We start from the raw sequence: 282,847 nt of genomic DNA, 5'->3' as shown, positions 1-282,847 counted from the left end.
GTTAAGGTTGTCATAGTGGTCCTTGTAACCACATGTAAAAAATAATTATTGCAACCTAATTCACATGCCAAACAAGGAATATAGGAGACCCCCCAGCCCCCCATCCCTGTGCTTAGGGTCTTTAGCACTTAATCCTTGCATCCTTGACTGGTTTGTAACTGCTGTGAAAATCACAAAACCTATTTGCAATGTTGTCGATTAGTGGGACTCAAATTTTAAATCTGAATATGCACTAATAGTATTCCTTCACAAAATAACAGCATTCCCTTTAAAATGTAACTTGTTATTAAGCATTTTAATGAGAGAGTAATGCATAGGTCAAAAAGTGGTTTCTGTAAGTATTCATTTTTTTGTCTGGAAGTATTCAACTAGGCAATTCAAACATGCACACACAGTAATTAAGTGAGCATTTATTAGTGACATAAAAGTAATTTAGCTTTAAGAAATATATCCAGCCTCACAGGAGGTGCTTAACAATAAATGGATGCCCTTTAATGGTCCAAAGATCTGCCTCAAATCCAACCGGTATTCTACAGCAATAGAATCCTGGAAACCTCACTTTGCAAATAATGTGGTATGATTCTGCCTGTGTTGGTCAAGAAAAATCAGGTAAAAATTACACCAAGGCAGTAGAAATCCACAGAGAGATATTTTTTTACACATTGTTCATTACTTTTATTATCCATCCATCCATCCATCCATACATCTATCATCTTATTTAAATTCTACATGCAATAAGATTGCCTGCTGATGCACTTATCCTGATCAGGGCCAAAAACTGACATCCGACATCAACGTGAATACGCAGTGACATCTGATGTCAAACTGACGTTGTGAAATCAAATGAAATATCACACCAGTTCTTCTGTTAAACTACTGTGAAGTACTCCTAAAATAGTGATTCATTTTCCACATCAGCTGGTTTCAATCATCATACATTTACATCGATTTTTATCCGATTCATCTTTACATGCCTAGTTAGGGCTGGATAGGGGCTAAGGTTGTCATAGTTAGCATTAGCATTTTTCCCATAGAAATGAATGAGTGGTCCCCATAAAGATATGTTTACCCGACCTCTGTGTGTGTGTGTGTGTGTGTGTAAAAATCTCATATCTGAATTTGGTTATGGATGTGGCTGCAACCGAAGCGATTATATATTCTGAAAATTTTTTATGATGATTGCTGCACACATTGTGTACATACCATGACAGACTTGAATGCACAGAAGAGCTTTGTTGGGAAAATATCTGTTCAGGAAATACATTACTGGGGAAACTGCGGTTGCTTTGTATTCCTATTTAATACTACTAAGTACACACATTACAATGAAAATAAACTATTTATAATACTTTACAGCACTGTAAAAAAGACAATGATTAAATATGAACATAAAAATACTATAGTACAGAAAAATCAAGGAAGACTATTGGACTCGATCGCCATGGAAACGTCATGGAGAGCAACAATCCGGAGACCAGAAACTCTGACCCAGAGGTGCGAAAAATAACAATTTTTAATTTCTTTGTTGTGTTGCAAATGTAACAGACGCACTTGAAAAAGAACTTCCTTCCTCACGCATTTTAAAAAGGTTCTGGTCATAATCTTCCTGCTTACTAATAAAGAATACACACAATTTGAAGTTACATAGCTTGTTGTCGTAACGTGCGGTTCACGGACCAGGGAAACAGGCGAAGGAGACGCAGGATAGGTGAAAGAGGACTTTAATGAGGAGACGGAGAGGCATACACGGCGAAACAGGACTTCATTCACATAAAGACGTCAATGACAGGACTGGGGAAAGATATTTGAACACGGACTTAAATACGGAGACTCAATTACACAGGATTGAAAACAGCTGGCAACGCAGGGATTCCACATGAGGTTAACGAGGGGGCGTGGCACACAGGAGGGTCGGACGATGATGCGTGACAGTTGTGTGATTCGGTAGGAATGTGCTTGCATGTAACACACACTACACTTTCTACCTTTTGTGGTAAGATGGTGCATGTAAGCATTCTGCCCTCGTCTCATCTCTTCTGTAAAACCATATGCATGTAGTAATGACCTTCAAGCCTGCATTCAAGGCTGTACCTATTTATTATGAAGTCTGTTAGGGAAAGTTGAAAATCAATTTTCAATATATAAACATTTGCATTAATTCATTAATTTGACACTTTTGTGTGTGTATGTATATATATATATATATATATATATATATATATATATATATATATAAACTGCTTACAAAGAGGATGTATTCCTCCGAAACATAGATTTAGTCTTAAGAGATAAAAACATACAGACAATGCATAATATGGTACAGGTACAATATAAGTATGTACTAATCAATGCTCTTGTTAGTTATATCTAGTTAAATAAACACTGTTATAAGAACATCATTTCTACTTCATTGACCAGAGTTCTGTCAATTTCAAGAAAATTTAATTAGGTTAATATATTTACACAATCCAAATAATTCTTCAGGTAACATACCTTGGAATGAAATTCATTCTTTTACATGTATGTTGACATGTCTCTGGGCTTGTCGTAACATTGTTGGTTTGAACATCATCACTGGTCATAATGGAATGAAAATGTACGAAATAGGCAGCATATCTTGATAACCAAGGCACAGTTGGTGGTCAAAATCTCAAAATCAAATATAAAACACTGTAAAAATCATTGATTATGCATATATGGTCTTTTGAACAAGGGTGGTTAATTGGATACAATTCAGCAAAAGAGTCGGCAATTTATGTCAGGCTAACTTACTGTATATGTGTGTGTGAGTGATATAACAACACTATTCAATAGACCAGAGCAAGCTGCACATATAGTGAATTAAACTATTAACTGAAAGCATTATCAACCTAAGAATGAAGTGTTTCGTAAAAGCCAAACACCAGTTAACAAAAATCATGCCCATACTTAAAATAGTGAACAAAAACCATTCGTCTTCTAAACATTGTGAACAAAAAAGTTCCCATCCTTCTTGAAGATCTGTTAATTAAATATATTTAAAAAGTTAACACCAAACTGCACTTACCATTTCACTTTCCTTCTCCAATGACTTGCCTGGCATCACTGAAATTGTGATTTAAATAATGGATATGTGTGGCCAACATTGCAGTGGATTTCTGGTCCAACAGTGGGCTTCCGGTCTGTCAGTGGATCTGCATCACAGTTGATCTGCAGCCAGACTCTGTTGAGCCAATTCGTTGATCTATTAAAGTCCCTAACGCTTTTTATTAGTTTGACAGTGGGAATTCTGGGAATTGAAATGTCATAGTTCTGACTTATGAAGACAATATATGAACTTATGAAGACAATGATATGATATTACTGGAGAAATTATCCAAAAACCCACCTCCCAGATATCTGTTGTATGTTACATTGAATAAACCAGTTCTGGTCAGCTGTCAGAATAATGTCCTGTCCTTTAATAATATAATAATAACTCAAGCCTTGGAATAATTATTACAGATGATGTCCACACAAGGGATGATATTGAGGGACATATTGCAATGCAGAAGCATACATACTAAATACTCTTACAGAAAAACAGAAATTAGCTGCCTGCCTTCTTGAGAATGAGGCTTTGTCAGCTAGTTCTTGCATGGAAAGATTTCATGTCTAAAATTCCTACATTAGGAATTATAATGTAAATAAGGATTGAGTAAGCTCGGGTGCCTAGTTGGTGTGTAATTGGAAAAGGGTATTGTATAAAGCTAGTAAATATGGACATTACTTTTTATTCTTTAAAAAAGTGACATAAGCATTTATGGTGTAGGTTCCTACCAGGGTATTTATGATGAAATGGCCCAATATCAACAGATTCCTCCTTGAACGTTTCTTGTTTTGTCAGCACCTGCTGGCTAAGAGCTCGGGATGAGAGGAAGCCCACTGCAGAGACACCGGGGTGCTGTTTCTGCTGATAAACCATTCGCTTGATCACACAGACGTGTTCCAGTCTGGCCTGGCTGTCGTGCCGTCCATCTTCAGCTTCGGCGAGCCGGGCGGGATGATGGAGAGGGTGCTAACAGCGCAGAGGGACCACTGAGGCGTCCCTCCAGGATGTGACGAATGGCAGGGCACCTCATCTCCTTAACTGACGTCCCCCTTCCCAAAGACAGCCTCTGCTGAGCACACAACAGGCATGGCTATCGACCAGCCCAGCTCGCCAACAGCGGTTCAGAGTTGGGCGCGTCTTTAAGTTCTCTAAGCTCCTTGTAGTCAAACCAGCGTGCTTCTGCAATCAGCAGTATGGAAATGGTACAGAGCTGCAGTATGGAGGTGCTGTCGCTGTGCCTTACTGTCGCAGAGACAAAGGAACAGGCTTCTACTCTGCTGGCAGCCACTGTATTTTTTCTCTTCCCTTTTGGAGATGAGCGGCAGAGAGAGCACAGTACCGATGATCATTACTGAACCTGTACAGGCAGCCTGAACACCTGCATCTCTTTCAGGCTTCCACTGAAATCCATCTTTTGTAATTTTATTCCTAATTGTGATGTGTTTTTTAAAAAAAAATAAAATGAAATGCAGCTTCAGTCCAGTGCAATGTCACGCACGTGATTACCAGCTAACCGTGAAACCGCTAGGTAATGGCAAGGCCAGGAATTTGCATCGCTTTCAACTAAACGAGAACACATTCTCCTCTAGAAGAAAATATCAAAACAAGTGCTGAATCCTGGCGACGTTTGATGTTGTATTTCATCCACACTATAAGTGCAAGAATAGAAAAGGGAAAAAAAGGATGTTATCGAGCCCCTTAATCATTACCCTGAAAAATAATGAACAAATACATGCATCAGCATAAACTTGGGTCAAAATGTAAAAAAAAAAACATTGTAAGCAGCCAAGGCATTTGGTTACACAAACTTTTGAAATGAAAACTGCAATAATCCCAAAAAGTAGTACAAAGACAATGGATGACACTGCTGTATCACATCTACTAGCTACTGTCTGAAGTCCTACAAATTAGACCATTATATGCATTTTCAATGTACCCTCAATTGAAAATGAATACATATGTGCCTAAACAGTGACACTGGGGACCAGTGGATTAGGCAGACAGAGACAGCAGTGCAGACAGAAGTAGAGAAATTGGTGGAGAACATGCCTTTGGCTTCACTGATTGGCTGGGCAGGATGTAATGTCAATGGTGGCATCATGGATGAGTGGGTAGCATTGTTGCTTCAGAGCTCTAGGACTGGGGCTTTGAATCAGGCCTGTGCCCTGTGTCTCCAGTAGTCCAAAGACAGGCAGTTAAGTTAACTGCCCTTTCTAAATTGCCTGCAGTGATAGGCATCCTGTCCAGAGTTTTCCTCTGCCCTATGCCCTATGCTGTGTGAGATAGCCTCTCTGTTACTCTGTACTGGGCAAGTGGTTTTAAGATAGCTGAACTGAATTAAGTAGCTAAGAAGGACTAAAACGTTGGAGGCACACAAAAATACCATTCAAAAAGAAGAACTGCAATATGTACTGTAGGGTTACACAATTCATCATTTTTAAATCGTGATATTGATTAATTTATAATGAATTGCAATTTCAATTCGTACCCATGTGCAATTAGTGGGGAGATCCCTTGCATCAAACCAAGAGTGCCCTTTTTCTCCCTAATCTGCATTAACAAATGACAGGGCTGTGTTACACCACATGACAGGAAGGTGGAGCAGAAAAATAGGTGTTATAATAAAGATCAGACAAGGTTTGAAAAAGATTCATCAAACGGTTTTTGAGTTATTGTCAACGCAGGAAACACAGAGCAGTAAATATGTGTCAAGATGTCCATATGAAGCCAACACTATATGCAAGGGGCCTGGAGGCCTCCACTGCTGCCGCTGATATGCATTTTCATACCTGAATAATCAACAATATGATGTACACTGAATTATAAAGGCGTTCATGGAAGGTTACCCAGGAGAAAACCTTTACATTCCTGAAAGGGACATTGGTGCAGGTTTGCAGAAGACCATACAGGCGACACTTCAGCTTTTTTCAACAGATGTTTTCTGGATATTTTTTTGTGGCCTGGAAAATTGTGTTTAGAAAAGAAGCTAATTAAATCTTTTTGTTTACAATCTCATAGACATTTGAGTTGTAATATATCCTTATTTGATAGACAGTTTGATAGTTCCATTCAGTTTATTGTACCATGATATAAATTGCAGATTAGAAGCTGTTCATATGATAAAATATGTATATTGTTTTGATGCAAATAAGCTTGATAGGTCTTGGATGTGCTCTTTCATTTTGTGGTGATTTTTTTGGTTTTGGGAACAGCTTCATGACAAATTGGGCTCTGTGCTCTGGACAGTATGTTACGAAGCCTAAGAGAATGGAAGGCTTTTTGGCAAGTCTCAATTGGTTTTTGCTCATTAAATCCGATAATATCCGATAATGTAAATCATGGTGCATTTTTTTAGTTTGCCTGCAGTAGTTGTATTGTGAAGGAAGAGGTGTAAATAAATTTTATAGGGATATAGATATTTGTAAATGGATATGGATACCCTTCATAACTATTGTTCAGCTTTGATATTTTCAGATTCCAGAACTTGTCCCATTGGAGCTCCAGGAATGGTAATCTAATATAATAAAAGACCCATTTTGCAGCAGGCATTTGATTAGTGATAAACAACCACGGAGCTTGTTTGAAAAAACTCCTCCTGAAGATCTCGAGATTTATAATACTCTCAAGTCCTTAGTGGAAGTCCGTGTTATCATCCTCTCTCCTGGTGTAATGGCCATTACTTATCCTGTTCCCAGACTCTCGTTTTTAATGCATAAAAAGACTTCCTTGAAATAAAACCTTTTGAGAACTAAATACAAGCGAGTGTGAGCAATTTTTAATTTCTGATTATTATTTTTCACCACGGTGAAACACCAAGATGTTTTTGTTCTTCTGAAGTACAGGTTTTGAAATCTCTCTGTGCCAGATTCCCTGGGGAATATACATGGACTTGCAAAGGTAATATGCAAAGAAAAGCCCATTCAGGAAATCAGGCAAAAAGTAAACAAAATGGAATTAGAAACCAGTATCTTTGGGAGACCTTAAGCAGAATTACTTCATTTTTATGGAAATCCAAGATTTATAACTTTTTATAACAGGTGTGAACACGCGATAGGAAAGATCTTGATCTTCTGCTTTGCCAAGACCAATTACTTTAGTTTCAGGTGCAACATTGTTAATAATTTCAAAATATTTGAATTCTAATTTCTCAATATTCACCTTAGCAAAGTTACCTATGCTCTATGGTACTTGCTATGCATTTTCAGTTTCCCTTATGGACAGCTCTTACCAACATAATAAAAGGACATGTATCCCAAACGTCTAAAACCTAATAATATCAATCTTAAAACTTTCATTTGATTGACAGCATATTATTGGTGATAAATTGAATCAGTATATAGTGAATTTTGGTTTCTAGACATGACAGAACACTGCCACATGACAGAACACCACCAGTTTAATCGAGTTTATTATTATTCTAATGACAAAAAAATCACTGGAAAAATGATGCCTAAACTGAACAATGGGAGATCTTTTTGAGATACCAGATGGCCCCCTGCAATGCTCTTGTGGTTTAATGTCAAGCCAGAAAAGTCCTAGCTATAGCTGACTGAAAAGTGCATGAAACCCAGTTACGATAGAATTGTTAGACAGGTCATTTGTCACTTTGGGCCATAGGTTCTTTTCTCAGAATGACCAGAAGGGTTTTACCCCCCATTGTCTGCTATAGTACATAAATAACTGAAATGAAATACAAGAACCAGGAGGTCCTTGTAACCACATGTTAAAAATAATTATTGCAACCTAATTCACATGCCAAACAAGGAATATAGGAGACCCCCCCCCAGCCCCCCATCCCTGTGCTTCGGGTCTTTAGCACTTAATCCTTGCATCCTTGACTGGTTTGTAACTGCTGTGAAAATCACAAAACCTATTTGCAATGTTGTCGATTAGTGGGACTCAAATTTTAAATCTGAATATGCACTAATACTATTCCTTCACAAAATAACAGCATTCCCTTTAAAATGTAACTTGTTATTAAGCATTTTAATGAGAGAGTAATGCATAGGTCAAAAAGTGGTTTCTGTAAGTATTAATTTTTTTGTCTGGAAGTATTCAACTAGGCAATTCAAACATGCACACACAGTAATTAAGTGAGCATTTATTAGTGACATAAAAGTAATTTAGCTTTAAGAAATATATCCAGCCTCACAGGAGGTGCTTAACACTAAATGGATGCCCTTCAATGGTCCAAAGATCTGACTCAAATCCAACCGGTATTCTACAGCAATAGAATCCTGGAAACCTCACTTTGCAAATAATGTGGTATGATTCTGCTTGTGTTGGTCAAGAAAAATCAGGTAAAAATTACACCAAGGCAGTAGAAATCCACTGAGATATTTTTTTTACACATTGTTCATTACTTTTATTATCCATCCATCCATCCATCCATACATCTATCATCTTATTTAAATTCTACATGCAATAAGATTGCCTGCTGATGCACTTATCTTGATCAGGGCTGCTGGGAACCTCCGTCCAACGTCACAAGGCAGAGGCACATACACACATGGGAACTAGAGGAAGAATGCCTTGCAGCCCAGGGTGAACGCACAAACTCCCTGCATTTATATTTCAGGGAGTACAGTCGGTGACTGGCCATTTCATGTACATACTGGTCCAGATATAGATCACTCTTTACCTATTCATAGAACCGATAATGGCAAACTTTGAGTCTTTCAGGACTGGAAACGTATAGGAAGGATCCTGCCATTTAATTTAAATGTCACAGTATAAGATTGCTGTTGCTCAGAAAAGGTTAATTATATCGATAGACAGAAGACAATCTGGAAAATATGTGACAGCACCTCTCACTGACACTGAGATCAGAAAAGCAGCCATTAATAGCAGGGCACCTACATGGCTTTCTCCACGGACTTCCAGCACAAACTACAACATCACAGCAATGTAATTAGATGATTATATTCCATATCCAAAATGCTAATCAGTTCCACTCATTAAACTATTGTCTTAGTTAAGGTTTAAAACACATTCATTTATCATTTGTACAGTAACTGTCCCCTATAAGAAACTGTGGGGATGATGAATGTAGCAACCAAAACTCCATCTAGCTAAAGTCTCTTGTTAAGACTGCTGTGATTGTTGATACAGAGAAAGAAATACTGTCCGTAACAAATTCCCACTGTGGGTTCTCTAACACTGATGCATTAGCTCAACTGCAAGCAGCCCATGTTTGGACTCAAACCCTAGTCTTTTATGACAAATACTGTATAGGAAGCCTAACTGCATCACCAATAGGCCAAAACTTTGTTCTGAGCATTCCAGGATTGCTGCAATATGTCGCTGGGTCACATGGTATTTCCTCCCTTCTGCTCTACACAACCCGTACAACAGGAAAAAACACAACCTCATGGATTTCCATTTTATCCATCTGCTTATCCAGTATGGGGCCTATTTGATGAAGTGCAAAGCAAGGGGTTTCACTAAATAGAATGACAGTCCTTTACAGGGTTCACGCGCACCGTGCACTACGGGCAACAAAAAACCCATAGAGCCTGAAAACCCCACACAACGAGGCCTGGACTGGCGATCTGGCATACCCACAAAAGTTTGTGTGTGGGGGACCCCCGTCCAACTCAGCAAAATTCATCATGGGACACAATCAGCAAAATTTATCTGGAGTATGTATGGCAGACAAAAAGTCCAGGACCAATTTTTAATCCCAATCCAGCCTTGCACAGGAAGAACATGCAAAATCCCTGTCTGTATCAAGAGAAATGTAGGTGGACTTTCTTCATGGATGGACACTGTATGGTCACATAATGTCAAGTCTGATGTGAACCTCTGATCACCAGAAAACCACTGGAGCCTCGACATTCTAGGACTGGTAGCAATAAGTTACTCTCAAAATCTGATGCAATTGTTACGCATGTTCAAAGGAAGAGTATAGGCGTTACCTGTAGGCATTGCCCTGGGTGCACCTCTAGTAAATGTCTGAACAAAGTATCTTATTTCATAATCAATAGCATGTGTCTGGGAAAGGTTGACATTTTAATACTTCTACTGTTTTCAAATTAGGTTTTTTTTTAATTTTTATTCAGAGCATTTTAACCCGATCCCTTCTCATGTGGCAATATTAGTGGTTGTAGTACAAATTCTGGAAGTTTTCTTTATGACACAAAATGCATCATGTTTCTTTTATCGTCTTCATTATCATTACGTGGCATCAGGGAAAAAACACTAAGATATGCTTTACTTTGATGTAGAACAATCCTTATTTTTATAAGCTTTGATCATTATAGCTTTATGAATATGTACATTCCTTTTTCCTTTAAAATGTTTAACTGGATATTATTTACTGGGATAAAAGAAAAATCTCAAATCAAATCAAATCACTTTTATTGTCACATCACTATAATGGGTGAACTAGTGAGTGAAAGTCTTGGGTCATGAGTTCCTATTTGCAGTGCAGTACATTAAATAAAGCAAGCTGTATGTAAAACAACTGTACAACAATATACAACTCTACATATACACAATAGGTGTATGTAGGTGTAATGCAATACAGTGTAGTGAACGAGAATCATTCACTACTGTAGTGGGGAGTGGGGGTGGTGACCAGGGGATGGCTGACATCATTTGGAGTTCGGCATCCTGGTGACCTGGTGTAGAAGCTGTTCCAGAGCCTGCTTGTCTGGTTCTTGATGCTGGGGTACCGTCTGCCTGATGGTAGCCAGGTAAGCAGTGCGTGGCTGGGGTCCCCGATGATTTTTGCAGCTTTCTTCCAGCACAGGGTGGTGTAGTCGGCCTGCAGGGGGCAGTAGCTCCCCTCCGATTACCTGTTTGACTGAATGCACCACCCTCTGCAGGGCTTTGTGGTTGAGGGCAACACAGTTCCCATAACCAGGCACTGATACATCCGGTTACGAGGCTCTCAACAGTGCATCTGTAGAATGTCCTGAGCATGTGGGAGATCAGATCAAACCTTTCAGCCTCCTGAGGTAGAAGAGGCGCTGCTGTGCCTTCACTGCCTCTGTGGTGTGCACTGTCCATGTGAGGTCTTCTATGATGTAGAGTCCGAGGAACTTAAAGCTGCTGACCTTCTCCACGGTGGTCCCGTTGATGAAGATGGGGGGGTGTACTCCTCCATCCTCCTGAAGTCCACTATCAGCTCCTTGATAGTGAATCTAGAAATGCTGTTTGCTAACACATATCAGTAATGTGTGTGGGTCATGAAGTAGTCAAAGAAAGTGAAAGACAGGCCGCTCAACGTTGAGATCATGAGGAAGTTGTGTGTCTTTGGAGAGTAACTTAGTTTCACTTAGGCTCACACATCTGGGTCAAGTCAACAGTTTCTGTGCCAGACCATCAGGCATATAAGATGGCTGGGTTAGCTGTGAATTTACAGTGTTTATACAGAAGATAATCTTCTAGGCCAGTGGTCCTGAACCAAATGATGGCCATCTAGATGGTCTCTCATTCTTCCTTAGAGACTCAGGGTATCGAATGAACTTCTGCTTGTTTCGATCACAGGACTCATTGTTTTGTTTGTTTATTTTGTTCTCCAAGATAATGAAATGTTTGCCAGTCATCAAAAGCTCTGTCCTTCCCTCTGTCTCCTGGGGGCCACATACTGCCTCATCCTGCTAGTGTTACATAACTTTGGTGATGATCTTACAGTCGTTTTATGAAATTTCCCATTGACGAAAATGCTTTGAGACTTTGAACATAATAAAATATCTGTTCTCCTGACAATACTGGAAAAGAATGACTTATAAAGAGAACTGTTTAGCTGAAAATGCTTATTTAGTTACCAAGTACCAACCTGGGTATTGACACACTTGCAAACATGTCTGTGGAATATCACATCAAGTTACAATTCTACGCAGAAATGTCTATGCAATAAAGCAACAGGGTGGTTCAAAAATAGAGAGATTTTTGTGAACTATATGAGCCCTGAATGCCTTCAAAAACAATTCTAACAAGGCTACAATCGAAGTCACCCAAGTACCAACACCAAGCAGCCATCATTACCGCAGAGACACACTGGGGAAGAGTAGGGATCGGTAACCTACTTTTAAGTCTCAGTCCATCCATCTTACAAAATTGCTTATCCAGTAGAGGGTCGTGGTGAAGCCTAGAGCCTATTCCAGAGCACAGGGCATGTGTCAGGAAACACCTTGGATGGGACAGCAGACTATTGCAGGGCACCAAATCCCAAAAAAGAAAGAGATAAGATAAAAGAATAGGAAAAGAAAAATGGCCATTATAATGTGTGTATTTAGTTTAAACTGATGGGATGATGCTTTCAAACTTTTCTGCAAGATTATTGTGTAATTGATATTTACCGCATTTTACCAGGTGATTACAGAATTATTGCTCACTATTTGATTAAACCAGGCCATTCAGGATGGGCTTGATGCTACCGTTCTGAAGTTTGAACACCATAAACATCAGGAAATCAGGAAACAATAAGGCTTCCCATTAAAAGATTCATTTGGCTTTTTGTGGATAGAAGCAAAATATACTGCGCAATTCAATTAAAAAGAAAAACACTGTGTCCCACTTCAAATAACGTTGCATTTATAAAAATGATTTTAAATTACCAGAATCCATCAACGCTAACAATATTAAACTAATTACAGCCCTTTTCCTGAGCATTGCTATTAAGTAAACAACTTGATAATACATAAAAATGAAATAACAACTAAAATAAATTCGAAAGGAATAACTTTCCTATCACTAGTTTATTTCCTGTCACTAGCAGGTCAGTTTAAGATGTCTCCTGTCTCGCGTGTCCCTTGCAAATTAGCTGAATTACCTCACAGACATCACATATGCCCCATTGGCCTGTAACAGATATCATGGGTAGCTGAGATAAAAAGGAATGCAACAGTCCAAGTGGGAGCAGTGAACAAGTACAGCTTGCTTATGTAAGAGAGTCAGCCCACTTTGTACCTGCATGACGCCTTATAAAGTAATAAAAAAATAGTAAAAGATGTTATATATTGTGGGTGGCAGGGTGGCCACACGACTCCAGAGTTGAAGCTCTGTTTCACATCCCTAGATGCCTTTCAGGATGTCCCCTGCCTTGTGGCCTGCACTTCTTGTGATGTGTATTGCATCCCTGTACTCGATACACAGCATGTTATATAACGTTATGAATTTTACACCTCCTCTTCAACGCAATTAAGTTCCAGTTCCTCACACTTCGTGCACATCATCAAACTACATGTATACAATATATACCCCCATTTCCAGCTTGTTGGGGTTGTCAGCATGTATGATGTGTCCTAGAAACTTGTGTCCCAAAAGCATCGGCGTTACATTAAAGGCAAGTCATGCCATAAGATTTAGACAGGCATTTGTTAAAGTGATAAATTCCCGTGAAGTTTGTGTGGAGATTCTGCAGCCCAAAAAAATCCTTTTTTTCCAGATCTTACCAGTGATATGAATACCAGTAAAAAAGTTTTTGCAGGTTATTAAACCGTATACCCTACCTTTGCACATTAATAAACAAAAATGCCTAGGGAAAGAAAAGCAAGAACCCAGAAGATTTTTGTATCTTTCTTACACACACAATAACGTTAATTTAAATATTGTAAAATATATACATTGTACTGTAGTCACTTACTTCCAATTCTGAGTGGACTGGCAAAAAACAGCATCATGCTGTGTGCTGGAAGACCTCGAGAGGAGGGGCTGCAGCAGGCATATCCAGTGAAGAGAGCCTGTTGAGCTGCACTGCTATGGAGTTTCCTATACAAGTCGTCCGGACAATGCTATTGGTTCTTTACTACTTCTTGTTCCTTTGCATTTGATTGCAGGTGTTTGGGAAGGGAGGAAAAGCAAGATAACCATATGGCGGTATGGCATTATAACAAATGCACCAGAAGTAATGGCCAGAGGCATGTTATCTCAATAATGAGGGCCACCACACACTCTGCATAAACCCCCTATGTGATTGTATCCAGTCCACAGCAGGATATTTTATCAGCTTTTACATGTTCCCCAAAGTATGCAATTTAACAGTAATGCACTTACACCCACACTAAAATCACTCTGCATTCATCCATCTATTTCCATAACCGCTTATCTTGTGAAGGGTTGTGGTAAGTCTGGACCCCATCCTAAGAAGCACAGGGCATGAGGCAGAGGACATAATCACACACTACCCACACTACAGCCATCTATTCACCCCACCTGCATGTCTTCTGACCTGTGCATATATACAGCTAGTGTATTAGGTATACCTGTTGGCCAGTTCCCGCTCCTCCAAACAGCAAATCTTTTGGCAGAACTGAATACATGCAGCACACAGACAGGGTCAAGAAGTTCACCTACTGTTCAGCTAAGCATTTAAATGGCTAAGATTTCTGATCTAAGCTACTTTGAATGTGGTGTGATTGCTGGTGTCATACGCGGTGGATCCAACATCTCAGAAACAGTCACCCTCCTGGGATTTTCACGCGCAACAGTATCTAGATTTTACAGCGAATAGTGTGATGAACAAAAAAGAAACATCCAGTGGATGCCATTTTTGTGGGCGAAAATATCCTGTTAATGAGAGAGGTCAGATGAAAATGGCCAGACTCGTTAAAGCTAACAGGAAGAGCACAACTGCAGAAATAGAAAGCTGAATGCCTTATCTGAACATACCCTTGAAGCAGCTATAGAGGCAGACATGGGTCTTACCCAGGACTAGCTAGATGCCAGAAGTAATGAAGTGGCCACTGACTGCATATTGCACCGCAAGTTTACTTTAGTGCTTATGGGTTTGAGCAAGGTCTGCATGGCCTGGCCCTGAACTGGAAGTAAGGGTGTCAAGTCCTATTTAGAATGAGTGGTGAGCTCTGGTCCGAATTTGTGGCTTATTGAACGGAAAACACCATGCTTGGTTCTGTTTGCTGTTTCGACGTTCTATTAGCCAACATCTTGTTTGCGGCTTTAGTCTGCCAGCATTCCGTAAGTGTTGTGTCAGTTTTCAGGAGTCTTGTTATAAGGTGTACAGTATTCTGCTTTTGTTAATTTTTGTGTTTTAGATTTCCTAATCACAGTGTCCTGGTTCCCATTCCTAGTTCTTCAAGGTATCGGAGTTCTCCTCTTTGCTCTTCATGGACGCATATCTCTGTGGTGCCCTACCCAGCAAATCGCTAGGTGGATAATCTGGTATTATGGGTGTGATGGTCTAGGGTAGTCTTTACTTATACTAATATATACTGTACATATTCCATTTTATATGAGGTGCAGAGTATAGAGCAGATAGAGCTGTAATAGAGCTTTACAACTACTGCCATGGAGAGTGATTCACAGTCAGAATAGGTGCCAAACTCTGCATTAACAATGGCGAATATATAGCAATGGAGTTTCATTAAGAGGAGTGGTACATGAATCTGAAGCTTCTCAATGCTGAGGTATCGCTGAAAAAGGAGGAGGGAATCAGGAGATGCCAGCAATACAATTCTGCAGTAGAGAGTGGCTCTACTGTCCACCTAAACTATATAAATTGGAAAATAAAATTCATACATGAGGTCTGATTTTTTGTCATTTGCACACATGCAGCTACTATGGCAGCCTTGCAATTTCACTAGGAAATGATTCTGACAAGTATAAGCATCCCGTCTTTGTTAATGTCTGCATCAATTTTGGGAACATCTGGTTCATCCTAGCATCATTTGGAAGGGCAGAGCAGCTATGTTGTGTAAAATAATTACGAAACACTGCTGAGGGCTTCACAACTGAGCAACTTATTTTAATCATGTAGACTTCCGAAGCCACTGGAAATGACTCCATATGCCAACATCTGCCCTTTGAGTCCCTATTGCTACAAGATCATCATTGCTTATCTCTTCCAAAGTAGAAAATTTGGGTCAGAATCATAATACAATTCCTCTGTGATGTCATCTTTCAAACCGACAGGGTTACTTTAGAAATGTGTTCTGGTACAAGTACTAAAAACCTTTTAAAAATTGTAGCCAGTAACCTAATCCAAGAATCACGGTATTTAAGTAACATTACCTGACTACTTTCCATTACTTTTGGATTGCCTCAATTTCAAATATACACAAACAAACGCAAGAGGATTGAAACATAATTAGGATGACTTTTACTTATGTAGATATTCTTTAAGACGGCAGAACGATGTAAGATGACCTCAGGAAAGCAAAGGGAGGCGGACATAAGACATTTTAATGTCTCTATAGGAGACATGGCCTCAGAGCACCATTTAGTCTTTTCTTAAGAAAACAGAAAGTATACAAAACTTTCACAGCTCTTTCATTGCTTAGACCTGTATTTTATTTGCAGTGTTTATAATTACGGACCAGGCTTCTGATGCTATTTACGACCAAATCAATGCAAAAAGCATTACTGTAAAAAAATAGACATGAGATTGCTAAGTAATTTACCTGCGTGAAAGTTACTAGCTGTAACTGTAGCTGTAGCTGTGGAATGAATAAGAAAACATTGGCCTGCATAACATTAGGACACTTTGCTTTTTATATCACCTAGCAATCAGTTATTGAAACCACAGGGCATAACTGGCAGTTACAGTAAGTTATAATGGCCTTTGAGTAATTTAATTAGAAACCTGTTAAATTCAGAGATTTCGTGTGTTACCGTCAATTCCATTTCAATCTGGATTCCATGGTTTGGTCCGTGTTTTCCTCATTGCAGACATCATAGGGCTTTATATGTCCTTCTTATACCATTACAAGTGGTACAAGAAACATTGTAACAGAAACATTGCCTACACACACACATACACAAACACACACACACAGGTTTATATCTTTGTGGGGACTCTCCATTCATTTCTATGGGGAAAACTCTAATCCCAACCTGACGACCTTAGCCCTACCCAGCCCTAACCTTAACCATACTGTACTGTAAGTAACCAAACGAAATAGGAGACTTTTGGCATTTTTTCTTTATTTTTGATTGCATTCACAGATCTTTGTGGGAACCTGAAAAATGATCCCCACAATGTAAAAAAAAAAACAGGTTTTTAATCACAATGTGGGGTATATTTGGTCCCCGCAATGCAATATCCTCCTGAGACCCAAGGTAAAAAGTGTCCTTCAGTTTTAGGTTAATTGTGATTTTCTATGTCTTTGGAGGAAATAAGACATCTTTTTTCAAATTTATTTTTATTTTTAATTTCACAGCATGTCCTCTTTGGTGTACAACAGGAATAAATATGTTTTCTTACGTCAGTGAAAAGATAGATGCAAAAACAAAATGTCCACTGCAATGGACATAAATGAATGGGTGGGGTCTCAGGAGGATATAAATATAATCCACAAACACACACACACACACACACCTGTGACATGGCAAATAGTGCCAAAATTTCCACGCACCGAAAGCACTATTTACAGCAGCTGACACGGGGAAAGTTTCACTTTGGAAGAGACTGATGTCTTGAGAGAAGCGTTGAGTGCATGTTGTGTCTACAGAAAATTGTTAGTTTTAAAACTAACTGTAATAATAATAATTCCAGTTTTTTTGTAAATGTGTCGGTAATCTGATGATGTCTTTTTCCCCTCTAACACCATTCCAAGTCTGCAAAATGAACATGCCAACAGTGAGTTTAATTTCATTAATGGATCTTGTATTGATACTTATCACAGTTTAACAGTGTTTGGGAATACCAGATGTGGGGTACACAGTTCTGGAACATTCATCGAGTTTTTTTTAATCCCTTAATTTTTTTTGTCTCCTGACACTTGATCAGCATATGACATCATCTGTCCAGACTCTTATTTCCGGAATGCTCCCAGACTCACTTTTTACCTTTCATTGCCTTCTGGTTCTCACATAGCTTTGAAGTCTGAAGTCTTCTGCATACTGGTGATTAATTTCCCTATAAAAGGTTTCTTGTGCAAAAGCATAGATATATCCTCCTGAGACCCAAGGAAAAAAGTGTCCTTCAATTGTAGGTTATGTGTCTTTGGAGGAAATAAGACATTATTATTTTTAATTTCACAGCATGTCCTCTTTAGTGCACAACAGGAATAAATACGTTTCGTAACATTAGTGAAAAAATAAATGCAAAAATACAATGTCCACTACAATGGACATAAATGAATGGGTGGGGTCTCAGGAGGATATAGAGGCAACCTGGCTACAAATGAAAGTGCTTAGCACTTGCCTGGAGATGATCATCTCCGCATTCTTCTTTGTGCATATGGTGGGCTGACCTGCTTGGCCTCCCAGGTGGGTGTTGATATTCATTGACATATTCCAGATAATCTATTGACTTCATTGAAGCTGAACTGAATCCAGATTTAAATGGCCATTTAGTCAAATACTATGGCTAATCTGTGTACAGAAAACAACTCCTGAGAGATTTTAAATAATTTCAAAAATAATTCCATCCTCAAAAAAAGTAAAAGGAAGTTTTTATTTATATTTCAATTTATCATGCAGTTCCCAAGTAACAGGTTGTTAGCAATTATTTCTGCTTATTTGTCCCCTTTTTGTATTCTACACAATAAGGACTTAATGCTACAATTCAATGTGCTGTAAAACCATGTCCTGCTCATTATCAACGAAGACAACTGTCAGGTTCACATAACACAGTAAAAAATACATTAATAAGTAAGCTGACTGTCTGCAGCTTTAGAAAAACAAAGCCATAAGCATTGCTTATTATGACAAGATATTCAGATGAAAGTATTCAGTAAAAACACCGTACTAGCTTTATTCCATGAGATGAGTATAAAAACTCTGCATTATACCGACAGCTATAAAGCGATAAAACACAGAAATAGTTTCCTGGCTATACATTATTTAAATGCCGAACCGCACTGAGTAGGGGTTGACATGTCAAATATATGTGTATATAAACATAAGTAATAGGTATATTTGAAAAATACATATACGTTCGTAAGTAAAAAAAAACAAATCTATAATTCAAAGCCTCAATATAACAAAATAGAAAATGGATTTAATCATTAAGGAGGTAAATAGCCACCAGCAATCCATACAACTAAAAAACAATCACCTGGAAACAGCAGATTATTGAAAATTATTCTCTAAATCAAAATATTATTGTGAATGGGGAGATACAGCATTCCAGATGAATAACAAACCAGTTTTAAAATATGGATTCATGGAAAATAGAAAAATAATATTAGCAGAACATAAACACGTAGGACTTTTGTACCTTATTGAGCAAATTTTTACATTTATATTTCTGCAATATGGTGAAGAAAATGATATATATAAATAATGTAAAATATGAACTATCCAGGTTATTAGCTGATATCTTTGGCTTAAGACTCGAAAGGTTACCGTCAAGGAACTCCAGGAGAAATGAGAGAATACCCGGCACATCACACGTCATCAGATCGATAACACCTGGGGGAATAAAGTTTCTTTCACTCTCTCCTGTGCAGCAGAAAGCATTTTGTACATGGGGCCACATAGCTCTTCAGTCTCAAGTTGTGGGTTAGAGATTGATCTGTTTATTTGGATCTCCTAGTCTGCCTTGCAAATAGTGCCTTTTGTGTGTTAATGGAGAAAGATTTCTGGGTTTGAAAAGACACTGTGTTCTCTCATTACAAACCACGGGAGCACAGCAGAGTGATGCTGTATTCCAGCAGAGACATGGATTCCCAAAACCATTTACTCCCAGATTCCTGAGCTGATATCCACAGGGGCTAACAAATGGTCTTATGGGACGTAAAAAGAGGGCAATATCTGCCACAGAGCAGCATCTGCAGATGGCCTTCCTCACCTCTGGGTGGAAAGACTCAAACCCCAAGCAGACTTGATGTACGACCTGGCTGGTAGTATGACACTAAAGTCCTACCGTCCATCTGGACTAACACATGCCCCTACTGCATCATTGTGAGTCAACATCTCAGGGCAAAGTGAGTCTAGGTGATTTATGTGGTTGCTCTGACAAAAGGGGTCCCAATGACCCCAATCTACTTGGTACTGATCATCCATATATTTCATGCGTTTCAGTACCAGGGTTCGAGATGACTGATGGACAACACACAAAGCCAGAGGCACCTGGGTGACAAAAAGGTGCATTCATCCAGTTGGTATGTACACCTTCTTTTTGGGGGATTTTTTTTTTGACTAAGCAATCATTAGCCTTGTAGAATGTAATCTGTTTTAATGGTATATTCATATTAATATCCTAAATGTTACACTCAATATTGTAATATAATAACAATAATGGAACAGTAAAAGATAAGGCAAAAAGAATTTTTAAAAATGAATAGAGATAAGAGAACTTTGTCAGCCTTCCGAAGTAGCAGGCAGACAGCAAAGTAAACTTTCAATGGAGTTCCAGGATAATCACTATAGCTAGAAATGTACTTTGCTACAGATATGTAATTTCCTTTAAGTTCTGTCGGATATGCTTAAATTAAAGGTTTATGGTGGCATCCTCTTCGAAGATGATATGATATAAATGAGGAAAGGCAACTATGTGAAACAAAAGCGTTTGAGGAAATATTAAGATTCACACTTGCGTCAGAACCACTGCCAGGCGGGCAGAATAAAGGAGCTGATAGGGTCCCCATTTCCAGCTTCCCGTCTCCAAAGCTTTCATTTTCTTCAAATTGTAGATATGAAATGCATGAAGAATGGGCGCTCTACATGGAATTTAGCTGAATGCAGTGACTGTCATTCCCATAACCTTTCATTTGTTTTCAATAGACACTGCCCAGTCACTGTCACGGAAAGCTAATCCCAGTCAGACTGGGACTCGGTTCAGGGCGGCAGTCACAGGACACATACACACAGCAATATAAACACATCAGTTTGGCTGAGAAGCTTTTTCATGCAAGACGCCTGGAGGAAACCTGGAGGCCCAATCTGAACCTGCAACCTCGGAAAGGCTGAATCAGCCACAGTATTCGCTAAAGCAACACACCCCAATCCACAAACAATCCACAAAATTGTCCACAGTGGCTAGTGGGTTTTAGTGAGCATGCTTGTACGAATGTTCCAATCAATATTGCTTTATAGTAATGGTATCATAGCAACATTGGTTGATCCCATAGCTTATTGGGATGATTCAAGGTATTTGTTACGATACATGTATCAGGACTTTATTAGATTTTTCCATTAAATCTTTAGGTGTGATGTTGAACAATAGTAAAATGCTTGCAGAAAATTGTAGCGAAATACTTGTGGAAGATTTTTGAAAATTGAGCTTTTTGAACCATTTTGACAGAGTTGTGTGTAAGTTGCTGCCTAATGAAAGCACATATAATGTGAGTGAAGATGTTAGAAGAGGAGTTTGTCTTTGAGATTTGCTGGAGAACTTCATCTGTGGTGCTCCCCTGAGAAAAAGACAAAGGTGCAAAGTCTGTGAGGCCGAATGGAGTGTAAGCAGGGAAAAGGGATGAGTATAGTTATCAATTCATCAGAGCTTGTTGGGAGGGACCCGGGAAGCCTGAAAAAGCCTGTACTGAGATCCCCAGATGCGAGTAGCAGCAGGGCAGGGAGGAACCGCAAGACAAACTGCTGACAGGTTATCCTCAGGTGAGCCTGCAGACATCGCCTCAGTGTCACGCACAGAGCAGCGAGACAGCAGATATTTCAGAAAGATGCAGCTGTAGTGGCGCACTCACAATTTTACATTATCACTGACATGATTTAAAGCGGGAAAGTCGGTAACTGCGATCTGTTAAAGAAACAGAAGTTCTCAGGCTTTAAAACAACTAAGCTGGGAGGGGACCGCAGCCAGCTGTCAGTCTGACCTAACAGTGTCACAGCCTGCGCATTCACCTCACGTCCAGCATAGTACAGCAAGCAGCAGGCCTGCCTCTCGTTTCTTGAGATGGAAATATAAATAGAAAATCATGAGTTCCAGTAGAGCATGCTGCTAGATAAAGATGTCATGCAGTAGCTAAGGGGTGAAGCAGGTGAGGAATGAGGCCTGGTCTCTGATTGGCAGCTGGGCTCTGATGCCTGGAATAAGCTCTGCTCTCTGATTGGCAGCTGGGTTCTGATGCCTGGAATAAGGTCTGCTCTCTGATTGGTGACTGGGCACTCATGCCAGGAGTGTCAGACAGCAAGGTCCCGTGAGAAGAGTTGCCCAGGATCAGAACAGGACTGAAGTACAGGTTCACGAGATCCACAGCTCCCCCCCCCCGCCCCCCGACTCACACACACACACCCACAGAGCCAGGGGAGGGGCATAAGAACTATACAATGCGGGATGGATGGGGGGCAAGCAGCATGTGCTCAGACACACAAACAAGCAACAGAGACACATAAACACATAAAACACGTGCCAACATTTCAGCTCAGGATTCACTTTGAAAGGTGCATATGCAATATTGCAGTGACAATACTTCATTCCTACTTTTGAAAATATACATCAGAAATAGCTATGAAAGTATTACCTAAAAACTGGATACACACATGCAAATATTTTTCTGACGGGTCAGAATCAGCGCTAAGCCATCACTGACCTAGAACACTGCCTTATTAATGCTTCTGCCCTCAGATCACATACCTCTCATCCACTTTACAAATACGGTACAGTGGCTCAGCTGCATGCTCTGTGGTTTGCCCCACTTCCAAGGTCACTATAGTTACCAGTGATGGGGATATATACTATATACAGTACATGCATCACATATGTACTCTGGTTTCCATCTGCAGTCATGCAGACAAACTGGTGTCTCATGATGGACAGGCATGGTGTCTAGTGTGTCCTGTGTGTCCAGTGTGCACTGCAATAGGCTCCAAGCCCACTGTACTGGTTCTTTATAAGTCACTAAAGTCAGATGGATATTTTCCTCACAAGCATCTAACAAATGTAGAAATACGCATTTTGACCCCTGGCAAAACGTTTTGTACATTACTGTATTACTACCTTACTACAAACACTACACTACATCATACACTACATCATATGCTACTCTATGTTATTACACCATGGCGTACACTTCTCTAGGTTAAAGGGTCAGCTGGCTGGAGTGAAAATTTTCAGTCAGAGACAAGTCTGGGGCGGCATGATGGTGGAATGGTTAGCTGTATGAGCTGGATAAAGGTTAGCTGTATGAGCTGTAGGTTAAAAACTGTATGAGGACAACTGTGAGTGGACACTTTCATTTCTCTGCCTGTAAAGAACATATCCCTATGACCTACTGTGACTGGTGTTTGCTGCAGTAAGTTTTAATCACTAAAAGCAAAAATGATTGACAGACATGCACTTGACTTGGACTTGAGGGCAAATGACTCAAGACTTGACTAAGACCGCAGTGTTTTAACTTGAGAATTGACTCAGACTTGCCAAGGAATGATTTGTTCCCATCTCTGGTAAATAGTCTATAGGGTTTGCAAACTACCCTTATGCTTTTGATGTAACAAATTTTAGGTTTATAATGGAATAATATAGATTTGCTATAAGATTTTTTGCGTGAGCCTGAGAATCTGAAAGCATGAGAGATGGCAACCCTGAGGTTACTATACTGCATCAGACGTTTCTATACATTACGGCACATTGCATCATACAGTATGTTACTCTACATTACGGCACATTGCATCATACAGTATGTTACTCTACATTACCACATTGCATCATATGTTACTCTACATTTCTGCGCTACATCGTATGTTTTTCTGTCATATCACATCACATATCATATGCTTCTCTAAATTACTACACCATGGTTTACACCGCACTTTGCTACTACACCATGGTGTATGCTACATCATATGCTCCTGTGTAACTATGGCATATCGTACATTTCTCTACATTACTATGCTATGTTGTACGCTTTACTGTTAGTACATTACGTCGGATGCTTCTCTGTGTTACTACACCACGTCTTCACTCCTCTTCAATAATGCATTACATCATATGCTTCACTACATTACTACACTTTTTCCTGTGCGTCTCTACGTTACTACACTACATCATGCATTTCCTTACGTTACTATGCTATGGCGTGCATTTCTTTAAGTTACTAAGCTACTTGGTAAGGGTCTCTGCCTTACTATGCTATATCATATGCTTTTCCACATTTCCATGCTGCATTATATGCTTCTCTCCATTAATTCATTCTCCATGTTGCTACATTGCTTTATATGCTTCTCTATATTACCACGCTATGTTATGCACTTCCATACGTTTCTATGCCTGCATTACTTTATTACATTCTAAGCTTTTCTACATTACCGCAGTATGTCATGCACTCCTCTACATTACTATGCTACGTTGTACACTTCGCTACTGTGGTCGTGATAGGACTGCTTCAAAACTGTGATGTTTTATTTTTGCCAAGCATTTCATCAGTGGTCCTAAACTTGGACACATAAACCTTAAGAGCACTAAGAGACTCGTTCTCCAAAATATGTGCGATATATTTCAATATATCAGCCTTTTAGCAGAATATGACACATGTGTCTGTTAACAAGTAGATAGATGATGCTTCAATCTCTACCATTTTTCAATAGTATATCTGCTGTAGATTTTATAAGTGTCATTGTGTTATATTTTTAAAGCAGTTCATATAGGATCTGTCACATCTTAAATCTAAACTAGCAGTTTTAAAAACTTGCATGTAACAAAAATATCCATGTCACCCAGAGGCAAGGACTTGACAGCACTATGTGTTTGAGAAATTAGAAGCAAGATTTAAACTTAAATATAAACAGATCATTTGTGTGTGCTGTCATGCACAGATTATTTGATTATTTATAGAAAACAGTCAGATTATCACCTAAATTATTTTTTTCTGCCACCGTATTCAAGGAATGCAACTATAATTAATGAATAGTGTGTGAAAGACTACAGGTTGTCACAATTACAGGTTAAAGTATGGCAAATTGTGAACTGGGGTGCTGATATCTCAGAAACAAAAAGCATTAATATATTGCCGTTGCCTGTCTAATACCTTGAACACATTCTTGTTCAGTGTGGTTGCAAGGCTCATTATGGGAGAAAAAGTTTGTCATCGTAGTGGTATCATTATTTGGCATGTTTGGAAAGTGAGAGGTAAAAGACATCACCAGTCACTAATTATTAAACCAGTATGTGCTGGTTTATTTATGTCACCAGTCAAAAGTCCTTCCCTGGCATGTCTTGAAGGTGAGGATGGTCGGGCCTGATATCTTGTAGGCATCCTACAGCTTCTCTTTTTCAGATATCTTTTCAATCAAGTTAAGTCCTTGTGTTTTGTTCATCTTTGCAGTTCTCCCAAGCCCTCTGTCTGAAGGGCTCTCTTGCCTGAAGGTGACAATGGCCAGGCATAATGTCCTGTTCTGTTGGCCTGCTACAGCTTCTCCTTCCCAGAAAACCTTTCAATCAGTTGACCTCTTTGAATTTTGATCATCATCTCTTTGGTTCTTCTGAGCTCTCTGGCTGATGGGCTCTCTTTCTTAAAGGTGAGGATGACCAGGCACAACGTCCTGTTGGCCTAGTGCAGCTTCTAAGACAGCCTTTAAGTCTCTTGAACCTCTTACTTTTTGATCATCATCTCTTCAGCTCTCCCGAGTTTCTCTGTTTGCTCACTCATCTATCTTTCCTTTGACTGACTCTTGGCTTCTTCCCATTTTGGTCAGTCTCTTTCTTCCCCCTTCTTGGACATTCTGTCGCCCTTTGTCTCTCTTATATTTTTGCCTCTGGTCTCTCCTCTCAGCCAACTTTTCCATTCTCATTTTACGACCCTAAAGCTTGATCTGTAAATAGTTCCATTACTTCACATACTGTAGTCATCAGCTTTTCCTTAATTGAATGCTTTCCAAGATGGTCACTGAAGCTTTGTATAAATAATATTTACATCCAGTATTGTTTTTCTTTGATTTTACCTTTTCATAATTTGTCGACTTATTTGTAGAGGCATTTATTGTGACACATTGATGAATCCCAACTTGCATATTACATACAGTAATTCAGAAACTTTTGGATGGATTAAACTGTAAGAACATTTGCTATGCTCGCGCCTTGTTGCACATAATTATTTAAATCTATGGTTAATGAAGAGTTATTAAGGATCTCCCTGAACGCCATGTTCGCAGTACTGAGTGACACCCAGGGAATCTTCTTATGATTCATGCAGGATTCACTGGTAAGCTGTTCAGGTAAATTGATGTCTCACCAGAGGTGTAATCTGTAACTTGGCATTCATTAATTTGCCTGACACATATACTACAAATTAGAAAATTAAGCAAGCTTATGATGGGGGACAAAATGAACTCAAATTCCGCGATAGTGTGAAAATGTAATATTTTATTGCACTCCGCTATTGTGCTTGCAGGCTAATTTTATAGACTGGAATCTGTACCCAAGATGCACCTTTATCTCATTAATTAAAGTAAGTCCATGTCCAGATAGCAGTAATTTAGTTGCTACTGTACACTCAATTAAATGTACTCATTTCTGTTTTCTTTGAGACATCTTTATTCATGCAAATAATTGCCATTTGTGGTTATTTATTCGTGTATTTGCTGTGAATTGCATTATGCAGTGTTACCCACAGGGACGTTCCTTGCTTTTGAATGGACTTTCAGCACATATGCGATGGAGCCGGTTTAGGGGATTTTAAATTCTCACTTGCTGATCCTATCAGCACGTTTTGCAAATTGCATGGGTGAATCTTTTTCTTTTTCGGGAAGCTGCGGAGAGAAGTGACAGAGTCGTCACCCTGCCGGAGACCGTGTGCCTTCCTCCAGTGTGATGCAATGAGGCCCAAAAATTGCAACTGATTTATTATTTTCTTTTTGCATTTTGAACCTTGGAGATGATGACAGCAGGTGCCCTCACTCGCTCGAGACAAATCACCACAATTAACGCTCCGTGCCTCCCTGCACACCGTATATTTAAGGTAATCTCCATGTTATACCCTGAAAAGCCCAGTTCAGAGGGTCAGACCTTAATCTGCTGCTGTGCTGTTTGCCAGACACCAGATCTCATTTATTGATTAGGATCATGCACAATGGGTCACCTGTAAAATCAAACTCTGGGGGGGGGGGTCATTTTCATCTGACAGCCTCTAAAAACTATCTTGAAATGCGTGATCTAAATGATACAGAACATTCTCAAAATTAATATGACGCCATTCACAGCCCTCCCTGCGGAAAAGCTAATCATGTAAAATGCAGAAATACAATTATATGTATTAATACATAAATAAGATATACACCTAGGGTGCCTAAGAAGGAAAGGTTTAAAATGCGGTCATGCAGTGCATAACGAGGTTTTGGTCAAAGACGGATGGCATATGATGGTGGTACCATAGGTTTATAATGGAGCTGAAAGATTATTATCGCCTAGCTGTCATTCCCGTAGTAACATTGTAGCACAATTACTCATGTGTTTGTGGTGATGGTGTGAACAAACTTACTGCATTGCCAGTTGCATAAAAGTATAGCACATACAATTATGTACAGTACATATTACTTGATAATGATGATAACTAAGCTATGTTACTGATACTGTGCTTTTTATCGTTATGTAGGCTATACCGTATAGCCTAGGTGTGTATTAGGCTATACCATCTAGGTTTGTGTAAGTATACTCTATGATGTTTTCACAATGGCAAAATAGCCTAACGACGCATTTCTCACAATGTATCCTCGTCGTTAAGTGACACCTCGCTGTAGTGGCTTTCAGTTTTATTCAGTACAAAAAATGTCAACTACATCTGCTCATCGTACAGTACAGTCTTCTTTACCAAAGTGATGCTCTTTGTCAACCTGGATGTATGTTTATAAATGCAAAGAGTATAATTTTCTCTGTCAAATATCCGCACAATGTTGCCGAAGTGAGTGTCATCTGAGAACATCAGACACACAATGAGTATTAAATATTTTAATGATCCTTCTTTCATTGTTTGGGAAGGAGGGTGAGGGAGGCATCCTTTGTTACCACTGATTATTAAAAGGCCACTGGAAGCTCACTTGGGATATCAATGCAGTAACCATGTTCCTTACTTCTGACAACTCTACAAATGTCCCGTTAATAATTAATTTTTGGCTACATTTTCTGTTATAAGGAGAAATCAAAAGACTCCCAAAGCAAAAAAAAAGGTATTATCACAGCGTCATCACAGAAGAGCTGCGATATCCCTACAGGGAACTGAATTTAAACCTTTTTCTGCAAAATAGAGCTTTATTTCACCCCCCCAGACCGATAAGCATAACAGAAAATTCCCAGAGACGAAGTAGCAGTACTCGCTATGACGTTTTCCCCAAATTTATTTCAGATTCTACACAAAGTCATTTAAAGGCAGGAGGCAGATGGTGAAATAGGCATGTAAGCTAATGGTTGCTTGGTTTTTTAGTCCACTTGGTGTAGATGTTTTACTGTAACTGCTACACTAACTGATCTTGGTGTGGCGTGGTAAATAGCTTTGGTACGGATCTCGGCGGTGAGTAAAGGCGAAGACCTGCTGCCATCTTAGGAGGTAGGGTGTGTGCTTTAGTTCTGGGTCCTATTATGCAAAGCACAATGCCATAAATCATCCACTTTGTTATTAACACACAATGGGTGTCTATAAATTGCCCATAGTGAGAGAGTGTGTGCATGTTGTACTGGCCTGTCATCCCACCCAGGGTGTCCCCTGCCTTGTGTCACGTGCTTCTGGGCCCATGTTACACCAAAGGCCTGTACTGAATAAGTGCTCTGGTAGACGGATGGCTTAATATATGGATATCATAATCAAAAACTGGAGCAATGGAGCAATAGAAAATGAGAATTAATCTTAATTTTAAAGGCATTCAAAGCTTAGTTATGCTTAGTTAGAGCTGCTGCACTGTATATAAAATTAGTTATATTTTGGAAAGTTTTGTAATTCACAGTCCAGGAAATCCACCTACAGGTCCTTAAGTAGAAAACAAAATATGTCAGAAATTCTAGAGAAACCTGCTATGTGACTTATTGTTTCACGTGGTTTCAAACTAGCACTTATTCACTTCAAGTAAGTATCTCCAAACCTACAGCAGAGGACATGATAGCAAATATAAATCGATAGGTACAAATGTTTTTTATTGATGTGAGAGGCTCTATCTAATCGCTTCGGGGCCTGTGCATGGATTTGCTATTTGCCGAGAGATTCTCTTTCCTGCATTACAGTGGTTGGGAACAGGACCCCCTTGCAGTTGGCAGTTAAATAGGTGTTGATAAATGACGGGGACCCAGTACAGATACGTTAAACAGGCCGACCTCCCACTGGGTTTGTTTATCGCAAACTGGGGTGAATACGCAGTGTGATACAAAGACACGACTGCCTTGTTTAAACACTTAACACTCAACATAATCTCCGTGAAATAGATGGAAGGATGAAGTATCAACTTAATATGCTTTCTTCATATTTAAAGCTTTTAGAGTGAATTCCCTTTAGGTATTTCTTTCTGTAAGAAATGTAATAGCTCAGAGTTACTGTCACTTGTTTTTCTTGGGTTACACATGATGTAAATGACTTAATAATAATAGTAATAATAGCATTAATAATAATAACAATAATAATAGTAATAATAGCAGTAATAATAATAATAACTGGCGGCCTGCCCAGGGTGTATCCCACCTCTCGCCCTATGATGCTGGGATTGGCTCCAGCTTCCCCGCGACCCAGATGGATAAAGCGGTATAGATAATGGATGGATGGATAATAATAATAATAATAATAATAATAAATGTACTCTTTCTATACAGTATTAACATGAAAACATTGATGTCAGTGACATTACAATATTGTAGTCATCAGGGGCGTTGCTAGAGATTTTGGGCCCCATGAAGAAATATCATATTGGGCTCCCCAGTCCAGACCAATCCAGTTATTTTCCAAATTTTCTAGGCCCCCTGTCACTCGGGGGCTCTGGGAATCGTCCTAACTTCTCCGCGCCTCACAGCGCCCCTGAGGGCCATGGTCACTCACGGTTGCCCAGGGTCTCGATCAGGTCACACTCTTTTCATGGATGCCAGTGACTTTTCATCATTTCTTCTTGGTGTGCATTGACTCTTGGTGTGTTGTGCATCACATCTGCTTCTGCATCCTTCCCCTTGGTCTTTCTGCCCACACATACCAAACACCCGCTGCTGCCACAGTATGTAGTAATCGCTTGTCTCTTGCTCTCTTGTTTCACTTTCGGATGTTTTAATCATCCTCCCTGATTTTTCTCTATTTAAGTGGCTCCACCAGCATCTCTGAGACCTCTTTCTTTCTCCCTCTCTTTCTTTCAGAGATGCACTGTATTCTGTTTCTTATCGTGTTCATAATTGATTCCAAGAATAAAAAACGAGGGGAATGGCAGGCAAGTGCATTAGGTTTATTTGTTAGCAATGATGGGCACAGTGAAGGCTACTTATTTTTAAAAAGGTATAAATAACCTAGAACACACCAGCTTGACTGCTTCCAAAAGTCTCTTAAAGAGAGTCAGTGAAGGACAAAGTTTGTAAGTCAGGACTGTGGACTATAAATATTTATAGAAAGCAGTGGTCATACGAAGCCCTGGGCAGTTGGAAAAGTGAAATGGCACCTTAGCTTGTTGTACAGAATCGGGTCCTACTTATTAGCAATCTCCGAGCGCTGGCGGTTTATTTATTTATTTATTTGGGATGGCAAACCCTTGTCTATGCAGTGGTCCCTTTGACTTGTTAAGCATGGGAGGGATGGGTATTCACAGTTATGTTGCAGTTTTACCGAACGCCTTTGAAACATTCCAGGTGACCCGTCATTCCACGTTGCTACATAACCATCCTCCACCAAGCTTCAGTCCTGTCGGACGGACAAGTAAGCAGCTTAGCAGTCTGACCCTTTTTTGCTTCGATTGTTATAGATGCGTGAATTTGTTTGCGAGAAGCGGTGTTATGAAACCTAATATATGTATGTCACCAAGCAGTCAGAAATGGAAAAAGCAAAGCAAGCGGGGAGAAAAAAAGAGTCGACATGTTCTGTTCTATTCCAATATAGACTTCAGCCATTTTTTGGTAATGTAGCTGACAGAAATAAGCATTTCACAGAAAATTATCTGCAAACAAAGCATAACTGCTTGCAATCATGATTAAATGCAGTCAACTGATCCACAGGGGCGTCAGAACATATCTCACCCTCAACGGTCAAATGGTTCATTAGGCTGATTCATTCTTGATACCAAAGACTGGCAGCATAAACACTAGCAGATCTTGCCACAGATCATGTACTGTGAAGCTGAGAGCCCTGAGCCAACCCCATGCCAGTTAACAGCAGAACAAGACCTCCTTCAGATCTTATAGCATTCCACCCAGGTCTATAGCACCTTTATTGCTATGACACTTGCATTTGCATTAATTTATTTAGCAGACGCTTTTGTCCAAAGCGATGTATGAGTGAGGCAAATAGCACACTGCAAACATACAGCTGTCAAGGAGCCAACCGGGCAAAAGTGCAGCCAAGGCGAGCTTCCAGTGAATGCCCAGTAACAAGTGCATGATTATGTTTATGTGCCACACAGGGATTCAATGTGCTCCAATTGGGGCATAACTTGTAAAAATGCACTATTTCAGTCCTTGTGGAGTGTCCTGAAACATTGAGAAGGAAGTCACTTTGCCATGGAAGTTACTGTAGTCAAAGCTCCTCATAAAATGCACAGGGCTACCCTTGACAGCAAAACCCCTATTTAATGCATGTATGGTTTTAGTGTTGCCCCATGTGCCCATTTCAATTATTCACTAAATAAATGCAGTGATGCCAGAGCTTAGGTGCTACAATAGATGGTCTCCTAACCTTAAGTCCTGGTGCCAAGCTCCTCATTTGTGTTTTTTTGAATTGACTGGCCTCCCCCCCGCCCCAGAGCTTCAGAAGTCCATGAATTTAATTTCCCTGTGAAGTCCAAAGCCAGCAAACCCCTTTTCCCTCACGTTTGCCTCTCCAATGATACTTAGCAATTTCACAGTGTGTGCCCTGAGGCCCCTACCTAGGGCCCAGCAGAATGATTACCCAGCCATCCCTGCCCTGCGCTTGTCACTTCACTGGGCTCTTTGTTCAATTGAAAAAACCCCTTAAAGAACATTCACTTTTATTCTTTTTCTGTAATTTCAGCAATATAACTTTTTCTTTGTTTTCTTAGGCAATAATTTTATCCCTCAGAATTTTATACAAACCTCTATTTTACACATTTACACATCTGGGTGAGACAGTGGCCCGACTCACCTTGCGTACCTTTACCCACACTGTGGCTCAGCGGGTAACAAACACTCTTGCCTCACACCTTCATGGTTGGACATTCACACTCTATCTGTGTATGTGTGCAGTTTACATGTTCTTCTTCAATTTGTGAGGTTTTCCTCTGGAAACTCTGGTTTCCACCTGCACTCTAAAATCATGCAGGCAATTTGGTGCATATAAATTGCCCATAGTGTGGTTCTGCATTGTATTGGCATTCCATGCAACCTGTCCCTGGGCATCCTGACATAGACCAAAGTCTTACAACAACCCTGTGTTGGGTAAGTGATATGGACACTGGAAACCTTCCTCAAGCTTACAACAGCATTGGTCCTCTGGGAACTTGACCTAGCAACCTTCCGGTTAATCTCCAATCTCATCCACTATAGTATATGTGTATAACTGCCAAAATAAAGAAGCCATTGATTTTTTTAAACTGGTAATGCAAATTAAAGTAAACGGGATGTCCAGCTGGTCTGGTCAACTTCATCTGCAAGATGCGAGGCAAGTGTATGGGTATGTGCATGAGTAAGATGTTGTGATGTGTATGGGTATGTGCATGAGTAAGATGTTGTGATGTGTATAGGTATGTGCATGGGTAAGATGTTGTGATGTGTATGGATATGTGCATGAGTAAGATGTTGTGATGTGTATAGGTATGTGCATGAGTAAGATGTTGTGATGTGTATGGGTATGTGCATGGGTAAGATGTTGTGATGGGTATGTGCATGAGTAAGATGTTGTGATGTGTATGGGTATGTGCATGAGTAAGATGTGGTGATGTGTATGGGTGTGTGCATGGGTAAGATGTGGTGATGTGTATAGGTATGTGCATGGGTAAGATGTGGTGATGTGTATGGGTATGTGCATGGGTAAGATGTTGTGATGTGTAGAGGTATGTGCATGAGTAAGATGTTGTGATGTGTATGGGTATGTGCATGGGTAAGATGTTGTGATGTGTATAGGTATGTGCATGAGTAAGATGTTGTGATGTGTATGGGTATGTGCATGAGTAAGATGTGGTGATGTGTATGGGTAAGATGTGGTGATGTGTATGGGTATGTGCATGGTTAAGATGTGGTGATGTGTATGGGTATGTGCATGGGTAAGATGTGGTGATGTGTATGGGTATGTGCATGAGTAAGATGTTGTGATGTGTATGAGTATGTGCATGAGTAGGATGTTGTGATGTGTATGGGTATGTGCATGAGTAAGATGTTGTGATGTGTATGGGTATGTGCTTGAGTAAGATGTGGTGATGTGTATGGGTATGTGCATGAGTAAGATGTGGTGATGTGCACGGGTATGTGTATGAGTAAGATGTTGTGATGTGTATGGGTATGTGTATAAGTAAGATATTGTGATGTGTGGGTAATTGTATGAGTATGTTTTATTGGTGAACCTGTGATGCTATAATGAAATGTCTTATGATTATGCTGCAAATCAATTTCTCCATGGGGATAAATAAAGAATGTATGTATGTATGTACAGTAGTAATCAAAAGTCTGGACACACCTACTGAAAATCAATTGTTTTTGCTAAGGTAGTGACCCTAAGCATACCTCAAGGTTAGGTAGTAAGTACTATCTTGTGAACAAAATCTAAGATGCCATGACAGATAACCTGGCCCCCACATTCCCCCGACCTAAACCCTGTAGAGCTGGTCTGAGATGAGTTGGATCGAAGAGGGAGAGCATGGCAGCCAACTTGCGCCCAGAACCAGTAGAAACTCCTACAGGGCTGTTGGAGAAGCATTCCAGGTGGCTACATCTGGAAGCTGGTTGAAAGAACGGCAAGAGCCTGCAATGCTGTCATCGAAGCAAAAAGGAGCTGTTTGGAAGAGTCTAAAATTTGAGAAAATGTTGAGATATCGAAGACTTCCCTTGGTCGCTGCAATATTTGATATTGACTTTTGACTGGTATTGAATGTATGCATGTATACAGTATATATACGTATTCATGTACATTACCAGTCAAAAGTTTTTGCACACACTGAGATTTTCTACATTTGCATGTTACCCACTTAACATTTACTAAACATTACTATACACTCAATATTCGTTGCTAACAAATAAATTTACAGTATGTTCACCATCTAAGTATCTTTATAAGCAAGAAAATGTCATATTTTTCATTCTAATCACTGTAAGCAAATCATAATTTCATAACTAGACATGCCTCAACTTTCCAATCCAAGTCCCATTAAACAGCAAGTTGCCATCTTGCTCCTGCTTCACCTGAGTTTCCATGCAGCCCACGTGGGAATGGATTCCGTTTCCCTGAAGTTGGACTTGTGTGTCATTCAAGCTTCAGTCACTCACATCTCACAAATTATATACTCCGCAAGAATCAGGGCTATTGCACTAATTGTATTTCACTGCTAGTCCACTTTCTATCAATGAAAATGACTCATACTTCAGTTGTCAATTTGTACAACTGGATGTTTTCACTTCAAACTTTTATGGTACGTACTTCTCTAAGCTGTCGGAGCCAAAATGTTCAGCACATGGCATTGCTAGGTCATCCTACCTAGTGAGCTAATGCATTCATGACACACTGCGTTGTGAGGATTTATTACAGATCATTACTTTAGAAATGTTTATGATTTGCTAATATTCAGGTGTGTAGATCAGATGCTTCTAAAGGATTACAGCCGTCATTCATATTAAACCAACATATTTTTAGATCAGATGAGATAAATTGATACTTTACAACATTTTTTTATTGTTTACATATATTTATGCTTTTAATTTATGTTCTTTGCAGGCTCTACCTATAGTGATCTATAAAGCTTATAACTTAAAAGTGTGTACCCATTTATTAAGCCTGATATTGCCTATTATAATTAAAAGGTAGTTACATTTCATAAACATTCAACAGCAACTTCTTTCTGTAAATCTGAGCCTTCAAGTTTAGAAATATAAATATTAACCCACTTGCTCCTCTCAGCTCTGCTACACGGAAGCGGAGAAAGTTTGTTGTATGTAAATGAGGCTGTTTCGTAACTCTGGCTTCAGTGTAGCCATTGTCTGTCCTGTGTTGGTCTCTGCCTGGCTAGATGCATCAAAGTCAGGGCTTTCGTTTAGTTTTGTGTTCCCTGCCAGGATGATAGGTTTATAGGTTGCAATAACACAGGACTTGGGGTATGATACAGTGCAGCTAACTCTGACGGTCTGAGCAGCATATGTCTTGGTGGCCCCCGCCCCACCCCCACAAACCTACAGGAGGAGGATGAGTGTCTCCAGTTGAGATATTCAAGCTGAGTTACATCCCTGTGCCTGACACAATTATCGCAGTTACGTTTCACTTCTGTGTGACTGGTGATAGAGTTCTGAACTTTTCCTTCAGTAAAAGTCAGTTATATGCCTGCCTTTTAAACAGGGACAACTTCTGATCTAGGTCTTGCACAATTCTCTGCACAGTCAATTATAAATATAACTGAATTCCTAGTTTGGTGTGGGGAAGTCAAATACCTTTTAGTAGATGATAATACAGACATATGTAAGTGAGGCTCAGACAGCAGGATCAGCCGGTGTAAATGGACCTATTGGGGATAAGGGTGTTACTCAATAGCCCAATGGTGACAGTGTGCCAGCCCTGGGATTTGATCCAACAACCTACCAATTACAAGCAGAGAGCCACGCATAGCCCCAAGATATTTGCTGTATATACTGTATACAGTGGGAGGGGAGTGTAAATTTTATCCACAATGTGAGGCTTCCTAGGATACAAATAGTTGGTGAGAGTGTTGTGATTTTGAGCAAATTGCTTGTCTGCTACTATATTTAAATTCAACTAGATAATCATTACTACATTTCTGTGGAAGTAATGGCCATTGTGGGAGTATGGCCTCTTTCAGCTTGTGCCATACTGAGTCATCGGTCAGCTGACCTGGTGCTAGTTTTGGAAGCTGTGTGAGGAGTTATGGCTGCCTTCTGTAGAGGGGCAATAAGAAGTACCCTTTCTTTACATTTCATCATGCCAGATGTTAGCTTTAAGATGACATATACAATGGCAGAACTCATGAAACATATTGAATCACTTTGCATGTTCTAACTCTGTTTTCCCAACCCAGTCCTTAGGGACCCCCCCCCGACCATCCACATTACTGCTTCCTCCCAAAAATGTGGGCAGTCTGGCAGGGAGCAAAACTGTGGACTATCTGCGTGTCCTCAAGGACCAGATTGGGAAACACTGTTCTAACCAAAGATGAAGAACGTGAACACGTCAAATCTTGATGCTGCTTGGCTCCTTCTAAAATGTCCTTAATGCGCTCAATTTAAGAGAAGTACAGCTAAATTTGACTAAAGGTTAATCCCCACTGTTCAAGCGGGGTTGGGTCCTGGCTGTCCTGCTCACTGACCCCAGCCTCACATTGCATTGGATAAAAGCATATGCTAAATGAATGCTAACAAACCCGTGAAGACCTATGAAAATTTGTATGCAAATCTAGACTCTAAATTTGGATGCAAAAAAAAGTAAAAAAATAAAGTCATATTTAAAGATATTTTTGAGTTCATTTTTTGTTTAATTGTGAGATTTTTTGCCCATTTACATGGAACTCTGATTTGAGCATTAACAACCAGAAAACTAGGCCATTCTGCTTCTATCTGTAATACCTATGACCCTATTCTAAGCAGTAGTGTTCTGTGCAAAACCAGGAAGTTCATGCACATTTACCATTGATTACTGGGATTTGCGGGGCTTACTGTAACCACACAGGTTAATCTTTCATTCAGACAAATGCTCTTGCATTCTGCCTAATCCCTTGACGTTTTCAAAATGAAAAGTGCTTCCGATGCAATACAATGATAATCACAACAATATTTCTCAGAAGAGCTATCCCCCAAGCATTCGTGTGACTCATCTTTTTCATTTGTTTTGAGTTTTTTTTTTTTAAAGAATGATTCCTTCTCACTTTCCAGATGCCAGTAATAAAAGTAGTTACACCGATAGAGTAGGTGTTAATCTATCTCAGGGGCGATGGAGTTCGCTTTTGACATTTCCGTTCTCCATGGTAGCTGTTGACTGACTATCTGTACTCACAGATGCCCCACTGAGAGTTAAAATTCACCTCCTCTTGCTGTGTGCAGCTCATATTTCCAGTGGTAATTCTTACCAAATGCCAACAAACTTGCCATAGCACTGGAATTTCAGTTCACGGATATTAATTAACAATAATAACTGCAGATAGACGCACGCAGTGGTAGATTTGATTAAAGTTAGCGTGGAGGTGGGTGGGTCTGTGGAGCATGATAATGAGTCTAAAATATGGCTCGGATGCTCCAGGGACTTCATGATACACAATGCTGCAATTGTACATCAAATAAAACTTATTTAAATTTTTATAGGTAATAAAATTATTCTTAGTCTAGTTTGCTTCCTGTCGAGTCGATGACACCCACCCACTTCCTGTGACCGTTTTTTGCATCATCTGAGGCTCTTTGGATCTTTTCATAGCAGCGATGTTGCATGTGAAGCAGCATTTCCAGCCACACAGAGACTTTTTAATGCCATTCGAGCAGCTCGGATGCGCTCCCCTGTGTACTCCCATAAGTGTTCCTGTACAGATGTGGAAACGGGTTCTGCAGGGCCGCATATTGTGTGAGCAGATGGGAATAAAAAGGCTGAAATTTTGGCTCAGCAAACCCTGCATTTGCTGATGAATCTTTCTGCATAACATATGTAAGTGATCTAAAGATAGTTTTAAGATAGAATTTCCCCAAAGTTTTGGACAAATGCTGGCTGGGTGCATAATTGTTTTTAGCAAAATGTTTGTGCTTGAAAACCCTTAAACTCAAGGGAACAGGTGACATAGAAATGGAAGCCCATGGAGATGCAGAACCACCACATAGGAGTACTCTCTTACACATTCTACATTGTTTTCATATATCATTTTTGAGTAAGTCTATACTTCTAAACTAGCAAATTATACTAAAATTAGTAGTTGACTGTATGGCAATTTAACTTTTATATTGTACTTAAATTCTTATTGTCATTTTACTGTATTGTAGTACTCTTGACAGAGTTGGGCTTCCACTCTCAAATTATTTTGCTAATCCAAATATGCAACAGTATACTCCTCAGTAAAAAAAAATAGACATCTCTGTTGCTAAATCTCGAAGCACCTGGGAGAGTGACAGCAGTTAGAGAAGAAAGGCAAAGCAAAATAACAAGGACTGCGACAATTATAAGCTGACAGCTTGACACTTTTAAAACAAAGTAACAGCTGACATTAAATCTTAAAGTCAACAGTTCAGTTCAGACTCAGGTAATGCCACAGTATTACACTGGTTAGTGAACAGCACAAACATATAAGAACTACAACATAAACAAGGACTTCGTAAAAACAGAACTACACAGAAAGAACATATAGCAGAAATCTCTGAATACCACCCAAAGAAGCCATACTTTAATATGGGATACTCAAAATTTCTTTTCCCACAATAAGATGCACCAGGGTTCATGATCGAAGCATGAGTGTCTAATGTCCCATGTAGCCTGTTAGCTGAAAAACAGGCAACAGCATTACAGCAAGTAACACTCTAAAGGGATCATTTTCACAGGCATAAAAAAAGCCTTTGCAGTATATAATTATCAATTCTCCATGCTAATTGCATGGCTGATATAGAGATAAACACACTACAGTACATCTTCATTCATCTTGCTAAGTTTTCAGAAGAAAGTTATTTAAAACTTTCAAACCTAACTCTGATTCAGTCTCTAATCATGAAAATGAGGCGAGAGAGACTCTTATGTAAGAGTTTTAAATTTGAATAAACCGTGCCTGCTTCAGGCAGATAACCAGGCAATTTTCAGCTGTGGAACAATGGCCATATATAATTGTGTTGTGATAGGATGCCAGGAAAAGCCAATAGGAGAGTTGTTGTCCGCAGCTTGCTGAAACTCCTTGAGGTTCAAAGGATATAATTTATTTTGTTAGAAATTTATAGCAGCACATAGTTTTACTGATGTCCACATCCACTGATGATTTCAGATAACTGTATGGCTAGCTAAATAATATGCTATTAGCAGGCAGCTACATATTTGTTAGAGATGCCCAATACAGCCTTGACTTGCCTAACATACACATCTGGTACTCTACATGTCCCTAGCAACTTTCACTAAGAACTTTAGATAAAAGAAAGTCATGAAGCATAAACAAGCAAATGAAGATAATAATAATACAGTAATTAGTTAATTGGATTTAATTTGTCACTTGAGCCAAGAAAACAGAGACCCTTTAATTCTCTTTCCCTACGCACTCACTTCCACAGTGCACACAATTTCGAAAGTCGCTGCGTGGCATTTCCACTTTGAAGGGTGCCATACTTCACAGCACACGAAAGATGCTCTCTCTCTGTCACCACCATCATTTCATGATAAATGATGAGCATACCATTGTTAAAGCCACTCTCTAAACTCAACTTTGCACCCATGTCTTTATGATTAAGAGACATAGCTTCCCTTGGTTCTTTTGCTGTACCGTGTCCCCAGTGTGTCATCAGTTATCTTTTTCTTTGAAAATATTAGGAGAAACATGTATTTATACCATCTCATCTGTCATATATATATATCCACTTTAAAACAGCTCAACTTGGTCATCTACATCTGTGTCTGTAGAATATGTCAGTATGTTATTGAGTTCGTTTACCATCAAACATGATGTCATCTTGATGATGCAGTAGCTTAGCAACTTGCAGAGAAAATCACATTTGTGTCATTGTTAACATCTTAAGTTGCATTGCATGATAAAACGTGAGAACTGGAAAATCACATTTGAATGGTACTTCACCCAGATGGTGCCCTTTGAAAGAGGCCACAGCTCTCCTTTAATAACTAGGGTTCCCTATCTTTACATATCATATATCAACATATTACTGGAATACTGCAAAAGGTGTGGCTGCCCACAACTGTTGTATTGGGTCTGTGATTCAGCCTGAATAAGTGGAGAAGAGTGAAAGACTGAGAGGAATCACACCCGTACCAGGATAGCATGTCAAAAACAATATGTTGGTCAAATTATAACAGGATTTTATTTATAAATATTGACTCCTGCTCTAACTAATAAAAAAGTACTATGCAGTGGAATATAAGGCTTTTAGATTTTCCACAAAACAACCCCATTTTAACCTCCATTCTTCTCCTTCTTCTTCTGGAATCAATTAAGGATGTGAATTAATCGCACCCAACATTAAAACTTACAACCGTATTTTTTTTTTTACATTGAATCCCCAAATGAATGTAGAATTAACACAAATGGGAGGGTCTCACATTGTTTTTTTTTGTTACATTTTTCTAAAGTGATCTTGAGCTGTGGAAAGGTGCTATATAAATTAAACCGATTGCTATTATTACTATAGAATATACATTTTCTCTAATTTTGAAAATAAGTTTGAAGACTCAAATCATACAACTTGATTTTCTAAAATGTCGATTTTGCCTGTGGCACGGTTAATCAAGCTCATGTTCAGCTAAGCTGTGTCACCTGTCTTCTGTAAATTTCCTCCCCTTAAACTCTGTTTGCACTCAGCCTCGCACCTTATACTTGTACAGTGTTACCCATGTGTGTATATTTCAAATTCTATGTTTTGTATAGTGTAATTTATTGTTTGTACAGTGTCCCTAATATACATGTCTGTGTACTAGGGAGTCTCAAGCAGCCAGAGCCAAATTCTTTGTGTGCCCCAGCACACTTGGCCAATAAAGCTGATTCTGATTATGTTAGTGTTTATTTCTGTAATAAACAAAATAATTTCAACAAATCCAGGGCAAGGGTAACTGAGATGAGAAAAAATGACAGAACTAACAAAAAAACGAGTTAAAATACACATCTTATCATACAGTTTAATTGTTTATTTGTCAGGATCAATCCCTGCCTCATCCCATTCTGTCCGTTGTTTTCCCATTTGGCCAGCAGGTGTCAATGACCATTCCGATCCCTTTTCTGTGTTTAGCTCCTTTCATTACCCCTAGTGTTTTCTCCCGTTCCTGGGGCTGCCATGTGGCTGAATGGTGAAGTAGTCGTGAATCCCTAACCATTGTGGGCTCGAGGCTGACCAGCCTCAGCTATGTTGAATATTTTCTGTTTTGTTTCCTATTTATTACATTTCTTGTGTTTTTGTATTTCTGTGATGATTGTAATTTTGTGCCTGTGTGCTTTGTGCCTTTGTGCCCTGGCTGTATCTGTTTCTGCAGTTATGTCCTGTTACCCCTATACTGTATGTTCCTTGTATCGCATAATGTTGGTGTCCTTATTGCTTCATTGCTATTAATAGCCCACACCCATACCTCATTAGTCCTCGTGATTAGTGTGTGTGATTATGTCTGTGTATATATATTTTATATATATATACAGTATATATATACATATATATGGCAGCTCTTGCCCTCTTCCTTTTTCAGTCATTGTAAATGTACGTGTTGTAGGTTCTGGACATGCTTGTTGTTCATTGCTCCCCGCTGTTTGTCTAGCTTTAACTCCAAGTAATTCCTCTATCATTCTACTTCTAGTTTTCATTAGTTCTTGTTTTGCCGTCCTGCCTTTGTTAGACCTCCTGTGGTCTCTTTTGTTTCTCGTTCCTGTGAGTCCAGTATAAAATAAAGTTTCCTTGTTTCGTGAGCTAAAAGTGGATCACGATACTTATACCAACATGACACATCCAAAAAAAGTAGAAAGATTTAACTACATTTTAAGTATTTTGTTACTGATTTTTTTGGATACCTATTTGGGGAAATAGTTAAATCAAATCAAAACAGAGGAACAACTGATAAAAATTTTAATATACCTAAAAAGTGAAGATAATATCAATCACTCAATTTCAACATAACTTTTTTTTTTTTAATTCTCAAGTTGTTTGATTTACATTGTTTGTGTAATGGTTTAACTTCAAATTTGATGTACAGATTATTTATTCTTAAGCCTATTTGGCAAATTGCTTTAAAACAGAAGCGTGTCAACCACTGAGAGCACACTTTATAACATAAAAGATCTTAAGATTTTAAGGTATAAGTCTTCAATAGAAATAAAACTAATTCTTATTCTTTGTATGCCTCTGTCTAGCAATTTTTAAATGAAAATAAAAACCATGTAACATCACCTTCCCTGTGAGACGCTAACTGAATGTTTTGATTTTAACTTTGAATTCTGGGATTCTGTGCAACATCACAACCCAGACTCTCATGTTGTTTACAACCAGGAAGGAATACTGTTGGTCTCTAATTCAAAACCTTTTAAAGAGCCTTAATTTTAACACTTGATAAAATTATATTGATATAAATGGTATTCTGTCATTTTATATCTCGTTTTGAAAATATATCGATCATTGTCTCCCAGAAATCTTTTGTTGTGTTCTGAGCAGATTTGAAGAGTTTTTTTTTTATTTTGCATGTGTTTTCAGAATTTGTGTTTTCTGAATTTTCAGCGCTTTGGAACTTACAGGACTCTCTTGGTTAACAAAATACAATATGTGTTCATGTGATCAAAGAAATAATGCATTATACAATAATACATTGTGACTTTAAAATTTACGCAATGCATTAAGGCAATATTTTAATTGTTATTAATATTATTATTATCATTATTATTTGTAGTAGTAGTAGTGGGAGTAATATTATTGTTGTTCATGCTGTTGATGGATGTCATATAGTGGCCTCACACATTCTGGGTTGAGGATTTGACTTGCCTCTCTAAATCGCCTATAGAATGTGGTTACGTGTGTGTGTTGTGTGTACCCTGAAATGCATGTGTTCCCTGATGCATGCCCTGTTCTTCATCATTTCATCTGCAGTTGACATGATCTTTAACTGTAGATGCTGAGAGGACAATGGATAGGTAGATAGGTGTACCTTTAAGAATGTAATATAGGTGAGCCTTAATTACCCTATTCATCACTGCTCTGGTATGTAAAAGGTCACACTAATGTTAAAGTTGACTGACTGGTTTGTTTTCAATAAGATTTATCCTCAGTGTCATAGTCACACATTTTAATATATATCAAAAAGTTTGCAAACTAGCAATTAGATTTATTATACTTCTGGCTGTCTGAGGATAAGCACGGAAAATGGTAGGACCTTGTTATAAGTAATATGGAAGTGCTCTTTATCATAAACAATAATTTTCAAACTCTTGGAATGTTCTGTAATGAAAAAATTCTTGATATCGAGGCTTGTGGGTTAATAACAGTCATTACTGAGAGCCCTTCTATAACAAATAAGCCTTCCAAGAGCAACGTAAATCAAACCACCAAAGCTCTGTTGAAATACGCTTTCCACCAAATTATACATTATTCATTCACACACTTCTAGCATGTAGCCATTAATAGCTTATCCTCCAAATAACTGTCAGTCAGGGTTTTAGCCTCGCTCTCTGTGCCACCAACAATCTGATGTTTGATTCATCCCATCCTTGCATATTTTGTAGATCTGTGTTTCTAATTCACCTGCTATGTTGGAAAGTATTTCACATTTTATCGTCATAGTTGGATATTGATACATTTACAACCAAGAAATGAGTTTACATAAGACTGCTGCACAAGACATTATGCTGAAGGACTCTGAATTAAGCTTTATTATAGCATGAAAAACAACTTTAAAAATGTATTACTGTATATATTATTATTGCTTTTACGAAGTGTCTGGGTGCTTTTCTGACTCGTTATATAGCATCCATCCATCTGTAAGGGGTCATTGTAGCCTCTAACAAATCCATCCATCCATCCATCCATCCATCCATCCATCCCCAAAGTAACAGGTTCAAGGCAGGGAATAACCCAGGACAGGGCGTCAACATCTAACATACCCTTTGTGGCAGGCATTCCTGTTAATCATCCAATTGCCATCAATACTGTACCAATCGATTACATACATACACTGGCAGTTTATATTGGGTGACAGTTATGGTGACAATCAGACAATATAAGATACGTGTAGAGAAAGACAGATGACAAAGAGCTGCAGAAAAGGAATAAAATTGCTAAATGTGGAGTTATAGCTTTGGCCTCACTTTAAAAGCAATCTGTTTGTGACTGCCATGCAAACGGTAGGTCGAACGTTCTGGGGGGTATTCCAGAAAGCGGGTTCGCAATTTAACCTGAACGGCGACTTAAATGAGACATAAACAATCAGGTTCCAGAAATGCTGTTTATGATTTCAGGGATTGAGTTTACTGAAGACTGAATACGTTAATGTTAACTGAAGCTCGACCTCCCAGAACAACAAAAAGCCATCATCAGTGGATCGCTGAAAAAATAAGTTGCCATGGAAACCCACTGGAATGTAATGCAAGCCCATTATGAACATATTCCTCATGTCCTGTGCATAAGTGAAAGTATGGTATTTAGAGACTCAGGATTAACAATGTTAAATGTTTGCTTCCTAGTTGCCTTTTAAGGAACTATGCTTGGAGAAGCAAATAAAATGTTTTTTCATGATGTAGCACATTAATCTTTTAGAGAAAAACTACTTCGGAAATTGAACTGCTGTGATATCAGTTAAAAGTGAATTTTGTGATTTTCGAAAGTTGGATGATTTTTAATTGCTTTGAAATGGTCAGTAAGTTTGTCTGTGTCACTTTTATGTGTATGCAATAAAGAGCACATGAATGACACTACAGTGCATTTGCCTTTATTTCATTTATCTTGGTGGTCATAAGTGATTACTAAGAAAAATGGTTGATCTCTCCCATCTATGAGATCTGCAGGGAGGAGGGGTTGTTCCTCTTCTGGGTCAGTGTGTGGGACAGCTGGATGGGACCCTCAAGCTACAAGCTACAAGCTACAAATAGAAAAGCTACGTTCCCTGTACAAATTTGATGTACAATGTACATTCCCTATAAAGCCATGAAACACACACAGAGCCTTGCCATTTTGCCTGGAATACCATTTGTGTGATCTTGACAGTAGTCTCAGGGAGGCCCTAATAAGTCACAGTATTTTGGGAAATAAAGCCTTGAATAGCAATAATGTGTTCTGACGCAACAGTACCTGCACCTTGATCCTATGTATCAGTTGCCTGTTCACATAATCTCCTTCAAGAGGTTGTGAGTTCCACCAAGGCATTCATGGCATTAGTGAATCCTGCAACACTGAGACAATTATATTTATGCATTGTGATACATCATTAAATGCTGTCACTAATAAACATTTTTGTAATTAATGGTGAACCTGCAATTTGGTGGAACTATCCTTTATTATTATTATTTATTATTCTTGGAGGTTTTTGTCTGGGAAAAATGAGAAAAATATGCAGTAGCCTTTTGAGTACTTAGCATACTTTGTGGGCAACCCAACATGCCGTTGCTCTGCTAATGTGTTCGGCATGTCCTATATTATATTAAAGACTCCAGTAGGAGGGCAAAAAAGGGGGATAATACATAAAGTTTGTAAAGATGCACAGTGTGTGATGTTTCAAATGAAAGGCTGAAAACGGGTGTTCAGATAAGTATGATAAATTTTAATCAAATCAGATTAAACTTCACTGGTCCCAGGGGAACATTAAGCTATTGAAATGGTAGCGTTTGTGAAGGTATTCGCTAAGGAATGACAAAGTCCAACTGGAGAAGAAATGGGCACACCAAATCAAACTGCCGAACTCTGCTGACGTAACCGCAGCCCTGCCCTTTAAATCAGGGGTGGCCGATCCTTTCCGCAAAGGGTCGGTGTGTATGCAGGTTTTTGGGATAACCTTTTAGGTCACCTGTTCAAACCCAGGCGTGAGGACCCTTCAGGCAATCAGTTCTCTAATTAGTAATATAATTAGAGAGTTGCAGTGAAAACCCACATACACAGTGGCCCTTTCTGGATAAGATTGCCCACCACTGCTTTAAATCCTGAATTTCATTCAGCTAAACTGCTGTCGAGTCGGTTTAGTTCCAAGCTTTCGTTGCCATGGAGATTGCATGATGCTCAGTCTAATCTTGGTTTCTAGAATGGAAAGTGACCAGGTTCACACTGTTAACTCGGGATTAAACCCGCTTTGTGGAATAATCCCCTGGGGGAATCCTGAATCTGTGGTTGCAAGGAGTCAACATCAAATTGAAGGAACCTAGTGGTAGAAGTAGTAGTAGTAATAATAATAATAATAATAAAAAACTGACTTTCCTCACTAAACAGATAAGCCAGAAGATGCTTATTTGTTGTATCCAGGCAGCAGGCACTCAGATTGGTTAAGGACATGGACTTGAACCTGAATGTAGCTAATTCAAGTCCCCGGAGAGGCCCTTCTTTAGTGCCCTTGAACCAGGTGCCTAACCTAGATTGCGTCATTAAAAATATCCAGACATGTAAATGGGTAAAAGTGAAAAATCACTTTGGTCAAAAGTGTTGGCTAAGCAACTATATGTAATGTAATCTGTAGATTTGTGAGTAAAAACAGACATGTTGCCTTGCTGTTTATTTTGTTTCCTGCAGATACATACTCTTCCCCATGATTGTTGATGTTGAAATCGCTCTTCTGTTAGTGATATGCAAATAAAAAAAGATCACACATTTTGTCTGGCATCACTTTGAATGTGACCATCGAGAACCACCACTTTTCACACAAATGAATGTCTTTGGACTGTATGAGGAGCCCCGGAAGAGACCCATGTGACATGGTGAGAACATGTAAATTCCAGAAATATGAAGTAGGGGATGGATTGGAACTGCCAGGGCTGGGGGTGTGAGGCCTTCAAGCTGTCCTTGGACAGAAGAAGTCTGATATATTTGGGCTGCATAGGAATCTTGTTTTGACCTGATGACAACTCTGCTTTAATTGAATCCATCCTTAAATCCAAACTCTTATTTTCAGGCCTTTGGGCATCACTGCTGTAATTTGCAATCTGGACTCCACTGAACTCCAAAAACAAGATGCAATTTTTAGTCTTTTGAAGTCCTCGTCTTTTCCATTGCCCAAGTCTGTCAGTGATTTCTGTATATTACTGTTTACAGGCCTCTTTGCCTATCCACTGGTTTTTCAGATAACTTTTATGGTTTTGGTCTGATTGGCACCACAGATGATGGTATAATCATACTATATTTTAACACTAATATGAAAACTACAACGGATGATGAAAGGGCCACTTTTGCGAATGTTTGTTAATCTGTTGGTTCTGCTCAAATTGTAATAGGTCCAATTCATTATCACAGTCATTCTCTAGATATTGTACGGACCTGTAGATTGAATATTCAAAGAATTTTTATCCTTCTGCATAGGACTGTCCAAACAGACTGTTTTCTCATTACAATGGAACTGCAACTGAGTCACACAAAACTATTTTGGGTGCCTGATTACCTCTGCACATAGAGCTTACAGATTTGATTTCTAATGCTTTCTCCTTGAATCGTAAAGCCCTTAATTTGAATAATGCCTCATCAAGCACAACACCAGATGAGTCTGATGAAATAACTTATGAATTTCCTGCCACTGTAAGAGCTACAATGAATACGAAACTAAATACAAAAACGTATGCCTTCTGGTATAATGACCACACTCAGGCATTAAAGTCAGCCTTTCAAAGATTAGGTTGCAAATGGTGTTCTACTAAATTAGCGATATTTCATCCTGCCTAGAATATAGCCAAGTCATCTATTAAAAAAATCTGTATTGCAAGATAAGCATACTTCTTCCGTCAAACTGATGATAACAAGGACAAGGTTTGTCTGAATTTGCTGAACTAACAGAGCCATCCCATAGCAAATAATAACATATGTGTTATGGAAGTTGTTGACTTCAGGAATTTCTGTGACAACAAAATACCATTGACAGGATCTTGAGTTATGAATGTCTTATATTTCATCTATTGCTTGTTTATCCTTACACCAAGTCAAACAGCTTTTTTTGTTCTAAAATGTCCTCACAGACATAATGTAGGAGTTCCTGCCATATTCCGTATTCTCCCTCTAGTCAAGCCCTTACAAGGGAATCCTGATGTGTATCTCAGTGATCTGCATAGCTAAAGACCTACCTCAGAACATGCACTGTTTCCTAAGGCCTTAGAGAGATCTGTTCCCCAGCAGCTGTCAGTCTTCTTGTAATCCAGAAACGCCTATGATATGTTCCCATCTGGGCTAAGACAACAAGCACTCTGATATAGTTATTCACTTGTCAGAGTAATGAATGACTTACTTCTCTGTCCTCTGACTATGGTAATGTCTGTTGTTGTGCTTCTGGACTTAATTGGCACTTCTCAACACCATAGATCACTGTATCTCTCTGGGGCAGACCAGGAAATGCTACTGGTCTCAGTGGACAGGTGCTTTCTTAGTTGGCATGTCAGTCTTAGCTTCCCTGTCAGAGTGTTGCAGTTTGTTTGAGTTAAAGATGAATTGGTGAAGGACTCAGGTCCCACAGTGACTGGTGTTTGTCTACTCCTCTCCCTATACATGTTTCCCCTTGAAGATATTATTCACAAACATGCTGTTGATTACCTTCGCTATGCTAATGACATGTAGCTCAATATATCAGTTTGAGAGGGTGAAATATTTCTCAAAGCCTGAAAATTGTACAAGCATCTGTGTCAATGTGGATAACTCAATAAAAGACCTTGATAGTACTATTGACAAGGGTAGTTGGCTCTCATGTTTAAAATATATCTAAAGTGTCTTTTTTTCCATCTGCAAAATATAGCTAAGGTCAGAAAAATGTCCATGAATGATGCAGAAAAGTCTATGCATTTATTGGCCCTTATTAAAGAGATGCTTTTCTGACTGGCTGCACAATTGCTTCTCTAAATTATGTACAACTGCTACAGCATACAGCTTGCAACTCTTTTTACTGGTACTGTGAGTTAATAGTTAATTTTCTCCCCCTAACGATGCATGTGATTACCAGCGTTAGCTCTTCCATGCTGTGTCCTGGTGCTGACTCTCACAGATCACCCCCATGCTTATGTATATCATCCTTTTTAATCTTTTCATTGCACTGCCACTCTCTATAACCTATTTATCAACACGACTCGAAGCTGTTTTTGCAGCTCTCCTTCCTGCCTCCCACTCAGGCCATCTAGGCCTTTCGTCCATCAGCTGGATCGCCGAACCATGATTGCTTACCATGAGCTGCTGCCTTCCATCATCAAGATGTTTTATATACACTTTACAATTGCATTTGCTATTTTAGCCTTCTGTGAGCGCTGTTTACCAAGTGTAATACTTGAATGCCATTTTGTTCCACCCAGTTGGTATTTTTTTCTGTTTCAAGATTCCCTCTACTGGACATCTCTATAAAATACTTTGCAAACCCTTCCTTGTAAAATTGTACTGTGCTAGATAATATTGGACTGACTGGTAAAAAAGATTACAGTGCAGATACAACATATATTCAGGTCAATGCTCAATATCACCATTATCATTGGTAATATTATCTCTTCTCATAAGTTACCACTTATTGCTGGTCCAGTAAAAGGGTTACAGCTAATCCAGAGCCTGCCCAGGAAAGGTCAGGACACAGCCTGGATGAGATGACACTCCACTGCGGGTCATATCCACATGACATACCATATCTGTGAGAGTAAGAGGTGGCAGGGCGAGGCAGCATGAGCCGGCAAACTCCACCAGCACAAAGACCAGGCAGCAATCAAACCCGCAACCCTGAAGGTGTGAGGCCACAGAGCATCCCACAGAGGCACCACATGGCCTGTTTGCATTCATATTTTTGACAGGATTATTGCCGAACTGAGCTGAAAATAAGTCCTCTTGGGGCTTTCGTTCTCTTTGTTGTCTGAAGCATCACTAGGGTGTTGCGTTACTTTGGTAAGTCTGTCACGCTTTGATCTTTGTTTACCTAATTGGTGCCCCATGCGAGGAGTTTCTCCAGCATACGCTGCACCTACATTTATCATTTTCATAAAGCTTACCCAGTGTTTCATACTGATTCATACAGAGTTTTAACCGTATGCCTCATTTTCTCTGATCGCTCATATGTTACCATTTACAGGAACTGCAGACCATACCAGAGATGATGGGGCAGCTGTTTTAATTCCCATGTAGGCTGGATGAATGTGACAGGCATTAAAACATATTTGCTCTTTAGAAAGTAATGTCTTATATTGTGCATTACTCTGTGGAGCAGTTTTAAAAACATTATCAAAGAAAGAGACACCGTTACGCCAATCCAGACAAGGAAGATCGACCGGCAGCCCTGGCCAGCAATATGTCCAAGCACTTTAATAAATATGGACACAGGAAAGTAACCCAAACAAACAAAAGCAGACTAACAAGCGGCCTGCTCTGGGTTGCCACCTGCTGAGGAGGCCAGCCTTCCTGTCGGCAGCAGACGCCTCTAGCAGACAGCGGACAGGGGTGGTTAGTTTGGACGGGACTGGGACCGCTGACAGGCAGCTTTCTCAGCCCTAGACAAATTGTGCAGGACCCAGGTGTGCTGGGAAGAAGACGAAACAGGAACACGGCAAACAAAGGAACAGAGGGTCAATGTAACCGACTAGCCAATCAGACAAGCCAAGCGCTAGCTGAATAGGGACACAAGCAAAGTCGGAGCAGTGAGCTCCAGTGGCTGCCTTTTTATATATAGACACTGGATCTCATTAACGGCTGGCGTCTAAGGGCTACTGGATTGCGCTCCCTTCTGGAATGCCCGACCCAAAACACTGCACTATAATATATATATATATATTATACACAGGCACACACACACACAGACACAAATATTTATTCTTTTTTTCTGTATGTGGGTGTCTACATGTATGGCATAACTTAATCATTTACGGTAAATACAAATGATATATTTAAACTTGAATATCGAACATAAAATTACAAATGCTCAATTAGGCCATTGTGGTTCTGACACTCCTAGAGATTATACATACACACACACACACACACACAAAGTACATTGTATTATATACATACATTACTTATCAGGACAGCCAGCTTCATCACAGGACTGACACTGGTCCCACTGGAGGTGGAGAAGAGGATAGTGACAGGACTGAAGAAAATAAAGAGCAATTCTGCCTCCCTGCTCCAGGGGGCGCAGTCTTGGAGCGCCTTTAGTCATACGGGGGATTGTTCATAGCAGCCACCATCCGGTACTAACACGCCTCATCAGACATTATTTTTTTATTGATACTTACAGTATTTACTTAATCTTTTTCCAAATGTTATATTTGTGTACAGTGGACATTTTAAGCTTTATTTTGACACTATGTGTACCGTCATGAACTTTTTCTAATTTTGCACTATATCTTTGTTTGTCTGCACTTCACCTACCTCGCCGCTGTATGCAAAAGAATCTGTGAGTAATACATATATGTGTATATATATATATATATATATTTTTTTTTTTTCTCTCAAACTGTGGCCTGGTTCTTCTCTGCTCCTCATTCATGAAAACCTTCTTCCTTGCTTTATGCGACTTCATCCCTGCTTCTAGGAGCTTCTTGCAGTGCACTTCACACCACTTACTATTTCCCATTCCTTTTGAAGGTCACTTGATGTCATCCTTTGATTCATGAGAAACTGTCGGATAAGTTAACGGTCATCTCTGGCATTACAGAGTCGCTTCCGCCTTTTACCTGGCTGGTTTCTGGTCGTTCCCAGTATCTCCTGCTTCACCTTAATCTTGTGTACTGCAGTCTTAGAAAATTTGAACCTTTCTAAAAAAAATATAGAGTGGTCTCTTCATTTTTTCCATGGCCGTATACAGTATGTATGTATACCTTATGTATACAACCATCCTAGCTTTCAGAAAAATATCAATTCCACTCACTTCTAACCTTGCAGGTATAAATGTGAATAATAACGTGCTAGATAGATAATGAAATGAAAACTACAAGTTACTAAACCAAAGCAATGGATAGCTGAAATGGAGTGATACCATACAGCTCCATCTACTCTAACACAGCGAGTGAATTGACACAAACGAGCATATTATTCTTCAAAAAATAATCTACAGCAAATGCATGCTTGAAAACTAAACTGTGAAAACAATGGCAGACAAAGACTTATGCTGTTATTTGATGAGTAAATAAAGGCTGTTTAATTGGTATCTGTTGGGTGAATGCATCAACATCCTTTGCTACCATTCTCAGCTTCACACCTGATATGCTAAAAATTAGCCTAACTCTGAGAGCATCCCTCATTGTACTATCATCTCTTACAGAATGAGACAACGTAATGAAAAATGTCAGGCATGGGAAAATGTGACTTTACATAAAGGTTCAAAGCAAAAGCTTGTTTCTGGTTGAAATGGAAAGTAAAAAGCTTACATAATTAGGTGTAATATTTTGACTTTAACTCTCATAAAATGTAATCCGGACTTCTACATTTTCATATTCCTGTCTGATTTTAAATTTATAAACTCTTTTTTTTTTTTTGCTAGCTATTATAACATCAAGGACGTCCCCCTGCCTTCTGCCCCATCTTTCCTTTGAAGAGTCTTCATGCCCACTGTGTCTGTCTGGACAGGATCATGTGGTTATCAAGATGGATAATGGATACTGGATATACAGTTTCTTCTTTGTTTCTATTAACTTTGATGTTTAAGCATTGACACAAAACAAGGGCAAATTAATTTGGATGCTTCGGTTTTAGTATGTTAATCTATTTAAAATGGTGTAAGATTCCTTGTGGTAACATCATCAAGAAAACATGTCAGACAATAAGAAACTAATGGCAATAACCACAAACTTTAATATAAGGAGGATTCATATTTCAATTATTTATTTTCCCCTCACAAACTTCACCCTGGAAGCAACTCCTGTTACATTCAAACTATTGTTGCTTTAATGGGATTTACGTCATGTGACTCATTAAGCGTACAGCTGCAGTTTGGCATGCTTGGGCCAAAGGGATGTGTTTGAAATGCATAGGCCTACTTATGCCAGCCTCCTTCAATTGCTGAAAGCTAAGCAGAGTAGGGGGCTTGGCAGGACTTAGATGAGATGATTAATACTGCTGAGTAGCTGCGGCTGCTTGTCTTGTCTTGGAAAACAGCATTAAAATGCCCATAAGCAATAAGACAACATCAGAGCAGAAAGATGTAGAAATGGCTAACAGATGCCTTATTAGCTGTAAGAATTTCACATTATTTCTATAATATAAACTTCATTTAGAAAATATTATTTGAATCAGGAAAAAATTAGTTTGATTTGCTTCTAACAGTTTCCCAGTCATGCCTGGTCACTGTCAGCCACCTTGTTAATTGTCATCCACTCATAAAAACAGATACCTGTGAGATAAGGATTGAAACATTTGTTGTAATGCATACTAAACTCGGGGAAACCTCTGTTTCATCTCTCTAGTTTTGAGGTGTCAAGTAATGTCAGTATTCAAAGTAGCAAAACTATATTATAATTAAATGATTACATCTGCCATGTAATATTTTAAAACCTTCTATATTCACAAAACAAAGCAAGTTCTTAGCGTAAAGCCCCACCCCCTTATCTATGGGTTTATGCCCACCCCCTTATCTGTGGCTTTATGCCCACCCCCATATCTATGGGTTTATGCCCACCCCCATATCTGCGGCTTTATGTCCACCCCCATATCTGCGGGTTTATGCCCACCCCCATATCTGCGGGTTCATGCCCACCCCCATATCTGCGGGTTTATGCCCACCCCCATATCTGCGGCTTTATGCCCACCCCCATATCTGCGGGTTTATGCCCACCCCCATATCTGCGGCTTTATGCCCACCCCCTTATCTGCGGCTTTATGCCCACCCCCATATCTGCGGGTTTATGCCCACCCCCTTATCTGCGGGTTTATGCCCACCCCCTTATCTGCGGCTTTATGCTCACCCCCATATCTGCGGGTTTATGCCCACCCTCTTATCTGCAGGTTTATGCCCACCCCCATATCTGCGGCTTTATACCCACCCCCTTATCTGCGGGTTTATGCCCACCCCCTTATCTGCGGCTTTATGCCCACCCCCATATCTGCGGCTTTATGCCCACCCCCTTATCTGCGGCTTTATGCCCACCCCCATATCTGCGGCTTTATGCCCACCCCCATATCTGCGGGTTTATGCCCACCCCCTTATCTGCGGGTTTATGCCCACCCCCTTATCTGCGGCTTTATGCCCACCCCCTTATCTGCGGCTTTATGCCCACCCCCATATCTGCGGGTTTATGCCCACCCCCATATCTGCGGGTTTATGCCCACCCCTTTATCTGCGGCTTCATGCCCACCCCGATATCTGCGGCTTTATGCCCACCCCCTTATCTGCGGGTTTATGCCCACCCCCTTATCTGCGGCTTTATGCCCACCCCCTTATCTGCGGCTTTATGCCCACCCCCTTATCTGCGGGTTTATGCCCACCCCCATATCTGCGGCTTTTTGCCCACCCCCATATCTGCGGGTTCCACATCGGCAGATTCAGCCAACTATGGGCATAAAAAAAATCCAGAAACTTGTAGTTGTATTTTAATTATTCTGTGTGGAAAGAAAGAGAATGTTATTGCTGATGTGCACCACACATCTGTACTAAACATATCTTGTCATTATTCCCTAAACAATACAGTATAACAACTATTTACATAGCATTTACATTGAATTAGTTAATATATAATATATTATATATTATTTTGTTTTAAATTAAAGTTACAGTGTAAAGATATTCAGTTCCAGTGTGGCCACTCTGAACTCACCCGCCCTACTACCGTGATTATACAGAAAAAAAAGGGGGGGGGGGGAAGAGGACACAGAAGCAAGAATCATAACAATAACAGACATTAATCACCATGGAGAAAGAAAGAAAAAAAAACAAAAGAAAAAAGGTAAATAGAAATAATAAGAAGAATAATAAAGGTGGGATGGGGAAAACAAAGTGTAGTGCAGGGATCTTCAAATCTGGACCTCGATTCCAAATCCAGGCCTTGTTTTCAGTTCTCCCAGGTAGTTAGTTTAATAATTACTGATTCTGATTGGTCAGGTGCTTCACATCTGGCACACAGGTAAAGTGCTCGGACCTCGAGGACCGTGATTTGAATAACCCTGGTGTAGGGGAATGTATAGACAAACAACCAAAACACACATAACACTCATTAAAAGGACATCAAACAACAAAACAGTAATAGCAGGCTAATGATGACAACAATAAAAAATTATGACAAGAATAATATCAACAATAATAATAATGTTACACACATGTGATCATACACATATACACGTATATTTCAGTTCCTATATCTATCAGTTACTCTAAAAAGTAATAATAATGATATTAATGATAATGATAATAATAATGATAATGATAATGATCGTTCAACCTCATATGCGCACCTGTGTGAAGTTGTCCCCCATATTTTTCAGATTTCAACCAAACTGGGGCCTGTACTACAAAGTGGGGTTACTGGCTTATAGGGGTAACTTGTCGGATTTTAAGTAGTCTGGGCAAAATGTAAGTGAACGAATATTAACATTAAAATATTAATATTAATGTTTGTTATAATGTTAATGTTCCTTTGAAATCAGATGCAAATGGGAGGGGGGGTTAACCTTTCAAACATTAATATCTCAGAAACTAAAGCAGCACAAAGGACAGTTTTAATGGCACAAACCGGCACAAATGATTTGGTGGAAATCAGACGCAAATGGGGGGCCAACTTCATGCTGATCACCATGCTGATCACCATGTAAACAAACATTTATATCTTAGAAACTAAAACAGCACAAACAAAAATTTTAACGGCACAATCCTGCACAAACGCGGCACATACGGTTGAGCTTGGTTGAAATCTGAAACGTATGGGGGGCAACTTCACGCAGGTCTTAAGTGCCCGTTGTTATATGTGCAAGTGTGGGTGTGAATTGATTTGTCATTGGATGTGCTGGTAGTTGATGCCATTGGGGGACGTGACAGTAACCCCCCCCCCACCCCTGGGCGCAAGGCGAAGACAGGGGGAACCAGGCAACCAAGGCCACCCCTCCACCCCCACGGCATAAGGGCCCACGGCCAAATGTTCGAGTGAATTAGTTATTACAAATTATCTAGAGATGATTTAGAGTATATAGGAGGATGTGCGTTGGTTATATATACAAATTCTATGCCGTTTTATATGGGGGCGGGGGCTTCTATGGACTTTGGTATCTGCATGGGGTCCTGAAAACAATCCCCTGGGGAAATGGAGGACTGACTGTGTATGAAAATGCATATAAAACTATTTTTGTAATACTGCTTTCATTCACTTGTAAGTGTGACAAAATATAGGCCTCAACTAATGGAGAAATGTAGTGCTCACTTGACCTCGACCCTGTCTATTCCACTCCAAGATTTCACATGCTTCAGTTGAAGATTTAGATTTTCAATTCACATCCTGTGGTTGAAGTCTGAGAATCGCCTATCTGGTCTTGTAGGTGTTTGACTTGGGGCTGAAGGTGAGTCCAAGGGATTATGCTTTAGGATTGTGATGAACTAAGATGAAGGATTTCCCAGCTCCACATATATTCAAGTCCTCCTCTTTTCTCAGCCTGAGTGGGTGATCTACATGCAAATATTACAATACCAATGAGTTCTACTTTGTGTTTCACTGTGCCAGTATTGCACTAATTCAGAGAGAGCTTGCATCAACAATAAACTCCATTTCCTATTAGGATAAAGCTGGATATTACTGGTTCAGTTATTGGTGCTCTTTAAGCCATCAGAGAGATTCATTGTGCGCTGATGACCTGAACTCTTGGGTATTTTTCTTTGCAAGGTCACATTGAGGATGAGTGACTTTTTAGCAGTTCACAATGAAATGCCTAATAGTGTCTTATTCTCAGCTAGGAAGCTGCACTTCAGACTTTTCATGGATTCACATGCTGCTGATGTCCTTGATTTTCGTTCCATCAGCGTGAAAATACACATTTTATAAAATACAAGCATTTAGTCCAACAACGCTTTGTGGACATCACAGTGGACTGAGGGTTAGGTTGCTCTGATTGAAACTTTACTGAAAATATGAAGATTTAATGTGCATCTAGTGCATGAATGCCATTCACTGTAAGGCTTGATATCAATAACTCTTGAGTGGTGATATATATAACCCACAAAATCAGACTGTAAGGATATAAGGATATAAAAATATCTCAACTATGGTTCCTCATTTTTGGTAAATATTCATCCATCACTCTCCCTCCGCTGCTTATCTAATGCAGGTGTGCAAGGAGGCTGGAGCTAATCCCAGGAAGAGCAGGATACAAGGAGGAATAATCCCCGGATGGGACATCACTCTTTGCTCTAAGGAGAAAAGGGATGTGGTCATCAGAGGAATTTGAATCAGATGACCAGGGTATTTTGAGTTGATTGGTTCCACATCACCTTCCTTACCACAAAAGGTATAAATTGGCATGTTGTGTTCGTTTCACCCCACTAACCCCTAACTCAAAGGCAATACCTTTGTTTGTGCACGCTATTTTCGTTCCTGACTCTCCTCCCTGAGTTTGTGCTTTCTCTTTTTTTGTTATTTTGGTTTTGTTTACCAATATAGCTTCTTTATTTTTGTGTTTGCTTTTTTGTAGTTTTGAAGCTATCCCCACTGTGCCCAGTTATTCCTAAAACAGAAAACCCATTTACCCTAATAAATCATTATTCCCCATTCAATCCCAGTGCCACGTAGGACTGTTTGCCAAAAGGCTGCTCGGAATGTGAAAAGAGATTTGACACTTAGTCTCAATTGAACATTGGATTGATGCTCTTTTGCACAGAAGAATCATTCATCCATTTTCCAAACATTATCATCTACGCTAACAGTTAAAATGCTGCTGGTTAAATATGGCAAACTCCACATATCTGCCTTGCGGTTTAGCTTTTGTTTCAGTTAATGTAAAAGTAAACATGTTGGGAAGAACCACAGGACACGGAGATGGGGGGAACTGGGGGAGCGCTTATTAATAGGGGAGTTTGCCTTTGTCAGAGTGATGGGCGTGGAGGCGGGACAACAGAAGAGAAAATTTAAAAACAACATTAAAAGCAGAAAGAGGAAAAGTGTCAGGTCAATGAGGACGAGACTGAACAATTGTCTTTGGTATGGGCAATCAGGATTCAAATATTTCTCTTTTGGGCTTCCTGGAGGCAGAGACGGGTGGAAAAAAGAAAAAAAAAACATAGTCACCTGACTCCTTGGCTGGACAGACAGAGCCCCCCGCACCCAGCAACACAGACCACTGACGTTAGCCTTAAAAAAAGATCCCTTTACTTGTTACCTGCAGTCTTTTTTAAGTTCCAAATAATCTCCCAAATAGTCCATATTGGTACAATGTAGACATATATATCTAGTGTGGATACTAACTATTAAAGCACACATTCTAAGAGTTCTCCCTATATTATAAAAGTATTAACATAACCATTGATCTGTAATGCACTGTTGTACCTATGCAGTATGTACATACAGTACTATTATCCTATGATACAACGCTTTAACAAGTAATCCCCTTTTTATGAAAGGATTTCTGCAGCATATTGTTGTGTTTAAAACAAAGCTTGGGAAGAGCAGCATCTGCTTGTCACTTAAACATACTTTGATGGTACCAACTGTGCAATGCTTTGTGCAACAGCTGTGTTTATCAAGTAGATTTTTGCAGAAAGGTCATTGGCAAAATTTGTTTTTTTTTACCAGCAATAATTTGAATCATATTCAGCATGCTAACTAAGCACTAGTAATTAAACCAGACTATAAAAGTACATATCGACCCTATATATATGTGAATTTATATTAAATATATATTTCATATATAGTTCCATTTTATACTTATATACAGTTGTGTGTGTGTGTGTGTGTGTATATATATATATATATTTATTTTTTTTCTTTATGTGTGTGTGTGTGTGTGTGTGTGCGCGCATGTGATCCAGGTATACCTTACTTGTACTTGATGAATTCCCATTTTTTTACCTTATGGGGACCAGGAATTATTACAAACTCTATTTTATAAAAATCCGTGATTGAAATGAAAAAAACTAAAAATGCAAAAACTCTTGTATTTTGTTTGGGTACTTTTGGTTATGGTTAGGGCTGGGTAGGGGTTAAGGTTGTCATAGTTAGCATTTTTTTCCATAGAAATGAATGAGCGGTCCCCAAAAAGATATGATTACATGACTCTGTGTGTGTGTGTGTACGTGTGTGTGTCTCATGCGGTTGTAACTGAATATAAAAAGCACACACACAGACCAGGTCAAGAGGTTCACTTATTGTTTGGCTTAACTTTCGAACAGCTAAGTCATATGACGTTACTGGTCTTCAAGGTGGTCATATTTGGTGGTTCCAGCATCTCAGAGACAGCCATCCTCCTGGGATTTTCACTCACCACAATGTCTAAAGTTTACAGAGTGGTGCAATAAACAAACATCTAATCAGTGGCATTTCTGTGGGTGGAAATACCTTGTTAATGAGAGAGGTCAGGGGAGAATGGCCAGGCTCGTTAAAGCTAACAGGAAGAGTACAAGTGGGAAAATAACAGCTCAGTGTAACAGTTGTGTGCAGACAGGCTTTTCTGAACACGCAATCAGATTTATTAATATATATCATTAGAAGCCCTATGCCTTTATTATTTAGAAATGTGATTAATGATTTTTGACCACTAATTCTATGTTTAGATTGACTGACCGTCTCTAAACTGTTTTTGAAGCGTGCTCTTATCTTTAATTCTCCACTATTATACTACCTGTTTTTACTATATATTTTGCATTGACTGAGAGATCTGTATAAGAATTCCAGTGCCTTGTACCTGAGCAAATGGCAAATAAAGTTTTGAATCCTTGAATCCACTGGCGTCAGTGGACAATGCTTGTCAAATCTTTTCTTTGAGGTGGGTCCGGAAATTCATCGCTTCGTATCTCATTGAATTGCTTTGAATAAAATTATGTTGAATCGCACTGCATCACAAGGGGTTGAATCATATCATACCGTACCGCAGTAGTAGTTGCTTCATATGTATCTTATTTTAATTTATTGGATCGCTGGCGATGCATTGAGGTGTGTATCGCATCGGCCTCGCTGATGGAGACGCACATCCCCAACATCAGAACTGTCCACAGTCGACCAACGTATGAACAATTATTTACTATAAAAATAAGTGCTTGGTGTTTAACTGCAAGACCCTGGTCATGATCGTGAAGAGCAAGGATGATCAGGTAGAAAAAAATGGTCCAATATTTTCTTGGGAGAGTCACATTTTCATAGATTTCACAGTTACCTCATACCACAAAATGACATCCACGCATATCTGTGTGTCAGTTGGAAACATAGAAAACCCAATTTCTCCCTTTGTACTTAGTGATTTCCAAAAAAAGCATCTACTCATGGAGTACCCGCAACTCAGGAGTGACACAACCCTCTGGAAGATTTTCTGAAGAATTATGTGGGTTTTTGTTGGACGTCCCCCCGGGTACATGTCTGTTTGGGCTGGATGGAATGTATCATGGCCATTTGGAGAATCATGTTTGATTTTTCAAAAGTCTGTAGCCAGTGTGACACCACATGTGATCCTGAGTGCTGCTTATATGGGAAAATTGGCATGAATCTCATGCCAACTGTGTCACCTGCCTGAGTGAGAGGCAGTACTAATCCAGAGCCCTTGATTATAACAGTGCTTTAATGCTACATTCTGTTTTGGTAATGAGAGAAAACGTTCTCATTTTTGTGATTTTTTTTCTCCCAACATTTTCACTTGCATCCACAATCGTGGCAATTAAAATTCAGCGCGACTGTAGAGGTATTTGCATTCTTTGCTACTCGGGTTGCGTAATGGCTCTGTTGACAGTCTGTCTGCTGGCTTCTCTCAGAAATATTACAGGAGATTCATTATTTTTTTTTTGAGGGGGGGTGGGGGGGAGGGACATCTGCCTTTCAGTGCTGTTAACGTACAAAAGAGAAATCGGTTCCTTTGATTATGCGGCCGCCTATGTCACTTTACTGCCTTAAGTAAAGAAATAACTAAAACATTTAGCCAAAGCCTGGCAAAAATAAATTGCTTTCAGGTGGATCATTTGCAAATCTTACAATATATGTCTGCACAGCAGTAAAATCGCCCAGAACAGGAATGGATTGTGATTATTTACCGTAGATGTGAAATTTCCCAAAATGGGGCCAAAACAATGTGTCGGTAGATGCATCTTGCTGCTGCTATGTGCAGTGGGGTGGATCGACAGACAGCCAGCCCTTACTCCACCTCTGGCTTTCTGTACAGGGCTAAGTAAGCACTAATGCCCACTCACACACCAGGTCGTGATCAATAACTGCCACCCAGGTTTGGAAGACGAGGAAAGGTCTCAATTGCTGGAATCTCAGCTGGAAACTTTATGCCACGAAACATTATGTATTCTCACACCTGCAGCTTCCTAAGAGAATACATGGGTGTTAATGCTTAATTTAAAAATTGCAAACTAGTGCTGTGAACAGTAGTTATTAAAAAAAAAATCAATAAACACAAATTCAATAAATGTAACATATTTTTGAAAACACTTTCATCCAACTCAAGAGCTGAAACCACGATTTTCTTCTAAACGTCCATCCATCCATCATTCAGCTGCATATCCTGGGTCAGACACGGTCTCCTCCCAGGTACCACAGGGCACAAAGCAGCATGGCACCCGGGGCTGGATGCCAGTCCATGGCAGGGCGTATACACACACGAGGACGTTAGAGATGACAGTTACTCTACCTCCGTGTCATTTATCTGTGTGAAGTACCCAGGCCCCTGAGTAAAGCCCATGAGACACAGGCACCCCCCGATCCCGAAGGTGTGAGACAGGAGTGCTTCCCCTGAGCTGCCACCCACATTTTAGGTATTCAGTTCTTACAGATAATAATTGAGGCAGTCAAATTCATACACCTCTGCCAAATCGCCTGATCTGAATGTGTGCTTGTAAAAGGAAAAATGGCCCATCTATAATTACTTTTTTCCATTTTTTATCACATTGTAATGTTCGCTGCCAGCCTGTTAGCAGGCACACTTTTCCCGCCCACTCCAGCGCGGCACAAACAGGGACGTCAACGGACATGGAGAATCAGAGGAGGCTGTTCCCATGTCATCTCACACAAAAACAAAATGAAAAGCCGGTGGCTTTGGGTCATGCAGAAGCTTTACCAGGGTGTGGGTCAGCATGTTAGGGTCTGTGTACAGTTATTCATTATCATATAAGTGGGATTAAGGAGCAGGTTAACTCAGGCAGCATGTACTCATTCAGTCATCCGACTGCCTCTCTCCTGGGGCAGGGGGCAGAATATGGGGCAGAATAGGGGCAGCATCAGCAAAACTCAGAAAGTAAGCACAAAGGATAATGGAGCTAGTTAAGCAGAAGAACATATCATCTTGGGCATGTCAGGGACACCTTGTTACTACAGCTGTCAGTGACGTTAGGGGAGCCGGGATCCCAGCTATTGCAGCAAATCAAAGGGCAACACAATCATTTACACATTTTCCTGAGAATGAGGGACAAAGATGTCCCCAGTACATCATGAAACAGTCAGAAGCCCACCCCACCCCTAAAGACCCCCATTCCTCAGATACTGAATCTCCTTTAGCTACCTGTATTTTTATTTGGAGAGCACAGGGCCAATTTTATACATTTTATTTTTGCTTTTTCTTTTTTTAACTTGGCTAGACAGCATTCTTTATTGTATTATTTAATGGTGATTATGAGAAGCTTATAATTATTTTATAATATTGCAGTAAAAAACATAGTACTGATAAAATGACTTAAAATCACTTTCCTTCTGTATTTCCATAATCCATGAAAACATGTACAAAAATAAGCAGGGCACCCACTGCAGTGATCCAGCTCATTGCAGTGATGATCCTCACTGCAATGATCATCCTCACTGCACTGCAGCCCTCCTTTCACTGTGTGCGTACACTCGGACCCCCTGTGAGCCATGTGTTTGTCTTTGCCTTTTCTTGCCAAAGAAAGGTCTTGCCTACACATCTTCACGCTGCAAGGTCTGATTGCAACAGATGTCAGTTATTCTCAGGCTTTATATGCTTTTTTCCCCACATAAACTGTCAATTTTTATACTCAAGAGTAGGAAGCCCATGACCTTTGGTCCAATAATGCAGTTCTTATATTTAGTGTATATATAGAGATGTCAGCACAATTCTGATGAAAGAGGATGATGGGTTTAGATCAGCTATTGTTTAGAGGATATCAAGGGAAGATATATATTTCTGGGATTTATACACACGCACACAGAGCTATAAAGAGTAATACTGAGGTTTAAGTGCTGACATCTTCTGCATTATTTCTGACGGATGAGAAAACAGTTTTTGTGGGCCGGGGCTGTGGTTGCAGTGCACGTTCGAGGGTGACAGGACGCAGTCCAATTTGAAACGGATCACATCAGTATAGCCGTCAGAGCTAAGGACGCTTCCTAAGGAATACACGGAGTCATTTGTTGACATTTGTCCGACGCGAAACTATAGCTCAGCCGCTAACGATGAAAAAGCACTAGTGATATAACAAATATTTATTGGGATGTCATAACACAGGACACTTCATAGAGCAAATGGCCTTGTATATCATTCTTTTAACAATGATTTGTTTCTCACTTGTAACCCCTTCGGATCGTGATTCACAGCTTGTAATGCATGAGGCCGTTTTTGCTTTGCTGTAATTACGGAATTATTATTTATCAAGTTATGTATTCCATTTATATTTATATAGCACTTTTGCCAACAGTGGCTTCAGTGCAGTTTGTTTGTGATTTAGACATGGCATTGATGTCTGTAACAGGATTACAGGCATACGTAAAATTACAAATTGCAATCGATGTAAAACGGTATTAAAATCAAAAGGCAGAGAAGAAGCAAAACTGCCAGAGTAGGAATGAGAAAACACTGACCTGCCACGAGATTCACTCTGCATGCTGACTTCAAAGAAGTCACTAAAGAAATAGACGAACTAAATGCGAAATGGTCGCCAGCGTTTGAGTGCAGTGTGGGTCGGTCAGCAGTAGCATCACATCCGCCATCTGGACAAAATGACTTGGAAAGTCTGCAGATCCACGTAGGATGTGTACACATGGGCTTTATTAGCAGAAACAGAATGTTCAACGTAGGCGCGGAGGCGTCTGGGGAGGCGAGGGCAGCAATGAAAGACAGAGGATTCGTTTGCAGGTAGCAATCTGACAGCACTGCGCTCTAGCAGCCTGAGCGAACCTTTGCTGGACTGGATATTTGGGTCGTCAATGAAGATTTAAGCAATGAAAGTGAAGCAGCTTCCCTCACATTAGTGGGTGGACCTCCTCACCCTACTGTATATCCCAGGCTTTATCGCCTACAGCCCTTTGTTTTATTCTAGAAATTACAGGAGAGACTGAGTGCAGTGACTTGAGAAGATGGTCTGGCTTGTACATGCTATTAACCACAGCTAGATAACTGGGAGCTATATCTTTTTCTGTCCTCCAAATAAAAGACAAAAAAAAGAATTTTGGAAGCATATGTGAGATTGAGAAATAACACGGGCGTAATGCACTTTAAGTCCCTGTAAACACAGATGAAGAATATTTCCTACCCCAACACCCCCAGAAATACTGAGTTCAGAGACTAAACTGTTTTCTTGATTCAAGCAGTTTTCCAGGAAATATCTTATTTTGAGTTGTATTAATAATAAGGTTGTTTTTTTCATTTGTGGTGTATTGGAATAAGAAAAACATATGCTTGTTCATGCCACAGTTATGACCTCCGTGAATCCTACCATCTAAGAATGCTTATTATATTAGGAAAGCTGTGAAGTATACTTATCAGATTTTGGTTTGTACTACAAATGATTAACTAAACAACAGGGTAAGTGTCATGGAGATACCATCAAAGAAGAAATGAAAATAAAGGATATATGCAGATGAAATTGCATTTATTTATTTATGCATCCTGTTTCAAAAAACATAAAATATAGAGAATTCATCTGCCCAGCTTTATCTCATCTTCCTCTGACCAGCTGGTTTATCATAATACAGATATGAATGATATTGAAGGTCATTTGGACTGTTTTTAATTGGCAAAGCACATAATATTTATATTAAAGATTACCACTCTACAGTAGAAATATTGTTGTGCATGTACAGTCGACCCTTCTCCACTGCAACTTTTCCCATTGCAGTTTCGATATATCATAGGATCGGCACATGATTTTTTTGGGGAGTTTTTGGGAGTTTTGCAAAAGCTATAGATGACACACAAAAATTTAGTAACTCATACATACATATATATGTGCAGTGCTGATTTGGAGGATGCCAAGAATGTTCATGGCAGCCTCTCAGATGATATCTCACAACGATCTCGCAGTGATCTTGCAGTGATCTCGCAGTAATTTTCATATCTCGCGTTTTTCTTATCTTTTCATTTTGCTTTGCTTCGCTCGCCAAGGGGACCAAAACAGTTCACAACCATCCATCCATGCATCCATCTTCTCATGGTTCTGCATCAGAGTGATGCCTGGAGTCTACCCCAGGCAGCACAGGTACAGTTTGAATGGATCAACGTAATTTCACTTTAAAATTAAAAATCTGAACTTCAAAGAACACAGGAATCCTAGCACCTCTTTGTAACTTCCATTTAAATATCACTTTGCAGCTAAGAATTATGTCCATGTGGATACAGTTCTGCTTCTGAGACTTCAGTGAAATTGCCTTCTGAACTTTAGATATAAGAGGAATTACGGGTGATTTCCAAGATGAAACAATGTTACTGGGGATAGCTCCTATTTAATTGGTTATTCTTGGCCTTCCTGGAAAACTGGGTATTGTCTTAGACAGGCACGCCACCAGGTCATTAATTGACCAGTTCGTTCTGCGTATAATGATGTTCATGCTGGCCTCCTCTACGTATCAAACTGGCTTTAAGCCCAGGATCTGGTCCAAACAGCTGTGTCACATCTAAATCATAACGCCAGTTCTCAGAAGGCCCTGAATGATGCTGAAACTGCTCTTCATCTCAGCAGTGCAATACTTTATACCAACACGCCTTGCTACCCAAATCAATAAATGTAATAAAGCAGTCATTTTTTCGTTGCATTGCTGTAAATCCCATTGAAAAGACCGGATGTAGGTTTATAGCAAAAATGGAAATGCCACAACATGCAGACTCACCAGGCTCTAGAAATTTGGACCTGGCTCGTGCATTCAAGCAGAGACACATTGCTTTATTAAATGCTGAAAGGTAGCTCCATAATTATATGGGTTAGACTTCATAAATTATTATTTAATTTACTCATTCATTACAGAGTGTGGTCAATTCAACTGGCTTTTACACACTTCTGAGTGATTACACGCACTCCATGGTGTAGCAGTCGTGTTCTGCTGGGAAAAAATAGTCTTCCGCAATTATTTTTCTACAGGTCGAAATTCGCTAGCTGCTATTGATTAGTTTTATGATTTAGGACCTCTGTGCTTTGTTTTTTTTCCCCCCAAACTTTGCAGAATAGTCTTGAGAGGATCATATTAGAATGGTTTCCATGCCTTTGAAAGAAAATTGTATATCAATTTTTTTGGTTCACTAAGTGTCGCTCTTCTTCTTCTAAGGGATCCCCTGCTCAGTGCTGACTTCCTCACTGATCAACTATGGAAAAGTCTCTCAGCAAGTAACAATTATTTATGACTCATTGTCAGTCTTATCTTCAACCAGATTTCAGAACACTACTGCAAAAAATGTCAGAAATAAATTGGTGTCCCCAGTGGATACATAAAACACTGCTGTTAATAAAAATATGATTCATCTGCGTTATAAATGTGCAGTTAGAGTCAGACAGCTAGGCTGCATCTGAAAAATGCTTTGCTTTAAGCCATACCCAGCCAAAGTGGAAGCTATCAAAATGTTTTGTATTGGGGTTTCGTGTCTTTTATAGGGAACATAGGAATTACAGGTATCAGTGCCACTGTGATTTTACCATAAAATTTTTAAAAGACGACACAAAACTACTGATTAAACATTTTGAGACAGTGCAATTTTATCACTTCTGTTTGAAACTACATTTATCGATCCTTTCACTTTAATGGTAGCTAGCATTCCATTAACAATTCATGAAAAGTATCTGCGTCTTATCATTAAGTTGCATTGAAAATAGAATGTAATATTTCTCTTTATTAAGTTCATTAAGTTAAAGTTGTTTACAGCTGTAATCCGGTGCTATAAGCAATTTCTATCACGTACAAGGTGAATTGTTCTTGCTGAGAGCTGAATATAATAACAAATGTTTAATTTTCCTCCCTCCCAGATGAGTTGCAAATCAATCAGGTATAAAATATGGTAGGGTAAGGGGCATATCCATGCATAATTCTGATTATAAAACAACGAAGCGTATTTCACAATTGTATTCATGTTGTCCAGACTGTAAGCTAACCTTGAACTTGTTTGCCACAGGTTTGGTACAACGTGCAATATTTATGCCCATAACATGTACTTGTCTGTATTCCATGTACTATATTTCCCACAGGCTTGAAACTCTGGGAATTTAGCAGTTGATAAAAAGCAGAATTTCAGATGACAGTTACCGATTGCACCGACATCTGACCAGACATGTATGGGCAATTCAAACAGATGGGAAAAGATTATATCATTCTCAGCATTAGCAGCCAACTAGCATAACTCATTTCATGTCAGTGCTCACTAATTTCTGTTAATTGCTAATTAGAACTTAGCCATTGCTGCAGTATGAAATGCAGCTGACTCTATCCAACCCTAGTGCTCATATATGTAAATGGGATTTCAATGTCATTTATATTTCTGTGTTTTATATGAATATTTATATGCTTTTCAAGTGGCTCTGCAACAACTCTCAGTTCTTTTTGATTATTCTGCGCCATTTCTTCCCATTGTAAAAACATACAGATGATACTTAATGAAACAAAGACTGTGATTCTTTACTGTATTATACAATATTATTGCAAAATATATTTTATTTTTAAACCATGATATGTGTGGCTGCTGTATGGTTTTAGTTTTAACATTGGAGCTCTTCCAGCCTTAAGATACAGCTTAGAAATAGAAGCGCAGGCTAGATAGAAATGTCATCTGTCAGCGCTCCCCGCGTCTCTGCCTGAACAGAGCCTGCTGGCTAAAAGCTACATTTTATACACTTTACAGTTTCTCTGTTAAAATGCATTTATTTGTGATGCATTGTAATTAGGAATATAAAAATGCAGCCGTGTGGTTTTTCAAGCACTGATTTACCCAAGCGCGGTACCCACAGAGATGTGCTTCAGAAGCCATCGCCTTTTCCATTATGCTGCGTAATTTCCTTCACTGAAGCCAGCCTTCTTCCTTTTTAATACCTATTACCAGATTTAACCTCTAGCCGCCCCTCACATTCTCAAAAAAAACGCCCTTAAACTTCCCAGCTCCTCATCTTCCACCAAACCTTTCCTGAAACATGCTCATCGCCTGTCTCTAGAGCCCCCCCCCCCCCCCCCCCTCCATCCTACACGGTCTCGCTCACAAACCTTTAGTCCTTTATGTGTCACTGATTTCACTACCTTGCCTTGTCTTTGACTACCTCTCTATTCCCATGCCTTGGAAGCTCTGATACCCAATCTTGCTTTTCACTACATCTTAACCCCCAGTAGCATATCTGCCAATCTTCCTCCTCACCTCCGTGTTGCCGCGCTGATCCCCCGAAGCCGTCACCCCCCCACTCCCTCCCTTCACTCACATAACGCTCCTTCCATAACAAAGTCTATCGCCAGTTAAGTCCCGTCATGGTATGTCTGTATTCATTCCCAGTTCTGTTCTATAATTACTTGCCATTTTCCACCATCGTGGCTGCGAACCTCTGTTCTTTGAATATTTGTTTTTTTAATTTACTTTCAGTTTAATGGAAGATTATTTGTTTAATTGTCAAGCGTTTGGTGGCTCTCCTATACTTTCTGATGTCTGTCTGTGTCAAACGGCATTTTCCCCTCAGGTCGCCTCAGTCTCACAAGCTTAAACATTAATATTTACCTGCAGCTGAAAAGCACAGCTCAGTAGCTACGATAAGCTGCCTTGATTTTGATGATCTTCTTCAAATTAACTGCCCCTGATAAAGCGTGGAGTCTCATTAAAGACCTGGGACATCTTGGTATCTTCCTTCAATTATATTTAAAAGACTGCTGGTTCCCTACTTGTGTTCTGCTCCCCACCTATTATCTACCTGCGTAATTTTGCTTTATTTTATCCATTGTCACCAAATGGACCAAATCACAAACTTCTTGTATTTGCATTTATTTCTTAATTATTATTAATTTCCATTCCTGCCCGAAGCGCTTATTATTCCCAGGTTTAGTCTTACGCCTCTTTCCTTGTTACTCATAATCCCATATTATCCATGCATCCGTCTTCTATAACTTATCTAATATGGGGTCATTGATGTGACAGGCAGTCATCAACAGAAACAGAGCCAGTAACAGGAGGTACAGGGTAGGCAGGGGACACCGTGGGTGGGGCTCCATTCCATCATTCCCTCTCCTCAGACATCCAGGGCCTGTATGGTACTATTCACTTGAGTAGTTTTCCTGTGGTTGAATTCTCCTTTTTGATTTTCAATAAAATCAGTATTATCCATAGATGGGGTTTTTTTTTTGTCCATAGATTCTTATTTTTAATGTTTATTCATTTGATTTACTTTCACCCAAAACAACTGAAATTTCATGATAAACATAAAGTATGAAAATGTAAATTGTACTAATGTGCAACTTTCCAGTCTGTCTTTCAAAGAATGAAGTTCATTACGACTCAAGAGGGTAAAGGATATGGAAAGATGGGGCTGTTACTTCACAGAGGGAGGACAGTCAGATCTCTTGATCTCAACAAGCGTATGGGCATTAAGGGGGGTGAGGAATGACATAATGTTGGAGGTAACACAGAACAGCCCTGCATGTAGGCTTTTCTCAAAAGATGTTAAAGTCTTAGGTGACTCCAAAAACATGCATAAATTTTTCTATGTATAAAATACTTTTTTACCAGGGGGTCCGGAGTTTCTCTGAGTAGCACTGGAGCCCCATAACTGCGGACCTGTGGGTCAGTTGCAGTACTTGTGTGTTCGGAGTTTGCATGTGTTGCCTCCCGCAGTCCAAATCCATGTACAGTAGTCCCTAAATGACACAAAGGGTGTGAGTGTATGTGTGAGCGCACTCTGTGATGGGCCAGCACCCCATACAGCGTGTCCTCTGCTCTGTGATCCCTGGGATAGGTTCCAAGCTCACTGTAAAACTATGCTGGATAAAATGGACAAACAATATGAGGATATAAGAAAAGATAAAGGATACAAGAAATTGTGCTTATAGGGGCAGGGAATTTCACTTAATGTCCAGACAAACAAGTCAAAGTCAACTTTATTGTAATTGTATCGTCAACACAATGCACAACAGAATGAGGTAACTTCATAAATAAAATAAATCATATAAATCAGACAGATCAGAATTTTATAAGGCTACTTCATGGCCAGAAAGTTACAGATACATTTATTAACTCATTTGTTTGTTCTTCAGACCCAAGGTTATTGATTCCATTCCTCAATAAAAACAGTAAATTATATAAATATTTGGTGATATTTCTCTAGTGATCCATACTCAGTTTAATTTTACAATATATCCACAGACTTCTTAACAATGGGTGACGAAGTTAGATGAGAGGTGAATTGTACAGTCTGTGGAGAATGACCTCGACACATTAAATTGCGGATATTAAAATCCTACATGGGGTTTCTGCAGATGTGCCACTTCACACGACGTTCCTCCAGTCTCGCATCTTCAACCTTAAGTGCCTTTTTCCCTTTTTCCTATCCCAGTGCACCTAAGAGCGAAATATAATAGGCAAAGAAATGGTGACTCATTCCATTCCTCTGTGCTTCATGTAAAACTGCCAGGATCCCCAAAGGCAGTGTTTCCCAATTCAGTCTTCAGGGATCTCCAGACAGTCCATGTTTTTGCTCCCTGGGAGGAAGCCACAACATGGACTGTCTAGGCTAGTGGTTCTCAACCTTTTTTGCACCGCGACCCAGTGTTTAGCATGTGAATGAAACAAAGACATTGTGCCGGTAAAACTTAAACACAATGGCAAGCTCACTTTTCCCCTATGAATGTCACCCAAAAAGCAATATACATAGGCTCAAATACATTTCAGATCTAAACTACAACACAAGTTAATCTTTTAAACACAAAAGGCTTCATCTTCAACTTGCTTACGGTTTCCTCCTATATAATACACAATTTTTAAATCAGAAACCAAACTGCTGCATTGCTTCATTTTATTTTCATACCCCACCCTTGATAGCATGGTCGCCTCGAAATGTTCAATATGAAATACAGAAGCAAGATCAGCAGCAAAAATAGCATTAGACATATGCATAAAAATGCAATAATTAATGTCACAATATTTCAAAATATGGCAGACTAAAACCTGAGATGGTGACAGGGGAGAGATAATTCCTAGTAGGTAGGAACAGGACAAAATACAACCTTATCCAAGGACAAGGCATGTGTGCATGTTTTTGAGTGAAATTAGCATAAATAAGATTGAGTTTTAGGTCAGCTGATGAGATTCAGCCAATGGCAGCATTCCATCTCCAGTAGGTCAGGGTCTATGAGGCAGCGTAGCCAATGTTTTCACGGCTTCAGGAAATATGCATATTTTCTATATATATATATGTGTGTGTGTGTGTATACATATAAAACAGCAGCAGATATACAGCTTTTACTAGAGCACCCTAAACTAAAGTACTGAGTTTTCAGTCTAGATCGGTTGTGGCCAATCTTATGCTTCAAGGGCCAGTGTGTAGGTGATTATTGGGATAACCTTTGCGTGTAAGAACTCTTCAACCAATCAGTCCTCTAATTAGTAATTAACTAAGGAGTTGAAGTGAAAACCTGCACACAACGGTCCTTTTTGGATAAGATTGGCCACCCCTGGTCTAGATACTTTGACGTTATCACCTAAACTCTGTTTTTCACCTAGGAAACTACAATCAAAGCTGTGCCGTTTGAAAGTTCACAGGGTTTTTGCTCATTCACTTTTAATTGAACCTGTTTTTAACTCATTCACTCATTAGCTCAGTTGCTTATTTCATCTACTACTTACTGCTAATAATGGACGGCCAAGTGTGTCAAGCACTGGGGGGCTAAGAGCACTGTGTCTTAACAATGAATAGGTTTGTCAACTGTAGTCAGCAATAAGGAGAACCTCGTTATCTTTATTAACCCTTTGAAGGAACTTCAACACGATGACAGTACTTTCATTAACCGATATGTCGTTAGTTTCTAATTTTCAATTTTGAGGGAATGAGGAAGAAAACAAAGAATTGAAGGAAAGATCTTTCATGTTCCCTCTCTCAAGCTTCCGCTGCCTGCCCTTGTCCTTATTCATGACTTACTCCTTGAACAGCCATGTCACATTCAGATTATATCCAACGCAGATAATGCACAGCAATACCACCTGTAACAAAACAAGATGAAATACACAGGGAACCCATGCAAATTTCTGATATTTGTATTTTATCATGGATTTCATATGTATCCTGCAGATACCAATGAAACAACAACATTATGCTGAAAACATTGCTGGCTGAGAAGTAGAGAGAATGCCATAGATTACTTTTTAAATTTTACCCAGTAAAAAATTCTATTTCATATTTAAGGTTTATTACATTTGTTAGTATTATATAGTAATATAAGTGTTATATTTATTTTATGGTTTATTAAATTTGTTAGTATTATATAGTATTCTAAGTGTTATATACACTCACCTAAAGGATTATTAGGAACACCTGTTCAATTTCTCATTAATGCAATTATCTAATCAACCAATCACATGGCAGTTGCTTCAATGCATTTAGGGGTGTGGTCCTGGTCAAGACAATCTCCTGAACTCCAAACTGAATGTCAGAATGGGAAAGAAAGGTGATTTAAGCAATTTTGAGCGTGGCATGGTTGTTGGTGCCAGACGGGCCAGTCTGAGTATTTCACAATCTGCTCAGTGACTGGGATTTTCACGCACAACCATTTCTAGGGTTTACAAAGAATGGTGTGCAAAGGGATGCGGCAGTCCTGTGGGCGAAAATGCCTTGTTGATGCTAGAGGTCAGAGGAGAATGGGCCGACTGATTCAAGCTGATAGAAGAGCAACTTTGACTGAAATAACCACTCGTTACAACCAAGGTATGTAGCAAAGCATTTGTGAAGCCACAACACGCACAACCTTGAGGCGGATGGGCTACAACAGCAGAAGACCCCACCGGGTACCACTCATCTCCACTACAAATAGGAAAAAGAGGCTACAATTTGCACAAGCTCACCAAAATTGGACAGTTGAAGACTGGAAAAATGTTGCCTGGTCTGATGAGTCTCGATTTCTGTTGAGACATTCAAATGGTAGAGTCAGAATTTGGCGGAAACAGAATGAGAACATGGATCCATCATGCCTTGTTACCACTGTGCAGGCTGGTGGTGGTGGTGTAATGGTGTGGGGGATGTTTTCTTGGCACACTTTATGCCCCTTAGTGCCAATTGGGCATCATTTAAATGCCACGGCCTACCTGAGCATTGTTTCTGACCATGTCCATCCCTTTATGACCACCATGTACCCATCCTCTGATGGCTACTTCCAGCAGGATAATGCACCATGTCACAAAGCTCGAATCATTTCAAATTGGTTTCTTGAACATGACAATGAGTTCACTGTACTAAAATGCCCCCCACAGTCACCAGATCTCAACCCAATAGAGCATCTTTGGGATGTGGTGGAACGGGAGCTTCGTGCCCTGGATGTGCATCCCACAAATCTCCATTAACTGCAAGATGCTATCCTATCAATATGGGCCAACATTTCTAAAGAATGCTTTCAGCACCTTGCTGAATCAATGCCACGTAGAATTAAGGCAGTTCTGAAGACGAAAGGGGGTCAAACACCGTATTAGTATGGTGTTCCTAATAATCCTTTAGGTGAGTGTATATTATATAACAGAAATTATATCTAATCTCCTTTATATTATGAGAATGCTTTTTAAAGAATTTCTTTAACTTCTTAATTTCTTTAACAGTTTTTCCAAACATTTAAGGAGTTCTTCCCTGAGGACTGTATAAATGTCATTTATCTTTTGTTTTTAAAAATATATGGATACTGAAATGTCACTAAATAGCCAGAAAACAAGGGTAACATGAGCACAAACAGCGGCAGGCAACTCCTTGCACACACAGGGGTGAGAGAAACACATCCATAGATGCTTAAACTGTCCATCAAATGCAATCCAATGACCACTGAAACAATGATCCCCAAAATAGTTATGCAAACAGCCAACTTCAGGCTTTTAGGGCAATGGTCCTATTACAATGAAAGATTAAACCCTACAGATGACAAGCTAATGGACAAAAGACACTGTTTATGCTAATATGTTGTGAATATCTGAAAGCAAAAATGCTAAAACTTTTATAATGACAAATAAAATGCAGAGGACGTTGCACACATATAAGGTAACAAATAACCCTGAGCAAAATACAAAACTTTGCATCCAAATCATTTAATCAAAATACAAAACAATCAGCACCTTAAACTGCACGGTAAATGGACCCCATTGACTGCTGTCTCAGGTAACCTGTTCCCATTCTTTCATTCCCTCAGCTTCAAGAAAGTTATAGTGCCTGAATGAATTATGCATTTTGTTCATAATTCATGATTTATAAAAGAATCTGTCAAAAGCCGGGCTTGTTGCAGCAAGTGGAAGAATGCAGTTACAAAAGATAATTCAATGTGTTTAAGATAGAAAACCACCCACTGGATTCCATTAAACAAAATTTTGTCTTGACACGCATGTAGGCTTTACCTTTTATCCTTTTGAGACAGCGGGATGACACAGGCCACCTGGCTCCAGAGTTTTTGTAATAGTTTCCAGGCTGATGTTGAACAACTGCCAGGCTCCTGGTTCCTAAAGCACATCCATGTACTGCAGTATCCTCCCTAGTGCATACTACCTTTTGGCATGAAAGGAAATGATGCTTTTTTATTTGCCTTTTGGACAAGTATGAGTACAGGTACATTGAAACGCTTCTTTCCGTATACCCTTTCTTGCTTTCCTTTGAGACATCCACACACATCAAGGTGAGAGCGGACCTTGGGGTCCGAGCCCTGGGTCTGCCGGCATGCAGCATGCCTGGGGCAATCAGGGGTTAAGGGCCTTGCTCATGGCCCCAAAAGTGGCATCAGGCTGCAAAACCTGGAATATGAACTGGCAACCTCCAGTTCCCAATGCTCTGAGGCAGCGGCCAGTTTGGAAGCCGCCCTGCACCAGTAGAGGGCAATCAGCATCATGCAGGTTAGGGGTAACCGTGGTTTTCTCACCATCATCCTGGCCACTGATGATTGCCCCAACCCCAACATCGTCTCGTAACAGACCCCTTTTGAGTGACGTTCCCTTGGGAGGACACTAGTCTGTACCCATATCTCCTGAATCTCCTATGCCTGCCACAATATATTTTTGACTCCCGTGCAAGTAAAAGAAGGCAGGATTTTGGTTGTCTTTCATGCCACACACACATACATCAACAAAAGAGCAAAAAGAAATGGTTTTGTGATGGTTTGTGTCAATTAGCCATTACTAAAACTATTATAAACTTGGGAATTACACCAATGAACATGCCTCAGTATGTTTATACTCAGGACAATAGTAATATTAGTTTAGGTTCCCTGATTCTGCCACTGGGTTCATTTAGTTCTGTAAATATAAAATATTTTATTTAATATTTATATCAGTCAATGTTGACAATTATCTCAATGTGATTCATTATTTCTTTATCTCAATGCTTCACTTTTACTTTTACATAACTATTTGAATGGACTGCAAACTGAATTATCATGTTATTGAACAAATCATATAATTGTTTTTTCTTGTCGTAGGGAGTAACGCTAGAAAATGCCGACAGTATGGTTTGTTGCAAGTTTTTTTCTCGCTGCTCGTTCCAGGAAAGAGGCTTGACGTTGCTGGCAGAATTGCCATCCATCCTGTGTTGAAAAATAAAATACTGTATCCCATTTTTACCCAAAATGGTATGCAATTTGTCCCGTATTTTTTCAGATTGAAAGTGGCAACCCTACTTTTTAGTGTCTGTGACTGTAAGCACTTGCATTCTGTATGGTCTCTGGATGGCAGTGCTTCCTGTAGTGAAATAAGTTTGGAATATTTCCAGGTTGGCACAAGTTTTCAACCGAGTTTACAGTATTCAGAATCAATCTGTTGTGTGTCGAACTTTAAACTGCAAAAGGTACCACCACACCTCAAAAGTCTTTTTTACCTTGTTTATCCAAAATACCTTCTTTTTTAAACGACACTTTCACCAAAACTTTAAGCATCCTCTAATGGAATGCTCATCTCTTCCACAATATTACTAAAACAGTAGCATATAGCATGCTCTGCTAACTCAATCAATCTTGTTGTGTATTTCCTTGGCATAGGTTATTCATCCTTAACAGACTACCATATGATTGGTTAGAATCACTTTTGTTTCTGTGATATGATAGGCTGATGTGTGTTACCAAATGATATTCCTTATTGATGGTTTATTGAAGTCTCTCATTTTTTTATTGTTTACATTTTTTATGAGGATAAGTTGAGCCTGTGTACAGGTGTAGCTAATATTTGATGGACGTAAAATGGTCAAGAAACATTTTCATTATCAAAATATTACGACGTCTCTCCACTGAATTACACTGAATGTATTGATAGATTTAATCTGTTTCACTCCACACTGCAATTTGTCTTTCGACCAGGCACAAGATGACAGAATGATGCCTGCCATAAAATATGGGTCATGACGACCTTCCCTGGGATGCAGTTCAAAATCTCAGGGGCAAGAGAGCAGAGTTTGGGGAAGGAAGTTCATCAGTGATCTATTTCTAGAATTTAAAACAAATTATTTTTCATTACACATTTTATAAAATAGGGAACACAGTCATGGACTCTGAATACCTCCTATCACAAAGCAGTCAGACCATGGAAAAGGTCCCTGCAAGACTGACTCTCCGAATTCTCATAACTGATTCTTACTGCTAAAGAAGTCAAGTGTGCAAAAAGTGTAAGTGGCCCAGAAGTTTCTGCTGGCGTTTTGATTTTGCTGCAAGTCAGCTGTCTGGGTAAATGCTTCCTGCAAAAAACAAAGTCTGGAAATCATTCCCCAATTTCTGTCCCATTTCATACATTTGTGTGTCCCAGACACTAAAATATTACTTTTCATTGTATAAAGTTTTTTGAATACAGACCAGCCCTTTTTCAGAAGCTGTTTAAAGACAAACTGCTTTATAGGCTATATGGACATATGCTATGTGGCTGGATATCCTTTCCATTCAGATTAGGCCTGTATTAAGCTATGTGGCTGGATATCCTTTCCATTCAGATTAGGCCTGTATTAAGCTATGTGGCTGGATATCCTTTCCATTCAGATTAGGCCTGTATTAAGCTATGTGGCTGGATGTCTTTTCCATTCAGACTAGGCCTGTATTAAGCTATGTAGGTGGACATCCTTTCCATTCAGATTAGGCCTGTATTAAGCTATGTGGCTGGATGTCTTTTCCATTCAGATTAGGCCTGTATTAAGCTATGTAGGTGGATATCCTTTCCATTCAGACTAGGCCTGTATTAAGCTATGTGGCTGGATGTCTTTTCCATTCAGACTAGGCCTGTATTAAGCAATGTGGCTGGATATCCTTTCCATTCAGACCAGGCCTGTATTAAGCTATGTGGCTGGATATCGTTTCCATTCAGACTAGGCCTGTATTAAGCTATGTGGCTGGATGTCTTTTCCATTCAGACTAGGCCTGTATTAAGCTATGTGGCTGGATATCCTTTCCATTCAGACTAGGCCTGTATTAAGCTATGTGGCTGGATGTCTTTTCCATTCAGACTAGGCCTGTATTAAGCTATGTAGGTGGATATCCTTTCCATTCAGACTAGGCCTGTATTAAGCTATGTGGCTGGATATCCTTTCCATTCAGACTAGGCCTGTATTAAGCTATGTGGCTGGATGTCTTTTCCATTCAGACTAGGCCTGTATTAAGCTATGTGGCTGGATATCCTTTCCATTCAGACCAGGCCTGTATTAAGCTATGTGGCTGGATATCGTTTCCATTCAGACTAGGCCTGTATTAAGCTATGTGGCTGGATGTCTTTTCCATTCAGACTAGGCCTGTATTAAGCTATGTGGCTGGATGTCTTTTCCATTCAGACTAGGCCTGTATTAAGCTATCTGGCTGGATATCCTTTCCATTCAGACTAGGCCTGTATTAAGCTATGTAGGTGGATATCCTTTCCATTCAGACTAGGCCTGTATTGAGCTATGTAGGTGGATATCCTTTCCATTCAGACTAGGCCTGTATTAAGCTATGTGGCTGGATATCCTTTCCATTCAGACCAGGCCTGTATTAAGCTATCTGGCTGGATGTCTTTTCCATTCAGACTAGGCCTGTATTAAGCTATCTGGCTGGATATCGTTTCCATCCAGATTATGCCTGTATTAAACTATGTGGCTGGATATCCTTTCCATTCAGACTAGGCCTGTATTAAGCTATGTAGGTGGATATCCTTTCCATTCAGACTAGGCCTGTATTAAGCTATGTGGCTGGATATCCTTTCCATTCAGACTAGGCCTGTATTAACCTATGTGGCTGGATATCCTTTCCATTCAGACTAGGCTTGTATTAAGCTATGTGGCTGGATATCCTTTCCATTCAGACTAGGCTTGTATTAAGCTATGTGGCTGGATATCCTTTCCATTCAGACTAGGCTTGTATTAAGCTATGTGGCTGGATATCCTTTCCATTCAGACTAGGCTTGTATTAAGCTATGTGGCTGGATATCGTTTCCATCCAGATTATGCCTGTATTGAGCTATCTGGCTGGATATCCTTTCCATTCAGACTAGGCCTGTATTAAGCTATGTGGCTGGATATCGTTTCCATCCAGATTATGCCTGTATTAAGCTATGTGGCTGGATATCCTTTCCATTCAGACTAGGCTTGTATTAAGCTATCTGGCTGGATATCCTTTCCATTCAGACTAGGCCTGTATTAAGCTATGTGGCTGGATATCGTTTCCATTCAGACTAGGCCTGTATTAAGCTATGTGGCTGGATATCGTTTCCATTCAGACTAGGCTTGTATTAAGCTATGTGGCTGGATATCCTTTCCATTCAGGCTTGGCATATATTAAGTCATGGTGGCTGTGGTTAACCTTTAGATTTTTGGTGAATTGTGCACTGAACTGATTTTGTAATGATATTTTTTTTCTCCATATTTAAGGAGTCATGTTGTGGTAACAGAAGCACAAACAGAATTATGAATGATGGTTAGCACAAACTCCCCTTTTGCTATGTTTATACAGCAGCTATTTTGGGAACTTGCTTTTCACTTTCCTGGAAAAATTCTAAAATGTCAATCCACTATAACCTTTTTCCATGACTTTTTTTCCAATCTGGACCTCAGTGATTTATTTTAAGATAATAGTAGGATGACAACACCCACCCATTTCCCATTAGAACACTGTGTACAGGGCATGGGATCCTCTGAACAGCCTGCATTATCATCCACTGTAGGTCACACACGCGAGCAGAAGCTAAGGGCAATTCTGGCAAGACCATGGAGAGATTTTGTTTTAACTTTTAAATATTTATCTATATATTTCTTTGCATGTTTGTCTATTTATTTATTATGGGAAAGTTACTTTTGAAATATAATAGGTTACAGATTACCCTGTTAAAAATGTAATAATAAGGTAAGTATTTTTGATTTCGTCATCAAAATAATGTCATTTGTTTGATCACTTTTCGACTACTTTTCTAACAAATGTTTAAAACACGGCAGTAAAGCTGAAAATCCCAGTGGCTTTGCTGACCTGCTTTGTCTGGAAATATGCCAAAGGTAGCATTTCTGCATGGGGAAAAGATGCCAGCAACAGAATAAATGTTGTACTCTACATATAAGCTTTTTACCAAAAGGAATATATTCAGATGTAACTCCTTTGTAGGTCCTACCCTCACCTATTTTCATGAGCTGTGGGTAGTGACCGAAAGAATGAGATTGTGGATACAGGCGGCCGAAAAGAGGTTTCTCCGCAGGGTGTCTGGGCTCTCGCTTAGAGATAGGGTGAGAAGTTCGGATATCCGGGAGAGTCTCAGAGTAGAACCTCTGCTTCTCCACGTCGAAAGGAGCCAGTTGAGGTGGTTTGGACACCTGGCACGGATGCCTGCTGGGCGGCTACCCGGAGAGGTTTTCCATGCATGTCCTACAGGGAGGAGGCCCCGGGGCAGACCCAGGACTCGCTGGAGGGATTATATCTCTCGGCTGGCCTGGGAACGCCTCGGCATCCTCCCCGAGGAGCTGGTAGAGGTAGCTGGGGAGAGGGAGGTCTGAGTCTCTCTCCTGAAGGTCTCTCTCCTGAAGTCTGGGTATCTCTGGGTGTCTCTCCTGAAGCTGCTACCCCCGCGACTCAGATCCTGGACAAGCAGGTGGTGATGGATGGATGGAAACTCCTTTGTAATCATCAACATTTTGATTAGTAACTAATTTAATTACTTATTTTCCTCATAAACTGTAATGGATTACAATTCCCTTTGTTTTGTAATCTAATTACGTAACACAGTTACATGTAACTTGTTGCTCCCCAACTCTTATCATGGTGCATAGTTTGTTTTTCTTATTAGGAAGCCAGGACTGAATCCTTTATAGCATTTTGAAGTTTCTTATTTTCCACCATATATTTTCTGTAACTGTTTGTTCTGTTCAGGGTTGCTACAGGTCCAAGGCAAGGAAAAACCCAGGATGGGGCTCCCACCCATCACAGGACACGCTCACACACCATTCTCTCACACAAGGATATCGACGGGAAGTTTCCTAACTCCATTTAACCTCAGCATGTTTTTGGACTGCAGACGGAAACCAGAATACCCGGAGGAAACCCCACAACAATATGGGGAGAACATGCAAACTCCACACACTTGGAGCCATCATACCCTGGTCTCAACCCACTTCACCATTATGCCACCCCTTCTGTTATGCCCTAAAAACTAACTGCTAGTAGATATCATGGTTTCTAAGGGCATAGTAGTCTGAGGGTTGAAAAAGGTCTGGTTCTTCCCTCCAGACTGGTGCTTATATGTTTATATGCATTTTAGTTCAATTAAGAACCTTTGCAGCTACTGGTTCTATCAGCTGCCCTCTGTACACTTTAGGGAACAATTTGTTTGGCCAGTGAGCAATAAATTCCTGTAATCTGCTTTTGGGATTATAAATGCAAGGACCATATTTTCTGAATTATTCATAGGCAGTATTTTTCTCTTGATTGCTATATTCCATAGGTGAAAAGATATTTTAGATGTACTTCTAATATATTTGTTCACTGTTTTGTGTAACAGCAATATCTTTTATTGAGGTCATCCAGATTCGCCAGGAAGTCCAAGTGACTTACACAATTACACAATTTCCATCTTATCGAGGCAGCAGCAGAAGGAAATTCTGTGTCGTCCAGTTCAGCAACGTTAGCAGCAGATGTATCACAAACCTGCTACTTTCTGTAAGAACCCTGCAGAATATGTTGAATCTTATCTCTGATATTAAGAAATTTGCAGGAGGTGAATTAAGTAGGCATCAGTTTTATATAATGTATTTGTTGATTATTATCTGTGGGAATACCTGCTAGTTCAGCAAATTTATGAAAAAAATATTTAGGGTGGTTTCCATTACTATACATTTTTAATGCCTACATTTTTCCAGGAAAGATTAAACATTTACAGGAGTGCTATTTTTCTTCAACAAGCCTGATTTTTACCTGAATACATGAGTTTTACATTAAAAATAGATACATAAGAGTTGCAGCAAATTTATCAGTTAATTTTTCAGGCACAGCTTGTGCTGTGCTTGATGAGAGATTATACAAATTAAGGGCTTTATGCTTCATGGAGAACATATCAGCTAAGCAAATCTGCAAGGATTCTAATGGTAGCAGAGGTAATCATGCACCTAAGTACTATATATATATATATATATATATATATATATATATATATATATATATATATTCCCTTTTCACTTGTCTTGTATAAAGAAAGTGGTCTAACAGAACAGGGTTATGAAGACATATAGAAACACTGAGTGCATCAGTTATATTGGTTAAGATCTAAAGGTGTAATTATGGTAATGAGTAAAAGCCTACTACATTTTGAACAAAGCTGACACATTTTATAATTCTCAAATGAAAAACTAATCTGAAAAGATTTGATCCTTTCTAAACTACATTAAGTTTAAACAAAGCCTAATTTCCTGGTTTGCTATAACTAAAGGGCCACTGGGCTTGGATATAATTATTAAGCATTCTGCCATGATGAAAGGATTTATAGGTAAGGAGTTCCTATAAAAAATAACGATATTACTGAATAATTTAAATAAACGTAAAATTCTGCTATATGTGATAGATATATCTTATCAGCATCTGGTGATCAACAGAAAATACCTAGCTAACAGTCACAGTACTGACATATTACTTCTAAAAGCACCATGCACATTTCTCCCCCCTTTGGAAAAATGGAATGAATAAATGTAATCGAACAGTTTGACTGCATAATAGATTTACCTGCAAGTTGTGATTAAAATGAAATCCATCAAAAATAAATTCTAACATTTTTTTAAGGGAATTAGGGAACAAATTTAAAAACGTATTTACAATTAAAATCTAATTCAAGGTGTACATGGCTAAAAATGCAAGTAGGAATGAAATGCGGTTGCCACAACAATCAAGATGTGGGATTCTCGGCATCCATCTTTCTGGTGCTTTTATAACCTCACTTAAATATATTTTAATATCGGATAATTTCTTTTTTGTACATGTATGCGTGAAGCCCATCACAAATGAAGAATGAGGTTACTCAATTGGATACTCAGAAGGTTACTTAGAGTATAGTGTTGCAACCAGCTCAGTCCAGGATGGGTAGACGTTCAGATGTTCAGATCACCCTAGATATTTTATGTACTGCTGAGTTTCAACCATGCGGAGGCTGAGAGACGACTCAGTGTTTGACTGATCTCTTGCCAGTTACTGGAGCTATTTGATTTCCCAAACTGTGCTTGCTACTACAGTATGTAGTTTCAGGCCATTTTAAAGTCTTATTATTATTGATATGGGTTTATTTGTGTTTCTCCATTTGTAAATGACTGCAATAAAACATAATCAATTTCTTGTGTTGAAACACAGATAAATACAAAATAGCTTATAGTTTAGCTTGCAGTTTCTATTGTATGGAGGAAATATTGCATCCATGAGTCCATGGTTTTATGATATTTTATGGAAACAAATTCTGAGAAATCAGTTTCAGGTAGAGCCAGAAAGCTTTATCTACTCATTATAGTACTTCTAAGTACCCAAAATGTATCAGCACAACAGATTTTGATAGAACCCATCAGTTGTTAGTGGTTGTCGTGCAGACCAGTGTTTCCCAATCCGATCCTCAGGGACTCGCAGCAGTCCATGTTTTTGCTCCCTCCCAAAAAACGTGGACTATGCAGATCCCCGAGGACCAAGCAGAGAAACACTGATGTAAACATCCCTGATGGAATTCAGTGAAAAGACATTAATTACTGCATAATATCACAACAGTGTATGTTAATTATATTGTCTGGGCATACCACGATTTACAAAAAATTGTTCAGAGGGATGCATAAAGTGCAATTACTTGACACAAAATGACCATTATGTGCATGAAATTTGACTTCTGCTGGACTGTTATATGCATGAAAATCCAATTTCATGGCATTAAATAAATCACAACATGATCTTTGCGTGCACAAAATAATCAGATTGTATACTAAATAATTACTGCATGCAACAAAACCCAATTTTATGTCTTGGAAAGTAAATAAGTATGACACGGGTTTGTGCTGAAAAATTTCTGGACACAAAGTGATCACACTAGATATGTGAGTAGAGATTACTGGTTATTTGTACCTATGTGCAGGTAAAATACATAATGAATTTTACTGTGATCACAATAGCAAAGTAAAACAAAAAAGCTCTCCTGCTTCAAAAGAATGACCAGATGCTAAAATCAAAGCCCACAAAATCCTTCATTCGGCGTACAGTGATAATTAGTTACAATCCAAACTTAATCACTGCACTATTAGTAAAATATTTCTCTTGATAATCCCTTTGAGCAAGCATCATGGATAAAGGTTGCCAGTTTATGTTCTATGATAGACCGAAGCATATTTTGTGAATTGATTCAACTCCATTTCCACTTGTGTATCTGGATTTTAATAGTAAATGATTCTGTCTTTCATTCTGTTGCATATTACAGCATGCCTGCATGTTACTGAGTGTAACCAGCTTCAAGACAGCCATCTCAAGGTAGCACAAAGATATGGCTGCTATGCCACATGGCTTTTTCTTCTGGGGAAGACTCTAATGAGCCACATTCTGAATCCGGCTATCGGTTTTAGTGCTTTCTCAGCAGTTGCTGTCCTTTTTACTAGGGATCATGTCAACAGCATAAGTAATTGATCTGCAGTCTAACACAATCGAACTTCCTCTCTGCCTAGTAATTGCTGAAAAGCACATGAATGTCATTGTCACATTTGTCTACAAAACCATCTCTGAGCTAAATGTATGTCTCATATACTGTATATAAAACTGTAGTCATTAAATTACATTATAAATACAAATAGTGTATGCAAACCACACAGTGAATTATTTTTGTCTGTGCAGGTCATTGACAACGTTTTCCCCATAGTCGAATGAGAATATTCAGCAAAAAATGAATCTGCTAACAGAATTTTTCATGTCTGTATTCTGTTGTCTTCATTGTTTGTTTCCACTGCAAAGCTCTGAGTTAAATAATACTATAAATTGCACCATTGCAGTAAAAATCCTTTGTAATATTCATGTGAATATTAAGGTGACAGTGTGAGCTTACCAGTATGTTAGTTAGGTACTTTTACTGGTAAACCTGCTCTTAATAATAATTTAATTCCTGTTTTTTATTGTTCTATTGTAGACCCCATCTATGATGTCTATGGAGAGAATTAAAACAGCAGACAAATGAATTGGGAGTCCACAATATTTTTTTTTTACTTTGATAATATCTTTCTTTGATTTACATCAGTCTGTCAGGACACACTGCCATTGACATTAGAAGAATTATTTTGAAAATGACAGGTATCATTGAACTGTGCTGAACTGTAAAATATACTTTCCAGAACACCAGCCTGGAATAGACTCATTAGAAGAGCAGTATCATTTGTGGTATTTAGTGAAATTTGCTGGTACATTTTTTTCTTTCTTCCCTTCTTTCTTTGCAATGAACTAGAGCTTTGTTTGATACTTTGGCTGTTTTAAAATGTTGATGACTTCTTGTAATGTCTGTTCTTTGGAAACAATGTTTAAAAACTTCCTTTAAAGAAGTAAACAAACAGAATTTGCAAGTTCATCAAATTAAATCCTTGTATATGCACTGTGACACTGTCATACTGTTTTATTCTAATGTGCCTTGACATTTAAAGATAATAAATGGAGCTAAAAATTAGAATATGCAAAACAGACTCACTGCTTTAATTATCAACAGGGGGGCTCTCCTCTCTCGGTCGCAGCAAAGCCTTCTTTAAGAGCTTGTTTTGTCTTTTCAAATTTTGAGCACACCAAAATAATTTATGAATTTTTTGCCATGCAGATACTTTCATCCAAACCAGTTTTCACAGCTTACAAATTTCCCATTTGTTGAGCGACTTAATTTTAAGTCTCCAACAAAATCCTATTTAACCTTTTAATTCTCATTCATAATCATCGCTACCTGCTGCCTTGTATAATGCAAAAAAAAAAAAAAAAACATTTTTCAGTTATTCAAATAACCTAGGACAACTTCTGCTCTAAAAGGGTGTATTTATTTTCAATTGTTACCTAATACTTTCAGGTAATTGCATGTTCTATTCCAGGAAGAAACGCTAACAGAAGGCTGCATTCAATGCACCGGGAAGATTAGCACTGTACCAACCTGTAATTCTTTGCTCTTCAAACAGGAAATATGGCATTATGACTTATAGAATTGCTCCTCTATACAGACTTTCCCATCAGACTTCCCTAGCAGCCAATCACATTTAAGTGTTGGGTACAAAGACTGCACTGCTGCCGTTATATACTACTCACCACATACTACCAATTGTAATACACAGCTAAGGTACAGGACACTTAGATGGATTACCATGGCACTCTGCCAGTAACTAAATACCAAGAAGGCAGAACACAATCAAGTTATGTCAAAAGGATGTATGACCATGTATGTTATAAAATGGATCCCCTGCAATATGGACTTTTCAAACCGGGAGAAATAAAAATTGCTGAGGATGTGGTTTCTCTGTATGAAGGTGTGCTTAAAAATGTTCACTCTGTGTACACTGTTTCTTAAGTATTCTGCTTCTGCATATCTTTCACCAGGAAGAACCACTTATCACCATGCGAGAGGGTTTGAATTACTGCTCCACAGATGATCTACATGACTCTTCAACTGCGGTACAGTTCTCATTTATCCTACAAATGGTGATGTCGTCCTTCTATTATTTATGCTGGCCAGGATTGGGGTCAGAGGATTAATTTATTTACAGAGACAGGAAGTTATCTTAAAAGCAGCTTATCTTTGCATAGACAGTAACAGCACTGGGTACTGGAACAATAATGCTGTTGGTAGTTGATCCCTCCATCAATCCATCCATCTATCTTCCAGTCAAACAGGTGAATGTGTTGTTCATTCTTTTGTTACCGTCTTCATACTGCTCTGTGACAGAAAATGACTGTAAAATTAATGGGAAACATCAATACAAAAAAACTGCTGAGATATCGTGGGAGATCATATTTATATGCTAATCAGTTGTATTTTGTTGATAGTGACACAGCATTCGCATATGGCTAACACAGCATAACACTATACTAACCCCAACAAACCAAACATTAGTTTGGCTAAAGAAGTTTCATTTAGATGCTAAGCTTTCATGACTGATAAACATTGCTGTTGCACTGTGTGAAGGCATGGCAGAGAGTTGTAGCTGAAGTGCCATTAGGGGCTGACTCATGAATTCAAGCCTTGGAGTTATTAGTCAAATGAGGGCTGTGCAGGGTCAGGGAAGTTCATGGGATTAGCGAAAGACCAGAAAATTACATTTATTCGTATGACTTTAAGAGCGGCAGTAGAATAGGTACAGACTCTACAATTTTTCAAATTATGACCTGACATCATAAAAAGAAAGTATGTAGGTGACAAAAACAAGTGCAAGAGACCAGTCTAAACACTTCTGCTCAAATTAGGGTTTTAAAATGAATGGAGAGTCCCCACAAAGATAGAAATGTATGAACTGTGTGTGTGTGTGTGTGTGTGTGTGTGTGTGTGCACATGTCGGGTATACCTATCCTTATGGGGCCCGCTCATTCACTTCTATGGGAAAAATGCTAACGCTAACTATGACAACCTTAATCCCCACCCAGCCCTACCCATAACCATAAATAACCAAGCAAAACACAAGAGTTTTTGCATTTTTCGTTTTTTCATAGTAGTCACCAATTTTCATAAAATAGTTTTCCCTTATGGGGACCAGGAAACCGGTCCCCATAAGGGGAACAAAATGGATATTTATCACGTTATGGGGACATCGTGTCCCCATAAAGATAGGTATACCCACTCGCACACATATGTGTGTGCGTGTGTATCTGTGTTTCTGTGTGTGTGTATATCTGTGTAGTTCCGTGTGTGTGTGTGTATATCTGTGTAGTTCCGTGTGTGTGTGTGTATATCTGTGTAGTTCCATGTGTGTGTGTATATCTGTGTAGTTCCGTGTGTGTGTGTATATCTGTGTAGTTCCGTGTGTGTGTGTGTATATCTGTGTAGTTCCGTGTGTGTGTGCACCCTGCGATGGACTGTGATCCTGTCCTGGGTGCCCCCCTGCCTCGTTCCCCACGCTGCCTGGGATAGACTCCAAGCTTCTGTCCAGGATAAGTGGTCGGACGTTTGAGAGAAGCCTCCACGGAGATACTGCCACCACCCCGCTGCCCAGAATCCCCTTGGTTCTTCCAGAATCTCTACATGAGATTCATAGTATGTTTCATCTGCAGGATGCCTCCTGCAGCAGTGAGTGCCCTCCCTGCCTTCCATCACCATACTGCAGCAGTGAGGGCCCTCACTGCCTTCCATCACCATACTGCAGCAGTGAGGGCCCTCACTGCCTTCCATCACCATACTGCAGCAGTGAGGGCCCTCACTGCCTTCCATCACCATACTGCAGCAGTGAGGGCCCTCACTGCCTTCCATCACCATACTGCAGCAGTGAGGGCCCTCACTGCTTTCCATCACCATACTGCAGCACTCTTTACCACAGTGAAATGAAGGTGCTTAATTAAACTGAACCGGCTTTGCTTTTCCCAGCACCACTTACGAGTTTAGATTAATTACTTCAATACTGTATATAATGACACTTTTGCTAATTCACTTCATCAGTTTCTGTCTGTCCTTAATAGTAGCTATTTCTCATATATCATACTAAGGAAAAAATGGCAGCTGACACAGATGATGGAAAATGAATTAATGTATAATCAGTTTTAAATCTGCTAAATGAGATGTAGAGATATGAACTACTACTATTATGACAGTCAATGAGGGGAACATGGAAAGAGTTAGAGAAGAGATAGAATAAGACAGATCAAGGAAGACAAGTGCAACCATCCAGGCAGCAAGACTGCAGAGCAACAGGAGGAATTGAAAGGAGAGAAGAAGAGAGAAGCTAAATTCAAAAGTATAAGAGACTCAGAATAAACCATCCATCCATCCATCCATCCATTTTCTTTATCTGCTTCTGTGATGCAGAGTTGCAGGGATTCAAAACCCATCCCAGCAGAGTATAACCTATATATTGATTTTTTTTATGAACTGTCACATTAGCATGTTGTGTTCACATCTGGAAAAAAAAATGGTTAAACTTGAATTCTCTGATTGACCTTCCAGGGAGCTCCCCCCTCCCCACCACCACCCCACTGACCGTTTTATTGGTCTGTGACATAAACTGGTCTGTGCGCATCGAAAGGTTGGGTGCCCCCTGCATCAGACTACCGTAATTAACGTGTCCTTCCTGACCGCATCTCATGGTAACATAACACTGTCTTCCTCACCGGATCAGCAATCATCTTTGTTACTTCAATTGTATAGTTTGTTAATCAACCCATATGTGAGCTCAGGCCTCTTTTCACTTAGTGTCAGCCTATGATCCAGGAGTGCTATTTGAATTAATTAGGATTTGAACGTGATTTCTTTCCATTAAAAGAACACACTAAATACTTAATGAAACTTAGAAGCTGTAGCATTAACCTCAATTTAAGGACATCTTTATAATGCATTAGTGACAGTAAATAGCATTTGTCCATAGTACAGTGCATAATCATAAATGTGTAAATATTTATGTAGGTTTTATCACTACAAACTAGACACTGAAAGCAGGTTGTAGCTATGTGAAAATTAACCGGAAGGTCTAACATCTGGTCAGACATTCACTGGGCAGGCACTGATGAACGATGTATGCAAATATGCCGCAACGGCCTCAGGTTTGTCTTTGAAAATCCCCATGTATAGGAATAAATCAAGTCAATGACTAGAAAGATTCCATCCCATAGTATAAAAAATCCCTGCTGCAGCTCTGGCTGTTTAAACAAGCTGTGGAAGGTCATTCCCTACAGCTTTTATCCTCATTTGACCACAGCATCATTTTTCACATCCGTCGCCTCGTTTTTAGCGTAAACATCTTGTAGTAGAATCAGTAGCTGACTGCCATATTATAGGAGAAAAATCTGTTTTGGTTTTTAAACATTTTTTCTGCTATAGAAAAATATTATTCAGGTTATTTTTCTGGCTTTGGCACTTGAACAATTGATTTTAATGTTTGTTGTTGGTCTTTTTAATATTTTTATTTGAGTATGCATGGGTCTTTTACATAACCTTCAATACTGAAAGCAGGAGTAGTGAGGCAGAGTTACTCGTTCGAATCCCAGCAGCTCGTGTTGCTGCTGGTCACGTGAAGCACCTTCCTTTTAAAATAAATTGAGCATCCTGTGATTCTGTATCAAGCCAGATAGGAGAAATTGCTGCATCCGCCTCATATTAACACCCCGGTCGCCCTTCTTTCTTTTCCCCACTGTGAGTCAAATGGCACCATATGGTAAACCTAACGCCCAAATGGAGGATTGTGCATCCCTGATTGGAAGAACTGCAGTGACCATTTGAGGAAATTTACCATGCCGATTGTGTTCAGCGTCCACAGGATTCTTAGCGAACCGTGGGAAGCACACTGCACTTGGGAAGAGACCCTTTACTTGCTAAACCAACATGAATGGCTGCCTCGTAAAACTGTTAATAAGACATACAGCCAAGGAACATTTTGTTATCTATCTATCTATCTATCTATCTATCTATCTATCTATCTATATATATATATATATATATATATATATCAGCAGCTCCTGCGAGTGTTCGGTTTTGATGTCAATGGCCATGTTCAGCTTCTGCATGTGTGCATCCTGTGGTTTCCCTCTCTGATACCCAGGTCCACTTCTTAGTTACACAACCAAGGTCTTTTTGCAGACTAGAGCCTCTGGGGTTTTCGATCGTGTGTGTGAAGTGTGCGGTAGCAGCGGTGATACAGACATTTGCTACAGTACATCAATAGGCTGTCTGATCTCATGATCGATACATGCCTCATATGGTCATTTTTCATATTCATATAATTTTTCATAATTATACATGAGCAATGGCACAGAGCAAAAAATAATTCATTTTTAAAATATTGGATTATTAATGTTTCTGAGACAGAAACAGCTGAATGTCTTCGATGACCCAAATACAGCATCTCACTGGCCCTTACATATTTCTTACAGCAAAGATTCTACAGCGTTCGTTATAAGTCTCCATAAGACATTTAGTTTATAAGGTCAGCTCCTGTAGCTGATGTGGGTTGTACAACCTGAGAATAGTTACATTTAATCTACACTGTCATATGTGGTTTCTAAGCCTGTAATGCATGCTATGCTTAACATATTCAATTGTCAAGGATTTATAGCTTTACCAAGCTTACAAGTGAAAGTACTTTTTACCTGCATTTAAACTAACCAAATAAATAAACAAAGAATATATGCAGTTATTTTGTTCTGTTTTAGATTTACTAATGGTTTGCTTTCTGGCTTGCATTTAATTTGTACTGTGCCTCTCAAGAAAATGCCCATTTCCTGCTTTGCGTTCACAGGCTTTTAAAGGCATCCACCTTTAATCTTGCTTCCTCGGAAATGATTAAGGTTGCTGGTTTGAAAAGTTTGTTTGATCTGTTATTCTGGTAAGTTTAATGGCATAAATGGACAGCAATTAGTGCTGTTATAATAAGGTCTATGTGGAGGCGCAGATAAAAAATTATTTTATCATATTATTTTTTTTTATCATGTTTCTGTTTCTCAGTGAAACATACCAGCACTGTTCTTTTGGATACAAAGGAGCCTTTTTAGAGTCGAGACAGTGACTTAATAAACAATGCTTCAGTGTGTCCCTGACCTTTCCACTCTCTCAAGGTTGTGTTAAGCTGTGCCTGAACAGACAAGTGTAGTTAAAAACAGAAAGACATAGTTATTGCTACTGTGGAGGACCAAAAGCTTTCAGTTCTTTAAATTTTTCATTTAAATCGATTTAACAGTTTTGTCAAACATTACAAACCTCTTTCACCACTGAGTTCTGAGAGCAGAGAATGAGTTCTGGGGAGGGAATTCTGGGAATTAGAGCCCATTTCAGGCCTGCCAATTGTAACAAAGGGCAGTGCTGTAAGTCCTGATGATGTCACCCAGATAATTCAGTGCTAAGCCTTTTTGTACTGGATAGGCCCAACTTTGATCTTAGTCACGAATGGCAGGAAATGGGAGGTCATCAAGTGGATGGTCGAAAATCTGATTGACAGCTGTTTTTTTATCAGGGAAACGACATGGAGTAAGACCAAAGAGTTGAGAAAACTTGATTTAAGCACTTCATAGGACAGACACTGACACACAACATTCATAATATGGATTCCTGAACAAAACTCAGATTTACTGCAGCCTCCTGAAATACTGTTCCTCATTTATTTAGTAAGGTTTACATAAACATTTATTTCAATATATTCCAAACATTGCAGATATAATTCAATTCATTTCTATAAAGAAGGCAAAGAGATCCATGTGAGATGGGCAGTGGCCATAATGCAACCCCCTTATGTACACCAGTGTTTTCCAATCCAGTCCTTGGGGACCCTCAAACAGTCCAGGTTTTTGCTCCCTCCCAGCTCCCTGCCAGACAGTCCACATTACAGGGAGTTGGGAGAGAGCAAAAACCTGGCCTGTTTGAGGGTCCCCAAGGACTGGATTGGAAAACTTTAATGTACACTATTAAATGTATTAAATACTGTTTTTTTCAAAACTCTCTACGAAATATGTAGATACCATTCGCCAATTAACATTTAACTTTGTGCAGGTGCAAAACAGGCCTGGAGCCAGACGTCAGCCGTCCCGAGGACATTCGTAACCAAACAAATAAAAGGGAAACCATTGACTGAAGCTATTGGGTCCCTAAGCTGTATAATGAGCCCCCCCCCCCAAAAAAGACACAGTCATACACATTTTTATATAAAAAAATGAAATAGTGGAACTGAGATTGCCCACACCATCTGCACGGCAGCTTGGAACACATTCATGTCAGAGCATAAGTGTACTTTCGCATATATATTTAATTAATTACTAGGCCACAAATATCTTTTGCGTGACATAAAATTCACAATTTCTTCTAGCCTGTATATAAGCACATTAACACCATGTATGTGACAGCTTAAGATGAAGTGGCAGCAACCTAAAAAAAAAAAAAAAATCTATTTTTTTTTTTATTACTTCTGATGCTTCATAAGTAGTTTCTATTCATATTTCTGGACAGCAAAGAAACTTCGCCACATAATGATGGGTTATTCTTAAGTATATCAGTTGAAATGCGCTCAAATGGGGAACTCTAACAGTCAATTATGAACCATCATTTCCACAATATTACATTTTGTCTTTTCATTTGGAGTATTCTTACAAATTGCTTCTTAATCGGAATAAATTACTTCTTCTAATGACAAGACTAGCCTGATTTGCATTATCTCTATACTAGTTTGCCCAGTGCAATTCAGTATTATAGCATCCAATCAAGTTTCAAACTAATTTTGGTTATGAAAATTAAGGTACAGTATTCAAACTAATTGTCACCAGTTTGTTGCAATTAACCATTTGTCTTCTTGATAGTCTTGCACATTGGAAACTTTTTCTACTGTATTTTTTGTATATCTCTTCCTCAGGAATTCCAGAAACTCCAAACATTAAGAAAAACAGTAAATATCCAGAAAGTTTGCTAATGAAAAGTAAATCAAGTTTATTATAGAGTCCAGTAGAGTCCTTGGGAATTGGATTCGTCGTTGACATACTGCAGAAGGAGCCGTACTAAATATTTTTTTACTGATACAAAACCACTGTGGAAAAAAAAATATCATGAACCTTGACCCTTGAACTTGGGCACACAAAATACTACAATTTGATAACAGCCTGCTATAGTGATATGTCTAGATGGCATGTTATGGCAGTTTCTGTAATTACAGCTTACAGCCATATTTTGGTGGGTCCTTGCTAATGATGGTGCTCTGCTGTATACTGTTATTCCCTGTCGTTAATACTCTCAGTGGGACTCGCACCTGCATCTAGTCAAAAGTGTGCCATGTAATTTCACCTTTCACCACACCACTCGTTAAAACAGCCTTTTCTTTACAACATCGAGAGATGTTTATCTCCTAAAATACTGTGTCATCAAGAAGAATTTTAGAATTGCCATAACCAAACATGTTAACTAACATAGAAACATTGCATTTTTACTCTATATATTCTTCAACAAGTTTTTTTTTTCTGGCAGTACCTTGATGGTACCCCCCATCTCCACCATTGAGGGTGGAGTTTATATGCTTATCTGAGCTTCCACCAGGCATTCTGGCTTCCCCTGTAGCCCAAAGACAGAGAGTTAGGCTAAATACATTTCTAAATTGCCTGTAGTATATATGCCCAGTGATGTATTAGCACCCTGTCCAGGGTGAGGAAAGGTTCCAGGCCTCCTTAAGAACCTGTTCGGGAAAAGTGGTTTGAAGAGGAAAGGTTAATAAAAATAATTAGCATTATTACTGCATATTGCCTCACATCTCCTGCTACCACTCTGTTTGCATGAAGTTCCCATGTTCTCTCCATGTTCTCTCCATGTTCTCAGGCTTCCCTCTGAACACTCTAGTTCTTGATCCAACAACATGCAATTAGGCTGATTGGAATCTTTAAATTGCCCATAGTATGTACGTGTGTGTGTGTGTGTGTGTGTGTAGATTATGTTTATGTTACATTGTGGGGACCAAATGTTGTGGGGACCATTCTTTATTTTAGGGCAGGGTTGGAGTTATGGCCGTCATGTTAGGAATAGAGTTTTCCCCATACTGTATATATGAATGGAGAGTCCCCACAAAGATATAATTACAAACCTGTGTGTGTGACTGTGTGAGTCCTCCCATAAACTGGATAGACTCCAATCTCCAATACTCCTCCCAGAAGATGGATGGCCGCATGGGTACTGTTATGATAGTAATTTAGCATATGATCTTATTCAATGGAATTATATAACAGTACTGTATGACTACTGAAACAATTCAGGTTAGAGTACAGAGGAAGGGGAATAAAAGCAGGAACCTTTCCGGCTGCATATTTTACACAGCATGACATTTCCCACCCGCATTAAGCAGTTTAAGCAATTTTGTTTTAGGATGCAACCTAAAATTATCCTGCAAATTTAACTGACAACATATTGATCTCATTTTCAGATCCCTCAACCGCTATTCCACCCCATACCTGCTCTCACTAAACACCTCATTTGTACAGCTCTTAGCACCTCTTACCCGAAAACTAGGATTTTCAAAACATTGTATCTCTTTTACTACATTATTTTCACAGTCATTGCAGAATTTTCACCTATTGTTAGGAACAGACTTTTAAACAGATATAAATAACAAGATGTAATACACTAAAATAATATAAAACAGAGTGAATACAGATCTTCCATGAAATTATGAAATAAAGGATTTATTTTATATTGGTTAGAATTCAGGAATGGTAGATTGTAGGCAGTCAGCTGGAGAAAGCTGTGCCGAAGGCTGCGGTTTGGCTCTGTCTTCACATGTTCTTCACATGTTCTTCACATGTTCATCAGGTTTCCTGTATTTACTCCACTATTGAATTTTGGCGTTTTCTGCATTTACTTCACTGCATGTATGTGGAGGGGAGCCTGCATACTAAACTGGGAATCAGCCCCTTTGAGAGGATTTGCCGTGTGATGGTACCTCCACCCAGAGATGATAGATGCTTTGCCGCGGTGAAATAGGCAGAAATGTGAGTGTGATGTGGTTACTGGGAAAAGGGATATCCCAATCTTCCTTAATAGTGTAAAACTAAAATAAACTAAATTGAAAGTTGGCAAAGAAAAAAGTATCAAAATCTAGGTAACTGTATTTAGGATGGATGGTTATTTTTTGGAATGACTTTGCTACAATAATTCTTACAGTAATATTCATTCACATTTTGAGGACTATATAACAGCCTGTATTGTATCTATTGCAGGGTGTTGTGAATTTAAGCATGAAATTTTCATTGAATAGTGTCATTGTTATACCTGTAATTGAATCACCATGAATGCTGCGATTTTACCCATTCTGGGGGTGACGAATATGGTCCCTGTGACCTCAATCTGATCTGGAAATAAAACGTCTATGGGCTGTACAATGATGCTGGAAATCCTTGTTCAGGGCTCAGCCTTATTGGTGGTCTTCCAGACACGGTGCCAATGGATAACTTGCACAGATTTGTTGTGCACATATTTTATTACAGAGCTTTCACACTGGTCAGTAACCCTCCATCCCAATGGTTACCTGTCTCCCCCAGTGTGTTTCCCTCTGGACCACTGGGCAGAAAATCGGCCATGATTAAGAAGCCCAGTTCCATTTCGTCTCTGCTTCTCATCAGATATTAGATTTGATAAAACAAGTTGCATCATGTTCTCTCAGTCCAGTGTAGCAGTCATGGGCTACTTACATGAATCAAACAGCAAAATTTTGAAAATGAAACAGAGAAAATCAAATATTTATTTATTTATACGATTATTACATATACATCCTTAGGAAGAGCTGATACGAAACTTAAGTAATCAATTTACCAGTGTTTGCACATGGGTTGCTAGCTTATTATATGAAGGAATTATAAGATTATGTTTAAAACAATAAACAACACATAATGCCTTTGTATTTTTTTCTTTTTTGGAGCCACAAACACACACAGATGTACCAAGAGTCAAATGTGGGGTTAAGGTACTAATGACACAATATATGTATAAACCAGAATAAGGGAGAGAAGGAAAGAGGTTGAATGAAGTAAGTGTGTATGTAGGTTGTTAGCTTAAATGCTTGTGTGTGTGTCTGTGTGCATGTCTGTCTGCGTGTGTATATGGTTTTTATTACATTGTGGGGACCAAATTCCCCCCGCAATGTGATAAACCCAGCTATTTTGACATTGTGGGGACGGTTTTTCAGGTTCCTACAAAGATCTGTGAATGCAATCAAAAAACCAAAAATGCCAAAAGTCTCGTATTTTGTTTGGTTACTTATGGTTAAGGTTAGGGCTGGGTGGGGGTTAAGGTCATCATGCTGGGATTAGAGTTTTCCCCATAAAAATAATGGAGAGACCCCACAAACATATAATTACAAACCTGTATGTGTGTGTGTGTGTGTGTGTGTGTGTGTGTGTGTGTGTATGTGTGTGTGTATGTGGGTGGTCGGTCGGGGATAAATGAGCAGTGGTAACTAAATCTGTCTTACAGTGACATAGATATAAACCAGACAGAATCAGAGTGAAATGAAGACACTGAGAGGGATGCAAAACATGAGAGTAGCATAGATTATGTATATAAAAGCAGGGCCCAGGTGCGGTTATAGACCAGGGATTTGGTTTTATTTGAGGTGGGAAAACATTCCAAGCTGAGAAAATCAGTTAGAAGGTTTTTCCAATGTAGGATCTTTCCTTTTTTGCTTGTTTTCCTGTTCCAGGTTTTCTTAACAACAGCTAGAGCTAAGAGAGGAAGGTGGATTCTTTATTCAGAATGATTGCTGATGTATCCCCTAGCAGACAGAGTACCGATGACAGAGGGACAGGGCAGCCCAGGAAAGCTGATGATGAGTTTAAGATTTTTTTCCCAAAAAAGATGAATGGGTGTACAGAGCCAGAAGGCGTGTAGGAGTGTAAGTAAGTGTCCGAAGTGTTAAGAGAGCATTGTGAGCCTATACCAGACTGTCAGTCTCATTCTAAACAAATTATTACCGGTGAGGTGGACTCTATGAGTGAGCTTGTATGGTATAAGCTGAATGTTCGTATTGGTATTTATTCAAAAGGTATTTTTATGTTGGTCCAGAAGTCGAGGTTTGACATAAAAGAGAGATCTTGGTCCCACTTAAAAGTGAGGAGAGAGATTGATAAAGCGTGATGCAATAGATCTTATAGATTTTAGATTGCAGTTTAATTTTTGAAGTGATATTGAGAAAGCTTGAGATCCGTGTTCTAAATTGGTGTCACTAATATTAATTTAATATTGCTTGCTAGCTTAGCTTATTATCTGAAGGGATTGTAAGACTATAAATAACAAACACATAATGCCTTTGTAGACAAACACTCAGCATATGTACAAAGGATACAATAAGGATGAACTGAATGATTGCTGTATTTTCTAGCTAATGAAGGAATATGTATTCCTCACGATTTCCTGCATTAATACAGTAGGTGTTATGTGTTGGGATATGTCCAGCTGATCTGCATTAAAGGAAAAAAAGCTCTGTTGTAGGGGTCAGAAAATGACCTAGAAATATTTGGAATTTGAATTTTGCATGATATTCAAGTTTTACTCTGTCCTACCATATTGTTTTATGGCTATGCTTTGTGTATACAAACCATATAAGGATAATTCTTGGAAATCACAAATGGCACAACCACAAGTGCAATACAGCATTATGAGAGACAGCATTTTAGATTGAGCCTAATCCCTCCTTTGGCAGCATAGCGGGGTGTGTAGCTCACTGGCTATACTTCCGTAGTTCTGCGGTTCATTCCTACATGTTTTTCTGTGGTCAGGCTTGAGTTTCCTCGCAAAATCTGCTTACGAGTGTGTGGCCTGTGATGGACTGGGAGAGGTTCCAAGTGCACTGTGAGCGGTTACAGAAAGCAGATGAGCCAGTAAGACAGCCCAGTACCCAAGGTTCAGATCAGATACAGGAACACCAGCTAACCTAGCTTAGCTCCATCTGCTGGATCATCAACAGCGGTCTCCTGTGTGCTTGTTAAGATGCCTTTTAAATATTAGCATCTGGGATATATGAGGCAGTTGGTGTAGGATGCTGGAAACTTCACAGGAAGTCTAGACCCTTATGCCTTGCAGAGAGACAGCTGGCCTGGCAAACGGAGGCTCACCACTATCGTTCATTTTCATTAGCTTTTTCCCCCCATCAATAAAGTGTCTCTGCTCTACTTTTAATCTTATTTTTCGTTAATAAGATTTCAGCCAGTACTTTATTTGCTCCCCGTGTCTGTTTTTACGCCATCCTGCACTGGCCCGTTGCACTAATTTAATGCATTCGTCATCAGCGGTGCTAAATCCCCCATGTTCCATGAGAGAGATTAGTGTCTACTCTTCCCCTTATGATGTACAATCGATACTTTGCCTCGCTGTTCTGTCTGCGGCCTTCAGACAGGTTCTAGTGCACCATGCTTGCAAGTCCATTCTACTAAAATAGCCCTTTTCAGATGGCTAACTCGTTGCCCTGAGTGCTATAGCCTGTAACCATCCTTACACTGTGACGCTGTCCTGCAGATAGAGGAGCAATAATTATCTGCTACACTCCAGAATAAAGTACATTTTAAGGCCACAGAAAATGAAAGATGTGGTGTGAAATTACAGTACACGCTCTAGAGCTGTCAACAATTTTGATTTTCATAGAATAATTTTCCACCAAAACAAAATAAGTAGTTTAATGTAGGAGAATCTAAAATCCTTATATTTCACATATTTTTGTCCAACATAATATACATCTAAAAAACCAACTTATCTTGTATGAGCAAAATAAATATATCCTTTTTTATTATACTACAAAGGAACAAACTGGTGCTATATACCGCGTGCCCTTCCACATGTAGTAAATTACTACATTTCATTCATAACACAACAATACAATTGCAAATGCAAAAATGTACTACAGAAGTATTCCTTAAGAGAATTGCCCAGTTCTCTCCCAGTCCTATACATTCACTACTAATAATGTGTAAAATGTATTTTTTAAATGCATTTGCTAAATATTGAGCAGCTGCTTATCCAGATCAGGGTGGTGGTGTTTGGGAAGGGATCATGGAGCCTATCCCAGGCAGCATAGGGCACAAGGCTGAGGTACACACTGGAATGGATGCCAGTGCATCACGGGTTACACACACGTGCACTCACAATGCTTTATAGATGCCAGTTAGCCTATCTGTATGTCTCAAGAGGAAACTGGAGAACTGTGAGGAACTGCACATGTAATGGGGAGAACATACAAACTCCACACAGGTAGGGAAGCATGAAGCAGCAGAGCTGCTGGCCACAAATAGATTTTAAAATGCTTGTTACTGTTGCTCTGACTTTCACACATGCTTAATTTATCTTGTTTTATGCATATGGATATGAATTGCATCCATATACGTATAAATTTTTATTCATTATTTCTGAATGTAGAACAAGACAGTGCTTCACGAGTAATAAACATTTTATTTTAGGCAGGTCCTGTTATACAATGTGTGTACAATACGTGTGTGTGTGTGTGTATAACAGGACCTGTTTCAAATAAAATGTTTATTACTCGTGAAGCACTGTCTTGTTCTACATTCAGAAATAACGAATAAAAATCCCACAGCCACTAAATGTCTTTTTTATGGATAAAAAACAGTTTAGTGTAACTGTAAAAAAATTTGCCAAAATAACTTTGTTTTCTTTTAGACTTTTTGATTAGTCTGTTGACCCTGACAACATATTGGATTCAAAGAAATAAACGTGCAAACACTTGCCTTACATGAGTTTAATTGTAGTTTTTTTCTTCTGCATTCCATTCCTGGCTCCATTCCTATTTTTTAAAAGTTGTCCCCGTGCGCTACCCCCAGTCTCCACAAAATAGCGGATAAACACAGATTATGTCACTGACGCCGATTAAACAGGGGTAGTTTTTGGCATGTTTGCCCAATTTAACTTTTTGGATAAAGTACTATGACAGATATCAATCAGTCTTGTACGAACAGTGGGCCTCATTCAAAAATATTTTCTTAAGAATTCTCTTAAATTTGTTCCTATGAAACTTGTTAAGAACAACCTATGTCGGATTCATGACGTGTTCTTAAGCAGCAGAATTGTTCACACCTATGTTCTTAAGAATGATGAATCTCAAGTCTTCGTAACTGAAAGCACGTGCCAGTTTGTCCTAATTAGCATAGGGAAACGCCCTGCAATTTGAGACTGTAGGGCCGTGTGCAAGGAACGGCGAAGAGACGCGCAGGCTGTGAGCCGCTTGGCATTAAGAGGGAAAAAAAACTTCAGTAATGCTGAAGTAGAAGTATTAATACAGTAAAATCCTGTTATAGCGGACTCGCATATAACTGGATTGTACTGTACAGGAGGTAAATGCAAATAGACACATGTTATTTAGTAGCGTAACCAGTGGATATAAAGCTGATACATGGAGAGATATCACCTTCTCTGTGAACGCTGTGTGCCAAATAAATCTAAATGATCTTCAAACATGCGTTCCCTTAGAGCACGATTGGCAAGCTCTTCAAGAAGTAACAGAAATGCCATTTTGATAGCAAGGCCAATGCGCAGACAGACCTATTTATAATTCGCATGATCGCCGTTACTACCATGAAAATAATTTTTACACTTTAAAATTATTTGTTATATTTTACTTTTATAAATTATTCAAATACTTTCATTTTATGAACTGTAGAATGAAGAAAACTGCTATAACCGATTATTTTGAACAAACTGTCATTACACAAATGTGCATACGAATGGTCTTGAGTGTGCGTAGATTCTGTTCTTAGCTAAGAACGAATTCAGATAAGAAAACATTGGTGAATGTCAGAATCTTCATAAAAAAGTGTGTACGTGAGGTTTAAGAACAAATTTGTTCGTAAGAACGGTGGGTGAATGAGGCCCAATGAAGTCATGTAGATGTACGCAGTCTCTTTTCCCAGGTTTACCAACTTTGGCTAGCTGGCTGAAGTGAGATTTTCAATTCGAGGTTAATCTTCGCACGGCAAAATACCCAAACGCTTCCGATGTAGCTAATTTTAGGTTTATAATGGAATAATATAGATTTGACGTAAGATTTCTTGCGTGAGCGTCTGAAAGCCAGAGTATCACGCCAGATGCGGTAGAGGGGAACCCTGCTTTCCGTTACTGGCCATTCAGTATTACTCAGCATTAGGAGGCACTTGCATTCACAATAATTAATATATTTCCCCCTTACAGTCCACTGCCGCCAAACATTATGAAAGCAGCCAAAAACCCACAACCTCCTAATATTTACCCATAACTGCATTTTCAAAATAGCCCAATTGGGCACTAAACCCGCGCACCTGGCAAATTCGCTCACAGAGGTACGGACAATGGTGTCAGTGCGCTTTGTTAGTCATGGGAACAAACAGGAAGTTAACGTTTCGACTGGTGCCCATGTTGAAATATTATAAATATTTTTATTTTAATGGTATTATGATTGGAAAATAAGAATTTTATTTAGAAATTTTTTGAGTTTTATTATTTTCTAGGTTTTATAACTAACTTCCGAGACACATTGCATACAGGAAACAGAAAATAATACTTTGTAAAGTATGAAATTTAATTCTGTAAAATTTACAAGATTATTTGTGATATTTGTATGTATTTAAAAATAAGCATGAAAAATTATTTTGCATCAACTTATGATTTTTGGAAGGAGTAAAAATGACAGTAAATTGAGGTAAATGGACTGAATTGATATAATATAGATTACAGTTTCCATCCATCCATTTTCCAACCTGCTTATCCTACTGGGTTGCTGGGGGTCCAGAGCCTATCCTGGAAGCAATGGGCACGAGGCAGGGAACAACCTGAGACAGGAGGCCAGCCCATTGCAGAGCACACTCACACACCATTCACACCTATGGGCAAATCAGTAACTCCAATTAGCCTTGGCATGTCTTTGGACTGTGGGGGGAAACCAGAGTGCCCAGAGGAAACCCCACGACGACACAGAGAGGACTTGTAAACTACACACACATGTAACCCAGGCAGTGACTTGAACCCAGGTCTCAGAGGTGTGAGGCAATAGTGCTAAACACTGCACCACCATGTCACCCCCTAGATTGCAGTTTCATTACTTAAAATAGAATTATAACATATACGTAAACAAAGAACAAAATGTATAGAGCTGGCCTATGACACGTCAGCACAGTGTAGAGTTTGGGTCTTATTTCAGCTTGCAGTCTAATCACATGTCTGCTTCAGATTTCCAAGGCAGGTAGCCCCAGAACGACCCTGTTTCCTCCAACACTTCAGGTGCCTCGGTGACTTGACTCGCAATAGCCCCTAGGCTGAGCTTTTGTGTGTGTGTGTGTGTGTGTGTGTTTGTGTGTGTGTCTGTCTGTGTTTGCAAGAATGCCCTGTGATGGCCTAATCCTTCACCTCGCATCTGACTGACTTCCCAAACCTCCTACTATACGCTCTGGCCACCGCAAACCTAATTAGATGAATGGTTACTGCAAATGGATGGAAGTCATATATCACCATGAAATTAACAGCAACAGGCTTCCAACTATGGATATTTTTGGAGAAGCTTCTCAAGGCTGCCAATAATCATAAAAAAGTCCTATCAAATTACTTATAAATTATGCATCTGGGTATGGCTGATTCTGATAATGTGATGTGCAGTTTTGACAAGCTTTGTATAGAAATCTTTATTGCAGAAATGCCTATAATTACCGAAGGTCATGGTAGAAAGTAGAAGCTGCTTGACTTTAGAAGGCATCCTGTTGAGGGTGGTCCCAGACTGACATATAGGGTCCAGACCCCCCATAGACTGGTACTGGATAAATGAGTGGAAGAGGGATGAGCTTTTGGAATTTTGGTAACGCTTTACATTAACTGCACTATCATGATGCCTTTCATAAAACATTCAGTGCACCTTCATAATGCCTTTATAATGCATTCATTGAACATTCCTAAGCAGTATGTAAGTATACCTTAACACCGTAACATAGCTTTCACCCCCTGGCTTTTTTAGCTTTAGTATACATTAATAACAAACATTATTTGATTCTATTATCACATAATTATGTATATTTAAGCTGTTAAGGTATGTTAGGATGTGAAGGTATATTTCCATGCTGCTTATGAATGAGTGCATTATGAGGGTATACTGACCCTTCTACGAATGTATAATGAATGTACTAAGGTTCAATTAATGTAAAGCATTACTAGAACGTTTGTGTCTTAAGTATTTTTTCATAAAATTATAGGTTTAACCTGAAACTAAATGTAACCTGACAATAAAACGTCCTACATTTTCCTGTTTAATAGGATGAATTTGTTTGATCTGTAGTAAGACAGGAATTATGGGGTGACATCTATAGTACAGGGTCAGACCATAAAGAGGCTCAGTGAATACCATTTGTGGCACCACAGTGACAAATGTAACTCCAGCCTTGTCTGCACATTCTACACAAATTTTAGAATTGTAATGCATTCGTCAATTGTAATGTATTCATCAAATTGTAAAAAAGACATGGTGTTCCTATTTCCATGGTGTACATGGTGATGTAAATTGATCACTTTATATTTCAAGAAATGTGTGTTTGCATGAGAGATGTGCACAGGTGGATGAGAGAGAGACAGTCTTTAACACTTCCATCCACCTGGGCTCTGGAGCCTGTGGGTGCAATGTAGGGAGCACAGTTTTTAGACTATGGAGGGAAACCAGACAACTTGGAGGAAACTCCATAATGACACGAGGAGAACATGCAAACTCCACACACAGAGCCTGAGTAGAAACTCAAACCCAGGTCCCAGAGGTGTGAGGCAACAGGGCTAACCGCTGTGCCATCGTGCTGCCCCGTTCTCTCACACTTATCACACTGAATTATAGGGATTGTTCAAATCAGAATTTCCCTTGCACATCTCTGGGGTAGTGCTTGTTGTCACTGCATTATGACACTTCGTCTTGTGGATGCAGAACATTCTGTGAAACATATCAGATGCAGTATCTTCGCAAGGTCCCCTTCAGGAGGCACAGTGAATCTCATGGTTCAGTACCAGTGAAGCACAGTCACTGTGACAATGCATGAGGCTTCATAAATACCTACAGCCTTGCTTGTCTTTCTCCTCTTACATACAATCAAGGTGAAGGTGGCCATATAGTCCCTTACTGTACTAAACATGCCATTTCCTAGACGCTGTGTACGTCTCTCCAGGCATAACAGGCCATTGGCCGCAGGCCTCAGGTCGAATGGTGTTTAGAAAAACAGAGATGGGTTACCGGCGTAAGTCCTTAGACTGGGATTTCTGTTGTACCAATGACTGTACTGTAGCCTGCTTTGGATAAAAGTACCTGGTTTAGTTTTTCCTGCCTAATGCTGAACAGATTGTGTGTCTGTAAAAAGGGGAATATGGATGAGCTGTTTTAGCCTCTGTCTGCCCTTCCTCTTCTCTTTATCCGGCTTCATTTGCTGGAAATGCACAAGCGAACAGCTCAGATTGTTCCACTGAAGGTGAATTTCCCCTCCGCACTGTTTGTGTTTGACTCATTTCAAAGGTATTCTGAGAAAGGTCCAGGCACTTAGGCAGGCGTTTCTCAAATCGAATCAGAAAAAAAGTAACGTCTGCAGACAGTCCCCTTGTTCCTAAAACCTTTAACTTGCAAATTCCAGTGAAAATGAACATCAAGAACATAGCATAACACTCCAGTTCAGTGAGGAAATAGCTGGGACTCATCACATCTCGGGCGTATGAATGAGTGTGATTCCAGGTGTGTCCAAAAAAGTGAGTCCATCCGAGGAAAACTGTATATTTTTGCCAGTGTATATTGAGATGTATCAAAGTTCCGCGTCTCATCTTCTCAACAGTAAGCCTTTTGCTAAACATTCAAGAAAGCATTCTGTGAGTAGAAGCTTCCTGGATTGGAGTGCATCTGATGAGATGTTCCTTTAAGCATGTGTCGAGGCAATCAGGAACTGTCTGTTTCGTTACAACACATTGCAAATTGCTGCATACCTGAGAACTGTCCAATTTTATCGCTTTCAAAATGCAAATCCCCATGTGTAAGTCATTTTCCATGCAATGCTAATGAAGAGCACTTTGTGTCAGCTGAAGTCTAAATGCGTTCATGTGAGTTTATCATATATGTGGTATATTCCAGAATAAATACACCAAGATGCTATTCGGCAGCCATGATTTAGCCAAAAATGGTATTTTTCTAAAAAAATATATATTAAAGGGAAAGAAATCTTGTTTTGAAGCTTCAAGCAGAGGCAAAATGATGTAATAGTAGGCTTGGGCATAAATTATGGCATGGACGGGGGAGTTGTGGTCCATCCCTCCATAATCGAGACCAGCAAATACAACCCCCTGGACGCTCAATGCTCAACCAAAAGTTATGCCCTTTAGTAAGTGTTCATCTTTGACTCAAATCTGTACATGCGGTTGAAAGAAACAAGACAATTTAAGGCACAGGACACGATTAGCTTATATTGAGCGCATCTGTTGGACTGATGAGTTTGTTTTCGAGAAGATCTTTTCAAAGATGGACATACTTTTATTTCTAACCAGAAGAAGTGTCCTGTATAAATTAAGAATGGTGAGGCCCAATCTTTTAACATTTAACGCATCTCATTACCTATGTGAAGGCAGCAGTAAACATTGCCTGAGTAAACTGGTATTAATTCATAATAAGACACAGTATTCTGAACCCATATTAGACTATATTATTGTTCTTGCATTCTTTAAATCGGCTAACTTGCACTTGATTTAATATGTAATGGTTGTGAAGCAAATACAACACTGTGTGACCTTCAGTTGACCCAGTTTTGCAACTGCACCTCACATTCTGAAAATCACTGCTCAATATGCAGAGCTGTGTTATGCCTACTAACACCCTCTGTCATACCCGATTTCTGTTCTGCACTTTGGGGGCGACGATTGTCATGTAGCTACAAAGTATCTCACAGGTTTCACAGAAGGTGATGTAACGAGTCAGCACTGCAGTTAAAAAAATGAAATATATGCTGATAGAGTTGACAAAGAAGGCAATGGAAATGATTTCTACACCAATCACGTGTTTGGACAACTACCCTATTATAACTGATCACATCTGCTACAGGTCTGGGGTCATAACTGCTAAGAAGACAAAATATCCCGTGAGCATTTGTGTTTTCAATGCTGGAATAAATGTGAAAAAGTGGAATTTTCTTCTTACCACCCAGTTAAGGCCAAGTGGCTTCAATTTCATAGCACTGTAATTTAATATTCCCCCTAGTTTTCACATTTACAGGTTGTGAGAAAAACCACAGGGAGACAGTAGCGAAATGTCAGTCAGACGACCGCGAGGCTGGTGAGAGCTGCCAGGGCAGAATGGGGACAATTCTGGCCAAAGCCCCTTCCAGATCAATTTTTATGACATTGCATTTGTCATATTAATGTCATCTGACTTTCCCCTTTACCACCATAATAGTTATGCAGAGAAAATTCTATAATTCCTTAATTCCTGTCACTCATATTTAGACAATATCCTTGTGAAATACCTACCTAAACCTTTTTGACACTGAAGCAATATTAAATTTACTGGAAAATGCAATCTAAGGCAACAAAAAGGCAAATACTTCATAAAACATGTTTAGCTAAGCAGATACATTTATACATTTATTACCATTTTCACACTGTAAACCATTTTAACCAGTGAAACATTTACCAAAATGTCATCTTCATCAAAAGTAGAGTTCCTTCAAGATTCCTTCAAACCAGTTCTTCTACTGTACATCTCCTGCATCAGGATGCACTCAGCTGCTGATTTCTTAATTACTATGTGCATTTTTATAATTAATCTCATGAGAAGTCCTTTTTATGAAAGTAACTTAGGAATGCACATAATGATGCAATGTCGTTCATTTATTAATTGCATATTATTATATAATCATTGATTTAGTGCTGTTTTAAATAGACTCATATAGCCGATAATACACTTTTACCAGTGTGATCTGAGAGGAAATTCACTTCATGGTCAATGACAGCCTTACATTTTGTGCTGCACACTACTACACTTAAAAAGGAAAAGACCTTCGGACATTATTTCCAATGCAGTTCATAACTCATCCTCACAGAAAATAGCCTTCTGAATATAACATGTAAGTGGCTAAGCATTGTACAAAATCCACTTTTCATAATTAGGTCATATTCGCATTGCTTTAAATCAATGTGCTTCCTATTTCTTATATGCAATCAAATGATTATGATATAATCTTCATCAAAATATGGCCGGAAAACATATCTAAGAGAGCAAGACAATCATCCTTTGTTTAAAAGAATGGAGCCTAATGAATCACTGAAAGGCCCCAATGCAGAACGATAAGATAATACATAGTAGAAATCAAATTATGTGAAATTTTCTACCACAAATAGTAAGATGAGAAATTCCAACCTGTCAAAGACTAAAAACATAAGAGGTGGGGTCATTCTAGGAGCGACATGTCGTAGAACACGGCTCTGTGTAGCGACGTCAAGCAGAAGCTGAAAAACAGCAAACATTAAATAAGATCAAGGCAATATTAGGACGAATCAGTGACAAAGTCACTAAGCAAATGTGGGAAGCAGGTCTCAAGCTTCCTAATCTCTGCAGAATAATCCTGGCTGACCATGTTTATCCTTATATAGTTAATAAATCCGAACAGGACTTGAACTGAGTTTCATTAAGTCAAGCTAGCATTAGCACAAAGTTCTGGCTTTAAAAAGTAATTAAAAAGTGATTTAAAATGTAATATAGAAGCAGTTAGTTTTATTTTGTCGCGATATCACCGGTTAATGGTGTTACAAAATATTTCACTCCAGGGGCAGTTAAAAAGTGAAGTATCAAACTGTATAATTTCATATGTTACACAAATTGTATTCCGTATATTGTGGGCAGCACTGAGGCACAAGGTTATCTACAGAAATAAGACTTTATATTCTATCAATGATAATGTCTGGCATTGTTCTGCTGAAAGTGCCTGCAGATATCAGAGAAATGGTGTGGTGTCTGATGAAAGCAATACATATTCCAAGGGCTAATTGTGCTTCGGAAAAATCTCTGACACATAAAATTAGGGGAAACTATCCAAGTGCACTAAATGACTGTTCTAAATATAGAATATATTATACATTTCCACTTAACCGTAAGACTGCATATCAGCTTGACTAGGCAACATCTACAGCTATAAACACGGGGAGCTTTTAAAGAACTATGCAAAATGGTCATTGTTATTAACTTCCATTCTGTAAAAGATTATGCGTGTGGAATATAAAATCATGCATTATAAAAAAGTTATACTACAGTTCATTGTCTTTCAATTTGTTCATTATTTTTTTCAGCTACAATGTGTGAAATAAGCTGCCATTCCTTACATTTATATATTGTGCTGCCCAAAAAGGGAGTCAGAGTAATTATAACTCTTTCATGCATGGCTAGGCAATTTGAAGGTCTTCTAAATGCCCCTTCATTTCTTAAGACAAGTAAAGATCACATCTGCTAGTGAAAATGAATAATAATCACGAAGTCCTTTATTACTTCTAATACTAACCTTAATACTATAAAGGATTTCTTAAACGCTGCTGATTAACTAACTAACAATAATAATAATAATAATAACAATAATAATAATTATTATTATTAATTGGCACAACACTGTTGTCTGACACTGCAAGGTAGCGGGTTTAAATCCCGCCTCCGCCATATCCCTGTGTGTAGGTCTCGTGCGTCTCCTCCGAGTACTTCGCTTTACTCCCACAGTCCAAAGACATGCAGATATGCTAATTAGGATCTCTGTTTTTCCCGTGTTGTATATCCCCCCTACGATAGACGTCCTGTCCAAGGTATGTCCCTGCATTGTACCCTGTCTGCCATAATGTGCTATCATCTTTTTTAAATCGAATAGACAAAACCAAAACTAACCGATCCAACTCTTTTCATACTATTAATTGGATGACATAATTCTACTAGTGTTTTGGTCTGAGTTAAAGAATACATTTTAATTTTTAAAAAGATACAATATAAATACGATGCCCGCACGTATGTGACACGCCAGATAACACAAACAGGTCATTTGCATATATATCCCAGCATTCCACACGGCGATTACGTCGTTAGCTTTACTCTCCGTATTATCCTGTCGTCCAGCGCGTTCGTATTTAACAAATATTAATTTTGTCGGAGAGGCTTGTTGCAGCCATACAAACAGATACACGTTTAAGTAAAAAGAAATACAAAGTTTGAAAAAAAAATAAGTTGGATTTATAAAATTTAAAAAGTTTAAGTGCATTATATAATATATTGCATGGAACCAAACGTAGGCCTAATATTTGTTCGTTATACAAACGACTTAAGCAGAAACCAAGTCTATAACATATTTTCCAATGTTAAAGTTATGACTTAAGGAAGTTGATCTTAAGAACAGGCTAACGTTGTTCTAATAGGGTTATTGCTATTAAATCAAATAAGTCGCATTTTAAATAGCAGCCTACTTCACAAAGTAATATAGGACGCGCTAAACTATACTGGTTTTGAGTACAATATCTTCAGTAGACCTAAAGTGTCGGTAATTTATTATAACAGCAATGCACTCGAAAATTCAATTACGCCACATGCTCTGCAATCACAATATTTGCGATTGGTAGATTATGCTGCATATTTAAATTGATTGATGCAGAAACCATTTAACATTTTATCATTCTTGAGAGATAAACAAAAAAGCTCTTCCCATCTTGGCAGGTAGCTAGGGTCGGGACGGTCCTCCGTTGCTGTCGTTAGTTGGTCTTGTGCTGGTTCCTTGTATCAATAGCTACCAGTTTTAACAGCTCCATCACCAGCAACTGGGAGCCGGTTGCCTGGGAAACGGCCGCATGGCAACGGGATCAGAGCCCGGGGGTTGTGTCTGCCGCGCGGTCCGCTCTCATTTTACATCACATTTCCTCACTAGATGGTGTGCAAGTCACTGGAGAGTAGACTTCTTCGCGTAGTACACCTCCGACCAAACAAAGCTGGAAAACTCCCCCGGAACGCCATTTCTTTAGCTTTTCAAAGGGAGTAAGAGCTGGAATAAAACCTTTGCGTACGGGGTTTTTTTTTTGTTGTTGTTGTGGTTGTTGAGGACAAGAGACACATTGCAGCTGTGATGGACATGATGATGATGGCGCAGGATGCGTGTGCCTCCGGTCAGTGGCTTACCGCTATATTTCTCAGTCTCTGCTGCTTTCTGCCCTCGTGTTTACCTGCTGGGCAAACGGTGGACTATGCCTGGATGGGGGTGGAAAACGTTGTCAGCAGGCAAGGGGACACGGCTCTTCTTAGGTAGGAGAAATACACCCCGAACGACGTTGCATTGACTTACGGCAGACTGCACAATGTGCGGATGCGCTTTATGTATACATGCATGTAAAGAGTGGCGGCGTGCACGGTGTTGTTACGATCGCTACTCTTCACAAGTTGTTTCAAGCACTCCTAACGGGGTGATCCCTTGCAAGAAGCAAACCCGATGGTGCCTACACTCTGTTTGCCAGTTGAAATACTTCGTATATAGTCTGTGAATCTGTGATTCGTGTGCAGCCTACACATCTCATTGAGAATAACGGGGGCATGTGCAGGACGCGATAAAACTACTGAAGGTTTACAAGAGTAAACGCTGAAAAGCCCACAAAAGAAACGTATCACAACTGCTAATGATACTATTTTGCACACTTCGGTTACTTCGACGCGCAGAAGAAAGAAACTGTGCATGTTGGCTTGATTTTTAAGTTAGTTTATCTTTATTTGTTTTCAGTCCTACCATAAACTCAGCACTTGTATATAAAACATATTTTGAAAACATGTGCGCGTGTGATACAGAAGGTATCCTAAACTTGGCTCCTTTATACTGAAATTCATTCAGCAAAAACCACACCACCCTTTAGTCCTGGGGGGGGGGGGAATCGTCAACACTTCTAAAAAAGAATCACGATCAACGGATTCATCAAATCCTAGTTATGAAAATGTGCAGTTTTACTGATTACATAATAGTGCTGTACCGTTACTTTCAGCATATTTCTCTGTATTGGTGTTTAAATTTATTTGGGTATGTATCGATATCCTCGTTCGTGTTTGAATATTCATCACTTTTAAATAACACATGCAGTAAATGAGATTTAATGAAACAAGGCAGTTTAATAGTCCCCGGTAATCATTTGTGCGCCGTCCAGAAATTCGTGAAGTGTTGAGCTGTGAAAACAGCCGGCATACAGTGACACACTGACATGCTCGGTTCATAAGAGGGTCTATCAAGTTATTTCGTGATAAGGAAATTACAAGGGCTTGATCATTTGGAAATGAAGGCTCCACTCTGCTTAAGAATAATGGAGACGGTGCTGAAGGGTGTTGGCTCACCAAGGCTTAAGTAAATCTCTGCAAGAAATGTTTTTTTCTTCTTTCCCATTCACCTCACTGTGACAGTACTGATGAGGCTTGTGGGATAATTACTTTAAACGATTATTTGGCCTCCATACATATGGCGACAGAACAATTCCACTTTAATTAATCGTGGTTTTTTTTTCAGGGGTGAGGAGGTTGTCTTAGACTGAGCAAATGAGTAATAGTAACCTGTTCACAGGACAGGCATTTCTTTCTTTTTTGACAGACGCTTGATATACAAGAATATCTTGTGATCAGGACACCGGTCAGCAGCCCTGTCCATCCCAGCAGCACTTAATGCCAAGTCTGAATGGTCCGACTTGGCTGAAGAATCAGTGCTAACTGCAAGGCCACTGAAGCAGTGCAGGATCATTGTTCTGTAATTAGCACAGCAGTGCCTGTGCGCATTGAAGGTGGTGCTTGTTGCTAGTTTGCGCTTCATCCCACGCTAAGTGTGGCCTTTATGGTGGATGAACAGTAGTGAATCCAACGTTTTCAGAAAAAAAAGAAACAGGAATATTAGTTTTACCAATATGACAACGACATATGAATTTAAGCATGTCTGCCAAGCCTGATATTCCTCCCAATTATTTTCTTGGGCTCATTGCTTACATTTCAGTGGCTTTAGGGGCACGAAATTGTGTCCCACACATTTTTGCTGTTTTGTGACTATGTTCCCAGCTTCTGAAGGTAGTAATTAGTGGCTTTTTTATGTCATCTTCCCTGCTATTAAAAATGGAAGACGATTTGTGTGATGCATCATTTTATCTTTCAACTGCATCATTATTTTATCTGCTCACCATAATCCGTCTGATTTTAGCTCACAGCAGGGCAGAAGCGGTTAGAGAGAAAATAATTGTCGAGGTGCACATGATCATCCATATAAATGGTCAATTTGTGCATTGTATTCAATTTAGTCCATTTCAATTAGCATTAATACAGGTTATGCAAACACTTGAGGTGTTTAAAAAAAAACAAAAACAAAACTAACTGCCGTGACTTCAGTATGAGTTTTCCAACTGATTAATCATTGAGAATGCGGTGGCATATGTTTGTAATAGCGAGAGCTGAATGTCTCTCTGATTTTGCAGGGGTGGGGAGGGGGGCATGTTTGCATCATGAAAAGAATTAAATACTTTGATTACTGTGCCCGGAAATATCTATGATATAGCACCACAAGTATTATACTGAAACTGCTTATGACTAAATGGCTAAATGAGTGAATGAACTGGATACAGATCAAGAATAAAGCAAGTTGTGTTTTCAATATTATTCAGCTTCAGTATTCTCACTATGTATCCTGAGGAGATAAACATGGGATGTATCATCAAACGATGATGCAGGTACCACCCCAGCAAAAGCTGTGGTGTAAACGCAGTGAGTGATGGGGCCAGTGGGGGGGGGGGGGGGGGGGTGGTTGGCAAAGCAGATGCGGCAGCAGAAATCTGTCCGGCCGTCATGAAAATATGGAGGAGCAGGGAGCAGCTGAGAGGAAGTGATGAATAATCATTAATTCATTTCACAGACAACTTCATCCAGGGAAAGTTAAATTACTGGTTGATTGAAGTGTGGCACACAGTGCATAGCACGTGGTGAAATTTGAATTGAAACTGTAAATAAAATCACAGCGTGGAGAGTAGGTTTGGCAGCATTGTAATTCAGAGAGAGAGAGCACAAGCACTCTTGATAGACTTTTAAATCTGATGAGACTATGAGACCAGTGTTGTTCTTTCCAAGGGTTCACACTGATAGGCCATAAACATACTTGAGAAGGGTAAATGATAGTAACCTTGGACTAAGGATGGCGCATCAAGCGAAAATGTGCAGTTCCAGTGCATGCTGAAGATCCTCTGGATGCAGCATCAGACCCACGTGTTTGCCGTGCGTGAGAGTGGCTCCTGCTTTTCCTAATGAGAGCCACAGAGTGAGTTCATCCGTGCACTCAGAGTACGTTATGCAGAATGCCCAGTGGAAAGCAGACACACTTCCAGTTAGCAGCTGCAGAGTCTGGCAACTGCAAGGAGCTGACTGCAAAATAACATCTTAAATATCAGTATTTGGAATCACCTTTAAAGTGCATATGCTCTGAGGTTTTATCACACCTAAGCACCTCCCAGCTTGGCCTGCTGAAGGCATTAATAGCTTTTGCCAAAATGAAAGAGCATCTCATTATTTAAGTGGATCCAAAGAGACTTAATTCAATACTTTCTGCACTGTGTTTTATGTGCAAACAAAAGGTGGAATAAACATGAGTGCAATATAGCAGGACCAGAGAAAATTATCTAATGCAGTAGTTTGTCAACTCGGTATGTGGCCAGTATAAGCCAGAACACATTTTTATTCTGCTAAACAACTTAAAGCCAAAAGACTGGGTTATAAAACAGCCAGTTAGTCCTGATGATGTGTGTTTGGTCAGTAATTACAGATTTGTATACATAAAATATGTCACCAGGTACAGATGTCATATTTTAGAGATCAACAACAAGTAATTATTATACTCTTCTGCATGTAGAATAACCTCCAACCTCAGCAGTTTGCATGTAGAGAGCTGCGGTTTAATTTTAGCAATGCCATTTTGCAGACAAATATATTTGTTGCATGCGTTTTAACAAGCGTAACTCATGCATAAAAGAAGAATTTCACACCACCTATAAATATAATGACATCGGTGGTGTTTGGCTGAACTTGCGGTGTTATTTGTTATCACGTTGCATGTTTTCTCGGCCCTCTCTGTATCTAGAGAAAATAATAATAAGCCCCTACTAAGTGCCACAGCGATTCCTGACAGGCCTTAATGTCTTCACAGGCTTCTTCTATGGCCTCAGGAAATGTTGCCCTTTCTGAGATTCGCAGTTATACTCTTTCTAGCTTCAGGATTAAAAAAAAAAAAAAATCAATGGGGTTCAAATCGGGAGTGTGAGAGAGGGGGCGGAGGAACAGCATTACGAAGTGTGGACAGGCTTGAAGACCACTCACACTAACGCTGCATAGTAGAAATGGACGTTGTCCCACAAAGAAACGAAGCCAGTCAATCCTGGCAGGTGTAACTCACTCGCTCCCCAAGAAGAATGAGGTTCCCATTGAAAGGATCCAGGAAGGTTGAAAACAGCATTCCAGCCCATTTCTTAAAATAGCTGTACATATGATTATCTTCCATCTGCACTGACCGGGGACCTGCACCATGGCAACGCTGACTAATAATGTTTTTTTGCCCTTTTGCTTTTTTTTGTAAGATTACATCCAGTCGCATCTACATAAATACACTTCTGTCAAGCCATGTTATCTCCTAGGAGAACATATGGTACAGGTTTGGATTACAGTGGTAACATCATACTTCAAAAAAAATTATAGTACATTGTTTATATGGTATCATGTGTGCAGCTGTATAGATCCAAGTAAATGTCTTACCCAAAGGAACGTCTGTACTTTAGTGGTTGGTTTCAGATGACCTGCTTAATTTAGATGCCAGTATTTTTTCAGGACACGATCAATCACATCTAAACTGCTTTGATGAATGTTGCTGAAACCTTCCACACCCAGCTTGATTCTCTGTGGTAGGGCATGTCTTTCAAATAGATGGCATAACTAAATTTACTATAAGTGCTCGATGATGTTGTTGAAGAACCATCACAGAAATGGCCCCCAGATTATTTCATAAATAAAAGGTGTATAGACATCTCATAATCTTTGGGCAGTGTAATGTGCTGCAATGCAAAATATGCTCACCTTGTAAAGGCCAATGACCTATTTTTAATCTTGATTGTACAAATAATCAAAGCTACTTTTAATCCATTTAAATTTGGCTGCCCCCTCTGGCCAGCCGCTGCCAAGGTTACAGCATGATTGATGACATAATCAATTACAGCTGCTCTCAAACTTCCTTGAAATCCCTCTTCTGAATATATTCTCTGCTCTCTTTCTTCAGCTTGGTCATGCTCCATTGCTTAATAAAAAAAGTTCAGCTCACAGGTGACTCTTCTACACAAAGTACAGGGCTGCTGCTTGCATGCATTAATATCTGCTTTTACCGACGTGTTCTGTAGATCTATCTACCTGAAACAAAAATACTGTCCTATAAACTGTGTCACATGAAAGCTCAGCTTAATGCAGAATTTTGTATTATTTTTCAAGAAGTACAGGTTTTTACCTTTTTTATTAGTGCAAAGGCAATGGCAGTATATTAATACCTTGCAAAAGTCATACTTTCTTCTGCTAAATGTTCTGAGAAGATGGCATTTAGTTAAGAATTCATTAAATGTACTGAGAACTTGGAGCTTAAAGAATACTGAAATGTGTGCCAAATCAATTGAAAAGACTGTGGATGTGTAATCAGTTTCAGATTGAGTGAGCACAACTATACTTAATAAGTTTCTAGTGCTGGGGTCTGTTTAAGTCACCTTAATCCCTTGAATAGCCAGAGATTATAATAGGCCTGTGAAAATGTGCCGACAAGACAATTAACAAGTTCTCCTAATTGCCATTTGTCATGTATTACCTTTCACTACGTGTAAGATTTATATGGTTATTGAGTGAAAAATTATTGCTGTTGTAACTATTTTTGCCATCATGGTTGAAAAGTTCTTATGCAGGAAATTCTTTTCAGTGTGATTCTGCTTAGTAACAAGCAGTTCCTTTAATTGTTGATAGAAGCTGAGTGTTTGTCTTGGATAAAATATTATTAATGGATATTTACTGTGTTGAACATACAGTCCAATTGTGGATGTAAACTACTAACTATAAAACTTTGCTAGAACTCCTCAATGAAGCTTTATTTCTCAAGCTTTTTGGCTTTTTTTTAGTCTCTAGTCTCTTTATATGTCTAAGATTTGCCTGGTAATTGCTTTGTCTGATTTTTCTTTTGCTTTGTGACATCACTACAGAGAAATCTAATGGCGCTTGTGTCTTATCTTATATTTTATCGCAAACATGATTTGTACTGTGTCACGAACTTAGCTTTTAAGAAAACACAGGAGCTGAAGAAAACGAAGACGATATTCATCTTCCATAACTGCTTATACGGTAGAGGGCTATGAAGAGCCTGGAGCCTGTCCCAGGATGCACTGGGCAGCAGGCAGGGGATGCCCTCGACAAGATGGCAGTCCATCACAGGGCACACACACAGTGTGGGCAATTATAAACACCAGGTTCATCTAAACTCATGTGTTTGGGAAGGGGCAGGAACCTGGAAGTGAATCCAAAGCTCTGGGGGTTAGGGGCTAAGGTCCTGAGCACTTACCCGGAGCTTATGGATGGATGGAGGGATGGATGGATGGATGGAACGTCTTCATTCAGTTGATCAATTTAATTCAGCCCCATGCTCATTTTTTCCAGTCTCATTGGAATTGGAAGAAGATGCACACATGTTGGCACACATGTTGTCAGGAAGGATGCCAACAGTGTTGGCATGGATGAGCATGAGTCATACAGTGCATGCTGGGTATTTAAATGGAAGACAGCTGACCGTATTCATAGCTGTTGGAAATGCATGTAGTTCATCACTTAGCTACCACAAACTGCCTACAGAGCGTTTGGATTTACTGTTGGTTATGTTCAAATCGAACAAGCATACAGTGTGATTTAGGGCCACCCGTTTAGGGCCTGCTCACTCATTAGGGTCTTAAAGTAATGTCTTCTACCCTGCCATCTGTCATCGCCCATTTTGTCGCAATTGTCATCTTGAGAGCCAACCTTTTAAACAGTGGTTTGAGTACTGTATCTGTAGAATGTCTCTGAGAAATGTCATGGTTAAATAAATATTGGAATATTAATTAGCTAAAAGATACCGGTTCAGACTGGGTTAGTGCTGCAGTAGAATGAAGAGCTTGTAACGTATTATTTTATATATGCCTTTGATTGAAAAACCCTTATCTCACTGAAAGTATGAAGGATATAGTAAAACACAATAATGTGAAGGTAATGAAAGACAATATGCAGCAATGTTTAACTGATGGCAGTACTCAGGCAAAATATTAATTGTATACTTGAGCAATACATGTTTTGATAAAGATAAGCTGAATCCCTTTCGAATTTCTAGTTTTTAAATATTTCCATAAATATCCAAAGCCAGTTATCCAGGAAATGCTTCCATGCTAATATATATTTTTTTCAGACTTATTGCTTCTGTGTGTCCTTGTGTTAAAGACATCATTTCCCTTCAGTTTTGACAATGGGTGATATTCTGAGGGTAAGTGTGTTACCTGTTAAGTGTCCCTGTCAAACACTGGGCAGTGAATGCTGTGCAGGTCACTGAATCGGCCGGCCTGGGAATATACCAGGACACACCTCATTCTGTCAGTGCTGATTAATTGGTGCACTCTCCCAACATGCTGTTCCAACTGTAGGATTAATGGGATTAGTGTTTCTGTCAACATATTCCTGTAGCCATGTTTAATGGCCTTTAATCTTCATTTTGCTTCCCTTAATCATGCCGAGGTCAGTGGATGTGATCTCAGATATGCTGAGTGTAAAACTTCAGCGTGCTAGAAACTCAAGCTTTATCCGTACGCGCTTGGGAGGAGGGGGACATGTTGCATAATCACATGTGTCCTGGATTTGCAGAGTAAAATTTATATTTATATCATAAATACACATAAATTTCTTTGCTGGCTTTTGGTGTTTTTAGGGTCACTGAGATTTTTTATTTTCAGATTAGATTTATTTAAGTTAGTATGTATGTATAGCAGATAGTATGTAATGATTGCTGTATCATTGATAAAAAAAAATCATATTGATACTGATGCATGCTGGGTATTAAACATGGCAGAAGCATGTTTGGTGGTAGCAGAAGCAGATGTGTGCCTGCTGGTGGTAGCATCTCTGCATGACGACAAAGCTGCTGGTGCGGGATTTTACTTTCCAAGCTTAAATGCTGTAGATTTGTCCCATTATTTATTAGTGCAGCAATTATGCAACATACGTGTACATTGGGGTGAGCGATATGGCCAGAATGTCACATCAAAACGTTTTTGGTTAGAGTCACACTCCACGATTTTTGATATTTGTTTTCAAAACAAATTTTAATGTATGTAGTAATGCTAATTGACCACATAACCGCGTAACCGGCAATTCTCTCCACACAATTGCTTGTAGTGTTATACTAATGAAATGTATTAATTATCAATGTATGTAAAATTCTGTACATAATTTTTGCACACTAAAGTTTCATAAGTTTACAAATGAACATTTAATACTTTGGTGAATAGTTATTATTATTAATTCTTTAATGGAGGATTATTACCATACATGTATTAACATTTAGGGCATGATTTATTGAGGCTGCAGCTTCTTAACCTGCATTTTCCCTTCAGGTGCCAGTGTCCAAAATATCAGGGGCATTAACCGTCTTTCCTTTCCTGACAGTTCTCTCCGAAATGCAATGAATAAATTAATACCAGAGTATCACTAAATCCCTTGCATTCTATCATTTATGCTTTCTTATGTGGATATCTATACCAGTGCCTCCCAAACTCCATGACCATCACCAGCCATTCTATATTCTATATATCTATAGGTAGTCCTACATAGATGATGGCAGGGATGAGCTGGGGAGGTTATCAGAGGCCTGGACTCTGTATAAATATGTAGAAATCACTGTTTTTTGCATACATTTTTTTCAATTTACGCTCAATAATTGTCACATTACTATGCCTTACCTATAGTATATATACTGCAAACTAATGTTGGCTACAGCGGGGTGGAAGTCTAAATGATTCGATGTGGATACCATTGACCTTTTATTTATAAGCTTATTATTATTCCTGCAACTTGCAGACATTTTTCCCCTTTGTATTTGATCATTTAAGAAAGTGTTTTGGATGTCTTGTACTGGTTACATAAATAATTGAGCACAATACCAAATGAATACCATACAAATTATTTCAGTATCGGCATTCTGAGAGTACTATTGTTTTGTTGGGTGTTCATTGAGAGGTGAATTTCTGATATATTATTAATAGCACATTACAAGAAAATATCAGAATTTTAAAAGGACCTTAAAATTATCAACAACTGGATGTAGTAACATTATCATGTCAATGTCACTGATGAAAAGAAAAGCAAACAGACCCACAACACTTTAAACTTATTAAGAATAGTTGTGCTCAGTCAATCTGAGGCCAGTATTGTATGTACCGACAGTGCAATCCTAAACATAGTCAGACAGTAAGAGGATGTTATAGCCACCTCCTGCCCTACCTGTCTTCAGTGGAAGTGAAGTACGTCAGACATACGGGAAGCGCATCAAAAATTGAAACGCATTCATATTGCAGATGTGCAGCCCTGCAGTTGTAACAGCAGCTGCAGGTCGATGGTGAGGCAACAGCAGTTCAAATTTTTGGGGAACATAAATAACTAAATAAAACATAAATAACTAAAAATAATATTACTAATACCCAATGAAAAAATAAGCATAATATTTAAAAACACTGCTTGCATGAATTACTCATTTGGTAAGTTATTATTAAAGTCTTCATGTTTTGGGAAATGAAGTGGCATTTATATTGAAATGGCAGGCAGCTGAACAAGCCTATTTGATGCAAAAAGAGGAGAAAATGAAAAATGAGAGTTTCGTTTTAGCTTTACCCCGCCGTCCTCCTATTTTGGAGCCGCCAGCTCAGTTTACAGGGCCCCCCCTGTATGGGCGACGGCCGTGCCAGGCAGGCTGAAGGCTAGCACACACCCCCAGTGTCAGCCACCTGCTTCTCGCTGCTCAGTAGGCTGCAGGCTTCATTGCTTAATGTGATGCATCTGAAAGGAGATGCTCTTTGCTCCATCCAGCCCGCAGCCTCGCTGGAGCGCAGGCGACAGCAGACGTCGCTCTGCAGCGACGAGACGGGGAGGAAGCCAGCTGTCTGATATTACGCTCTCCATGCCTCTGTGCCACAACAGACAGCTACTGCAGCACAGTTTAGTATTTTAATGTTCGATGCAATAGAAGAGGAATATTCCTGGTAAGCGATTTGGTTTGTCGGTTTTGTACTAGCTGCTTGTGGACCTGACAAGGCTGCATGGCTTCTCAGGAAACTCTGTTGAAAAATCACACCAATCATAGCTATCAGGTAGAAATAGTTTTATCGAGAGGATGTTTTCTACAATTGTTGTTTCTCTAAAGTATTTTTTGAGCTTTTTTTTAAATAAGGGGTTATATGAAATGACTATACTAAACAGAATGGCTTTATGTTGCACATACTGGCACTTGAATAATCTTATTAGGTTCTTACTTTGTAATAATAGTTACAGTATAGTAATATAATATCACTCGTGCCAATGGCAAATGTCGGTTTCAATGATGCCAGCAGTGCAAATCTTGGGCTGTGGAAAATGTGAAACATGTATTGTTCTCTGAGTCCACCTTCACTGTCTTTCCCACATCAGGGAGAGTTGTGGTGTGGAGAAGCTGCAAAGAGGCTTTACCACCCAGACTGCTGCATACCCAGAATGCAGCATAGGGGTGGATCAGTGATGGTTTGGGCTGCAATATCATCTCATTCTCTAGGCCCACTACTTATTCTAGATGGACTACCAAATCATTCTGGAAGACCATGTTCACTCAGTGGTTCAAATATTGTACCCTGAAGGTGGTGTCATGAATCAGGATGATGATGATGCATCAATGCACAGAGCAAGACTGGTGACAGAGTGGTTTGATGAACATGAAAGTGTAGTTGAACATCTCCCATGGCCTGCACAGTCACCAGATCTGAATATTTCTGAGCCACTTTGGGGTGTTTTGGAGGAGCAAACCAGGAAACATTTTCCTCCACAGAGAATAGTGACCTGGCCACTGTTCTGCAAGAGGAATGACTCAGAATCCCTCTGGCCACTGTGCAGGACTTGTATCTGTCATCTCCAAGATGAATCGATGCTGTATTCGCCAAATAAGGATGCCCTAGACCATACTCATCAATTATGATGGTATAAAACCAGGTGTTACAGTTTCATTGTTCCACCCCTATATATGTTTCAAACATTGAACTTACAATTTCCATGTAATATTTTACCAAATTTTTTTTTATAATATAATGTATTCATCTTGCTGTTATTACTACATGAAGTGATCTGTGCCATAGTAGGTTATGCCTCTGTACTTATGATTCAAACGTCTGATCCAAGTCCCTGGGTTGGCAGAGCGATGTGACTGTTACACCCCTAATGCCCCTAACCCCGATTGGCCCAGAGACTAGCTGTCCCCTTCTCAGCATGTCACTTAGGAGAAAAGCATCTGCTAAATAATTCTAAATAATACAGTAAAAGGCAAACCATTGGGACTGGGGTTCGAGTCTCTGTGTGTGAGGCGTGTGCATGTTCTCCCCGTGTCATTCTGGGGATTCCTCCGGGTATCCCCCCCCCCACAAACATGCTGAGGTGAACTGGAGTTGCCAAATGGTGTTTGTATGCATGTATGTGTGTGCTGGTTATGTATATATCCCATTGTGAGAACCAAATGTCCCCAAAATGTGATGAAATCCTGTCATTTAGACGTTGTGGGGACCACCTTTCGGTCCCCATGTGTAGAAACTCGATTTTATAAAAAATGTAACTGCAATCGAAAAACTAAACATCCCAAAAGACTTGTAATTTGTTTGGTTACTTGTGGTTAAGGCAAAAGGCTGGGTTGGGGTTAAGGTTGTCATAGCTGGGATTAGGGTTTTACCCATAGAAATGAATGGCCGGTCCCCACAAAGATATGAATAGAAAATTGTGTGTGTGTGTGTGTTTGTGTGTGCGCGCGCACCCTGCGATGGCTTGGCACCCTGTCCTGGGTTATTCCCAGCCTTGCACCGTAGCTTCCTGTATTGGCTGCAGACCCCCACAACCCTGCACAGGACCAGTAACTACTGAAAATGGGTGGAATACAAATTCCATTTTATAATTGCTAATTTATACTGCAGATTAATATCTATAATACAGTGATGTAGTAAATAATACAATAAATTCATTAGAAACTACTTTTATGCACAAAAATACAATTATTTACCAGTCATATTTCTGTAAACAACCAATCATAAAATAGATAGCTCAGGTCCTTTTTAATTCATAAATTGAGCACTCCAGCATTCTCCTATTTATGAAATGTAATCTTATGGGTGACATCTAAAACATGTACTTATTAAAATATCGTTAATGAAACTTTGGCCTTAGTGTTGTTTTAAGAATATAGTGGCAATTTAATGGAAGCGATAATGTACTTGGGGCTGTAATATATCAAAAATATAATATAATGAGGCTGTTGGGCACAAGGCAGATATATTGCTTTAATAATTAATACAGTAAACTATGGTAAAATAATTTCCATTGCATCTACAAAAATGTAACTTAGCATGCCATTTAAATTACTGGTTAACTGTTTTATCACGATATAGATCTATTGCATAAAAATCCCATCATTTAAAAAAAATAACAGCCTTTTTTCTCATAGCAATTATTATTTTATGTTATATTTTATCATAGCAGCTTGGGTAGTAAGCTCTAAAAAGGTAAAAACAGAAAACCCAACCCAAAATCTTTTCTCTAACTAAATTTCACACAGAGGATTGATTAGGTAAGTGTCTTAATATACAATGTGAAATTTAAAAAAATTAAAGACATGTAACAGAATGAAGACTAACATAGTCTTGTCTATTGATTGGTCACATCTAATTGTGTCGCAGCAGCCTGCAGTCGGCACTCCAAACAGCCAAATCCAGCCAGATGGCACGGCATTTAACCTGCGTATTAGACACCCTGCTGATGAAATGAGGAGCTCCCTGAGTGACGTATTAGGCCTGTTTGCTGCTGACTCGCTGTGCTTCTCATTCACTTCTGTTGGTTTTTCAACTCCTCACCTGCTTTCTTTGACCTGCTCTGTTGAATATGGTTGAACCTGCTATTTGGACTCAGTATCTGCATTGCCCTGGATCTGTTTCCCGACTTGGCTTCTGTTCTCACCCTGATTCCGGTCTCTGGTCATTCCTTGTTGTGAATCATTAAATCTGCCTTATCTGCACTTGGATCAGAAGTCCTTCATTACAAATGTTGCAATATCAGAATATCACAGTCTCTTATTCAGCGATGAGCGACCTATATTTTAAATTGGCTTCATTTTAATTGTCTGGATAAAGTTTAAAGTAATCTTTTGGAAAGCCTGGGCAGCTTGGCAAGCGACAAGACACAGAGACTTTCCAATGGATAGCAGTTTTATTTCCTTATGTTGCTTTTCAGGGACAGATGGGAGGAGGGGAGATGGCCAGTTTAGTGGGGGAAAATACAAACAAGATACCTGACTCTGGAATGGACCTGTTTGAATGTGACTCTAGAATGGACCTGTCTGAATGTGACTCTAGAATGGACCTGTTTGAATGTGACTCTGGAATGGACCTCTCTGAATGTGACTCTAGAATGGACCTGTTTGAATGTGACTCTAGAATGGACCTGTCTGAATGTGACTCTAGAATGGACCTGTTTGAATGTGACTCTGGAATGGACCTCTCTGAATGTGACTCTAGAATGGACCTGTTTGAATGTGACTCTAGAATGGACCTGTCTGAATGTGACTCTAGAATGGACCTGTTTGAATGTGACTCTGGAATGGACCTCTCTGAATGTGACTCTAGAATGGACCTGTTTGAATGTGACTCTGGAATGGACCTCTCTGAATGTGACTCTGGAATGGACCTGTCTGAATGTGACTCTAGAACAGGGGTGCCCAACTCCAGTCCTGAAGAGCCTGTGTAGCTTAGTTCTTTCCCTGTTCCACCATAAATGATTCAGCTCAAGAGCTGTGTGGCAGTTAGCACAAGGAGTTCAATCAGGTGTGTTAAATGAGGGGAAACCCAAAAATGTGCAGGGCTCTGGCCCCCCTGGACTGGAGTTGGGCACCCCTGCTCTAGAATGTACCTGTCTGAATATGACTCTAGAACAGGGGTGGGGAATCTTATTCGCAAAGGGCCAGTGTGTATGTAGATTTTCGCTGCAACTCAATAATTAGATTACTAATTAGAGGACTGATTGGCTGAAGAGTCCTCACACCTGGGATTGAACAGCTGACCTAATGGTTACCCCAAAAATCTGCACACGCACCGGCTCTTTGCAGATAAGATTGCCCAACCCTGCTCTAGAATGTAGTGGTTTGAATGTGACTCTAGAATGTATCTGATTGAATGTGACTCTAGAGTGTATCTGATTGAATGTGACTCTAGAGTGTATCTGATTGAATGTGACTCTAGAGTGTATCTGTCTGAATGTGACTGGATAGTGTACCTGTGTGAATGTGATTGTGGTGTGTACTGATTTGAATGTGACTGTAGAATGGACCTGTCTGAATGTGACTGTAGAATGTACCTGTCTGAATGTGACTGTAGAATGGATCTGTCTGAATGTGACTGTAGAATTGACCTGTCTGAATGTGACTGTAGAATTGACCTGTCTGAATGTGACTGTAGAATGAATCTGTCTGAATGTGACTGTAGAATGGACCTGTCTGAATGTGACTGTAGAATTGACCTGTCTGAATGTGACTGTAGAGTGTATCTGTCTGAATGTGACTGTAGAGTGTATCTGTCTGAATGTGACTGTAGAGTGTATCTGTCTGAATATGACTGTAGAATGTATCTGTCTGAATGTGACTGTAGAGTGTATCTGTCTGAATGTGACTGTAGAATGTATCTGTCTGAATGTGACTGTAGAATGGATCTGTCTGAATGTGACTGTAGAATGGACCTGTCTGAATGTGACTGTAGAATGGACCTGTCTGAATGTGACTGTAGAATGTACCTGTCTGAATGTGACTGTAGAATGGATCTGTCTGAATGTGACTGTAGAATTGACCTGTCTGAATGTGACTGTAGAATTGACCTGTCTGAATGTGACTGTAGAATGGATCTGTCTGAATGTGACTGTAGAATGGATCTGTCTGAATGTGACTGTAGAATGGACCTGTCTGAATGTGACTGTAGAATTGACCTGTCTGAATGTGACTGTAGAATGGACCTGTCTGAATGTGACTGTAGAACTGACCTGTCTGAATGTGACTGTAGAATGGACCTGTCTGAATGTGACTGTAGAATGGACCTGTCTGAATGTGACTGTAGAACTGACCTGTCTGAATGTGACTGTAGAATGGACCTGTCTGAATGTGACTGTAGAATGGACCTGTCTGAATGTGACTGTAGAATTGACCTGTCTGAATGTGACTGTAGAGTGTATCTGTCTGAATGTGACTGTAGAGTGTATCTCTGAATGTGACTGTAGAATGGATCTGTCTGAATGTGACTGTAGAATGGACCTGTCTGAATGTGACTGTAGAACTGACCTGTCTGAATGTGACTGTAGAATTTACCTGTCTGAATGTGACTGTAGAATGGACCTGTCTGAATGTGACTGTAGAATGGATCTGTCTGAATGTGACTTGAGACTGTAGAATGGACCTGTCTGAATGTGACTGTAGAATGTACCTGTCTGAATGTGACTGTAGAATGGATCTGTCTGAATGTGACTGTAGAATTGACCTGTCTGAATGTGACTGTAGAATTGACCTGTCTGAATGTGACTGTAGAATGGATCTGTCTGAATGTGACTGTAGAATGGATCTGTCTGAATGTGACTGTAGAATGGACCTGTCTGAATGTGACTGTAGAATTGACCTGTCTGAATGTGACTGTAGAATGGACCTGTCTGAATGTGACTGTAGAACTGACCTGTCTGAATGTGACTGTAGAATGGACCTGTCTGAATGTGACTGTAGAATGGACCTGTCTGAATGTGACTGTAGAACTGACCTGTCTGAATGTGACTGTAGAATGGACCTGTCTGAATGTGACTGTAGAATGGACCTGTCTGAATGTGACTGTAGAGTGTATCTGTCTGAATGTGACTGTAGAGTGTATCTCTGAATGTGACTGTAGAATGGATCTGTCTGAATGTGACTGTAGAATGGACCTGTCTGAATGTGACTGTAGAACTGACCTGTCTGAATGTGACTGTAGAATTTACCTGTCTGAATGTGACTGTAGAATGGACCTGTCTGAATGTGACTGTAGAATGGATCTGTCTGAATGTGACTTGAGACTGCTGCTCTTGAGTCAGGGGGTGGGGGTGTATACAAGTAAGACATAAATTTGGGATACTGTAAGAAAAGAAATATTTTCAGACCTCCTGGGGTGAGGGCAGGTGGAATAAACCAGCCTGAACGACTGTGATCACCTTCCGAAACGGACAGTGGGCCGACACATCCTACTCCCCTTTTTTATGTGACCACGCTGAACTTTTATTATTAATTTATCTAATGTAATCATTTCCCAATATTCCATAAACAGCTTTAAAGTTCAAATGAGGTTTTTGTGTGTGGTGGCTGTTTCTTTCTGTATCAGATTAACCTCACAGAGTGCCATGCCTCCAGGAGCTCAGAAATATAAAGAATTTAAGCTTTGCCTGAGTGGCTGATAAATCCAAGCCTGCTTTTTGACCTGCTTTTTTCCTAGATAGTGATTTTGTATTATTTCCACATGGTCCTTAGATGGTCCTTGCAAGACTGAATAGCTCCAAAGCTTTCTGAGACTAAAGGTCCCACCAAGAAGAATTGTGTGAATTTTCTTTGAAGCTTTAAAGTTAATTAAGAAGTACATGAGAAATTAAGCAGCGCAGAGGAGAAAAGAGGCATATTTTGCAAAGAGCTATATAATATGGGGGGTGGCGAGTAGATGGTTATGCTGTAAGCTTCCAGACGGCTCATTGGTTGCTCTGGCCTTTGTAGGTTATCTTTAATAACCACATGCCCTTTTTCGTTTACAGAATCAAGCGGCCAAGTTTATTGTTCATGGTGACAAAACTATATCAAGTTTAAATTGCTGTAAAGTCCTGCTCGGGCTGCCCCCTGGGCCGTGCCCGGGATTTCCTGGGATGGGCTCCAGGCTCATTGTGACACTGTATGTGGTGTGGGAGCTGGATGGATGGATGGATGGACAGTTATAACATATGAAGGATTTTGGGTATTTACAATCATCATGGCTCTCTATAGTTTGCATAATTATACAAAAACAGGAAACCCTGTGTTTCAGAGTTGCTACACTATGCACTCCCCAGGTTAAAAATGTCAATTTATTATCCCACCAGGGAAATTTAGGTTGCAGCCAGGCATTTAAAAAGGAATACAACAAATAAATAAATCATGCAGGATTAAAACCGGATACCAACATAGAGACAATGACCAATACATAATACAAAACAGACCATCTACAAAACCATGTTATTAAAGATGTCTGGCTTGCAGTCAACTCATACTTATGAGCGGACTGCAATAGAGCCTATTTTAAAAATTTGAGTTATATACAGTGGTTTGTAATGTAATGTAATGAACATATGCAGGTACTACATTGTGACGCTCCTGAAAACATTATGTGGCTCGAGGTACAGTACAGTACAATATTTACTATACTTTTGTTATTGCTGTATAATAATTAGTATTATTATAAGGTACTGTATTATTAGTTTTCTGACTTACCTAGACAGACTTAGGCCACGGATCTTGATTGTAACCTGGGGACTGCCTGTATTTGTACTGACATATCATCAGTACCTGGACACGATGTTGAGTGCTGAAATCTGAAAAGTTTCAGAAGGGAACCATGAGATTCTCTGTTCTTATGTAAACTTACAAGACTGTGCTCAGGCCGCTGTGAATGTGCCTATTTTAATGACAATAACACAAGGCTTGTTTGCTGAAGTCCTTGATCTCTTTTGGAGTCTGTGAAGCTGGTAAAACGAGCAGTTGAGGCCCATTTTACTAGGAGAGCACAATGGGATTTACACGTTAAGTGTGAAAGATACCCAGTCTGTGGATTTACATTAATAGATATGTAAATCAGGGTGTTTTTTGAAAGACCCCCTAAACTGTGGGAAAACTGTGGTTCATATGTGCTTGAAGAATAGCACTATGCTCTAAATGTATTTTGGAGTGGAGTGAAAAACATACGGAATATTTAGCATGCAGAATACAGACGATAACCTTAATTAATGGCACTGACTTGTAATGCCTGCAAGAATTTCAAAATTTTATGAGTTGTGTCATGAATATGGAAACACCAATACTCTTCCTAGAGCAGGCTGTTCTCCAAAACCGAACAACATTGCAAAAAATACATTAGTAGGAACTGACCACGGCCCTAGGGATTACTCTGACAGGCAGTAAGGAGCTGCGTGGCTGAGAGCAGGAACCTGTCCGGTGGACAACAACATGCGGCTAAATGGGAGCCTGCGAGAAAATCCCATAAAGGCAGACCTAGAGCCTGCAAGAAACCACTATGGCCAGTTTGCAGTTACACAAAAATGTATCCTGTGAAGTGATGAGACCAAAATGGGGGTGAGGATGGAGATTGCAGTAAGACAGTAACCTCAGACATGCAGCCAAAGCAGAGGAGGAAGCACGCCGAACCTGCAGATACATGCTGGACCCTGCTGGCAGTCCGTGGATTGATTTTAAGTCCACCAGGGATCCCCACTGAACAAACCTGTATGGGAGAATGGGCAGCAGTCCCCAAATCCATATGGCGAAACGAGAGAGAAAAACACCCAGCATCTGAGGCGTAGTTTTTTTTCATTGCTAGTGCACTAGTCTCTAAACATACCAACCAACTGAAGCACAGCAGAGCTTCTGCGTAGAATCTACCCTGTCGGCATGGTGTAAGTACAGCATAGCCATGTACCCCATTACTAATCCGGTGCAGCGACGCAGATCGCGTACAAGTATAAATGCTCTCAATGGCGTAGGCCACTTGCATAGGCCACGGAGTAAACTCGGCATAGGCTTGATGCGGAAGCAATTATATCAGCCTTAAGGAGGAACATAGACTGAAGCTCCTCTCACCTGGATCTCAACTGGCTGCAATAAGGGAGAAGACCAATGAACAACGAATTCAAAAAAGTCTTTCCACCACAAAAGCAGGCGTATTTGATTAAAAGAAAACTACAGAAATTAAGAATCACAGCTGTGAATGAGATTATTGTAAAATGTAGCTTGTACCCCCTAACCTTCATGCAGTGGGCCCTTGTTGCCCTGCTGGTTCCCTTTCAGCCCGATTTGATTAATTGATCTGGGAGCAGGTAAAAGTCTATTTTTTCATGCCTCCCCATATCCGCACACACAAAGTGATTATTTAGCAGTAGAACATTAGAGTCATATTTAGTATTTTGTCATAATTTCAGCATTTTATCCTTTTTTTATATCTGTGAATATCCACTTGTCTTAGAAGTGAAGATACCATAGATGTTGATGTATTTTGTATTGTATATAAATATGTGTCTTTTATTTGTCGTGCGTTTGATTGATTGCCTAGATTGAGGCTCCTCATGTGAATTGTTGCTCAGAATCCCAGACCAGCAGAGATATTTTCCAGTTCCTCTGTTATGACAAGCTGCCTTCAAAAGCAAATTAATTGTTAGCAGACCATAATTAATCACTCCTACCACAGCCGTGACCCAGAATAGACTCACTTGGGTTGTGCTTCTATCAAAGATTTGTTACATTTATCCTGTACTTGTGACGAGAGTGATGCTCATCAACGTGTGTGCCAGATGTGTTCAGAAGAATTAAACGGTAAAGTACGTTCCTCACAAACCGTTGAAAATGGTTAATTAGCAAAATAATTATCAGTACAAATGCATCAGCTATTTTAGTATTTTTGCAGCACATTTTTTCTCTCATTAGCTCTCAGAATGTGCTTTCTCAATCGTTAATGTAGGACTCAGCTAACTTATTTTTTATATACATATATTTTACTTAAGAATTTCTTTTTGAAATGGGAAAGTCAGGTTCCAATTTCATTAAACTTTGTAAAACCTTTTTTACTGTAAAAACTTAAAATACTCTTGAAAAAGTAATTATCTCCCAGCTGCTTAAAACCTGTGGAGGCTAAGCTGGGGTGAGTTCTGACACATTTTATATGTACTGAGCAGTCTATCGTGGAGGTTTGTCCGTCTCCTGAGGGACTCAGGCAGCATACGGCTTGATTCATCCCAGTTGTCCCTCCCTCCTGACTAAATAAACTGACGTCTTCCCGTCTGTGATGCCACCTCTGTTGCCTCCATACCACAGTCTTCCTGTCACTCTTTTTTCTTTCCTTGATACATACATCTGAGTTTGTTTATTTCATCTTTCATATTCTCTGACCTGCTCCTGCTCCTTCAGATGAGTCCCCCTGCCGAATCCTCATGCCCCATGGTTCCCGGCTGGAGTACCTGCCTCTCCGTGATTTACACTGTCCCTCTGTCCATTATTGCAGTTCTGTGCTGTGACCAGTGCCCAGTTACGTCCATCTCAAACGGCACGTTTCGTTTATGTAGCCCTGACTTACTGGGCATAAATAAGGTTTAAAAAACAATGTCATATCATGTAATCAGTTACATGCGCTCACTGGCTTGGTGGATATATGGAGTATTACCTCTCCTTCCTCAGATTTCCTTCTAATGCTCTACTTTTCTGCCATAGTTCAGAGAAACATGCAGTCTAGGCAAATAAGTAACTTTATCTTTCCTCTGGTGGTCTGAGTGTGTGACCCGTGATGGACTGGCACCCCAGACAGAGTATCACCTGCCTCGTGCCCTGCGTTTCCTGAGGAACGCCCCAGGCTCACGGCGACCCCGTACTTGCCAGGTGTCCATGGGAAAGGAATGAATGAATGAATGAATGAATGCTGTGAAGCTCGTTGGGATTTCATCTATGTAGCATTTTTGCGGTGTCATTCTTTTAAATGCATGGCTTTCACATAAGAATGCTGATTTAATTATACGGGAACATCACATTGTTTTGGTTCTTTGGAATCCTTTTCCATGAAATATGTCCTTTATGTTTTCATGTTCCAGGAAACAAAAACATTCCATTTTGATAATTGTCTCATTTTGTTTCATTGACAATTCCAGTAAACAATCAATTTAACTTTACATATGGGATAACAGTTTTTCCCCTTTTTATTGTCTAATTGCATACCAGTCGTGCAGATATCTCCCACAGTTTAGGAATAGACAGTGTGGTTAGATGAACAGTAGTTCTGCTATGCCAAGCATGCTAAAATTTGCTTGTTTCTTTTCAGAATGTCATTGAAAGAGGAGGAAACAAAGCAGATCCTTTACAAAGACAGTCTTTAACAACTGCTGGAGGCCTCAGGGGCACAGTGATTGATATCTCTCAGCGCTCGGTGTGTGAGGTTCGAATTTGGCCAGCTTTGTATCTGTTGCTCCCACAGATGTCAATATACTGAATTTTGATGTTTCATGTTTCCAACATTATGTTACTGTCAGTAAGGTTACTGTTGTGTTATAAGAAAAATTCCTTTCATTTGAAATACTTTGGCCAGGTTTGGTAGCAGGCAGAGTGTGTGTGTATTTATATACGTGTGTGGTCCAGGTATACCTTACCTTGTGGGGACCAAATGTCCCCACAACGTGATGAATACCCATTTTTTTCAGTTTCCTGGTCCCCATATGGGAAAACTCTATTTTATAAAAATCCATGACTGCAATGAAAAAAACTAAAAATGCAAAAACTCTTGTATTTTGTTTGGTTACTTATGGTTAGGGCTGGGTAGGGGTTATGGTTGTCATAGTTAGCATTAGCATTTTTCCCACAGAAAGGAATGAGCGGTCCCCAAAAATATATGATTATACGACTACAACTGTGTGTGTGTGCATACAGTACTGTGCAAACTTAGGCAGTCAAAGTAAATGTTGAAGACTATTTTTATCTGAGTAGTAAGGTTATATGTGCTCTGAACAAAAAAAAAAACACAATTTAATCTTAGAACGTGAAAATTAGGAGTAACAACAAACAAGAATTTTCTCTGCTCTCCAAAAATTTCCTGATATCTTGTTTGATGGCTAGATGAACACCGCTTCAGTTCCCAAACCTATCCTCAGGGGCACCTCAGACATTCCATGTATTTGTTACATTTCCACATATCCAGCTTAATTAAATAATTAACTACATTAGTTTTAAAAAGTCGATGAGGTATTGATTAGTCATATTAGGTGGGGTGGTACATGGGTGTATTGGAGGCTGCTGTAAACACTGGGGTGACTTTGGGAGAGGTTCTGTGAACCCTAAGCTGACACACTTTGACAGACATAGGGTGAATCTCAATATGCAAACTTGACCGTACCTGTGTTCTCGTCTAACTGTTTTACTTCATCTTCCATTGTTGAAGACCAGTATCAATACTTAGAAGACAAGAACACGAGGACGGTAAAAATCACCGAATGTTGATTTTGCTACCCAAAATATCAAGGATACATCGGTTGCATCCTCGCCAAACGAGAACAATCCCATGAGTCACTGCACCCCAATGTCATTCTTAAAAGGCAAGTTTGCAAGATCGGTTTTGCCAAAACCACAAGTACGGTCTTTGCATTCTTGTTGTTGAGATTCACAAATAATATCATATTTTATACCAACAAAAAGGTCATTTCAACATAATTTTCTTAGACTGCCAATACAATGTATATAAGTAATGTACCTGTTGCACAGCAGGATGACCAAATGCCTGATTGCTAATGGTAATGTATTTGCAAAAGCCTTTAATATATGTACATAATTTGTTACCTTGCAAGCAATTAAAGCATAAGTTCATTAATGTTGCAGTTGAAAATTTAAAGAATGACTGTGCATTTTATATGAATGACTGCATAATGACTTGACAAACGACAGTATACTGCATCATGTTTTTAATAATGTTTTTGAGGATGCATGTTACGTTTGATGTAGGTAACGCAAAACATCTGGTCAAGATTAAAAACATTAACTCAATTCTACTCACCAGCACGATATCCTATCACGAAATATCATTGCTATCATATCACAAATCACCATTAATATCCTATCACATAGTCACATTACTTTATATCCTGAAGTGACTTTCTGATTAGAATTTCATTTGAAGTCTTTGAATAATTTATATTAAATGCAACTTCCATTAATTTATGTGTGTACATTTTCCCAAGCAACTTTTCCTCACCGTGGTGTCCATTTTAGAAGTCCCCCACGTTCTGATATCTGAGCTTCATTATCCCAGGAATTTCTTGTATATTATTAAGAGTGAATGTGAACTGTGAATTGAATCTGACATGCTAGCTAATGGCTGGATCCAGATGCCAGAGAATGAAATAAGGCCATGCATGTTGCAAATGTAAAAATCATTTTTTTTTCAGTAAACACAAGGTAGAAAATGAAATTATAGATTTTTTGCCAACACTATAATGGCGATGTATGTCAGAACATTTGACTTTATGGATTAAACATATTAAAATGCATAAATACGTGTGACATATGTATTAAATGTGATTCTTTTAAGTCTGGCTTTAACATCAAACTTCCCAAAGTTCTGTGCTTTATTTCAGAATGTTTTTTTTTGCCTTAGACACGTTGATTTAATTGGTGCTCATGTTTAACACCAAATTCATAACATCATAACATTTTTAAGAGAATCAATAACATTGACTTGGCTGCCTACTTTTAATTGACCTTCATTGTACTACACACTGATTTTTATCATTCATATTTTGTGTTGATATTTATAAACCCTGGACTTCCTTCACTGAATCTTGAGTCTCTTTATCTGGGCATCGGCAGTGTGAGTTTGTCAGGTGCCTATGTCTGTTTGGAGATAATCCAAAGGCTTTCCTCCATTCACAATGCTTTCTGTTTATTATGATACAACATTATGTGAAGTACTCTGTGTTCTTATAGTTGACTTATTGTGTCTGATCAAAGGAATCACTTTCAATGACAGGTGAGAGGAACATAATCAAATCAATATTAGAACTCCATAAATACCAAAAGATTTGCTTTAGAATTAGGTTTGCTTAGAATGGCTTCCCAACATAAAAGAAAGGTTTGAGAAAAAGAACATGACATTTCTAGGGTAAGATGGCCACAGACTGCACATTCCAGAATGAGGAACTTTTTTAGTACAGACTTTCAATGAAAATTGTTCCATCCATCCATCCATCCATCTATCTGTTCGTCCATCCATCCATCCATCCATTTTCTGTAACCTCTTGTCCTATTTATGGTCGCTTATCGCCTATCCTGGAGGCTTCCACGAGGCAGGGAACAACCCAAGATGGGGCACCAACCCATTGCAGCAGTGAAGATATTATTTTAACAAAATAAAATGAAAATCACACAACGGCATCTGGCCATTTAATGCATATCATTATTAAACAGCCACCAAAGGGAAAAAAAAACATGACTCCCCTGACTTCTCTGGTAGAAGAAACGTTGGTTCTTATTTTAGTCCTCGTTCACTTTATCTCCTTTCTTAAGCTCACCTAGTTCTATTCTTTCAGTTAAGGGAAGAAAATAATAGAGGTTGGCAGCCTGAACTGTGTCTCAGTTCAAAGTGTGAGAATTAAGGTGATACCTGCCTGTCAAGCCACAAAGTCTCACAGACTGTGTCTCCCTGGCTGAGACTGGTGAGAATGAAGATAAACCAATGACATCTCTTGCTCTCTGTCTCTTTCTCTCTCTGTCTTTCTTCTTCTCTCTCTTTCATTTCCAAGGCAACATCTAATAAAAAACAGACTGTTTGCATACATATGTAATGAAACATAAAAATAATAATGTAATTGGATTATATCTATCATACATACTCGGAGGACAACCATATTAGGAATAGGTTATTACATTGCTTCTCAATATCTATTTAATAATTGATAAGCTTATTGAGGGATTCCCAGTAGTGATCCTCAATAAGGTCTAAATGTCTTAGCTACGCTCATCATACACATAGAATGGTCCACCATGGAAACCATTCAGCCATACTGTATCAAGTTCTGTCATATCTTGTTCAGTGGATGGAGTCCAACCAAGCGCTTTTGACTGAGTGAGATCTTGATGCCGTTTTCAATATCTGCGTGAATTGTAAATCTCTTTTAGCCCATCCAGACCGACCTTTGACGCAAACCTTAACGTCAGAAGTTTGTATGTCTTGGATCTTACTATGAAGTACGAATATTTCTTACTAGCAAAGTCTGTCACTGTTACAGCCCCAAGACAGAAGTCAGGGGGGCGATGAATGGGTAACTTCTATGGAACAGTGCCTTTATGACACAACACATGCCGGCTGATGTCATGCATTGTGCCATCTCCATGGAGAGAAAGCTCGTTCACATCCCTGGCTATACAAAAGCTCATTCTGTAATTATGTCAACATTTGGAATGTCGAAAATGCAGTTCAGTTCAGGCATATTATCACCAGTGCTTTTTGTGATGGTACAGGAGGTGTTCTAGAAGCATTTTAGGGATTATTTCCAATTTTTATTCCTCGTTTGTATGTTTATATTTTCTTTTTTAGTATTATTATGACTGTATTGCAAATGCTTTTAGCTTAATTAAATCAGAAGAACAGGGTGGTCTCTTACTGCAAAACAGAAGAAGAAAATTAGGTGAGATCGGCAGTTTGATTTTTAGCATACGGCACATTTTATTTCCCAAAAGCAGCCAACGGTTATAAACCACCCTTCAGAGCATCAGTATATCCCATAACATGTTGTGTTTTGCACTATAATGCTGAACCTAATGGATGTGACACACAGTAGAAAGATGGCTTGATTGAACGCAGTGTTGGGCTTCATGAGCAGAAGGAGGAATCCCTAAAACAGACTCAGAACCCAAAGGGTGGAAGGTGACTGGTTGAACCTGCTCCTTGAGATCCAACAGTCGGAGAAATTTTAATTAGGACTTGATGTATCAGCTCAAGGGCCAGGTGCGATGACTTGCTTTCCAAATTATTATTAAATAAAGCCGAGAGCTGAGGCTGATTTAGGACGATCATACCAAGTGGCTTCGAGAGGGCCGCGGTTCATCTGCGCTTCTTAAAAATGAATTAGCAAATGAAACTTTTGTCACATTTTATTACACGTGTCAGTTGGACCCCGCATGTGGTACGCTGAAGTACCCAATAAAGCAGCCTATAATTAATACCAGGATATTCATGCCTGCTCTCTGTGAGTCTAGGCCTAGCTTGGTTTCTCTATTACCCTCAATGTCCCATTGATTACGAAGTTCAGCCACCTGTTCAACGGTTATAATTGAGCCAATCTGCTCTTATGGGATAAGCACAGTTTACGGTGGTTTATGTTTCAGTCTCATCCAGATGTCATGACAAAGACTAATTTAGTCAAACTCAACAGGAAGCCTAGTTTCCTAATTTCAAAATTACATTCACATTTTAGTCTGTCACATGTCATGTTCGCAACATTTAACAGGTGATTCAGTGCACTCTGCTACATAAACAACGTTTTTCAGCTAGAAACTTGTATTTTATGAGGTGGGGCAGTTGAATGGCTTTAACATTTTGAGAATGACTACAACACTTCACAAAGCAAAGTGTATTCAAGCAAGCATTACAGCAACAAACCCTTTAGTTCAAAGACCGATGAAAATCATTTTCTGGTGGGTGTCTCCGATCCAGGCCTTATCAAAGAGTTCCGAGTAGTTTATACAGCAGCTAATTGTCTTACCGGGGAAATTGCAGTCTATGGATAACTTATAAAATACAATTCTGCTTTTCAAAAGAGGTGTTCTACATATTCTGATCCAGACTATGTTTAATATGCATTAGCTTCCATGAGTAATGTGTCATCTGTAAGTCAATATTCTGTAAATTTTCCTGAAATGCATTTCAAGATTTTTAAATAGCATTATATGCTACATGGCTGCCACTACAAGCTGTATCCTGAGACAAAGCTGGTGGTTAATAGCATACATGTCAGATGGAGCCCACAAAGGTGCTGTGTGTCAAGAAAGACACCTACTTAAAGATGGAGGTTTCATTTTTTTCTTTTTTTTATTTCCCTTGGGAGATGAGCCACTAAACTTGACAGCACGTGTTTAACAGTGTATCTGTGGCCTTGGAAATGTTTCACGGTACCTCCTGTATTTCTGAAGTCTTTCAGTTGAATAGAATTAATTAATAAAGAAAAACTATGGACATTTTAGCTTTGTGTGCGTTTGTGTATCACATTGTGATTATTTTTTTAACTAAACAGTGCATGGTGTATGGTTTACTGTTTTAATAACGTCCTGGGGGCAGCATGTGGATCAGTGGGATTTAAATCTCTGTGTCTGTGATCGGAAGCTCGTCGGCTCAAGTGTGGCCTCAGCACGTCTGTGGATGCTGGAGCAGGACCTGTAACCCCCAGCTCCCTGGATGCTGCTGTGGGTGGTTGCCCTTCACAGCTAACTTGCTCTCACCTGCAGAGAGCAACTTGGGGGAGGCATAAAACAGAGAATTTCCCCACAGGGATCAATAAAGTATCCATTAGTGTTGTTATTACCGAACTTATTTATTTTTCGTTATATTGTACTGACACATATTGTGATAAATAATCTGCAATTCAGACGTTACAACAATTGTTAGGACATGTATACTTGTATACCTGAACCATGGAAATGGAAATGCTGGTAATTCTGTGGGGAGGCAGCAGGAACTGGGGTCTGATCCTGTGAGTGCTAATGATTTCAGATGGCTTTTTCTTATTTGTAGTGCCGTTTACTTACAGAATGTATTTCGTAACAATGGACTCCTTTAAAACATTGTATTAGTATACCAACAGTGGTGATATAATTCAAGTATAAATGCATCACTGAGTTCTTGCTTGTATGATGCTGTAACGTCACCAATCTGAACTGGATGCTCTGGCTTCTCTAAAGAGTTCCTGTCTGAGAAGATATAGGGCATGCTTTGCATTGTGAGCCGTGTGTGCCCTTCTTTCAACAACACGTCATTATGCAGGAATTTGGGGTTAAGGGTTCAGAAGGTCAGCTGGAGACAACCACTGTCTTAAAGTGCCAGCAGCAATCACAGTTTACAGCAGCCTCATTTAGGGACAAGTGACGCATTTTGTTAAAGGTATGCAGGGGGCTGCTTTATGCGGCTGTTATCCCCATAGCTGTTAAGTTAAGCTGGTTAATGGGAGTCTGTGTTCATGCTCGTGGTGCCCGTGTAATGGCACAGCTGCGTATATAAAAGTCACAAAACTCTTTCACCATGGATTCATCTGTGTGATAAGTGTTTGCAGCTAATCTTTGGCATAATGTCTGAGGGCTTATTCGGATATTATAAGAACTCAGAGAAGGAGTCCAAATTTTCCTTAAAGCACAAAATTACACTAAATTCCATCAGTTATATAATAATGCTTTCCATTATAGCCTGGTATGTTATACTTGTAATATAACAGTTTTTATTCTACTGATAACGATTTTAGCACAATTCCCTCACTAAGAAAACTTAAATTGTGTTTTTGTTTCGAATATTGAAGTGTCCGCCACTGTGGGTTTTGAATAATCATACTATTATGTAGACAGTAACTGAGAATTGTAATGGCATCATTTGCCCAGTAGCTCTGCATGTGCCATTTTCCCTGTCCCTTCTGAACAGAAGGAGTCATTATACATCACTGATTTCATCGCTAATAAGCCCCTGACATCTTGAATATCTTGGCATGCATATAGAGACCAGCTTAGCAAGTCAGAATTTTTGTCAGTGAGGGGCATTTGTGCCATATCTTAATATACATATATCTTACTGTCTTCATATTCAATACTTAATTTTCACTTGATCCTCAAGAACACTATAGTATATGAATTTAACTGATGTGCTTTCTGTTAGTAATGAGTTAGTCCCTTGATCAAAATGAGACCCATTATAGTAATAATAGTCTGTCACTTGAAAATTGTGTATTATATGGCTGTCATTCTGATAAGGTTTAATGGTCTTAAAAAGGTTCTGTAGAATTTTGTAAGTTATTTTTAGAGTATTTGTATTTTGCTTGGAGAAGAGTTGAGTTAGTCTTCAAATCCAGCTATGATTTTATGCTTTGTTTTTTTTTTTACCATCCGTATCACAGAAACCAGTCCATAAATTTATATGATTGATGTGTGAAATATGCAGATTATCTCAGTATATGGCTGTCTTTTTTAAATGTACAATCACCCATGCCTGAAATCTATTTTTTAAGTCATTGCTGCTGGTGTACAAGGGTTAGGCTACACCCGAGAGGCACCATAGATGAAATAACTGTACTTTCCTTCACAATCTACCTTAAAGGTGACATCAGCCTGAGAAGCAATAGGAAACTGCACAGAAGGTTAACATTTTCCAAAAAAACGTGCCACATAGGCACATAAGACCTGTCTCAGAGGGGAGATATGCACACAGTCCTAGACAGTGATAGCTGAACGCAGTTTCACTGGGTATTGCACCATTTGATATTTGCTATAACTTAGTGTTCACAGTTGTCCGCACCTATCCTGTGTTAGCCTTGGTGGCTCTATAAAATATCTCTCAATACAATATTTATTGCAGCCGGACAAGGTATCTCTCATTATTTTCCTCAACATATTCATGTGCTGAACTTCAGTTCCACTGCCCTGAGTGCCTGTTCGAACAATAAAAGGTCCTAGTGAATTTTCATAATGATATAATTTTCTAGCATGGGCAGGGTGTCCTCATTCCGTTGAAAACTGAGATTTAAAAATGCACTGTGGCCCATTATTATGCTGCAATTACCTGTACCCTTGATGCAATACATTCACCTTAATGGAACGTCTGCCTGGATGACAGTGCTTCAGTCCACAAAAAAAGAAATTTTGTATCTTTACTAGTAAGTTTGAGGACTATAACCGTGAAGACATTTCATCATTCATATCCCTCCCAAACCTAAGCCCTCGGTACCACGGATCAGTCAGTTTTTTTTCGGAAAGCCGTCTATGACACGTGAGTAAAATTGGCGCAAATTGCAGGGTTCCTGAAAAGAATAATGTGACATTTTACTAAAACGACTTGCTAGTGCTGCCTGTGAAGGTCTAGAACCTCATCTCAATGCTACTTTGTTGTTCCGGTCCCCCCCACTGTCTGTGCTGATTAAGCCAATCAAATAAGAGCCGTTTGATCTCAGTTTGTAAATTAACGTCACTGAACTAATGCAGATGACACTGAAGAGAGAAGAACATCAGAGAGGCACTAGCTGAATCATTTGGGTCTCAAAATAGCCGTTGGACAGCAGAAGTGTCCGTGCCTGTTTCGTGTTACCTTTGGCAGAGTTTCAGCAGTACAATTTTTAATTGTCAAAACAGCTTCCACTGAAACACTTGTATCAGTAATTTTAATTAAGCTAACATTACTAAGAATGCTTTAGATATAACAGAAGCCAATGGCCTTTGAGAGTTATAAACCTTCTTATTCCATTTATTATACAAGCAGTACAAGGATTGTTACAGTCTCTCATGGTCTGTGTATTTTTAAAATTATTATTTTCAGTTATTCCATAGTGGGCACCCTTTTTATTTCATTATTATGTTTTTTTTTTCTTTCCTGTTGCAAAAATGCATGTTTGAAATGGAAATTAGTTCACAGCCACTTGCAAAATGGTTATTAGCATCACTGAAGTTCATTGTGCAGGAATCCAAGACTGATTTCTGTACACTGAAAAAAAATGAGCAGGGATTAGAAATCCAATGAAGTAGGATCTAGTTAGTATGCAGCTTTAGGAATTCCAGAATTAATGGATTTGTAGATAAAAAGGCTGTGTAACGGTGACAGCGCAGCCTGTAAAAAAATCAGCTGAAATTCAGAACAAAACCTCTGTCAAATCAAATTCAGATTTTCTTTCATTCTTTATCAGATACTTGTGAGGCAGAATTCGATATCAACTTTATTAAATATGTATAATGTACACATTGGCCTTCCTCTGCCTAGGCCACTTCTGTCCTTTTTTGGTTTGTTGTGATGCCCAGATCAGTAAAATAAAAAAAAAAAATATCATAATTTAAAAAATAATAAAACATAAAAACTAGGAGTACTGATTATGAGGTTTACAGCAATGATCTGACGATTACAAAGGTCATAGCCATGTAAATGTGAATAATGCTGAAATCACTCAGGTTTCAGTAAATCACGATTATTGATTTGTACTATATAACTAGCTCAGTCTGTCCAGAGAATATGGGCATTTTAATAGTGTGTGAGGTTTTTCCTAGTTTATGAATGATATCATACAGCAGAACGATAATATGACATTATCTGATATTTTTTATATTTTTTGACAGTCACAGCAGTTGGTTCTAAAAAATCTATGTCAGAATTTTAGATAATGTTTATCACATCTCCATGTGTTTCAGAACATCTTAAAATGAAATTGATCACATCTCAGATTATCTCAAGGCCTGTTATATATCGCAGAATAACATCTTCAATATTTTACTGATATTTCAGTTTAAGTTTTGTACTATTTCCCCAGACATAAAAAAACATGATGTACTCACTTCATCAGGAAACAGACTGTGTAGCCCTGTAGTAGTTAAAAATGTATCTGGGCACTGGAGTGTGTTGCCATAAACTCTTACTGAATGCAGTGCTTTAGCCTGTCATTGCTCCGGGTCACATTTAAGGCATGATAGAATACAGGCAGATTACTTTAAGAGTCTAATCAAGACCTTTGACTTATTGTAAGCTCTTCCAAGCACTGTGTTGAACAGTAGTTAAAGTAGTTAATAGTTGCTGCTTAAATTGCAGGACTGATCTTGCTGGTGTTCTCATGAACTTGCCATTTAGTCTCCATAATGGAAGTAAATATAAGTAGCTGAAACTTTAGACTATTGATTTAAAAAAATGTAATATTTATATATCGGAGTGGGTATTGTCAGCATCCATTACTAACAGTAAGGGTCATAAGGGGATTTTAATGCTAGGGATTAATACTGAAGCTTTCGAAAGCCGATTAAACATTAACACTGGATGGGTGTTTCCATTTCATGGCTCCTTTCCATCACGGTGTGGTCTGAGTGTGTCAGTGTCGCAGCGTAAGCTGAATGTGTGAGGCTCATTCTGAGGCTGAAGAAGAACCAGAATTGAATCCTGAAGAAGCAAAGTATTTGTAGGTATTATGACCAATGCTCTCCCTTTGCTACCTCTGATGCTGAGATTAAGATGAGATGGTAGTTTACTAATCCCTGGAGGAAAATTAGTAATGTACATTGTGTCAGCATTTAGGAGATGATTACAAGTAACCAGAACTAGATCAGAGATGGGTCTGTATGTAGGTGTGGCTCAGGGTTAATGTTCTGGAGGATGAGAGAAAAACAAATTAATCTTGAATGACTTCACCATGCCCTGGCAGTTCCAAGCCCCCCCCCCCCCTCAGACATCACAGTGATCTTCAATGTGTGCATGTTTTGTAGAAGCCCACAAAGATGTCTGCCAGGCCTGGTTTTGACCACTAATGGCTTCATAAGAATTGCATACATTTTTCAGGCTTGGGTCAGAGCGTACTCATTCTCTTAAGTCACCACTGTATGTTACTGCTGTAAGTAACCTAGAGAGTGCTGCAAACTGTCAGCCATCTATACATGTGTTGCTTTGAGGAATGTTTCCTGCAATCTGCGACTCTCTCAATCAGTAGTACTCAGTCTCATGCAGCATTTTTTGGTCTGCAGAAAGCTGTGACAGCGGTTTGGCTCTTCATCAATCGGCATGTATAGAATTCCTCGAAGAAAAATGTTAGCAAATTAATTTCAGGACACATTAAAAGCCCTGATAACTTCTTGCCACACTGTATCAACATTGTTTTGGTGAGGCACTGCACTGTAAGAAATTAATGGGTTCTGCCTGGTAACTGCGTTTCACAGCCAAAACCATTCATCACGTTTAGAGTTTAAATCTTTAAAATTAAAGTTTTGTGTAATCTAAACATTTATAACTGTAAACCTGCTTTTTATTTCAAATGGTTTGAGCTGAGTAGCAGGTAGCAGTGCAGCAATGAAGGACAAGGACATTCATACTAAAGGTGATTGGTTCAAGTCATAGAAGCTCTGTACTAGATACTCTAGTACTCTTGAGAAGAGTACTTATCTTGAATTGCACCAGTAAAGTATCTGGATATAAAAAGTGTAACTTTGTACTGAAAGAAATCTTTAGCCAATTAAGTTGACGATATCTGAGAAACAGCCTGCAAACCTAGTTGGATTGTGATAATGGCATTTTGTTTTTAAAAGCTAATTATCATCACGTGGAAGTGTTGGCTATCCCTGAACTGTGCATAATGTTTCTGGTGTATTTCAGTCCTGTGATTATGATTTACATTCTCCACAACAGGGTTAAAGACACAAAAATGTACATAATTGTTACTCTTCTAAACTCTGCATAATAACTGGATTAATTCTTGTGAAAATAATGCTTGCCCACAAAGCACTGCTTTAATCATCTCTATTTATTAAAATGTCAATTTTAGAAAGATTTTACATGATGCCTGTCCAACAGGATAACTTATTACAACAACAAGAATAACAGTAGCAACAACAACAACAACAACAACAACAATAATAGTAGTAGTAATAATAAAAATACTCATCATCATCATCGTCTTCTGAAGCATGTTATGTTTATACCTTTGAGAAATGCTGTTTTTTCAGCCATATATTATTCTCCAGCATTAGAGTGCATTATGAGTAATTTGTTTCTTCCATGTGGCAGATTTGAAAATGCTGTAGTGTTTCATTCAGGGCCGCATGGTGGCATTGAGGTCATCAGAGCCATCACGTGTCGTCAGTCAGAAGCATCCATCACCACAGCTCCATCTGAGAGTGATGCTTAGTGCACACACGCTGGATGTGTTTATTCACTTCAAGATGAATATGTCATTCCTGCTCATTGTTAGTTCAGAATTTATATTTACAATTACAGACCATGGAATCCCATGAATATCTGCACAACTGTCTCAATAAAGGAGAGATGAATACTGTAGGCGAAACCGCAGGGCCCTCCCCCCAAGATAATGCCTTGCCTGTCAGCATGTATTTTCGTTCATTAAACACCTGTTTTGAGCAAGCGAGCGAGACAATCTAGCTGTGTGGAAATAAATAAATAAAACTCCTCGGCTTGTTGAAATTTCGATTTTCATCAGTGCATTGTCTGTCAAACGCGCAGCATAAAGTGCAAGGCTTGGGAAACAATGGATTTCTGATTCCACAATGTCATTAGGTGAGATCAAACTGGGAAAAGCAAAAAGTACACCGTTCAGTTTTTTTTTCTTTGCTAAGAGCTGTAATAAAATAATCCATATCCGTCTTTTCGAAAATATGCATCTCCATCAGTAATACTGCACCTGCCAGAACACTGCATATGTAATAGTGTGACCACTAAAAATTATAAGATCTGTGGAACGTTGCCTCTTAATTTGCTGGGTCCTAAAGCTCATGCATTAAAGACTACTTATAGTGCTTACTGGTAATTACTGGTTCCAATTTGTAATACCACTAAACGAAATGTCACAGATACCCTTGAGAATATTGACAGTGGTGGTTCAACAGAGTGAGATGAAATGATCTGAGTCCCTTCTGGCCAGTCAGCTGTTCAAGAAGGACTCATTAAGACAGCATGATATGTGCGAGATTTTATATGAATATATATATATGTATACACACACACACACACATAAAAATGTATTTTGTATACATGGTAATTTTGTACTTAACACCCACTGAGCAAAGGTATAAATAATATTTGATACATTTCTGATCAAGAATGCTGCAGCGTTGAACTGTTTAGCAATCTGTAAGATGTAGTTTTGGCCTATAAGGTAATATTCAATGTCATTTTTATTATTACAAGTATTACATGTTGAAATTTGCAAATTAACAGATACTCTGTTGTTGAATTACATGCAGACCGTGAATGACTGGACCATTGAGTGTCAAATATCCTATTATGACAGCTCAGATTGATGGGTATCATATAATATTTATGGCTGCCTAGAACAGATGGATATAATTGTTTCACAATGGGTAAGGGTCTAAGATTGAAAAAAGCTAGAAGTGATTATTCTGGTGAATAACATTTTTATTTGTAATTTCTTGTAGACCAGGGAATAAAGTTCTGGGCATCCAGTGCACAGACTATGCCAAATATTTTTCAGCGATAGTTTAACAATATGATGGTTCCTATTACACATAATTCAGATTAGTTATATGAATTCTAGAAGGTAATAGAAAAGAGCTGGCCACAAAAGGAAAGATTTGTTTCCACAACACTTGCTTGCTTTTTTAATAGATTTCTTTGCTCACAGTAGCTGATGAGGAGCTGATGTTCACTGCAGAAAGTAACTTACGTAAAGGTTTTGCTTTCTTCAGTGCCTGTCAGAACATGATGAATTAGCTAGGAGTAAATAAAGAATCAGCCTCATTTAAAAGTGCAGTTAAATGGTGTATATACAGGACATCTGTAACCTCATAAAAATAAAAGTTAGAAGTACATTTGGTTAGCAGAAGCGGTTTGTTTTACATTTGGATGCCATCATTATCGTTGAAACCAGAAAAAAAACAGCAGGAAATTATGCGTTTATATGTTTCATTTTTGACATTTTAAAATCCTTGATGTTACAAAATGCAGAATATGAACTTCAGCATACAAATATGTAGGATAAATTATTTTTCTTTGGGTCAGACTAATTCTGCTTTTAACAATTTTAATGTAAATGGATTAGTTGAATTTGGCTGTTCAGGTTTGCTGTTTGCCCTTGGAGTTAAATGCAGTATGAAGATTTGGGAAAGGCAGAGAGCAGTGGTATAGGGAATGCTTTTGTACAAATGGCCTTAAAAACACTGATTACTGCAAAATGTGTGTAGGTTTCCTGTGGATAACAAAGCTTATACAATATAATAATGTGCATACCCATTTTCTCAAATACGTGACTAATTTGTTAATTTGTTATTCTGCGTTGTGTAAAAGGATTATAAAACAAAATTTCTTTTTCCATAGGCTATTTTTTTCCTTTGTAATTTCTATCCTAGTAATATCTCAAAACATTAATACATTCTCATAAGACCTATTCAGTGATGATTAAGAGCTGCTATATGAAAAATGTTAGTATTTTAATCTAATATTAAATATGTCAGTTATCTCAAGATAACTTACAGCAGTAACATACAGTGGCCCAAGCCTGAAAAATGTGTGCAATTCTTATGAAGCCATTAAACACAATTAGTGGTCAAAACCAGGCCTGGCAGACAGCTTTGTGGGCTGCTGCAGAACATGCACACATTGAAGATCACTGTGGTGTCTTTTGGGGGGGGCTTGGAACTGCCAGGGCATGGTGAAGTCATTTAAGATTAAATTTTCTGTTTTCTCTCCGCCCCCAGAACATTAACCCTGAGCTACACCCAGATGCAGGCCCATCTCTGATCTAGTTCTGGTTACTTGTATGTTTGTGATTTGTGAACATTTATTGCACATATAAATGGCAAAACAGAAATAGATCACATTGGAGTTAATGAAGGGGGCATCAATATTTCAGAATAATGTACAAGGTAATGCATTAGTATAGATAATAATGAGTAGATTATGTATAGCCTCATTTTACTTATTAATGTATTTTAGTAATGACTCGGTCAGGTGACTGCTAGCTGGGTTAGCATATCTGATGATGGTTGAAATGCCGTATTCTGATAGATAGTTGATCATTTTGACCTTCCTGGCTATCCATATGAAAACTGTTTTCATAGATAATGTGATGTTTGTTTGCTTACCGCTAGCCTTGCTGACTCCCAAGTAAGTTATGGTGGCAGAAGAGCTGAAGTTGAAACACTGAAACCCTTTCAGTGCTGATGAACCATGCCAGGAACATGCCACAAAGACTGTGATTTTTGCAACTTCTACATAATAAGCAGCTGTGGCTCATTACGCGTCTCATGAACTTTTAATGGATGGATGTTTTATTCAAGTCAGATTACGACTAGAATTAACTTATGTAAGCTGTATAGCCTCCCAAAAGCATTGGGAAGCGCTGCATGGACGGCTTTTACGTTCAGTCATTAAAAAACACTGACGTATGACTGCTTAAGTGCAGAGCAGCTAATCTATATTCAGCTGAGGCTCGCCTGGTAACGTCACATGCTGAGTCTCTGTCAGTGAAGAAGTGACCTCACATAATTAAACAATGAAGGCCACAGAATTAATCAGCACCAGGCATTGCTTTTAAAGGAAAGTGGCAGATTAGAGGAAGTGAATGAAGAAAAAAGACAGGGCTCAGACATGCTAAAAAGTATTACATTGTTATATACAGCTGGGTTCATAGGGATTACAGGTAATAATTGTATAGAGTTTAGACTGAGGGGTTAACTGAGTGTTACACTGAAAATGGCCCGTGTTTAGCAAATTAATTAACTTTTTGTAAAAAAGCACTTTTTAAATGAATGACTGTTTTTTCCTCCTTTTTTTACTGTTTTGCCTATCTTCGCACTGTGCCCTTATTTCCCTAACAATAATTAGGAAGTTTCAGGGCATGTTTCGTACAAATTAATTGAGTGCATCATGGATTCCTTAGTAATGAGCAAGAGTTCAAACTAAAGGAATGTCAGGCTGCTGGTGTGTGACAGACAGTGTGCTGGGACATCGGAATGAGGTAATCAACAGACACCAGTGCATTCTGAACTGCAGAAACCCGGCAGTAATGGAGTGAGTGATTCTCAAGGAGACTGTGACCCGCTGCCGTTGATGTTTATGATTTTCTCCTGGCAGCCGGAGGGGCATTAAGCCAAAAGGTATTGGTCCCTCTATTTAAAAGTGAGAGAAATAAAGGGTCAAACATGTCAAACAACCCGCGGAGAGAGCGCCGATATACCCTAAAACTATTATATCGCTCATAAAAAGTTTTATTTAAACTTAAACACAGAGTCATGTCAAGTCAACACTCCACTGACAAAATGGCATTAAATAATTCTATAAATTTAAGGCATCTATTACAAAGGGCAACAGTTTGAAAGACAGAGGACCCAGAGTGCTGTAGCCACTGAAAGCATAATATCCTTTTCAGTCGCTTTTTGGTTGGTTTGGTTGTTTGCCCGTGATATTCCAGTTTAAAGAGGCAAGTTAGGGAAGCATTCAGTTCTCATATAGAAAGAAATGTATTCAAAGGAATGGGCTCCATTTCGGATTGTAAAAGCTATGTGAAATGTAAAAGCTTTTTAAAGATAAAAATGTGATTTATTTTGAATTGATATTTTTGAATTGTGATTCTGTTATTACACTCTTATCTATTGTCTTTTTTAATGTGGTGTTAGGGCAGCTATTCTGAAATGGATAATTAAAGACACATTAAACAGCGCTCAGTTTTACCAGGGCGAAATAACTATCTCCATTTGAAAGTCATTTCACAGCTTACAGCTTCGTTAAAGTACCAGCATAGGTTTTTTTTTTGTCATTTTTGTGATTTGATTTTAATAGAAAGGATTCAACAACCAAAAATATCCACAATGTTGTTGTTGTACAGTGCTGTTCAGTTCTGGGATGGAAAATTATACATTTATGCACTGTTATTGTGTTATTTTCTGAACCTCAAGAATGTCAGCAGTGTAACAGGTGGCAACATGTTTAGATATTAGATCAAGAACCCTACCACCATTTACTACATGGCAAACCCTTCAACCAAATCAAATCATTTGCTCAATATTCAGATGGAGAACTTGATTTAGGGGTTGTATGGTGTCATGGTATACATACCTTTATTTATCTTATTATAAAACACCAGATTCCTTTAAATAAAACAATGAGGTTACAGATACGGCCAGCTATCTCCTCTCTGTGTATCATGCTGGCTTTGCTCTCAGTCAATGCCCTTCTGTCACAGACCACTTGCTTGTGCACCTCTCACTTGGCAGTACGTGTTGTTTCCTGTTTATAAATGTGTTTGCGTTCCCTCACAAACTGCTCCTCCCTTACTCAAGCTGCAAGCCCTGATCATCCTTTCTTAGTGGAAGCACGATCAGTTTATCTTCTCCTAATCTCCCAAGCTGTTAATGAGTGAGCTCACTTGGTACTTACATTATATTTGTTTTCAGATCCGATAGAATGGATTCAAATTTTCCAAATTGTATCAACCGTGGTCAAGAGCTTAGCTTGGTGATGTTTAATCTGACGCTTGTTGTTATTTGTAGAAGCTCATCCCTTATAGTTACTTGTTTATTATTGTTCTGAATTATTACTAAATCTTAGTCTGAACTGGGACTTTCTGTAGTTTCTTTTTTGCGATCAGTTTTTATTGAGACACCTTCTTATGAAACCCTGAATGTACCTTACAGGAACCTTTTATTGGCTTTTACATTGATTTCTCCAGCATTATTTGCTTTTATTTAGTCAACATGTACAGTATGCCTGGCACCGGTTTAAAAATTGGATCAGAAGGTTGCAGGTTTAAAAGCCATATTGGTATGAAAGCAATATAGCAGAACCAAAGTCTATTTTGGGTGCAACCTTCACAGCCATATTCACTTTATTCTAATTTTGTTAAGGAAAAAAAAACCGATGATATGAATTTGGGCTTAGATATCACACAGCGGAAAAACACTTTAAAATGCCTTCTTCAGATTTGTACTTTTTTCATTTAGTCTTTCCTTTTGCAAACAATTTCATATATCCATTTGTAGAAAATATTTTCAGGCAGGGAGTTCTGTGCAATGGAAAATGACTTGGCACTACATAGCATGCATGTTAAGCGGATGCAGTAGATGTTATGGGTGTCAACATGCTTTCTTGGAAGGTACCTGTCCTTTCCAATAAGCAGCCTAGCCTACAGGCCAACTTAGAGCAAATGGAGTGGCCTCTGCGGTTTCCATGAGGGGACTTTCAGTGCTGCCCAATTAGCAGTGAAAAGTATTTTGTTGATAGTGTCTGTCAGCAAGGGAGCCCAGGCCAGTCGAGGCAAGTCATCAATCATGGATGGTCTGATTCTGTGTCCCCCTTGGCTGGGGTGGGAGAGCAGTCTGTTTCTGCAGATGGGCTGCAAGCAATGCAAACATAAAGGGCAGTGTTTGTCATAGAGGCTTTCTTGGCTAGAACAAGATAATCATGATTTTTGTTGATATACATGGTTTTTTACGTAATAGACTGAGCATTGCTGTATAAATTAATACAGTTGATACCTTCAAAATTACAGGGCTGTGATCACTCCGGCTATTTAGTATGGCCGGCTGTGTTTATGTTTTGCTCCTTTTGTCTTTTAGCAATATAGACAGTATGCATGGTTATTTACTGCTTGCATTGTTACATCCATGCACTGTCACAGACTAACTAAAGGGTCTTTATTGTGTATCATGAAATATGATTCTATGTGTGGGATTTGCATTGTTTCCAATAGACAGTGGTTTGCCCATATAAATGGAGCCAATATTAGTTGCAATAAGTCTTCATCAGGGAGAATGTTCCTCAGTTAATAAGAGCTTACTTTGTCTTTCAGTGACATAGTTTAATAAAAGAATGATATGTGTCACTGTCATTATAGCAGCATTCAAAGCCTATTAATATCCTTGGTAGATTATTTTTGTAAATGCAACCAGCATGAATAAATTTAAATTAGTCCACTCAATACCATATAAATCCTCCTATGTCAAAGCTGGAACACTTTATTCTATAATTAAGTTAAGGACCTAAATGAAGTATACCTTCATCATAAATGCTCACAGAAAACAACTCATGAAAATATTTGTCACTAAATCCAATTAAAAAATAATTAGGCTACTTCTTAAAACATCTTTAAAATCCCAATCTAGAATTTACATGTGAGAATACTCTTGTACTTTGGTCTTGAAAATGAGGTACAGCTATAAATTAATTTATAATGGATTTTTAACAAATTATTTTAACACACGACATGTAGCAAGTACAAAAAAGGTTACTATGATTCCATGTCTCTCCAAAAAAGTAGTGAAAAATAGTGCATTCTAGTGTTTTTTCATGAAACATACTCAGTAGTTGAGTAAAGTACAGTATGTGTTCTTTATTGTGGTAGCAAATTACTTCTCAGTATTAATTTTCATCCATATGTTGTTATCATTATATCTACACGTCAGCCATGGGCGTCGCTGCCCATGACCATGTCCCCCTCACATTTCATAATTATTCGTTTGGACCCCCCCACATTTAACATAAAATATTAGTTTTATGCCAGTGTGTCCCGCCCCACATTCAAAATGCTTCTGACGCCCCTGATGTCAGCATTAATGTGACCTTTTAATTCGTTCCAAAAATGAGAACCATATACATGACAAGGAAGACGTCTCTTATTTATAACCTAACTGGTGTTAGTCATGGGGAGGACTGTACTGCTCCACTCTAATTGGATAAGCAATTTTGGATACTCGCATCGGCTAGGCATGAATAGCCACGAATTACAATTATACGTGATTAGCCAGGTCTCGGAAGTTTCAAATGATCCTCTAAAGTTTAAGTAAATGAGCTGGCAGTTTAGTAACTGAAAAATAACAAAGGTAAACAACTGAAGACTGCCTGGATAGCAATGCCACAGCTGTACTGTATACGGGATACAGCTAGATGCAGTTGTGTCACTTGCCGTATGGTAAAAGCTACAATGCTAAACTTATTACAACTTTGTGACCCCAATTACAATTCCCTGACTGACTACAGCATTATCTGTCAGTGGGTATGGTTGAACACTGTATTAATGTCTGAAACTGTAACCCCGATAAGAAGCATTAAAGTACTTTTTTTTATTAAGTGCAGCTTATCAGGTTGAAAATTCATTGAACACTTTAACATCCTGCAACTTTCCAGATCTGGCCATCTGCAGAGCGGTTTTCATTCTCTATCTTTCCTTTTTCCTTTTTACCGGTGATAGAGGTTATGGGGTAAGATAATGTCCAAAATACATTTTGATCCCATATGAAGTCATGCAGCCTACTTCACATCTAGAACCATACTGCTAACTTTTATTGAGAATTATGTGATTGGTTGAATTGAGTAAAGATTCCAATACATAGTCCAGTGAAAATTCCACCACCCCTGAAAGTGGTTAATTTTTCACCTGGCTCGTTAACTATAAAACAAATTGCTGTTCGGGTACCCAACTTTCCTTAGGCAAGATCCACTTCTTAAATCAGTAGCCTGGATGCTTCTTGGAATTGCATTGTACTGTAATGTACCGGGATTTACATGACAAAAGTGAAGGTGTGTGTATTTTTAAACATTTAAGCCTCTTGTTTGGATATAAGAACATAAGAACATAAGAAATTTACAAACGAGAGGAGGCCATTCGGCCCATCAAGCTCGTTTGGGGAGAACTTAGCTAATAGCTCAGAGTTGTTAAAATCTTATCTAGCTCTGATTTAAAATATATATATTTTTAAACTACTGTAATTTTTATAAGATGTTGTGTGCAAAACTTCATAAAATGTGGCCTGCAATACAAATTTCTTATGCTTGTGTGACATATTGTGCTTAAGTAATACTTTAAAATTCGGTAGTTAAAGCCAGTAATGCCATAAGTTTAACATTTTTAAAAAGGCTTTTGCCCAGTTATCATATTTAGTGCATTCAGACAATGCTTTGTATAGGACATGCTTGAAATACTTGATAAGAATGATTGCCTGAAGTACTTAGTCCAGCTTCACTTGTGAGTACCGAAATCGCACGTGGATTTGTTGTGAACATTGCGCTACATAACAAAAGCTTGTTATGGCCCACCAGCCATGAATCATTTATTATTGTGGATGTCAGGTTTTCAGTGGTAAAACACCGCCTCCAAATTGGTAAGAAATCTAAGACTGCAGCATGAATTATTGATGATCAGCTATGCCGCTGAGCCTTCTGTCACACGCTTGCCCTGTTTTACTAGTGTAAAACCCAGTTAATCTATGTATTGTACGTAGTCAAGTAAAGAAATGCCAAAATATACTCAGACTGCCTAAGGAATTAGTGTCAAACACAGGCAGAAATGTAAAAGAAACGTTGTGGCCTGTTTGCATGTGCTGATGCTGTTTTTGTTCACTGCTACTTCTCAGAATTTTAATAACATGTCAAGCTGACATGCACAGGGTTTTCATGCATTCATTCACTCATTCCGTCATTCATTCATTTTCTCTATTTTGGAAAGTTGATAAGAGCAGAAAGAGAAAGAATACATAAGTTTTAATTTTGAGAGTTAAAAAATAGAAAGGATAATTCTGGTCTTGTTTGTTACATCTTGTGAATATTAGTGAGTGAGATTTACAGAGTAAATATGTATAAGTGTGCAGCTGCTTTGTGAAAGTTTGTGCTTAGCAAAACTCAGAGGTGGAAAGTTCAGGTTCAGAAAGTACAAATCCAGACCAGGGTTTTGTTTCAACCAACCAGCTGAACATAAAGAGTCACAGTCACAGAGTACTCAACTGGTTGATTGAAGCAAAATCCTGGTCTGGATTTGTACTTTCTGAACCTGACCTTTCCACCTCTGGCAAAACTCCTGTTTATCATCACTGTACTGTACATGTAAGTCAGACAGGATCTTGATGGTGGTCATTTTATACCGAAGAGGAAAAAACATTTCAGCCTTTGGATTTACAGAATTTTGCCTATTAATTCAGATGTTAAAGCCACTTAATCATATGAAGATACTTTAAGGTTGACTTTATGCCGTGATTTATCATAACGTGGTTTCTTTTCTTTATTTGGTATTTCTACTTAATATATATGAGAATAGATTACATACATTATTTTCTTTTCTTCAACATTAAGCCCCCCGTTTAAAATGATTTACATTGCAATTGAGAGAAATTTGTTTTTTTGCCATGGTTTTCTAGTTACTGTCTAGTGATTAAAGACAAAAATAAATATAGAAAAAGCTATTTCTTAAAATCAGAATGCCTGATTTGAGACCAAATCATACTTTTTTTCTTTTTTTTTACTAAATATATAAAATGATACATTTTGGTCCTCGGGAGCTTCAGAAGAATAGATTTAAATGGTTGTAGGTCTCCAGGGTAGAGTTTGTTCCAGGGTAGAGTTTGTTCCAGGGTAGAGTTTGTTAAACAACAGTGTCATTCAGTTTGAGGCTCCATTCAAACACAGTGCTCTAAGCAGGCTGATCTAAACATCAAAAATGCATCTAATCTTGTTGATATAGCTCAGTCAAGCACCTGGATCTAAATTACAGCTTTCCAGCAGCAAACTAGAGGGAGATCATGTGTGTTTTATCAGTCAATCCCTCTGATGAGCTATTGTTCAGATTTATGGACTTGAGATTTGTTATGAATGTTTGGATGCTAAAATATTCAATTTTCTTTTACTCCTTAACCAGCCATTCTTCTTCAGCCGTTACAAATATTGAGATACAGCAATAACACAGCTGAAATTTAATCTTTTGTATGTGAGAAACCATAACAGTTGTTGTTGACTTTATTGAAAAACATACCAAGTAAACTTATGAAAAAATGTTTTCTTCGCTTTTAATGCTTTTTTACGTGGATAAAGAGAACGTTATATATATTACCAATGCATAACACTACACTTTATACTAACAGCTACATCCATTTTATTGTACATTATCTGAATAATGTGAATGTAATTATATTTAGAATTGCATTTATGCTGCTGTGCATGGATTCTGCATATTCTCAGTACATAAACATCAATTGAGATATATAATTGAACTCAGGTTAAGGGGCATTAATTTTATATCTGAATGTGATGGTATTTACACTATTACAGATTTTCAGTTAAAGTGTAATCTGTCTGTTTTCCTTGCCTCTGACTAAGCTCAGGGCTGTGGCATATATGGAGCCTGTCCCAGGAGGAGAGGGCATGAAGCAAATCCATCAGTGTGCACACATGCATTCAAGCACATTTATTACACACTATGTGCACTTGTGATTCTCAACCTATGCTGATCCATGATCAGATGTCCCAGCCCCAATCCTAGAATTAACCTATATAAACAGGTCCTGAGTCTGCAACTGCTTAGCGAAAAACTAGTAAACACTCAACCAATCCACAAAGCCAAACCACAAATGCTTAATTTAAAATTCATTGGCACATCCAATCAGATTTGTGCGATAGGCATCGATTGGTGTAAATTGCAGAGTGCACTGTGTGCTCGATCATAGCATTAATTTAGACCTATACTTGATAGAGGGCTGTGGGCGTAGTAAAAATTGTGTCATGTTGCAAAAAGGTTGACAATCACTTTTTTAGAAACTGATTCACCCAACTACATGGAAAGCCACCCATATAGTGGCAAAACCTGCAACTCACCATTTAAAGGTTTACGTTGTCTAAGATGTGTGGATTACTAGCTCTTTCGAACGTTCAATGATCTGTGGGGCACTAGTTGGTTTATAAGTTATGGTGATATTTAATGATGGTGAGCTGACCTAAGTATTCTGTAGAAACAGTGAACAGATGTTTATTTCACTGGGGGCTGATCTCAGAAAAATAAAGACGTTTGTTGGTAATAAAAATGCATGTTGCTTTGGTACCATTTGGTACCATTGTACATTGAGAAGTAGGAGTTTTATCAGCCTGCTCTGGTGATGTGTGTGGTAGGTTACAGGTGTACCCTCTGTAGCTCATACTGAGGAGACTGAATAAAACAGTATTTTTAATTCCTAAGATAAGGTTCGACCCAAGAGAACTGGGTGTACAAGTTTTTTCCCTTATGTGATCAAAGACTCGTGTAAAAATATTTGCCAGAGGCAAGAATTTCCGTATTAAACGCCAGCTGCATGTTCATTTCCCCACTGGAACCCCCAATTATCAAAGGAGCACCTTCTCACGTTCACAAGAGCTGTGTCCCTGCCTAGAATACCTTTCCGCCTAGACTGAGAACTTTATCAGTAAAGTGGAAACAAGTCAGTAGCATGTCAGAAACCAGAGCTTTAGTAAGACATGAAGACAGACTGCACATCATTTTTATAGAGGCATTTAAGTACGTTTCTGGGGCTCTTCATAAAGCCTATTTGCAATTTGGGAATGAATATTTTGTTTTCGTTTAACTTGTTTTGTTCCATGGGACATAAACCTGCCCAAACAACAGGATTTTGAGTTTATTTTTCATTTTTTTTTGCAGAGTTTCTGTAGCACATGGATATTACATATTGCATTTCAGGGGTTATCAGTATATCTCAGTATTGACTTGGTTTTAGTTTAGCTGCCTTTTTTTTACCATATTAATTGACTTGCCACGCTGTCTGTTTCTGATTTGTCACGGCTGAAGCATGTCAAGGTTGGTGGGTCACAGTTCTCTACCCTTCCTCCAAGAGCTGCTGCTTTATTTTTTTTAATTGAGGTTCTAGGTTTTTCTAGTACACAGTCTCAGCCATGTGGCCCTGTTTACAACTCCTGTAAACCCCTGTGAGCATTAAATCCCAGCATCCATCCATCAATCCTCCAACCGCTTATCCTGTATACAATGGCAGGGGGTCTGGAGCCTGTCCAAGGTAGCAAAGGGCACAAAGCAGAGAGACACCCTCAAATGGATGCTAGTCCATCACAGGGAACCAATGCAAACACAAGCAATTACAAACTATTGGTACTTTATTTACAACCCACCGACATGCAGCTAAACTTTGGACTGCATGAGGAAGCAAGAGTGCCCAGAACAGATAACTTGCCAACATGCGCTGTGTAATCTGTAAATCCCTGTAACTGTTAAATCCCAACACACACTATACAGTCTCAACATCACTCATCACACCTAGTCTTCTGAAATAACTCCAACCCTTTGTTAAAAAAAGTGCAAATTCATTACTGCAAATTACTTTAGCAAAACCATTTGCAAAACAATAGACCCTGATCCTTTCAGCTATTGTTTTTCTCTATGAAACACTTGAATATTTGAGGCCTTACAGCGTTAAATGGCTCGTTGGAACCTGTAATAATTTCAGGTTAGTATCTGAATGTTGCATTAGTGTTTATTACCTGCACTCCACGGCAACCTTTGCATGTGCATTGCATCATACTTCATTTGCTGTGGGAAGAGATTTCCAGCAGTGTCACAATCTCTCCTGCCTCTCCTGCAGCATCATGTTTATTGCAGGAAGACTACTATTATGACTGCTAGTAGTATTAAAAGTAGTACTGGTGGTGGCAGTAGTAGTAGTAGTAATAGTGGTGTTAGTAGTAGTACTAGTGGTAATTTACTACAACACCTGGCCCCATTTAGACTCTTCATGTACAGCTTTACTGTTGATGATCCCTATAATGTATTCAATCCACAGTGTAGTTATAAATTAATGATTAATTTTGTCCATGCAGGATGTACCCAGCGCCAGCTGTATGACAGGATGATAGAATTTAGTCGTTTACATGGGTGTAAGAACGATAGATCTCCTTTGATTATCCTGCATTGCTTTTTTGTGGGGGGTGGGGTGAGACCTAGGGGTGAAATGCAAGCCACCCATCGGTGCATTATAAATGTCCGCATCAGTGTGTGTGTGTCTGTGTGTGTGTTTGCGCACGCACACACACTGAATCACCATTCCCCTTTTAGCTGCAAATGATAATGCCCCAATTAGCAATCAGAATGCATCAATCAATTACCTGTCAGTGGGGTGCTCCCAAATGATTATTGACATTTGATTAGAGAGGATTACAATGCAAGGAGATAAGAGATGACGTCTGTGTTGTGGGGATTGCGGTGGAGCAGCTGTTTTCCCTCTGGGAGGAATACTAGATTTGAACAATAGAGGCAATGTGACCCCCCCTGCCTCCCTGGCACATATAGTCTTGATGGGTCCACCTTGCGTTTAGAGACCGCCGCGGGGCTCGGAAAGCAGGAGCGCCTGCAGATATCGGCAGCAATGCTGCAGGAGTCACTGGGGCTGCCCAGGTTTGAGCAAACGCAGCCTCCGTATTCATCGTCACCTGACAGAATAGGCACAGGAAGCAGCACGCAGGCCAGGCTGCTCACTGGGATAATTCAGCTTAGTCGCTCAGCCTGCGGTTACCACGGCCATTTCCATTCATTGGGAATTAGCCGAGGCCGGACTTGTGCACAGGCTAACCTGGCCTGTAGCCCAAGGACCGGCACTGTAGGGGGCGCCATTTGTTTGTTTGTTTATTTTCTGGTTGTTACAGCAGCACTTAATGCAGTAGATGGGGCCCCAATGATGACTTTAGTTCAGGGGCCCCCATCCCCCTTAATCTGGCCCTGGAATTAGCTATTAGTCCTAATGCAGAAATAACATGTACAATTATTATTTTAAATGTACAGTTATTAAAAATCACATTGCATCCCGTGGTGTACAGAGGAACAATATGGCAGATTTTTGCATGCTCATACGTCATTAACTGCTGGCAGGGGAATTATTAATGAGCCTTTAAATAGCTCCTCCTTCAGGTGTTCGGCAAGCTGTTACATTGGTGATAAAGAACTGAATGCGTTTCCACACAAATTATTTACAATTATACGATTAACTAGCTTATTAGATTCATCCTGTAAAGGGTTGGCATCCTGTCCAGGATGTACCCCAGCCTTGTGCCCTGTGCTCCCTTGGATAGACTCCAGGTCACCCTGCAGACACGAGCACAGCTGCTGTCACCTGCAGCACAGGTATTCACCCCTGACTCACAGTGGATAAGCGACAGGCCTGAAATCCAACTTCCATCCATCTATCTTCCATATTCACTCAGTAAGTGCAGAGTCACCGTGAGCCCTGTGTGTTACCAAACCAAACATGTTTACAAGTGACAGTTAGGAGAAGTCACTATACCAAGCCACAAATCTATAGCCAAAATGCCACCCACCCAACAGCAACCTAATCCATAAAATAGTATAAGCAGATAGATTTTACTACCTGAAACCTTGACAATTGATCGTGGCAGACAGACTGAGTTGATTTTTTGCGTCCTCCTGATAAATGCATTGTCCTGTGACCTCGCTATGAGAGACTGTTAATTAACGTCAGTGGCTCGTCGTCCTCTCGGAACGTGCCGCTGTCATGATCATCGCATAGGGTTTGGAAATAGCTTGTCCTCCCGCTGCTTCCCTCTTTTCAGCATTGTTTTTGTGGCCGGCAATATGGCTGAATTGTGTTATTTCCAGCGTCACTTCATGGTTTCCTGTGGCAGGGCCGAACCGAAACATGTGCTCTAGGACTTGCTATACATTCTCAAGTGTATCCCTACTGGGTCCGTTTCCATGGTTACCAAGCTGGACTGGAGTACGTGTGTCTCCAGGGAGCAAGGAAGCATGATTTGGAGGCTGGGTTGTGAACGCAACTTACTCAGATGATGTAAATCACTGAAAATCTGATTGGTTGTCATTTGTGTGAAAGCTTTTCAGGGCCGTGTTTGACAGTGATAACTCCAGAATTCTCCAAACAATTATTGAGTGTTGAGATACGGATCCCCTATTATGTATTATTTTTTATGAATATCTACAGTTTTTCCTGAATTTTTACAATTTTAGATATGGAAATACTGCTTTTGCCAAACCTCAGAGTTTTTCAGTTACACATAGTAGTGATATTTTGGATTGAATACTATGATTCTTATACAATAAATACCACTGTTGGTAACCCTTCTGTGTTATTAAACACAAGCTCAGTGCTGAGATAACGATGCTGATTCTGTAAGTGCTACTTTTGGGAAACTACCCCTGTACAGGGAGGTACCGCGCGGTTCCTGCTGAAGTGAAGTGTAATTTTCTGCTGTGGTCTGATGTATTTTCTGGAAGCTCACGTCTCGTCTGATCTGAACGTGGCTTTACATGGTACAGGGGAACGTCGAACAAGGCACCCTGTCTGATCTCTTGTACAAATCGTAGGCTTTTGTTTTTTTTTTCATATCTTTTCAGGACTTTTACCTCCAGAATGGTCCCTCCTGCTGGTTCTCATCAAGGCATGAAATCCTTTGCCTTTTCCAATATCTGTCTGAGTCCTCGCATGATAGACATGCCTGAATGTCTGTCAGAGCGCCGAGGCTCCACTGCTACACTTTGTGACCTGTGGTGAGCTTACTGCTGCTATTTAATCTATGAATATTCAGCAATCATAAATGGACCAAAGTCAATGTGTTGGCCTGTGTTCAAGACAATTAGAACTGGTTTTTGATGGATATTAAACCTGTATGTAAAGCAGCCCCCTCTGTTCCTTTGTGCTGTAGAGATATGCTGGGTGTGGTGGTATTTTATGAATTTCAATTTAATCATAGCTCCTCAGTATAGTCTGACTGGAAGTCTGAATTTATATACTGATTTTTTGATTTCTAATATGTCTACTTAGTGCTCTTATTATTATTATTATTATTATTAGTAGTAGTAGTAGTAGTAATCATAATAACAATAATAATGTGTTCATGCATATAAAAAAACGTCAGATGCTTTACCAACCTTGCAAAACACAATAAATTTATATTACCAAATATATATTTTAAGCAAGCAAAACTATCCTTGCACCCTTTTGTAGTCTGCACACTGGATTAGGTATGTGACATATTTGCAAATGTAAGAGGAAGCCATATCAGCTAAGTGAATGGTTTGGCACTACTCAGCAACCTCAATTTTGTGCTTTAAAAAGTAATAATAATAAAAAAAAACCTAGGAATGTGTCTGTAGATGGTCTGCACACTCTAGCTGCACTCGTCGTTATCGCAAAGCAACATCACAGCAGGCCACCAAAGACGGTGACCGGACGCTGTTTTTTAACTCCCTGTTTTTAATGGAATGTCAAGTGCTTGCATCATCAGACTGATGTTTATTCCCTGTGTCCTGTTTTCTGAATGTGTTTCTTAGATTTCCAGTGTGGCACTCCAGTACTTCTATAAAGATGTTTCATTGTTGCCAGTTGGTTTCCACCAAATCCCTGCTGCTTAAAATTCTTACTAGCATCTGATGTTGCAGTGACAGTAACAATGAAACCTGATGGAATAAAATAATAACAATTATACATTTATTATTATTTATTTATCAAGTAATCAAAAAGCAAACATTTAATAGAACTTGGTTGTATTATAGTTGTTTGGCACCGCAGGGCACTTGCGTGGGACAGAGAATAATAGTGGTGAAAATTTTCAGCACAGATAATTCTGTCATTCAGTATTCTGTATAATTAATCAAGGGCTTATCAAAGGTTTTCTATTAGATTTAAAATCATAATGCAGGCCACATGAGGGACTGCACGTGGGATGGTTGTCATTTAGGAATCTAGAGAGCACCTGATTGTTTGCTTTTATGCTATTCCAGTGCTTGTTTGGCTGAATGATGTAATCAGATATCTTACTTATAATTCAAATGGTAATAATTAGTCTAGTACGTTTAATTCGATAGCATATCCATATATGAATGATTAGCTTTTTATGCTTGCATTTCTGTATTTATTGCACTTTTGAGCAATCATCTACATATTTACATATTATTAATTGTCGTTAATACATGGTAGCAGGCAATTACGTTTTTTGTTAAATTCAATGTAATATCACAAAAAATGCAAAAAAGCAAAATGCAGATTAACTAGTAAGCAAGTGCACACTGAAACTTTTTCTTAGAAGTAGAAGAATCTTGGTTTTTAATTGAATCAGTGCAGACGCAGTTCGTAATTAACAGCAGTTCAATGAGAGCAACACAAACAAAAACCTGAAATTATTAACTTCTTAATGAATCTGAATGTGCATTTTCCAGTCAATGACTGGGATTAAATGTGCTCAGTCCACTCTCCCTTTAATAAGCTTGAAGTGATTTAATGAGCCTCATTAAAATACGGTGGTTTTACTGTAAGTAATATAGTGACAGATTCATGGGGTGCTTGTGTAACAATAGCTACATTAATTAAAAATTATTAATGCATGTAATATACTTGTTAAATGATTTTGACAGATTGTGGGATATTGTATGTTGAAAACAATCTTCCCAAGATTGTATAAAACTGGATACAAAAAACATAATTTTTTGTCTGTTTGGTTACATTGTGGATGTGGTAGAGTTATGTCAAGATAAAGCCTTATGCGTATTAGCTTGATTTACTTCATTCTATGGCTTTTCTTATTATCTGTTTTCTTTAAATCAAAAACAGTCAAAATGTCGATTTGGATCTTGTTTTACCTTTATGAAGCTTAATGTTTGAGTAAATCAATGGCCACTTATCCAGTGCTGGGTCACAGTGAGTATGGTGTGTGGACATCACGAAGCAGAAGGTTCGAATCAGGGGGCATCCTGGACTAAATCCCACCACTCCACAGAAACCACATGCCGCTGAACTGTAGGTGGGAACCCACGCAAAATCTACACATGCAGAATCAGGATGGGAATCAAGCAAACTACCTTGGAGGTGTCAGGCCTCAATGTTCCCCACTGAGCCACCGCACAAACATGCCATGCAAAGCTGTCGAAGGCACCCTGCATACCTCAAATAGTGAGTAGGGTCTGCTTTAAGAACAGGTGGGAGGTACCTTTGTAGTCAACAGTGATAAAGGAGAACGAATCCTCTCAGTGCTAGTGAAATAAAGCAAGGAGAGATTACTTTAATTGCACAAGTTTTCAGTTTTCAGTTTTATTTGTCATATGCAAGTTAGCACAGGGTCAACATTACAATGAAATGCGATTGACGAGAATAAACAAGTCTCTCAGCAATATAGTATAGAAAAATAACAAGTTATCTTATATACATGTTCAATTTTAAAATGAATATTAACTCATATGTACATTACCAAACAAAGGGCACTAAAATCTATTAACAAGATTTAATATGTGAAAATCCATCATTAGATGTGCAATGAATATGTGTTTTAGTCCATAAAGTCCAATTGACTGACACAAAACAAATAAGCACAGATATGGTAGTGATAAGGAATAAAATGAATGATGCCTTTTCATTGGGGTCATTTAATGAGGGATGTTGGAGTGACAGACATCGTGAGGAAAGTGACACCCATACGACAACTTAAGTGTTTTTGCTCATCAGATTGTTTACCACATAGCCTTATTACATTTGCCTTGCTCATACTTTTCGTCTTATTTGCAATGAGTTTTTAAAGAAATGGTACATGGTGAAATATTACAACATATTTTTCAAAGTTCTGTCAATATATCGCAAATTGAGGTGTCATTCCATATTTTCATCCAAATTCAGTTAATGTTGACTTTTTACGAATGACTTCATATGAAGTTAAACTGATAGTAAAACAGCAAAGGAAGATGACAGTAACAATGACATATGCAGTGACGTCTCAATAAAGCTGTTCAGGTATGCGAATAAAGACGCATAACATTGAGAAATGCAGGAATATCATAACATGGACATTCTGCACAACTTGGCCTATTTGGAACCACCGTTGTGCCATCAATATCACTTCCAGAAACAAATTGGATTGCTTTGGAGGTTTCCAGCATGATCAGGAACAAGCCTTAGCCTTAAGTTCAATGTCTATGGAATCACTTACCTGGGAATTTCTTCATAATATCGCCTGCCACATTGTATGTCATTTTATCCATCAAGTGGACACTTATTTTTGACATTTTCTGGCTGAGTGTGTGCCAGTTGACAGTACCTTAGAGGAAAGAGACATTTTATAATTAAAGCTTAAATATTTTTGACTTGCTTACTTATAAGAAAAAGTGTGACCGGTGGAACACAGTGTAACATACATAAAGTACTGCCTTGTTCCAAGCAGTTAATTGTTGTTATCAAGAAATATTAGCACCATTTTTCCTTGATAAAAAAAGAGTTTTATGAGGGCTTAAAAGATGGCATTGAGCAGTTTATTCGAAAAGTGTATCTCAACAAAGTATGGCTGCTATAACAGAAAGGGTTACTATAATATTTACTACAAATGATCTTTTTCTTCTACATATCTACTGTGTGATGACACATTTTCTCCAAGTTCACTGACAAGCATGAATAAATACCTCCTTTCATCCTATTTTTTGGAGAGACCTTTTGATATACTCATTCAGATTAAATTTATTTTTCAGTACAATATTACCTTGATTTTTTGAGTCACGGCCATAGCAAACAAGTTTGGAAAGTTTTTGTAAAATTAGATGAGAATTATGTGAATTTGAAAATAAAAATAAAATACATTTACAATAGTGTTTCCAAAGAAGAGTCTGAGAATTTTCTTATGACAATTTTCTTATGCAATGAGAGGTCAAAAGAAATGATAAATTAAATAATAATAATACATATATAATTCATGTGGAGAATATTTTAGTGTTTAAACAATAAGCAGTTAATTATGCTGGTTTTATAATTCAGAAATGCATTATTTCCATTCATTTCCTTTATGTAAACATTAACGTGTTGCACATAAATGAACGTGGATGCGGCAGAGCTGTTTTTTTTTCCCTGTCTGAATGAGCACGATGTCTCCTGCACTCATGTTCACAGATGCTCTGCGTGATGTGTTTCAGTCAGCCAGAACTAGTTGTGCTGAATGTTCACTGGGGAGGAAAAATACCCCATTGCTGTGATGCCGAGTGAAGCTGTGATTCTTCATGAGAGCGATATAGATTTCTGAAAATGATGCTTTTAGGCTCAGGTGTGGGGTGATGGGGGCTTCTTGCTTCTACATTTACTACACCGAGTGAATTTTTAGGAATGTGCATACCTGTCTTCAGTTGGTTGTAACTATACTGCAGCTTAAAGGCGAAATTCACAAAAGCAGAATAATATCTCATGCCATTGCTCTGGTGTATTACGGTACGACTCTACTCCACACAGCACATATATTACTTTTGCAAGTAAAATCAACATTTATGTTTTTCGTTTTCTGGTGTGTGCATCATAACTGGTAATCATGTTCATGCATCATAGCACCAAAGATTCATGGGAATGAAATTGCTTACAAATAAAATCTAATTTTGGGGCTGTGAATAGGAATACTGTTTTAATAACATCTATCGACAATCAGGAATGCACATGGTACACTGACCATCCATCCATCTCCTAATCGCTCATCTTGATCAGAGTCGCAGATGCCTTGGAGCCTATCCCAGGCAGCATAGGGCACAAGGTTTGGGTACACCCTCGATGGGATGCCTGTTGGCAAGCGGATATTCATTTAAAATTAGCATAGTGGCCCCCCGGGCATCACTGCAGCCTTGCTGGGTAAATGGATGGATGCGTAGATTCTTTTATTTACCGAAACCAAGAAATTAATGCACCGTCCATATTTAATAGGGCTTAATATGAATTAATTCAGCTAAACTCTACTAACACATCAACATCCAAAGTTTTAACAACATCCTTTTACACCTAAATGAGTCAGAGTAGCTTGACAATTTGCCCAATTAAAAGAAAGGTTATACTGTTGATAATTAGTTTTTTTGCATTGAAGGAAAACTCTTCATGGAGAGCAATACTTGATAATTAGAAATTCAGTGACTTTAAATTGATAGCGGAGTCAATGATTGTCCTAAACATTCCACCTCAAAGACTGCCGGATTGAATCTCATTTGTGCTGTTTACTGTGGGAATTACGCCTGCGAAACTACAGATATGGCCCACAAGTCACACGGGGCAGGATTAGCAAGGGATTATGATGCTGGCCCCTGCCTCTACTCAGCATCCTCACCTCCTTTCTGTGTCTGCCCTTGTTGTCAAGGAGGCAAACACTCGTACGCTCTTTGTTTTGACGCATTAAAATCAGTTAAGGGCGCAGGAATAACTGCGGTTCTTTAGAGACTTACAAAGGGGACAATGTCTTACTTATTGTTCACTTGTCTCCTCCATTTATTTGGCTATTGTCTAGGGCTTTGTTAATAACATTTTGAACACTGATTTGCATGTTTCGTTTTTTTTTTTTACTTAAAACAGATAAAAACAAAGAAGTGTACTAATGAAAAAGACACATTTAAGACATCTTACAGCATCTGATGCAAAGGACACAGCAGAGGAGACAGCACTCCTTGACCTGGCAGCTTTCTTATCTGGACAGCATATCCAGCTGTCTTAGCCCGTCATTAAAAGGCTCTAAGTCATTCATGGAATGTCCAGACCAACATATGTGAGACCTTTATGATCAACACAGCATACAATCATGCTAGCAGCGTACAGTATGGTAATTTGACTATAATTAAAATCACACTTTGTATCATTCGATGATCTACTGCCAAAAAAGCAGTGGTAGGTTCTAGGGACGTCCACTTTTTTGGTACTGATCCGATCTATTAAATACTTACATCTATTGTTTCTGAGTCCCGATTCAATTTTTAAATAAATCTTTAAGTATGCATGCACATACAGTGGGTGTGGGTTACCATGCACATCCGTATGATGTTTACGCAAGTGCCTAATTAGCTTTGTTGTATTAGATGATGCTCAGTCACTAACTCCTCAAAAGGATGGCATTGCCTACATTGCAGATAGCTGTTGGGCTATTTGAGAAGAATTTCCGCACAGCTGACATCTCGATTCGGGATGTGCATCTCTATCTCTGAGGCAATGCGACACACATCTCGATGCGTTGCCAATGATCCGATACATTGAAGATACATATGAAGCAACTACTATTGCAATACATTACGATTCACCCCTGTTGCGATGCAGAGCGATTCGACACAATGCGACGCGATGCATCACTGGCCACACCTCCAACTCACGAGATTTGCCCAGGAACTTACAGAGAATTGGCCACCAGCGACAGTGGAGAACTGGAGATGAGAGAGTGCACTTGAGAAACAGTTTAAAGAGGGGGATTCAATCTAAATGTGAAATTAATGGTCAGAAATTATTGGTCATAAGTAATAAAGGCATAAGGCCTCTACTAATAATCAAATACTTATATAACCCTGACGGCTGCTTCCCGCTTGATAACGCCAGTGGAGTCCGGGACACCCCCATCATGACACTCTGTGTTGTTTCAGTATGTCGATGATGTCATGTGGTGAGGTGAGGTATGTGCAGGCCCAGTTATGGCACAGCAGCAGTAACCATGGTGACAGTCTGGCTTCAGGTGTTTTGGTATGTTGGTGATGTCACATGACATGGTGATGAGAGTGCAGGCCCAAGTGCGGCATAGCGGCAGTAATCACGGTGACAGTCTGACTTCAGATGTTCCAACCCGGCTGGGAGTGTAATATGATGGGACGATCGGGGCAGGACACATTGTTTGGATACATTTATTTTCTTACTTTACAAATTACTGTTTTGATAAATGTGCTTAGATGTGTTTAGTACAGTATATGCTCTTCTTGTTTCATCCGGTTCATTTTGTGTTTAAATGCTACAAAACATATTTAGGTGTAAGTTTTTGGGGCTGGGAACCAATTAATTGGTTTTCCTTTATTTCTTATGGTGAAAATTCGATCAGAACTCGAACTTTTTAGGATTCGATCCGGAGTTCTGAACGGATTAGGTTCGAGTTCTGAGGTACCACTGTAATTTTGAAAATGGCTAAACATACTGCATCTAATCAAAATCTTTTAAATTAAACAAATAAACTTCCACCAACTCCTTACCAAAAATACTTTAACATATAAACATATGGATGGCTCAGTTTTATTCCCCTAACAGTTGGATGAACCAGGTGCCATATTTTAACTTCTAAAACACTGACAAAAATAAAGCTTGGCTTTTGCGTGCATCAGCTTACACACACAAGCAGGCTTGCGATACAGTACGTGCCCTCCTGTGGTCTGGAAGCATAATTACCCATGAAAACAATAATAACACCAACTCTGAGTTCGATAAACAAAACGAAATTAATAAAGCGAAATGATTAATTAATCGGATCATAGCGATACAAAGATGTTCGAAACGATTCACCCCGAGTTCATCTCAAACTGTATCCAGTGCACACTTTTTTATCGGGCAGTCGCATCGGGAACTTTTATGCCACTGCAGCGATACGGATCTTATCATCCCCTAATCTCGATAGTTTGTAGTTACAAGCCATGTTCCTCAGGCTTACTGTGGTGTGAGACGCATCTGACGCAGTTTAGGTGGACACCTTTGGATCGGGCTCTAGATCCGTCATTGGATCGGGTTGCGGTAACCCATGCTGATCAGTTAAAAGATGCCCAGATCGGCCCACGATTCCCATCTTTGAAATGGGCTCGGGAGGTCACTGGTGGGTTTTGTAGTACCATACATACTGCGGTGAAATGTGGTATAAAGTGACTTACTTAAAGGATTTGCATATATAAAAATTAATGTACTGTATTCTGCACTGAGGATTTTAATTTAATTTATTAAGTCTTAATATGGCACCAAGTATATGCAAATCTCATTTTCTCTAATCTCTAAAGTATATAAACGCGTCTTAATGTGAATATTAATATGAAATCCAGTTTATAATCTGAATAAAATGGAACGTGCCATGTGGGGCACTCTTAAAGTTTTTACTCGCTAAGGAATTGTACACATCAGGCATTTCTTTATATCGGAGCAATAGTGCAACCTTCAGCTGGCATCATTAATCGGACTACTTTGGTTCTTAAATTACAGCAGGACATGTAATTTAAAAACCAGTGAAAACTACTTTCTGAAAATGTATAACTTTAATGTATTTATATATATCCACCCAATGTCCATGACTACTTATCCAGTATAGTGGGGATACTCATTTTCCCCCCCGATGTCCAAATTCCATCAGCCACACAAAGCCAAGGTCTGTGGGGAGGATCCCCATCAAACTACATGACTTTGCATTGCAGCAAGAAAGTGCAGTACCCGGCGGAAACTCACATCAACACATGGAGAATATACTACACACACACACCGGTTTGTAATTATATCTTTGTGGGGACTCCCCATTCATTTCTATGTGGAAAACTCTAATTATAACATGACAACCTTAACCCCTACCCAGCCCTTACCTTAAGCTTAAGTAACCAAACAAAATATGAGACTTTTGGCATTTTTAGTTTTTTAATTGCATTCGAAAACCTTCGCAGAACGTCAAAATAACACATTTTTATCACATTGCGAGGAACATTTGGTCCCCACATTGTAATATAAACATAATCCACACACACACGCACACACACACACACACACACGTAAGGTAAACATATCCTTATGGGGACCGCTCATTCATTTCAATGGGAAAAATGCTAACGCTAACTATGACAACCTTAACCCCCACCCTGCCCTAACCATAACCATAAGTAACCAAAAAAAATACAAGAGTTTTTGCATTTTTAGTTTTTTCATAGCAGTCACTGATTTTTATAAAATAGAGTTTTCCCTTATGGGGACCAGGAAACCCGTCCCCATAAGGGAAAAAAAACAGATATCTATCACGTTATGGGGACATTGTGTCCCCATAAGGATAGGTAAACCCGCTCACACATACTGTACACACACACACACACACACAGAGCCAGGGTCAGAATTTAAACTCCAGATGATGGTAGTATGAGGCAGAAATGATCATCACTAGACTTTCCTGCCATCAATATAAATACCTATTATAAGTAGGTTCTCACTTGCATTCATATAAACTGTATTTATCAGTTTAAATATTAATAATACACAACTTTGAAGCAATTTTTTCAAGCCAATATTTAATGTGTATAAGTGTGTGTCACTTTTGACAGTGTACTTTAAACCTTAAATTTCTGGTGCAATTTCAAGTGACTAAATTCATATTTGTGCCGTAGTAGAGAACTCTGAGGGATGCTTTCATTCTCAGGTGCATTTTAAAGACAGATTACATCAGGCTAAATACCAAACCCTGGCTGGAAGGGAAAATAGTTCAAGTGATCATTCCAAGAAATATTTCGTATTGGTGTGAACTGTGCAAGTGAATAGATGAGTTTCAAAAGAGAAGGGAAATCTGGGTCAGACCTATGCCCCAGCTATAATTATGGCTCAGTCATGAAACGCCTAAATGAGTTTGGATAAAAGGATTAGAGCCTGCTTTGCTTAATGACTGCCATATTGTAATTAATGGTGGTATTTAATCATTTTTGATTCATAGAATGTGCTCTACATGCTCATACTGTTTTCCCTCTTCTAGATAATTACAGAAGTGAATAGAGTATGTAAAATCTATGAGAAAAAAATACAAATGCTTGCAATGAGCTAAGATTTCATAAGAAAAAAGGTGGGATTATTGGAGATTGAGGATTTCACTACAATATCTGGTAACACTTCACTTGAGGGGGTGCAAATAATGTAGTACAGTACACTCTTAATGTATTAATTACGTTAAAAACCACATTAAATTACGTTAGTTACGTACTGATCCCATGTTCATTCATCATCAGTCAGTCATAACAGTTCATATATTTCATGCAGTTGTTATATTTATTCATGATTTGTACTTTGTACTTGAGTAGTAACTCAAATTATTAAGTTACTTGTGTCCCTTTAAGTGTTACCAAATATCCCAATAAGTTGTAGAATTAATAAACAATGAATGACATTTCATAATAAGAAGCCTGATCTCCGGTGAGTGGCCTGATGACCATCTCTGGTGACCATCTCTGAGCTTTTGGTCAAAGGCTTGTTTGAAAAGAGCAAAATCCCAAGGATTACTACGGAGCCCCTAAAGGGACATAGGTGATTAAAAATAAATTACAGTATCTGGTGCGCACCAAATACTAACTGGTGCCTACCAGATACTAACTGGTGTGCACCAGATACTAACTTGTGTGCACCAAATACTTTAGCATCTGGCGAGCACCAGTTAGTATCTGGTGAGCACCAGTTACGGTAAAAAAATATATAAATCACCTATGTCCCTTTAGGGGCTCCGCAGATTACATGAATCAAACAGCTACCATTATCTGATGTCTTCATTTTTGATTCAAAAGAAATGATAGGTTTAGTTTAGTTTTGTTTTTCATACCAGCGCTATCCAAATTTGCATTGTATACCAAATGAAGAAATATATTGTTGGTTGTCAGGACAACATAGTAATCATTTTCCCCATTTTTATATACACAAGACGTCACAGGAATTTTGATTGCAATTTGGATGTAGTGGAATTCCTCCTTTGGAATGAAATCTTTGACGCTTGGCTGGAATGATACATTTCATATTATTCCTAAAGACAGACGAATCTACTTTGCTAAGCTATTCCATCGTTGTCAGTCCAGTGTATTTTTCTGTTTAATACTCTTTCTTTTTAAGCCTAGACATCCTTTTTGCTACTTACTGTTTTTTCTGTGCATGTGTATTGCCTAATAAAGTTTTGTCTCTTTAGTTCGTTATATTTCATAGAGTATTCATGGATTAGCGCTTCAATTGTCTGTTTTGTTGTTCCTGTTTGGCGTTTCAGATGCTACCTGTTAGACGGATTGTCGAAAGGGGCCTGGCTAAACCGCTCAAGCATCATCTTCGCGGGCGACGATAAGTGGTCAGTGGACCCTCGAGTGTCCATCGTCACAAGCGTCGGCGACAAACACGAATACAGCCTGCAGATAAAGAAGGTGGACGTTACCGATGATGGCCAGTACACCTGCTCCGTACAGAACGAACACAACCCGCGTTCAAAGCACATTCAGCTAACTGTTAAAGGTATGTGAATTATTACATTTATCGGCTTAAAATTGTGTCACCAAATTCGCAGCAGATGGTCTTGGAATTCTGTGATATAGTACTGTTTAATTTAAATGGATTTTTATCTTTGGAAATCAATTTCCATGTTTTTACTTAGAAATGTAAGTTGTTTATAATGTTGGTCTCTGACCAATATAATCCTAGAAATATTATCAACTGTAAACTAAAATAGAAAGTAGGAATTGTATCAGTGCTGAATGTCTGGTCAGCTTCAGGATGTTGTGTAAACTCATGGATTTAACTATTGTTTGTTTATAACTATCTTGCCCATGATAATTCTTTTCTATTATCTATAAAATAATTTCAGGAAGGTAATTTATTAATGGCTCCACGCAAAACTTAATTTAGGTTTAATTATAATTTAACTGTAGCTATTTACATTAAACAAAAAGTGCACAACACTCCTTCCGTGTAATGATACCAACTGAATAAAATGTTTGTAACATTTTGACCTGAAAAACAAGATAAAATGCATTATCCTACATGTACTGGTTTTACCTCTGAAATTCTAATTCAAATTCTCCATCTGTTAAGAATTTAAATCCTTCTCTCTTTAGTTTAGAATTGATCCCAGCTCTGATTCCCATCTGTGATGGTAATAAAATGTATGTCATTTGAAAAAATCTAAACTAAGATTTGGCTAACAATGAATAAATGGGCCAGAAAAGAGGCTGGTTGTTTACCCAAATGTGGAAGTCTTGAGAGTACAGAGGCGATTTTCATTTAGATTGAGCTTTTTCAAAGGCTCAATAGGGCACTGGACAGCAGGGCTAGGGAACAGGGAAGGCCGTTTTCCTTTATAAGGACCCGTGTTGCTCACCGCTGGACAGAAGGTGCCTTGTGCGCTTCCCTGTTTATTTTGGTTCCTGTCCCATGACCATTTGTTAAATGGCCAGATCCTTTTTATGCTCACTTTTGTTGACCAAGTTCTCCCCTTATTCACTTCAGTGACCCTCTCCTGTAGTTTTTGGCCAACTTCTCCCATATGTGTAATAACTATAATTGTAAATCAGTTCCAAATACAAATGTCTTTCCAGCAAATCAAAAACTGTGCTAAACAAGATCTTAATTTTCAATGTTCTAGCTTAGTATTTAATGCTCTGGCTCATTATAAGCCCAAAATTGGAGTAGAAAAAATACAATGGTTTCCCCCACTGTAAGTGACCACACACACACACACACACAGTTGTGTAATCATATTTTTTTGGGGACCGCTCATTAATTTCTGTGGGAAAAATGCTAATGCTAGTTATGACAACCTTAACCCCATAAGTAACCAAACAAAATACAAGAGTTTTTGCATTTTTAGTTTTTTCATTGCAGTCACGGATTTTTATAAAATAGAGTTTTCCCCATAAGGTAAAAAAAACAAGTATTCATCATGTTGTGGGGACATTTGAAAATATAGTATTTAATGCTTTGGCTCATTATAAGCCCAAAATTGGAGTAGAAAAAATACAATGGTTGCCCCCACTGTAAGTGACCACACACACACACACACACACACACACACACAGTTGTGTAAGCATATTTTTTTGGGGACCGCTCATTAATTTCTGTGGGAAAAATGCTAATGCTAGTTATGACAACCTTAACCCCATAAGTAACCAAACAAAATACAAGAGTTTTTGCATTTTTAGTTTTTTCATTGCAGTCCCGGATTTTTATAAAATAAGGTAAAAAAACAGGTATTCATCATGATGTGGGGACATTTGGTCCCCACAAGGAAAGGTATGCCTGGACCACACACACACACACACACACACACGCACAGTAGGGTAAACATATCCTTATGGGGACCGCTCATTCATTTCAATGGGAAAAATGCTAACGCTAACTATGACAACCTTAACCCCTAACCTGCCCTAAGCATAACCATAAGTAACCTAACAAAATACAAGAGTTTTCATAGCAGTCACCGATTTTTATAAAATAGAGTTTTCCATTATGGGGACCAGGAAACATTATGTCCCCATAAGGATAGGTAAACCCGCTCGCACACACACACATACACACCTCAGCCGAGCACTAATAGTGAGGTCCAAGTTCTGTCACTGTGAAATGTGGCTTCTTACCCTTTTGTGGTCCTCTTCAGAACAAGTGTTTACCCTGAACATCCTGTTAAGTTTTATTTTCATATATTTGCTGTCTCTACTTAATGTGCTTGCTTGTTACTTTTTAGTATTTGAACTACATTTACAATCAGTTTATATAAATGTAAGCTAATTAAAATGCTGGCTTCCTGTTGGGCAGTACAGTGTACTATTAAAGGCCTTACTATGGAATATATAAGAAGCCTATCTAAAATTGATTATGCATGTCAAATCATATACTAAACTTTAATGTAATACAGACAGATTTATTTTTAACAAATATATGTGTACTAACATTTTAATTATAATATTCCAGTTTTATATGAATTACGATATGCTGTGTTCTAAAATAAAACACATTATAGCTTAAAATAAAAGTTGCAAGGATTTTTTATAAATTAGAATCTGAACTGTGCTCTAAATAATCAGTCATAGTCCATCTCCCTACACTGTGCATTGGTAAACACTGCAGCACTATTATGGGTAATATGATATATGCGATATTGTTGAACAGAACAGCGAGCCATTGCATTATAATGCATTTGTGTTTAAATTGTCCCAATGCCCATATATATGATGCAAATTTGGACTTATGGGACAGATGGCATTTGCCTGTGAGCCATAACTAAGCTGTATGATTCATCACAGTGGAATATACAAGAGTATGGCAGGGAGAAAAACCTCATTTACCCAGCGGGGTTAATTAGTTGTGCAACTTGTAATAACATAATTTAGAGAACTTTTAAATGCATAGTCTTAATGGGAACCCTGCAGTTATAAGTTATGTATGTGGTAAATATATAGCTATTGTGTTCTGTTGCATCTGTACATATATTGTTTGGCGCATATCAAGAGATAAGTTACTTTGACAATAATACACAGAGAATTCATTTTTCAAACTCGTATTTTTTCCACAAAGGTTGGAAAAAATGACAATAGGGAAGAAACCTCTGCTTGAGGTTTTGTATCATGCACAGATCCGATCCCAAAACCACAATCACGACTACAATAACAAACACCTTCTTATATCTTTATTGTGTTGATTTTGAATTTCACACTACATTGCGTTATAAGGCCGAAACATTGCATCTGACAAATTGGATTTATGAATGAAACCACTGGAAAAATAGACATATCTGTGCTCCAGTTTATCTCTGTTAGAGTCATTCTTGGTGTGTTATGGCTGATCTCAAGTTGCATATCCAAACAATGCAACAATATTGCAGTCAAAAATCAGCTATTTGTCTAGTCCATAAAGCATTTTAAAGCTTTTATTAAAATGCTGATGTAGAAGGGTTTGCCATGCAAGGTTTATGTTGTTATAATGGATGCTATTGCATTGTCACTCCAAAAACAATTCTCTGTGGTTCCTCCTACTAGAGCTTACTGCCTTAATGAGTTTTATGATAGATCCAAACATTCTCATTTGAAAAACTTACTGTCTTGTTAAATTATTAAAGTAAGTCTTGCAGTTAAGTGTGAGAGTCCAATGATTTTGTATATGTACAGCCAGTGCTTTTATTGGGATTTTACTGATGCACCATAACAGTTTGGCAGAGCCGCAAAATTATGTTCTCGTCATGATTTACGACAAGATTTGTGATCTACAACATGACACATTACCTTTTCGTTGTCTTTATATATTCCCATCATGCAGGTTACTGTATGGTGCAACCACAATTCCATGTATTTCCCCCAAAAATAAAACTTTGTCAAAATATTATTGTAAATTGTTAGTCCTAATTACTTGCCTGCCTTCCTTTACACACACACACACACACACACACACACACACAGAGACTAATATGTACTCATATCTTTGTAGGGACCGTCCACTAATTTCTATGGGCATAACCCTAATCCCAACCCTTAACCCCTACCCATCCCTAACCTTAATCATAAGTAACCAAACAAAATATCAGACTTTTGGCATTTTTACTTTTTTTCACAGATCTTTGTAGGGATCCGAAAAATGGTCCTCAAAATGTCAAAAAATCAGGTATTTGTTACATTGTGGGGGGACATTTAATCCCCACAACGCAACATAAACCTAATCCACACACATACATACATATATTGTGTCTGTATTTTTTTTTCCAAATATACTTTATGTTTTTGACCTATGTTGGTGGAGTTCTCCCTTCATTTGAGTGGGGATTTTTTCAGGAGTTCAGATTTCCTCAAAAAATCCAAACAATTCATGGTTGAATTGGAGTATATAATATTGCTGTTTGTGTATGAGTGTGCCCTGTGATGGAATAGCATCCCCTTCAGACTGCATTCTTGCTCTCGTGCTTTTAGGCATCAAGACTACTGTGACCCTGTGGTGGATGAGGAATTATGGAAAAATGGAATCTAAAAATAGACTGATAATTAGAGTTCACCTTAGTGTCAGTGCTGTAGGAATCACGTCAAAGATATAAGGATTTTGTTGCAAAGGACATTGTCATCAAAATAAGTTTTTTTATTCAGTTATGGTGTTAAAATCTTGTGTATGCTCTAGTATGCTCTTGATTAGCCTTGAATTGGCTGTACTGTGAATGGCACTCAACATTATGCATTCAATGGATATTTAATCCATTCATGTTAACTTGTGTTTGTGAAAACATACCCATATCTTTTGTCAGCAAAAATAAATCATAATTTTTTTCTAAATTAAACTGGAAAACTGGAACAGGTACATTTAAGCTAATAAAATAGCCTTCATTTCCATTAATTGATCATTTGTGAAACAGACAAAACAGAATTAATTAGTATCGACTTTTTCTTTAATCAAGCCTTTAGTTACTTGATTATTCAATATAAAAATTACTGAAGCACAACTGAAAATTTTAAGTAGTCCTTAACTGACATGTTGTTTTTGATTTGAATTGTTGAATTAATTTAAATTGAACTAACAGCTCAATGAAGGCTAATTAATTAAGATCACAGTTAATATGGGAAGAGCTTAGTTGAAAGAAAAGCCCAGAATACAGATTGGAGCATCAAGACCAGAACTGAATTGATAAAATGGCACTTTAAATAATCCTGAAAAGCATATTACCTAGGGGTGGTAAAGAATCTGCATACTAACAACTGAGAATTACACAGCTTGTGATTGTAAATTCTTAATTTAGAATCAAGTTTCTGCTAAGGTGAGCATTGTATTGCAGTATACACCATAGACATACATTACAGAAAATACATAATGATTAGCAGAGGTGGACATTTTAGGTCCAGAAAGTAAAAATCCAAACCAAGATATTGTTTCTGTGACTGTGTATAAAGAGTCACAGTTACAGAGTACTCAACTGGTTGGTTGAAACAAAATCCTAGTTTGGATGTTTGCCTTCTGGACCTGAAATTTCCGCCTCTGATGATTAGAGATACTATTGATAATATGGGCTGCATTCTGTAACTGTGCTGTCAATAATTCACTGAAAGTGAAAATCAGATACCATCCAATTTGAATAGCATTCATAGCCTTTTGAAATTGAATAATGTGCAATTTGTTGTTTTCATTAAACCAGTGTGAGAAATTGGTGGATCCTTTACTTTATATCAATCTCTAAAGATAGATGCAGTGGAGACTTTTTAAAGAATTTAAAAAATTGAAATCAGAAAAGAGTAAGTACAGCATCTATAGAACTTCTCCAACACTACTCCTCAAAAACACTTCGCTGTAACTTTGTAAAGCAGGAAAAAAACTGACCAACAGACTCTGTGCAGCAGACCGTCCCTCTAAACTTAGCTGCTAGACAAGTTAGGGAAGCTCCTTTGAGGGCAGCACTGGCTCCATTAGTTGCAAAAGAAGATGATGTTTATGGATCAACCATCTTCAAGAGGCTTTTGGGAGAGCAGCAAGAAAGAAAACCCAGTCTTTGACTGCAAAGGCGTCACAAAATGTGACTTAAAAGATATGTGACAGGCAGTATTGTGGTTTACAAGGCAAAAATTGAATTTACACACTAAGGGCTCGATTCTCTCATGTAGCTACGTACTTTTTTTGACTTAAGCGTATTCTCCCATCAACTTAAGTTTAGTGTTTAAATGCACTTACTCAACATTTAGCTTGTTGCCATAATCATTGAGGGTGTAACCCCCATCTTGCTTGATGAATTAATTATACATCTTGCATGGCCACGCCTTCTTTTTCTGGCTAAGCGTGGTGGGCAGGTCCCCGCTGATGACAGGAAAATATGCTCAATAGTGCGTAACATTTTAAGCGCTTTTTTTTTTTACTTAAGCACTTGATGGGGGAATCGAGCCCTATGTATGGTGTAACTTAAAAACCATCCACATTAAACTATCTTCAAAAAAAATATGCCCATAGTAGCATCGTGTGATGGTGACAGTTTTCATCAGCTTGCATTGATGGAAAAATGAATGTTGCACAAAACAGAGTAATCCTGGATAAAAATCTATGCCCCTTGTTCAGAGATTTCAAACTGGGAGAGAATGTTGTCTTTCAACAGGACTCTGATCCAGAGCACAGAGGGAGGAGAGCACTAAAGTGACTCAAAATAAAGAAATAAGATGTCCTTGGCAAAACAGTCTGAGTCCCGACCTTAATCATATTGAAAATCTGTGACCAGACCTCCAAGTTGCTGTCCATCACCATTCCTCAACTGCCCTGACACAGCGTGAATAAATGTGCAAGAAGAAATTGGAAAATACTGCCCAATCACAATGTGAAAAGTGTTGACTTTTCCAATGAGCACTGACTTTAAAAGTGCCAGATAGTTTAACAAAGCATTAACCCTAAGAGATAAACACATTGTAAAAATTACAGTGTCTCAATCTTTATTTATTAGTTAGTTTATTTGTTTGTTTAATTTGGGGAGAGATTCAAGAACAAATAAAATATCAAAGCCCACATGACCCAAACTATGAACTGGTAAACATTTTTTTTCCCAAAATAATAGAATGGAATGGAAGTCATGGTGATCTAAACTAACATTTCCTTAAAGAGTTGTCATTTCTTCTTCTTCTTCTTCTTCTTCTTATTATTATTATTATTATTATTATTATTATAAAATTATAGATTATAAAAACCTTAATTAATGAAACAAAAAGAAAATCTGCTTTTCACTTCTCTATAGATGATACCTAATATTCTGTTATTAAGGTGCCATACATTCCAAACATATTTTGATTTGCAGTGAGGCATCTGGCATTTGCCTTGACATCATTTCATTTGTTTTGCAGTACTATCAAATATTCAGTACACAATGCAGTCCAAATGATGTTTTCTTAAGCTATTAGACTGCATAATGCTAATAAAAGGCATTTGTGGGGAAAGACTGAATTGCTTATGTGGGCTCTATGGCCTTTCACAATCCTTTCATTCCACTGTGACATTTATCGTCATTAAACACCTTATGACAAATTCCCTGTTAAATTATAGCTTTGCATCTGCACTCTTCTCCATTAGGTTCATTGCCATGGAGTGGTACCCTCGAGACTGAGGAAACCATTTAATTTTAAATGCTTTATTGCTTATGTATGACAGCTGAGAGCATTCTCTTCAAATAAAGGGCACGATATTTCAATATTTCTCTTGTCGCAAAAATATGTGTTATTGCCATTAATGTGGTTGGAATAATAAGCTTTAGATGTTAGCTGGTATCTGACTGCTTTCATTCCATGAAACTGCGGCTAATTCACAATATTTAATAGCACTTAGATTAAATATGTAGAAAGACCTTATTGTATCTGATTTATGTTCATATTTTATATTCTTCATGGTACGTACATAACAATGAAATATGTATCAATGGACCTGGGGACATCAGGGCTCTCGTTACATCATCTGTGTTTTCCAGTGACCCATATAATACTGCTTCAAAAAGCCATTTAGCACTGGATTTCTACCAGATCTGTTACAGCCAAAACACAAATACTTCTAGCAGGAAACATTGCTGGTTTCAGATTTAAGTTCTTGGTGACTCCAAGAGTCTGCTAGTTAGGAGTAAGAATATCAAAGAAAACACAATATCGCTTCAGCCCCCAGTCTGCTGTTACTGTACCTATGGGAGAGAAAAAATATTTTAAGATTTCTTAAATACTGTTTAAGAATGCAGTTCTCATGAACAGACTAATCTACAGTCAGATTGTCTTGTCAAGGGATGTAACTGTCAAAAATAATTCACCCCAAAAAAGATACTTAGATTGTGTTAGAAGTGTAAAAAATATGAAATGTAAAATAATATGAAATGCTAAAAAACAACCTAATTAAATGCTGAAAACATTAAAACAGCAGTAATATTAATACTGTCATGGCCATTTTAAACTATGATTTGTCCTTTGACTCCAAAGTAATTCAACGATGTCCACTGGGGACAAATGATGGTGAGACTGAAGCTCTGCTCTCTTGCCAAAGACAGTTACCCAGGGCCCTATTGTGAGGCATTTCTGCAGTATTTACTAATGTGCTAAATAATTAGAATTAATGTTGTAATTAATGTTTATTGAATAAACCTGGCAGCATGTAGGCTTAGTGGGTGGCCACACTTTTCCAGTGGTGGGGGGCGAAACCTCCCTCTGCTCTGGAATTTGCATGTCCTGTGGTTTCCTCTAGGTGCAGTTATGTTCACTGGCGTCTCTAAAATTGCTTTTATTATATGAGAGTGTGTGTGTCTACCATGTGCCCCCCCCCCCAAAAAAAAACTAAAGTTATGTGTTGCATAGCGACGAGAGTACGTTAGGCTATTTCGCTATTATATGATTTCGTTGTGCTCACATCATAGAGTGCTCTTATACAAACATAGATGGTGTGGCCTACTACACACTCAGGCTAGAATAAACATTTTTATATGTAGGAAATTACACTCTAAAATAATGATAAAAAGTAAACTATAGTAAATACACAAACCAGTGACATAGTTGTTTATTACACCAGCATCACCATGAGTAATGCGTTGCACTGCAACCTTAAGATGGCTACGATATTAGTCAGCAATTGGACTTTTTCAGCTCCATTATAATCTCAATTCAATTCAATTCAATTCAATTCAATTCAAGAGATTTATTTGTCACATACAGTACAACATGCAGTGAAATGTATCTCTATTGGATGCCAGAAGTGTCCATGAAAACCATCTTATTTGGCTGTGCAAAAATAGAAGAAAAAAGGTAAGAAGTAAAGTAGGAGTAAAAAAGACAAATTACAATATATAAATACATGGAAGCAAGTATATAATCTAAAATATACAATATACAATGCAAATATACAATCTAAAATATAGTGCAATGACGAGTGTAATGGAGAGGATGTGCAGACTAAAGTTATTTGTACAGTAAGGTGAACATGTGCAGTATATCTGCATTCCAGCACAAACGTACGTAGTGTACAGAAGGACCAGAATTAGTTTGAATTGAGAAGCCTTATGGCCTGGGGGGCCTCTCTGTCCTGGACATCAGGCAACGGAACCGTTTGCCTGAGTTCAGCCTGCGGAACAGGCAGTTTGCGGGGTATTAGGAGTCCTTAATTATCTTAGTACCTCTAGACCTGCAGCGTTTATTGTCGGTGTCCAGCAGGGAGGGCAGAGGAGATCTGACACGACGCTCGGCCGCCCTGATCACCCTCTGCAGGGCTTTGTGGTCCTTTAGAGAACAGTTCCCAAACCATACCGTAATGTTCATGGTCAAGATGCTCTCCACAGCAGCTGAGTAGAAGGTTTTTAGGATCATTGGAGTGACTCTAAATCTCCTCAGCTGCCTCAGGTGGTACAGCCGCTTCCTCGCTCTGGTGACCAGAGTGCTGACATGTGAGTGCCAAGTGAGGCACCACCGTCGTATATGTGGTCCATCGTTGGCTGAAACATCGTTATGTGGGGCATGACTGTGCAATGTGGGCATGACATTTTTGAAGGTCACATGACCAGTAATCGCTGTCCGATGAAAACTGCACGTATGTCCACTTTTGATGATTGTGACTTTTTACTATAGATGGAATACAGGTCTACTGATAGCATTTGACATCTAATTGACCAATGAAAATTTGTTTTATGAAATCAACTGTTTGACTTGTATCTCCATTGGATGCCAGAAGTGTCCATGAAAACCATGTATCTCTCACCGCTTATTTGGAAGATCATCAGCGTTGACATACAATTTTCTCTCACAATTCTCGAGCAATGTATTTCAGATTGTATTATTATTATTATTATTACTGTACATCCTGATCCCCTGCCGAGTGAGTGTGTGTGTCATGATCTCCTTCTGAGTGTTTCTGCTTCTACTGATATCCCTGTGTCTGCATGAATGCCTCATTCTCCCTTCACTCCCCAGGATAGACTGACTTCTCCACCTTAGGATCTGTCCCCCAGCCTCAGTTCTTGTGTAATGTTTTGGCCACGTTTGCTTAGCATTTGGATCCCTGTTCCCGATTTGTCCCTTGACATATACGAGCTCGCCAAGTTTCACTGCTGCTTAACCCCAAATGCATCGAAAGTGGACATACATGCAATTTTCATCAGATAGCAACAATTTGTTGTATTACTGGTCATTAGGACCAGCAAATGTCGGTTATCAGTAATTTCCACATCGGTGCACCACTAACAATACGATCGTCACTGAAAAAGGACTGTCAAATAAACGCTGCAGAACAGAAAGGACGCACTCCTGGTTTTAAACAAACAACTCTTTTCTAAATGCAAGAAATGCTAAACATTAGCTTAACTATAGTGTTCTTTATTATAACATGTGTTTGTGGTGTAATAGAGTGCTGTGATTTATTGATACTGCTTAGGGACAAAAAGGGAGCGCTAGGTTTGATGCGATGTATCTCCCCACTAATACCAGCGCAGAAATCATTGTCACGTATGAATGAGGTCACATGGGGTTCAAAGAGTCGAGATCATGATTCAGCCCTTGGATGAGGTGGCATAGGGATGTGAATCGAGATTGTGGTTCAAAAAGGATTAATTGTGCAGTCCTACTGCACCAACTACTGTCAAGGTAAAGTAACACCCTAAACTTCTTGTTTGAACACAGTATTTGTGTTTTTGCTAGTTAACATTTTCATTCATGATGGTTGCTTGTGATGATTGCTAATTTTAAGAACTAAACATAGGTAGTTAGATAAAATAGTAACAAAAAGCTCTGATTATGTGCAAACATTTAGACTAGCTGTCAATAACTTACCAAGTTCTTGTAATACAGAGAACAGGGCAACAAGGCTCTAAATAACCATTTTAACTAACTGGAATGTAGTATAAGAAAACCATGTAAGTCTCTGTTTGGCGACAACAATCCATGTAAGTCAATTTACAACATTAAACCGCTGCTGTGTAAAGTTAGGTTCCTATTTTTGGTGCTAAGGGTGATTTATTACATTGTTTTCAGTTTATTATGTAAAGTTGTTTCAGAGGAAACACTCCTGGAATATTAGATTTTGGAGATGCATGTTTTTCATTGGATAGCAACAAAATTGAATATTAAAATGAAGATTGTTTTAATAAGAATTGCTGCATCTACATGATTATGACAGTTCACTGTAATTTAACTGAGTGTATTATTACTTACCAAGAGAAATACTGATATCGATTGAGTTAAAATGAGATAACACAGAGATGACTTAATTAATTATCCTGTTCAAAAATAACAAGGGGGTTTGGTTCCCCTGCCGCCCCGATGTAAATGCTCCTGAGTGCAGACTGAGGAGCTAGCTGGGGTCTCTGAACACCAAAACATCAGTACCCAGATAGATGTTCACTGGTGGGACTCGCAGGGTGCAATTTCTGATCCCACCATTAGGGCGGGATATCTGGGAAGAGATGAAGATGGGGAGGAGCGTGGGTGCGTGAGCAGCTGCTGTGACACTCCAAGGCTGCCCAGGGTCCTTTATGTTCCTGGAATAAACCAGTTTGACTAAATCTGACAGGTTGCATATGGTCTAAAATCGTTTAAAAATGTACCTCTCAAATCCGGGCTGGAGACTTCATTTCAGGACCCCGCTGCTTATTCAGTTTCTTATGCGTATCTATTATTTGCACTGTCAAAGGGATTCAGCTCGTGCTGAGGACGATTCTGCTTTGTACCGCCTCCAGGTTTTGGCGTCTTAAAAGTTCCATGGAAGTCTTCAAGCCGCCACTTGAGTGTATGACGTGATCAAAGTGGCCTTGAGATGCGACCGGCGTGCTAAAATGCTTTCACGCTGAAGCTATGTGACGAGGAGTCTGCACATGTTACTTTGTCATGTGCAGCCATATTATGGAGAGTAGACAGCACTGGGGGCAATTCTAGCCACCCGTATGGCTCTTTCGTGGGTTTGGAAAGTGCCCTCTACAGAGCTCTCTTCTTCGACTCCTAAATGTCGGCAAAATTTTCCCCAAGTCTACCATCAAATGGTTCACCAAATCACCGTCTTTGCACAATACAGTCCTAACCATTACCCTTCAATCCATTTGTAAAAAAACCCAAGAAATAATGCATTACTTCATTTCTTCACCTGTAAAATTCCAAAATCAATATTTAATTTTAATTCTTATTCTTCCAGCCTTTCTCCTGATTACTGTGATCGCTTCTGTGATTACCATTTAATATTAGTCTATATAATAAACAGTATAGCCAGGAGAGATTATGTTTTTTTCCAAAACTTTTGCATTTTGAAAGTCCTGTCTCATATATAAATTACAAAGTATAGTTAATGTAGATTTTGTATTATTCATTTTTTAAATTTTTTGGTATCTAATTGGCATTGATAATTTGATTCCTTAAGATAAAATGCACAAATATGCAAAACAAAGTTAAATAAGGCGACCTAAAACAGCACATGCACAATGGACTCAGGAAGCCTGATCAAAATTCATTTCAACATAGTGGAGGTTTTCAACCCAGCCATCATGCTGTGTCTGATTCTACTAGTAAACTACTTATCTAGCAGTTAATTACCTGGCTCAGGTGTCATGGCGATGAAATTACACAAAAATGAGAACTGCCTGAGCAAGTTGAGAACCACTGGTAGATGTGACCAGAATTTGGATTAATATTCTTAGCATTCGAAGTCATCTTGATGCTTTTAATGATAAGATTTAAAATGCCTGGCCCTGCTGGCCTGTATGCATGGCCACTAGGATGCTCCCAGCATGTGGAATTCTGCACAATAGAAGCAGCTCTGCTGTTCCATAAGAAAAGCAAATCAAATCATGACTGGATAATGGAGCTGGAAATATCCCATAAATTCTTGATTGGGTTCAGAATTGGTGAGTGACAAGGCCGTGGCAAGTGGATCACATCAGTTGTCACGCTCACGAAAGCACTGAACAACCACACACGAACGAAAGGCCTTTGCTGGCAATGCTGAAGTGATGGATTCTGGGAAGGTAATTGCTCGGTGCCATTAAGTAGCAATTAGCATTAGTCATGCATCTTCAGGGAACTCGTGCAGAAAAAGCATCTCGCCTCGTCCTAGTAAGAAAACTGGAATCTCACACTCATCATTAGGCGGCAGCTATACATTTTTTGGCAAGAACGAGATGCAGGACACATCTGACCACTTCATATCTCAGCTTGATATTTCATATTTCTGCACTGTGAGGTTGGCTGAGTGGTTTGCACACTGCAACCTGACAACAGTAACTTGCTTGAAGTCCTCTATAAATGACTATATATGTCTGGAAGCCAAAACTTTATAAATATTTCCTAAAGTATGTATAGTTTATGTTAATTACATGTACAAACGTCAAAAACTATACAACCCCAAATTTACTATTTACTGTGACATACAGAATTAAGCCAAACGTATATCATCAGCAATGCAAGAAAGTATGCATATATATTATTTATTATTTATTAAGGATAGTGCTTTTAAGCTATGTTCCCAAAACTAGTTATTCCAAATATCCATCACACTGTGTATGTATGGATTGCAACCACTTTACAATTTATCATTTTAATTGTAATCTCATTTTAATTATACATACAGATCTTTAATCCAGTCCAATCCAGTTTTGATCCCCTCAACCTCTCAGACAAAATTGAAATATATATTTTGCCAGTTTGCTGAGAAAATAGTTCATACTTCATCAAACTACTCATAATTCATCAGCTGAGGTGTTTGAAAATTTAAAGTGACATTTGTTGACCAGCTCTTCATCTAAGAGAAACTTCCTTAACCAATTTTGAAAGATCCAGTCACACCTAAGTAGCTCACAGCATCCCTCCTGCAGCTCATCTTCAGCTTTACCAGGTGGAGGATGGACAATCCGTCTTGACAGCCAGATGCGATCCTTCCTGTGGACTCCTAGTCAAAGCCAAGCAAGAAGCAAGCAGATCCCACCACTTACTGCCTGCTCTGAAAAACACCTAAATTCTGAATTATTCCCAGGCAGTACAGAAGGAAGCCTGTAGGGTGATCATTTATATTGCTCTGGAACAGCTGTAATACAGTCTGTAATAGATCCAGACTGAGCACAATTCTAGAGCAACATAAAGAATTTAAACAAAATTTGGATTGTAAGTGAAAGTGTCAATATACCCTCACAAAAAGCCTAATGATACACTGTTTTATAAAAATATTTATACTTTGTAACAATAACTGTGTGAAAATGATTGAAAACTGTGTAAAATGGGTCTTTGAATGATCACTGTGCAAATATAGCACAAACAAAAGCATTGTTTCTCTGAATTAGATTTGAAACATAAATAAGCAAAAACACTCGATTTGTTGCTTGCTTTGCCAGCGCTGTACTTAGAGCTCTGCATTATGACAGGAAGTCTTATTCCTCCAGGCTCATAATTGGTATGTGGTCTGTAGGTCTCGCAATTTGGTGGCAGAAATCAACCTTGGAGAACTTGTCAGAATTCATATAAGGGCAAGCTGAGACCCCCTGAATTTTAATAGTGCAGTTGTAAGCGTTTCTGTAATTCAAGGTAGTGCCATTAGATGTTTATTTATTCATTCAGAACCTACAAGAGGACAGCATCTCCCCAGCAGTAGCTCCTGTAGGGAAATCATAACAAGACTGGCAAACGTTACAGTTTTGCAGCGGTCAATTAGAAAGCAACAACGATCCTTGCCGGAGTTTTACAGGGGTTAAAAATGAAATTATTTATTTATTGTGATTGTGCAACAGTCTCAAAACTACTGACAAGCAGCAACTTTCAGTTTAGCTTGTTTAATCTCAGAATGTATGGGGCTTAAATACTAACAGTCGCTTCTCTCATTAATTGGCAGTTCTGCATTACTTGTGTGTAATGGGATTTGACAAACATTCAAAACAAAAGAAGCAGCAGCAAAATAATTAGACATGGGTGGATCCTCAGGGTTGGGGATTAAATAACATTTGCTATCATTAGAAGCTCGATAAAAGGTGAAGGAGTGCTCTCTGCATGGGCGTTGACCTGTGTCTGTTGAAAGAACGGCTGAGCCTCACAGAAGCTCCAAGCTGTTCTTGTTCCCATTTGGGCATTCTGCGGATATCCCAAACAACGGCCGGATCGCTCGATTTTCCACACACTGCAAACACGCACTGCACACATAGAGGGGAAACCAAAGCCCAATATCAAAACGACAGCTTCTTACATGGGTCTCAGGGAGTGAAATGGCACTGGTGGAAATGAAAAATAAAATAAAGACAAGAAAAATCCCAAACCCAAACTTAAAGCTTGCGGTCTGAATGAAAATTTAATCTTGAACCTGAAGTAAGTCTTGTTTTGTTCTTTTCTTTTGCAGTTCCACCCAAGATATATGACATTTCTAATGACATCACTTTGAATGAGGGCAGCAACGTCTCACTCATCTGCATGGCCAGTGGGAAACCAGAGCCTACTATCTCTTGGAGGCATATAACCCCGTTAGGTAAGTATTACTTGTGATAACAGTAAGGATGTGGATCTTTACTAAATAGCCACCTCGTCCAACTTTGAATTGTGCCACTCGTTGCGTGTTTCTTTAAGAGTCGATCAAAGGGGTGACCCCCCTGAGCTGGGGGCATTGGTACAGTATCTGGAGCCCTTTGAAGAATGCATATGTCAATTTACTGCATGAATACATGCAGTTCAGGCTTTGCATTTCCACAATTGCGGCAAGAATATTGGCTCTCTTAAAATGCGCCTTTATGCTGAATTACAGAGCCGCTGTTTTCCATGTAGGCTGTAGCATTAAGAAATAATGGCATCCATTGTCCTTCTGTACCTTCCAAAGTCAATGGGCCGTATCAGTGTGCCGTCACAAGTGATGCAAACGTAGATGCACATCTGAATGTTAAACAATAGAAATGTTCTCTGCAGCTCGGGGACATGGAACCACAATATGATTGTGTAGTCTAAATGTTGGAATAATGCACAATTGTTTAAGCTTAGGAAATAATGTGATGATGTCTTTAACACCAGACTTCAGTACATTGATAAAAAAACAATAATAACTGTACCAACAAAGATAGTTAAAACCTATGACTGTCCCAAAAGTATAAATAGCTGCTTCTTAAATGCAAACTGTACATTTCTTTGAAGGAAAGTATTATTACTATTTTATATTAAAGCAATACATAAAGCATACAGATATACATACTAGAATAAATAAACCCTAGTCATATGAGCAGGGACAAAGAATCATAACAGTTGAAAGACTTATGTGTAAAACCGTTTGAGGGAATATTTTCTGTTTATTTTTCTGCTTTAAAACTGAAGCCTGAGGGCACTGCAAGAGTGTTACCTAATGCTTTTTAAATGATAGTGCAGCAGCAATATTTACTTTACAATAAAAAATAAAAACACTGTATACATACTGTATACTATATATTCACACTTTCTGGAAAGATTCACTGAAGTTTTGTTTACTTAATGGTGTGTTAATATAGAGATAGATCAAGAGAGTGCAGTTGTTGTATAGTTGCTGAACAAGAGGCAAAATAGTTTGTATTTAATGTCTTTCTTTGGGACATTAACCATTATCTGAGATTGCAAGGTTCTTTCCCAAACAATTAGCTAGACGTTGATAATGGTAATAATGATAAGTGCCTGGAATTTTCCATGTATATAGTTTATTGAACACATTGCATTTGTTTTTCTGCCCTCTGATGGCCTTTTTTTCCCTCATTGGACCTTTTATACTCTCCATATAAATAAACATTATTATAAACTCCTATTTACTCAAATCCCTTTGGAACTTATTTGCAAGGGCATTTGTGCAACGGGAATTTTGTACAACAATTATGTCAAACAATTGGATGTTATTTTGATTTAATATTAATCTCATTCATTGTATGAGAAAGGATAATGCATTCATTAATGCTTGAATATTTTTTATTTATTATATATAACATAATGTGTAAACTGACATTCTGTCTGGGGTGTACACCAGCCGTGTGCACTACGCGGCCTGGGACAGGCTTCACGCCTTCACCCCCCCCCCCCCCCCCACCCACCCATGACCGTGATCAGGAACAGTGGCTAAAGGATGGATGGATAGAATGTATAATTGCCTCATTCAGTCTTCATTTTTTATGGAAAAAATAACCTTTTCCTGGCAATGAACCATCAGGTGCCATCTTGAATATCATAAATAATTTGGAAAAAATAACCCATGTAGGACAATGAGCTCGTGCACAGTTAGTGACAGGGGTGGGGAACCTCTTCCATGGAGGGCCGGTGTGGGTGCGGGTTTTTGGGATGGCCTCTCTCAATCAGCCAATAATAAAGCAGTGGTTCTCAACACCAGTCCTGGGGACCCACTGTTATTGGCTGATTGAGAGGCCGTCCCAAAAACCCGCACCCACACTGGCCCTCCATGGAACAGGCTCCCCACCCCTGGTTTACGATGTGAGGGCACCGTGCGAAGAGGCCTTTATATGTAGGCATACGACTGCGGAATTCAAATGGACAAGAGAGATCATGTTTTTGCTTTTTCTACTGAAATAACATGTACAGAACGGTCATGGAGACACAAGAAAGAATTTGGGAAGCTTGGATTTAAATTTGGTTGTTCGTGTTGTTGGGCCTCATGGATTTCGTGAAAAGCGGATGACTTAAAAATTGGAAAGAGTACTGTAACACTTCTGAACTTTCTTTTCATCTGCAAGATTATCAGAATTATTTTGGGGGCTTTTAGATCCTTTCTTGGTATCGGTCCTTCATAGATGCATATTGTCAGCAGCCTCTATCATTACTGTTGCAGTTGTATTTTTGGCTCTCTTTCAAATTGCAGGTGGGTAATTTCCATGTAGCTGAAACTTGCATGTAGCTATTCAAAGTCTTCGCATGGGTCGCATACAGAAGAATAAAAGGCTGACGCCTTTATTCAGTGTTCTTTGCCCAGCATAGATATAGAATGTTAGCTGTTACTTTTTTAATATACAATTTTAAGCACTCAGTTTCATATGAAATCCTAAATACTTTTTGCAAATCAGTCTTGTCACTTTTTATTTTGGCACGTTTCTTTCGATATCAGTTTGATTTCTAATAATATACTTCATGTCATTCAAAAACTAGCTAAAAACAGAGTTTAAGAAGGGATGGAGAGGACAGGAATCCACAACAGGGCTGGAAACTCGGGTGCGGCCAATGTTCCCCAGCTTAAAGCTGATTGGCCCGCGGAGTGTCTCCTCACTGTCACTAACCATTTGAAAACATATCATTCGCTAGTGATAAGGTTGGCCCCTCTGTATGAATCATGCCCCCCTACTTTGAAAAAAAATCATAGAATCACACCTGATCCACAATAATCTTACAATAAGCTCTTTTTTAATGTTGAAATTTGTATTTATATGTCAAACATTGTGGACACATTCCTATTTTCAGCCCATTTCCATGTTACTTGTAGGTCTGTCATGTTCTAGTTTTTTTGCAGTTTTTTTGACCACTGCTCACATATATCCATATTCAGTGTTTAACGTGTTACAATTTGTCCATTGAAGCAGAATCTATTTAATACAGTATGTCACTTGGTCAATAATATGCAGTCTTCTAAATATTCAGAAACAGATGTACCCCTGTCACAGCAAATGCTGACATATTATCAGTCTTCAGCCTTCATATGCACATCATATCAAAATATTGCGAATCCTACCTGAGCAAGGTGAAAAGGGTGAAAGAGTTTAGAAACTTTAAGTAAGCCTTTTTCAGTCAGATCAAAGTGAGGCGCTGAGAGAAGCCTAAGAGTGTCGCCATAAAAAAGCACTTTGATAAGCTTTTTTCAATTGTGAGCCAAGGCCTTGGGTTATACTTGTGACCTTTGAAAGAGTTGAATAGAATACTTCATATTCCATTGTTACATGTTATTTTAATAGAAGTGCAGGGACACGATTCCATTTTTTGGAGAAGGGGCTGAATTCAGGCTTTGATGGAATTTTTATTTGACACGACTGTTCTTTTGTATTCAGTGCATATTTCAACAAAGTACTGGTTTTTCGAGGCTGGCTGGTCTAGAGGCAATACTGTATTATGCTGTACTATACTTTGCACTAACTTGTTTTAATAAACGTATCAAATAAGAACCGTCAATGGCCTCCTGAAATTCTTTAGGTATACCATATGCACTTCTGTTAATGTCAGAGTACTTAGCAGATTCTGTTGTTCAAAGCAGCGTAGATGTGTAGATGGAAGCCAAGCGTGCTGTAAAAGCATCTTCGGCTCACATTAAGATTCTCAAGCAGCAACGTGACAGTTAAGGGTCTAGAGAAGAGATCTGCCTAAATGAGAGCATGCTTGTAAGTGAGCAGGTGATATACTGCATCCAATTATGGAAGCAAAAAGGTTTAATTTCCTAAATGGTAGTCCAAAATTGCATTCTGAAACACAGGCAGTATGTCAAAGAACCGGCAAAGGCATTCCAAAGACAAACCAAAAGTCTAAATCAAGATCCCAAAATCCACTCATAATACAGGTAATAGATCATAGATCCAGTCAGTGCTATAGAAAGAAAGCCAACAAACTCAAGATAAGAGACTGAGGGTGTACACTCTAGGCCAGGGGTGTCAAACTCCAGTCCTGGAGGGCCGGAGCCCTGTGTAGCTTAGTTCTTTCCCTGTTCCACCACAAATGATTCAGCTCAAGAGCTGTGTGGTAATTAGCACATAGCACTGTAAAATAGGGGGAAACCCCAAACTGTGCAGGGCTCCGGCCCCCCAGGACTGGAGTCTGACATCCCTGCTCTAGGCGATCGGTACTGTACAAAGGGATCACTTTGGTCTACAGCAGAGGTGCAGAATTTGGGCCGATGAACATATTCGGGAACAAACAGATGCAACACACAAAAACTCCGAAATATTTGGTAAAATATGGGACCATCTTCTTATACTTGCAACAGGATCAAATAAAATCACTGGGTTGCATACCTGACAAACATATAAGAGGGCCGTGTGTCATCGCACCCAACAATACTCCAAATAAGTCACAAAATAAGGACGTTAATCATGAACTCCACCCTGCTGTGCGGCAGCACTTTCCTACCTATATTTTTTTCAACACAGGAAAGTGGCACGGTGATGACCAACGCGTGCTCAGGCTCAGAACGTTAAGTGCAATTTGAGTGCAGACCAGTGGGGGAGGGGGGAGCGTCGTGCTCGCTCACGGAATAAGGCAACCAGGTCAAATGTGCGTATGCCCTGAGTGCGAGAAAACCAAGAGTTCAGGTGACGGTTAGACACAAACAGCGTAGCTAAGAAGCAGCCATACAGAGAGAACAAAGAAATGCCCACCTGTTACCAAGCTGACGAGCCACTGGGGGGCTGAAACCCAGCAAGGCAGTGCATGGTTGCACTGGGGCGTGAGCGATAAAGGTGTTTAAAAAACCAAACAAGATGCTCCTTCTTATATCAATTCTGTCTATCTGTAATAAATACCTTATGGGTGAGAGCTATAAGATTTAAGAAAATTCCATGTATGGTTTACTGAGTGAGGTCAAGGTTATGGGGGCAAAATGGCATCCAAGGTTGTGGGTTTGAGCTCTGCTTCTAGCTGTGTGTATGTGTGTGTGGTTATGCATATATTATATCATGGGGACCAAATGCTGTTATTTTGACATTTCAGTCCCCACAAGGATATGTGGTGTATTTTGTTTGGTTACTTATGGTTAATGTTAGGGCTGCGTAGGGTTTACGAAGGGTGTCATTGTTAGTATTAGGGTTATGCCCATTGAAATTAATGGAGGGTCCCCATGAAGATATGAAACAAGGACTGTGCGTGTGTGTGTGTGTGTGTGTGTGTGTGTGTGTGTGTGTGTGCCATATAATATACCAGCATTCAAGGTGTTCCCTGCTCTGGGCTCTGCACTGAATGAACAGTATGGCATGATGGATCATCTACCATGAAGCAACTGCTTTTCCATTTTTAGCATTCAGAATAATATTGGGCTTGTATTTGTGGTACAAAAATGCAAGTTCATTCATTTGATATGCTGCAGTTCTAGATTTTACAGAGACTAACACATAATAATTACAATAGCTAAGGTAACAACATTGTGAAGAGCAGTAAAATAGCAACAACAGCAATGCTCACACCTGGTCCTGCATATCACCTCCAGCAAACCCAAGGAAATTGCAGGAAGGTTAATTTGGTATTCAGCTCCTCTTGGGTTTTGCTAAACACAGGCACAGTATGCAATTTTCTGCGATTGCAGTGAGACATAGAGATTGAAGAGGGAAAAAGACACTAAGTTGTGCAGTACTCTAATTACAGAAAAATAAGGAGAAGCACTGTGCTTAAATTTAGCTATTTATATAATATATTTCATTAGATTTTAAAAGTATATATACAAGGGGTTGTATAAAATGTGAGGGAAAACGTTTGTAAGGGTGTAGATATACCATACTCTCTAATAATCTTTTTTTCATTAACTTTGTGCCATTCATCTTAATACAGTAGAAATATGTATATTATCCTGTTATGCAGCTAATGATCCATAAATAACCTTTTTGCATCAGCTTCAATATATGCACAATTACAGGTGGAAGAACTGTGTGAAAAATGAAGGCTATATCTGAATTTTTCCTTGCTGTTTAGGTATGGTAACATGTAGTTTCCTGCTTTATAGTACACTCACCAAAGAATGGTGCTACCTCCAGTGATTTTTCTAGAAAGCCTAAAAACCTCATTCTGGTAATAATTATGCAGGGCCCTCATGGGCCCTTCCAGACCAGTTTTGAACATGTTTCCCCAGTTCAAGCTCATACTTTGTTGTTAGCATTGGACACATGCAGGAGAATTTAGACCTTTCAAGAGCCTTCATCAGACTTCTCTTGGTTTTTCCTCACTGGATAGCAGTGAAAGCCAGATTAAGTTAAGGATCTGGTGTTTAAGCCCTCCAGGGACACAACTCCAGCCCCCTTGCAGACCCTTCCCAAACCAACAGCCCATGGCATCTCTACCATCCGCATTATCTGCATCCTCTGTATGTTGGTTTGTCTAATATCTGAAAGGTCATAAAATACAGTCTCAATTTTTGTTGATCACAGACCCCTCCACCCCACCCTGTCAAAACTCCTGAGTCCCTTCAGCTATTCAAGATAGGACTGAAAACCCCTCTCTGCAGACATCATTTTGCCTGGACATGCTAAAACTTTGCCTGACTAATTAATCTATATACTTACGATATTCTTCGTAGTTTACCATAGATTACTGTGTAGTTTACTTTCCCCAACGGGGAATACATACATGTTTTTCAGACAGCCATTTTTTTTTGGACAGGCTTCTTAAGATAATAACTCAAAAACCGTTTGATGGATCTTTTTCAAACTTTGCTGGGGCATTGTATGGGTGACAAACTGTAACTGTGTAACTGATTAAAATTTGAAACAGATTGACCAAAAATTAAAGCAATGTTGCTTAGTGGCATCAGAGGGAAGGGTGAAAGCAGAAGACATTTGAATATTTTGTGAACATGATTCGTCAAAAAGTATCTGATGGATCTTATTACTGCTTCAGAAAAATAGTATTTCTAGCTACTTTGTGAAAGAATGTTCAACTGCCCAGTCAAAGGTTGCAGCAAGTCTTTTTTCAATTTCTGTTCATCCCATGTCCTGGAGCCCTGTTCCTGTTCGTCCTGTCTCTCAGAATCTCGTTCCTGTTCATTCCACATCTCAGAGCCCTGTTTCTGTTAATCCCGCATTTCAGGGCCCTGTTCCTATACATGCCACATCTTGGAACCCTGTTCCTGTTTGTACCGCATGTTGGAACCCTGTTCCTGGTTGTCCCACATCCTGGAGCACTGTTCCCATACATCTCGGAGCCCTGGCTCCAGCCTCCTCTCTAGGTTTGGTCTTTTAAAATCCAGTCCTTTTCTCAGTACGGGGAATCCAGGGAGATGCCAACCATGACTCTACCAGTTCACACCACCAAGAGAGGGGTGCCAGCCTGGCAGTGGAGCCCTGTCTCCAGTCTTGTTTCCAGTCTTGTCCTCTTCCCACAGTACTGTTTCCTCCAGTTCCGTCTCTAGTCCTGTCTGCCAGTTCTGTCCTGTTCAGTCCACCAGCCCGGTCGTCCCTGTCCTGTCTTCAGTGTCATTGACAGACTTGTTTTTTTTTCCTGTCCTGAGGCCTCTGCAGGCCAGTAATCTCGGATAAGTATGTTAACTCAAAAAGTATTTTAAAGATATGCAGACATGGTATAAGATTGAAGACCTGGACATGTTCAAATTTTGAGACAAATCGCACCAAAATTTAAGCAAAAGTGTGTAGTGACAGCAAACTGGAGGATGAGCTGATAAGAAGTTTAATCTTGTGAACATGATAATGTTTGATCTTTGAAGGATCTTATTTCCATTTCAGGAACCCCCCCCCCCCCTGTGTTTAGCCATAGTCCAAGTCAGTGGTGATACATGAAAGAACTGGCGCAGATCTATTGTAGCTAATAGCTGTCAGGACTGGTCCCTGTTTTGCCTCTTCGGTATGTCAGCTGCCCGTTTGGCCAGCAGGTGTCTGGCCATCCCCTGTCCTTAGCTCCTAGTGTTTCCTTGTTCCCCTGCCTGTTGCGTGGCTTAATGGGCTAAGCTGGTTATCATCCAAACTGCTCTCTTGTTGTGGGATTGAGGCTGGTCACACATGTTTAGGCACACCGAAGTTCTGGAATCTGGTCCTTGTGGGTTGTCTCAAGTTCTCAACCTGGAACTTTCGTAGCTCCTGGCTACTTTCACACCACACAACAGGGACTGGGACCTTTATGCTACGTAAGCATGGGAGATGCAAAAAGTTTATAAATTAAATTTCACACTTAAACTACATCATCACGCCAAAACAATGGAGGAAAAATACGTCATTTGTTTGCATTTTGTGAGTTATCGAGAGGATTGGATCACGATCAAAGTGGAACATTTATATTTTACTTATATGACGCATGACATGTCTATGATTCTTATTAGATCTGACCAGCAGATCGATTTTTCGTTTTCCACAGAATGAAAAATGAAGAAAAAATGATGTAACGTTATCCCGCTAATAAGCGCTGGCAAGTTTCACTGCCAGTACCGGCTATAGCCTATTAGACCAAAGTATATGGGTTAGCGATTACATTTTCTGATGCATAAATATGGAGACGCAAGCAAAACATATATTAATTGATGCGTTAAATGTAATTAGGGTACTAAAATGATTTCTTATGGTCAATTTTGGCTCCACTACATTTCTTTTTCTGAATTTTCATGTAATTTCCATGTTTGCGCCGGTGGTTGGTCAACCAATCAGCAAGCTATCGCTGTAAGCGCCTTCCCTGTAGTTAATGTTTGTACGAAAAGTTATTCCTGCTTGCGCCCCAGTTTTGTACAGTAAGTCTTGTTATCCTAGTTTCTCCTACTGTTTGGACCCTTATGTATTTGTTAATAACCCTCACCTGTGTCTTGTTCCTAACCCTAGTGTTTGGTTTTCTGTTGTGGTCCGCTCCTGCCCCCATTTAGTCCATCTTATCTGTGTATTTAAGTGCCTGCCCTCATTATTTTCCATGACTGGTCATTGTGTGTTTGTAACTGATGTAGCCCTGTGTTCATTTACCTGCTTAGTTTTTTTTTTTTAACCCATTTTTCCCCCTTTTTTTACCCATTTTTTGTCCTTTTGAGTTTAATAAAGCTCAGTTTTTGTGAGCCACAGCATGAATCGACCATCGTTCATCATACTCATCCATAGCAAATTGCATTAGGACAAGTCATAAAAAATGCTGCCTGGATACCAGATGAATAGCACTTGGACCATTCAAAATGTGAATTCAGTCATCAGGCAAGATAAAGTCACTTGTTCACCAGTATTTCTTATTGTTTTGTGTGCAAGGAATTTATATACACTAAGTGATATACTGTAAGTTCTTGCTGATTGTAGCTAATCCCATGTAATTCTTGTCTGTTTTTGTTGTGGTACAAGAACATATCAGTGTCTCATTCAATTTCTCATATTGAGAAATAAAATGCTGTGTCTGATCGACATGGACCCAGAGAGGCAAGGAGTGGCCTTCCTTATTTCTTAAAATTGAAAATGGCAACCTTAGTAAGGATTGATATTGTGATTGATGAAGGCGTGTGTCTCCGGTTAGCCAAACGTCATTACGCGATGAGGAAAAACCATGAGATTCTGAAAGGGCTGATTGATACGATTTAATTCTTGGGTTATCAGGAGCTGGAGTTTCGGAGACATGATGAGGGTGAAAACTCTGACAGCAAAGGAAACTATAGAAGTGCCTTACTGCTATGATGATGTTTTGTTTTTTGTTGCGTGTTTGTGCTGCGATGTAATGCATTGTAAAACAGTAATGTAAAGCTATTCTAGTCTATTCATTAAAATGAAAGCCAAATTTACAGAAAACTACATGTCATGTAGTAAATATGTAAATGATAATGAAATGACCACAAAGCATAGTTTTTGTTAATTAAAAAATTACAGGACAAAAAATTTTGTAATGGGAGACATTATGCATTATTATCAAGATATGGGCTCAGGGGTATATGCATATATATTGGTTCTTACCATGGGCAATATTAAAAAGTAGATCACCATAACAGCTAATTTCTGGAATAGAATTAGTTGAAGATTTGTATAGACAAGTGTTAGGTCTCGCAGAATAAGACAAGGTTGGATTTAAAGACAAAATACTTTATTACAAAGATTTAAGCGAATAAAGTTACCACATTTCGAACACTTCACTCCAGCTTCTAGCTTTGCACTTACGTTTTCGTTAGGCAAGAACACAAATAAACAAACTGTTACATACAAGGTTGAAAATTATTTTGAGAGCCCAAAATAGCACAATATAGCAAATTGTGTGCACATTTGAGGGATTCTGTGAGCTTGAATTAAAAAAAAAATGTCCTTATATATCATTAGTGTATGTGTTACTCTTCCTACTGTTATGTCACAGAAAATGTTGGTCATTGGCAAAATGAGAAATAAGTACAAAAATGATATATTTAGACATAAAAATATGAATAACATCAAAGTGCCCCCCCCCCCTGGGCCAGACACCCCCCCCCCCCCATGTTTGAGCACCTGCCCCTCAAAAAGTCTGTTCAAGTCACTGAACAATGTAAAAGACTTTTTAAGATATGGACAATAAGACATACTCCAAGCAATACAGGTAACCACCAAATTGTTGGGGAAATACTGTGCAAATTGGCATTTAAGAAGAATGTGCATTGATTATCCAGGTAGATGTCGACCTGCTTTGGCGGTACTGCCTGTCGCACCTCCTCTGGTGCCCATACATCAGCTTCAGGGTCATCAGACAGGTACCACCGATCAGCAATATTTCACTCCTTTCACCCCATATCAATAAATCAGTAGGTGTAATCTCAGTGTTACATGTCACAACTAGGACACAGCATTCAGGTAAAAGCACATTTACTGGCTTTCACACTTAAAGTTGATCCATTCAGTACTTATAGAAATTGTACAGGGTGGTGAGTGTGGGAAGAGTACGGATTAGATGGGCAGAGCAGAAGACGGGTCTGTCCAAGTAGTACAATGCCGTTACTCTGGTTGCCCCCCTTCTACTTCTTTGTTACGATGTCAGAATATGATATTGGATATTTACTCTATTGCTATTTTTCTTGTACATCGGTGCACTATGAGTTGCATTTATAGTAACCCTTAGTGCGTTTGATCTTTTTTGTTTTTTATTTTTATTTTTTGATGCACTTACTTGCATGTTATCTATAAGTTGCTTTGAACAAAAGCATCCTTAGATAAATGCAAATGTTTGCTACAATATGCAGCTTAAATGGTTTCCTTATTAAACATGCAATGATATATGAATATAGCCCGTTAAGAATTATCTGCTTTCTATGTACATCCACTTACTGGTTGCATTTAATTAGATGCAGCCTCTGACAGAGACTGAAAGAACCGTAAAACGAATATGAAATTCTTTTGTAAAGACCAGAGAATAATTTGCATTCCTGCTAAATCAATGTCTTTTTTATTATTTTAATGTGGTTTTTGTCCAAAATGGTATTGAAGATACAAAAAAATGAAAGAAACCGTAACTCATTTTGGGGAAAACAGAAAATTCTCTGTCTGCATAAAAATGCAGCAGGATGAAGACAATAATAGAAGAGAAAATGAAGAGTGGGGAGAAGATAATTATCCACTGAGCAGTAATCTGCTTCTTGGTTTTCAGGCTTTGCTGTTAGCCTTACAGTCATGGGCAGGATGCTGTAGCCAATAGTGAGGACTCAGGATTCAGAGTATTTTTAACGTGGATATACATGATTTGAAGTGTCTTTTTACGAGAACCTCATTGTCACTGCAGCAGCCAGCTGTAGGCCTCATTCAAATGACAGGTGAAAAGATCAGCGTGTGGGGAGACACGTGAAGGCAGTGCTGACAGGTGAGGAGGGGCTTTGTAATTAAATTCCCCTTTTCAAGGTGCAGGAGGGGAGAGGTGGGCCAAGCAAGAAAAAGGACAAACAATTGGGAAGAATAGCTAATCGAGTTAAAAAATTCAAAATGTGTTTCAGATTGTTTTATTTTATTTGGTTTTTATGAACAGAAATGCAATGATCTTTAAACCGATAACCACAGAAAATGAAACACACACACACATACACATACATACGTACACACAGTCGTGTAATCATATCTGTAATCATATACAGTGGTACCTCGGTTCTCGAACTTAATCCGTTCCGGACTCCGGATCGAATCCTAAAAAGTTCGAGTTCTGATTGAATTTTTCCCATAAGAAATAATGGAAAACCAATTAATTGGTTCCCAGCCCCCCAAAATTACACCTAAATATGTTTTTTTTTTTTTTTAGCATTTAAACACAAAATGAACAGGATAAAACAAGAAGTGTTTCAGCTGTTTCTGGTTGTTGTCATTAGTCCTCTGTATTAAGTCCGCATTTCAGTTTGTTTCCCCAGTCAGGTCAATGGGTGCGCTCGACTTGCTTACAGCGCTGGCTTAAAGCAACGCATTCTGATCCTGACACAATGCATTACGATTAGATGCATTGCGACCTCTCACCCGGCTGCACAAACTGGAACCACCTTTGCCCTTATTGACTGAAGAGTTTAGTTACACGAATGACGTTTGTCCTGGTAAAATAAAGTTTAAATAAATGACATAAATGCTCTAAGTTAGTGGTTTATTTATTGTTAGTTACTTTAATGTTGCACTGCTTAATTTGGTTAATCGTCCAGTCTGTGAAGAAGGCATTCAAGTAAGAATTGCATTGTAGTATGACTCATTTCCTGACGCGTACAATTTATATTAGGTCAGCGTTCAAGGTTCGACTTCTGTTATTCAGATCGAGTTCTAGGAAATTCGAGCTCTAGTGAGTTCGAGAGCCGAGGTACCACTGTATATGGGAAAAATGCTAATGCTAACTATGACAACCTTAACCTACCCAGCCCTAACCATAACCATAAGTAAACTGGAAACTGGACCCCCATAAGGTAAAAAAATGGGTATTCATCACGTTGTGGCGACATTTGGTCCCCACAAGGTAAGGTATACCTGGACACACAAACACATACATACATCTTTGTGGGAATTCTCCATTCATTTTTATAGGCATAACCCTAATCCCAACTATACCAACCATAAGTAACTAAAATAGAACAATAATAAAAATATTAAAAAACACAGCATTTTTAGGTTTTTGATTGCAGTCACAGATTTTTATAAAATTGAGGTTATCTTTGTGGGAACTGAAAAAATGTCTCCACAAGGCCAAAATCTGCAGGTTTTTATCACACTTCAGGGAAACCTGGTCCCCACAATGTAATAATTACAAAAACACACACGCACATAGATACACACAGACACACACATGTATTACAGCAACCCTGGTAACTGAGAGACATAATAGTGATGAGATAAATCTGTAGGATTGACTGCCTCTGCCCTGGGATTGGAAGTGGCCACTCCCCCTTTCTGGGTGAGAGGGAGCAAATCAGCCAATCAGCACATAGAAATTGAACTGCAACATTAATGAGGAGTAATGATGCTTATCCCATGGTGCCCAATCCCATTAACCAGAGCAGACCCAGACCAAAACAGATACTACTGATAACCTAGTGGCAGCAGGAGCAGATCCTCTGGAATCCTTGATAACCACAAGCCGACGTTTGTCTCAGTCCCAAACAGGACCAGCTTAACACAAAGATTAGTTGTAGGTTACAAGTTTTTAATCTTACCTCAGGACTGAAAGTTTTCCAATTTTTAAAGGGAGCGTAACACTAATTCTTTAATAGAGGTTGTCACCTTTAAGTTTTGTTTTGGTCTTCTTCTAGAAGGAATACTTCACATGAATTAGTGGCAGTAAATAGTTAACAGGAGGAAGATCTAATTAATTTTAGGTTCTTGTATTTTTATTGGAATGAAGGCTATTGCCTGCGGAAGGTATCTACTGTATGTGTTTGTACAGAGCTGGCTGACTGGATAAGAGCGGTATTACAGTTGATGTTTTTCATTTTAGGGAAAGGGTTAGACAAAAGAAATCTATTGTATGTATAATTTTTATTGAATGGAATTTAATATGAAAACCAAGCCGGTATTTTTAGATGCTTTTTGACACAAGAATGGAAAAAGGTTCCATTAATGAAGTTGACTGCCATTACCTGTTTCCAAGTGGTGGAATGGAAGTAGGTATATAACAGTACTGAGTTCTGCTCCAGCCCTCCTACGTGCCTAGAGCCTTTCAGAGCTATTTTTTAGCATTTGGAAGTAGCAGCCCACATATATAACATATCGGTGCAGCAAAAATACAACAAAAGAGGTAACATCTGGTACTGCTGCATTGGCAGCAAAACTCTGTGTACCGACATACTTTATCGACCAACTAGAATAAAGAAGCCTGTGTTTTCCTTCTAGCCTTCATCGATTCTGGCTTTAATGTTTTATTTTAATAACGTGTTACATGTTGTGCATGCTACATAGATTCAGTGATAATGTATTTATTTAATATGCATATACATTACATACTTGTGTACATACGCATTTGTGTTCATGAACACTGTTGTTTCTAAATGAGTTCTTTCAAAACTACTATTAAGAATTAATATACTTTCTGTGATAGGGTAAAATGGTAGGGGTTTATATTCTTCTCCATTTCTCCTGTTAATTTTACCATTTATAAGTATTTTACACTGTAATGTTCACCACAGATATTGTATAGACCAGCCGGATGAGAGACCCTGAGGAAACTCCATTATGTTCCATGCAGTGCTGAATTCCTGGACACAGGAAGCTAATGACATTATCCGGCCTCTAATTGGTAACTAGTCTCCAGGATGCAATCTATGACTGAGCCACTTGGGAGCCTGGTTGAGTATTTGAAATTAATTACACATTGTTTCTAAACTGCAGCTCTTATGTGGTCCTGGGTTATTACGTTACAGAGAAGAGGCACAGCTCAGATGGGTGAGAAGCAGAGTTTTAGGCTCAGCTCTCCTGTGGCATATTTCTGCTTGCTTCTTTACTTTGCCCTACAAATCAAATGGAGTTCCTGGAAAGAAATGATGACCCAGAACTAAATGTGGACTTTTCAGCAAAGGTCATAAACACTGGGGTGCCACACACTGTAACAGGGTGCACTTTTGGATCAATTTTAAAATATGGGCACGTTTTGTTGTGGAGCTGAATTCCATATTTATATTCCACCATATCAGTTATCTCCTTCTGTTAAACTATTTATTAAACCACTGCAATTGAATTTACTTTTATTGCTAAGTGTAAAAGTCATTTCAACATCAAGAAGAATGAAAATCTTGTTATCGGATTATTTTTCACCTCACTACATTATCCAGTTGAATTCCTTGTTTTCATCTTACCCGCACTGGCCAGTTAAATCAGCAGCGCAGTCCCTCCTCTCAATGCACAATGTTCGCTTCACCTAAGGAAGGGTGGAGAGTCACACACAGCTCTGATGTGCATGATGTCGTCCGCACACCCACAACCAGCTTCATCAGGTGATGTAGCGTGGTTGGGGAACCACCCACTCATGCACCCACATATAGCTTTTAAAGATGAAAAGTGCATTTAAAATAACATGTGTGGTCACACCAAAGACTGAAGAAAGTACTACCATGATTATCGTCTTAATTTGGTTTGGATATTGGATGATGTAGCTCATATAACATCAGTATATAATCTGATAAATTAACAAAAGGTTTAGCTAGATAGCGACAACATGGATTCTTCCACAACACTAAGCCCATTCACTAGTTCACTTTTACATGTATATGTTTCTTATTAGTTATTTGCTAATATCTATCTGTTGAACTTAATGAGTTACTAAAAAATCCAAGAGAGTCAACCTGGACATAAAATAGAACTAATATAAAATAATAGTTTGTGGTTCATACAGCAAAGCTCATATTTTATTTGTTTATTGACATTAACCATAGACCATTCACTTCAGTGCCTGTGAGGTTAACTCGAGTGCCATTAATGCAAAGAGAAAGCATGTGCGATGCGACATGGGAATGTGGCGGCTTCACAGTGGCGAGAGGTGCAGGGGAAGTCAGAATTTCAGTTGTGTGGCCTTCTAGTGTTGCTTTGGTCCCGGACTGGAGCTGCACATCAGGTCTCATCACCATCTCTGTGCAGTGTTCTGCGCTTGTTTTAGCTCTTTCAGCTACGTCAGAAATCTTGATCTGCCTTCTTATCAGGATTCCTGAAGAGAACTTGCCACATTTCGCCTTGAGGAGATTTCTACTGCAGAACATTATATAACGTTTGACCTGGTGCGCATTAATATGTAAGAGAGAAGTTCTTGCAAGAAAATTCAAAGTGGAAAATTTCTGCTAAGCTTTGTTTAATGCTACTCAAGTCATACTTTCTAGGACTTATTTTTTTTAGGGTTTTAGTCTTTAAAAGAAGGTCATTCCTGTAAATTGCTCCATTATCTCATCTACTGTCCTTATTGCTTCTACGTGCTAATTTAATGTTGATGACTGAATTGTGACCCAGTGAACATATTAAACACACTTTATCATCAAATAAACTTTGGTAATATTCCTTTATTGGTAGTATTATGGGAAGTAATATGACTATATATATAAAAAAAAAAAAAATCTGTCCTGAACAGAATGTTGAACTCAGCTAATTAATCCATAGCTAATTAAAAATGTTATACTATTTACACATTTACATGTTTTTTTTTTCTCTTACAGCCAAGAAGTATGAAAGTGGAGAGTATTTGATTATCAACGGTATCACCAGGGATCAGGCTGGAGACTATGAATGCAGTGCTCAAAACGACATCTCCTTCCCTGACATGAAGACAGTTAAAGTCACAGTTAACTGTGAGTACAGTACCACCCCTTTCCATTATGTGCTGGATGTAGAGGAGTACACCATGCCATCTCTCTGCTATTTTATCACCATTTTCACTTCCGTCTCATTAGTTGCCTAATTTCACGAAAACGTCTACCACAAGAAAGCAAGTTTTAAAATATCTCCTTGATGGAAGTTTCTGAATATTTTACAGGAGAATTCCCTTTTTGTCTAGGCAGGGATGATTAATTCTCTGTAAGGAAAGATTTCAATGTTATAAGGACTCTTCCATTATGCAGGTAATGACTCTTTCAAAAGTGTGAAAAGACAGTAATGAGTATTCCCCGCAATAATGAATTATAGTGGCTTTGCTCATCATGGTTAAATGAAGCTAAGGGGAAGGATTTTAAAAACATTTTTTCTATGCCTCTTCTCATTCTGTAGCATTAATGTCATATATTGTAATGGGTAACATTAATCTTTTGGGTGGGTAGGTAGGGGGTGAAGGGGGCCCATTTTTGTTTGTTGTCTTTGTTTTTAGTTCTTCAGTTGCAATGAATGCTTTGTGTCGTAATATACAAGCCTGCTGAAAAACAATGAGTAAGAATTTCCAATGGAAGCAGCTAAACTCACAATAAACTCATAAAATCACAGCCTTCAGGATATTTTAGTGCATCCTAAATTTGCCCATTTATTCCCTAATCTAAACTTATCCGATGCTTTCGTTATGTTTTTACGTTTTTACGCTTTCTATTGCACATAGTGTTGTTGTAAATGTAGCTGGCTAATGATTCTAATTACAGGGAATAACTAATCAGAAGACAGTAAAATATCACAATCATTCACAGGGCTATATTGCAGAATATTAGTATATGCAGACAGTAAAACAGTATCAAAGGTAATTACAATATCACGGGTATGGCTTTAGGGAGAGGCAATTGTAACATCTCAGAGGGAGCGGACCACCTTAAATCATTTAAAATGCATACAAACATTATAAATCACCATTACAGCACACAGTATAGCCACCATTCAGAGTGTCTCTAACTAAACTTGGACAGTCACATCCATATTTTCATCAGTGACAAAAGACATGCAATATGATTCTGTGACCAATTCTTTGATTTTAGCTTAATGTCAACAGCATGTGATAAATATTGTGGAGTTGACAAGAGAAGGGAATCAGTATATTTGTGAATTAAAATGCATGTTTATATTTGAGGAGCTTGCAAATTGATTATTTTGACTGATACCTTAATTATATCGAATACGATAAAATCTTTATCCCACCAAGTGTTCCTCTGAATTAGAAGTATTATATTATGTGAACCATTTCTCATCTATTGCCTTCAGTCACTGAACCTCCCGGCTTACAGACTGCATGTCTGGTCAATTTAATTCAGTTGAATCAATTTTAAATTGAACTTCAGCTGCTTGGAGCAAAAACGTCAGAGGGACATTTCATGTTGCCCCCTTTGGCCCCCCAGGCCAACAGCTACAGCCACCTTCCACAATCCCAAGCATGCTGTGAACAAATTAGGAGAAACAGGTTGCTTATAACTCTGGGCACAGCCAACATCAACACATGCTCATTTATTAAATGAGTATATAAATTATTTAGTTTGCAACATCAACAACAATAAATAATTGTGTGTGTGTGTGTGTGTGTGTGTGTGTGTGTGTGTGCATATATAATATATATTCCACACTGATATGTCTGTCATGTTTAATCAGCTGTAATTACTGTGAAAATTGTTTGATGAACATCGTCATTTTGTATAATATTTATTTCTATGGTCTCTGATTATCTTAAACACTGCACCAAACATAGCTTCTTAGTGCTTAATACTGGTATGGTTGCAGAAATATAAAAATTAATCAGTGGGAAGATTCATCCTATTTAATTAAGTGCTTCATTTAGATATCATGTCTCTGAGAAGCTGTTAACATGAATTTAAACACTAGTTAAAATATTATTATAGCTATAAGTATATGCAGGCAGTATACATACATTGATTAACATTTTAGTTATGGCAGACCCAACCTGAAAGGCAACAAGCTATGTTTATACTATGCACAAAATCTTTTAGAATCTCTTATGTCAACACAGGATTTTTCTCTGATTCCAAATTAACTTCCTACGCCAACAGCATGAACATGTCAACTTCATTGTGAATTGAGCATAGCTCTGATGAAGAATGACTGTTTGGTTAGACAATTGACATCCATTAATTGACATCCACTAATGTCCCTGATGAAATAAGTAACACTGGAATTTCAAGGATAAACAGCATAATTGAAAAGAATACAAAATAATCACTTTCCCCTTTAAATATAATTACTGCTTTTAGGTAAGTACATAGTTGACCTCCAGGCTAATTGGACATTAGGAATGCTAATTAAAAATAATCAATGGAAAGTAATGAAAACAAAATTGAGCTCATGCAGGTTTAGATTTTCAATCATGCGGAATACAGGTTTACATTTCTTGACCATTATAATTTTTAAAGGCTTAAATGTATATTTATAGACATTTCTACTGTTAAAAAATGTGGTATCAAAGTCATGAGTTACATGTGATTTCACAGTTACTTTTGGCCTTTGTTAAACACTCTCCCACTCATGAGATGTGGCCCCTTTACAAAGCATTTTGACATTTGCAGAAACAATATTTTAACTAGAAAAATCAGCTTTTCATCTTACTCTGACATTTTCATCCGTGCCATGTTATTTACTATGCAATTTATGCAACACATACCCTAGAAAGGGGTAGCCAATCTTATCCGCAAAGGGCTGGTGTGTATGCAGGTTTTCGCTGCTGCTCCCTAATTATATTACTAATTAGAGGACTGATTGGCTGAGGAGTCCTCACACCTGGGTTTGAACAGCTGACCTAAAGGTTAACCCAAAAACCTGCATACACACCAGCCCTTTGCGGATACAATTGGCCACCGCTGCCCTAGAACTACCACAGAGGATTTCACGGTGTTTTAGAGCCACTGAGTAACATTCCGAGATTGGATAGTTTTCAGCACAATGTGCTCAACAATGGCTTTTAGCACAACAATCAGTCTGACCTGGCAGACACCAAACACAAATACCCCATTATTCAATCAAAGCACAGGCACTAACTATAAGTTAAATATTAACATATACAGCCGTGGAAACAATTAAGAGACCACTCTATATTTATAAACAAATCTGCATTTTTAAATCCTGGTTTAATTCTCGTTCTGTTGGCAGAAGGCTTCGCTGAACAGCAGGATGCTTTCAGGTTCAAAATTTCTAAGACAGCAGTAAACAAATATAAGGTGAAGCAGGAGACGACCAGAAACCAGACAGGTAAAAGGCAGAAGCGACAGGCTAATGCCAGAGATGACCGTTACCTTATCCGACAGTTTCTCATGAACCGAAGGATGACATCAAGTGACCTTTAAAATGAATGGGAAATAGTAAGTGCAGGTGTGAAGTGCACTGCTAGGATGGTTAGTATCAGGCTCCTAGGGCTGAGGTCCCATAAAGCAAGGAAGAAGCCCTTCATTAATAAGAAACAGGGAACGACCAGGCTGCAGTTTGCAGAAAAATATATATTGTTCACAGGCGCTTACCGATAAATTGAGAAATGGGTGAAACAAAAACTTGTGCTGTGGTCTCTTAATTTTTTCTGTGGCTGAATATCTTAAGCTATTTATGGTTTGTACTTCCACTAATTTAATAAAGGTATTAAAGAATATCACCACACATAATTGGGTTACGGAAAGAAAATGTGCAACATGTTGATTTGTACAATCAAATAACTTGTTAGTAGATTTAAAAAACATCGTTATTGAAATAAATGTATTTGGCTGATAAGCTGTTTTTGTTCACCTTGTTGTCACTAGTCAAGGCCTATAAACCTTTAAATACTCACAAATATATTGTAATGTATGTGATTTCATTTTAAAGTTAATTTTGAGGTATCTGCCAGAAGGTGTGCTTTGTAGGCTAGGAGAGAGCAGTGTTTTTTTTTAACCTGAGGAACCTGAGTCATAATCCTTCTAATATGAAGACAGTATATTTTATGTATGCTGCTCTTAACCACAACAAGTTTTGTCTGCAGTTATCAGTTTGGTGTCACTTGCCTGATTTGTTATGCAACTGCAGCTCTTATATTTGTATATACAGCACTGTGTTTTGTTTGTTATGTAATGTAGCTGAATTTTTTCCCTTGTTGCTTGGACCTTGCCAGACATAGTTAATGGGTAATGCTGGAATTACACGTATCCTTAAAAAGAAATAATTGCTTTCCACCTTAAATTGCTTACTGTTTTAGATAATTTTGGATTTTATTTAATACATTGCATTCTACATACACTCTCCCATCTCAACCTGGAAAGAACTTTACCTTGCTTTCCTAGCTAGCCAGTGGTCGTCCTACACAGCATGGGTCTCAGAGGAGTCAGCGGGGGGTGTCAGGAGAACATTTGCAGTGCTGCATTTGTAACTGCGGGTGACGGGTAACCTGCAGACCCCTGACAGGTTCCTAGAAGGCTGTGATGTGGCAGCTACCTGAGAAAGCCTGCCAGGGATTTCCCCCATAAAGCCCAACAGGGGAATGCCAATTATGTTCCAATACTTATACTGCGTTCCATTTGAACTTGTACCTCAGAAATCCTGAGTTCCTAGTCGGAAATTTCAACTAGAACGCCCCCTGAAGTCGGAATTCCGACTCGTGAGCTCAGGAATCCACACAACCCTGACCTCAGAATTCAAGATGGCTGCGCCCTTTATCAACAGAAGTAAAAGCTGTAGTTTTATACTGTTTCCTGGCACTTACATCTTACTTGTGGCTCCTTAAATTGGGTGAACACACAGTACTGTCCAACTGCTATCTGTGGAGTTGTTGCTATGGTGTTTTTATGTGGAAAATACTGCATAATGTGTTGTTATCAACTGCTATTGCTAACAATGGCTAACGGGACTAGAGGGGGCCTGTTTCAGAAAGCAGAGTTTCTTGCTTAAGTGGACAGCTTGTCGGATTTAAGGTAGTCTGGGCTAAATATAAGTCAACGAAGATAAAGGCCATTTAAACTGGGGTAAAATAAATCCGACAAGTTATCCAGCTAAGCAAGAAATCTTGCTTTTTGAAACAGGTACCTGGTATTGCTAAATGGCTTTCCGACTTGCTGTTATGGAATGCAGTTAACTTGACACCTACTGACAACCTCAGAAGTACTCATAAATAGAATGCAGCATTAGACACAGTTAGCTAATGACAACACGTACTGTATAGTCCAGACAGGGCCTAGCCTATAGCACCCAGCATGCACTTGCATTTAGCAGCTTTAGAAGTACAGCCATTTATCCCAGCCTAAGGACTGCTCTGTTTTAGTGTCAGAATAATGCTTGGCAACTAAAAAAATTTTTGGTGTTAGAGTGAGTTACCTGTTCTTTGATCTAAATGGCATTTTCCTGTATTAGAATAATTAGCATTTGCTTGTTATCTCCTGCCTTTTAAAGGTTAAGGACTCAGCAGCTATAGGAAAAATATCCAATCTACTTACATATGCATCTTATCTGACATGAGAAATCATTATAGATATTGTAGTATTGTTTTCAGCACTCTCAATCCCTTTTTATTATGATGTGTTTCACAAATGGTTGTTAGCCTGAAGCAAGGTTCTTTGGGAATATATAATTATTTTTGTATTGGCAAGTGATCAATGTGAACTGAATAAAGTTAGTTTATTAATCGATATCTGTCTTGTTTTAGTAGTGTTTTATTTACTGAAATATTTATGTATGGTTAGCATGAATGAGGGGATATAGTTTGTATGCCTAGGCATTGGTAATGTAATATTTAATGTCTTATTTAAATAACAAACTGAAACAAACTGTATGCTTTTATTAGGGAGGATAAGTAATTTCTTTTATGTGCAGTTACTGGTGTCATTGTTTCTCCCATGTATACTAAACATTTTACATGTTATATGCTATGGTAATTTTTGGGGATGCAATCTTTTTACCATAGATAATCAGAATAGATAAATAAGAGGTACAGTAATTATTTAATAAATTTATGCGAAGGATTACATATAGGCAATAGTGTATAACAGAATGCGAAGGGTATAGCAGAGGGGTAATGGGGCACAAATTAAGTAATGGTCTTAAGGCATTATAGTGTTTATTATAATATTTCATAAGCTCCAATGAAGCTCTTATACATAATGTAATATAAATACCTTCATAATGCTTTATATTAATGGTTGGTATAAGCAGTAAGAATGCTTTGTACTGCAGTATGAAGGTATCTCTAGTACATTATAGATGAGCTTCATAAAGCATTCATAATGCATAATGATCCAAAATGTTATTAACCCTCAAACTTAACTGTTTAACAAAGAAATAGTGAGTTGTCTCTTCCTCATGGGAATATATACTGTAAGTGGACACATTTATTAGGCAACTATTAGTGTGCAAAATGATTAGTTAACTACATAAAAAGATTTTAAATGGGTAACAAAATGACAAATAAATAATATGTTTGGTCTTTCAAAAACCTTCAGGGTAACAACTTTTTCATGCATTATAATGGTCAGTATAAACATTAAGGATGCTTTGCATTATAGATGAGAGCTTCATAAGGCAGTCATAATGCATAATAAGCATGGCTATGTGTTATGGCGTTTTGTAAATATGTATAGCAATGTTTATAGTGCTTTATGAATGCAATATAATGCATTATGAATGTTTTTATAAATTAAAGTGTTACCACATTCAGTGACCGATACAGCCACCCATATTTTCAGTAATTGCCATGAGCCATCCATCCATGGAGTCTATCAGTTTCTTGATCTCCCAGCCTTCCAGATGCTGTTCAAAGAGGTTTATCCCCCCCACAGTAAATATCACGTTTGAGAAGGGCCCACAAGTTCTCAATGGGGTCTAAGTTAGGTGACGAAGGCAAGCCAAGCAGTGAAGTACTTGAATGTATGATATGGAGCCTCATGGCCTTCTTCAATGCTACAGACTTCTTCCTGTACCACTGATTGATGAAAGCATCATCCAGAAACTGGCAGTAGGTTTGGGAGTTGATTTTAGTCCATCTTCAACTTGAAAAGGTCCAAATAGCTCATCCTTAATGATAGCAGCCCATAGGAGTATCCCTCCTCCACCTTGCTGGCGCCTGACTCGTAGTGGTGCCGCGTCCATTAGTGATCCAGCCTCAAGCCCATCTATCTGGTCCACTCTCATTTCATCTGTCCATAACACCTTTGAAAAATCTGTCTTTAAGTATTCCTTGGCCCAAGCTAGGTACTTCAACTTGTGAATCTTATTCAGTGGTGGCCATTTTCCAGCCTCCTTTCCACAGCCATGTCTCTTAGCACTTTACACTTTCTACTTCTTGGTCCTCCAGGCAGGTTGCAGTTCTGGAACATGGTTGCACTGGAAGCTAATGGGTTTCTGGTAGTTTCACATTTAATCCTTCTTAAGGCTTGTGCAGTTAATTTGCGACTCTTCTTCTCTGTACGTTTTTTGCAACCCTGTTGACCGTCCCCAACAAAATGTTTGATTGTCTGGTGGTCAAGCCTCAGTAATTTAGTTATTTCAAGACTACTGCACCCATCTGAAAGGAATTTTACAATTTTTGACTTTTCAATGTCAGTTGAATCTCTTCATTTTTATTTTCACCATCTTATTTGACCCATTTCACCTGAGGTAATAAAGATGCTTAATAATTATGCACACCTTATATTTGGGTCATGCCCTCCCTTATTACACAAATGTATATCACCTGACTATGATTCAAAGCAATAAGCATTCAGGTGTACTTGGATTAGAATTGGAAAATATGAACAGAAATAAAAAGGTCAGAATAGTCACTTGCCTAATAATTGTGCACATAGTGTAAACATGGCATTCATAGAATGTGCTACCCCTACTTTCTGTGTATTGTTGTATAATTGTTTGTTTGTTTGTTGTATTTTTTTTATAACTTTAGCGGTATAGCATAATTTTGGAATTTTCCAGTGCACACTGTCATGGTGCTCTGCAATCTTGAAAATATGCAGGATATACTTCTCTGTCAGCCATTCATGTTTAATAATAAAAATCCTCTTTCTGAAATTAATTGTAAAATCTACAGTAAACAAAAGATCGCACTGCTAATTGAGCACCTCTTCCATTCATTTACAATCCCTTGCATCAATTAAACTGAATTAAATGCAAAATTAAGAAGTAGAAATAAACTGTTCACTTTTAAAGAGATTTGGCAAGGACTACTGAGTGTGTATTATTGTTGCCAAATGAAGATAGTGAGTGTACTATTGTAATATATTCAGAGAGCTTTTTTCAGGCAACCTGCATAAATGCAGGAACAGATAGGAGGCCTTCAGACTGAATAAGACCACTGATTATACTCAATATCCAGATTCAAGATGAAAGAAGCAACTCGTGATTTAAAATATAATGTACAGAAAAACACTCAGCAGCATATCCATCTTTTTTGTGAGAAACAGATTTCTTGGGTTAATAACTCGGTGATTGGGTTCCTTTAAAAATACCATGTTATCCATGGAGCTGACAGTCTCTATTTCCTGGGTACAGCAACTGTTATTAAGGCCTGTGTGCAATAGAGAAAGAACATGGTGTTATGCCTGAAAATTTAAATAGGAAACTTAATGAATTAATAAATCTTGGCTAGAAACCTGCTGCTGGATGACAAAAAGAACAATGACGCACGGAGAGCATTACTGAATGGCCTCCCTGTTTATAAGCTGATAAGTCACAGACTGATGAGTCCATTTCTTAATTGTACAGAAAGCACAAATTTTTCAAAGATTATTAATAGATCTTTTATTTGAAAAAAATCCCACTTTCCAAAGGAAAAACAAAGAAAATATTGTAAGGTAAAAGTGAGTCATTTAGTGTATTTTTCTGGTTAAATTCCTTTCATAATCTCTAATATTATCGTGTGCAAAATAGTGTTTCTTTGTTTCATGAATTACATCTTTGGTTGTGTGCAAAGGTTCTTTGTCCTTCAATCAACCTGTAATAATCTCTATAAAATGGCACCCTCTTTCACTTGGTAATTTCTGTACATACATGGCTATTTCTGGAGCCCACCATCTGCTAATGCCATTAGAATATAGGGGTGATTTAGAGTGCTGCTCTGTGCTCGTGATTCCCGGAAATTACTAAGATTATTGAGTTTCTAATGATTTCTAGTACGTGCTGTGTTACACACTGACCAGACATTGCACAGTACAGTACATGGTTATAAAACAAAGCAGTGACTTATCAGCTTATAAATATGTTCTGATTATGTTTAGATGTTTCATTGTAGATAAATACATGCAATAAGATGATTAGCATGACAAGATGTCAGTAATCTCTCTTGTCATTGTGGTACTCTACAATGTGCCATTTTATTGGAATAATTAGAATACTGGCATTTACAAATGACATGTTTGTCAGTTTGTACTAATAGTAATATTTCTTTTCAGCAAATATAAAGTGTTCAATTTTTGACTTTTGTAATGTTACTTCTGAAAAGTCTTAAATGTGTATTGCCTTAACTATGGGCTTTCTACAAGTCAGCATCAGTGTGCAAATCTCACAGGTGCACCAAGGTCCCATTGGCATGCCGGTGGGGTATTGAGATTTACTTCCACCTTTTGGTTACAACATATGCATCCAGAATGTGTTATGAAGGTGACATATCTTTCTGAGTATTGTGTACTGTTGTGCAGTGCCAGAATGGATTCACCCAGTCCTGAGACTGCAAGATCTCGAAACTACCTCTCATATATCTTGGAACATCCTGAAATCATCCTGTGTGTAATGTAAAGGAACCTTTATTGGGCAAGCATTCTGCAGGCTGTTTTGATTTTTCCTTGCAATCAACCTTCAGGCAAAGCGCTTTGATATATTCATTCTGCTTTAGGTAAATATATGACAGATAATTTATGCAAATTTCAATGAAGGTTTTGAGGCAAGTGGCGGGGATTAGTGCACTTTATTGCATTGCAGTATAGCAACAAATTTAGTGGCTCAAGACAGGATCAACCTATGACATTTAGGATAATTGTGCTTCAGATTTCTTAACCACGGATACGGTGTTTGTAGAGTCTAAGTGTTTTCTTAGATTTTAAATATGTGTGTGTGTGTGTCTGTGTGGATTAAGTTTATATTGCTTTATAGGGATCAAATGTTCCCAACAATGTAATAAAAAGCTGATTGTTTTGATGTTGTGGGGACCATTATTTGGGTATCCACAAAGGTCTATGAATGCAATGAAAAAAGTAAAACTGCCGAAAGTCTATTTTGTATTTTGTTTGGTTACTAATGTTTAAGGTTAGGGCTGGGTAGGGTTAGCGTTAGGGTTATGTTGTGATTAGAGTTTTCCCCATAGAAATGAATGGAGAATCCCCACAAAGATATAATTACAATTTTGTGTGTGTCTGTGTGTGTGTATTTTTTTTTCTTTGATTTTCTCTGAACTACTATATACAACAGAATGTTATTGTTAGCCCACGATGACTTTGAAACTTATGCATATGTTTTAAATTAACATAGGAAACGTCACATCACAGGCTGTCTGTTACTTGTGTAATGATTACTGTGTTCAGAAAGAATCTGCCCTTTTCCATAAACCACTCTCTTTGTTTATACCCAAATACAATGTTTGGGGGGCAGTTATTCACAGTGTTTGACTGTTTCTAGAAGAAGCACCATTTACCCTGATGCTCCCCAGGGACACTTTGGCAACAGCAACACGCAGTTTCTGACTTTCAACTTACGAACTTTCAGACTTACGAACGAAGAGGATTGTAAGTCCAAATTGTGTTCCTTGGGCTCCCATTTCCTGTCCAAAACAGGTTTTTTTTCTGCGCACCAAATCCGCCTAGTATGACTTCTAACCTCTACTCCCGCCATGCAGCAGTGTAGCGTGTGTACTCCCAGCATCCTAGTTCTTTGTACTTGCGTATACCCTTAAAATGATGTTGAAAAATGACTTACGAACATTTCAAGTTATGGACGGCCGTTTAGAACGTATCTTGTTCGTAAGTAGAGGAGTATATGCTATTTTGATGCTATTTTCAAAACCAATGGTATTCTTGTTGATAATATTCACAGAGCTGGGAGGGGACCCCCACGATAAAATTCACCCAACCCTTGCACAGACATAATGGTACAAGACTTGGTACAGACAGCTAATAGAGACAGAACTGCATTTTTAACACGCTTAAAGCTGCTTAGATAAACATTATTCTGCCATGCACAACTACAATCAACACTAACTAAAGATACATACCTCTCTTCCTGACAATTTCATCTAGTAGGGGAGCATCTGTATATTTCTTAAGTGGTAGTTGTTTAACTGGTCTATCAGAGAATAGGGGTATGAAAAATATGACACCACTTGTAATAAATCACAATCCAAGTTTCAATCAAAGTTCTGAGTTTCCCTACATATTTTGTTCTATAACCTTAGTTATTACAATATCAATCAAAATAAACAATCTTTTATTTAATCTAGTGCATTTTTACAAGGAAAATGTCACAAAAATTCCAGTAGGAATGTAATCACATGATACGTTTGGAAAGTAGTATCTACAATTTTTTTTGTGAATCAAATCAAACATGCATGTATTGAGAGAAAAGGAAGGTTTCCTGCTGAATTATGGCTACATAAACTGTGTTGCAGCTAAAATGTGGTCAGGTGATCACATGACCTGGCTTCTGGGTCAAAGCACTGATGGATGGTCAATGATGTTGACCGTGTCGGTATAATGATTCACGCCAAAATGTAGATCCTTTTTCCAGGCAGTCTTTCAAGCTCAGTGCCAGTGCTCTTTCCCTGAAGGGTACACTGGGAAGAGTGAATGGCTAAATCTTTTGTCAAATAATAATTCAACTATACAGTAGTAGTACAGCAGTAGTAAGTAGTAGGGCAGCTGAACTCAATATGGAATAACCCCAGTGGGGTAATCTGTGTCAGCATAATAAAGAGCAAAGGAAGACAATATATGTACTCACAAGGGACACCTGAGACGGCCAACACTGAATCACGGCATAGCACGACTAATAGGGGTGATCACATTCAATGTTAGGGTGACAGCACTGACTGCTCAGCTCAAAAACAGCTTTGTAGTGAGGTCTCATCCTCACCTCAGCACCTGTAGTAGCAGGAGAGATTAGATAGAGCCAGCATCTTGTGAACATAGTAAATCGAGGAGAGAAAGATCACTAGGGTATGTGACGGTGAGTCCTCTTAAAGCTGTGAAGGTGAAAAATTGACAAGCCAGAATAGTGAACCAAGTAAAAGAGTAATATGTTCAGAAATATTAGGTGGAATGAAAAATAAATACTAGCACCATCATAATGTACTAGAGGTGGGAATTGGCAGGGACCTTCTGATCAGTGTTGTTTTCGTTGACAAAAATTATGATGAAAATTGTTTGTAAACAAAAGATTTTTAACTGATGAAAATGAGACGGTAATAAAAGAAATTCATTTTTGATGCAACTGATGAAATGTACTGATATTTTGATTATGGAATAAAAATGAGACAAAATTGTCAGAAAGAGACAGATGTATCTTTAGTTAGTGTTGATTGTAGTTGTGCATGGCAAAATAATGTTTATCTAACCAGCTTTAAGCGTGTTAAAAATGCAGTTATGTCTCTATTAGCTGTCTGTACCAAGTCTTGTACCATTATGTCTGTGCAGGGATTTTATCGTGGGGGTCCCCTCCCAGCTCTGTGAATATTATCAACAAGAATAACATTGGTTTTGAAAATACCATCAAAATAGCATATACAGACACTCCTCTACTTACGAACAAGATACGTTCTGAACAGCCATCCGTAACTTGAAATGTTCGTATGTCGTTATTCAACATCATTTTAAGGGTATACGCAAGTACAAAGAACTAGGATGCTGGGAGTACACACGCTACACTGCTGCGTGGCGGGAGTAGAGGTTAGAAGTCATACTAGGCGGATTTGGCGCGCAGAAAGAATAAATTAATGTTTCGGACAGGAAACGGGAGCCCAAGGAACACAATTTACAGTCCTTTATGTTTGTATGTCTGAAAGTTTGTAAGTTGAAAGTTTGCAAGTAGAGGAGCGTCTGTACTGCTACAGTATGTAATCTCTAGATGGTATGACAGTATGAAAAACTAGATACCACCCAAGTGTAATCTGTGCCACATTTGGCTTTAGGTAGGAGAAAATGTAAGATAAGTATTTTAATAAATTTCACATTTGACGTGAAAGAAGACAAAGGACGAGCCGTGTGGAGTGGTAATAAGAGGGGAAAACACCAGAAACTTGAAGTGCAATGAAATTTATAGAAACAAATAGTTGATTTTTCTTTTAATGTGTTTGAAAAGTTCACTGAACTCGTGGTAGAAATAAGCACAACCCAGCTGATTTTCACTAGTCTGATACATATTTACATATTTGAGAGAAGACACTTCAGGTTTCTTTATAGAAGTTCTATGCACTGGTATTTTTTTCTTATGATTAAAGATGTGTCATATGCCAGTATTTTGTGCCAGTATAAATGGTTTTATAAAATGATTAAAATGTTTCATATTACAATTCATAATACATATTTATATTCATATTATATGCCATCTTTTTAAATCTGTGTCCTTAAAAATCGCACATTCAAACCTAATGCCATGCCACAATAACAGCTTTACAGATGTTTCCTTTAGGAATCTATTGTGGATAAACTGCATAAACTGTAAATCTAGGCAACTCAATATCTTAACATTTTCACTGACCTAAACTACACTAAAACTAAAAAAGTCAGATAACTAAAATATGATATTGATATTTGTTTAATAATTGATATGTATATATTGTTAATATGTATATGTTTAATAGTTTTGCTGAAGAAAATTTGGTAATGCTACATAAGGCCATGTTTTTAGTAATATATAAACACATTTTTAATAAAAAATGCATTCATAAAGCATTATGAACATGGCTACAAATATTTATCAAAACGTTATAGCCATGTGTAATATGCAGTATGACCCCCTCCAAAAATATTGAAATACCATAGTATTCTATAATACTGCTGAAGCCTCGTTGAGATCACCAAGGAGATAAAATAGTTTCACTAAAACATTTTTATTCAGTGATAAGAAACAAAACTCGGCAAGCTTTGCACTTTAATGATTGTCCCTCTTCAAGTTTTCCTAGTATTTGTTTAAAACAGTACAAAGTTTACTAACACTTGTTTTCATGACCTCTGCATCCACTGTCCAAGCCAATCAAAATAATTTTAGTTATTGCTGCTGGAGTCACTCATGGACAGTGTGAGAATTTACAAAACGAGTGAAAAGGAGAAAAACAAACAAGAATTTGTAACTAAAATGCACTCGCCTTCCACTGTATGGCAACATTTTGGGTTCCATAGTGATAATAAAAGCGAGTGATTTTTGGCGCTACTTTGTGTTGGCACAACTCAGGGCAACGCCACCAACTTATATGACAGACTGTATTAGTTTATAATAGCAAGTTCTATTTAGCTGTATTTTATTTTATTGTAAATTTCCAGCTCATTTTTTGCTATATAAACCTCACAATATTTTTTACAAAAAATACACATAGCATATTTGCATTTTTTCCAATATCATGCCGTCTTAGACATGTACTGTATTTATCGTGTGTTTTTCGGCTGCATCATTTTCAGGTGTGGTTCTTACGCATAGCGCAACAAATTAAAACACTTCTTGACAAGGCAAAATAATCGACGTTCAACACGGAAAACATTATGCTAACTGTGGCTGTGTGTTGGTTATGGCTAGCTCTGGAGAACTGAAAGACCCTCCCATGTCACTAAAATCGGCCGCTTGGGAACATTTTGGTTTCCCAATAAATTAAAAGAACACTGGAGATAAGTCGTTCATAAGACTAATGCTGTCTGTTGGCTCTGTAACTCCAAACTCGGATTTGTTGCTGGAAACACATCCAACATCTTAACTCGTTTGAGGCGACATCACCCAGTGTTTGTACGACCAGAGAAAGGCAGAAACAGCCTCTGCAAGATAGTCTCTCTGTGGCAAATAAGGTTCTTTTGCCAGGAAATCCCGACTAGGGTAAAAGAAAGTGGCAAGACGAAAGGGGTTTATCACTACAGATAAGCAACCATACTCGGTAGTAGGGAACATGGCATTTAGTTCATTCTAATTGTTATGATGCAGTCTTATTTTTAAATTTATTTTATATATTTATTTTCAGTGTGCACATGACTACACTTCTATTAAAGTCTGTACCTTCTTGCATTAATGAGCCTTTGTTGAGCTGTGGTTTGAAGTTGTGTCAATAGTTCCTGTCTTGTACACATAGCTACGGGTTTGTGGTTGTACAACTTGAAGTGTTAGTGGTATTACCACAGCATTTATTCGCAGCAAATGTTGCAGATTACCATTCTCACGTCCAGGTGTCCCTTTATTTTATAAAATCCAAATTTTGCCCAAACTTTAGAAGTAAATTGAGACAGTGCTGGAAGAGTATCTGCACACATTTGCTCAGTCATGGTAGCGCTTTGCCAGACTTGGCCAAAACTGAGCCAGCTGGGTAACAGTATCAAATGTCACCAACATAATTACAGTAGGGGGCAGCATGGTGGTTAGCACTGTTGCCTCACACCTCTGGGATCCGGGTTCAAGTCTCCACCTGGGTTACATGTGTGTCATTGTGGGGTTTCCTTCGGGTACTCCAGTTTCCCTCCCACGGTCCAAAGACATGCTGAGGCTAATTGGAGCTACTAAAATTGCCCATAGGTGTGCATGTGTGAGTGAATGGTGTGTGAGTGTGCCCTGCGATGGGCTGCCCCCCCCCCATCCTGGGTCATTCCCTGCCTCATGCCCATAGCTTCCAGGATAGGCTCTGGACCCCCCATGACCCAGAAGGATAAGCGGGTTGGAAGGTGGATGGATGGATAATTACAGTAACCATTATTTAAACTGATAGTTAAAAAATGATTTTTAACTCCTGTAGCAATCTATAAAACACTGCCGCAAAGGATCGCAATTGAATCGATTTTTCCCCATCCTTATAATGTACCAGCATAATAGACAACGAGGAAGCAGCTCAACAGCTGGATCACAGATCACAGCATTAGAATAATCTAATTTAGAGGTCCACATAGTTTCTTTTTTCAACATACAGAAACATCATGTCTGACTGGCAGTATTCCAAGATAGAAGAAAGACATTCTAGGCTTAAGACTGAGTTTGTCAGTCATAACACCCAGGTTTCAGCATAAGGAGAAAGTCACTCAGATTCGAAGACTGGAACTAGAGCAGAACTTCTAACTGCATTCTGTATATTAATGTATAGTCCTCATTGTCAGAGCACAGTAATTAAAGCAAAGCATGCATATGTATTGACTGCATTGTGACTTTAGAAGGCCATCGGGCTCATTGACTGCACTGGCAGCTGGCCAGCCGGCCGAGGACTGCCAGTGCTGCAGCGCAGCTCACATCCAAATGATGAATGAGCAGCAGAGTCGCTGCCCCCCATGTGTATGGCCGCTTGGTGTGGCTTTTACTGCACAGTAGCACAGTCACTGAAATGGGAGGGTTAGGCTGCTGCTCAAACACAAACACTGGACTTCGACACTTTGCAGGAGCACTGCGGCCGCCAGTAACGCCACTTCCAAAACTGTGCTTCAATCATCAAATTAATCTTTGCACGATTATATCCGCATAAAGTAATTCTACCCTGCGAGAATTTGAGCAACTAATGCAAACCCAAAGTTCTACCTAAGTATTATAAATTGAGTAAACTTGGAAAAAAATAGGTCATGCATGTTTATTCTGCGTGATTCGATATAAGACCAGCATCTGAGCGGAAAATATGCTTCAGAATATGTTTGTGATGCATTATCTAAGTCACCTGTACCTCACTTTGGACAAAAGCATCTGTGGTGTAAAGTACAGTAATTATAAAAGAATGCTTTCACGATTCAGACCTGGGTGGTCATTATTTTTTCCCAATTTAAAGAAAGTTGAGTTCGGCTTAAAATGATAAATAAAATGGTGCCTCAGTGAGACAATACATATGATTTTCTTAATAAGCTGTATGTACAGCAATAGGTGGCTCCTCTGTATAATTTATCGTTTTGCCTCATTTCTGTTTTGGGAAACACTAAGTCCATAAATCATATTGCTAAGACTAGGGTACCTGCCACTGTACCACAGCATGTATGTCTCATTTTACACCAGGTCATTAGAGATTTTATTTTTTTTTAAAGTATATGTAAAAGGTGGAAAAATAGAAAAAAAATTATGCATTATTTAAGGAACGTCAGATCAGAAAAAAGATTTCCGGTGTACGTTTTCATTTTCAATTTTGAATGACATGCAAGACATCACCCTGGTGAGAAGAAGAGCAGCTACAAACATTCACCATTACGCTGGAGGTCGTAGTGGGGCACTTCACAGTTAGAGCTAGAAATGAAGGCCTCGGGGCTTCCTGCCAGAACTTTCCTGAACACAGACTCGCAGTGAGTGGCAGCTGAATTATAAAGACTTGCTTGCCCGGAACATAAATAAAATCTCACTCAAATTCAGATTGAGCTAGTGGGTTACGGCCTGTCACTCGTTCTTCAGGGACGCGTAACATTTCTTATTTCCCAGTAAAACGGTTTCACTGCCGTTTTCTTTTTATACTAGATTTTTAAATTTGTTCTGAATTAAAATACCATACCTCCTGCGTGTACCTGACTTAACTGAAATGAAAGGGTTGCTAACGTTTTGCTAATATTTGACTTCACCAATGGATTGATTGATGGAATAGTTAGAATTAAACATCAGGCACAAGAACTAATTTAATCAGGATCCAAATTAAAACAAAGGGGAAAAGGCAGGACATGCATGGGTTATTTAGAGCTTGTTGCAGTCTCTGCATTTGGTGTGACTATTAAGTATTACTACAAAAGAATCACATGCAGAACAGCCTGTGGTTTTTCGACGTGGAAAATGGCCGCCCTTTCTTCAACTTTTCTCTGACAGCAGCTGCCCAGCAGCCAGCAGGGGATATTTTTACAGAGTAGAGGAAGAGGGCATTAGCCATCGCCGAAAATGTCACTGACAAGCAGCTGCATTTGATGGGGCGTGGGGCACTACCCCGCCGAGGGTTAGCATTTGAGAGCTGGGGGGAGTTGTCAAGATTACAAGACAAACCGAAACTGTTTTTAATGTCACATAAAACTCCTTCAGGATTTTTTTGACTTTGGATGTGAATTCAATGTAATACTGTATGTGATATGATAGGCCAGAATTATTGATAGAAGCTAATTTTGATTACAACTATTCTTTTTTGATGTGCAAACTATCTTTTGTCAGTCATTTTGATGCTGAAACAAATCCTGAAGAATGAAAATGTGTTTTTTTTCTATTAACTATTAACTGTAAAGTCTCATACTTTACTTTAGTCACTACAAAGTCATTAAAGGTTGATTCATTCTTCAGAAACTGATGGTAATGATGGCAATGAGTGTAACTAACAACTTAATGCTTGACTGTTTCCTGCCACAACCTTGAGTGTAAATCTTCCTTTTTTAGTCCTTTAAAAAGCATGTAACAGTATAACAATATACAATATTTATCAACAGCTTTCTCACTTTTATATTTTGTTCATTCTCATATTAGTTTGCTGTAGAAAAATGTTAAGTAAATAGCATTTAATGGCACCTAAATACCTTCTTCAAAGATTTAATTTATTTCTATTGTCACTCTGACTTTCGAGTTTAAATTCAATTCATGGAAAGGGAGCTTTAACGATTTTGATAAGACATAACTACTTTTGCTGGATTTATATGTCATTAAGGAAAACTCATTAAATGCCATAGTATATGGAGAATATCTGGTCATTAATAACAGATATCTGTAATCCCCCTACCTAAAGGTGTGAATGGAAAACATTTAATTATGTAAAATTATGTATTTTACCAAATATGTTGTGATGAAAGACAATAAAGAGAGCTGCATCTCTCAGACTTTTTTTTGGGGAATAAAACTAAGTGAATAGCAAGATCATTTCTGGAACCAAAAACTATGCAAAAATCCAAACTGATCACAAAATATACTTGGGACATATTTTGGAAACATTAAATAAACATTTGGTTTAATTTTCCACTAATCAGAGGCTTTTGGCACATTTTCAGGACGAGAAGCTTCACCGAGGAGCATATGTGCAGTGCTACAGGAATACAAACAGATTTTTCAGGCATATTTACTTGGGTACAAAAATATTATATAGTTGCAGGCATAATTAGCATCACTGAAAGTGTAATCTATCTAGTGGCTTTGGAAGGGCCATAAACATGGAATCTGCACATCAAGGTTCAGTCAGAGGTCAGTGCTATGTATGCCAATCCTCTTCCTGTGAGCTCTGGGGGAAACACTTTTCTTTCCTTAAGCACACGGAAATAGAAGAAATTTAGAAGTAGGTTGCTGTGTTAGCTTGTGCTGAACAGAATTTTAAAACATTGATGTGTGTGTAGTGTGTTCATGCTGCTGGTACAACTGCATGCACAACAAAACCAACAGTGGTGTTTTATATGAGGGGCTTTCAGCCCGGGGTCCGCGACCCCCTCGGGGTCTGTAGTCACAGGGGACTCCACAGAGACGTGTCGTAAATTGACAAAATGCTGGCATCATCATCCTATTCATGCAACCGGAAAATTATTCAAGGTGAACCCCTATCTGGATAGAGCCAAAATTACTAAGGGGTGACTCCCGGCCCAGTTGGAGCCCGAGGTATTCAAGGGAGACACCCCCACCCCCAACTGGAAAATGAAGCATTAAAGCCACCATTCATTCTTTATTCTCAGGCATTTATGAGATTATACATTTGTGGTAGGGTGTCCCCTGGATCTGGCCTACTTTCCTGGTCCCTGGTTCAAAAAAGCCTGGTTTTATGTAACACATTTGATGCAAATTAATAAAAAATAAAATAGGTCATACAAATTCAAAAACAGTAATAGACCGAATAATTCTAATTTTCTGAATAAGTGTTTTTGGTAACACTTTCTATGAATGCCATGTGTATATAACACGTTATAATGCCTTCATAAAGGATTATAAACATGGTAATACATATCAAAAGGCATAACATATTATAGCCATATTTAGTATGCTTTATGAATGCAGTATGAAAGCTGTCATCTATAATGCATTATAGATACCTTCATAATGCAGTACAAAACATCCTTATAATACATTAATAGAACATTCATAAACAGTATGTAAGTACACTTCAACATGCTAACATACCTTATAACAGCTTTAATATACATTAATAACAAACATTATATGACTATGCTGTTCTTTTTATTTTGAAGAATTGTGAAATTAATAATATTATTTCCCTTAAATATTAAATATCTGTTTAAATTAATGTCTAAAACAAATTATTACATTGTGTTTGAAATCAATGCAGTATTATGTTGCCCAGCATTCCATCCACTTATCAGGGTCACAGGATAATTAAACGTGCTACTGTATAAATAAAGGTTAGGGGCAAATGAGTGTGTGCTCTATTATGCCTCCATTGTTCTGTATCTGATTAATACTTGAATGTCTATGTTCTTCAATCTTGTTCAATTTAGTCTACAGTGTAGACTTCCTGTAGTGTCATTTCAGTAGTACTCTTACAAGGAATAACAGCTTTGTTACATTCATAATAATCATTCATGCTAAATCAAGGGCAGCTTATTACAACTTTTAGAAAGAACGTGAAGTGATGGTGTTGATGCTCTACTGTAGTGCTGTAAAAGGTGACATCAAAATCGTGCTGCATGAAGACGCTGGGAGTTGCGTATCTGCCTGTGCCCCTGTATAAAGGCTAACACTTTTATTGCAGTTTCCCCCACAATACATGAAATGAAGTCTACTGGAGTGGGCCTGGGACGCACTGCTCTGCTGAGGTGTGAGGCGGCTGCTGTGCCGTCACCCACGTTCGAGTGGTACAAGGGAGAAAAAAGGTGAGTTTCTCCTTCTGCCAATGTCACCCTGTGCACCGTATCCCTGTACGTCGTCATATATGAAGCCTCAAGGCAGGGACTATGAAAAATGTCTCATTTTTACTTTTTAAACCACAATGCATTCTAAAGCCACAAATATCATTAGTTTTTAAATAAATATTTTCAAATACAGTGTTGTCCTATCCTTTCTCTAAATTTATCTTTTAATATGTAAGATTAGAACTTGAGAACAAAAGATGAATAACAACCTATAGGGATTAACCACTGTTATCTGCAATGTCATTGTCACTATGGATTACTCTCTTAGTTGCTTCATTAGTGCTTTCTATGTCAAATACTAAAGAAAAAATAAACACTACAATTAAACAATAAGTTCATAAATAGCAATGTAAAATAGGTTTGATTATTGTGTATTCACTCAACCAATGGAACTTAACATTTTTTTTCACTGCAACAGAAATCTGATTTCTGTTACAATACTGTTTTGATATATTTTATTTCTAATGTGTTTAAGTTCAATAAATAAATCGAATAAATAAATAGGTCTTGATTCTCCTCACTCTAGCATTATGTGCATAACCTGTGTATTACCTGATGAAGGCGCAAGGCCATGGTTATTAACACACCTGAGTGAAGATGAGCTGCTAAGATTTGGGGGGACTTTTTAATGAGATGAGCAGCCAATTAACAGCAAAGACTTTTTAACAAGATTACCAGCTAATAGGTGGCTAGGACATTTAAAAGAGATGACCAGCCAATAGACAGCTTGCACTTTTTAACAAGATGATCAGGCAATAGACAGTTTTAATGAGACCTTTTAATGAGATGACCAGCCAATAGAGCGCTTGGACTTTTTAATGAGATGACCAGGCAGTAAATGGCTAGGACATTTTAACGAGATGACCAACCAATAGATGGCTAGGATATTTTAACGAGATGACCAGTCAATAGATGGCTAGGACTTTTTAATGAGATGACCAGCCAATAGACAGCTAGGACATTTTAATGAGATGACCAACCAATAGATGGCTACGACTTTTTAATGAGATGACCAGCCAATAGACAGCTAGGACATTTTAACGAGATGACCAACCAATAGACGGCTAGGACTTTTAGAGCCGTTTATTAATTTTTGCAGATTATTAACATTTTCATTTACTAAATGAAACACTGTTTCATGACTAACCTTGCATGTTAGTAACCACAACTGTAAACTGCTAGGGGGAGGTTCATCTATGTGAAAAATATAAATAAATATTAAACATTAGTTCAACAGGTTGTTAAATTTCCAGATTGTAGTAGAGTTTGTAGGCAGCATTTTTTTTGCTAGTCCCAGAAGTAAAATCTACCCAGGAATATGTTCCCAAGCAACTATTTATCCTGTTCAGCAAATAAGTTCTTTTGAGGAAAAATGACAGGTGCATCACAATACCACAGAGATACGGCAGTTGTTGTCATGCATTGTTAACTCTTGGCATCTTGAAGAATGGCTGAGCAGACATGTAGATATTTTCAGATATTTTCAAAAATTAAAAAGAAGGGAAAGAAGAAAATAGCATCTAATATGGTCTTCAGTTATTTAGAGTGATCCTGTTAGCTTATGAATTAATTTATTTTATAGTAGAGTAAAAATAATGTAAAACAACTTTAAACAGCTATTAAACATGGAGACTTTATTCCACAGCATTAGCATCAATATGTGCTTTTATCTTTGTTAATGAGTTGCTAGTTCATTAGATTTAATTTAGCAAAAAGCACTCACTTTTTATTTAATGTATGCAAGGATCTACTTAGCAATTCCTACCAGAGTAGGAACAGTACTTATGAGTCTCCTAATCAAACAAGAATTGTTTGTAAACGTGAAATATGCCTTGTGCAGCCACTTTGTCCCAAGTACTATAAACAGCTTTTAGCTGTACTTCAGGAACGTCTGATGTGATGTGCATCACAACGAATGGACAGTGTTGTTTGTTCATAACTAACCCAGAGTTCTGTGACAGATAACTATGGATAAAATACTATGTATTTTAAGAACTCATATTGGCATGTAAATGAATTTGGGTGTAAAATCACAATTATTATCATTATTATCATTCTAACTATTATTATTAATCAAAATAACAAGAAAAACAACACAATAATAATAATAATAATAATAACAAGTATTATTATTATTATTATTATTATTATTATTATAATGAAGTCTAAGATGTTTTTTCTGAATCAACATATAGATTATGTTGTTTTGGCAGCACCTGATTATAAAATATTCATGAGTGTGTAGGCTCCATTTGAAAACAAGAACATTCCAGCAAACAGGCCATTAGCACACTCAGCTTAGGCAGCACATTCAAGACAAGAGGCACAGAGGCATCTGCAACATGTTGCAAATGCCATATTGGGAAGGCAGTGGGTGCAGAGTGCTGAGTCACCACCACCCCCCCACCCCAGACAAAAACAAAGTGGTCCAACTCAACGCCAAGAAGCCACGGTGTCTGCAGTTAAAACATAAGAACAAGTGAAACAATGGCCATGTTAAATAACACTTTGAATCTCCTGAGCGCTATAATCCAAACATTTAGTGCCCTGCTTAACACTGCATGAGGGGTTGCATTCAGAAAATCTTTAAAACACTTAGCTATCTTAAACGCTTTGCCTTCAATGAATCCAAAAGTAAATGCAATATGGATTCAGCACTTTAAATGTGGTACATAGGTGCAATACTACCTCAACCTTTATTATTGAATTTGCGGCTTTAACAGTTTTATATATAATAATTCCTCATATACTTAATCATAAATTCACATAATCACAAAGTGTCTTGATTGTAGAAGGAAAATCGAGCAACTGAAGTCCTCAGAGAGATGAGGAGAACAAGCAAATGGTGCAAACAAGCCTTTGGCCATAACTGGCAATTCTACAGCTATACTCCTGTAATAAAAAAGGACTCATTTCTTATATCTGTGAAACCTTAATAAATAAGTATATACGCTGTGAATTATGTCATTCAATAATCCTTTTCAACATTTGTTCATTTGTTTGTTTTTTAGCACACAATGGCCCAATATCAAAAATGATTATGGCACGTACTGTATGTAAACGTATGTATCCTGTAAACAGACAGTGGTGTAATATCAGTAGCCAGCACAACCTTCATTCAGGTAATTATATTTCACTTGAGAGAAAGAGTGGAGTAACAGGGGAAGGAATGACCTTCTATCCATAGTAACAGGTCACACTTACCTCCTTTTATCAAATGTCAAAAAAATCTATTTATGAAACACACAGGGTCCCATAGCTCTGAAATGACTTTGTAATTAAGCCTTTTTTGGGCATAGTAAAATGATCATCTCGTTATGAATGCACACATTTGCCTGTCACTGACATTCACTGACTAACTCCAACCTTAACATATTTGGAAGACATAAAGAAGCATGTTAAACGAAACTGAAAATAACTAAGTTAACCTCAACAGGGACTAAAATAGACATTTTCTCCCCTGGAATGTCCATGCAAGGTTAGGAAATCACGCACTCAGACAAATACACACATGTATTTTTAAATTATTATTTTTATTAATTTCTTTTTTAATCCTTAATGTTGCTATACGGGGATTGCTCTGCTCTGCTCATGAGTCATTCAGACCATTGCTTATATTTTGCATTTAGCTACTGTGAGTCTCACTGAATTTTTATTAAAATGTTTATTCTTTTTTCAAAGCTAATTCTATGAGGCTTCCTATCATCATTTATGAAAGAGTCTGTTTACCTTTATAAAAGGCACCATATATTGACACATTTCGTTATACCATAATTTGCTGTTATATCAATGCCGCTCTATACAGAATATAGAAATATGAAAATTAACATTCACAACAACAAAGATTAGAGCTACCTCTCTACCATAGCACATATGAAAATAGATGGGCACTTCAGGTTGTTTGGCTGTTTTTTTTTTTTTAAAGCAACCCATAATAGACATATGTTTACTTCCAGTGGCTGCAGGGATTTGCAGGTCTATGTTCAAATATGACACATTGAACCATCCCAGCTACTAGTAGACAGTGATAGCAGAAATGTTTCAGTGCATAACAAAAACATGAAGTAATATTTTTTGCAGCATTTTTGAAGAATAAAAACCACTAGCATAATGCAGCAAAACATGTTTGTTAACTAATTGGTTTGTTGCTGAAAGATGCCAAATGTTGCTAAATACACTGGATTGGGCAAGGTTCCACGAATTCTGAGGTAGTTGAAAAAAGTTTTTTGTGCAAATTTAACATCAACGTTTTGTAGGCAGCACATTGAGATTAGAGAATATTTCACAGTTGTCATGACACTTTGAAGTATTATTTCATTTTTGTGTTATTTACAGCCTTTTACAGACATTCAAAGCTAAACACAAAAGGAGGGGGATTATAATTAATATGGAAAAGTCATAATTCATCCAGAATTTTACAAAACATACAAAATTACTTTAATTACTGAGTGTTTGTGGTTTTTGACTGTACAGTTTTTGGTCACTTAAAGAATTAAATTAAGGAAAATATCCAAGAACACATAGTGAGGAAAGTGATGAACTTTATATCGAAGAGTCTGGGTTGTACCACCAGAAATGTTTTAAACTCTAAGCTACACGACAGTGGGTACTGTCTTAAAAACAGCCAGTATTTAGGTTGCTGGAGTGGAGCAGAGAGATACAGTAGATGTGTCTAATGCCATGGGAAATGGAACAGGTTTAATATAAACACAGCACAGTCATTTAGTTAGTACTTAATGTCAGGCATGCTAATGATTACATTATTTAATTTATTTTGCAAAATCAAAATCACATCTGAATTCGTTAAAAAAATAAATTAACAACATAGATGCAAAGCACCCGGAACAACACCTTCCCATCCACAATGCCAAGTTCTCTGTCCAACTGCCCAGCAATCTGCTGGGTGGAGCAATGCCCTAAACAGGCAGCCACCCAGCCCTGGGACTTTTGACTGGGAGACAGCTTCTGATTGATGGACACGGAAGATGGGAATCAAAAGATGGGGACCTGGAGAACAGGACTAGAAGACAAAACCAGTCCAGTACATTACTAAACTAAGATTGCAAACACGGAAAGGAACCTCTGACAGAAAGGACCGTAGTGCAAAGGTTTGTTCTCTGAGAGAGTCGGAGCCCTAAGAAAAGCTTGCTGCTTAGAACATCACTGACTCCAGTGCTTTGGCTTTCTATTAAAGGCTTAGGGTCCAACCCAAACGTCACTGAATCAAACAAGATGGGCACATGGTTAGAGTGCTCTGGAGAGATTGGCCATGATCTAAGAAACACTAAAACACTTTTCACCAAAACAAGTTATGATTTATCAAATGAATCAATGTATCAGTGATACAAGGAGCAAAAGCAGAACTACACTGGATTGACAAGTCCTTGAGTGACCTGGTCCTGCCAGTATTATTGGGAATAGTAAAAAACACTGAATAGTGCTGGTAAGTGATCCCCAAGCAATCTGAGACAACTTGGGCTGAAAAGGAAGAACAAAATTGTACCACTTCATTGCACAAAGTCTGTGACTTGGGGAAAAAAAAAAGATTTTTCTTTTCTCCAAATATTGGGTGTACAATCCTAGCCTTTTTTGAAATTAACATAATTTAGTTTTCTTCATTTAATATTATCTGACATTTACTTAAACTTATCCTGCTGTCAAATGGAGATTGTAGGTTTTTAATTAAATGTAAAAAAGGAAAGAAAAAAAAACGCATCATTTTCTTATTTCACAAAACAGGGCACTACCGGAAGGGTTTAATTCTTTTGCGAGTATCGCCATGCCTCAGTCAGTCAATGCGCCGGCTAGCTGTCAGCTGTGTGGCACATCACCACACAGCTGTTATTATATTGACTACTTGTGTGTGCTCATACTTATTAACCCTTTAGTTCTTGTTGCTTTGTATGTTACACACCTTGCTTCAATGTGCTGTGCCCTTTGCTTTGGAAAAGGGTATCTGGTATCTGATAAGTATGAAAATAAATCAATCAAAATGCAAATGGTTACTGTCAGCCCCGGAACACGAATATATCTTGACCCGGCCAGTCAGATTGAGGCTTTTTGGAAATTGTCATTTCATACCAAGGCTGCAGGGCCTTGTGTGAAGGTTTGCCTGTATTAACCTATATTACCTCATTTTCATGCGGCTAACTGATTCAGCTCCTTCCTTTTAGCCTGGGCAAGCAAATCGAAATCTGAGTTTCCCGCAGGCAAGTGATGTCCAGCTGCTACTTTATTTTATGCATTTGTGCATAGGTCACCCCCAAAGAAAAGAAAGCCGTATATTCACCTTGCATTTTAATGAAATGTTTGAATAACTTCATCAGCCCACTAAGAACATTCTCTACATAATGTAATCAGGGAAGACTCAAATAGTGGTTCTTGAATTTAAATACCAAATTATCCCCATTAACCATCATTTACCCACTCCCAGTGAGCACAAGCCAAACCATCAATCCGTTCAGAACTAATTGAAATTACAGGGTGCATCCAATTTTTTCAAATTGCTAAGGAGGCCCATAACCATGATTCCAGCTTTTACTTAATTTGAGACCTGGACCTTCTCGTGATGTTTTATATGTATATGAGGCCAGAAGATGTGATGTTTTTACCAGATTTTTCTTTCTTTTTTGAGGCTGGTATCTCTGCTGGAAACCTTCACAAGTAGCACTTCACAATTTAAATTGATGGTCTGTATTGAGATAATAACATTGAATTTCACGCTGAAGTACTCACTGAGTGAAGCTTCTCCAGCACCCGAAAGGTCGCATTCAGGGAGAGCACAGTGGGGCAGGTCGTCATACTTAGAGATAAAATTAAATTGCAAGAAGGTCAATTGTCACAGTCACCTGAACAATCGAATATGTGCCTTATTAATATAGCAGTTTTACTATAATATTCAGTCTAACAGTCATTACTGTAATGGTTTTTAATAATAATCTATTACTGACTGTTATTAATGTATTTATCAGTATAGACTGATATTTGGTATTCTTTACCAATATTAGTATTTGCAAAAACGATTTGATCAGCAAATAAAATCGGCCATATTTAGACTGATGTTACACTGACACATAATTATGTGCCAGATAGGGATGTAACGATACACTCAACTCACGATTCGATACGATTCACGATTCTGAGTTCACGATACGATTTTCTTACGATTTTCTTTTAGCCGAATGAGCTGCAGACAGATTTATTCAAAAATATTCCTTTATCTTTCTAAACTGTGCAAAATGTGTCTTCTTCTTAACAGTGCAACTGAAATTGAATATAATACTGTTTTTAAAAAATCCCAAATCAAAATAAGTAAATTAAAAAAATCTTCAAATAAATAAACTAAGGCTTGCATGTGCAGCTTTTTAGCCTGGTTTGCCCTTTTAATAATCTTCGCTCATATCACTGTGGTGACGGTGGACATGCTGAAGCATGTTCATTGTGCTATTTGTGTATGTTATCAGTCTTTTACAATGTTTGCACACAGTTTTTGTCTTGTCTGTGCTTTTCTTGCCGTTTTCATTTGTGATTACCGGAAAGCTAAAATGCTGCCACACTGCCGATTTAAGATCGGGGGGTGCGACCATCCATCCATTTTCTGAAATCGCTTAATCCCAACCGGCGTCGCACTCACACAACTACAGGGCCAATTTAGACTCACCAATCAACCTACCCTGCACGCTATTGGACCATGGGATGAAACCAGAGCCCCCGGCAAAATCGTGGAGCGTGTGCAAACTCCGCACAGAAAGGACCCAGGACCATACCCAAGAACTTCTTGCTGTGAGGCAGCAGTGCTATCCACTGCACCACCGCACCACCCAGTGGTTTGGCCTCAATTTCAAATGCACTCGCCATCTCACGTTCAGTCAAAACCAAAAACTGGCGTATGACGTCAACATGAATATGCAGTGACATCTTTTATTTTATTTCAAACAAACAACAAATAAAAACATTTCCACATTCTCCAACATAATATCACACCTTTCGATTTCCTTGCTTGAAAAGGAGTAGGCAGAAGTATAAACTTATTTGGTCCTACCCCATTCATACCATATCACTTCAATATTAACCTCCTTCAAATTACAACAATGTACCTTGCAACAAAACCAGCAATTCTACCAAACACACAATTCCTCCCCCCAAAAAAACAGAGCAAATCACAAATTTTTAATAACAAAACAAAAAAATAGAATAAAATGACAGCTCTTTTCCTTCATCAATTACCACCCTGGTTTAACCCATGTTTCAGATCCTTATATTTGTTTAAAATTAGTTTTTTATAACTTATTTTAAACTGAGTTATATTTTTACTTTTTTTAAAGCAGCGGTAGCCCTGGCACTGTCTTTATAGCTCACGTGCAAGTATTTCATAAGCAAGCTACTTAAGAATGGTTAAAGGTTACAGTTCAGACTGAAGTTTCTCAAATATGGTTCTTACACATGTGACAGACCACAATACATGATGGTCCAAACCGACCAATGTAGGTTACAGCTTCTGTACACTATATTTTGGTGTGCCTCGCTCTGATTTTGTGGTTCACTATGTAGTCACCGAAACTTACAGTTGAGAATTTGAACAGCACAACAAAATGGCCAATACACTATATAGTGGGCAAGTGAACATTTCGAACGCAGCCCTGTTCTTGAGTAATGGAACTGTACAGCAATGGAAGATGACGTCAAACAGGAATGCAAGACACATATGGGCAAATGCACTTATTTCATACTTTAATTTATCCATTATTTGTTTATATTTGTTCTGAACACAGTTCAGATGTGTGCAGGTATTGACCAAAGTGATACATTCTCTTTTGTACATGAAACTTTTGAAACACTGATATTAAAAAAAAAATTAAAAGCAGTCAGTTTATTTTACACACACAATATTTTACATACCTTAATAGTTAAGTTTATTATTATAATGCTGCAAGCAGTGTTTCTTGTAAGGATAAACTTGCTGGTCAAGTGGTTAATTAACATTACTATATACATTCCAAAATATCGTGACCTATATTGTGGATAGTGATTATAACCAAAAGTACTGTATCAGGATAGGACATTTTGTCCATTTCGCCCACCCCTACTCCCTTCCTTCCATAGTCGTGTCTCCGCCCTTCACCTTCCCCTCTTCCGCTAATGTTGTGTGATAATTGAGATAAAGCACTGAGGGCAAACATGTCTGTTATTTGGAGATTCTTCACGGTGAGGAATGATGATGTTAAATTCGCAGTTTGTAAGACGTGAAACAGAAAGTTGACCATGGCAGAACTCCTCTAAAAAAATGTTTGGAACAATTTAATTTGACATTTGCAGAGCCAATTTTATTTGAAAAGGTTATTTAAAATATTGTTCTTGCAGAAACCTAAGTTCATTAAGGAAGCGTTAAAAAGTGTTTTTAAAAATCATTAAATGAAGAAAATCCTAATCGGCAGGATCAGTATCAGCAAGTCAGGCTTTAAAAAAATGGATTGACCAAGGAAAATGCAGTCAGTACATCCCTGATTATTAAAATTGTTTTTTTATTCCTTATTTAAAAAACACTTCAAATTATTTTACGTACCAATCCGTCTACACACTCATGAATATTTTATAATCAGTGCTGACAAAACAACATAATCAGTAAATATGTTGATTCAGAGAAAATGTCTTAAACTTCTTAATAATTGTTATTATTATTATGTTGCTTTTCTTGTAGTTGTTATTATGATTAATAATAATAGTTAGAATGATAATATATATTTTTTTACACCCAAATTCATTTACATGCCAATATAAATTCTTAAAATACATAGTATTTTATCCATAGTTATCTGTCACAGAACTCTGGGTTAGTTATGAACAAACATAACTGTCCATTCGTTGTGATGCACATCACATCAGACGTTCCTGAAGTACAGCTAAAAGCTGTTTATAGTACTTGGGACAAAGTGGCTGCACGAGGCATATTTCACATTTACAAACAATTCTTGTTTGATTAGGAGACTCATAAGTACTGTTCCTACTCTGGTAGGAATTGCTAAGTAGATCCTTGTATACATTAGATAAAAAGAGAGTGCTTTTTGCTAAATTAAATCTAATGAACTAGCAACTCATTAACAAAGATAAAAGCAAATATTGATGTTAATGCTGCAAAATAAAGCGTGTGTGGGTCTTGCCCTACTGAAAAATAGTATTATTATTATTATTATTATTATTATTATTGTTGTTGTTGTTGTTGTTGTTGTTGTTGTTGTATGTAAAAATCCAGAAACTGCTTTGGAGAACTGTTTGCTCATTACACAGAGATGCTGTAACTGTAGGATACACTATCTGAACCTCTGCTCTCCCCATTGTGATCATGTTTGGAAATGTTCCAGCAACATTTAAAAAATCTCAGCGGGAATTAGAGACAAGCTGGTCAAGAGGTCGTACATATCTGCTCTAGTAATAAACAGAGACAACAATCCCCCACCGTATGGGAAGGTAATTTGCCAAAAAATGGACTACTTTACAGTATGCATGTCTATTATTATAACTCATCGCATAGGATGACTTAATAAAATGTTAAGTCTCTTGAAAATGTCACAGTGCCTTCTACATCCGCATAGGTTATGACGGCTGTCACAGATCACCATTTCTGTCTTTTTTGGAAATCACCTTTGTCTTTTCTCAACAGCACACATACTTTTTCATGCTTAAATTGTCTTTCTCCTGTAATCTTCCTGCCTATCAGAAAATATTCTTTTGCCATATTTAAGTGATAGCAAAGTCTATGGACTGATCCTATCATCACTAACTGATGATTTTATAACCTAAGCATCAATGATTAAAATGTCTTAAAAATACAAATAAAAGGGGAATAGGCTGATGTGAAATATGCAAATTGTTAAGATTTGAGTGTGGCATTACAACAGGGTAATATAACATGTTCTGCCATATAATAAGTGTCTGCTTTATGTGTAAATGCCAACCATACAATACATAAGAAGAAACATTCATATTCAAATTCTTCATTTCTTCGAAATTTTTGGGTTGATGTGAGGAGACTAAATTCTACAAAGGCTGTAATTTATTCCTCCTTTAAAGGTTACAGGGTCAAAAGTATCCTTGCATGTGGCTCTCTCACGTCACGTGCAGTGATTTGGGTGATATTTGGCTTCATTTACCATATATACAAAAAAGACAAGTTTCCTAAATGGGCAGGAGGTCACTGGCGTGCACACATGCAAATGCAGAGGTACAGTATCTAGTAACATATGCCTGCACACATGATATGCTTATAAAAACCCGATACTTCACAAATCGACTACAGAAGTACGGGACACTATGGGCAGCATTTCACTTTCAACATTCGATCTAATTTGAAATGTTACACTAGACCCCACAAGCCTTCACTCCTCAGACATAGCACTTCACCTCCCAGGGATGAATTATGAACAGCGTGTATTATTTCACTTACTTAGCATCAGCACTGTGAGCCTTAGCCTGTTCGATCCATGCTGTTTTTAACATGTTAGTGTGGCTATATCTATCGAAGCATAGGCCACCAACAAAGTCTCCCCAGGCAACTCGATCCTGTTAGCATGTGGAACAAAAAATATACGGCAACAGTTTACTTGAAGCAGTCTACATAAGGGTGACATGTAACCGTCATAAGAATGACATGACACATGTCATGCACATTAATGACACATTATTGATGTTTATGACTGTTGTCATAATGTGTCATTCAGTTCCAAAAATCAAATGACACATTATGACAACAGTGATGTTTATGACAACAGTCATAAACATCAGTAATGTGTCATTAATGTGCATGACATGTGTCATGTCATTCTTATGACGGTTACATGTCACCCTTATGTAGACTGCTTCAAGTAAACTGTAACCAAATATACTGCTTCTCCACAGTGGCACAGAATAAGCAAAGTTTATTTGTAAATTCTAAAAAGTACATAAAAAGACAAAAGAAAAATAACAATAATTAGGTCTCACACACACCAGGGTGCCAGTCATTTCTGTCTGTAATTATTCTCAGAAGAGCTACTTCTCCTAAAGTAGAGCATGTGGTGCCATTAAAGACATTTTCTGTCCTACCTCCGTTATCAGAACTGATGGACCAGTCATTATGCAAAGCACCTCAAGAAGATTTTTTTTAACTACAAAAAAGTAGAAGCACTTTCTTAGTAAGTGGAACGGTGCATAAAGACTAGGCACAGTTCTCTTTAGAGTAGATTCAACTTTATTGTCATTGCAGTACAAGTGCTCAGACAGTGAATGCAGTTTGGTATCTAATCCGCATTGCAAAACAGTGCAAATGTGCTAGAAACAGCCAAACAATATATACATGTGTGATAAATAAAGGGGAAAATATACATTTACACAGTGTTATATGTGATATGTGGTGGGTTCTAAATAGTTAGTATATACAGCATCTGTGATTGCTAAATATTTCACAGGAAAAAATGACAGTGTAATGGTATAGTTTATATATAGTTATTCATGTATTTGATACATTTCCTCTGTACAAGATGCACCATTTGTTTACTTGCCTGTATGTTCTTCATACTGTGTTCTAGGCTTTCCAAAGGTCAAGGAATAGATATCAAGAACCTTAGCTCCAGATCAATTCTCTCCATGACTAACATGACGGAGGATCGTTATGGTAACTACACATGCGTGGCTAGCAACAAGCTAGGAACAGCCAACGCCAGTGTGCTTCTGATTCGTAAGTAATGAATGCATTTACAACCTGCTGAATTGTTTGGACGGGGGGTCGCCAGCGATATTTGGCCATGCGTTCTTAGAAACAAAGGTCTGAATACATAAACTATGTATATGACACATAAATGTACCGTATTTACTTGGAAAAATCTGTTTTGACAACCGGAGATTTGTGAAATAAATTTTTGATGTTTAGATCATAATATTATTCTATATTCAAACCACAGCATTCATAACAGCTTCTAGGAAGCCTCAAACTTATCTTTTCCTGCCCTTTCTGTGTGAAAATTGGCATCCAGAGTAAGTCTTGTGTACATATTGAGCAGAGATTTATTAATGGGTGATTTAGAATTAGTATTTGAGAGCACCCAAACTGTTGTTTGGTAAAGAAAAATCTGTAATGGATTCCTGGTTAAAGTAACGTTTAAGGTGATTTGTCTGCATATGTTTTTCAGATGTTTGCATGGTAACACGATACATGTTCATTGTCTCATGCCTTTTTGTTAGAAGTTCTTAAATGTTCCACAAATCAAAGTAATGAGCTACAAAATAGTTAATGGTAAGAGATGAAGCATTTCTCAAAAGAATCTGTAGATTTTTAAGAAACAGAAACATCTCTAGAATTTGCCTTTTTAAAATTAAACTCCAGCATCCTATGGATACCTATTTTTAGATCCAAATCAGTTTTTGGAGATGTCTCACAGGAAAATTCAGAGAAATGTCAATCTAAATTGTAAGCCTTGTATTTGTATTGCAGTGATCTTGCTTCTATCTAATGGAAACAGAACAGAAAAACCAGAGATCTCATTACAATTTTCCCCTTCCTCTGGGGCTCCTTTTTTATGACAACAATAAACTATATTGGATTTTTTTTAATGGTATGGTTTCAAAGGCTATGCAGGCAGTTTCTTGAATTTTCTGGAAGTGAACTCTTAAGCACCTCCTCTTCCCATCAGAGATTCAGCGCCTCTCACTTTATGACACACTGTAATGAAAAAGAAACCCATTCTAACATCCTCTAATGAAAAATGGCGGAGATTTTGGCAAAATCAACACCCACACACACACAGATAGAAAAGGACGGAAAACTAGTTATAGTTATAGTATAGTACCAGGTGATGGATACTACTGGTACATTGAAAATGAATTTACAGATATAATATTGAAAGACAAAATGCACAGACAAAATCGTGTCTAATGTATATACAGTACTGCCATCAAAAATAAAATTAACAATAAAATCTATTAAAAATTCTATGAAAACATTTCTTGAAAAATTCTATGAAAAATTTTCTTCTTCAGAAGATGAATATTATGATTCAAATGCATGAATAAGTTAAACAAAATAAAATTTATGGATTTAAAGACAAATATATTACACGTAACATTAGCATTTTTTTAGATTAATAATTCATTTGAAATCTTCCTTAGAAATTTCTTCAGATGACTTACATGATATCACACCTTTATTTTTACGTTACTTAATACAGGACCAGTAGTTGTTATTGTAAGTTGTATAATAGCCTGAATCAGGATTTCAAGTGCTCTTCCATTTCATTTATATACGGTTTTTGTTGTTGTAAAGAACATTAAAAGGTCCATCCTTTATTGTGGCCAATTTGAATTTATTTATTTATTTGTTTATCTATTCTTTTTGTATTCAAACATGCTGGCTTGTCTGTGCAAATATCTCATTCTAGTGCTCCGTATATTACAGTATGCATAGCCTTAAAATACTTTCCTGTTGTTTTTCAGTGTTATACATAACAATTGCCGCAGTTATTAAAAATAAGAACTGTATTACTTCTAAATCAGTGTGCATCAGAAATAATTTGAATGGACAATTTAATACTAAATTCAAATTGGACTTCAAAGCAAAATTATAATGAAATTGTCTATGTGTTAGCTCTCAGCCAATGGAGCAATAATGTGTATCATTAATGTAGCTTAATTAATGAAATTTTAAACTGTAGTATGACGCAAAACACAATTCCTGAAAGATACAAGAGTCATATCATGTTTCTGAGTAGAGCAGGAATATCATTTGTTCATGTGTCAAGTATAAAGTATCAGTTAATTATTTTAGAAATTAACAAACTGATGATTGATCAAGCCAGAACAGAAGAAAACCTGAAAGTATCATATGATATTGTGTTTGTCTTTGAATTGTTAAGGGGGGTTTATTTGCATTATATTAAATAAACAATTTGTATTTCGAAGTTTGTGTCAGGTTAAACCACAGTTTCCACCCTATTGAATTGGCACGAACTTTCAAGAATGGATTTGGTTGGTGCGATAAAGTCAGGTAACTAGTTCTTTGTCCATTTTGTGTTGCACCGCTATTAGAAAATTATGGAGCATATTTAAACCTTTCTGTTCTTTTGTATTAAAACTTTTAATAAATAGAATTTATTAAATGCAAGTTTTTCTTAAACCTATCATGAATATGATGTAGTATAAGCAAAATGGCATTGTGTATAGTAAAGTGCTGCTTTACTCTCACAGCAGCATTTTGTATCGTCATCTACTGTAAGTCATCTATGTGTCTCAGTCAACATCTCTGTTCTTTTCCTGGTTTCCCTGGAACTGCAGCTTCTGTTGCCTTGGACATGTTGTCATGGGATACACAGGAGAAATTCCGGTTGATTTTGCCTTATTGGATTTTCTCTATTAATTAAGGTGTTTGTAATAGATTTACAGGTTTGACACTATTCTGTTTGCACAATGTGGGTGAAATCTGAACACACTGAGGTCCCCAGAGTATCCGCCAGTCTATTTCTACCTTTTCACTTGGTTTTGCACAGCTTTGCACTGTAAGGAATTAGAATAATAAAAGATATGTTGACAGAATTGTGTAAGTGCCCACTCATGAAGGAGCATATATCATTACTATCTCTCATGTGGTGTATGTCATCTTTTCCATCTGATGTTGTAACTCTGTCACCATTAAAAGCAAAAGATCAAATAGCAAATTAGTTGGCTAATATTCAGTCTCCTGCATTAGTAAACATTATGCAATATCATAGTTTGTTCTTTTTACACCTATTTTTAAATTCAAAAGTTTTTCTTATAATGCCAAACAACCGTTTATATGGATTGCAATACATGCATAATATAAATAAATAAAAATTAATGAATCTACTGATCCAGTGGATCCAATTAAAAGCATAGTTTGCCAAGAAATATAGCATGGTTTTTGAAGCATACAGATGCCAGAAGTCTAACCAGGTTTTATTTTGTAATAAAAGCTAGTATTGCACTAGTAAAGTTAGTAATCTGTATAGCCTTTCCTCATTTTTGAATATCATTAAAATAAAATCCTTGATTTGGCAGCAATATACTTGCATATGGCGCTTTTCCACTGTCATACAGGAACCGACCCATACCTGAGCCCTACTGCGAAAAGAGGCTAGTTACAGCATGCTTGCAGTTCCCGTCGGTTTTCCACTGCAGAAGGTGGGCTTGGTAAAGGCATTGCCGGGTTTGGAGAGCAACAGCAACGTAAAACTGAAGAGATGCTTATTTGCATCATGATTTACTATGTACAGTTATTTATTTATTTTTTACTCTGTGCTAGTTTCCACTAGCACGTTTGTGAGAATCACCATGTCATGTAAGTATCAAATGCTAGTGTAAATTCGCTTGTGTAAATTTCCTTTACAAATAATCCATTCCATTCAGCTGTTCAAATGTACTTTCTTAAGTAGTTTGTTAACGGCTCAGGTACAGCTCGCATACTTTGCAATGGAGAAGCGCCAGTTTACAGTATGGGTCAGGTAGGGCTCAGTTCTTGGTGGCAGTGGAAAAGCGCCAATAGATTGAAGTTGAAATAGATGAAAATAACACTAAATTATTACAGTTGAGAAGAAAACACATAGTTTAACAACACAGATACCGTACGATGGGAATACCTTCCAAGTCTTGCAGTACAATACTTTGAATGAAATGATGATATTTGTTTCCGCTAATTGAACTACCATTAAACCTTGCAGCAAGAAAAAAATATATATGGTGCTCATTAGACATAGATGTGTTTGTACTTGTTGAATGACACTCATCTTTGATTTCCCTGAAAAATAAATTCTTTCATACATGCTTCTTGTAACAGTATTTCATTTTATGGTGGTCGTGATTCAATGAAGAAAAATGAAACCACTCACAAAGTACATAATGAAATTTCTGCCTGCATAATGCATTTGTCTTACAAGTAAAGATAGACGATGTCACACAAACACTTGAATAGTCTGTGATGGAAAGCCCTGCGGGATGTGAGCATTTCTTATGACTAATCTGGTATACAAGAATAGCTACGTGAAAAATATATTATTTTTCATACAGAAGGATTTAATGGAGGGTTTGTGATCTTGCTTATTTTTCTGGTATTAACATTCAGTTTTACAGAATTAATAAGCAGGTAACACACAGTCAGTATATAGACTTTTTATCATTATTATTATGATCATATTTTATCATTTTAAATATTAAGTCAAATAGGTTATTTAGGTTTTTTATACCTTGCTGAATGGGTCTCCTTTAAAATCTTTAGGAGGTTGAATATGTGCATGGTAATTATTGGGCTGATTATTAAAATGTAATTAAATCTTTGATTAAAATGCTACCCTTACCCAGTGAACTTAACAGTGCTATAGACCATTAAAATCAGTAAATATCTGAGTTTTGCCTTTTGAAGTTTCATGACCCTGATGAGCTGGAGATGTGGACTGTTGAAAGTATAGAGCCTGTTAGGTGAAGACCGGGCCGTCTGGGTGCCAATGGGTCAGAATCACATGCAGATCTGTAATATTCATGCCACCGCACAGGCATTTTGTCACAGGAGATCATTCGGTTGTATGCAGTGTAATATAAAAGGGAGCTTTGGGTGCTGGAGGCATATTAATCAGAAAGTAACCGAAGCTGAACTCATGAATATTCATCAGTATGCATTATTACCTTCAGAATGTCTGCACAGTACTTCAGTAAATCAACAGGATTTAAAGAACTTTTACAAGCCATTCTGACTTAACTAAAAAGTGTTCAGTGGATGGTGTTGAACTTGTTACGAGATATGCTCAGCTGAAACGTATTTCGTTTTATGGCAGAAAATATATCCTACAGCAGCAGTGGTAGTACTGCACAAGCGCACATAACGCTCCACATGTGTGTCAGAATGACCTGAGTTTGCAGTTTATGGCTGTTTCATAGGGCACAGTGTGAAAATGTGAATGCCTTAAACAGACCGTAAGAGCTGATACAGAAGAGGTGATCAATCAGAGTTCTCCCTTCGCTGGCAGGAAACCGAGGTCTCCAGACACAAATGTGTTTTTTATGTTTTCATTCCCTGTCTTGTCTTTGCATGCATGGTTTTCTTTTGCGTCTCCATTATGTTAATAATACATGAATGTCCTCTTTTTTCCTTCTTCCCCCTTTTGTTTCCTATAGCAATTATTGAACCCACCCCAGCTAGTCCAGTCTCAAGCCCAGGTCAGTATATGGTAACATGCTGTACGCAAAAAAAAAGCAGTATTTTTGGGACCTCTAACTTGGAAAAAAAAACTTTCCTCTATTCTAATGTTCTTTCCTGATTGGCTGGGATGCCTGCTGGTGTACAGCTTTGTGTGCCCTTTATGAATTGATTTCCTCTTTTTTCCCCTTTAAGTTCCTCTCCGTGTGGGCAGCCGTTTCATTGCACACTTCCCCACCGAATCCCTCTCCCACAGAGTTATGTGATGTAATCAGTGTAACTGTCATTTGTGGCTCTGAGACCGATGCTTTGTAAAGGCTGACAGCTTCCTCTGGCTCTGTCGTTCTTTCTTATGCCCCATGCAATCTGCATGAAGGGCAGGATATTGATACAAAGCTATTGTAATTCTGCTGTTTGTTCTGTTTAGTTGGTCTTGTGCAATTTTTCATATAAATGCAGCTTTTGCTGCAGGTGGATCGTTTTGTTCATTTTTTTTTGTTTGCTGTTGTTGTTTACTATTACACTGCTTTAAAAAAATCCAGCTACTGTTATCACTCTGTCAGGCAACCTCTTTACTTGTTTTGTTTTGAATAACTTGCAAAACGTAACCTCTAAACTGATTACATTGTTTTGTTTAATGCTCAATATACACATAGTGCACAAATCAACATAGCAAGCAACGATGAATGGAAATGCATCAGACACCATTATAAGATGTGTCATAGATTTACCAGTTTTTGCAGTTTCCTATTATAAGGGTACCCAGCTTTGTTTGAGCATGTCCTCTTTGGTGTCTCTTACCTATTTATTTGAAATGAATATAATTATCCATTGGGTTCTGTGAAATTGCAAGTGAAGAATCAGTTCCCTGGCAGTATGCAAACCTTAGCTTTCATTTGGTTTAATGCTTGCAGAACAAATAACAATTTCATGGTTTAACGCAACACTGCAGTATCAATTTTTGAGATACACTAACTCAACATGCCTCTGTTCTCCTTTTGTTTTCTTCCAAATGGTCTTTTTGGCTAATTTTGTCCTTGCCAAGCTACTTCAGTAAGTAAAGGTATTAGTCTTGCCAGCAGACTTCACCCTCAATGTAATCTGACAGTCAGTTACTTTTGGTTATATTTTTACATTTATATACAGCATATATGTATCTGTTTATGCGTGTGTTAATTATTAACATGTGGCAAACCTGTGAAATAGATGGTTTCTTAGTATGACTGATTTTTTGAAGAGGATGTATAGGAAACGTAATGTCAAATGATTATTTTAATATATTTCATACTTTGATATTTAAAGTTACATTTACATAAACAGAAAAAACCCTCCATTTTAGGAACAGTACTTTCATGTCAACAGGCCTGTTAGTATTGTCATGTAAATGACTTTGTGTTTCTTAAACACAGTAATGGATAATTTGGAAAAAACAGAAAAAAACAATAACATAATAAAAGCATTAGATAATTAATACTTAATGAATATACGTATGATGTTAAAATCATTGTCTGAAGACGCCCTTACAAATCATGAACTACCACTTAATGGCATTCTTCCTTGTATTATAATGTTATGCTGTTGCTGATTAATCTTTCATTACTGTATGCAAATATGGGAGTACTCTAGGATTTGCTGTTGTCAGTATAGTATAAATTCTTAAGCTTTTCAGATGCAGTATCATTTATATTGCAAGGGAGGACAAATAAAACAAGGATGTATCTAGAGATAGCTAGCTTTGGGTGCAAACGTCATTAGCCTGCTAGGGAGACCTATCATAATCGGCAAGGTGAGCTACAACCGCATATGGTGATGACCTTTAGCCAGCAGTGAATCACGCTGACGTACTCAGAGTACTGGATCACAGTGCAGCAGAAGCATTCCAGTGGCCTCAGTCACCTCCTTCAAAACTGCCGCGTCATTCCCCTTTTCATTCTACCATTCCTCATAAATTGTGAGTTTGTTCAATACCTGTTGTCATAAAATTACCATAAACTCACCCAGGAGAAAATTATTCCTACAGCAATATTGGTAGGCCTCACAATTATTTCTGATTTTGATTATTTTTCCTAAAAAAATATAACATGCCCATAAATATTTTTGAAAAAAGATGCTATGTGAAGGACCATTTATTGGTTGTCATGATTCTAGTTGACTACGACACCTCGTGTAAAACTAAATGATTTATGTTACAGCTGAAGGTTTGTGGCTTTTGTTCATAAGCAGGGACCCATGTTAATAAATCTGTTGTCAAGTACAGGATGCCTGATATTGGACCCTTTTAGAATGAGATGTTTCACTCGTGTCTCAGAACCGTTTAGTCAAGCCATAATGTGACATCGTTGAGGGCTGCCATGACCCATGACTGTCTGCTTTAGAAATAGTGTCTTTGGCAGTCAAAATGGACCAATAGCAATAACCAATTTTACCCATGAAAAACCATTTAACAGAGGGACAAGGATCCATCAAATGAGTTCAGTTTGTAAATTGTCATTCAAATGAAAACGCTAACTTCTATCACTTAATAGCTAGGTCAAGTGGTACTACGGTGGGTTTAACTGCTTAGTCATCTTCTTGATGGTTCTATGAGTTTGATTCTCTAACAATTGGAATGTCCTTTACGAGTTTAACAAACACAATAACAGTAGCACAGTAGCATCAAACATTGTTAATGTCTGCCCTGAATTACTATAGAACTTTTACCTTGCCTCTTTTCATTCTTTTAATCACCTGCTTTATCTCGTGGTCCTTGGCAGAGCAGAATGTACTCCTTATTATTTCATACTTTTTTGGTTTAGCTGTACTGATAATAATGCGGCACTTGTAAAATAAATAATTTCAGTTAATTAGAGATAACTAATGTAGCCAAGACGACTAGTCAGGTCACATCAGCATTGAAATGTTTATTTTGCCCTACTTTATATGACTGTCTTGAAAGACAAAATACAAAATACCCATTAACTGTAAGAACATTTGTAAACCTAAAATCTATCCCAGGAGTAGATATATGTAGATATTACAGAATCATAGTTTCAGATATATTTCCCTGCCAACTAATTTTAATGTAAAATTTTATCCTGCTCAACAGAGAATTGGGCTGGGACTTAATGAGTACATAGGGATAAAACCCAATTTATCGATATCTGAGTCAAAACAAATAATGAAACGAGAACAGAAGGCGCACTATTACTGAAATGGTGCGTGCTTGGCATTCAGGCGAACACACGCCCATCAGAAGTTGCTCACAGGCCATGAAGCAGCCCATACTGAATCCTCAAACTTCATTCGAAGCATATGGTGTAGCATATGTCATCTGTCCACATCACTTGCATTCTGATCATTATTACAGTTGCCGACTTTTACATACTCAAGCTTCAAAAATTAGCTCCTCCGCATTGCTGTTGCCCCTGTGGTTGCTCATTTCATCCACAAATTCAGTTCCTTTTCATCCACTGTCACATTGCATGTATATAATAATGTGCTTTTCAAGTCTCTGCACGTCCTTCACTCTGTCTCCTTCTAGAGCGTGAGCCTCGCCATTAACGTATGACCAGTATGTCAGACAGCTGTTCGGAGAAATGTCGTTCTGAGGACAGGAACCTCTGTGTCGCTGTTTGGAGTGAACAAGCGTGATTGTCTGCCAATGCGCTGCTCCCTCATGCACCCCTCTTCAGGATGTGCCCTTGCTGAAATGTCTGGCCAGTGCCAGCGGCTGTTAGCTAGTCACCTGGCTTCTGCAATCCAGCAGGACTCGGTGACAGTGACAGGCGGACAGTGCAGGAAGAGTAGAGATTGAGTTTGAGCTGAATATCAGCACTTCATTACTCACAGTGCCTTTCGCCTACTCCTCATCTCCCGCTTTCGTGCAAGAGACAATCGGGGGGAGAAAAGAGCTTTTACAATGGCCACAGAAGGTGTCTCCTTTGTCTGCAGCCTGGCTGTGGAATATGACAGTTTAGAGCAGTTGGCCATTTTGTTTCTCCATAAGAGGTTATTAGACTACAGCTCCATTGTGCATAGTCTGCAGTGATAACAGGCATCATTTTTATCTGCTGAAAGTGAATTTTATCTTGCAGGATGACAAGCACACATTATACTGTCATTGCTATGCTCTCCTGATTCCAGTACTTAAAAAAAAAACTTAGTGTAATATACTGCTTTCATAAAACAGATTATCTGTCAGTTAAAGAGTACAAAGCATTCTTAATTCTTATACAGACCATTATAATGCATTCTGAAGGTATTTATAGTACATCGTAGATGAGAGCATCATGAAGCATTCACAGTATTTATAGCCATGTGCATTCATAGAATATTATAGACATAGCATTCATAGAAAGTATCGCCACAGTATTTCCTTCTGTGCACTGCGCAAAGTTTATCGTATAGTTGATCAACATACTGCATATTGCATGTTGCAATATGTGATGACCTAAATATGAATATGTGATGGATGGCGAATGAATGTACAGGTGGGTGTTTCAGCACAGAGTAAGAAAATAGCCGATATTATATTTGATAATAAATATCAAGCACCTCATCCATAGTTCTCTTCATTAACTGATCACAAGCCACTGTAATTATTCAAACTGTATTTGACCTGAGATATACATTTGCTGCAGAAGAATGTTTGAAAGTATCGCAAAGCTTGGGGCGTTATTGAGTCGTTCAGTGTTGTTCTATATTCCTTTCTCTGGGGTTGAGCACGGCAAGCATCCAGAGGCAGGTTTTGCCGTCAGAAGCCATCGGGTCTCTTCAATTGTCAAATATGATGTTAGAAAATTAGAGCCAATGCAAGGGACATGGCTCAGACTGTGAGCACATTTATGGATATTTTATGGACACAGGCAGCCCGTGAAAAGGTTAGTCCTACATAACCGTATGCAGCATTTACATCACTTTAATTCTGAGGCTGTAATGGAAAAGCCCATGTTTGTGCTCCAGATTTCACGGCTTAATCTAAACTGATGCTGCACCCACTGATTTTACTGACCTCCAAGTGCCTTTTTGCACTTTTTTGAAACATTTGTTCATTAGTTCTGGGAGTTTACCACTGGTTGCATTCGATCTTTTACCCATAAATATGGAACAAAGATTGTTTTATGTTCAATATGCTCTTGTGTACATACAATATGAAATAGAATAAGCACGTATTCTTGGATTTTCCATGCTCCAAAATAGCCAGTTCTATTTAAGGCAAGCATTTAAAAAGCACCAATGGTGATATGTGTTACAAAATAGAACATTTAGGTCACCTCATTTCCTGTGTCAGAAATCTGTGGTAAATTGCCTTACTGACCTAGTATGCTGTCTAAATGTATAAATTATACAATGTAAGTAATGCATGCTAAGGAGAAAAAACATTTTTACAAGAATCTATTCATATTTATATTTCAAAATTATATATTTTTACATGAATTTTTTAATCATAATAAATGCACAAATTAATCAACCAATGTATGAGAATAATGCTAGGTACCAGCTTATTGTATACCGATTGGAAAGGTGCCACATAATGAACATGCAAAAAACAATACTTATGATGGCAAAATCAGATCCAGTTAATGTACATTAAACCCTTTCTGGTTTTACATATTCTTATATTTTGGTCAGCATTCAGTAAATGATTTAAGGATTTTCGCCAATGATCCTGAAAAAGGTGCAAATCAGAGATATGAAATAGAAAGTAAGGTTGCCTTTCTTCCAATAGGTGCACGTTGGTACCTGAACTCACTTACAAAACAAAAAAGTGTCTGGCACAGTGTCTGAACAGATGGCATGTCGTGCATCATACCTGACCTCCAGATCCGCTGCAGGCAGAAGTAGGCCACTGTCTTACATTTACCCCAGTGAACCACTATAATCTCTGCTGCTTTGAAGAACTAATTTATGATAAAGTTCTGTTGTGAACACCAGCGTGTTTTTCTGAGACTGAGCAAGGTTAAAAAGATTAGTGCGTTTGTGTTCTGCATAGTAAACACAAAGATATTTTTCTTCTCCATATAAAACACGGATTTTCTCTGAATTAGAAACGCTTGTTTCTGGTACAGAGCCAGCTTATTGCTGCTAAGTATACGGAGGCCACATGGAGGACTGTGACAGACACATTCAAAATTGAGAGCAATGTGAAGTCTAAGTGGGGACAATGCATTTACTACTGTGGCTTAAACAGTTTCCATTCTACATATGACAATATGGATGTGTTGCTTCCACAATACCGAGGACAAACAGAATGGTTTAGTTATGATAGCACTCAGGTACTCGGGGCAATGATGCAGTTTTTCTGTTGATTTAATGACTTTGATATAGTCGATGGCAGCTGGGCCGTAAACTGCCAGCAGCTGGTTAATTATCAAGCAAAAAAATTTAAAAATTATTAATGAAACAGGTCTAAACAGCAGGCTTCCATGGTGACAACCCACAGAGGCACTCTCCTCCCTGTCTGCTTGCTTTTATACGACATAGCCCGATTACAGAGGAATCTGAAAATGGGCCATTCCTCTTTGGAAATATTATGCAAACAAACTGCCAGGAGTTTCCTGAAGAAAAGAAAAACCTATTGCCATTCCTCAAAAAACATAATGCGGTAAGATTAAATAAAATCCATATTAAGAATATGTTTTTAAAATAATTTTGCATGTCATACATACAGTTGAAGTTTACTAAATCACTTCCTCAGGAGTGCAACCTCTATTTCCACTAGCTGTGAACCTACAGCTGAGAGCCCAGGCCTACAAAAGGAGAACACAGTGAAACAGGCAGGCTCACAGAGGCACCAACTAATCATGCAGCTGTGTAAAATCATGCGATTGTAGTCTCTGATATTGCGATAGTATTATCAGGGGAAAAAAAAAAACAAGAAAAAACAGAACAGAAGGCAAATAACCAGGTATTCTATGATTGTGTGATTTTAATATTTCATTAACTATAAAAATAAAATTGCAGTGTTGTCTTATTGGTTAATTCTAATAAGTTTGCAACCAATCACAGCTGAGCTGAAAGACTACAATGTCTGTATCACTATGCTGACCGATACAGAATAATGACAACATAATGCCACAGCTCAGAGCCTTGTGGAAGGTATAAAAGAAACAGTTCATGTTTTCTGCTGTGTACCTCTCGTAATAAAAGATAATGACTGTACAGTACTTTTACTTGTACTGATATTGTACTTATTATTGACATGCCAAAAATGAGCTGAACATAAAGAATGAATTTGCTTGCTGTGGTAAATGAATGAGTACTTCCCTATGGAATCATTAAGGGCTGTTTTGAGCGATCAAAGGAAATTGAGAAAAAATTGCCTGTTCAGGAATTGTTTAGCGGAAATGGTGTTTCTCATTTGTTTATGATGTGTGCTTGCTGATATAGTGCATTACTTTGCAGCTTTGGATGTTTTTTCTTCTTAATTTTTAATGAAAAGCAGATATTCTGCTAATTACACGGCATAAATATTAGATGACTTGCGGATTTGGGGAGGAGTGTAACACAGCTGACCTCCTTTTGTTCATTACATAAGCCGGGCGCCTTTTTGCATTTTAGGGCAGGTTGCCGGGTGCTTGTCTGCCACAGCAGGGCTCCGACTCACTCAGCTGACAAAACCGAAACAGCACCGGGTCACGGCTGCTTTAAACTGTGACCTCAAAGCTACTTCGGGATGAACTGAAGGGCACCTGAAAAATCATTGCGGTGCGAATAACTGAAAGCAGGACACCAGCCAAGGCGTGGAAGTAGTGCCGCAGACTTTCTGTACCAGTGCCCCAAATCCACCTGCCGACCCTATTTAAACCCCAGAAAGGTGGCTCGTTTTCTGAGAAACAGCTGGGTCCCGTTGACTGTGCAGTCTATAAGCAGGAGGGGACATTCAAAGCCCACACTGTCATCCCTCCCACTGCAGAATCACACCTCCTCCAGTGCCTCTCCGCACCACAACGGCCTCTGCATTCACTGCAGCATCCCATCCCACTACAAATGGCCAGATCTCGGGACTGTCACTTTGACCACAGCTATTTCATTTATCTCCTACTCCACATTATCTAGACATACCCACAATATTCCAGCCTTCTTTCAGAATGCCGATTACAAACAAAGTACCGTGCGTAGTAACCTAGACACTTATAGCTTTGCTATTTAATGCTAATCTGCAGTTTTAACATTTTGCAACAACAGATATTGGTACAGTATAAGGACACTATACGGGTCTAGGCTGCCGTCTGGTGCCCTTCAGATGATTTTCAAAACAGTGAGACTGTGGCTAATTTATGTTAGCATGCTCCCCCTCCCTCTCATGCTTCCCTTTCATTTCTCATTTTGCCTTGCTATGGATTTTATCGGGACTCTGCTACCCATGGACCGTATCAAACATTGCATCCTTTAACCTTTTTCTTGCATATTTTAAACCTTAAAATGAAAAAGGTCCTGTCAGTCTGTTAGAGATGTAGCGTTTTACATGTTCTGTCTTGGTTACTGACAACAATGGGTTTATTCCTTTCTCTTTCAGAATCTTTAACCTCATTAACCCTTTCCTGCTTCTTCACTTCACGTTTCTGAGGGTCTGAGTGATGTCTGCTTATCTCTGCTTCTTTATAATGTTAAAAACTTTGTCTACAGCTGGGCAGCTGAAGAGACAGCACCGTGAAACTACCACTACAATACTGCCAGAATATTTCTTAAATTAATATTAAGAAATGTTTCTTTTTACCTGTAACATCCTTTTCCCCCATTTCATACTTGTCAGACACTATTCTACAAAATGTCATGGATCACAAAGTTCTGAGTGGAAATTAAAAGCATGTTAGCTATGATCCTAATGTGCTGCGGAAGGCTGCTCACCACAGCTAGATCACCTACATTTTTCTTTTACACCATTTTAATATGCATCACAATAAGCATTAGTAATCTTCATTAAAGAGGAATGTCTCAGCCCTACCGTAATTATATATCCCTGCTCCGATCAATGATGTTTACTCTCAGGCCTGGCTTGGCCATTGGGAGTACTGGGAGATTTCCTGATGGTCTGGTCTGCCATTCACAGCAGATCTTTAAATAATCATATGGTGAGACAAGCTGGATGTTTTGGCACAAATGTGCAGTACGGTCCCGGCCTGTGCCTCGAAGTTCGTGGTATGACATATCTGGTGTGATCCCATTGTGCTATGAGAGCACTGTGTATAGTTTAGCTAAACAGAGAGAGAGCTGACGTGACAGGAAGGAAATCGAACAGTATTGGAGCGCAAACTAATCTAATCATTATATAGGCAAAACTTAGTACATTGCTACGCAAAATGGAAAAAAAACTTAATTTTACCTTAATAGTTTTGTTCAGGTTATATTTGGGCAGACGGTTTAGAAATTACATAAGTTTCTAATAACAAGGTTGTATATTTCAGTTTATAATAGTATTGATAACTAGAAACATTTATGCATTGCTTAATATCCTACCACAACCATCAAATGGTTTATGAAGTGTTGTTTTGGCCATGACTACTTTTTAGGGAGTACAGTAGTGATGGCCAAAGCGACCTTCATGAACCATTTGCTGTTTTTTCTAACACCACTAGATGGTGATCTTGGATTACTTTGGGCATGCATTTAGTGGTGTCAGAAAATACAGCAAATGGTTCATGAAGCGTCGTTTTAGAACTATGTACAGCCATAGCCAAAAGTTTTGAGAATAACACAAATATTAATTTTCACAAAGTCTGCTGCCTCAGTTTTTATGACGCCAATTTGCATATACTCCAGAATGTTATGATCAGAAGAATTGCAATTAATTGCAATTCTCTTGTTAACAAGGTGACAGTGTTGATGAGGACAAACCTGGAGATCACTCTGTCATGCTGATTTAGTTATAATATCAGACATGCAGTCATCATTGCTTTGCACAAAAATGGCTTCACAGGCAAGGATATTGCTGCCAGTAAGATTGCACCTAAACAAACCATTTATTGGATCAGCAAGACCTTCAAGGAGAGGGGTTCAGTTGTTGTGAAGAAGGCTTCAGGGTGCCCAAGAAAGTCCAGCAAGCAAAGAAGGCCAGCAGAGAAGCCACTTCTTTCCAAGAACAACATCAGGGACAGACTGATATTCCGCAAAAGGTACAGGGATTGGACTGCTGAGGACTGGGGTAAAGTCATTTTCTCTGATGAATCCTCTTTCTGATTGTTTGGGCAATCTGAAGAAAAAATTGTCCGAAGAAGAAAAGGTGAGCGCTACCATCAGTCCTGTGTCATGCCAACAGTAAAGCATCCTGAGACCATTCATGTGTGAGGTTGTTTCTCAGCCAAGGCAGTGGGCTCACTCACAATTTTGCTTAAGAACACAGGCATGAATAAAGAATGCTACCAAAACATCCCCCGAGAGCAACTTCTCCCAACCATCCAAGAACAGTTTGGTGATGAACAATGCCTCTTCCAGCATGATGATCCAGCGTGCCATAAGGCAAAAGTGATAACTAAGCGGCTCGGGGAACAAAACATCAACATTTTGGGTCTATGGCCAGGAAACTCCTCAGATCTTAATCCCATTGAGAACTTGTGGTCAGTCCTCAAGGTGGGCAAAAAAACCCCCCCACAAATTCTGACAAACTCCAAGCATTGATTATGCAAGAATGGGCTGCCATCAGTCAGGATTTGGCCCAGAAGTTGATTGACAGCATGCCAGGGCGAATTGAAGAGGTCTTGAAAAAGAAGGGCCAACACTGCAAATATTGACTCTTTGTATAAACTTAATGTAATTGTCAATAAAAGCTTTTGACACTTGTGAAATGCTGGCAATAATACTTCATTATACCACAGAAACATATGAAAAAAAGATCTACAGACAGTGAAGCAGCAAGCTTTGTGAAATCCAATACTGGTGTCATTCTCAAAACTTTTGGCCACGGCTGTATATGATGTGTATGATATTTGCATAGTGTCCAAGTCACCTAATGTCCTGTTGGACAAAGTGTAACCTGGACATATGTTGAATAAAATTTAGGTTCCCCCAGATCTCTCAGTCAAGGGTTAATTAAGGTTTAGTTCTTTCAAATGATACTTGAGAGAGAAAGGTATTTATTTGTAATGTTTTTATCTTTATTCAGTCTGTTCAGCGTCCTCTACCCTGGCCAGCTAGTGGCATTCTTCCCAGTGTTCACTTAGGCGTTTCTTAGTTTAGAGTTTTGTTTATTCATTTGAGTGTGATTTAGGATCAGAGTGTTATAATGATTTTCTTTACAATGATGTTTACAGTTATACATGTTTATTATAATAATTATGAACACTTAAATGTAATATTGGTTTATGGTTTTCATAACCTCAGCAATAGTTTATTGAAGAACACTTATATTACCACTTTAATATCCCAAAAGTAGAAAACTACTGCATAAAAACAAAAACTGGACGGTTACTCCTAATTCCACTTTTATTCGAATAGAAATACAAATAATCTTGCTGCCTCAAGAAATACATGTACAAATGCAAACACTGGGCTCATTGCGCTAACTCCGACACTTGTTTATGTGTCTTATGTGTCTTTGTGTAAAGTGTCATCACTATAGAGTGTAATGCAACTTCCTAAATTTCGTGGCTGTTTGGAATGATTACTGGAGTCGACTACCAAATCAAGAGCAAGAGTTCCACAAGAATGTACCACAAAGCCATGTGCAAGTTATTAGTACACAATTTATGTTTCTGATATGAGTGAGTGTCATTAAATATTCATTTAATTAAAATTCTTGGTCAACAGTGAAGTGTCCAGTTAGGTGAAAAACATCGAAGACACATTATGGGAGCTGGGTTGAAATTTAAGCTTAATAATCTTAACACCCACTTTTTGTATTGGTATAGTGTTAAAATCCTAAAATGTTTATGTTCCGTGCTAAAACTGTCTTGCATCCTGAGCTAAATTAAGAAAATCTACATCAAAATTGGACTGTCGATTCTGTTTTCATGCAGGCACTTTCAACCTGAGGCAAGAACGCAGCTGTGTTTGTACGTCAGTTTCAAGCAATGGAAAAGCTGGAAACTAGGTCCTGCCGAGAACTGTGCTGATTATTTAGACATTGAGCTGAAATCTTGACCCTTGGGACAAAAGTTCAATCTGAAACATCGGAAATAAGATCACACAAAAATATAAGCATATCAAAATCTACATGTGGCAGTGCTTGGAACCAGATTCTGGTCTCAAGTATTCTTTACAAAATGGATTAAACGCCTAAAATCACAACAAATAAGGGAATTCTACTTGATACGTTGGAGAAATGATTATGCATTCTCAGTTTCTTTTTCAGTTTTTTTATTGCCAAGCAGCAAACTGAGATCCAGGCTGATAATATCTAATGATGGAAAAACTTAGTTACAGTACTAATTTCTGACCTTGGTGGAGTACGTGCAGCGGGAATCTTGTCCAGACGTGTAAATAACAATTTCATTACTAACACTCCAATTGCCACATGCAGGGTTCAACACATGTGTGAGTCACCTTAGTGCCGCCTCCGGTCCATTCGCCTCAGACTTGGCTAGTGCAGCTGTGAAAGCGGCTTATGTGGTGCTGGAGGCAGAGTACAGGGAATTCTGTAAGATATTTACTCTTTGAGTTGTTTATTTCTTGGTTTGTACATGCCTACTGTGAGATTAGATTTTCATAGTCTGTCCTTTTCTTTGTATGTTGACATTTTAGTGATTGATGTGTGGTTGGAGATGAATAGCAGAGCTTTTTTTAGGGCTGAAATGAAACTGTCATTCAAACTATATGGGAAAATAAAGGAAATCAGTTATTAAGTTGGATTCTCTTACTTTGCATTTATTACTTAAAAAAAAACCCAGAAACTGATTTATAGGATACTGTTCATTTATAATTGTGGTGGTTATATTATAGGGTAGAAAAAATGTAATTCATGTAAGGTTATGGCAGTTGTAAATTTAGCTCTCATTTATTTAATTTTATTAAAGAAGTGTTTATTATATCAATTAAATTAAACACAAGGCTGTCCTTGTTTAAGACATGTGGTTGGTTAGGGTATCTCAGAGGCAGAGTCTATTGTACGACAACAATGCATCTTAGCAAAGGAAGCAATTATTTGCCACTTTTACAAAACATTGCGCAGCATTCATGGAGTTTAGAACACAATGGTGTTTTGTCTGAGCCCACAGGTTGCAGAGAGCTGACAAGAAAAGCCTCTACTTAGCGAAGACGCTTCGACGTTTCACTGAGCACGTTGGCAGCTAAATCACATAATTATCTCTTGCTACAAATAAAGGCGTGTTTGCTCCAGTGAAAGAAAATCTGCTCTGAATGGACCTGTCATATAGGAAGAAGTATAGCAAAAACCAGCAAGTAAATTTTAAATCGAGAGCATATTCTTTTCAGTCCGGCTTATAGCAGAGGGATTTCCGAAGAAGGAGGAACTGATATCAAGTACCAAAGCTAACTTAAAAAAACAAATATTTTTGTTTTTTGTTAGTGGGATCTGAAATGAAAAAGGAGATAAATTCCTCAACCTGAAGTTGTCTTCTGATAAAGACGTGACGCCTAACTTCCAAATGATTAATTCGGTTTTCAGAGTGACAAATCATTCAATTAAAATTTACAAGTGCCTAAACACTGCCCGACCTGAAATAGCTGCACTTATTGTGGATCAGTTTTGAAGAAGGCGCGTCGGCCCCCACACAAAGCGACAGCGTCGCCTTACTGTAGCTGCTCCGCCTTATTCCCCACTTCAGTCATGTGTCTTCTGCAGTGTCAAGTCCTTTTACGTCTAAGCAAAAGAAGAGAAGCGCGGGCCTGTATGTGAGAGAGATTTCAATCAAATTGAAAGGTGGAAGCAATTTTCATCTGGAAATTTTTTTGAACTCTCTCCAAATCATGAATAGTCAATAAAGCCTGAAGTTCTGAAAACACTCTTGAGACAGAGCAGCTACTGGCAACAACACTGAAGTAGAGGAAGCTTTTCATGGACTTTGATGGCTACTGAAAGATCTTGACATCTTTCACAGATGTACGTACCTAATCATAGCACAACTAGATGATTTGAAAGAAAATGGAAAATGTTACTTTCAGCTAGGCCCGTTTTATGATTTTTGTTGTATGCTTTTGTCTTCTTCAACTATCCCTTTTTTTGAAAAGTATATAAAGCACATTTTCATCTTTTATTTCTATATGCTACACAATGCTTCACTTGCACTATTATATTTAACTTAATTTGCACATATTAGTTTTTGCTGGTTTAGAACAGGGGTAACCAGTCTTATCCATACAGGGTGTATGCAGGTTTTTGGGACAACCTTTAGGTCAGCTGTTCAAAGCCAGGTGTGAGGACTCTACAGCCAATCAATCCTCTAATTAGTAATCTAATTAGGGAGTCGCAGCAAAAACCCACACACATGGCGGCCCTTTCTGAATTAGATTGGCCACCCCTGGTTTAGAATGATCACTTGATTTACAGTATGAATTATGAGTAATTAAAAATAAAGAAACAAATAACTAATAAAACTTGATTGGTTTAAGGGATGCATAAGTGGGCTATGAAGGACATCCTGATATTTTTTTTAATATTAAACATAACCAAACTAAGTTGTCTTTGCTTTTAAATTGTTATAATTATGTAAACGTGTTGCAGGCCTAAGCATTTACCACCATGCATTCCCCCATGTCCCAGATGTGCTTTTTCTTAAGAAGTGCTGATTATCTATTGAGTGCTGATGTGCCACAGCTGTTTTTGAAGCCGGCTGATTAGTGTTTGTTTTGTAGTGTTCTAGAATGCATTTCTTGCCAAATTGTACCAATTCCTAAAAATTCTTACAGGAGGAGCATATGTTGTCAATAATTATTCCAATGTACTGTTGCATATTTAATTTTATCAATAAACTAATAGCTAATTGTATGGAATAAGGTTATTTATGCAAAAGTCACAGTATGAGTGTATAATTGAAATTTCAAGGATTTTAAATCTAATGAATTTTTCCTTGGAATTAATATTTCCTTACTCATTATTCATGCTTGACCTCTGCCAGGCCCGTTTTCTGTGCACCATACTGGAGTTCCTGGCAGTTGAGGAGCGTTCTAGCATCTGGAAACTCTCATCTCGCAGTTGCCTTACCATCCTGTGAGAGCTGGGACTTAAACATATACCACCACTGTAGCAGAATTAAAACTGTTACCCCCTGCTGTGTAACAAAGCCAATTATGTCCTCGCGCTGCAGTCAGAATTAGCTAAAGACATTGCCCATGCTTAAAGCACCATCTCAGCTATGGGAGAATAAACGTGGTTATGAAGGACGCCAAAAAAGCCGTTACTCTAAGCCAGACATTGGGACCCCTGGCAAGGAGCTTGAACATAAAGGTAGGAAGCAGCTCCTGCCTGAAGTCAGGGAGCTCGACAGCACTCATATCAAGGTAAAGTACATGTGTCACTGGCAGGGATGTGCTATTTATGCGATGGTGTCAGACACTGATAGTGTCAGTGTGCCTGAGAGGATAAGGCAGCAGAAGAAAAGGCAGGATTTGGGAGCAATAAGGCTTTTTGTGTGAGCCCTGAAATCGACGCTACGACTTGACGGAGTTTTGTCACTTTTCCGTCCTTATTCTGCTTATCTATAAAAATTGCATGTATTCACCATTCTGTCAAAGCATATGCACAATATTAGCATACCACTCCCAGTTATAGTAAGTGTAGCGATCTTGTATTTTAGCATTCAACTTGTAATTATCTTACTGTATAATCATTCTCTGTATTCATGTTGTTACTAAAATCTACAAATTTGGATTTTCTTTTACAGTAATGGCTTTACAGTTAGAAAGGACTATAATGCTATAATGTTCATTACGTCAACTGTAAGCCCACATCTGATGGATGTGAAGAAGAGCATAGTTATTGGATTTTATGCAGCAGAGAAGTCGTCTTTGTGGAGAGCTATACGCCTGTTGAGATGACTTTATTACCGTCACTCTGAGCACCATCTGAAGGTGAGAATCGTTATACTATTGCAGCTGCAGGGGAATATCGTATTCTCAGTTCTAGGAATGCTTTAATCCAGCAGTATATGAATTTGTTTTTTCTATAATAAACTCCCACCATTTCAGGAACCTCTTCTCAATTTTAAAATAAAGTAGTAGCTTAATAGTTCGCATATGGTTATCCAGAATATTTTTTAGCACTATTTTTAAAATAACTATTATACAAATATGAATATTTGTACTCTTGGCAGTTTTTAAAACATTTTAAAATTGTTTTGAAACATAGGTTTAGTATTTAATACATTTGTTTTAAAGAAGAAAACAAATATATCAAACATTCTGGGATTTGCTTTCTATTATTCTGGCAGAAGATTTTCTCCACCCAAGCACTGCAATATAAAATAAACACTTGAGTGGACATAACTTACTCCAAGACCCAGAGATTTGTTTTTTCCTGTTGATCCTCAGGGCTGTGACAGCAAGGCAATGAACATAAAAAATGGAAGAAATTCACTGCCTTCCCCGATACGATAAAAAGGCACAAAGGGCCCAGATACAATATAACACAAACATATGGTGGGAACCTGTTAGCAGTGAAATTAAAAAGCATGATGCGGCACATTGGCTGAACCGCCCAATAGCCCGAGGAATTAACCATTAAAGTATTCCGAAATCGGCAAGCTATTATACCAGATCCTAAACATCAGTACCTAATAAAAATCTTGTCTAGGGTTGCGGTGTGATGGTAACGATGGTTTAGTTACATATGTGGCAGGTGACAGTAAGGCATAAAACAAAATTATCATCTTTCAACGATCTTTCAATGGCTTATCCAGGGTCACGGGGAGCGGGTAGCCTGGCCAGGGAAGCGCAAGGCGTGGGGTACCCTAGGTGGGGGAGCCAGTCCATTTCAGAGCATATCAGTATAATAGCTAATGGGGTGGGAATGGGCTAGCACACTGGCTCACTGGAGGGCACTGTACTGTAAGCCTCACACTGCAGAGTTTGAATGCCCACTCTGTCCTCTTTGTGCATGGAGTTTGCATGTCCCCTTCCACGTTTCCTACAGCTAGTCCAGCATCCTTCCACAGTCCTAAGATGAAGTCCTAGGTCTTCAGCTAAACGGCATCTATAAGTGACCCTGCAGTGCCTAGGTTGGGCTCCAGCTGTCACCCTTGCCAGAATGGATGGAAATATAAGAAATAATAATTATGTTCAATATTATGATTGCTAATCCTACTGTGAATGTAGTAACTTCCATTATTCAACTTGCAAAAAAATCTGTGTACTTATTCCATTTCCAGTTCAGTATGAATTCATTGCTCTCAGTAGCCAGTGTTTGCTAGTTAAGAGGTCAGTAACTTACTATGATCACCCTCTTTTTTAAGTTCAGAGCCCTGAATCGTGTGTGTGGGAGGAGGTGAGTCTGCCTTTTGCGTTCCACCCCTCCGCAAATTAACTTAGCGACATTTTGCCCATTTCTCTTGAAGTGTGTAGCTTCTCTCTCTCCAGCTGCTTGGGGAGTTTGCATCGACAGCAGCTTTGAAGTGCTACTAGGGAGCCTCAGCTTGTTTTCATCTGCGACTTAGGTGACGGGGTCGTCACATGCCATCCATTCTCTTATTCTAGTAGTACAGCCAATGTCATACGACTCCAGTCACTCTCAGACTTTTTGTGGTCCTACATTACGTTTACTGTTTTATTTTATTGCCCAAATAACTTGCTACCACAGTTACTGTATTAGCAAAGATAATTTTAAGGCATCTCTTTCATTGATATTTTAATGAATGGTTAATAATCCTGCATACAACAGAGACAATTTTAACACTGAAAAAAGCATGGATGTGTGAAATACCACATTACTCAGTATTTACTATTCTTCAATGCCACTCAACTGAATGCAGTTTAATCTTTGTCTTTCAGCTGTTCGTTTTCATTTTCTAGCAATTAACTTTTTTTTTTGTTTTCTAGCAGATTATCTGCCGTTCCAGCTGTAATTCAAATGTTATACTGAGTGCTAAGATTGATGAGCACTGCTAACGCAAGGTTTCAAATGCCTTGCGTCTGAAGTCCAAATAGGGAGAGACGTAAACAAACATAAACACTGACCCTCAATGACAAAGAGTAAAAACAGTGTGTAGTGACAAAGACTAATCACACATATATCTGGCAGAAGGCATACTTGTGATGTATTAAGTGCAACACATTTTTCAGGGAAACACTTTGGACTTATTCATATGCAGATCTCTGCAGCTATAGCGCTAAAGTGATAAATGGGAGGCGTTTGGTAATACGTGTAACGTAATGTGGATTTAGCTAGCAAAATCAATGTGATGACATTTCTATGTCACAGTTTCATGTCTGTTTTATGTAATTAGTCTATCCATCCGTCTGTCCGTCCATCTTCCATAAACACTGTGTGCACATAATTATTATGCAAAATATAATACAAACCCAAACGTAAAAAAAAATTTAAAAGCAAAAAAAGGAAGCCACAAACTTCAAACATATACGACCTTTTAGTCTTCCAGCCCTTTCGAGACACATACTTCTAATTCCATTAATAGGACACATCACATCTGTTTGTCAACCAAATACATGTCAAAGAAGAACACACTGGCAGGTGCATTTTTAAACATCTTATAGACACTTTCAGTATCTGTCGTAGAAGGAGAATATTTGCATGGCCTCTGCATCTTAAAGACATCAAGCGGAAAAATGTCTGTTATGACACTCCTGTCATATATGTGACATTCTCAAGTATGGAAGCAATTTTCTTTATATAAACTCAGGTATTTATATAACAAATAAACACATAGGTCTATAAATTTTGCTTTTTCTTTCAATTATTGTGCATGTACAATACTGTGCAAAAATCTTATGCAGTCGAAAATGTTTAATGCTATTTATCTGGGTAGTAAGTAGAGATGCACTGGCCATCAATATCAGCCGATACAGCAACAATCAGCCATCGGCCGATGGTTAAAAAATATTTTTAATTCCCTTTAAATTATATATATTATTCCCTTTAAAATGGTGACCCATATTGCTTTGCACACCCGCACAAAACAGTTAGAAAAATGTCTACTATGAGGAATTATTTTAATGTTAGCAGAAATGACGGTTTCATTCTCATTTTTTTAATTTTCCAAACATTGCTCTGCTAAAATTTCATGAGGAGGATCTACTTCACCTTAACATGAGGCAATGAAGAATATGGAGAGTTTCTGAAAAAACATCCATTCCATTAAAGGCTGCAGTGCTGCCCAATAACATTAGTCCATCAGTAACGCAAGCATTTGATAAGAAAACAAAATTCAGTGCAGGCTTTGCGAAATCAAAAGATATTAATTGGAAAATTATGAAGTTTATCACAGTTGATGATCAGCCCTTCTCTGTGATAAATGTTATAGATATATAAGATGTATACAGTCATAACATATAGTGCACTGGGATTGCTGATGTAGTCCAGACTTTTTCATATTTTTAGAATGTAATTTATTTATTTTTTAATTTATTTACGTGGATTGTCCCTTTAAACTTATTTAACCAGAACCTCCCAAACAATTGGTATCAGTATCAGCTATCAGTTTTGGCCAGAAATTTCCTTATTGGTGCAGCACTAGTAGTAACTGTATGAATTAATAAGTAGGTAGACAGACCGCCAGACAGACAGACAGACAGATATCTTTTCGCATAGCTAGATGAACATGGCTTCAGTTCCCAAATTTCTCCTCAGGAGCACCCCAGCCATTCCAGGTTTTAGTTTAATTTCACAACCAGCTCAGTTAATTAATTCATTTAATTAGCTAAATAGCTTAATGAGGTATTGTTTAACCAAAAATGGCATACTGGTGGTCGAGTCAGAAAGTACATGGGTGTATTGGATGGCTGCTGTAAACACTGGGGTGACTTTAGGAGAGGTTTTAAAACGGCTAAGCTGACACAGTTTGACAGACATAATATCATACTTTTACACCAACATGAAGATCATTTAAACATCATTTTCTTTGACAGCCTAAGACATTTACACAGTATTCTACCAATTGATGCATATGCACAAATTTTCCATAAAATGGTTTGAACCGTAGGTGCACCAAGCTTCGGAGGAGTATACTAATAAACCTACTTATTTCTGTTTCAGTGCTTCTCTGTTTAGTAACCATTTATCCAATTTGTTTTGAGATGGTCTGGAGGAAAACAGAGTGTGATAAGGCAGAGCTCAGTGTGAATAACCAGTATATTGCAAAGCATTCATAAACACTCACACAGCTCATTGTCACCATTTTAACAGAACTCCATTACTGCCCCACCATAGAAAAACTCAAACAAGATTCTTTTACCAGTGTAACTGCTAATCAAACCTGCAAGAAGGCAAAATTAAGCCAAGCCTAAACATTGCCAAACATCACAGGAGAGTTCTATGTCATGTGGCAAAATAATTATAAATGTAATGAGTGAATAGCAATATCTTGCTTCAGTTCAGGCAATGAAACACTTCATTCAATAATGGATAAGATACATTATAAATGTATCATACAAAATATAAATGAATGTTACAGTTTGTGGACACTCTTATTTCCCATGTGCTGCACTGGGTGTAACTGGAACGGAAACTCTCGGAGTCCCAGAAAAAGCTTTTCAATTGGAAACAATTGGTTGGAGTTTTTAAGAAGAATTAGTCCATGATATATAAAATTGGGAATTCTCCAGGCTCACTGTAACATTTTCATTAGCATGGATGGATGGTACACTTCTTTTCAATTTATTATATTTATTTCATATTTTGTTTTAAACTACTTTTTCCAAATATTCAGAAATTGATTTGGGCCTTGAATAACACTGCAATGTTAATGGCAAGGATCGCATTATAATGAACTAAATATTTTGTGCTTAAATACTACAACTCTGTAGCCAACTTACTTTTCTTAAAGGGGAAAAGTGATCCGAATATCCACTCTGTCTGTACTGATGTGCCTTTGTACTAATGTGAACAAGGCAGAATTTGAAATATTACAATGACCTGCAGTGACACAGCATATGATGGCAAAGTCTTGTTTTTACAGTTTGGTTTTGTTTAATGTTCTGAATAGTTTTAATATGAACTGGTTTAATTAAAAATGAAGTAAATATAATGAATATAATATTGTAGCCATGTACTGCAGTGAGATGCTCAAGTTGGGAGAACGTTTGTCTGGGAGAAGCAGAAGGTAGCAGCGAAGATGGTCTCAAATTACAGCCTCATTTAAAAACCTCTGCTCGGGGATTCAGGAACGAGTTATTGACTTTTTAATCAGATTGGAAGGCATGCTGGTGTTTATGTCGGATTTGTCTTACTCCCTTCGAGCAGTTTGTGTATCCAGTGCTGAATATAAATAGAGATCATGCTTCATTTGTATCAGATGGTTAGAATAGAGCTCCATGGGCAGTTAAAGACATGGCATGACAAAACGTTGGTAATGAAGCATATTGGTAAGCTAGCATTTAGCGGCATTCAGAGACTGTGCTGTCGGTAGCGTTAGCGAATCCAAAGACGCGTCATCATACCCCAAATTCCATGGAGGACATAAGGTCACCAAATGACGATTAAGGGCTCTGAGCTTCTCACTCAAAACCAGCAAGAAGATCTGTTCGGGGAATAGACAACATCACATGCTACATGTGCAAAGCATATGTCACATTAGCAACTCCATTTACTGCTTGCAGGTACCTGTCAGAAGAAATATGCTTCAAAACATGGAGCTGAATGTACCCTGTACAGTAATATTTCATATAATCTATCTTAATTTAACAGAGGAGCAGCTTAAGTAATGAAAATGTTACAATGCAGCAGAATTCATAGGAAATGAAGGAAGCCAGTTATATTATTAATTGCAAATGAGTATTTATTTTAAAGATTTTTTTCAATTTATTTAGTTTTGTTACCAGGTCACTATTTGTTTATTTATATTAGTGCTAAAAGGTAACACAACAACAACATCTGTTTCACAGAAGAGTGGCCAATGAATGAATGATTCAGCCTCAGTGCATGATGAGAGAAATGGACGTTAAACTGTGGGTCATTCTAGATAGATAGATCATTTCTGGTGCTCAGAATCTATCAGCATAAACAGCCCCCAGAAGCATTCACAACTTAACATTACAATGCAATACTTTTTCCAGTTTTTTTTTCAATTTTCTTTTTTTTCTTGGTCTGACGATAAGCTTACAAAACTCAGGAATAGCATAAAAGGAATAATTTTCTTAAGTTCTGTATATGATTGTAACATTTTCTATTACATTCTTGCCGAAACCTGATTTAACACAAATTTAGAAATGTATCCCCTCCCTCAGTACAAAGACATGCAATTGGGCTGATTGGTGTATCGTGCATGACTGTGCATGCGTGAGCGTGTGTATGTATATTCCCTGTGATGTTCTGACAGCTACAGTATAGGTCAGCAAACTCGACGGGGCCGGAGCTCACTGGCAGATTGAAGCCGGGCTTTGGTCAGTTTTTCACGCGTCAGTAGAGTTTGGGTTTGCATAGGGCTCATAGTAGCATCACACCTTTATTTTGTATTTGTTGTGCTAAGGTACAACAGAGAGGCCTTGTGCTTCTGTGCTGCCTGGGTTGGGCCCTGGGTCCCTCATGATCCCGTTCTGGATGAGTAGTTAGAGGACAGATGGATGGATGGATGGATGGATGGATTGATTATTGGAGTGGAGGGGTGAGTCAGTAAGTGTGAGATGTTATGAGAAAGTTACATGGAGAATTAAACTACGAGTCCCCACATGCACATACTGTAACATCATGTGATGCCAAGGGCGTAGCTCTGGCTGGAACATTGGGGGGGTTGAGGTCTCCACCCATTATGGGGGAAACATGATTATTGGGGGGGGTTGTATTAGCTGGTTTTGATCTATTGGGGGAACTGCATCCCCCCGTAATTTACGCCCATGTGTGGTGCATCACCATGGTGTCGGTTCGCTGTTTGAGATCTTGTGGCAAACTTGGATTGCCATGTCACAGTTAGGTCCTTTGATATCTCCCTAAGGTAGTTGGCAAGACCAGCATAGTTGTGATTGTTCGGTTTAAGACATGCTTTTTGTTGCATTGTAACAGGGTCACATCTGAAAGATACCAATTTATGCCAGGGATGTTTAAAAGAAGAAAGGCAGGTTTTTTTGCTCTGCTTACTCCTGTTCTCAGTCTTTAATTTGGCCGGATCCTACTGGAACACTTTCTGGAGCCTCTCTGCTTCTGACTGTCTGTGTTCCAGGACATATTTGCACGGACCCATATTTTTACAGACCAATTTTCACGCAATTTCCTTTATTAGTTTAGATTTATTCTTAAAAAATACATAGCATGTTTTCAGCACCGTGTTTTGTATGCCTTCTGGGACCTGCTCCTGTCTTGTTATCCCTCTCCTCTCATATGCCCTTGGCGTTCCGACACTTTCTGATTTACAGATTAAGCACTGCCTGTTCTCCTTCTCTTATTGCCTTACTTGGCCCCTGTCTTGAGAGTTTTGTGGTTTGTCCTTGTGGAAGTTTGGCCCATGCAGGATGGATTAATATGGGATCAGCTGGCAGAACACACAAGCAGCAAGGACATGACAGATTATTATTATAACCTGACGAGTTCCATTTCTACTGCTATATATATATTGCTGTTTTAAATAAAGTCTGCTGTCACTCTCACCTGCTACAGTGAATACTTCACCAGCATTAAAATACTAGCTGTTTGGGCGTCCCAGTGTTCATCTTAAGGTCCATATGTGTTTAAACCACTTGCTGTTGACAGTTGATCTGAATAATGTTTGCCTCCTTCCTCTTTATTCCATTTCCAGTTACTTGGCAATAGCATTTCTGCTGAATTCAACCTCTAGAGAAACTTTCCGCACCTGCATCTCGTTGCAATGCCCACATCTCCCCATGTGCTTGAGCTCCAGGGTTATTCCATGCTTCATATCTCCCACTCTGACAGCCACGTCATAGATCATAGGATCTTCAGATAACCACCTCTGAAATACCCTGCATTGTCTGATGTCTTGGGTTGGCTCGCCACTTTGAGCCATTGCACCAACATATTCCACGATAGTCGTGTAAGGCTTATTCCTTAGGTCTTTAGTGATAGAATTTCTGCTGGCTTCCTGTATCTGTTTCAAGCTAGCAGGGGTGTATCGTGCCAGTCTACACTGCTCTATGGTTCTTCTGGCTGGACTGCCATCTCATCAAGGTCTTAGGTTTTTCATAAATGTATTGATCCCTTTGGGTAGAATAAGGGTCACTCCAGAGACATTGTGAGCTAATTATTGCCAGGCGTCCCACAGAATCAGCCCCTGCATATTTCTTCGTTTTCTGTATACATGTCTTATATCCTGCATGCAGCGGTAATTTGCTTTTATGATTTGTGTCATTTGTATAACAATAAAAGGATGCTACAGTGAAGGTACAGTGCTGACAGTAAGTCTTGGGACACTTGCTTAATTATGTAACAATGCTGTAAATTCATTGGCTTCATAACAAAAGTCCGTTGACTAGCAATGTTTTACTCCACATATCTTTTGCACAGACATTTTCTTTTTATTTAGTGTCATAATTTTTCTGACTGGCTCATTCAGTTTTATTCTTGCCATTTTGCTATTAATTGCAATTGTAATCACTGACTCCTAAAGGAAAATAAACAAAAATATTTGCATTTTATGTTATTGTAAAGGTGTTACTAATTTAAAAACTCCCAATGAGACTACTTGTCAAAACTCAGAACAGCTCTTTTAGAACTATAATTTGGGTTTCACTTTATGACTACTTGAAATGTTTCACTTAAAACTACAGATTGTTTCTAATGTCTCATATGTATGTGTGTGTGTGTGTGTGTGTGTACAAAAGGACAAAATAATGATTTTGTTATAAGAACCAATACAATACAATGCAATATTTCTACTGAATTAAACAACCATCCCAAGACTTTCCATGAGCATTGTAAGTCACTGTTATGGCAAGATTACAAAATAAGTATTATACAATAAGGCATTATGCATTTTTAAATTTTAACTATTTTAAATATTATGCAGTGGTACCTCACTTCTCGAACTCATTATATCTCGAAACTCTTAAAAGTCGAACCAACCAGTTTGAAAAAAAAATTACCTAGAACTCGATCTGAATCTCAGAAGTCGAACTGTGAACGCTAACCTAAGATAACTTGTTCACGCGGGGAAATGAGTCACGCAGCACGTCTCTCAGTGGAAACGAAGGGTAACACTTTAGTTTTTGTGTAACCAAAAAGTTCCGCAATAGTTGTACAAATGTTAACCTAAAAGTTTGTGATTTACGAACAAATTAACGAATACAGAGTAATAATAAAAATAAACAATGGACCGCATGGCATAGTCTAGAGTTGGCGCAGTGTTGGGGCATGGCGTGGGGTTGTCACGATCTTCTGAGCAGGGACCGGGGAAGCAGGGACAGGACTCAAGCGATCGGGAAACACGGGGTTTAATTGACAACAGGCAGAACAACACAATAATGTTACAATGACCGGACTGGGGAAACAAACTGAAACGCTGACTAAATACAGAGGACTAATGACAACAAGCAGAAACAGCTGATCACATAGGGATTCCACACAAGGTTAACGAGGGGGCGTGGCACACGGAAGGAGCGGACGATCGGGGCAGGACAGTTGTAGTTTTGGGGTACATTCTTTATCGTTTTGGAAGCCATTAAGAAAAAAATGCTCTTCTTGTTTTATCCTGTTCATTTTGTGTTTAAATGCTAAAAAAACATATTTAGATGTAATTTTTTGGGGCTGGGAACCAATTAATTGGTTTTCCATAATTTCTTATGGAGAAAATTCAATCAGAACTCAAACTTTTTAGGATTCCAGCCCGAGTTCTGAATGGATTAAGTTCGAATTCTAAGGTACCACTGTATATGGAAAAATGTATGTAGCTAACATTACTTAAGCTCTTTCAGTGTCAAGTAGGCTAATTCGTAAGAAATTCGTAAGAGAGTTGTGATATTAAAGTCTGGTCTCATGTCCACATATTAATGGACTAGGTTATGCGATGCACTCATGTGAATATTTATTTGACCTAGACTCATGACTCGAAAAAACTTCCAAAGTCCATCTGAACCCATAATGTACAGTATGCAGCCTGTATACAGCTTAGCGAACTTTACATCTTTCTTTTGATTTTTTTCTCTGTCTTTTTTTGATCCGATCTGTGTGTTTGACAAATCATTTATTTTTTATGAATACATTTTTTTATTTGTTTTAAATAATTAAAATAATAACTTCTTTAATTTATTATTATAATTTTTAAATTATTTAAAATGTAAAACTTGAGATATTTGTTTAGTGTTGTTTTTTAATTCAGGTTCATGGTCTAGAATTAAACTTGTGTTTTTATGGACTCAGACTCGGCTACCCAGCTACCAGTAATGGACACAGTCTCGCCTCAGAGTCGCCCCATGTTGGATTTGATTTTAACTCAGACTCAACTAAGGTGGACACAAACACAATACTGTGTTTAGCAATTAGGAAATGATATGTGTTATATATCAGTATTAATTACTTAATTCTCACCAATTCTCACTAATTACTTAATTATTACCATGATATGCTAATGTCAGTAAGGTCACATTATCTGTGTTTATTGTGGTTTAGGTGAAATTGACCATGTTAAGTTGTTATGAGGGGCAGAATGGCTTGTTATGGCGATAGGTGCAGGTGACAGTTGTGTGACCACAATATGGTGTGGGACAGAGATTCTGCAGGCATGATGGCTTTGTGACTAGCTTCTGGGATTCAGTCTGTTTTTAGTTTTGGTTACAATTCATATAAGATATCAAGTTCAAGCATTCACATTTGGAGCTATATATAAGACAGGGAGAGTAAAAGAATGACAGAGATAAGGGAGGAAGGGAGGGAGGGAGAGAATGGCAGCAGATAAGGACTTCTTTGGGCACACTGGTACTGTACCCCGAAAATAATTTCCGCTGCTACAACGATTAAGTACTGAACTAAAAAGGGGCCTGTCAGTGTTTGTTGTAAAGAATGACAGTAAGAGATTAAAATCAATTATTTGAGTGTCACCAGAATCCAGTGCAGAACTTGGAACTGCATCATGTAGCTGTTCAGCTCTCCTTTATATCAGACCCTCATATTAAAATGTCCAAGTCGTCCGCAGTTTCTTCAGATGGATTTAATTAAAATGCCAAGCTATAAGCACATACTGCCATAAACAGAGTATGTAAGGATATTACAGCTAATGCAAAATGAAATGCTGTAAATAATTGAGCAATATACTATTCCCTTAATTCCTTCTCCTACCTAATTAAGTAGTGGTCGGCACATATTAAAAATAAATCTGCTTGTTACACAAGATGTTGAGATGGCTCTTATACAAAAGCACTACCTACAGCTAAACTGAAAGACTGAGAATATGCTCTTGTATATTCTGTATGCCCAGTACTCATTTTCCATCAGGGTAAATACATTTTTCTTCCGATAGGGATGTGAAATTTATAGATAAACGCCCTCAATGGCATCTTAAGGGTCGAATAATTTTGTTGCAGTAGTTACGCAGTGCATCCTCTGACTCTAGCAGAAGCATCGTAAAAGACGGTCTGTTTCTATGGTTACTGTGCTCGCTCCCCTAGCTCAGTAAAATGTGTCATTATCCACTGCTACGGGTGGAAGCAGAATAAGGCTGGGAGAGTGGTCTGCAGCACACTGCGCAGTGCAGTTTCCATAAGGAGCTCGCAAGTGCACAACTGTAACCGATTCCTCCCAGTGAGTGACCTTTTCTTATCTGTCAATCAGGTTTGGGGGAAAAAAATCACATAATTTTATAACCAGTGGTCAAATCTTACTAGTATACATGACGATAGTGAAAAGCATTAAATTTACAGATATTAAAGTTATTCATGATACCAAGGCATCTTTACACAGAGCAGACGTTAAATCATTTCTGGGTGCAACCATTGAAAGCTTTGTTATACTGAAGCACCCTGTGAGTAGGGTCACTGTAGACAGTAGTAATGTCAAAGGATTATAAGGGTATAACTTATTTTTTTCCTTTATAAAATGTACCTTTTTGATATTTCAATGTCAATATCTGTCTATCTATAAGCTTTCAAATTATAAAGGAAGTATCTAAATTCATCATAAACAGGTATTGGAATATCGTGCATTTAATTGTATGATGCTCTGCAGTGTGTTTGAAGTGTATCATCAGATATTCTTTCCTCTTCATTAATGTGATAAGTTTTTTAAAAATGGGGGGGTGTCAGTGTGATTACATTTATAATGCCTGCTTTGTCTTCTTAGTCCCAAATGAATGTCCAAGAGAGGAGATTCTAAAATCAGATGCGAGGATTTGAACACTGTTTAGTGTCTACAGAGTCTCTCTCTGCTCTTTGACATATAACCATGTAGATAAAGCATGCACACTCTGACCACTCCCTGCACACTCTGACCACTCCCTGCACACTCGTGACCTCATGCTGACCAGCCGAGTGGATGGCCCAGGAATTTTACGGGATAAAAACAAGGGCTGACATGACTTTTTGGGAATAAAGGGAGTGATTTTTTCAGTTTTTTCATTACTTCCATATGACATTCCCACATTCACGCTGATCTGACAAGGTACAAACATAATTACCGGCACTAACAGTAGCAGCATCGGAAGCTTGGGCTGCCCCTTATTAATCCAGCATTTCCCCTGGTAGCTCTTGGTCTGAAGGTCAAGGTGCAAACAGACCAGCTCTGAACACACATCTCCTGTGCATCTGGCTGAGGCTCTGTTTGCTTTGCGAAACCAATCAAACCGGAGCCATCGGCACTCAGCCCTCAGCCCAGTGTTGTTTGACTCTCAAGGCCACGACAATAGGACGAGCACGTGGACATTTGGTGGATATTGGTCTTTTTTGGGATAGAAAATAGCAAAACGATGTCATAGAAGCAAAGGAATATCAATCATTTATTTAAGAAAAGGTTTCGGATTCAGTAACTGTGTGGATATCGTATGCTTTCACCATGCATCTCTCTTCAGGCAATGAAACACCATGATGTGGATGATCTGCATGCCTCATGAGGAACAGCACCTAGCTTTTCAAAAGATAATCAGTGTTTCTCTTGTCTTTTGCAGCACCGAACACGGCGCCTTACGGCAGCACGGGCAGTGCGGTGGCCCTCTCGTCCTGCTGGTACCTCATCCTGGCATTCTCCTCCCTCATGAGTGTCTACTAGCTGAGGACAACCACACTATCTATAATGACTGTAACGAACCCTCAAAAAGCATTTACGAATACTCTGGCATTGCTGGCGACTGGATACGATCTGGTACGATTTGTTAAAAGCAACGTGGGAAATAATCAGCATTATAACATGTGGGAATGGTCGTTTTTCTGTGGAATTTCTCATTATGTAAATACAGAAAAATTTCTGCCTTTTTTTTTCGATTGCCCACTTGATGAATCAGTAGACATTGTCCACTTTAATACACAAAAAGCTCCTTTTTTTCCTCAAAGGTGTGGGTGCATGGAACGACATTTTCATCATCGTTATTGTTAATGGGTTAAAAAAAAATGTCTGCCAAACTCAAAATAGCAGCATGTCCTTTACACAAAAAAACAACATAGCCAGTATTAAACTAGGCCAAAAAAACCCACACGAACACACATGCACAAAATGATTACAATTATGAATCACATTAAAGTCTTAATGAGTAAAAAAGGACAGAAAGGAAGGAAAATAATGCTGCAGATTTTAGTATTTCAACCACACAACACAGTGAAGGCATCTGAATGGGTACTGAACTGACACCTAGTAACCTTAATGTGTGACTATTCTGTTTAATTTGGCCACTCAGTTACTAGTCGTACATGTATTACCCTGTGAGATGTAGTGTAAGCACTGCACTGTTTCATCCATTCCTGGCACTAGATGGGCTTTGCCTATTAACATATGCATAGGTAGCTCAATATGTAGCATTTGGAGATATATTCTTCATTATGATACCTGAGATTCCAGTCCATTTCAGCTTAGATTCAAGTCAAATTCCACATTTATACCAAAATCATTAAAACTGTGTTTGCCTCAAAAACACATACATATGACAGCAGTAACATACAGTATGTTCAGTGTTAATTTGCTTACCTAGGGAAGAAAATGGCCCAGTGTACACTTTGCTAAAGGCTGCCACAGTGAAGCCCCTCTGCGCTGAATGTGCCACGTGTGCAGCCTTTATTGCTAATTCATACCGCTGACCTGTATCCTTTATCATTTAATATTTTTAATTTTTCTGGCCACTGTAGTACACTGCACTTCTAGTATTACAGCAAAATATACAAAATCCAGTTCATTATTGCCACAAGTGACCACTTTAGCTATTCTACTCTAAACAGAGACATGGACAATCATCATAGAAATGAAAAGATGTAAGTCATCTTATCAAAGAAAGAGAAATGCTGATATTTGTCATCTCAAATGCTTAAAGTCAGTTACTGTACATTCAAATAAAAACCACAATACACCGTATGAAAATTTTGACTAAACTTGAAAAGTATGTGTATAGGGATTACATATTAAAAAGGAAAAAAAAAAGTTTGATTATGGTGAGATGCAAGAGCTTTGGAAATCAAAATAAAACCAAACTAACAGTCTAGAAATGAAGAAAGCGGAACTGTATACAGTATTTACACAAATCGATGATCATGGGCAAATGGTTTAGATAAAATGTTTTTTTTTTTTCAAAGATTTGCTTTGTTACTACTAATAATAGTTTTGCCATTGTGTATATTAACCAAAAAACTTATGAAGTCAGGAATTTGAAGCAGACGGATTTTGGTGTTTTACATGGGAGCGTACAGGCAACTGCTCTTATGAGTCATGTATCGGCCACAGTTTACGATATTTGAGGTGATTTAACAACTTCAGCTTTTGAAAATGAATATTTAAATGACAATATTGTAACTTTAAATGTTTCTGTCCCTTTTTTGAAATCACCACTAACCCCCAAAATACTTTTGCTATAATAATTTCTCAGTACAAATTCAGGGGTGATTTCTGAAAGTACGGTGTTACAGAAATCACAAGACCAGCACGGCAGGTGGCCGTGCTCTTTACTGTGGTATCCGTCCTTTTTTATTAATTAAGAAGAACAATTAATATTAAGATGCTTTTACAGTAGGTCAACATAAAACAGAACAATATTTGATGCTTAATTTTTAAGCAGTTCGCTTACATTGTTTTACGTATTGTGCAAATACAGGTAATGTTTTAAAACTTGAGTAGGTTCAGGTAATGTGTTAATTTTATCTTTTTGTTTCATCGCTTAGACTATTTAATCCAAAGCTATTTACATATCTTACATGTGTTACAATGTTAGTCACTTAAACAGCTGAATATTTTGATTCGGGCCTACCCAACAGCACAATATATTTGATCAATCAACAAGAACATGTGCTTTTTATATGCATTTATATTCAAAACAAGATTTTTCTTGGTTTTCACTAACATGTACTACGTTTTAATTGCTGCACATATAAATTTATCCTGTCTTATTTTAGTGTCATATACAGCTTGCTTACAGATTGATCTCATTAGTAAAACCTGTAACAGAACTCATATGAACTGATTCAGCAGAAGATTCTGCCAGTTTTGTTTGCATTTTGCCTGATGTCAAATCTACTACTATATGCTCGAGTTTTTTTATTTGTTTTTTTTTTATTTTTTTTAGTTAGCACATAGATGAATTATAAAATGTGTATTTATTAACTACCAGGTTAATCATTTGAAAAAGTTTAAAAGGAATCTTTTCTAGGGTCACATTTTTTTTTGAAAAAAAAAATTCTGCCCCCCAAAATTTTAAGAAGTATTGTATAGCACAGTTTACATTTTCAGATGCCATAATTGTACTTACCCCTGTGAAATGTATAGATAAAAATGTCTTCTATACAATTGTTAATTTATTCAGATTTATTCAAAGGGTGTGAACCAAGTAACTTGATGTTAAGTCATTAGCTTATATATTTTGGCGAAGTGGAGTTTTGTCTTTATAGCCAATTTTGATTAATCTTTGTGATTATCGAAAATATTAACAAACTTATTTCTTACACATGTGTGTATTATGGTGTGCTGAGATAATGGTGGTGCTGCATGTGAGATTACCTTGTATATTATTGTTAGATTTCCCCCTAAAATAAGAAGAGAGTGCCAATACTAGTGAGTACCCTACAGTATGATTTGATTTTGTCTCAAATGAAGGTTGACTCATTATTTATTCGAAAGCAGGCTGCGTTCTTTTTTTCCTTCTTACATACAGGTGGAAACATGCAATACATCGGTTTATCCTAGACTGAGTTATTTGTTACTCAAGTATTTGTAAGTCATCATAAATGTTTTGTGTGGAATTGACTATAACCTAGGTACTCTGTATGATGTGAATATCATTCTGTCATCTGGCTAAGGCTCTTGTAACTGAACTAAATTCATCTAAAAGCACAAAAGCTATTCTACCTGATTCATTTAGAAGCCTAATTTTTGGTTTATATATGAATTCTCCACATGTTTTATTTGGTAGTTTACTGTTTTTAAATGCTCTCAGCTTTGCTGACAAACTAATTTATAGCCAAAATTTCAAATCCATTTTTTACATATCTGTTGCAGCGGTACATATTCTTAAGCTGGTATGTTTTTAAAATGGAAACTAACAGCTGTCACTGCAGTGTTTAGACAAGGAGTACATTTGAAATTATTTATAATAACAAATGGCAGCATGAGATGAAAATCTCATTAAATAATGCACGAAGATTTGCAATTATAAATGGCATCAAATAGGTTAAATGTCTCCAGTTGTTTTTAATGTTGGTCTTTTATGGTTGATGGTATAATTTTTATGTTGTGCAAAATGAGTTTTCAAATATACGTGACCATAATATTTTGCCAAAATGTCTCCTTTACGTGGGATCCTCAGCTTATAGCCACTCATATGCCAAGGAATCCAATCTCCTAGGAAACAGTGTCAAATGTTTTTTTTCTTCTGCAACAATAACATTATTTCATTCTTTTTTTCCATTGATGGAAATTGATTTCTGCTCTATAATGGTTCCCCACTACATAAGTGGAAGACACCTTTATGAAACATTCAAATTTAAAAGAAAGAAAGTTACTTATTCATTTATTTACTTATTTTGGGGGTGGGGGGCTATAAAATCAATTAACATTACATCATTATGGCTAGTCCAGATGGTTCCTTCCAGTGTTCTGACATCACAGTATTGGAAGTAACATCAAATTTGTCCCTTAACCTTCACACAATCACGGTAATTACTCATATTCTATATTTCATAGAGACCATAAAGGATTTGTTTTGAATAATGAATTAAAAGCCTTCAATGAATCCACTTGGGGAACAAGTACTGTATTGTATTGAATGTGCCTTTAAATTTAAATACCATATCCAAGCCTCATATATAAATATTGCTGAATTAGTTAAGGCCCTTTCTATATTCCAGGGTAAAGTTTTCAACTATTTTAAAATGTCACTTTTGCCAGGTTCTTGCATATGTCAAGTATTGTACATATAATGTAGTAAATGGAAACCCTCACAGTAAAATCAGTCAATTACACTAATAAAACAAATTGTCTTTCAGATGTATGATGTATGTTTCAGTCCACCTGGTATGAGTTGGTTAGTCTGATCTGTTATTTTGTCCTATCATTTTTTTTTACCCATCGTTGTGTGGAATATGTGGAGCATCTATGATTTTCTCAGAATTTATATAGTTACAATGGCAAATTCCGGCAAAAAGCACAGCCCTTTAATTACAATACTGTTCTAAATAATTCTGGAATGTGAAAATTATAAGTGTGGCACTGATCAGTGATATAAAGACTAAATACAATTTTATGGCATTTAAAAATGATCAACAATAACAACTAGTAATCATTAAAAATGGAAAAAATTAAAGTAATTTATTTCAATAATATTTAACTCTAAATCTACAACAACATTTTGAACAAGAGTGCAAAAGATGTGTGGCAATGCATACATTTCTTATGTGTTTTCATACTATGTAAATTTCGGTCACATGACCGAAAGAGCAATATTTGTTTAGTAAACATCTTGATTGGCAAGACAAAAATCTCCCATTGTGTTGAATAGAATGTTCAATTTTCAAGGCTGTTAGCTACATTAAAAAGTACAATACAAAAAAAAACCTTATAAAGATGATAAGTATGGTGACGTCTGTCTTTATGATTCTTAAATCAGTTATTTAAAAATAATGTAGGAGTTATGTTTACAGGTAGATATGAAGGAGATGGAAGAAATGGAATAGGCCATTAGTTAATGAATAAATAGATTCAGAAATAGAAGGTAAAGTCTTGGAAAGCAGATAAATGTGACAATTTAGTGGAAATTAGCTGAGTGGACATAGCGTTTCTGTGGCTTTTCTCCTGGCGCCTTAGATATTAAGAGTAATTCATTTTCTGCCTGGTTGCGAGTGATTGGCCGCTTGCTCGTGAGACAGTTTGACAGGGTGCAAGATGATCTGCTGCAATGATAAAAACACATGGCGGCTCCCATCACATTCTCGCCATGTCTTGCTGAGATGTGTTTCAAAAAACAAAGAAGTCGGAAGAAGCCGTTTATAACTCTTTTTCCTGTGACCCTTTTGTTAATTGAATTCTACCCGTGCCTTTGTCTTTCTTGACGATTTTATTGAACCTGGAAAGCATCTCCTCACTGAAGCTTTCAGACTCTGATCAGCACTGAATAATTCATGCAAAACTCGATTACTTTGCACCAAACAAATATTCCAGGATTACCGCTGTACCTTGAGCTTGTATTCCTCACATTATGACCAGAATTATTGCAAATTTCTGACAGTAAAACAACACAATAAGCAGTAATATCTATCTCAGAGCTCAGATGTTACTAAAACAGTGTAGCTAAATCTTGATTTAGAGAAACAATCCTGCAGTTAATGCATTATCTGGAAGAAAAAAACTAACGAATGAAACAAAGTGAGCATGTTACTTTAAAACTTCTGATGAAGTATTTGTCAGCATGCTTTTTTATTATTTTCAGTGAGCTGGAAAATAAGTTAGCAGGGCAATGATGCAGAGTTCTAGATAATTCAACATGTATAACAGAGCTATCTAATCCTGGTTTCTGTGCGAAGCTGATTACAGAGTCATATTGGAAGTAGTGCTCATATAAGTGGCTTTGAAAGCGGTTGCCAGTTTTAAAACAGAATTTAGAGGGTGTTACATTAGAGGGTGACTGTGTACTAGAAATGACAGTAACTGGCACCCCATTGTAATTTTCTTGCAATTCTTTACAGTGAGTGCGAACTGGTAATTATGTTTTCATGAAAGAATGTGTTTACATTGGGTAAGGAACATGTTATTAAATATCTTTATCACTTTCCACTGGCTTTTTCAAAGAGCTGAATGTTTCGTTTTATTTTTCTGTATATACAGTACGCTATTATATGTACATTTTTTTTTTACCTTTTTATAAGGCAGTGATTGTGCGGACTGAATGGTACACCTAATAAACTAAAACATATTTGTTGGATTTTTTTTATTGTTTAATATTCAAAAGCATAATGCTGAGTTATATGTGATGAGAAATCTGAAATGGTTATCTTTACTCAAAATGTGTATGAAGGTCCTTTAGCCCCCAGGGAAATAGTTGTATATTTATAGGCTCTAGATCACTGGAATGACATTAATGGCTTTAAGTGGCATTGATATATATATACATATATACATATATATATTGATATTTGTTGAAAAAATGAATTGAAATTCATGTACTTTGGATTACTTAAAGCTTACATTGTGTATAGCACGTATGCAAGTCCATTTTCATTCTGTTCAACGTAATTTTGTAGCAGTGGTTTGATACTAATAAATGGCAGTTGATGATGGAACTGTAGAATGTTGATTTCAAATACTTTGCATGCAGATGTATTACTTGATCCTTCATTATTGAAAGCATGTGTACACCAAGTTTTGTATGAAAACACTTTAAATGTATATATTTGAAAGGCCATTGTCATATAAAAAATGGCAGGTCACCGTAATCTCATACTTTATTTATCGGTAATATCTTTTGTACATGTGGGCCATCCGTTAGTTCAAGGGCTCGGCTATTTTCACCTTGCCTTAGAAACGTGTAATTTACAATGACATTTTAATATGAAGTATGGGAAAACTGTGAAAAGGTGTACAATTATAGTGGACAGGGTTACACATAATATCAGTGAGCAATGACAGAATCCGTATAGTGCATATAGTAAAATGGAGTATTGTTGTCTATCACATAGCATGAGCCTGTTGTGAGCCTTTTTGTTTTTTCTTTTGTTTTTTTGCACATTTCTTCAGAGAGTGAAAAGCTGACAGGAGTTATTGTCATCATTGTACAAAGAACAAAGGACACTGGCAGCAAGGGTGAAGGAGAGCTGAGGAAGGAGATGATGATGACTGTGCCACCACCATCTCCTTCACTCATTCTCCAGCCATCTGTTTACAAAGCAGATACCATGGACCCATAAAAACCACCAAATCCAATTCACAGACAGACCAAGATTAGCTTTAAAGGGCACATACAGTATATTAGCTTGGATTATTTATGCATTAGTGATTCGTCACCAAAATTTAGACCTAAGACGTCTTTCGCATCCTTCAGTTGCTTAGTGTGATCATTTAATTGTTTAGTCCTCATGTCACCTAGTAAAACCAAAAAAGTATAATCCAAGTATATAAATTGGATTATGATCTAAAAATTTAATGCAAATCATGACCTGGCTGGAAGTCTGCATCGCCCAGAATCATGCCTCTCAGGCTTACATTGCAGATTCGATGAAGTTTCTTATAAAGCTCATTTCTGGCCCTATAGTGATTAAATTTCAATAAATCCAGTAAACCCTCCTAAACAGGTTATTTTGAAATTCTCATTATTAAGTGTCCATTCTAGTAAAAATAAAGTTGTTGTGTTGAGTTATATGACCTCTCTTTACAGGTGCATATTTGAAACCCATACTGTATAGACAATTTCACTTGACTTTACTTTAAGATTGACCTAATGTATTTAGTGCTTAATGCACTGATTGGATGCTTAGATAGTCCAGATATTCATTGTGTATCCATTACATACAAACTGTCAAACTTTTACTAAGCTACTAAAGTGGCTACTCTGAAGAGTAAAATGTCTTTCGTGTTGGTGACAGGCAATCCTCCAGGAGCCTGGCTGCCACATGCTTAATTGTTCCTCACAGCAGAAAGGAGATACTTTTCACAAAGCCCTGAATACTCTTCAACTTGCCAATGAGGAACTGCTGGGAGGCTGGCAAAAAGCAGAGCAGATATAGAGTTACTCAGGAACAAATCAAAGCAGTGTTAACCAGCATATATTAACTGAAATGAAACACTGAGTTCAGGAGTCGCCAAAAAAGCTTAATCGGAATACAGGGTTCCTAGCTTTAAGCAAATCTTTGAGGCCCCTGAAATTCAAAAAGTGCTGGAGCTGAACCAGGCTGTCCTCAAGCGACTCTTAGCTTTGAAAAGTGGTAATTACATAATTATATAGAATAAGATTTATGAACATCTGCTAAATATTCATGTCAATGCATATGTATTCAAAGCACTAATGAAAAGGAATGCATTGCATTATTTATGCATATTAATTATGTTGCCTACTGTGCTTGCTCACTCATAATTACAGTAGCAGATAGTCATACAAAATTTTATTTTTGCAACTAAAACAACCATCTGAGAATGTTATATGACAAACATTACACTTTGGCAATAACATTTTTAGTTAGTTGATGAATATTCTTCTAAGCGCTGTTTTGAAAAAAACATGACTCATTACAAAACTTGAAACAGCTATTTTAATGCTCTTTGCACAGTAGGTTAATAACACATTTAATTGCACAATTGGTACGGATGACTCAATATCTATGGGAAAAAATGCTGTTATCTACAGAAAATATCACAATAGCACAACTCATATTTCCACAATTTGTCTTGTAGCTGAAGAACATCAAATACCTAAAAAACAGAAGCTGATGTTAGCATTAAAATGGCTGTCATGCAGCCTGCTTAACTGCCCACCAGAAACCGAAAGGGAACAATAAAATAACTGAGGATCAAGCCATGTTCAGGCAAATGGTCTACAGCTCTCCCGTTCACCCAAGCGTTTGAATCACACTTTGGTTTGCAGTCAAGTTCCCTGAGCCTCATACTTCCTCCTCTATATGAACATTTGGAGGCAGCTTTCCTTTGTATTTGTTGTTGACTGGAATCTTGCATTCAGAGGCGTTTCTAGAAATTCCTCTGAAAATGTCACTTTGTCCTCCACGCTTGGGATGGCAATTTCAGTCTGAAGTAATACAGGTCCCACAGTAAGTAGAAGTTACTGAGTGGGCGGGGTACTCCTCCATAGATTTTGCTGAGCAGGGGGGGCCTGAAAGTAAATTCTGGAGCCCCCATGAAGTGCTGGGCCCCCTGAATCAGCAAGGATACCTACGCCTCTACAATACCCCTGCTTGCATTATACACTGTCGTACGGAGACGCAAACAACATTTCATTAGTGAGAGGTGATTTACTAACTGTGTTATATAGTGAGAAAAACTAGCAGAAAATGGCCAAGGTTAAATCTTTTTTGTCCTAGCTATTAGAAATAGACCACTGATTTTAACAGGTACCTCGGAATATGCATAAAAGAAAAAGAACAAAATTAGACTATATGTGTTGAAGCCTCTAAACAGATGGTGCTTGCTATTCACAATTAACACCCAAATACCGACGTGCTTGCCAACACAGGCAAAAAATCTGCAAGTTTCATATGTTTACAAACCA

General features: G+C 38.3%; 1 protein-coding gene across 3 annotated transcripts; it reads left to right on the top strand.

The window, feature by feature from the left end:
• Positions 1-110,259: 110,259 nt before the first annotated feature.
• negr1 (neuronal growth regulator 1) lies at positions 110,260-279,914 on the top strand. 3 transcript variants are annotated; one of them, XM_023840470.2, is made up of 9 exons: positions 110,260-110,814; positions 171,849-172,087; positions 187,880-188,005; positions 204,737-204,868; positions 225,715-225,835; positions 238,435-238,583; positions 240,800-240,884; positions 244,019-244,060; positions 273,119-273,130. In XM_023840470.2, exons 1-8 carry the CDS (start codon positions 110,639-110,641, stop codon positions 244,026-244,028), a joined length of 1,038 nt encoding a protein of 345 aa, XP_023696238.1. In that variant the 5' UTR covers positions 110,260-110,638; the 3' UTR covers positions 244,029-244,060; positions 273,119-273,130. The 3 variants fall into 3 exon arrangements, with proteins under 3 accessions (XP_023696238.1, XP_023696236.1, XP_023696237.1); XM_023840468.2 differs by lacking the exon at positions 240,800-240,884 and having other exon boundaries at positions 110,261-110,814; positions 273,119-279,914; XM_023840469.2 differs by lacking the exons at positions 240,800-240,884; positions 244,019-244,060 and having other exon boundaries at positions 110,278-110,814; positions 273,119-279,914.
• Positions 279,915-282,847: the final 2,933 nt, after the last annotated feature.

This window comes from Paramormyrops kingsleyae, chromosome 15, assembly GCF_048594095.1.
Source record: "Paramormyrops kingsleyae isolate MSU_618 chromosome 15, PKINGS_0.4, whole genome shotgun sequence".
NCBI lineage: Eukaryota > Metazoa > Chordata > Actinopteri > Osteoglossiformes > Mormyridae > Paramormyrops > Paramormyrops kingsleyae.
The sequence above is the reverse complement of the archived record's forward strand: the minus strand, read 5'-3'. Positions and strand labels throughout refer to the sequence as shown.

Bases quoted from the DNA above. Each gene is read 5' to 3' on its own strand.
- negr1 (XM_023840468.2), top strand. From the start codon at position 110,639: ATGGACATGATGATGATGGCGCAGGATGCGTGTGCCTCCGGTCAGTGG. The intron at 204,869-225,714 runs GTGAGTACAGTA...CTTTTATTGCAG, and splicing joins AGTTAAAGTCACAGTTAACT to TTTCCCCCACAATACATGAA. The intron at 244,061-273,118 runs GTCAGTATATGG...TGTCTTTTGCAG, and splicing joins TAGTCCAGTCTCAAGCCCAG to CACCGAACACGGCGCCTTAC.